The 285854-nt window shown below is 47.2% G+C and overlaps 1 protein-coding gene and 1 long non-coding RNA gene across 4 annotated transcripts; both read left to right on the top strand.

Moving 5' to 3' along the window:
• The first annotated feature begins 4834 nt into the window (after positions 1–4834).
• Positions 4835–14725, top strand: LOC144110106 (uncharacterized). 3 transcript variants are annotated; one of them, XM_077642919.1, is made up of 6 exons: positions 4835–4927; positions 8238–8345; positions 9129–9200; positions 11033–11083; positions 12715–12768; positions 14215–14725. In XM_077642919.1, exons 2-6 carry the CDS (start codon positions 8255–8257, stop codon positions 14367–14369), a joined length of 423 nt encoding a protein of 140 aa, XP_077499045.1. In that variant the 5' UTR covers positions 4835–4927; positions 8238–8254; the 3' UTR covers positions 14370–14725. The 3 variants fall into 3 exon arrangements, with proteins under 3 accessions (XP_077499045.1, XP_077499048.1, XP_077499047.1); XM_077642922.1 differs by having other exon boundaries at positions 4835–4888; positions 14215–14698; XM_077642921.1 differs by having other exon boundaries at positions 8241–8345; positions 14215–14698.
• A 100219-nt stretch (positions 14726–114944) lies between these two features.
• LOC144110829 (uncharacterized) lies at positions 114945–230691 on the top strand. The gene is made up of 2 exons (XR_013309929.1): positions 114945–115977; positions 230326–230691. It is a non-coding gene; the product is annotated as an uncharacterized LOC144110829 (long non-coding RNA).
• The last annotated feature ends 55163 nt before the right edge of the window (positions 230692–285854 follow it).

Here is a 285854-nt window from a genome sequence, read left to right as displayed (position 1 = left end):
TTGGAGATTGTCAGAGAAAACACAAGGTTGCCGCAGAGCCGATATATCTTCCCCGTCTGGCTCTCTAAGGGAGGCGTACAAAATAAAAAGCCTGCAAACGTTCTTATTTGCTCAACAGCTGTACCGCTAAAACTGTAGCACTACTGCTGCGGGCACAGCTATACGAACTTAAGATACGCGTCAGTGTGATGCCGACACAATTGGTTTGAGGTTCGAATTCGGATGCGGGTTCAAAGTTGCTGCGCAGATTGAAAAAAAAAAAACAGCGGAATGTGCACTGAATTCAAGCATCTCAAAAATATTTTCAAAGGCATTTTCATAGGCGATCCATCGCACAAAACACAAATATTAGAAAATGGCATTGATAACGACTCTCATTCCGCCGCTATTTTCACAATATCGCCAATTGTGTCGAATTACCAGCTAGTTTTTAGAAAGGTGGTGATATAAACGAAACCTAAATTAATTTTATTGCGGATCTCGCAAAATAAAGATTTCAGGACTCTCTATTCGTATTACACAAATGTCACTAAATCGCGTTCAAAATTTGTCAAATTGTGTGTTTTCGAAGAAAAAAAGCTCTGCAGTGAATCTGCACCCGTCCAAGTGGTTCTGTGGTTAAACTGTTGTGCTGCTAAACACGTTGTTCACAGTTTCGACCCCGGCCGCAGACGCCACGATTCGATAATGGTTTAGTGCGCAAATGCTCGTTTACTTAGATTTACGTGTAGGCTGAAGAATCCCGGGTAGTTAAAATTAGTCCGGAGACTTTCGCCACCATGGGTCTCATATAACACAGTGTTGTTTTAGCACGAAGCAATTCACTCATGAGTAATGCGACGAACATGTGTACTTAACACTCAAGTACTATTTGATTTTTAAATCGAAAAACTCCGACTAAGCTGAAGTACCTGGTTTCCAAGTCGCATAACCAATATACATCGAAAGTAAAATACATGGGATGTTTTGAGAAGTAGAAGTATGAGAAGTATACATGAGAAGTATTTGGGATAATGGGATATTCTAGTTTTGCGGGCAGCTCTTGGGTGTGGAGTGTTTTCGACCCGTTGTCGCTAACAACTTTGTCGGCTTTTTGATCGCGCTCCCTGCATTACATTGGTTGATGCAAATAAAATGACTGATTAATTGATTGATTGATTGACTGACTGATTGTTGTTACCTGCCCTCTTGTAGAGAAAGCCAGCAGATGTGACTGAAGCACGGTTGCATTAATTGCGTGAATCCGCCAGTTGAGTTTACCTTTTTAAGACATCAGGTATTGTTTCGTCCTCTCCGCGCGCATAAAGAAATTTATAAAGAGCGCGACAGTGAGAGAGAAAGAAAGGAGGAGAGGATATCCATACAAACACGCAAGAGCAGCTTCTTCGCCTTTTCACACTGCCGAACATCAGAAGTTTGCTGCTAAGCAACCGAAGTGCCTCCCGCGTTTGCAATGGACGTGCAATAGTGGCAGACTTCGACAACGCCCAGCTCGACACAGCCCTGACAAGTTGACAGCATAAAGCCGCAAAAGTCAACGTTTTGGCTTAGATCATACGCGGACAACTTCTTGTAGTGCTACGATTTTAACGACCTTTTTTTTTGGTTCTTGAATAGAATAGATGCGTTGTTCGGAACGTTTGCAGCACGGAATTCAATTCAATTCCACTCGCTAGATTCCGCCTTACGTGTATACCATACGCCAGACTTCGGAGCTTGTTACATGCTGCACCTGGATGCCTTGTTGCCAACTCCCCCTTCCTTCTTCCAGATGCCATGACACTAAACTTATATACCCTACTGCCGAGTGTCCCTTAGGCATATTGGATGACGTGATCGCTGAAACGGGGCATTGAGCGAGCTGGTGTTACGTCTGATACGTACAGTGCGCTCACAGACGTAGACAAGAATGCACAAAATGTCAGCGTTTTTAGCTTACGTCACCTACTTCATTTCTAATAAAACTGACCGGCCTTCCTGCATGGTTTATTACCGATACACAACACGTGTTATCTCCCTTATCATGGTGGGTCCGTGTGGGGTCCGAAAACTCTTGTGTGTTCGTCGTCAATTTTTTTTTCTCTACGCTATACCACCGGATCTTCGCTGCTTCCCGCCGTTCCACATCTTGTGGCACTGTCCACGCAGAGCCTCGCTACCACAGTCTATTCTAACATATCTACCCACCCACTACACCACTCTGGAGGAGTGGCTGACGTACTCCTCGGCATCCCCAGATGTTATGCGAACGCTGCATGGTGCACATGGCTAACCAGCGACACCACCTCGTCCGACTAATAATCTCCCTCCTTCTGCCCCGGACTACAGGCATTGACAATAAAGGTTTTTCACCCAAACCACAGCCGGCCCTGAGTGAATGCACGAGAGCGCTGAAGACTGAGCAGCATTTCGCCAGCCTGTCTATGCATACTTCACAAACACCTGTGGAACCTTCTACGGACCGAGGAATTGAGAATGCTTTAATGGCAGGAAAGGAGGAGAGGTCGGCCACATGACCGTGCCTCTGTCCTGCTACTGCCCTCTAGGGAATGGGGAAAGGAAGGAAAATAGGAGGTAAGGTACAGATCAAGGCAAGACTAGGACACATGTGACAAGAGCAATAGCGCATATCTGACATTGCAACTGAATTCTTATAGCACCATGTAGGAGCTACCAGGCTTCCACATAAAGGTCTTTGTCGATCACCAAAAGAGTTCGACGACTTATTATCGCCCCCCCCCCCCAAATAAAAAATGCGGCTCTTGCATGCTGCATGATAAGGGAGTAATTACTCATTGGCATCCACCCAAGCGCAGCCACACGGCTATAGAGGAAAGCTATACAGCAGCTTTCTCAGAAACTTCGCAGTTAAAGAAAAATTCGTCCAGGTCTGGGGTTCGAACCCGGGACCACCGCTTCACCGGAGAAGTCGCTCTAGCAACTGAGCTAACCGGGACGGCAAGCTTATGGTAGGGCGAGAGCGAATGGATCAGTAATTCGATGTGGGAACAGTGTTGGTCAAATGCTGCATCCGTTGGACGTTAGGCGGAGGATAGAGGTGTGGATGGTGCTGCGGCTGGCATGGTTACACGCTGCCTACAGCGTAGGTAAACTCGATCATCTGGGACCAGTCTAACAAGTGCTGAACCCCGAAGCCGAAGTCAGCTATTTAAGCGAGGAAACTTTCCCCCGAGATGTTGGAAGGGCGAGGGCAGTGTCAAAGGAAAAGACGAAGTGAGTTTTCACCACGCGTTCCTCAAAAGTTTAATGCGCGTTCCTCATGTCTTCGAGAGTGAATAGCAGTTGTCTATGGTTTTCGAGTCGAGCAGCTGGTGCTTTTGCCTGGTGACAACACTGTGGGCTTAGTTTTCATGACGCGACAAAGTGACAGGCTAGTGAAGCTGCGGCTTCGGTGTTAAGCAAATGTAACTATCTTAATTTGCCCAAGGCAGAATAACCGACAGCTAACAAAATGAGCAAGGACCTAGAAATAAAAAACAAGCAGCAGCACGAGACAACCGGTTTTATAAATCTTTCACTAGAGGTACACTTCTGTCTACAGAATTTTCGAGATTTCTAATACTTCTGAAGGCCGTTATGTAAAACTAGATTAAAGGTATGTTTCCATCAGAACTTTGTCGCTTGTGATGCCAATTGCGTTCAAGTGCATGAATTTCTGTTATGCCGTCCGGTATCTTCTGAGAATCAAACAGCTCGTATCCAGTATTTGGAGTGTAGTTGGGGTACAGTACTATAGTTCTGTCTTTAAGCGTGATCTGTTTTAGTTCGCACCGCTGGATTCTTTTTAGCAACATGCACCAACCAGCCCAGCAACGTGTGCTATATTTCAATTAAATGACAATTGCGGAGGTTTCAGAATTCGACGAACTTAAAGAGTCGACTGTGTCGAACTTGGAGGTAAAGTATGAGAATGATTTTTGCGCTAACATTTGAAAATGTGATGTAATCACCAATTGAAACCGCGACGGCTTTCAGGCTCCTCCGCAGCGCACAGCGCCCAATGGGGCATTGTGTTGACGTCATCTACGGTGGCAGTGCATTTCCAACGCAGAAGCATTTGCTATGAAGACACCGAAGGCAAAGCCACGCGGAGCGTTGTTTGGTGGCATTCGGCGACGCGCGGCAGTGTTTGGGTGAAGGCAGAGAAAATTTTAAATCTCTCCGTCCATGACGTCATAACCGAGCTTCTCCTCACTATTCCAACACTGTGAGAAGTATGAGATTGGTTCTGCGATTACGTTACCATTTGCAACGCCAATTCAAAAACGAAAAACAAAACTTGGCACGCTTTATATATAGCGCATATAAGTTTGAATTCTCAGGAAGTTGTGCCCTTTAAGCACTATAAAACGCCCTTGGTCATGTCTTATTTGGGGCCAGGACCACGCAGTGGACCTTCCGCTGCGTGTGGTTGCATCGGAGAACGGTACACAGTACAACGGCGTCTCCCGTCCTTTCTTTTGTACTGTTGTCCACGTCTGTGTTCGTACGGTATGCGCTACGTGACGGGGACGCTCCCTCACCACAGCGCGAGTGTTAAGACGCACCTAATCCACGCTAAGCCTACTTCGCGAGCACTTGTTTAGCCCCACGCTTTGGGGCCCTGGACAGCTAGGGCAGGGTCTACCATCGTTGGTGTTCGGCTCGTTTGTTCCGGAATACGAAACGAGCTTCGTCCCGTCTCTGCTACGTCTGCCCAAGATCTCACCAAGCTTACTGCGAACCGCACACATGCAGCCAATGAGTAGGCGGGTAAGGAGCCCACGGAAGGCGGGGTATATAAGGCGTGGATGTTCGAAAGCACGACACAGAGATCTGGGATACGCAGGCACCGCAGTGGACAGAAGCTCCCGGCCAACTGCAGACGGTCAGGGCGGATCGTGCTTTCAGAAGTGCACGGGACTAGGTGAGTCTCTAGCAGGAACATTTTTTGGCGCTTTCTTCGCCACCATCACCGTCATAGTAATCAAACTCATCATTGACCAGGATATGTCCTCCGCAGAATGATTTCTAGCATTCATTTTCAAATTTACACCGTTCTGTGTTATCGTCGGCAAGACTATCGGAGCGAATGTCTTCGTCACATCAATATCTGGCCTCCTGATTAAGTTTACTTTATTGTAGACTATGTAAGCCTAAGGGCTCTTTGATTTAGTACTGCTGCAATAAAGGTGTTGCGAAAATTTGGCTAGATGCGGAAATCTGCATCGAGAACTTGAGAAGGCGAGTTGGCGAGGCTGCACTTCGTGGCGGCACGGTTATATTAGCAGATGGGTTAGCCCAGGTCAAATTATCGAAGAAGGAATAACGAATAAAAGGTAGAGAAGTTTGTGGAAGAAAGTTTAAGCAGAGCATCGTGTTCTAATAATGGAGGAGAGCTAAACAGCTTTCACAGAAACTTCGTAGTTGAAGAAAAATTTGTCCTGTTAAGAACCAGGGGCCAGCACCTGTCCGGTGCGGTACCTCTACTAACTGCACTAACTATGACAGCTAACAGAAGGTAACAATTTGAAATGGAAAGAGTGTTGTTCCAATGCTTAGGAGAAACTCCAAGGTGAAGATTTTTGATAATCACTCATTAGGATTCACCACGAAGTTTCTGTGAAAGGTGTTTAGCATTCGTTTGTTGCCATTTCATACCCTGCTATTCTGGACAAAAGCATTCTTGAGCAGCAAACGATTTATGAACGCGATGTTTTCATATAATTTAAGATTTGACTATAAAAAATCAACATATCTACAAATCATTCGACGGCAGTGTTTTTTTTTTCTATTAACGTTTTCGCTATCGTCAAAAGCGTTCCCCGTTGGGTTTCTTGGGAGTCTTAACTGTTCGATGTGATCTCTGGAAACACTTTAAAAGAAAGTTTTTGCTACATTTGAGAAGAATGGACCATTATCTTCAATATTACCGTAAAAGTATCTTACCATTTTGCAATTTTCAAAATTTTTGTCCGAAATTGTTGCACTCAGGTTGCGCTTGGGGGGAGCTAATGAGTAATTAATCCCTGATTAAAGATCTTCTACGTCTTGGTGGATTTCTCTATACGACCAAACAGTATTACGTTCTATGGAGCGTACGGTTACGCCAGTCTGCCTAGCTCACACCTACGAAGGACACACCAAGCGTGTACTTAGGGGGAGTAGGGTTGTAGTTTGTGGCATCTCACACTCAAAATTTTCATACAGGCTATTGGGAAAAAGTCGATTTGATTTCATCATTCCCCCGAGGTTAGTCTGCGGGGTTTCGGGAGCAATATCGCTGGCTGCCGCGATGGCTGCCATCAGCGTGCCTACAGTGGGGAGTTAAAGTTGTCTATGCCGCAAAATATGAAAACTCTCAGGTAAAAAATCCAACGGTTATCTGGCTCGCTTGAATCTCTGGAATGTTGACAGCGATAACAAAACAGAAATAATATTTTATCCTTATCTTTCGAGAGAAAAAAATACAGTTCCGGAGTAGATGCAATATGGCGCACCTTTGCCTTTCGGGAAAGTTTTCGGCTGAGCTTCAGTTACAGTGGTATGATACATTAGCCGTGTACGTAACGCTGGCTGGTTCTATCGTTACGCCCTAGCCACCTCTTAATGAAAGCATTCAAATTTGACTGCCTATTTGCAGTTTCAAGCCTGTCTGGCTTTTTCAGTGCGTCGTAGTTTGCTATATATACAAACTGCATTAGTTCGCAAAAGGCCTGTGTTGTAATAAAAAGAAAATAAAAAGTCTTTCCACGCGGTAATAAGTGTCCATAGTAGAGCGCCGTAGCCAAAAAAAAAAATCCTGCTTTAACCGGCTCATTCAGTAAGCATCTTTTCAGGTGGGCAGGGGACTAGGCGGTGTAGAAACTGCGCCTTGTGTGATAATGTGACCAAACCTGGTCATGAGGTCCTTAGAAGTGACTCTTAAACCGGGCGGAACAGGGCGACGCCGCCACGCTGAAGGCTCGAAATGCTAGCGTAATGTAGCTATCGCTACAAAACAGACGGATATGGTGGCGACAAAGCACGCGGAGATGACGCGGCTGGAGTTGCCGAAGTGTGTATAGGTTCCTGTTACAGTCGCTATACCTGGGGTTTCCACCAAAATAGGGTGCAGTCTTGAATGGACACCGAGGACAAATAGAAGTTGGCCTGTATCGATAACGTACCGCGTTCCAGTCATAAAGATACCTCTCTCAGCGGAAACGGATGTTTTATAAGCTAGAAAAAAAAAAGATATACAAGTGTGGTCCTCACCAGCCGATTCCGCAAGCAAAATGCGTTCGTCGACATCAATTTCTGGGCGCTCATCCCAGAGGATATGCTCACCCCTATTCAATTCAAAACAGTGGCGACCCGTCCTTTTCCTGAAAGGACGTCAAGAGTTTTAATCGACTGAAGAAGGATTTTTAAATCTAATTTTCTCAGCCATAAATTGGTCTTTTGCTGGTGCACAAAAAATGAAATTTTACAGAGAATAATAAATGGATGGAGTTGATATCATTGTCCCTTGAAAGAAGGCACATGAAATTTAGGAATGCTGCCTTCACGTAGAACACTCTACCTTTTTTCTATCTCTCCCTCATGCTTGGCAATGGCATCCCACCACCTCACGCTGACCAGTGTCCCCCATAGTCTTCCGCGACATTCTATGGTCGCGTTTCCCGCGTAATTTAGTCGATGCCGCCAAGTGATCGCACCGTTTCGTCCCGCGTCCGAGAGATGGCCCTGGTTGTGGACTGGAGCTGTAAAACGAGATGCATTACCTACGCGTCGGCTCTACGGTACGTGTCTCGCGGTCGTGTAAAATGCACCTCCATGGTCCCAAAGCATATGGCTATGAAGCACGCACACGGCAAAATTGAGCAGTGCGAAGAACATTCATGATTAACTTGCAGTTACACGCCTGTCGTCTTTTTTCTGCTACCACTATTTTATGATGTGCAGTCGAGACAACGAGCGGTCTAGTGAATATCAGAGCGGCTGCAAAGACAAGAGAAACATGAGTAAGGACGAGCGATAGTGAAATGAGGTGCCAGCATGGAAAATTGGTTAGAACCACGTGGCGGCATAAAAGGAAAATAACAGGAGGTCACCGATACAGGTCGTTGGCATCCAGTGGACCCACGAGTTGACCAACTTCATTAATGAAGATGATGGTGCTGATGACAACAATTAAAGGAGTTCAGCGCGCGTACGTAGATACACCGTGTTTTCTTTGCTTGTCTATTTCAAAGAAGGTGCTACCACAGCGATGGGAAACGTTCAACTGCCTGCCTGTGGCCGAAGAACTCTCCAGGCGATGACCGTGCTTCTGATGGCCCTAGAGTTTATCCTGGCAAACGGTAACGGTCTCTCAAGTTGTGCCATTGAAGTTTAGTTGTACTCGCATGCAAGCAGTGCACACTCTCACATGTTGACTAACTCAGATAGGAATACGGTTTATATTCCTCGGCCTCACCTTTGTTAATGTGAGCGACGATTAAGTTACTTTAACCGAGAAAACAGAGCTAAAAACGACACTTAAGGAGAGGTATGGTCAGGTCAGTTGCTACAAAGGTTACGACGAAGATAGTGGCAGCGCTTGTCCTGTTTTCGATTCCTTTTTGATGCCATTTGCACCATTTTTATGTTAAAGTATGTCTGACAGTGAAGTACTTCTGAGGTACCCTAATTGGTCCTTCAATCTACCGTGTTAATTTATTAAGATAACATGATCTCGAATCAAGAACACTGTTATAAAGATAAGAATAGCTCCTTGGAGTGAAGGATTTCAGACTTTCGTTAAGCGGTCTGAGCAAGCTTTATTCGGCTACGTAAACTGTAGTACTTTAGTGTGGACAGGCATTTAACATGGGTACTGCAATATCATTAGAGGAACAGAATGTAAGTAAGACATCAGGCACTATATCACGTGTGATGAGTACAAGGACACGATTGAACAGTTCCTGAGTAGGTCATGTTGGTTAACGCCAGCGACAATCGTGCAATTCCCGAGTAACAGACTTCAAATTACTGGCTATCTCCGACCATTCACCTAACGTGGTGCATTGTCTTAGCCCTCAGTAGTCTGGTTTTTGCAGAATAGTTACAGAATAGTTACAGAAGAACAAAAAACTACTTCGCAGCGCTGCTGGAGGACGAAATGGCGGCCCTTTCCTCATCTGGGACGACGTGGAAGGAACCGGAGAAACGAAACAGTAAGCACAGCTTACGCATTTTAACGCGACAGCGTTAAATGCTCCATTACCCAGAAAGTCCGGCGTCGGCGTTGTGAGGGAAAAATCACGAGCATGACTCTGGCAGGGGGTGCCCAGAGAGCAACCTAGGAGACAGATGGCCCACCTAGGTCACGTGATATCGCAGTGTCAACAAAAGCTGCCCAACGGATTGCGAGCATAATGCCCACCGTGGCAGGTGGCAGTTAAATTAATGATTGGTCGCTCGGGAAGAGTAACAACGAGACCGACCGGTGGCAGCACCTACCATCGCATGGCAATAGCGCATCCCTTAACCCTTAGCACAACTGCGCCAGGATGGGCATGAGGACTCCTAGGGATCTATGATGATAATGTAAAGGATGACTTTCTGTATATATGGCAATTAACCGATTTCGCTATCGCGTCATACCATTGAGGCGGAGCTTAAGTGTCTTTGCTGTTTGCTTTGGTACCGAGGTCAAGATAAATGCGTAAGGCGTGACATTCATAGCACCATGAATTCGCAGAATCATAGCCATCATATATGACGCTTTTACCACGACTCCTCGGTCGCGTAACGTACAGTGTTCACTTTTGGACAGCTTTCGCCACTGGTTGGGGTGGCGAAAACGTCTTCTGCGCGGGCTGCCTCATTGCCCAGAGGGTAAGACGCCGTAAGGAGCGTGTGTCGTCCGCCACCTTCCCAGATTTACATAAATACAACATAATATTCCCTGAACACTACAAAGACGCATGTCCTTGGTGCAACGAGAGACCCGCAGCTAACCATACAGAACAAACCCGACGACCACCAACTACGCTATCGGGTTAAACGGTGGTTCAAGTGGGCCGACAATTGCTTTCCCTCGGTTTTTGTGATCGCTTTGCCGCAAGTCTGAACAGTATAGTATGTGCAGGTGGTTTGGCATTCCGGCTAGAGTCAGTTGTGCGCTCAGTTTCACGTGAAGCATAACGACAAGTTATAGATGCTGCCTCCGCACCGCTTAAAGCGAAGCGATGTTCTCTTCGTCTGACCTGCCCCTCTAAGAAAGCGCCTCAGTTACAGCGTGCAGTTTTCAAAAGATTGCCTTGTCATGGTGAAACTCGCGAAACGAAGCGCAGTTTCTGTACTTGCCGAGAGAATCACAGGAGGCACTGGGGCTAACAGTGACCATATTGCGGTTTTTAAGGTGAAAGCCTTTACAGGCTCATTGTTGTGGACGGGATTTGTGCGTGCTCAGAAAGTGTCCGCTGCAGCTCTCACTCGAATGACGTCATCAAAACTAAAATATATAAAATAAAAGTAAAAGAATAAAAATTGAAAACAAAAAAAACAAAAAAGGTGCGACGCGTACTGGCGTCGTGGAAAAAAAACCCGCATTCTAGAATTTTTCATGCTTTCGCATTCCTGCACATAAGCAGACTTAAGTGCCCTCACAATTTTTTTTCTTCGTAGCAGTTTAGTACGGCGTTATTCATAATCTTAACCATGTTGTCTAGCATCGCCAGGCTTATATAGCTACATAGTTAACTCCGCCCTCTTGTACCGTGTTGCAGGCTATGTTGAGTGCAATCTTACAATCGGGAACAAAAGTATCCGGGACGCGTGAGCCTGAACTGATGCTCACAGTGGTGAAGGTGAGAACTGAGCACGCGTACTTTACTATGCGGGAACGAATTGAGGTGATCGCCGAATAACATGGCTCCTATGCGCCGCCATTGTTCTTTTGCGCGTCCTGGAGGCATTTTCCACGATTTTACATTGCAGATGTGCTGTTAAAAAAACCATAATAAAAATCACTGCTTTTCCTTTCTCCTGCCTTTGTTTTCAGCATGGTGGTCCAAACGCAGCAGTACGAAGGAAGCTGGTAAGGACATGCACGGTAAACGGCTGTTTCGCTTTTCACGAGATTTCGCTTTTAAAAATTTTTGGGAATTCTGAAACGGAGTACCCTTGAGACACTCACTTATTGCAGGGGCTTGCCGGGTTTAACATGGAAGTAGGTTCTCCACATTTCCGATATTCGCACCTGTAGCCCGCAGCAGAAACTCAGGCTGAACATTGAATTAATAGCTAAGAGCGTAAAATTAGCTGAGATTGTGTTAGGCGATCAGAGGTCGGCGCCTTCAACAGATAAAGTATTCGTTTGTATCTGGCAAAGGTGACCGGAGCGGATAAAATGACCAGGTTTTCTGCATACCGCTGGTAAAATGTCTGACGAGTCGGGTCCAACTTTACGTCCTTATAGAGACACAGGAGTAGGGGAACTGTTACTTTTTAAAAATTTTATCTTGTATAACATTTGTCTGTCATTATAACTAATGGCTGCTATGACAACGCGGTCGAATTCAAACACGAACAGTGATCCGCGTGGTTTCTTGAGTCTTTAGCTCTGCATTAGTTTGTAGTCGGTTTGTAACAAGCGGATTGCAAGACCTTTCATGTAGAAGTATGAATTTTACTTGTTTGCTCGCAGTGGTTGAAAACAAAGCGGCGAAAAACTGCACTTTGTTGATGTATATCTCTTTTTGTTCTCACCGGATACTACTTATGCCGTTGCGGCATTAAACAGGTTTTTACAGCTCTGACCGTGTATCACGGTAGTCCGACGTCAGCGCAGCAACAATCTGCAGCTTTCTGCCGAGCTTCCAAGTTTTCAAAACCCCTACGATTTCATGAACAGCGTCACTATAGTACTGACGAATATCTCTGGCATGAACATCAGCATGCCGAACAGCCATTCGGCGTTTCCACTTGCTATGCAAACCTAATAAACTTAGCATATCATAAAACACAACTGCGTCATTCTTGACTGCCAAAAGCCGAGTTACATGGGGATCTAAAGGGAAACATTTCATCAAAGTTCGTTGTAAAACACCCCAAAAGAAAAGAGCAGACAATTCCAAATGAACCGTTTCGACACATCCAGTTCTCTTCACCCCTGCACAAACTGCTGTTAAGGTGAAACGAGCATGTGCTAGTCGCAGTTAGTGGTTCAACTCCAAATTGACGTTTTTTTGTTCAGTAAAAGCAGTAGCTATTTCCATATTAGTGTTCAGTTCACTCTTTGAATGAGGCACCAAAAATGACAAGAAATATTTTATTTACCATGTATTTGTGAAATGAAATGTGCAGTTTTACATTTGGGGCTCGGCCACGTTCATTAAAAAAAAAATATGCGGGCAGTTTTCGCGTATTCTAATTTAGCACTTGTTTTTTTTCACCATGGAAATGCATATCTTGTATACTGTGACCCCTGATGGTAGCCTCAATCAAATATAATCTGTTCCTCCTCTAAATATGAGGTACTGGTAGCAATTTGCTAGATGCCCGTTTACAACACAATGCTCCAAGTATGCGTTCAAGCATCGTTCAAACATCGCAAAAAAAGTTGGAGAAGTCGAAAATACAGTACTTGACTGGGATAATAAAAGCGGTAAAGTCAATGCTCGTGGAAATAATCCTTGTTTCTTGCCACGCTGACCCCATGAATATCCCTGTTATTTCTGACAGAGCCCAGCTTCGAAGTGGACCTTCCGCTCTGCGCCCTTGTGGTTTCCGCAGCTGGTAAGTGGACATGTAATAAGGCCAGTGCCTGGCATTGGCGTGTAAGACACAATAATTTACGGGGCTTAAACAAAAGGAATATTTTTATAAGAGAAAGTCATCAAGTATTCTTTTACTCACTGTAAAACTGACGTCACTGAGGACACTTAAGAAAAAAAAATCGATTACGGGCACTAAATGACGCATTGGTGTCGTTCGAACACGTGCTAACGCTTCAGTGCACGTGAAAGACTTATATTTGCTCGAAACCCGACTATAAGCACTTTAACGCTTTTATTATTACTCTGAAGAAAATTCGTCGCGGTCCGGGGCTGGAGCCTCGGAGCACCACCTCGCTATTTCTAAAGAAAACCTGCCAAGTAACCAAACCTTTCTCTTTTAACCTTTTCAGCCCTGGGACCATAAAATGAAGACAAACATTTTTTTTGTAGCCTTATGTCCGTGGCAGTCACCAAGAAGAAAACTGAAATGGCTCAAAGGGCTGCCTTGTTCATGCCTTGTACACTTAGGACATTTTCGTGCTTATTTTTGTGGTTTTAAGCGATGAGGAAGATGGCGCATGGCACAAGCCAAGCATGCAAAGGATTGTACATGTACTGACTTCATAAGGGACGTCACAAGGGGTGCATTCCCATTAGTTGAAGGCGAGCGACGTCACCAGACCGGAAGTTATGCCACTTCCGGTAAACTCATCGACAGCTGCTATGCTATTGCATTGCCAACACATAATGAAATATGGTGTCCCTGTGATTTTTTTCATAGTTTTCTAGCAGGTAAAGAACCTCATTAGGCTAGTAAAAAAACAAACTTGGAAGTACAAAGAAGTCAGGGCTGAAAGGGTTAGCAGTTATTATTTATTGATTTAGTTATTGTAGCGAAAGGCACATTGGCCACGAACTCGCAGTTGCGCCGTGCTCGCATTTCCACCGTGGTCGCACCGCACCACGTGACTGGTCACGTCACGAACCACGTGACCAACCGTGTGAAGAACCACGTGACAACAACTAGCCAGACAATCGGACTAACCTGGACTTGCAATCAAGATTAACCAAAGCTAACCAAGCTATTATGCCTTAGCTTTCGCTATGTATATCCTGGCATAGCCGAGCTAAGCCACTGCCAGTTTTTTCTCGTTACTTCTTAATCTTTCAAGACTGACAACGGCGCGAAAAACGGGACAAGATAGAGAGAAGCAACACACTTCTCTGCTTCTCTTCTCTCTAACTTGTCCCGTTTTTCGCGCCGTTTTCAGTCTTGAATCATGGACCAACTGGCCCAAGAATCCTCCCTTTTGCAGTTAATTTCTTAATCTTCTTCCCACAGCGCCAATTAGGCACTTTTTAAAGCATCCCTGGTAAGCGATGACAAATGAGGTTGAGTCTTCATTTAAGAGGCGTGCTTCTCACTTGGGTCCAAACGTTATCGACTCCGCGCGTCGTTTCGCAGGTTGCTACGTGGACAGCTGCGTGCCTCTGGTCTTCGAGTGCGGCCGAACGTCGGACAACAAGTCCGGCTACGCCAAGTGCCGCAGCGTCCACAGCGCCTGTCTGGCGCAGTGCGTCCGGAACCTCAACAGGGTCGGCGCCGCCCTCCAGAAGTGACTAACACCGAAGAATTAAACGAACAAGGAAGAAAAACCGCGAAAAAAAACGAAACTTGAGACCAACGGCACCTCATCTGGCGTGGCCACTTCTACAGTCTCAAGGCGTGTGACGGCGCCGTTTCATTTTGTTCGCTTCCTTAAAAAAAAAAATGACTGCAGCAACAGCAGTGCGGTATCGTTTGCGCATGCGTGCAAATATGCTGCTTTGCTACGTCAACGTGGCAAGAGTTCCTCTTTCCAGCTGGAATTTCTTTTTTTTTACTCTTCTTTCAGAAGCAGTCTTCCTCGGATCCTCAGTGAGGTAGACTGTGAAAAAAAAAAAAATGTCTTGAGAAAATAAACTGAGGATCATGGAACTCTCGCGTTCTGGGTTGTTTCCGTGTCGACTGCGTCACTTTCGCTTACGTCGTTAGCGCACGTTGGCGTGAAAAGCAACTTATTCTCAGAGTATATGCACGTTGTTAATGTTCTTAGCCTTAGAAGGGAAGTAGCTCACACCTACAGAGATGAGTGGGAGGTGTCTTAGAATAGAGCGGTGACGTCATAATACTTAAAAAGTAAATGTTAACAAAGTGAAATTACATCTGCAGTCTTTGAGACAGTTCATCATCATAATCATCACCATCAGCCTGACTACACCCACTGCAGGACAAAGGCTTCTCCCATGTCTCTCCAATTAAAGCTCCACTTTGCCATCTGCGGCCACTGTATCCCCACAAACTTCTTAATCTTATCCACCCACCTAACCTTCTTCCGTCCCCAGCTACGCTTTACTTCTCTTGGAATCCACTCCGTTACCCTTAAGGAGCAGCGGTTATCTTGCCTTCACATTGCATGTCCTGCCCAAGCCCATTTCTTCATTAATGGGAGACAGTTCAATAATGGGATAAAGGCGGAGTGCTTCCATAGGGACGGAATACGAAAGAGGGAAGGTATGAATGCATTCACGCTTGTCCAGCCTCATTTTCTTTTTGTAACCACAGCAACGTCGCGACCTTGGCAACGTTGCACATCTTTTGGGCCTCTGGGCGTCCCACAGACATCTGGGCATTTTTTTTGGCATCTGCTGGAAGCCTTCTTAACACCTGGGCCCCCTTAAGGCCTCTCCTGGGCATCACCTTGGCATATTGAAGTTTTTCTTCGTTCTCTCAGTGCCTAAATGTCAGTTCACAGGGACTTTGCTGTGAGACCTGGATTATGAGCCAACAAGAGCGCACAGTCTTTAGTATTAGAGCAAGGGATCAATGAATGATTCCCAATGACTCAGTGGCTTCGTAAGCTTGAGAGCCTACTACTTCCAAACAAAACTAAAAGCTAATGGTCACTACAACCACGCGCAGTGCCTAAATAACGCATTTTCAGGCGATTATGTTAACGAGCTCGTGCGGAAGAAAATCCGGCGTCATCGTCGGAGTCGTTGACCGTAAGCAAAAAAAAAAAATCCAAGAAAAATCTCCTGATAGGCAATCTAGGAGTCAGGTGGGCCATCTATGCCACGTAACCTTGTGGCGTCATCATAACCTGCCCACCGGATTGTGAATAAACTGCGCACCGTGGCAGGTGGCAGTTAAACTGATGACTGGTCGCGAGAGGTTGTTCGGAAACAGCAACCTGGACCGTAGAAGACTCACCGGTGGCAGCACCTGTCATCCCAGGGCTGTGGCGCATCGCTTAAACGCGGCACCACTGCGCCAGGAGTGGTATCAGGACTCCCTGCGATCTATGAAGGTAAAGTAGAGAATGGCCAATTCTGCACACAGGGGCATGAAATCATTAGTTATTGCGTCGACCTTTGCAATTCTTCAGTGGTAGGTCACTTAGTTCAGCACTGACTGATGGAAATTACCGTTAACCCCCGTTACACCAGAGTTCCGCACATTGAGGATGGAAACTAAGCTCGTGTTACGAGCCAACACCGTTCAGCCACGACGGCTAGTACTAAGACCTCAAATGCGTCTTATTAACTCACCAGTGAGCCCCATCACGAAGCGGTAAAGTTTACCCGAGCGTGAGTTATACCGCTCGTATCCGCTCTGCATAAACACTCCGCTCCTTCTTCACTTCTCCACAACTCGAGCAAAGGCGTTATACTGCCGCCGCATAGATCAAACTTCCTCGGTATTACTCTCTCCCCACCCGCTTTCTTTCTCGCCTCTGCAACGCGCCTTTCAAGCCTGTCCTTTTCCTCCTCTCACCAAACAGAGCGCGTGGGTGCGCGCACGTCTGAAGTGGGAGAGACAGCGTAGGAGGGAGAGGCGAACTCAGGGCGCCAACAGCTGTCAGGCGCGAGACGAATGTGCCGTAAATGTTTACAACCTCATGCGCGGCGATGGTTTCTGGCCTGTACGTCGTGTTGCCAGTGGGATCCAAGGCTCTGATGCCCAATTGGTGCGACCCCGGCGTTCCCGGCTAGCGTAGTGGTTCGGGGCTCGTGTGTCATGCGTGGCGTATTGGCTCTGTGACTGGCTTTAATTTGGCCGTCTGTCGTCGCCCGCCGCGCCAAGCGGGGTTCGGTGTGCGAATTGACTGCTGTAACACGTACCGCTGGAGCTGGATGGCGGCTATAAATTGAGAAAACGTGGTCCTTAGCCTTTGCTTCTCCCCCCCCCCCCCCCCCCTCCCCTCCATCTAACTCCCGTCGTCTGCACAGTCCTGTATGATCACCGCCTTAGTTGCACTCCTCGCTCTTGGATGTTTCGCCGTATATGGCGCTTTCGAGTTATAGCTCCCCAATTCAAATGATTTGTGACGGTTTGATCTAGCGCCATGCGAATGCCATGTATTGATAGCTTCAGGAGGATGTACTAATCAAGTGTAAAGGTCATGCGACAAATGCTAGGAAACGAACCAGATAAAGCGGACGCATGAAATGGTAGATCCATGGAACTTTTTTTTTTGACGTATGACTGTTTCTTCCTAGGTATATATGAGGATTTAAATGGAGTCAAAGTGCCTAACGAGGCAGTACACTGATATTTCTCAGCTTTAATACTTCATTTATTTGCATTAACCTTGCGATGGGGAGTGTTCATATACGTCAGAGCACCCGTTACATCGGTGGGGATAATCCCCTAGTAGCAGCAGTATTGGCAGCGGTAGTAGCATTTGTATAGATTTAGTAATAGTAGCAATAGTAGCCGCGTAATGAGTAGTAGTAGTAGTGGTGGTAGTAGTAGTAATAGTGGTGGTGGTGATAGTAGTAGTAGTAGTGGTGGTGGTGGTGGTGGTAGTAGTAGTAGTAGTAGTAAGTTATTAAAAAAACAGTGAAAAGGAAAGTTGTCACGCCTGTTGACTGGCACAAACAGCCACTGTCACTGCCGTGGGCAGACTTGAGAGAAAGGGCAAAAATAAATGCAATTCAACGAAGAAGAAGAGCTTTTACGCGTGTCGCACTAATCGTGTGCGATGCGCCCACCGTACCCCATTCTTTCTGCTGGAACAGCAGAACGTTCGGTTGGGCGAGTTGGTATATATGCATCTTTTGCAAAACAGCGCGAACAACGTCGGACAAGAACAAGAAGGACACGGGCAGCGCTCGTCCCGTGTCCTTCATATTCTTGTCCGACGTTGTTCGCGCTGTTTTGCAAAAGATGTTTCTGCTGTAACACTACAGCAGTCAGTAGACGTTTTGAAAAGCTTTGCGACATTTGCAGCGACATTTCGGTGAGCTTGAATACATTATAGAATGTCTGGAGCAGCTGTCCTTCGCGTAATCAGGCCAGTCCGTTACTTCCTACAATAGGCCATACGGAATACACATATCCTACTGTATCGTAAATTCGTGCAGGATGCTTCATGCAAAGAAGGTGTACCTGCCAGTCTCTTCGGTATTCGCAGTTACGCGATCTTTGTGGACATGAACGCAGCGTGTAATTTCAGTGCTTCGTTAAGTATGACCACCAACTGAGCCTCTGGTCTGCAAGTGAACTTCAACGGGACTTTTGACTGTGCCCCGCACAAATTCCTGCTTGGATACCCGCCGCCGAAGGGCCGATAGAAACACGCCCTCCATCCTCGTTAGGCTGAGCCCGTCCTCATCCGATGATGAGCAGCTCTTCGAGGCCCACTTCGAGACCCTCTAGGCGGACCAGGACGAGGGCCGTGGCTGCGGCGGACCAGCTGCGTGCCGGACATGCTCACGTTGGCGCCCACGGGTATGACGAAACGCACTATGCGGGGTCCCAGGCAGGCAAGGTCCTCCAGCGCCTCGATCGTGCCTGGTTTCCCACTTTCGCTTCGGGATGTTCACGCTTGGGTTGCGTTGGTAAGTGACCATATGAAACAGTCTTGGATAAAAATTCTGAATATTGGAAAACTAAGGTACTGATATATGAATGCAGAAGGTAATGGTCCATTCTTCCGATATGTAGCAATGTCTTTCTTTTGTAGTGTTTCCACCGCTCGCGGCGAATAGTTAAGACTGCCATAAAAAACCAATGAGGAACGCTTTTGACAATAGCAAAAGCGTTAATAGCAAAAAAATCAAGCCTGCCGACGGGAGATCTGCGGATATATTAATTGTTATAGTGAAATCTTACAATATATGAAAAAAATCAAGCTCATAAACTCATTCCCGTTGAAAAAAGGCTTTTGCCTAGAGTTGTTGGGTGTGATGGAGAACGAAGGCGTTTAATGTCACAAAGCGACTCAGGCTATGAGGGACGCCGTAGTGGAGAGCATCGGGTAATTTCGACACCCTGGAGTTATTTAACGTGCACTGACATCGCACAGTACACGGGCTTCTGGCGTTTCGCCTCCATGGAAATGCAACCGCCGCGCCCGGGATCGAAACTGCGTCTTTCAGGCTAGCAGCCGAGCACCATAACCACTGAGCCACTTTGCATAGGGGTGCCACTCAACGAAGTACTCCTGGCGTTGAGGCCGTCTCGACGCCAGTAGTGCTTCGTTAGGTGGCGTCCCCATGCAAAGCGGAGAGGTTCGGAACACGGTGGATTGTGGTCTCTTAGTTCTGCTCGCGATAGTATGCGGCCGAGCTAGTCCACAGTATTCGAAGACTGGTGATTCTTTTTCCATTCTCCTGACATTAGGACACGCATCTTACGATATCGCATTTTGCAGAAAATTGCTTGCATAAGCTACCACCAGCGATCCTCAATAACCTCAAAAGATGTCCGCACGGCAGTGCTGAGAGCAACGCCGTCGCTTCTGAAGCCGTCCCAGGGACCCGTGAACAGCCACGCGTGACGTGTAAGGAGGAGACACTGCGTGCACTAAGGACGACTCAACCCAATTAGCGGTCTACCCTGAAGCACAACAGGCGAGCAACTCGGTGTGTGCTAGTCTAACGTCTGTGTACTTCAGCGGTACGTTTGTGTCTACAAATTGCCATATGTTAGCATTGCAGCTACAACTATAAAGTCAGCCACCTGTAATTGCATGTCGGGAGAGCCATACAGAAAACACGAGAGAAATTTAGTATTTGCACAGGACAAGGAATTAAAGGTAATGTCTCTTCCGTTTTGTCCTGCTTTGCTATGACTGCCCACAGAAGTCTCAGCTATTGCTTTACTAAACCTTAGCTAATCACTTTCTCTAGGATCTTGCGCCAGCTTTTGTGGGTGACTGACCGGTCCAGGCTGAAGGAGGTGGCCAGAGGGCTCTTGGACTGCGGGACCTTTGAGAGAAGGTTTCTAACTTCTCATTTAAATAAAGTTCACTCTCTCTCTCTTCGTGCGTCCTGTGACAGAAAAGCTTATTCGGCCATATACTATGAACAACAGATTTATGCCAACGACATGAAGCATACCTGGAGCATTACTTAATCGGGACGACCATTAGGAAGGGCGCATTCGCCAATGAAGACGAGACCAACACTTCAGCATTCGTTCCGTCGTGTGTGTTTTCTTCGTGTCCTTGTTCTTTTCGTGCTTCGAACGTGTTTCCAGATGGACCAAAACAATATGCATGCAAAGATGCACGAACATGCACATGGCATACCTGGCGCGTGGCGAGCACGTAAAGGGCGGGCGGCAGTCCCAAGCCGTAGGCGGCTAGTCCGACAAGCGTGACGTGGACGAAGGATCGCGCCACGCCGTACACGCGGTCCGGGTTGTGCAGCTGAGCAAGTCGAGTGACATGCAGGAAGAAGACGTCCACGTAGAAGAACCAGGCGCTCAGGTGGGTACTTGAAGGGCACATCGTCTGTAAGGGTATAACACAAGGAGCGCAAACACATACACCAGACGGATATAGTAGTAGAAGTGTTAGCACGCAGAAGATAATTTGAATGTAGCCAGAGGGTGGATAAAAATATGATGCCTGATGCTCACCTGTAGAGTTTGTTCTAATCGTGACGGTCTGCAAATAAAGAAATAGAACGAAACGAAAGAGTTTGTTTCAGGTTTGCTGTTCTGGTGTAGACTAGCAAAGCGGACAGCATCTCTTAAATTCAGATCTGACGGTCATGGCAACATGAAAGGAAGCACGCGCAGTATTTGATCTTATTTGTTTTAAGCAAGAAAAAAAATGAATATGAGCGCCATTCATATTCAATTGGCCTGGGTAGGGCACGTAATGCGAAGGCAAGGTAACCGCTGGTCTTTAAAAGTAACGGACTAAATTCCAAGAGAAGGCAAGCGTAGCAGGGAGCGGTAGAAAATTATAATACAATGAGGGTTCAGCCATAACCAGTGTTAGGATTCCCGCGGCTTTTCCCGCGTAATGATAGTCATTTTGTGACGCATTGGTTGTAGCGTAACAAGTTACAGTGCGTTGGAAGCGTGCGAACCCCAGCCAACCGGTATTCGTTGGTACCTGCCAGAAGTATTTGGTAGCAGCGCTTACCTCTAGTATGCTCTGCAACTTTGACAACACTGCATTCGCAGGTCCTGTGCGTTTACGTGTCTTAGACCCTCGCCGTTTATGCTTCTCCAGGGGACGCTGCATTCTTTTAACGAGATTGAATGCAGATTAGAGGGAATTGACCCCACTCTTTTTACGGCGAGGAGATAGGTAGTTGAGGCGTGTGTCAGTGCATTCTGTTCTGTTGCTCAGGAATCGCAGAGAGGAAAGCATCGATGCCGCTGAAGAAAACAAAACAGAACAGCAACAAAAAAAAACATAGAAATGGCTCTCAGGCTATGTCTTTTCAACCCACGTGGGTGTACTTTGACCTTTAATTGAAAAGGCTGCGGGGTTACAAAGATTTTGCTTTACACGGCTGCGTGGCGGGTCGGGAGGTCGTCGTCTAGCCTTACGGGACGATGAATCAGTGCGTCGTTTAAATGAAAGAAAGAAGAAGAGAGCCTTTCTTGGGTTACTTGCGGGGGCAGGAGTAACCCGATCATTGGCTTCAAACGAGCTGTATCAAAGCTAGAAAAATGCAAAAGGGACATACAAAGGGGCAGTGTCTCCTCAGCCACTTAGAAAGATACCAAAAAAGCGGTGTCAAAAAACAAAACACAAATCAAAGTTGCTCGCTTGACATAGAACGAACACTGAATGCACCTGATGTATGCTTCTTTTTTCTTTGGAGCGCTCGAGTGGACTCTCAAAACTCTGTTCGATTCGCAGAAGCTAGATCTGTGGTTTCGTTCTTTAACGAAAAACAAAAAAGCAACAATAAAAATGGACATGACGATCATGAAACCTGATGCGAGAAAGCGGCGATACCAGCGTTGATTACTTTGATGCTTTTGCTTTTAAGGAATGTTTAGGTGGTTGGTGCTTGTAGAGGACAGCTGACTTCCCCACTGCGTCTTTTAATTCAATTTCGCTGCTGCCTTTTCGTGCCGGTGCTACACGTTTTAGTGCGCTAGCACTTACAGTGGCCATTGCCCAGGCATTATAGGTAATCAGCCCAATATTGGAGATGTATTGGTAAAGCTTGGTCCTACAAAGGACCAGAGTAAGACCATTAATTTCCAATGTTGGACCGGGCAGCTGTGCTGCTTGGGTTGGGCATTGTGTGTTTGTCTGTCTGTGTGTTTGTCTGTCTGAAGCCGGCTTCCTGGGAGGCTGCTCACCTAACCACCGCGTCAGGCGGCAGCCAAAGTCACAACGATGGCAACATGTGCCGTAGTACCTGCCTTGTGTCACTGTGCCACTGCTCATATTCCCCCGGGTGGCTAACTTGCCAAGGTGTAGCCAGTGGTAACAGGCAGAACCTGGGGCGCTAATTAGGCGGCACCACCCTTAACGCTTCGAGCTAAGCGGAATGAGCAGCAGCGGTTAGGAAGAGAACGTGATTCGAATGGTGCATGGACAGTAGCTGAACGGAAGAAGTCTGGATGATAATTAGGTGGTAGCGCAGTACCACCTAGTAGGTCGTAGCTCCAACCGACCACTGGCGACATGCTAGTGCACATATCCGCATTTGGAATTATTACCCATATCCACCGACATTTTTATATTGGGGTGTGGTGGAGGGGAAGCGTTGTGGAGAGTAGAGGTGTGTGGGTTGATGGTGGGTGGGCGGGTAGTGGATGGCGGTTTTGGAGGTGCAAGTAGGAGAGGGTGGGATGGAGAGGTGGATCAGAAGTGTGGGTGGGTGGACGGGCATTCCCCTACGTAGAAGGGTGCGGTGGGTAGGTGGCTAGCGGATGGCGCTTCTGGAGAATGGAGACTACAGGCAGATAACATAGGCATTCTCGCCTGTTACTGCTCTCGCAATAAAGGGATGTTATACAATCAGGAGCAAAGTTTTTTCAGCAACAGAGGTAGCAGCTGATATTTGTGGATCATTTTCGACGCTGTTTGTTTCAGGCGGTCATTGGCCGAGTGCAATACCATTAGGGCATTTAACCTTGGTAGTTTTACCACGCGGCTGCTTGTAGAGGTGTATACAGTTAACAAAGTGTACTGAGGGGCCAGTTGGCCAGACAACTGTTTGAACGAAGAACATAACTTTGAGACAGCACACAAAAAGGGATGGGGGTGTTTTACCTTGGTAAAAGGGCATTTAACCTTGGTAGTTTTACCACGCGACTGCTTGTAGAGGTGTATACAGTTAACAAAGTGTACTGAGGGGCCAGTTGGCCAGACAACTGTTTGAACGAAGAACATAACTTTGAGACAGCACACAAAAAGGGGTGGGGGTGTGCAGGATGGGCGCTGCTCCTGCCCTCGTCCTTTCTCTTCAATCAAAGAGAGTTGCAGTGGCTGGCCACATCCTCGACTACTGGCCGAGGTTGTCTCTAGTGAGGGTTTTTCGCAAGGTCTTACCGACCAGGCGGATGGGCTCCCTCAAATTTCCTGGGAGCTCTGCTTTGTTAGAGACCGCATTGTTACCTACCATGAAGTCACCCAGTGCTATCGCCTGGCGAAAACGGTGTTCCCTCCAGGACACAAATATATCACCCGCCAACAGGAGGTCACATGCCGACAGCTACAGACCCACTTCTTGTCTAACCCCGCCCAGTATGCAGCACCTGGCTACACACTATCCCATAGCCAACATACGACATATTTTGTGTGAATGCCCAACAGAAGATCCCCACCCCCCCACCATAAAAGGATCTGCAGCTCACTAATCACTTCGAGAAGTAGGAGGCCGCGTTACTTAGCTCAGACCCGGCCGTTCAACTCCGGACCACGGAGCGAGACATCAAGGTCGTCAAGGCTCAAGAGCTCCTGACCACCTGACCGCCTCATGCCACGAAGACCTCTGCCTCTTTTCCTGAAACAAAGTTTACCCACCCAACCATTGCCAAGTAGTGACTGGATGGATATCACTACGCTACTGACGGACTGTTTCGGACTCCACTGCGGCCCACTACTTAAGCTGAGAATACTGAGGCACACCTTACGACTGGGTATAGATGTACGGTTTGAATTTCCCTCTCCCAGTGCCTGTGGGCAGGAAGAGGACTCCAGGAGGCCGCATAGGGCAATGGGCAGGACACTTGGTGTGCAGGCGCGAGAAGCTGCCTTCGTAAGGCGTGTACGGAGGGAAAATAAAGATGGTGTTGATTTTGCGGCGTCGTCCTCATCAGACACAATGAAAATTTCAAGAGGTGGTCGGCGAAGAAAACAGCAGTGCTTCACCATCCTCATTAGGAGGGCGTATCGTCTCGACTAAAGTGGGTAGCCAGCCGGGGTATGCGTTTTACTGCCGAAAGGCATTGATTGCTTCCGAAACTGGGTCACCATCCCCGTAAGTATTAAATAGTTTTGAGGCAAAGACCCCGACCTTATTTCCTAATAAGATGGGTGTTACAATATCCTCTTGCCCAGCATTGTTATGTTCGGAGCATCCGCCACAGGCAGTGATTTCTACCATGAAAGAAAAGTTTGGGGACGCTTAAATACCTTAAGAGTGCAATGCGATTGCGTTGCTAACTATGCGGTATAAGGTGGCCGCATAAAGTCCCTAAACTATCGCGCTGTACGATTGCGTATGACATTACGTATGGGGGTGGAATGACGTCACGACCCTGTAGACCAAAGAATAATTGTGTAATGATGTCACCACTGTTGTACTTTGTGATTGTTGGGGGGTGTTTGAATGACCCGCACGAGGTTATATGGTTGTAATATACATTAACCTAGGCTGGTGGCTTTGTGGACGCTCACAGTTTTAGTACGAATGTAGTCGGGAAAACTGGCGCCACATTGAGGTCAGCCACTGGGGAGTATATATAGACGAACGACATGTATATGATTGTCTGAAATGGCAGAACTCGGCTTGCTGTGTGCGTCCTACGGCCACTTGATGACGTCGTTCTATTCTTCTAGCCATCGCTGGGATTTTCTGTACCATCTGCGAGTACACTAAGAGACACCACCGGCTTTTCTCGTAATGGGACTAGTAATACCTTCGAATTAATAAAAGCACCCCAAGATTGTGCCCACGTCTCGGGCTGACTATCAGGCGATTCAGAGACCAGAAGATTGGATCTGCGTAAAGTGCGGGCACATCCACTACGCGAGTAAATACGATACTTCTTCCTCTTCATCTTTTCTTCCTCCAACCACCTGAATAACACAGATAGCCTATCCTCATGACTACCAAGCAATGAATCAAGCGTGCTATTTTAAACATATGGGTGAACTTGCAAACCTAGCAAAGCTAATACCGGGGCCAGTTGGTTGAACATAATTGGAACGTACGCGCTAAAAGCGACGCAAGAAGACAACACACAGACGACACAAGCGCAAACTAACAGCTCATCGTTATTTAGGTGAGTCCTACAATGAGAACAAGAAAAGCGTTCGCATTAAGTGCAGACGTAAAAGTCAATGAAAATCTTGCCGTGCAAGCGACAGAATGCATATCTGGGTTAAAGACTAAAAAGAGGGCAGCTATTTTTTTCTTATCTTCACCAATCCGAACCACTGTAACGAAAGCCGGTAGCGTAATTGCTTTTTTCACGAATTACATTGTGCAGATAAGTGCGCTTCAGAAGACCGGCTCAGCAGCAAGAAACGCCGAGCTGCTTTCGCCGAAGACCGAGTCGGCCAGCAGGGAAAGCCTTCTGAACTGTAGAGAATGCGTGGCAGCAGCGCTGTCAACGACAACAATAACAAAAATCAGGGCGACGGCGACCGGATTTCCAAACGCTGGCCCGGTGAACGGCGTGGGGGCCGTTTTAGCCGAGGACTTCGCCAAAGTCAAGCCTGCTGCTCCTCGCTTTCCTCCTCTGTCCGAAGCTTTGCCGAATCGTGCTAAGAGGAGGGAGGTACAGTGGGAGGAGGGGAAGAGAAGAAGGAAGGAAGCCCAACCGGTGCAGGGCGGCCCGGATGCAACTGCAAGGCTTTCTCGCTTGCCAAACTCGGAGAATGTCCGCGAAGCCCTCCAAGAGCCGCACGGTCTTGAAGCGGCGGCGGGCGCCGGCGGCTGTCGCCAGCCCCGGATGGCGGTTTCCCGCCGCCGTGTACTTGACGGCGCTGCGTAACGTATTAAGAGAGAGGGGAAGGAGTGGAGGGGGGTGCCCAGAGTGGTTTGTGGGCCGGTACCTGCCACTTAGCTGCGGGGAAAGTCATCGATAGAGTAAACCAAGAAGTTCAACAGCATGGAACGTAGGGCTGGTTGGTAGTTGGTCATAATGTAACACAAGACACAATAAGACGGGACACCAAAAAAAAATAACGCAGGGCGAATACGACCTCCTTGTTTTCGACCTGTGCTTCTTCTTAGTGTGCCGTCTTGTAGTGCGCAGTATTACACGAATACCACGTAGGACGCGCCACAGATTGTGAAATGCCTGTAGGAAGTCCCGTCCTAGATTTATATAAGTCCTGTAAGACATTAACGGCCATGTATGAGATCTCGGTCTTGCGGCGTGCGCAGAACCATGCTAGGGGGCAAGTAATCGAAAGAGAGTTAAAACCGTGATAGGCTGTGAAGCCAGTTATCAGCTGAATATATGAGGTCCTGCCGGTATTAATATGTGGCGTATATTCCCTATGTCACATACAGGAGGTTCCTGCTGTGCGTCTTGTGCATGAGTGGCCTTATTAGAGTTCTAAATGGAACAGGCGTTTGGTCTGGGGTAGATGCATCCTGGACGACGATGATGGTAGGAAGCAGGAATGTGGGAGCCATGTCTGATGCCAGCAGACCAACGAAAAATTGCTCACTGCTACTACAGTAATAGCTCTCAGCCTTTTTGGCGTGCCCCGGCGTTAAGAAGAACCGACAGGGATATCTTGCAGAGCGCAGTCCGTTTATTATGAATTACTAACATTCCGTGTTGCTGGTTTTACTGAGTATTTAAATTTTTGCACTTCTGTTATGGAAAGGAAAATGATAGGTGTAACGCTACGAGACAAGAAGAGGGCAGATTGGGTCAGGGGCAAAAATCGGGTTAATGACACCCTAGTCAAAATCAAGAGGAAGAACTGGATTTAAGGAAGTGAGTGGAAGATGAGCGGACGGGATTAAGAAGTTGTCTCAAATAAAAAAAGAAATAAAGAAATAAAGAAAAAGGAAAGGTAGAAAGAAAGAAAGGATGGAAGAAAGAAAGAAAGAAAGAAAGAAAGAAAGAAAGAAAGAAAGAAAGAAAGGAAAAAGTTTGAGGGGACAGGTTAGCCGCAGTTGGCCGCAGGACAGGGTTAATTGGGAAGATATAGGAGAGGCCTTTGTCCTGCAGTTGGCGTAGTTGGGTTCATGGTGATGATGGTCATTATGATGAGGATGAGGACGATTTATGATATTAATGCTCGCCCCTTTCGAATTTAGACAGGCTAAGCAAAATAAAGCTTTTAGCGTGTTCTCTGCTACACCTGTAATAATCTACTGAAGAAATTGCAGTAGGGAGTTCTTTTAGGCAGTACGTGCCTTTCCTAGCGCTTTAGTTAAAAAAGAAGTTCCCATTAAAGCCCATATATCATCTACTCTTGGGAATAGCTGGGTGTTCTTCCACTACTCAGGTGAGGTCAGACCTGTTCTGGTGAGGTGAGCTCTTGCTGAAACCTACATATTGAGCGTTGTCTTTAAGTACGTTGGCCCATTTCACGTGACTAGTGCACTGATGCAGAGCAGGAATAGACTGACCTTCGCACAGATGCATTTGTGCACATATGTGGACGAGCGAACAGACTAAAATGAGTCTACACAGGGTGACGCTGCGCACAGAAACCAAATGTAACCGTATAGTGCATTGTATGCATGCATTCGATAGTACGAGGGATGCTTTCTTTCTAACTTATGATGCTACAGGCACAAGGTATGACAAATGACCGAAGGCTGTGAGCTGCGTATGCGGGGCTGGTATCCCCTGCGACATTATTTACAACCCTGCTTGAAGCCACTATATGAATAATAGCTCCGCCGTGAGCGTCTCAACATGTCTTCGATAACTGATAATCCTTCCAGGTGCGAGTTGAATTGTGTTATTCGATTTTTGTATGCGGATGGGTATAGTGCTGCAGAAGTTCGCCGTACAAGGGACCGTCTGTACGATGAGCACTTCATCAGTGATATCAGTGAGCGAGAGCGATGCGGGAAATTTATGGAAGACAGAACAAACGTTTCGATGAAGCTTGGCAAGGACGAAGTCTGTGACAGGAGAAGAGGTTGTGCATCGAGTGGTTCGCGAAGAGCACAGGTTAACATTTTGTCAATTATACACTCATTTGCTAAAAATACCGAGGTCATCCACACATGGCACTGTGACAGAAAAGCTTGGATGCCGTATATAATCTCGAACGATTATTTCAAGAAACCGCCATGGCATGATTTAACACACAAGCTATAGCTTTGTTTGGAGACGGCATTGGAGAGCTGGTGCACTACTACGACCAGTGCATCAACCGAAACAGTGATTGCATGAACAAGCAGGTCAAAGATTTACCTCCGTATTGAAAGAAAGGACGTGCTGATATTGTTCGTCTTTTTTTTTTTTTCAAACGACAGTGTTAGAGGCTCCGTTACTCCGAAAATACGGCATCGGCGTCGTGAGCGAAAAATAGGGTGGTGTAGGGTGGCCCGGGCGGCCACTCGCCCGAGAAGCAAACTAGGTGGGCCACCTAGGTCACGTGACCTTGTGGTGTCATCACAACCTGCCCACCGGATTGTGAGCAAAATGAATACCGTGCAAGTGGCAGTTAAATTAATGATTGGTCGCGAGTCGCACAAGCCCCACCAGTGGCAGCGCCTGTCATCGCAGGGCAGTGGCGCATCCCTTAACTCTGCACCATTGCGCAAGGAGTGGTGTGAGGACTCCCAGGGACATATGAATGTAAGTCAAGAAGGGAAAATTCCGCATGTATCGGCATTACCTCATTAAAGCATTGCGCATACTTAAGGCTGAGCTTAAGTGTCCACTCCAAATTTTTTGTTTCTGTCCTCATCGGAGGTCGAAAAAAATCCCCTGCACATTGATGCTGTACTCCAGCACTCGCATTCGTACAAACTGGAGCATTACATAGCACCATTCGAACAGTGCTCTCAACGATCGCTCAGTGCCGGAGCCAGGCAACAATATCCGAACGCGTGATGGGCCCTCGTCGTAAGGAGGAATCCCTCGTTTTGACGCAGCATCTCCCTTTCATTTGCAGCAGCAACAGCAATCTCTGTTTTGTACATCGCTCTTCGAATTGGTTGTATTGTCTGCTCGAGGAGTTTCTCTCGCATTTACAATTCATCTTCATCTTTTCCTTCGCAGCCTGCTGCTTTCCCATCACTCCCAAAAAGGGAGAGAAACGCCTGCGCACGGGGGAGGGTGCAACTCCCGGAGACCGGAACCGGAAATTGAAACGAGGAAGGAAACGGTGCGAGGAGCAACGGCGCGCCGGCTTGGCGACATTTCGCCAATCCTCCGGTCGACGTGACATGAACGGCCCGAGCACTTTGATCACACCAGGTTGCGAAACTTCTCTTCTAAATCCGGCTATCTCCCGGGGCAACTTCGTAGAAGCTAAAAAATGGTGGCGCCCCCTATGAGGTAACAAATCACCTACAGATGGAATGCTCCAACTGTCTTGAGCAGAGCAGAGCAGTTTGTTTTTATGCCGCTTGCGGCGTGACAGTCGGTTACTTCTAAATTTCAGCCCAGTCAAAGCGCTAGACTTTGACACACAAATTTTATAGGGAGTTTGGCAACTGATATAATGAAAGTGCTCTGATGAACGACCTCTTCCCTGCTCGCGGGCTCCGTGCCAGAGGGACGCCCAGCCTTTCGGCTCCCTGGCGACCTCTGGGCTGTGAACAAGTTATTTCTCTTCATGGCCGCCATTTTTATCCCCGTTCTTTGGTTGCGCTGGAGCACCGGACGTAGTGCGAGTGGAGGTGGTGCACGGCGGGAGAATAGATACGAACGCGCAGAAAATATTAAATAGTGGTTTCCCATAGAAGTTGTCAAAATGGTATCCCGAGGCAGTCGTTTCACGATACGGGTATTACACTTTGACCGGGAGAAAGATGTAGCTTAGCTGTGCGGGAGTTTTAATGTTCCTTTTATATTTATTTTATTTTTTCCTAGCTGCGTTGAGTTTGTCTGCTGCAAGTCTTTAAATGACCGCTTGTAACTTATAGCATGGGGCTTGTTGCACTGTGATGCTCCAAGGCTAACGACCATGGAGACGTGCGGACGAGTGAGACAGGGCAGAATCAACGAAAAGCTTCACCTAATGAATCGTGCTTTTATGCATTCGTCCTGTATTCCTCGTATGCCTTGAACTGAGCCGAGCAGCAAATATTTTGAAAGAACGACTCCTGCGAGTCTAACTGTTGAATACCAGAAATATATCAATTTTTTTAGCTAGTCTATAACAACTAAGGGTAATTATCTCAGCACAGCGATTAGATTTATTTACTTTGTCTGCGCACATTACTTACAAGCTCAATGGCAACCAAAAGCGATTAGGGAACCTTCTAAAGTATTGACAAAAATAAAATCCGCCTTCAGGATGTCTTCAACTCCTTAAGCCCGAAGATATTTTCGGGCTGCTAGTTTGGAAGCTCGTGGTACTGCCAGCCTGCGATTACTTCACTAATCACTGACCACAGCAACCTCTTACAGGCTTTAGCGGATCCCTCCTGTCTCGTAGAAGAAATTTGTTGTGATCATGTCTTGCGGGTTCTAGCACCAGCGCAGTTCACAGCTAAATCACTAGTTGATGTTGTCTCCAAGTATTCCCACTGCGCGCGAAAACAATCGGAATCCATGCCTGATCTGCTGAAACAGAATCCCATCAGCTGGGAGCTGTCTCCAAACTTCCGTCTTTGAGAGAGGTCGGCGGAGACCCAGTAAGAAGGAGAGTTATAGAAGATTCAAACAGGACTTCCCCAACCGCCTGCGTCTGTTTTCTTCCCTTGCCTTCTCTTTCTCCCCCCACATTCTTCCCTAAACTTCCCCAATCTCTCGGGCTCTTCGGACCACCCGCGGCAATCGCCAGTCCCTTCTTCCCTGGAAGCCACGCAAGTTTCTCCCCAAATCCCCCAGTCGTATCGCCACCGACATCGACATCTTTATTGGCGCCCTTTGAGCGCCGCCATTTTTATTAGCACCGATCTGTGACTGGTTTACAGATGGCTCGGGCAAATCCCCTTAGCAATCCTTCCGCTTTTCTCGCAGAATCCCTTCTATCCTTCCTCGCCACACTCCGTCGCTCCCCATCCCTGCGTGCTCCCAACGCTCCAAGCCATCGCCGACCCTTGGGAATTATTTTTTTTCAGTGTCTTCGCCTCTGCTCAGACTTCTGTTTTTCATATGCTTTAGTTGGATTAATTTGAAGCGGGCTGAACTTCCCCGAAAGCCTCCTAGACACCGGAAATTCAAACTGCGCCTTCGCATAGTTTTCTTTTCTGGGCGGTCTGAATGCCGGTATTCTGTTCCGAGCGACTTGGCGCCGCCTTCCGCCGTGTGGGGCTGTCTCTCTCCTTCTGTGCCTGAGTAACTGAATGAGGCTGTATTCAGACCAGCAGCGCCTATCTATCACGAATATCTGCTTCGTGTCAAGGCGTCCTGGTATGCAGTTTCGCTGTACAAGCCCAGTAAAGCTGGACAAACATGTTTAGTTTCTTCGGCTGCCACTGTGTGCCGCATGATTATCATTCAAAATTACGGAGGGATTTTGGAATGTTCGGTATATTCCACTTGTTTTCTACGGCTGTCTAAACTAGTCGATGTGGGCGCAGGAACCATTTTATAAGTCCGATTTTGTATCGAGCAGCAAGAGTGGGCCATACAATCAAGTTGTTCGCTCTGCATATCACGGCACTCTGTAGTTTTATCACAATTAAATTGAAAGCAACACTACCAAGTGAAGTGGTATTCGCTACTGGCGGCAACAAATGGCGCTAGTTGGTCACATAGTCATTGTAAAAATCATAAGTATAAAGAAAACTGAGTTTTCATAGAGAGACGAGGAAAAGCTACCAAGAATGCAGAAATGGGATTCCAAAGGAAATAAATTTGCGATCACAACAGCCTGCGGGACCCTACAGGAAGACAAGGGAGTGAAAATTCTCTCTTAATCTCGACATACTGATGCTACTGCACGGACCCTTAGTGGTCCATCGCCAGTTGCGTTTCCCTGCTCGCCCTTGTGTGTGCGATTACCGACAAGAAATGCTAAGAAGGGAGCAAGTACCACAAGCATTGATCTGAGCGCAGTCGTACGGCTACAACAAAAAGGTGTAAAGACATTTGAAGTATTCGTAGTTGAAGACATTAATGCGATATCATTACAGCTGTAATATCAAAACCCCGCCGGTGACGAAATTGGCTGATTGGTCGAGACATCACAACCTGCTCTGATGGGCCACCCTGACTGGAAGAGCGAGGTCACGTGATCTTGCGACGTCATCGCAGCCTGCCCAACGCGGCAGGTGGCAATTACTATAATCATTGGTCGAGAGAGGTCAGGTGAACTTTTGACGTTATCACAACCTGCCCATCGAGTTGTGAATAACCTAGCTTAGACAGGAATCTAACAGGGAATCAAAACCAAAATTAAGAAAACAAATGTAACACATGCGAGTATTGCTACCCTCACAGCATAGCGGATACCTGCAACTGCAGCTAGCAGTCCGCATATGGCGGTTGATGGACCGAAAATTGCAAAGAAACTGACGCCAGTACACACAGAAGTGGAAACAGACACTGCTACAAACGTTAAATCGAATACAATCATAGTCCATTCTTAAGGTGACGTAAGCGTCCCAACAGTCTTTCATCGTAGTTAGTGGCTCGAAGCCGGGGTCATCGCTCGGCTGGGGAAGTCGGTCTACCAACGAAGGAGGTCGAAGTGAGCAAGACAAGCTCGAACGATGTGTGTCCAATGCTTTAAAGGGAATCCCCAAAGCTATCCATTAAAACATTTCTATAGAGAGTCCATAAATTATATAGAGGGTGCATACTGAAAGTTTTATTGGGGTTACTAGATAATAAAGAAGTTGGCTAGTATGAGCCAAACAGAAGGTTGAAGCCTGTTTAAAGTTTCGTAAGAGTAGAATGGAATATAAGCACAAGAATGTTATTAGTCAACACCACGACTAGATGGAAAAGCTACACACTTTTCACACAACTAGCAACTAAAGAAAACATGATCTCAATCTTGAACATAGATGCTGTCAGAGTGTATAATCGTAATTTATTGCTTTAAAAGCGATTGCAGTAGCGTAGCAACATTGTTTAGATTTATAGAAAATGCACGCTATTGAGAAGGGCATATATCTATACTCTGAATTATTAAGCTCGCAATAGAGCCACTTCTGCTTAAAGCAGGATTGGCGTCAAGTGACGTTGCGCTCAGAGCGTCTTCAACCTTAATCAAGCAGATCACTTCGCACCGTAAACGCAATGCGTGAAGTTGTTCTCCAACGGAACCTATGAAGTACAACCAGCGAGAAAGGAAGGGACTGAGAAGGACGCACGACACGAACGCCAAGCTTCCTTTCTTCCCGAAACATCCAGACGGCATTAAAGCGTTTTCCCACATAGGGAGTGCGAGAAAACGCTTCCATCTCGAGCACTTCCGGTCCCCGCAGAGAGTGGATTGATGTTGTCCACGCACGCGGCGTGCATATTGCTAGGCGCATTATATACCCGAAGTTGAACGCTGTCTCCACCTTCCCTCACCCCCCCCCCCCCCCTTACTCCCCATACTAGGCCTTCCCTATTTCAGTCGTCTCTATACATAACGGCTCTAGATATGTATCTCGTAGGGAAGCACTTTCCCGTCGCGGGCACCAAAAAGTCCTTGCTGTTCTATGGGGTCGTGGAACGCATGGGTGTTTTGTTGTGGGTCGACGGCGCTCGAAAGATATGGCAATCCGTATACAAGTGTGCGTTTCACTTTCCGAGGTCTCGGTGGAGTGTGTATGCGAGTGCTGCCCACGAATGGAGACATGGAGGGGGGGGGGGGGGTCGTGGAGTGTCGAGAAGATGGAAAACCTGGGCTTGAAGGTCTGGCTCACTTTGAGGGAGGTTTCCCTGTTCCGTCCGACGTTACAGACCAGAGTGCGTGCTTGGAATTAATAATCCATGACGTGCCAGCCAAATGTTCGGGTGTGATGAATGACGATTTGTGAGCCATTCAGTCGTCCCAGATTGCGAGACGAGATGGGGAGGATAATAAGAAATGCAGCAATAAAGAGAAAAAAAGCAAAGCAGCACGAGGCAGGCAAGAAGAAAAAGGAATAGAAAGAAATTAGGGAAATTGAAGAAATAAAGGAAGAAAGGAAACATCAAAAGAAAGAAGGCAACAAAGGAAGAAAGAAGGCCTAGGCGGAAAACTGTTTAAGAAAAGATGAAATCAAGAAAGAAACTGTAGAAAAGGATAGAAAAGATAATCGCATTTGACTATAAATAATATCAAAACAATACTTAATAAAGGAAAGATAAACAAGGTAGCTAAAGTAGAAAAAGGAAGAAAATCCGAAAAGAGGAGGATCAGAAAAATAGCAAAAAATAAAGCAAACAAAGTACATTAAGAAAGATCTGGTCAGTTAATGAATTCCTAGTCAGAACCTATGTATACTCTTCCTTGCCAGTGCCTTGCAAGAGCTGCGATTGTAACTTCTGCCTCACACCTCTGGTTAAGCTCTTGCGATTTAAAAAAATGTGCGAAGGATAGCTGGAAATTTCAAAAAATGAATAACTACATATTTGAACCAAGTAAAAAGCGCCGAAATCATCTAAACCTATATTCCGTGACGACCCTACTTAACTGTGAACACAGAGAAGCAAATGACTTAATGTGGTGTTCAGAAGGTGGATACTTCATGTGGCTGAAATATATATATATATATATATATATATATATATATATATATATATATATATATATATATATATATATATATATATATATATATATATATATATATATATATATACACACCAAAAAAGTCTTCCCAATTCCTAATGCAGAAAAGGGGCACACGACCGGAAACAAAGGGCTTATTTACGACGTTTCGGCCGGGCCCCGGCCGAAGCGTCGTACGAAGGCCGGGCCCCGGCCGTAACGTCATAAATAAACCTTTGTTTCCGTTCGTGTGCCCCTTTTCTGCACACATGCACACGCACACGCACGCACGCACACACACACACACACGCACACACGCACACACACACACACACACACACACACACACACACACACACACACACACACACACACACACACACACACACACACACACACACACACACACACACACACACACACACACACACACACACACACACACACACACACACACACACACACACACACACACCACATATATATATGAAGATAAACATATTTGGTTGCCAGAGGTAAAATGCAAAGTTGAGAAAACGCTTTATTTAGGCAGATTTATTTTGAGTCGACGACGTTTCGGACAGAGCCTGTCCTTGAGAAAGCCTCGAGAAAGGACAGGCTCTATCCGAAACGTCGATTCAAAATAAATCTCTGCCTAAATGTAGCATTTTCTCAACCTTGTATGCATGTATAATATATATATATATATATATATATATATATATATATATATATATATATATATATATATATATATATATATATATATATATATATATATATATATATATATATATATATATATATAATACAGAAACTGAGAAAAATTCCAGAAATGTTGCAGCCAAAATCGCACCAATCAATAGGTTTAAACGTTTTAGGCCTTCCAAGACGATATCAAAAAACAGCGGGGAATGTACCTGATACACTGTCTTCCTATATCGTCTTGACATAACGTGTTGTCTTCTGCAGAGTCAGCCCTACAGAGCCACAGGGAAGGCTCAGCGGCACATGGATGAACATCCCAGCATTGGAAGCATTCATCCACTGCACATCCCAAACGGGATGTGTGCCGGGCGCTCCCATACCACAACAGCGTACTCCAAAACGTCTGGTGTCGTCTTTCGAGCTGTTCGTTGTTCTTTATTCCTGCGAGTAATTACTCAATTTTCGTTTGCTGATATTTATCTGATCGTAGCGGGTGGAGGGTTGGTTTGTTTTCTTCAGAGGGTGTATAAATGGCCCGACTGCGTCCGACAGATGGCGCCACAAGCCCACACGGTATGCTTCCCCCTTCTTGCTCGTTCGGCGTGCCGCGCAAACTCGTGGCCGCTGCTCTCCCTGTCCAAAATGGCCGTAATTAGGAGGTCGGCTTAACCGGATTATTCGGGACGCACAACCGTGAACTCGCTCTTCTATACGCCTCCCCCCCCCCCCCCCCCCCCCCCCCCCCCGCACCCGCCCTCCTGCTCTGGCTTCACAACAGACGCGGCGTCCAAGCGGACCCTCTCCCCATTTCCGGATAGGTTCGGCGGAGCGTGATGGCCTGGCTCGGGTTCTGGTTCGGATATATCTCGTGCGGCGCGCGCCCAACGTCGCTCACTAAAATAGCCGCAGAAGCTGCTGCTTTGTCGCGTTTGTTCTATCAATTTTTCGTCCTTATTTGTACCCAGCTCTTGGTTTCCCTCGTTAATACTGCTCCCGGCAATTTTGTACAACTTTTTCTATTATATATTCCCTATTTTATATTTACTATTTTTTACGACGTAAAACGTCTGATCCGTGGCCGCTCGTGAATGTGAAATTTCGGCTGGTGAGCTCGAAGGTCGCGGGTGCGGCACCGGGCCCCGGCGGCTGCACTTCGATGGTAGTGAAATGTATCTATGGCCGTGTAGGCACATTTCCGGTGCCCTTTAAATAGCCCTAGGTGGTGGAAGTTAATGTGCAGTCCGGCGTTACGATGTGGCTTGTAGCCGAGAGTGTTGCGTCGGCGGAAAAATTCAGACTGACCTGTATAGATAGACGTTGGTAATCTAACGAAGAAGGTATCACTCTCAACGTAAAGGGAGTTTTTTAAGGCAGCGAAGGCAAAACAACAAAATGCAGGTGCCGCCATCACTGGCTGACTTCCTAAGTAAATTGGAGGCGTGGACCAAGAGCGGAAAATCCGGATCACGGAGGCTGCGTTACACCACCATTCACTTAAAAAAAATGGCAACATCACAAATTTGAATCGACTGGCGGGATAAATTTTTAAATCCGATTTTCACGGCGAAAAACGAGTCTTTCATTGCCGGGCAAACGTCCGCCAGGAAGAGACATAGAGTTAATATTTAGAGAGGACTACAGTTATGTGTAGTTCGACTCAGACTGCCTATAAAGCTTCAATGAAGGTTACCAAATTTTATTGGCATTGTGCATGCTAAAAAAAGATTAATAAACACTACGATTAAGTAAGGACGAAGTCTGTTGAAAACTGAGGGAAGACTTTGACAAGATACTTCATTAACTGATTGCTTCGTTGCATTCATACAGTCATTCAGCGGGTTAGAGAGCATTTCGATAACTCATGTCAAAAGGCTGGTTAGTGCTCAGAACGAACACGTTGCTGCCCAGGCGCCAACTCTCGCGGCACGGATCAAGCAAAGCAGAAAAGTAGCCGCCCACGAAAGGAGTTAACGGCAAGTGCCGACGGCCTTAATAAGCGCGATCAGTTGCACCCGGCGTCCACCCCGGCCTGAGATCGCGCCCCAGTCGTAATGCTCTGCACTGAGTCACACGAACGGCACTTGTAGCCAGGCATTGAGATGGTCAAGAAGTGAGAGAGAGAGGACAGCGTGGGCTCATGGGCTGTGAAAATGCGCGGCGCTCAGCCGTTATGCCCTTAGGCAGGCCGAGAGGCTGGGCCGTTATAGACGCTCGACCTGCGTTAAGTGTCCCGCGCTCCGGCCGCTAATCCGCGTGCTCGTTAATCCAGACCAACCGGCCGGCCGGCCGGCGAGATTAGCGCGCTTAGCACTCTCGGCCACCGGCTGCGTCCGACAGGTTGGTGTACGGATTTGCGGTGTGCAACTTTGTCCCCTCCGCCACTTGGTCTCGACTGCAATCGCGTGGCGCTGAGTGACCGTTGCTGTGGCCATCACATGCAGTGCATGATGCTTCTGTGCTTGCCAGGGCTGTGCTACCAGTGCGAGAGCTGAGAGTAATCGGTTGTGAGAAGGAGCCGTTGACGGAGTAAATAACGCACAGAACTCCCTTCTCGCCACCCTCTACACGCGAGGAAAGAAAAAAGAAATATATTAAGAAAAAAGAAATATATTCAACAGAAGAAAGAGAAACAAAGGATAAACGGATAAATTGCTTGTTTATCCCTTTTGTCCCCCAAAGAGAAATCAATTGTTCGCAATTGTAGTTCTATATGTAGTTCTTGTTCTATTTGTAGTTCTATTTGTAGTTCTATTTGTAGTTCTATATGTAGTTCTTGTTTTTTTAACATTTATTGCCTTTCAGTGTTGCTTGTTTTATCCCTTTTGTCCCCTAAAAAGGGAATCAATTGTATGTTTCTGATGCCTGTCTGCTGACTGCATACGGAGCAGAGGCCTTTGTCAGGCTTCTTGCCTTTTGCCTTTGCTCCGGTTTCTGTAAATCAGAATGAAACGAATAAACTGAAAAAAAAACGAGTCCAGTTCGATTTTCCAGCAACATTACACCCAATTTCCATTGAGAATACTTACTGTTTTGTGCAATAATGGCCAGTGCTGTTTCATAGCACCAGGGCAACTATACGTAGTGACGTTGGCATGTTAGTGACACACAGGTATTTTTGGCGGCTGTTAAGCACATTCTAAAGAAATCACACTAAACAATATCAAATCAAAGTTTATTCAGATCGACTGGTACGGAAACTTTTTTTTTCAACCTGAGCGCAAAAAGCTTTTTAGCTGTGCAGGAAGCTGAGTGAACCGCCGAAACTGTCCGCACGAAATTGGCGACGAAGGCAGAAACGAGCCAAATCGCAGGCTTAGATGGAGCAATGAGGACAGGTAGAGAAAGCAGAAATAGAAGCGAAGGGAGCAGCTTTTGTTGGATAACGCGGCTGGAAGGTCCGTGCGAACACAAGATGGAATCTGAGCTCGAACAAGGTGTGAGTCATTAGGCGAGCTGCGCCCCTCTTCCACCGCCTCCCTTCTCTATTTGTTTCCAGGAGGTGAGACCTTACCACATTCATTTCCGCCCGACCACCCTATTTGGGGAAACACTAGAACCGCTCTTTTTGTTCAGCGGCGAATGAGAGAACAAAAAAAACTAAAGAAAGGACTGAAAAGAAGAACAGCTCCATCAAATAAAGGGAAGGAAATAGAAACAGCGAAAGAAAGACAAAAAGCACTGCCCACGAAAGGAAGCCGGATAAGGTATGCTCCCGTTCGAATACTCTCTCTCTCACTGCTTCCAGGACATGGCACCAAAGCCCGAAGCAACGGATTCGGCCTTTTGTCTGGTGTTTGGTAACTTTGCTGTGTCATTCCCTAATTGGACTGCAGGTGGCGTCAGCTGGTGTTAGCTGTCGCATGCAAGGTTTAAACCGCAATCGCTATGTTCGGAAAAATATCGGATCATTTACAGGCGCCACTGAGGAAGAAACAGCTGGCGGTAGGCATAAGTGAACATGCTTTAGCCTTTCTTATCGACATTTGCGTCAAGAGTTGAAACTGCCGATTGTTTCAGTGACCCGTACGTTAGGGTGCCGTCACTGAGTGACACGCAAGGCAGACACAGACCGTAGCCCATCTACGTGGCTTCTGGACACGGGTGGCATATTGGGCAATGACTGGCACGTAAAGACAATAAGACATGTGTAAACAGACGGATAGTATGTGGAACAAGAACAAAACTCGGAGGCAAGGTGCTTGTCACACCACGTGTGGCGTTCACGTGAGCTACTTATATGTCTGGTTTATGGCGATTAACATCCCAAAGCGACTCACGCTTTGAGGGACGCCGCAGTGGAGGACTCCGGGTAATTTCAACCATTTGGAGTTCTGTAACGCATACTGATATCGCAGAGTAAACGGGCCTCCAGCAATTTGCCTCAGTCGAAATACTATCGCCGTGGCCGGGACTGAACCCGCGTCTTTCGGGTCAGTAGCCGAAAACCATAGTCACTGAGCCACTGCGGACGCTACTACTGCTTGCAGGTGGTGAGAGACACACTTTCGTCGGCTAATCGTCAGCTAATCGGCGGCTAATGTTCTGAAAGTGACTGCAGAATATGTCCGGATTTGGATTCACTGTTTTTATAATGAAATGGTAAAAGAACGTGGCTTCAAAGCTGATTTCCTAGTCTCTCGAAAAGTTAATCAGGCATTCCAGCCTGATTAACTCTTAGCTGGCGAAAACCTGGCAGGTCTGAGCGATATGACGCGATTAGGCAGGCAGAAAATAAAGAACTTTATGAACGGCATGTGAGGCACATCAAGTCGTTCTCTCATTCTTCAATGCGACAGTGCATACCACCCCAATGAATGATTTTTCGCAGTCAATAAGAAAACTAAAGTGGGCGTGCGGAGTCACGTGTCAGCAGCCGGGACGCAACAACAAAAACAACAAACACAGCAACCACAATCGTCACTAAAATGGGCGGATGGTGTGCGAGCTCAGACAGAGGTTTTGGAGACGCAATAAATCTGATCGAATGCTTTCTGGAAAGATGTGTGTGGTGCGGAGAAGTTGACCGCATAAAAGCTAAAGCGGGGCATCATAATAAAATCCTTTTTGTGTAATACCCAAAACAATTGCTATGTCTTACAGCCTCAGAAGCGATTTGTCAGTTAAGAATTTACCTCACTCCCTTTTTTAACATTTAACGCGAGAGCGTTAAGTAGCTCGTGTCTCAGAAAATGTGGCGTCGCCGTTGACTGTGAGCAAAAAATCCACGAAAAATCCCCAGACAATCAGCCTAGGTCATGTGACCTTGTGACGTCATCATAATCTACCCACTGGATATTGAGAAAACTGCGCACCGTGGCAGGTGGCATAAATGGATGACTGGTCGCGAGAGGTTGCTCGGGTAGAGCATAATGGGTCGCACAAGACCCACAGGTGGCAGCACCTGCCATCGGAGGGCTGTGGCACATCGCTTACCCGCCGCATCACTGTGCCAGGAGGGGTATGAATACTCCCAGGGAGCTATGAATGTTAAGTTGAGAATGACTAATTCTGCACATAGGAGCATTTACCCATAAAATTTCGCGTCGTATCCTTAAAGCAGAGCTGAACTGTCCCCTCCAATTTTTATTTTTTTTTGCATGACAGAACAGGTTGCAGTGTCGACTGAAGAACAAATTTTTCGGCCAAGTTTGATTTCCGCACGAAAAACGCTGCGCTGAGCTCAAAGAACGTACATTAACGCCAAGAATTAACAGTTTAGGGCCAGCTAATTTCGACGCAGTCATCCGCGAGCACGTTAGCATGAGCTCCTGGCAGCTGAAAATGCCCGAACCACATCTCTCGATTGAAATTAGGCATAAAAATTAATAAAGATGGAACTGACCGCGCAAAAAGTGATAGAAAGGATCACAGAAATCTTTCTCCGGTAGCTAGTATGGAAACAAATTACGGGTCTCGGGTTTCTTTTTATGTCCGCGCATAAAAAAAAAGGTGAAAAGAATGGAAGCTGATTAAAAATTGAGAAAACTGGTCGACAGAAGAGGTTGGGAAACAGAATAAAAAAAAATACGAGGTAAAGTGGTGCATAATAATGAGAAAAACCAAAACGTTTGAAGATACGCGAGAAATGGCGCAAGAAAAAGGTAGAAGACAATTTTGTTTTCCAGCCTCAATGGATATGCGCACTCCACGGTTCGGCCTCTGCCGTATCTGCCACGGCTTCGGAACACCGCTCGTACAAAAGACTCCACGAGCTCTCTTCAAAACGACTCCAACCTCCTCCTCTTCTTCTCCTACCTCCTCTCCTCCCTTCGCTCTCATCGCGGCTGCGCTGCATCTCAAATTTCCACTCCTGTCTGCAAAAGTTTACTCCTTGTTTCCGCGTTTAATAATTTTTTTCATTCTGCACGTTGTCTTACCTTTGCATCTTTTCTTTGCGTACCGATCTTAGTATCTTCCTCTTCTAACAGCGCCCCTTGCTTGCTGCTTCACGTTTTTTTTTTCTGGTAAGGTTTTTTTTGTCCCCGGCGCGTGCCCTGTTCACGTAATTCATACCCCGCTGCGCGGGTAGCTAAAAGAACTGTTTATCATCTTTTTCGGAGTGGGTATGCATTTTTTATTGAAAGAAGGAAAAAAATAAAACCCTGAGCCGCTATTTCGGGCTCGTTTTTTTGCCCCTGCTAGGGTTTCGGCGAGAGGCGGACGCTGCTACCTGCGGCGCACGGATGATACAGAGCCTGCTTCCGTCGGTGTGTGCGTTTACGTTATAGGCTGTCATATCTCCGAATAGGATGAGGCTACTTTCTTCGCTCACTCAGATTTTGCGCTGGCTGAAGATGAAATTTTCTGCAGAAAAAAAAGACGATTTATTTGGCCTCCTGCGTCACTTTCATTTCGTATCATCAGCGATAAAGCACGAGAAACGGTATTCTCAAAGCAATTAGTTAGATCAGTAAGCTTGTCACACTTTTTTTTTTGTCTGAAGAAAATATACAGGGTGTTTCACCTAAGACTTTCCTCGATTTTTAAGTATAGGCTTTTCGAGCTAGAATAACACTTTTTTCGACAAACATCGTCAGTGATGTATATCAGAACACAGCTAAGACATGCTAACTAGCAGGTTGCTTAACTAATATTGAATAGTTAATTTTCAACCGTTACTGTTAGGCTCCTCAATTATTGAGAGGCCTGTAGCCCACTGTAAGTAATATCCGCGTCGGCTTTTAGAATTTCAAAAACCCAGTTGTTCTCGGCGCTCTGGCGCAGCAAATTTTGGCTACATCGCGCCAAAATTTATTCGCTTTCGAGAAGCTTGCAAGAAGAGCAACCTCTCGTGTGCACGTAACTTGTCAAAGTATTGAAAATTGGTTGGGCCACAGCGCCGACGGTAACCGCTTTTTCAAAATTCTAGAAACTGATATAAACATTACGGTGAGTTACACGTCTATCAATAATTAAGCAGCTTAGCAGTAATAGTTACAAAGTTAACTAATCAGTATTAGTTGACCATTCTGCTAGTTAGCATGTCTTAGGTGTATTGTGACGCACTATCCCACTGACAATGCTATGCCGAAGAAAGCGCTCTTCTAACTCAAAAAGCCCAATTTTTAAATTGTGGAACTTGTTAAGTGAAACACCCTGTATATAAAAGAAATGTGATGGCGGTAATAGAACGCTTGTTCTGAATCACTTGCGCTATATCATGATTAACAAAACGTGCATACTGATTAGTCAGTTAACTCGTCGTCTGAAGGTAAACATGTTCGGCAGAGGTAAAACTCCATATGTGGGAGCGACTCTATCCAAACTCTTCAGAGAAAGAGTACTGGTGTTTCGAGACCGGCTCGCTAGTTTTTTAATAGGGGACGTGAACGGGCGACTTGAAATGTACACTCTAAGCATTAATACGCTTTTATCAGAATGAAAGCTAGTAAGGTGTCCTCTAGCACTCTCTCTTTCATAAAAAAATGGACGCTAAAGGAAAGATCACTCCCTTATATTACTTTCTGTTTAGAGTGTAGCTTCTGGCGCCTGTTAAAACCATCTTTGAAGATAATGGCTAGAGTCACTCTCATCCGTCTAATTCGTCGTTTCCGTATATGAATGCATATATGCAAACATATGCGATGATGTGGCGGCGGTAGCTTAGTCTTACCGCTACGAACATCGGCCATTGGCTTGAAGTACGACAGTTCGAAGAATGTACAAGCGCATTCATATGCATGGGTATAGAAGTGTATTTCGCCCGTGTCTCATCGTGTGTCAGAACTACCACACATTGTAGCATGCGTTTCGGACTGTAACTTCTAAAAATATGGTCTCCAGCGATTGACTAACGACAGATATATTTGATCTACTTGCTGACATGCCCTTTATACTTTTGTATCTCATAGCACGTACGGTTACGTGTACCTGCAGCATTAAATGTGTGTAACGGCGCCCACATATCCGAGGGCATATGGACAAGAAAAAAAAAAGACTGTGAACTTGAAATGAATGTCTTCATCAACTAATACTACTATCGAGGTAATACCAACGCCAGACGTGCCGACGATCCAGCAAAGCAAAACAGTTAGCCTACAGAGCATGAGACACCTACACGGCTGCACTCAAATTTCGCAATAGGGAGCATCGTATTCGGCCTTAGAATTATTTTGCTCTCTCATATATGCGTGAGGTTTAGGTAGGCGTCTTCAGAAAAACATCCTGCGGGCTTGTTAGTCTATTACTAACGGCAACTATGCACTTGCACACATGCCGTGCCACGAAATGCCCGAAATATAAAGCCCAAAAGTTAAAGCCCTTTTGCGCCCTGGGAGCCCGAAAAAAATTAAACGCATTAAAAAAAATCTCTTTTCAAGAAACATTTGGCGCCCAAAAAAACTGGTACATTCCCTCGCAAAATGTTCGGACAACCGTATGTCTGAAATCAGCCACAAATTTTTCGGGGATTCCCACATTTAAGGACTAATCGCCCTTTTTGGTATGATTATATTTATTACGGGAGCAGGAATTGCGGAGAACACGCGCGAACAAAGCTTTCCACGCATGCGCGAGCGCGTCGACTTCGTACCAAGCGTCTGCATCGAGACCGGGCTCCAGGTCACCTAAAACTCCCCAATCCAGACTGCATGCCCGTACTGCTCCCGCTATTGCAAGCACAGTTACGTCCAGAAAGAGCCCGGATCACCTTCCCTTTCCCGCTTCATAACGACCGACGCACTCCGCAGGGACGAGCCCCGGTTTGTTCCAGACACGTAAGAAGGAAAAACACACCGCCCACAAGTCGACAAACGTCGTGTTACACGCAAGAAGAGGCATCCGGCCTGGTCCAGTATTGTGAGTCGCGGGTCTGGACACGTGGCTTACGTGCGGTTTTGTGTTTCCCCTGTCGGACGCGGGCGCAAACACGCAGCTATCGTAAGGAAACCGAGTGCCAGGGAAAAATAAAAAGACAAAAGCAAAGCTAACGTGGCTATCTGCGAAGTCAACTGACGTTCTCGGCGCATGCAAACACAGAAAAAGAAAGTTGTGCTTGCGCAACGTGGCACAAGTGCGGATTGTTTAGGCACAAAACAAGGCTCGTTGCGCAACGGACGGAGTACTGCTTGCATCGTTTCTGTTCTTTCATGAAGAAGGAAAGAGAGAGAGAGAGGCGCCGAATAGCGGTAGAGGAGAGTGGTTATGCAAGCAGTAGGCGGAGAGTTACACAACCGCGATTTTTGTTCCATTCTTGCACCTCGTGAGAGTGCCGTCAACTTGCCACCGACCGCTCGCGGTGCGGCTCTTTCTTCCGCTATTTCCATACGAGACTCGGAGAAGGTTTCGCTTTCACGTTTCTCGTTTGGTAAGAACGTGTTACACAGCGAAATCCGAGAACCTCTGACTGAGAGGGAAAAAAAAACACGATAGTAAGGAAGCCCCGAGCGTCGCTGCAGAGAGGACTACCACTAGAATAAATTGGATGAGACTTCTTGGCTTACATTCCTTTTCTTTTTCTTCAAGTTTCATTCCGCACGGTTCTCTAAAGCCGTGTCGCCTTCGGTACGATTGGATATTACGCCGAGGCTTCTTATTACGCGGAACCTAGAGAACGAGAACACAGGCACTTGCAGGAAGTACATTAAAAAAAGCACCTGTTCCGGAATAATGCCAGATCGTGGTTCCGACCACAAAGATTTCCGAAATCTTTAGTTTCATCCATTAGCTTGTGATAAATGTCGTGGCGCTAGTATCACTTCCGTACCGTCACAAAAATCAGATGCCGGCATCGGCTGGCACATTTTCACACGAGAAGAAATGAGCTAGTTTATGCGCTGTCTAACGAACTAAAAAAAGAACAAAAGTGGGACCATGCTCATGTGCGATTTTCCGACCAACACCGGAAGTGTAAAAGGCTGGTGGCAATACCGAGAGCTCAGAGAAAACTCCAGAAGCAAAAGGCGCCGAGGCTTCTTATTACGCGGAACCTAGAAAACGAGGACACAGGCACTTGCAGGAAGTACATTAAAAAAAGCGCCTGTTCCGGAATAATGCCAGATCGTGGTTCCGACCACAAAGATTTCCGAAATCTTTAGTGTCATCCATTAGCTTGTGATAAATGTCGTGGCGCTAGGATCACTTCCGTAGTGTCACAAAAATCAGATGCCGCCATCGGCTGGCACATTTTCACACGAGAAAAAATGAGCTAGTTTATGCGTTGTCTAACAAACTAAAAAAAAGAACAAAAGTGGGAGCATGCTGATGTGCGATTTTCCGACCAACACCGGAAGTGTAAAGGGCTGGTAGCAATACCGAGAGCACAGAGAACACTCCAGAAGCAAAAGGCCGGGGAAGCATATCAGCTAAACAGAAACCAAACTGCGCCGAAAATAATCCATTTTCCAATACTTCTTCGGTGTATTGTTTCTGTCTCACGGCGGAGGTTTACATACACTACGCTTGTTATACAAATGGAACTCCAGGCACATAGCCGAAGCCGATAATTTTATGTACTTTAACTAAAAGGAACTACTATCGGAATCTTACCAGCAAAACATTAAGTCAATGTTGGGTTATGTGGAGCCATGACATTCTTGTGGATTTTAAGCAAAAGAAAAACAAAACTTTATGGCTACAGTTAAGCAAAATAAGGCTATGAAATATTTCTAAAATTTGTTGGCCATTAGGAGTGACCATTAAAAATTTCACAGTTTTAAGATAAAAAAAAACAGATGTTTGGCAGCCTGTCCAACAGAACACAAACGCATCACTGTCCAACTTGGGTGGTGGTTGTTGTTGTTGACCTCACTAGTTCTGTACCTTTCTTTTGGCCAGTGTCTGCCATCTTGCTTTTGTAAAATACAGTTTGTTACAAGTGAGTAATTAAGGGGAGGGGGAGTGCCGTGTGTGTCCTTTTCTTGTTCTCAGTCGTGTCCGTAGTACTGTTTTATGAGTAACTATGCAAAACCATCTCGCCTAACCTGCTTTTCTTCTTCATTAATTACCCATTAGATTCCAACCAAGCGCAGACATACGGTTGCAAAGGAAAGCTGTGCGGCTTTTACAGAAACCTCTTAGTTGAACTAAAAATCTTTCATAGTCAGGAGTTCGAACCCAGGACCACTGCTTATCCGAAGCAGTCGCTCTACCAGCTAAGATAACTAGGGTTGCTAGGAGATGGCAGGGCGACATCGGATCGATCCTTACTGCAAATTGATTCCGCCTCGGGGGATTTCTCTGAAACTTTGGTGTACACAATTTGTAATATGCCTGCCTGTTGCCTCTATAATTTCTAGTCATTTTAGGATTAGATTAAATAAAGTTGGCAGGGTGGCATCTAGATCTTTTGCCACAGGTGTTTGCCTTCATAGGCTTCGCAAATCGGTGAGACAGAAAAAGTGATCATGCAAGTCGAGGGACAGTTTTACCATTCTAATAGTCTAATAAGACTCCGCGAGCCTCTCAGACGCCTATGATTTTCTTAGTCATTTTACTAGCTTTCCATCCTTATATCTGGCCGCAGGCTAATGATTTATTACCGCATTCTTATATTTCCGCACCCGTAATATGTAGAGACGCGACCTCCTCAAAAACCATCTTCGAGCCCCTGGCAAGGTGCCATCTCTGCTAAAGCTTCCATTACGTGGCAAAGCCAACTTTACACAACGCGTCAAGTCTGTTTTTATAAATGAAGAGGTTTGATCGATATACGAAAAACTTTGGTGAGTAAAATGCGTTTTGAACCGTTTAATTTATTCGCTGGGACTTTTAAAACATTCTTCGTTGTTCTCAGAAATGGACTGCTGCTTTATTTTTTTTTCTGCGTGGCTTGCTTTCATGCGCTTGAACACTTCACTGATTTCACTTTCAGTGAGTCGCGCTTCAGAATTAGTACTGCTGTTTTGTTTCTCCTCACTCATTATTTTTACCGCGTTTTAGGAATTTCTTGTTTGTTCAGCTGACATTTTGTATTAGCAGTCGGATGTGCTGTGGCTTTATATTTTTTCGATAACAGCGTTTACACTGACGGTCACGTTCGTTGTAAATCTCTCCCCTCTTATTCAGGTAAGGAATGAACTGCACTATTTCTTCCTTATAATCATCCTGCACATTTAGAGCACTTCCATTTCTTTTGTGTGGAAGATGCGCCCAATGCATGCCAATTCAGAAACGACATTAATTCTCCCGATTTTCTTTTTGAGGGTGAACTCAAAAAAGCATACAACCAGGCTTGATGATGATTATTTGGTTTTAGTGGCGCAGGGGTGACACAGCAAAATTGTATTAAACTGAAGAAGTGGAAATATGCGAACACGAGACGTCTAAGAACAATTCAGCCTCGTACAGAATGTCCTGGTCCGACTGAAATAACTTTATTTGAAGCGACATTAAGTACGGATGAAGATATTTTCGTTGTTTGAGACCTCTGGAATAATGAGCTACGCCTAGAAGCGTGTGGTCTTCTTGGTACTGCAGGTACAGCCTTTCAGTCTTAATGCGAATGCATTATATGGCTCCTAGGCAACGAAACTCGATCTCCAGAAAATGTGACGTCCATAAACCCATGTGGCCATGCAAAGAAAAATAATATTCCTAAGGCGCGGGAAATTCAACTCAAGATTTTCAGACTGCAGAAGCGAGCACGCAACCCAGAGGCCACAAAACTGCGTTGCTTCTTGGCGAACAAAGACAATCAATCAATCAATCAATCAATCAATCAATCAATCAATCAATCAATCAATCAATCAATCAATTAATCAATCAATCAATAAATCAACCAATCAGTAAACCACCCAATCAATCAATCAATCAATCAATAGAACAGCACTCACTCAATCGCACACACACTCACTCATACACTCAATAAATCGCACATCACTCACTCAATCAATCAATCGCACATCGCTCACTCACTCAATCACACAGCACTCACTCACTTACTCAATCAATCAATCAATAAATCAATCAATCAATCAATCAATCAATCAATCAATCAATCAATCAATCAATCGCACATCGCCCACTGACTCACTGGCTTTCCCTCAGAAATTTTTCGTGTTTACGTAAAAGCAGTGCCGACGGCGCAGGGAACGGAGATTCACACTTCGTGTACACTATGAGACCGCTTTGAACTGCCAGGTTGACTCGTTGTCCGAAAAACTTGTCTCCTTTTACATGTTCTGCTTATAGCGCTGTGCTTGAAACTTTCATTCACGCAAACGTTACACGCCACAAAGAAATACTCTCTCTGTCAGGTAAACTCCTCTCAAGGCATTCACAATCATTCCTCCTACAGGTATGTTCTTGAGCATCGTCGACCAAGCATTTCTTTTCGTCTTCATGACAAGGGACGCAGTGCGCGCTCTGCGAACCGCCGTAACCGCCGCACAATTGCGAGCGCGCCTGCCAGCGACACACAGCGGCGGTGCCAGCGGGAGCCGGCGACAATAAGCGACGACGCGCCGGCGGCGATATCCCTTCTCCGCCATCGGGGCGGCCGCGCCGGCGTCGGCGCGTCGCCGAGGCGCAACAGATGCCTCGGAGGCCGCCTGTTGATCCTGACTGGCCATCGATCTTCTCTCCTTGTCGCCCCCGCTCCCCCTTTCCCATCTTCCCCCTCCCCTTTCTCTCTCTGCATTTCTCTTTCCGTTCTTCTCTATCTCATCCTTTTCTCCCGCTTATGTGGCACTCGCCGCGGGACGTTCCTTTTTTAGCCTTTATTTCTGTCTCCCCCTTCGTCTGTACTGCGACGCAGTGCCATTCCCCCCCCCCCCTCTCATTTTACGCGGTGCTTTGTTTCCGGTTTTTTTCGTTCTCTTCGTTCCATTTCTCTACTTTTTTTTTGTTTGCACGCTTTCAATTCTGTTTCAACAGTACACACGACCCTCGCCACCGCACCGCTCTACCCTTTCTTTGTCTCCTATCCCGTACATTTAGACTCTTCCCACTCGAGGCACGAGCTGCATTATGTCAACACGCAGCTTATCCAACTTTCTCTCTGACCAAAGTGACCTTTCCTATCCCTTCCTCTATCCATCTCGCGCTGCTCTTTTGATCAGGTACGAGTTAACACAATGAATTCGTTTTGGGCGACTGTTTTTAAGTAAATACATGTACAGTCAAAGTCAAAAGTTCTCAGGTCAAGTGGTTTGACTGAGATTATGTAGTAGAGCACTGAAAGCGCTCATGAAGGCGAAAAATTGGTAGGGTTTTAGTTAAACCTAGTAGACATGCGGAAACATGTGTTTAGCCTGGTTGGCTGATTATTTTGTTTTGCTGGGACGGCGGCACGTCTGACGACGATATTAGGCTCAGGTTAAGCACTGATCGATGTTAAGCTGATCTGATCTGGTCGCGCCGCAGATGGAAGACGACGATATGCAATGCACAGCGCTAGAGTGTGTTGAAGTCTAACATGAGGCATTACCAGCTGCGGCGATAGCGTAGTGCCCTCGCGCAGCTACCTGCGAAGCTGATCTGTCACGCTGTCGCGGGTTCGGCTCCTAGTCTTTAATATTTATTTGGTTTCTTTTCATTTACGTGTACGTAGGTGAGAAGATTCTTGGTCGGTGTTGGTGAGCGTATGAATGCTTTCGCGCTAAAATAACTTGGAAAGCGACACTGCGGGTTCTGTTTCCCCTATAAAAATTTTAGGCCGTCACGGGTGCTATAAACCTCCAATGACATTACCAAAAAGCAAAATATGTGGCGTCGAGACTTTTGATCAAAGTTCTAATAATGCTGTCAAATGGAACAAAACCGGGAATGCTGAAAACTGTAGTTTAAAATTTGAAGATATAATACGAGGGGAAGATATACTAGCGTGCCCGATTAGCACTTCCATAGCAAAATGACCGCTCTCCGAAAACAGAACCGAGTCGCTCGGCACCAGTTGGTGATACTGCGGTTGCATTCGTATTCTATTTTGTCGCGTGACTCCAGTACAATAGTACGCCTGTTTGTGCACGTATGTATTGAAAACTAATCATCTTGATATTTTACTACATTATACTGCGGGCTGGTTATTGGTGCAGTGTGAAAAGTGTGGATCTAAAACCTGCAAGGGGATTGGTACCCGGAGCCTTTAGTAAAGACTGGCGGAAAGCACGACAGAGGAGGCGAACAGCAGAGTAACTCGGGAGAGAACTTTGTGTCTGTGCAGGTGTAGTGTTTTCTTCATGTGTGGGAACGTGATCACAAGGATACCAACAAGGAACTGTTATTCCTTCTTTCACGTCACTACATACAGTTTCTGTTTATTACCTAGAGGGAAAGCTGGCGCTGCGATAGTTCATCCACCATGGATTGAACCTTAACAATAAGACTCCTCACAAGGCAAACTTGAGAGAGATGGTGTAAAAGTTTGCATACGAGTAAAAAACTTACTTAAAATTTCTTTAAGTGAAAAACACACTAATAAAATAAATTAATCTTCCCGCAGAGGAGAGCATCACACCTCTGCTACCGATTCAGAAGCAGAATACACATTATCGACCCAGCACTAACCAAGTCAAATGAGAAATCTCATCTTATCAAGCTTTTTGGCGGTGCATGAAGGGCTGTTTAAGAAACTCGCATAGACACTGGCGCTACCTTTACGTCTTGGTAATATTGAGAAACACTATACACCGTAGACCGAAAGGAGTGTGTCGACTGTTGAAGCCATGTGGCTTTGTCTGCTTGTGACTATTGAATCTAGAACGTTCAATCAATCAATCAATCAATCAATCAATCAATCAATCAATCAATCAATCAATCAATCAATTAGTCAATCGTACAAAATGGCAGTGGCTTAACTGTGCTAACCGTGGAATTCAGCGAAAAGCAATGCTAAGCGTCTGAGGCTCATCCATAGCAGCTCCGCTACACGCTCGCGACAGCCATTGTATATTACCCACACGACCACGTGGCTATGACCTGGTATCACATAGTCTTACGACACTCCCATCAGATGTTCTTAAGGTCAAAGGTAAACCCAAAGGTCTCCCAGTGTGAGAGGTCAAAGGTCAACAAAAGGTCATGGGCCAAGGATTCGACGCCATAACTGTACAACATGTCACACACGGCTATTCTTGGTTGGACTGAAGGTCGTCCAAGGTCGTTGTGTCGCCTACCCGAAGACTGCTTTACCTAGCGTAGTGAAGCTTTTTGCTTCAAAAGTTGGCTACATAGCCCTGCGTCAGGATGCTGCAGGAGAGGGCTTACTGTACGGAAAGCGAACCGTGGCGCGGCACCGGTGACGATACCTTAGTTCGGATGCCTGGTGGCGTGAGTAGCAGGATGCTGAGGTTCGAAGCACCACGATGCGCGCGCCGAAGCAGTAGTTCATTTACTGAGGTTGCCTTTCATGCAGCGATGTCACGCAGAAGAACCATGGCTCTGGAGTGGGACGTGAGTGCTTACTGATGAGCTTGAGAATTTCTGCCTAAAATGACCATGTACTGGTCGACTCCACCTGTGATGGAACACATTCTGCTCCACACTGTACACACAAATACACCTATATGGGAGTAAACTGTCCTCTAGCGCGCACCCTTTTATAAAAGAGTGTGCGCTAGAGGACCGTTTTACACCCTTTTTACTCCTTTGTTTAGAGTGCATCAGCTGACGGGGCTTACCAGCCGGCAAGTGGCTGCGATTGCGGAATCGAAAAAGGCCCAAGTTCCGGACCCTTGTGCGGTGGGGCTAGCCAGCTACAAATGCAAGCGAAGGGGCAGTGATTAAGCTTTGCTCATGGCGGCGGTGAGTGGCTAGACGCAGTACTGCGAAGGTAGGACCACTAGCCAATGACGAGATGAATACACATGCTGGGAACTTTTTAAAAGCTAGCTTCTTCGTATTTTTTGTTTAACGTCCCCGGCACCCGGCTTCACTACATTTTTTACCATGCGAGACTAGACCAGATTTTTATGGAATCAGTTCAAACGCGAGAAGCAATTGTTACGGTAAATCATACCGACCAAAATTATGATGGAAGAACTTTTTGGCTCCCACATGGGATTGTGGACAAGGGTACCGTGTGGAAGCCGAAACGTCATTTCATCATAATTTTTGGTTGGTGTGACTTACTAATATCATGTAACATCCCGACCAGACGGAATTCCGTCAGACCCTTGACTACAAGTTGTTACGGTGTTCGAGACTGCTGTCAGTGTTTTATGGAGCCTTATCTCGAGAAATTGAAGCGACCTTTAAGTTGAGCACGACCGAGAGCGACGGTCTATCGGTCTTTGACGACCACCGAGTGCACTTGCTGCTAACGCCGCCGCCTTGTTGATCTGTTCTTCGTTGGCAAAAGTTCGCCACATAAAGAGCTGGTTTGAATACCACGACAGCCTGCCCTTCTGTCGTTCACGACATCTACCGTGCTTATCGTCACAGCCCGTGAGATTATCGTTTGGCCTCAGAGCTGTGCCTTTATTACGGTGCACTGGGCATCTCATGTTTGCTGGACCATCCTAACAGTGAGTTGCAGTCAGCGACAGGAAGCAGCGACTTATAATCACTGAATCTAGTAAAACATCCGCCAGGGACATACTTTTAACCACACACTGTACTTGCGGAGCCCCGCCCCCCCTTTTTTTACTGAGCTAATAATCTTGCCACGAAATCATGAAAGCCTATATCCCCAGTTAAAATTAAAAAAAGAAAAATGGACAAAGCTTATACGAGTACAGTGCGATAGCATGACACGCCACACGTGTTTCTTCCGGTTGTTCAATGCGCGTAGGCTGCGTTAAATTGGTGATGGTAATTGGTGACTAAACGGTGACTACGACGGTTTCTTGCCTACGCTGCTGCATGGAGTAGTTGCACAAGACCTCTGAACTACAGCACTGAACGAACGCTCCTCAGTGATGAAGTAGCGCTCCCAGCTAGCGACAAAAAATGGCAGCGGTTCGAATCCCACTCGACCACTTCTTTCTTTACGGCGAAAGTGCTTACGTCTATGTCACGACCCTTTCGACCAATGGTACTTTTTCGTAACACGGACAGACGAACGGACGGACAGACGTCGGATTTTGTCGGGAATGGGACCTCCAGTGCTATCGCATCAATAAACAACTGGCAAAGTTATAATCACTCTCCCAGTCCATATCAGCGTGAGGAGAATCATTTACTAACTCGGATTTGATTTGCAGTCTTCTGGGCTTCATTACTGGGCTTCATTCGGACTATGCTAATCACCAACTGATCCATAGGGATCTTTTTTCACGAAGGCCTAGTACTGACCTCCAAATAAAGATATTTTTCTTCTCCTACATAGTCGCACCCTCCCCCCTGACGGCAAAACTTCGCGAGGTTCTAATTAAAATTTTAAATGACTTCGACGTCCGTCTATTGAACCTAATGTCGCGGGTTCGAACCCCATTCGGGGGGCCGCATTTCGAGGCAGGAGAAATGTAAACAGCTGCTGTGTGCTATACAGTGTCAGTTCACGCTGAAGAAACACATGCGGCCGAAATTAATTAGGAGCTCTCGACTGCGCCATCTCTCATAACTCATGGTAAGCATCGGTACATTAAAACCGTCCCCACCCCGTCTCTGCCCCCCTCCCCACAAAATAAGAAAAACAAACAAACAAATGAAACCAATCATATACCGGCCGTATATGTTTTGTAAAAAACTGCGTTGTTTAAAAAAACTGAGGCTGTATTAGTTGCCCTTAGGTGCAGTAAAAGCAAATGCGAAAATGAACTTTTAACACGAACTACGTACTAATTAATAATAACATGAAGTGGCTTACGCTGGCTCTGTGATAGTAAAATGAACTCATGCGTTAATCATCAGGCCTGGCCATGTCAATAAAAATGAATAATTTAATGAAAGAAATATATCGCACCCAAACCTTCATCCATGAATTCGTGCAACACAACGTCTTTTTTTCTTGCCCAAATTACAGCGTTTACTTCGCTGAAATAAGGTGGGGCTATCGCTTCATCATTTTTATTTAAATACCTGAAAGCAATGAAAACATTTTTACGACAGTAAATAAGAGACATAACTGCTTTTTTTTTCTCAAGAGTTCTGAGAAATTCAAACACATTTCAAAGGCTAAGAAAGGAAATTATTTTTATTTACCATCAGATACTATAACCTGACAAATGTGACGAAATTTGAAAAAAAAGGATATTTAGTAACACTCATTCAGATTTACGCTCTGCCTGCAAGAGTAGATACTAAAATGCTGTAAACTAGTAGTGTTAATCCAAACAAAACAGCCTAAATTCAAGGCATGACTTAACGTTGCGCTGTTGTTTTACTAATCACATTTTTTAAAGAAACTTGCCACCGAAGTGAAGCTATCAGGTAGAGTGTAATGTAATAATATTAATAATAATAATAATAATTGGCTTTTTGGGGAAAGAAAATGGCGCAGTATCTGTCTCGTATGTCGTTGGACACCTGAACCGCGCCGTAAGGGAAGGGAAAAAAGGAGGGAGCGAAAGAAGAAAGGAAGAAACTGGTGCGGTAGTGGAGGGCTCCGGAATAATTTCGACCACCTCGGGATCTTAATGTAGGATCTTAATTTTGGGACGGTTTGCAATGCATATAACGTACAGATTTCCCAAAGTTTTGATATCTGTTTTGGACACCGATCCGTGAAGTTGCAAAATGAGATTTCAAAAGCTTCATGTTTTCCTATTTTTCGGAAATTAAGAACAGGAACCCACGAGTTGAAACTCAACTTTCATAATTAAGTGCCATCCAGCTTCTCGTTTAAATGCAACAACTTCTATCATAAGAGGTGATACTGTCGCACTATGAGATCATTTCATCGTCAGTCGTGCACTGAACTAGAAAAACAAGCACTAGGCAGATATTTAAAAAATAACTACCATAAATTGTGGATAAGTATCAGAAATTAGGTATAGCTTTGAGAGATATGACTCCAGATAATATCGGAGCATAATGTCAATAATACATCACCAAACCGAGACATTTATGAAGATACTAGAACGGACTCTAGCCAAACAAGGAATCAAGGATGGCGCCGCCACCCCTATGTCATCATCAGTAGGACCGAGTTGGCTGCAAGACAGAAGCCTTTTTCATTTATCTTCATTACATGGGCACTAACCCCTTAACGCTATCGCGTCATACTCTTAAGGCAGAACTTAAGTGTCCCCTCTAGTTTTTTTTGTTTTCTTGCTGTTGATATTGTTAGCTATTTATACCTTATGAATTGATGATTACTAAAAAGTTTATACTGTTGTATTTGTTTTTCTCGCATGTATAACTGTCCTTGGAACGACGCCCAATTATGCGCGCTGCAGGTATTGCAATAAGCAATATAAATAAACTGCAATTATTTAGGTAATATTTCAACTTATTCATGACTGATTTTTGATTACAAAACATTTTTTCATTTTGTGCGGTACCTGACGGCAATGAACAAAAGAAAAACAAAGAAGCTTGATTTAGAAGCGTAGTGGTTAAAACGCTAGCATCGCAGTCACAAGGTCCATGGTTCAATTTCACCTATCCGCCGATTTATTGCGCTTTGAGTCACCGAAGGGCGTTCGTGACGGAAGAACTCGGGATAGATTTTGGCTGGAACAGGACAGAGAACACATTCATGTTAAGACATTTCTAGCATCAATTTCTTGTAATTACGATCGGTAGAGGCATTTCGCATATTGTGATTATTTTTTCATCATAGTCCGAATTGAGCCTTGTAAGCTGTTTGGCACTAAATACTGTCATCTGTTCCTTACTTCCTTGTTCGCTGCTCTGCAGCACAGTTTAGTGCAGCAAGCCTAGTAAGCAATCGCTGCCTACGCGTTTAGAATCTTATCAATGCGTTTGTAATTTTAGTGGATAATTCCGGATACTATTACGGGAGTTTATAATTAGCGATTCCGTTTCGCCACACATGAAGGTGTACGCAAGCACACAAATATGAGGGTAATGCTAATGCAATATCTGACTGCGACTGTACGTGATCGGCGAGGACAGTTCAAGGAAGATTGAAATTCAACTCGAACGACGTCCTCGAGGACGCCTTTTCCCCTCCCCCTTCAATTATTCCTTCACAGTCCATGTCATCGTCTTTACGCCTTCTTCAACTCAGCAGCTACGATCGATTATACAGCCTGTGTCGCTCAATCGGGAAACTGGGATTACTGTTATAGCAGCTCATTAGAAGTGAAAACTCTCTACCTACACCACAAGGAGAGAAAAAATAAAAAGTTTGTTACGCTACTGTAAATTCCTTTTCCCTCTCTCCCACGCAAAAGTAACATACTGAGCGTACCATCTTACCCCATGTCAAGAAAATTCGTGAGACCACTGCAGCCTCCACTTTCCTCGCCTTCCTTTCTTCCCCATCAACATCAGACCACAGACTGTATCGCCTTGCCTCTCACTGTTCTCTCCCTCCGTTCTCCTCCGCTCGTCTTGCCATCTCAATGCCCATGAATCGTTCGTTTTTACCCGGATCCTCGCGCACACTTCCTCCCTCGCTTCCCGCATGGCGGGCCCGGCTCAGCCGAATGCTCGGGAGGAGTCCGCGGCGCGTCCTCTTTTGGGGAAAACCCCTCCCCGGACCGGACCCTTCGGGCGCCGGTCCCACCCCGGGCCCGCGCTCCACCCCTTTGGCGGGAGAGGGGCGACCAGCGCCTCCCGGCGACCGGCGGCGGCGACGACTGGCGCCGGTCGAAGCGGCCCGAAGAAACGCGGGCTCTCCCCAATCGGGATTGCAGCTCTCCCCAATCTTGCCCGCGGCTCCCGAGCTCGCCGTATCGCCGCCTCTGTGCGCGCCCGTGGTCATTCGTGTTCGTGAGGAAGCACTAGAGGCGCGGAATTCGAACTGCATAAGCCGATAAGGTAGTGCTACTCGGCGCACTGCTGTCAGATAAGTGGCAGCACGGTTCATTTCCTATTAGCGCCTTTTCCCAAACAGGGAGTACCAGCATTACCTTATCACAATCTATTGGTATTGTCGCCTCAAACAGCGTGTGTAGTCTGCAGAGGTTTTAATGACCGTGCTCGCTTCACAGCACGCGGGGCAAGGAATGCTGCTGAGATTTGCTTAGGTGGCGACATACAGGCCAGGACATAAACACACGTATACTTAAGTGCACATAAGTGCATATATACATAATAACTTGCGCTTATGTGGTCAGAGTACATAATAGTATTTTCGGACAGCTTATCTTCTTGAATGTTTGTGCTCTATTTCGGATAAGCTGCTGCTTCCCTTGCCTCCTATTCAAATACTTGTCGGTATAAGAAGCGGAAAATTTAAACAGAGTTAGTATTGTGGCATTATTAAGCTCTCTGAACACAGATGTCCAATGACAGAGTTTATGTTCGATCGGCCCACCTGTGGTAAATAGCTGAACTTTTCCCTGCAATACGGCACCAATCTCAGGTTGTGGATAGCAACACAGTGAACCGAAAATATTAGGAAGGTAGTCAATGAAGCAAGTGAATGACATCTAAATAGCAAAGCTACTGATGGCTTTCTACTTCCGGTATTTCATCACTAACAAATGTACGCTCCCAGGGCAGTCGACACTAAGCATTTCCAGTGCGAAAAGTGATATAACAAAGCTATTCTACGCTACATCATCGCGGACGCAATCATATAGACGACAGTCGGGAAAGGCTACTGACCACCTACCTAGAGAAGCGGTGGGCCGAACGGGTTTGTGCAAACCGCTCGAAGACACAATATGTGTGTCCATAATTAACCGATTATCTGAAGCCTACGCTCCCCACCCACAACGCAACGCCTCACGCGCCATCTTTTTGTGAAAAAAAAAGCCTTGCGTTGTCGTATCGCTTTGCGAACATTCCCTTAGTTTTTGGTTCTCAGAATACCCGCGTCTTGGTTTCTCAGAAACCTGCTTTGAAACACTAATCTTATTGAGGTAAACTTTCCTGGAAATTTTCGATGTCGTTTCAGAACCGAGACTGCACTGCAGTAAGCTTCCTTAAGCCGGGAAGCAACGTATTTGGACGCGTAACAGGCGCGCGGTCAACATCATGTTCAGTGCTGATTGGTTTCAATGAGCATTACAAGCGTCCACCTTACAAGGGCCTATTTAGGTATGCGATTTACGGTGGAGGAGAAATCCAAAAGCCATCCGTGCGCTGTGCGGTGAGAGTGCACGTTGAAAGCTCCCTGATGGTCGAGGTTAATCTGCTGCTGTTCACTATACGGAGGCTCGCATGTTTGTGTGGCTTCGGCATACCGTACCATACTTTACCATACCGTACCATAACATACCGTACCATGCCATATCACACCATACCATGCTATGACGTACCGTACCATATCATACCGTAACATATTATACCGTACCACACTATACCCTACCGTCATACCCTATACCCTATCTTACTGTAAGATACGATACGATATCATACCACAACGCGCCATACATTTCATACCATACCACATCAAGTATACTTCATGGTACGTTAAGAACGGTACCATACCACACCATACCGTACCTTATCCTACCATACCGCAGGTTGCTATACCATGCCGTACCATATCGTACCATAGCATACAATATCATTCTATACGACACCACGTCATACCATATCTACCAAACCGTGTCATACCTTGCTATATACCACGCCATATCAATCCGTATCAACCATACGATATCATACCATACTGTGACATGCCACACCATACCATACCATGCCATATCATGCCATTTCATGGCCACGTGTGCACATGAGATACAGGTAGGCCTGGACTGGGCGCAGTAAGAGGTAGAGGGGGATGTAGTTACCGCGTTCATTTCATCACTCCCGGAGAAGAGAAAAGTCCGGAAATTCTTCCTTTTTTTTACGCTTGAGGTTTTACAGGCCAAAGTTAAAAAAGGAGGCCACCATTTCGCGGCAAGCTCGTGGCAGTAAACCACGAGCCGAACATTTCGTGGTTCGTGGACAGTTACAGGACAAGGCAACACGTGCGCTATCAGGTACGCAGTAGCGGAGGTCTGAAATAATTTAACCGCTTGAGTTTTAACGCATGAAATGCATCATACAGTTACATTTTACAACTCGTTTTCGTACATCCATGCACACACGTGCAGAGGTACAAGCTTGAAATCCACCCCTGCTATGCACCTGCGCTTATAATGTGCACGGGTAGAAACCAGCACAAACGTCGTGCAACGGGTCAACGTTTCTCATAGAGCTAGTGCCGTAATACATGGACTTTTAATGAGGGCCTACCTTACAAGTACAAGTTTAATCTCGCCTAAATAAGAGAGGAGAACTCGAGTATTTACATGAATTGATGATAGCACCGAAGAAAGCATGGCCCTCCAAAAGGGCTCCGTAATGAGAAGCGCCACAAGAAAGTGCCTACTGCGTACAGAAATACTCTACTGCCTAATATTCAGCAGAGGGATGTAAGCCTAATATGAATTACTCTGCAAGTTTTTTGTGTACTTCACAAGCTCCAACTTGCTCAAAAAACTTTGTGTTAAGCCTGACCTCGAGGTTGACCTCAGTGAAATCATGAATAAATGAAATAAATGTTGCCGCGACTGGGATTCGAACCCGCGGCGGCGCGAACAGCTCAGATTCGCTGGCTACTGAACGAGAGCACTATGCTATAGCCGCAGCCGATCACGCCTCGTGCTAAACTGCAACAGTGCAATTGTGCATTGCACATCGTCGTCTTCATCAACTAATACTGCTATCGAATTAATATCGTCGCCAGGCGTGCCGACGACCCAGCAGAACAAAACAATGAGGTAACGTTGTATACATCCTTGAGCTCCTGCTCTCAGGGGTTGATTGAAAAAAAAGAAAAGACGAGATGGGCAAATAGAAATCGAGAGAGGAATAAAAAACATTCCGCTTCTCTGCATGAATATCTGGCATGTTTCTCTCTGACATGACACAGCTTTGGCATCAATCGATCGGTGCAAGAACCATACTAATAATGTAGGAAAGAAACTAGATAAAAATTGGGAAAAGTATAACGAGTGCTTTACTTGAATAGGCAGATCAGCTCCGAGGCAATGCACCACCAGCGCAGATTCCGAAGCTACCCTTTCTCGGTGGCCTAATTGACGTCTCGCCGCAAAGCTGCCTTTAGGTATACGATACGCGGTACTTCGCAAGACCGAGCTTCTCCATTCATTCCTCAGGTTGTTACTTGGGCAGACCTGAAAAAAGAGAGTTATACAAGAACCAATACAACGAACCACAGAAACGTTGAAGAAATGTGGGAAACGCTTCGGCTGCGGTCGACGAGGCATCTATACGACTCCCTCACAAACGCAGCTCCTTCTGGATGAGGCTGGTCTATCTTTTAACTGGGCGAGGTGTGCTACTGACAAGCCGAAAAAAGCGAGCAGGTTCCTTCCCACTGCGCGCTGAGTATAAAATGAGAAAACACAAAAAAGCACTAAATGACGCAACGTCACCTGCGGCCGGCACTCATTAGCTACTCTCCCGTGGTGCGTGCTCTTGAGGTCGCTTCAGCTCTTTCGTATAATTTTAAGGCTGTTCGTTATTTCCTGTTTATGCCGCTTTCTCGCTGCCTCTGTCTTGATGAACTTTCTTTGTTGTCAAATTCATCATTCTTGCCACAATGACTAAAGCAGTGCTGCAGTAAGCTAGGTAACAAACGTATGTAAAGAAATGACGTGCAATGAAGCCAGAGGAAACTCTATGCTTTATAAAGCGCTGAGACAAACTCGGATGCGTAACGTAGCACCATTTTTTTTCTATATCTGTTGCCGTGTGCGCCATTGGCCAATAAAGATTATCGAATATGGTTATTTATGCGAAAGTTTCACCGGATGTTTTTATTTTGTTAGCAGTATGAGCATCATTTCCTCAAAATGGCGGGGTATGAAGCCTCGGCAAGTGAACCTGTCACCTATAAAAAAGAAGCACCATCGCGTACCGCCAATACATTCACCTCCGTAGATTCGTCGCATCACAATGTATGAGCACCTGCCAGATTTAGTTTAACATGGTCAAACCTAACCATGAATCTAATGTGAAGCCTCGGACAAACTCACGTAAGCCAAGTTAAGTTCGGAGGTGCGTCGCTTTAGCTGTAGCCAATGGGAGGAAGCTCTGATAAGTTAGGATGAGTGTCGCGCCAGCTGTAGCCAATGGGAGGAAGCCCGGGTAAGTTCGCATGAGCGTCGCGCCAGCTGTAGCCAATGGGAGGAAGCTCGGGTAAGTTTGCAAGTGTCGCGCCAGCTGTAGCCAATGGGAGGAAGCTCGGGTAAGTTTGTAAGAGCATCGCACCAGCTGTAGCCAGTGGGAGGAAGCTCGGGTAAGTTCGGATGAGTGTGGCGCCAGCTTTAGCCAATAGGAGGAAGCTCGGGTAAGTTCGCATGAGCGTCGCGCCAGCTGCAGCCAATGGGAGGAAGCTCGAGTAAGTTCGCATGAGCGTCGCGCCAGCTGTTACCGATGGGAGGAAGCTCGGGTAAGTTCGGATGAGTGTCGCGTAAGCTGTAGCCAATGGTAGGAAGCTCGGGTAAGTTCGCATGAGCGTAGCGCCAGCTGTAGCCGATGGGAGGAAGCTCCGGTAAGTTCGGATAAGCGTCGCGCCAGCTGTAGCCAATGGGCGGAAGCTCGGGTAAGTTCGCATGAGCGTCGCGCCAGCTGTAGCCAATGGGAGGAAGCTCGGGTAGGTTCGCATGAGCATCGCGCCAGCTGTAGCCGATGGGAGGAAACTCGGGTAAGTTCGGATAAGCGTCGTGCCAGCTGTAGCCAATGGGCGGAAGCTCGGGGAAGTTCGCATGAGCGTCGCGCCAGCTGTAGCCAATGGAAGGAAGCTCGGGTAAGTTCGCATGAGCGCAACGCCAGCTGTAGCCAGTGGGAGGAAGCTCGTGTAAGTTCGCATGAGCGTCGCGCCAGCTGTAGCCGATGGGAGGAAGCTCGAGTAAGTTCGCATGAGCGTCGCGCCAGCTGTAGCCGATGGGAGGAAGCTCCGGTAAGATCGGATAAGCGTCGCGCCAGCTGTAGCCAATGGGTGGAAGCTCGGGTAAGTTCGCATGAGCGTCGCGCCAGCTGCAGCCAATGGAAGGAAGCTCGGGTAAGTTAGCATGAGCACCGCGCCAGCTGTAGCCAGTAGGAGGAAGCTCGGTTAAGTTCGCATGAGCGTAGCGCCAACTGTAGCCAATGGGCGGAAGCTCGGGTAAGTTCGCATGAGCGCCGCGCCAGCTGTAGCCGATGGGAGGAAGCTCGGGTAAGTTCGGATGAATGTCGCGCCAGCGGTAGCCAATGGGAGGAAGCCCGGGTAAGTTCGCATGAACGTCGCGCCAGCTGTAGCCAATGGGAGGAAGCTCGGGTAAGTTTGGATGAGTGTCGTGCCAGTTGTAGCCAATGGGAGGAAGCTCGGGTAGGTTCGCATGAGCGTCGCGCCAGCTGTAGCCAATGAAAGGAAGCTCGGGTAAGTTCGCATGAGCGCAACGCCAGCTGTAGCCAGTGGGAGGAAGCTCGTGTAAGTTCGCATGAGCGTCGCGCCAGCTGTAGCCGATGGCAGGAAGCTCGAGTAAGTTCGCATGAGCGTCGGGCCAGCTGTAACCGATGGGAGAAAGCTCGGGTAAGTTCGGATGAGCGTAGCGCCAACTGTAGCCAATGGGCGGAAGCTCGGGTAAGTTAGCATGAGCGCCGCGCCAGCTGTAGCCAATGGGAGGAAGCTCGGGTAAGTTCGGATGAATGTAGCGCCAGCGGTAGCCAATGGGAGGAAGCCCGGGTAAGTTCGCATGAACGTCGCGCCAGCTGTAGCCAATGGGAGGAAGCTCGGGTAAGTTTGGATGAGTGTCGTGCCAGTTGTAGCCAATGGGAGGAAGCTCGGGTAGGTTCGCATGAGCATCGCACCAGCTGTAGCCGATGGGAGGAAGCTCGGGTAAGTTCGGATAAGCGTCGCGCCAGCTGTAGCCAATGGGCGGAAGCTCGTGTAAGTTCGCATGAGCGTCGCGCCAGCTGTAGCCAATGGAAGGAAGCTCGGGTAAGTTCGCATGAGCGCCGCACCAGCTGTAGCCAGTAGGAGGAAGCTCGGGTAAGTTCGCATGAGCGCCGCGCCAGCTGTAGCCAGTGGGAGGAAGCTCGTGTAAGTTCGCATGAGCGTAGCACCAGCTGTAGCCGATGGCAGAAAGCTCGGGTAAGTTCGCATGAGCGCCGCGCCAGCTGTAGCCGATGGGAGGAAGCTCGGGTAAGTTCGCATGAGCGTCGCGCCAGCGGTAGCCAATGGGAGGAAGCCCGGGTAAGTTCGCATGAACGTCGCGCCAGCTGTAGCCAATGGGAGGAAGCTCGGGTAAGTTTGGATGAGCGTCGCGCCAGTTGTAGCCAATGGGAGGAAGCTCGGGTAGATTCGCATGAGCATCGCGCCAGCTGTAGCCAATGGAGGAAGCATGGGTAAGTTCGGATGAGTGTCGCGCGAGCTGTAGCCAATTGGAGGAGCATCGCGCCAGCTGCAGCCAATGGGAGGAACGTTGGGTAATTTCGCATGAGCGTCGCTCCAGCTGCAGCCAATCGCAGGAGGCGTCGCGCCAGCTGCTACCGAGTGGAGGGAGAGCGTGAAGATGATGAGCGAGAAACGCAGTTGCGTGTGCATGCAGATGCCAGAAAGAAGCGATGTGCTGTGCGATGTTAGTGCACGTTAAAGATCCCCAGGTGGTCGAAATTATTCAGATCTCCACTACGGCACACCGTTGTCTTCCTTTCTTCTTGCACTCCCTTCTTTATCCCTTCCCTTACGGCGCAGTTCAGGTGTCCGTCGAGATGTGAGCCAGATACTGAGCCATTTCCTTTACCCGAAAACAAATTTTCAAAAATGAACACATAATTTCGCCGGTCTACTCGGTGAAAGTACGTTCAAACCCTACCACTTGTTTTTTGCTTTACTAAAAGCACAGCAATAAGTTTGGCAGCAGCATGCGCAGAACGAGCAAAATGCTGTCCTCACGCCTTCTGGGTGAAATTTTCTCTGCCCTGCGCATGTACCAGGTGAGTCACGAACACGTGAGCGTAGTGCTTCTACCGCATGGCGCTATGCGCGTACTCTTCCGCGAGGAGCTAACGGAGAACAGAAATCTCTTTTTGTATTCGTTTAGCGGGCATGTTATCAAAAATTGGCGGTGGTTTAGCTCTGGTTAAACCTCGAGTGACGCGAGTGAAACAGCTGGCCGAGTGAAACTTGCTCAGTTGAGCAAAGGCACAGCTGTGGCAGCTCGGTATCGCCTGCCCGGCGCACCGCCGGCAGCAGCAGCTGCCACGTACCGAACCACGTGATCAGCCACGGTGCTGCGCCGCCGGCAGCTGCTCCGCACCACGTGACCAACCACGTGACAGCGTGGCGGCGCAGCCACAGGGTGGCGGCGCCGCCAACCTGAAGGCTCGAAATGCTACCGTAATGTAGCTATCGCCACAAAACGTATGCGCCGGTGAGTATGCAAGTCAATGGTGTATTTGTTAGGGGCAGTTTTGTGGGTTTGATTCTTCAGTTCCGCTCGCAAAGAATGATCGCATTGAAGAGTAACAGGGCAGACGAAGTTAGAAGGGCGTTCAGGTAGCATTAGTTTGAGAGAGATATATAGAGAGAAGGGAAGTAGGGGCCATGATGGTAACCGGGAGAAGGTTTTCTACCCTGCTCTGGGGGAAAGGAATCGAGGATACAACAGAGAAAAGCCTGAAGCACAAAAACGAAGTAAGGGATATATTTGTAAGAGAAATGGGGAATAGGGAATGTCACTAGAGAGTCTATTCGTGGTTTCAGTTCGGAGTTGCCGGGAGAACTGGGGGGAGGGGGGAAGTAGGATGAATTTCGGATCTCCTGATCCACTGCTGACTGCAGCAGCTGACACTGGGCAACAAAGTTCGACGGTTAATCTTGCGCTGACACGAGTAATTCTGCAAGAACCTCACGCCGGAGCTCGGTTTGGCCCCGAAGCCTATCCTGTTCGCGATCTTCTTCACACACGGTTCGGTCCCTTAGCCCACGACGCTTTTTCTCCGAGGGATACAATGCACACATGGGTACCTGGCTATCGCCGCTGACATGGTCGTCGTTGCGATACGCGTCTCTTTTCTCTCTTACCTCCTGGTTAATTCACTTCTTACTATCCGCACGAGGCAGTGTTAGTGACCCGTCTTGTGCCAGTCGAGAGGACTGTAGTGACAGTCTGTTTGGCAGCACTAGACAGGCCTGTGCTCTTTCATTTTATTCCTCCATGCGCACGCTACACACACACACACACACACACACACACACACACACACACACACACACACACACACACACACACACACACACACACACACACACACACACACACACACACACACACACACACACACACACACACACACACACACACACACACACGCACGCACGCACGCACGCACGCACGCACGCACGCACACACACACACACACACACACACACACACACACACACACACACACACGCACGCACGCGCGCACACACACACACACACACACACACACACACACACACACACACACACACACACACACACACACACACACACACACACACACACACACGTGCACACGCACACGTGCACACACACACACACACACACGCACGCACTCACGCGCGCGCGCGCGCTCAAGCACACGCACAGGACCAGATGTATTTATCGTTCAGAAATTTGTAGTCATTAATAGGGTATTTTATCGCGTCTTATATTCAAACTAATGGCGATGATCGTGACGTCGACTGCATTAGATACTCCGTGATTACTTGCTCTCAGTTCGTGTCCGTGTGCTCTAGCCTCCGAGCTTCACGAAGAAAAACACACGACGTCATCGCAATTCGTGTACAAATCAGTCGCCTTTCGTCCCACTGGCGATGTTTTCAAGCATACATAAGCAAGCGAACCATAACTGATGTCAGTTAACACCATCCGCCCAACCTGTTTTCAAGGTTCTGTCGAAAAATTGGGGAACAAACAAGCCTTCGCGACCCGCTGCCCACAGGCCATTTCAGGCTCCCCACTCTCGGCCAGCCTTCAGCCGCAACTTCTTGGGATGCTTCGATTGTTTGTTGCCTATCTGCGGAGGCGTCGGTCTCCAAGGAACCCGGACTTAACGAAGTTGCGGTGGTCCCCCTTCACCCATCCGGTCAGTCTCTTTCAACAGCGTACTTCTCTGACGTCACCCTGTCTTTCTCTCCTGGACGGCGGCGGCCACCTTTGAAGGCTGCGCGGGGTCCCATTGTCTTACACACATGGTGGCGATTTGTTTTTGCCCTGCCTAAAGACGCGACGACCTCAACGAAGTGCATGGTGCTCAGACTTTCTTGGACGGCTCACTGAAATGCCTCGCACAAAAAAAAAACATAACGAAAATAACAACATGTGTTGGTGTTAAGAGGTACATTATGCACAGTATATTTTGTTCCTGGCCCGTTGTGGTCCATTTAGAACATTGTATCTGTCTTTGCTCGCTCTCTCTGTCTGGGACGTTTTTATTATTTTTTGGGGAGGGAGGATGTGGGGTGAGCTGACTTAATACAAGAACAAAACAAAAAATCGGTCGCGCTCGCATAGGAAGGCGGTCGCGCGGCACGTTTGATAAGATCGGGGCGTGTCGTCGCTAACACAGCGCTCCGAAAGGCAACGTGCGCTTTCAGGTCAGAGAACAGAAAGCCAAAAGCGCGCTAAATTGGTTATCGGCAGGCAGTTCCTCGCTTCTTGCCGTCTCTTATAGGGAAAGCAAAAGTAGGGAGTAGGGAAGGAAGGAAGGAAGAGCGCGGCGGTGTCTTTGCTGAGCGCGGTGCGTCTCTTTGCGCGTGATAACCCTTCGGGGCGGGATGCCAAATTTAATCACTTCGAAAATGAGACGGCGCCGGGAGGGGGGGGGGGGGGGGAGGTGTAAGAAGAAAGGAGTGGAGGCTCTTGAACTTTAGATACAAAACGTTACACAAAAAAATCTTTCCGGTAATGAGCGCCCCGCACCGCCACCAGTCGTCACCACGATCTTCCAAGACGGCCGTTGCCGTTCAGGTTGACAAAGCAACTTGAATTCATAATATTTTCGTGCGGTTTATTTTCTGCATAGATTTTATTATTGTGACGTAGTAGTGATGATATTACTGCCACCCAATATTCATTTTTTCCCGAAATAAACACGCCCATCTTCCTTCTTCATCCAGACAACAATAGACTACAGTTGCCTGGCGCATTACCCATAGGATACTGAACCACTCCATGACGTTTGGCGGGGGCGTCATCAGGGGCACAGCAGGTGTACTTGAGCACACTGTATGCTCACATAGAGAGCAGGTGTAGATCGACCTTTGAACAGGTACACTTGTGTGCAAAAGAGGTCGATAAAAGTCAGCGGATAACAGGAGCACGGGAACGTTGGAAGGTAACTCTACAATTCATTTACTACATTAGAATAAAATACACAAGCTGGGCTAAAAAAAGTTTTATATGTCCCCTTAACCTGTTCTCACAGGCGTCCATGTAGTGTTCTGTTCGAATTTTGTTTTCAATTTTCTTATTGTTTGTGTTCCTCGAATTTCTCCTGTCGAACGGACCACCACCGCCTCTCCTCCCTACACTACTACTTTCCTGCCATCGGCGTGGGCCTCCTCGAACACTCCTCAGTGCTCCCACTCCCCCTCCAAAACGACCTCTATCTTTCGCCGCCTTCTCTCTCGGCACGCGTAACGAGCGGAATTGAGTTGCGTTCCTTGTCTCGCCGCGACGGGGCGCTTCAATCGCAAAGTGCTTTTCTCGGCGGGAGAGTCCGCAGGCGACGACGCCACCATCGAGAGAAAGGAGCGACGCCGGCCGGGCCCTGGTGCCGCGCCTCGGTTACAAGTCCGTCCTCCCTTTTGCAGCTCCCTATTCACCTCATTTTCCCCTTAGCTGTCACCTTTTCTTCCCTACTTATTTTCTTGGTATTTCGTGGCCGCACGTGGCGTGCCTGCGTGCGTCGCCGGCGCATTACCCAACTCGCAGCGGGGAAGCGGCGGTCTCCTTGGGTTCGTCAAGAGAGGTGCCGATTTCGGCTTTTCTTCGCCGCGTGTACACTGTGCGCCAGCATAAAAGGAAACAAGAGAGTGTGTTTCCGCCGCTCTTAGCAGCATGATTGAGGTTTCTTTTTGGTCAGCTGCCTAGGTTGGTCTGCAGAGGTCATTCATCATACGCCTTGTTTTTTCATCGTGTATTGTAGGAAAGAGGAACTCACTCTTTACTTCCATTCCGGAACTCCAGCACTGCTCCTAACACTCGTCTTCTAGCCTCTCATGGACAAGCTGGATTAGGAAAACCGTATGATACAGTTGGAGCTGCATTGTTGGGGGGCGATCCAGATGTGCCAATATGCAAGGTGCAAGTTTTGGGGAAGGTGGTCAACGTTTTGAATATTAATGACGTATGATGGCCGGACAGGGCTAATTAGAGGTCAGTAGGAGAGACTGGTGTCTAGCAGTGCACGTAGCTAGGCAGATGATGATGACAGGTGATTGGCCGGAGCGAAAAACTCTTAGATACGAACTCTGATGTTTGGATACCGGTCGCACCACATCCTGCAGTCAGATAAACTGCTCCGGGTAGCATCACTAAAAGGGAGTTGCCGGTTGCTATATATAGGTGACGCTAAAGCACATAGGCGAAGCCTCCGCATTCTAACACCCGCAAGACAGCAACGGTATAAGCCCTAATTTCAAGCCGCAGTTTTGAAGCTACCGGTTAAGAAACTTGGAATGAATATCTGGGTGTGGCCTGAAACCAGTTTCCGGATGTGAGCAGGAGGAGTCAATTGCCAAAGTTTTTGGGGCGTATCAATTATTCACCCCAAATACCTTCCGGAAGCCAAGGTATATAGAGGTATGCCTACATATCGTGGGCAGAGGAGCGTGCGAATACAGGAGATAAAGGTAGTCCCCTGTTATTTCTCGCATCTCTTCCTCATTTTAGTTTGCCAATTTGCACGAAAACCACACCGACGGTTGCTTACGTTCAACGGGAGAGACACGTGCCTCATTGAGAAGTTATTTCCATGGATATCAGATTGACGACACGCCAGTAATCCTCTGATGGTTCGATGCTTGCTAAAAAGCCTTTTTATATTTTGGAAGATGCAGTTTGAAAACCTCTAGGGTGTTTAACTCTCATTCATTACATATCTGCGCACAAAATGGATGCTGCACTCCTTGCGTTTCCAAGTCTTTTGCTTCATTTTTCCTCTGCACAGTTTTCGATTCTGCCGTTCTGCCATTCCTTCGCTTTCACTGGGAGACCCTCGGTAATGTAGTTTGGGCACCAGCCTCCCCTACGCTGCTCGCGAAAGCTCGCTATACACCCATCCACAATGCTGTCCCGCTCTTCTGCTTAACTTCGTTTTACTTAGGGTCCATCATTTTTCCTCGCATTCAATACCTCGCGTCTTCGTCTCTCTTGCTTTCAACATGCCACTCTCTCTCTTTTTTTGTTTTTGAAAGGAAGAGAGAAGAAAATCAAAAGAAAGAAGAGCGCGAGGATATAAGTATTTATTTTTCCTCCAAATCATCGGACTTTGAGGCGCCCGATGGTCGTCAACCAACTCATAACATCATGGAAACACTCTGCGTCTCCTCCCCCGCACACTCCATCTGGGTTCAGCGCGGTTTTTACTTTTACTTCTGTTGTGCTTGAAAGGCGAAAATTTGAAAGCAAATATAGTTCGGTGTCTAAAGCGTCAGACGTCCTCCATTAACTCCTGTTTGTGTGCCGCCGCGCTACCACCGCGACAACCACGCCCCCACTTTCTCTTCTCCTCACCCCTCCGTTATTTATCTTGCGCAATAAAACCAGAAAAGTAAATGTCCTCCCGTTTACCTCGTCATCATCTCCTGCATCCACAACCGCAAAAGATAGCCGGGGTGCTGCAAATATTTCTAGTTTTGTGCTCCTCTTCTTATCGTTTTGTTACACTTATATCTGCTATCTTTGCGATATTTGATTGCTTTTGGACACGTACAAAACCACGGTGATCAAATTCGTGGAAGTACACTAGCTAAGAGGCGGAGAGATGGCGAAAAATAGTAGAGAAAAGTAAATGCTCCCTGCTTGGAGTGCTTGTATGGGCTACTTCAAGTTTTCTTTCATGAAGTACATTTCAATGATCTTATCTTTCATTTTGCTTTTCTTTCATCGTTCCGTCACGCACTTCGGTAATATTTCTTACGGACAAAAAATTTAGAAAAGCATCCGTTAAGAATTGTGCATGAATACAAACTTTGTTACATGGGTCATTTCTGAAGCTTGTCCAGAACCCCGACGTCAGAAAAAGAAAAAAAAAACGCAGGAAGGAAGATTAAAAAATAACCTTGTGTCGTAGTCTTTCATCTCGCCCGCCTGCTGGCCATTTCTTGCAGAAATTGAGAGCTCGCCGCGGGGGTGTCCAAGTTCAATGGGCGCTCATTTCGCTGAAGCCACGACTATGCGCGCACTTGTGCTCTTTTTACTGCAGTGCTTCCTAACCCCTGAAAGAAAATTGAAAAAATCCTACTTTTCTGGCTATTTATCGAACGCTATTGTGTGCGAGGTATTTCGATTTGCGGTCCGTGAGGTTTTCGGGCCCACGTGCCACATGTCTCCATGCTCTGTGGGAAACGCCGCGGTGCAGCGGAGGACGTAGGAGGGAAGACTGAAGCGAAAGTTTAGTTTGCTTAGTTCGCTTCAGGTCGACTTTTAATTTGTGCATAAAAGCCTCTTTGCGTGACACCATAATTACAGATTTATAACACGTATTGGAGAATTTCGTACCCCCTGTTTATGATGTAAATTAAAAAGCGGTATAGATATAGAGTGGGCGAGGAAACAAATGCGGTTAGTGACATCTCAGTCAAAATCAAGAGGAAGAAATGGGCTAGGACAGGGCAGGTAACGCGAATGGAAGAAAATCGCTTGTATTTAAGGGTAACGGAGTGGATTTCAAGAGAAGGCAAGCATACCAGGGGGCGGCAGAAAGTTATACGGGGGGATGAGATTAAGTTTACGGGGATACGGTGGCTGCAGCTTTCAAAGGACAGGGTTAGTTGGAGTGACAAGAGAGAGGTCTTTGCCCTGCAGAGGTTGTCGTCAGGCTGATGATAATAATGAACTTATAACTCTCAGCGATATTTGTGCATATGTGTTGAGTAAAAACGATGACCTTCTTTGTCCTTGCGTGACGCCTTTCCTAATTCCTGAATGACATCCATTCACTCCTCTCATAAAGGTCTTCGGTGCTACACAGGGTGTTTCACCTAAGACTTTACACAATTTTTAAAAAGAGGTTTTTGAGTAAGAGAGCGCTTATTCGACATAGCTTCGTCAGTGGTGTAGCACATCAGAATACAGCTAAGACGTGTTAACGACAGGCTGGTACCTTAGTTTGAATAGCTAACTTTTTTAACTGTTATTTTTAAGCTTCTAAATTATAGAGAGGCGAGTAGCCCACCGTAAGTAATATGCGTAGCGTAGCAGCTTTCAGAATTTTGAAAACGTGGTGAGCATCGGCGCTTTGGTCCAACAAATTTTGGCAACATCGCCCCAAAATACATGCCCTTTCGAGAAGCCTGCAGGCAAAGCCACCTCTCCGGAGCACGACACTCGTCGAAATAGCCAAAATTTGTTGGGCAATAGCGCCGAGGGTTAGTGCGTTTTATAAATTATAAAAATTGATACAGATATAACTTAGGGTGGGCTATACACTTTTTAATAATTAAAGAGCCTAACAGTAATAGTTAAAAAGATATTTATTGAATTAAGTTCACTGTTTTTATTTGCTTCTATGCTTGTTTTAATACCGCTTAGTGCTTTCTGTGTTTCTGCGCAGACGTAATGTTGCGATTAACTTGAGCAATTAACGTTGCGAAAGTGAATAAAAGCTACGCTGGGGATCCATAAATAATAACAGGAGTTTTGATATGAAGTTAAACAAGTTTGTTCTTGATCAAAGCGACAAAACGACCAACCGCACCCTCAAATTTGAGAAATAGTTTGAGTATTACTTCCCGGCAAAAGCTCGCGTTCGGTTTTTCATGAGGTGCTAAGCATCACCCACACGTTCGTTGTTAGGCGTTTGTTGTTTTCAAGGGCTCGGCAGCTTACTATTTTCTTAATGGTGCAAGGAGACCAAGTGGATATTTATTGTGTGCGTCAAGAAAACGAGAAAAACAGACCTAAGCATATCTGTCAGCCGCAAAGATGTCATGTGGCAAATAAGAAAATACCATGTCGATTAATAATTCTCCCCACTCCTAAAAAAACAGAACAAAACAAAACAATAGAATCCATGCCATTATGTTTTTGTCCTTAAACCGAAATCTCTCAAATTTGAAGAAACGACCCAAAATTTTGTTAAATATTCCGGGCAACCTTCGACTAAAAGACTCAGTTATCACAGAATGCGATGATAAGCTCTTGAAGAGAAATAATTTTCGATAAATTATTCTGCAATCTTCTATTCCACCTTCTGTTCTGATGAATGCTGCAGATTCTGAAAGCCTGAACTAAGCTCAACATTCTTTTCTAATAAAGGCGCTAAAAAAAAGATGTCCGAAAAGAGGGTTTGTGTAAGGCACTAAACTTTCCACTTTGCTAATGAATCCTGATGTTTGTTACCACGTTAGAACAGCTGATCGATAACTAACTTGATATAAATTGCTTCTATTTTCTACCACAGACGGCACTAAAATATTCCTGTTAGGCATAGATACTCGGGGTACACTTAGCCCCGGCGAACTCTAGACGAAGCCATTCATCGGAACGTCTTCACTGCGTTCAGGCCACTTCCTCGGTAAATCTCGCTCTGGAAGAACAATTCGCGGAGTCGCGCGAGCGATTCCGTCCAGCGTCCTTAGTAAAACGCATGAGCACACCGCTCATCAGACGTCTTTTCTGGGTCATTTGACAGATAGTGATTCTTTTTCCGTCTTTCTCATTCCAATCAACGGGATGGGACTTGCATATCATCTTCAACCTGACTCTTCCAACTCCTGCCGTCCGACGCATAACGGCTGCAACGTCCTAGGTCCTAACTGCACTGGTCTGTCTGTTCGTTCGCTCTTGGGTTGGAAATGCACTCACGAAGCGCAGGGAATCGACCTTGTCCGGGTTAATCCAGCCTCGGCCATCCGGGATGTTCAATTAAATCTCACCAGGGGGCTCCCTTGATCTGCCCCGAGGACATCATATCGGTCGCCAATAGAGCGGAAGAGCGGGCATTGCCAGTTGCGGAGCAAGATTACCTTCCCAAGAAGCCAACCCCGAGCTCCCATAGACGAGCAAAGACAAACAATTAAAGTAAATACAAAAGAGCAGAGCCAATGGTGTAGAGGGTGAGAGGGTCAATAAGAACGCAAATCCTACTAGCGTTGTCTTCCTGCCTGCTCCCCAAAGCGGACGATGGCAGGGGGACAAAACCACCCGGGATCAGCTAATAATTCTCCCAACTCTCCTAACTCATGCGCTAAAACTCGAAGAGTGGACGGTGAAATGGCGTGGGTTATTTTTTTTTTTTGGGGGGGGGGGGATGTAGGTTTCTGCTTTTACCAGACATTGACTTCGAGCTGCAGCGGCGGCGGGCCAGCCAACACAATCCAATCCACCAATGGGCCAGTCATTGCGGCTGGGACAAGCCCAAATCGTGCTACGAACGGCGGTGTCTCTGTCTTGCAGCAATGCTAGCGTGCGAGCGAGCGGCGGTGGGAGCGGTGGCTACACGATGGTTCGGCGTTTCCGGGGGTGTGTGTATTCTTCTTTTATCTCGAGAGCTAATCCTCTCATCTCGGCGGAATCCAAGCACCGAGCCGTGAACCAGTCTGGCTGATTAATACTTGCCTCTCGATATCATTTTCAAGGCTCGGGCTTTGCTCGGCCCTCGTCCACGTTTGTTTAATCAGGGAAGTGAGCAAGCAAGTCATGGCCAGCAGGGTTTGGGGGGAAGGGGATAAAGATATTTTAATCAGGTTTCCGGAGAAACAAGAATAGGCGGTAGGTATTAAGTGCGATAGAGAGGATCGAATAGAAAAATTACTTCGACGTGCAGACCGGCCCTGCTTTGGAAGGGGTTCGGGATGAAATAAGCAGTTCCATGTAAGGGCCTTTCAACCTTTCCGTGTAGACACCAGAGGTCACCGTCGGTGTTCAAACAGTTTTTTTTTTACAATTTTCACTCATGTCCGTAAACCGAATTAGAACGGGAAAAAAGTTTAATTACGGCACGAGGATTCGCAAATATGTTGCTTCAGTGAACCTAACAGCAAAGAGGTTTTAGCTTGCACATCGTGAATAATTTGGGGACAAGCCGCGAATATTCGAAAGGCGCCAGCTAATTCGAGACTCTTGATAGAAAAAATAAACACTAACCAGCAATGCTCCTAAGTGAATTGAATTTCATTTTTTTGTGCCGCTTAGTGTCAGAACAGGTAACGTGTGAAGTACATCCTCATCACCTGCACGTGGTATATCCGTGGCATGAACAGGCGGAATGTTTTTTTTTTCAGGGATAATATGAATGCACGTAATATTTCGTCAGTCTTTTGCTAGTAGGAAAAGTATTACCATGGTTGTTATTTCAAATCTGCCGCTTCAACGATAACACATGGTTCAATATAATGGGCTTTAGGATTTCTTCACTGCCGTTATCAGCTTCCGTAAGCCTGCACAATTTGTCACCACTTATCTTTGTCCTATCTTCGCATAGGTTTGCTTATCTTATCTGCCCACCTGACCTTGTGTCGCCGCCTGTGGATCCGCTTTCCTTCCATTGGAGTCCTCCGAATTACCCAAGGAGACAATACAAAATCTGTACTCCTTACTATATGACTGTCGAAAACAATTGTTTCCTCTCCATTTTTTCTATTATAATATTGACTCGAGTATGTTTAACAAGGTGATGGCTCGGGTTAGTGGATATGCGTTAAGATCCATAGCGATATGATTCATGATCCATTGGATCATATCGAGTATGTTCCTAATGCACACTGTTCTCTCTCTCTCTCCGTCGCTTAACATTACCCCCCTCATCTTCCTTTCTACAAGTCACTGTGCTCTCCTGAATCCACCTGAATGCTTGCGTGTTAGGCTCTAGATATCAGCAGTATCAATGAACACTTGCATAAAGAAATTAGCTCTGAACAGAAAAAATGTAAAAAAGAGATTCAGGCGCCCTCTAGCGCACTTTTTTTTTTATAAAAGAGACTGCGCTAGAGGACAGCTTACTTCCTTTTTACATCAATGAAGGCGTATTGCTTAGAGAGTGTCGCACACTTTTCCTTTGAGTGCTAACGTTAAGCTGCTGTTCCATAACCTCGAAAGTGACTGCCAAGCGCGCTTTGACCCAATCTTCTTCTCCGAGTAATTTCTTCCTCACGACCAGATCTTCCGCCACAACTGGTATTCGATATATTTAAGCCACATTTCCAACAACTCACTGCCTATGGTAAAATGAAGTTGCTTTTCCAGACTTCTCGTCGTTTATTCTTTTTTTGTCACAATAATAACAGCAATAGAGAGGCATTAGAGTAGGCGAGGAACGGTATTAATATAAAGGGAAAAAGTCATTCGGAAAGTTGACATCTGCATTCAAGAACACTGAAAACAAAAGGTCACTTTTCTTTGTTGTTAGCAACATTAATGCACCTTAGCAATAAACCGTAGAAACAGAAACAATAATTTTCAATTAGACGCAGGGCACAGGGCATAGCACTGCTTAGAAAACATTCGTCGAATCCGGAAAAATCACTTTCAAGTAATTAAATTTCAGAACATGCATACACTGCGGCAAGTCGGAAAAAGGAGTTATATTAATTGACATTATTTTTTCTTAGCCCTAGGTCCTACTTTACGCATTTATATAGACCCTCAAACGTGTGCTGCAGTGTCCAGCCTGAGTGACTTGGCATCTTGAGCGTGAAGATATCAATAGTTGGAAAATGCTCACAGTTTCCATCGCCCCCATGCTTAAGGGCTATGTCTTTGTTACATAGATTCTCTCATTGTCGTACGTTTGAAATACGCTTAATTATGGGTTGAATGTTACTTTACTGATAAAACAGCACCATGCACTGGGCGCGCATTAACTTTGTGTCACGCAGTAGCAATGAGGGATCGGAACTAGACATTAGTCTAACTACTGCATTAGGAACACTTATATTCGCTCCAGCCTACAGTAAATGTATGTTATTTTTCTTTTGAACATAAGATGCATGTGTAATTACAACTGTTACATAAAGCAGGTCGATTTCCTCGAAGGTCTGCTTCTGGCTGGTTATATTGACAAGACCAGCTTGATGATGAACCCACAAAAAAGATGTGAACCGGTGCCAAAGTGCACTTCCGTGACAAGTAACGCATTCAAGCCAAGTTGCTTAGCGGCTTTCGCAAGGGACAGCAAAAGGGTGACGCCTTAAGCGTTGCGTTTATTGAGTAGCCGCCGGGCTCGGCCTGAAAAATACATTCGTCGCCACGGAGAATTAAGCTCAGATCAGGACTCGGGAGAATGTTTTTGCAGCAACTCGGCCGAAACAAGATAGGCTTCGGCGGCAGCAGCAGCAGCAGACAAGCCAAGCCAAGGCAAGTCGGGCATCTAGACTGGACGGCGGGCTATGCCATGCCAGACGCAGCTGGCCCTAAGTGAGCCCGAAAGCTCGCAGATCCACTGCGGGGGTAAGGCGACGTTAAGCCAGAAGCCGTGACGTCACGGGTATCTGGCGGTTCTAATGGCCAATTACGCTCGCGAACAGGATTAGGCCTAACGCCTTTGCTCCCCGCCATTCCTCGATCCGAGGTTGGGAAGGCTCGCAGACCCCACGCCGCTGCCGCCGCCGAGTTTGCGGGACAGAAGCACTACGGCGTCGCCAGGCAATGAGGAAAGTGCGAGGAAAGGATCCCCAACATCGCAAGAAAGAGCGAAAGGGGCAAAAAGAAAGGTCGGCAGAAAGAAACACGTTGAAAGTGCCCGGCCAGCTAAGAAACGGGGGTGGTCGTAGAAATACATATAAATGACCCTAATTTCGTAGGCTTTAGGACCTCGTCGGCCCCCTAGAGCGGTAGCAGGGAGCGAACGGGCGCCATTTTGCACGCCGCTGCGCGCTCTGATTGGACGTGCCGGCTCGTGACGTGACCCGAAGGGGTGGGCTCCCGGCTGGTCCAATCGCATCTGCCTCGCCGCCAGTACGCCTCTCCCCTTTGCCTTATTACTTGCCTTGCTCGCTGCCGCCACCCCAGCCCCTCTCATCTACGTCGAAGGAAGAAGTCTCTTTTTGGTCGCGAAATAAAACTAAAGCAATAAAACCGGAGCGCCGACCGGTCAGGCGCCGCAGGAGTCCATGGTCCCAAGACCCTTGCCACTGCCCCCTGCCCTCGCTGCCTGCCGTCCCAACATCCCTGGAATTCAGAAGCAGTCCGCCGCTGGCTTCGCCGACGAGTTATTTCCAAGTTAGCGGGCCGTTCTGTCGGCCCGCTTTTATTTTCGGTCCGCGACCGCTCCGCTATATCTCGCCGTCCTGGCGCCAACCGGAAACTTTCGTTTTTGTTGCAACTTGCTGTTTGATGCCCCATTTTCAGAGCTTTTTGCTAACTAGGGCGCATTGATATGTTTGATGTCCTATCTTCGCACACCTTTTTGTTTCCTGTTTGAATTTTATTTACTCCTGATTGCGTGTTAAAGCTTCTGCAGTTCCAGTGCGTTCATATGTTTCCTTCCCCTGAAATTCTATGCTTACACCCGACCTCAACCACCGCACTGTCCTTTTCTTCTCCCGTCTTTACCCACTCCAAAACTTTTAGAGAGGTTATGCTGCAGACTGCAGACTGTATTAACTCCGAGTATTATTACTTTCCGGCGTAGTTCACCCCCACCTTTTTTCTCCCCACAAGGAGCCTCATTAGACACGCCTCAGCATTTGTCCCTATTTTTTTAATTGAACGTACTAGAAAAGTTTGTCACTCTTAGGAAGTCTGGCTTTTCTTCATGGCTTTTAAAAAACAGAAATTTCTAGTAATTACCACGACAGGAGACTAGAAGATAATTCTGATGAAAGAGCAAACAGACTGAGTTTGCACAAGCATATTTTGTCCAAGTCAATATTAAACTTTATTTCTTAACTTCTCGTCTCCAACAGGAAAATCACTGAAACAAATTTAGTATGACCGACCGCGGGGCCTACTCAATGGACGTAAAAATGTAATACAGCGTTTGCGCGAAACCGCACACAAAGGCTTGCTGCTTATTGCTTGCTTCAGTTATTGCTTATTGATTCAATTAATTTTCATTTATTGCATATTGTTGCTTATTGCTTGGTTTTAATAGGACTTGCTCTGGAAACCTCTTGTTAGTTGTGCCCCAATTAAAACTTCTGCACGAGCGCAGGACAGTTTCGAAGCTTTGCCTAGGAAGGTAAAAATGTTTACGACGACTTTCAAAGCGGGGTTCTTGCAAAAGGATGGTTGGCAGCTAAAGGAAAGGAAAATAATTTTCTTTTACACTAACATTCGCATCGAGAATCCATCGTTTGCTCAGATAAGTGCAAAAGAAATTGCATGAACGTCTGTAACTTACGCAGCAGAACACAAAAATGCAAAACGTTCTCATTTTTTTTTTGAGGAATGTAACTGTTTTGGAAGTTCATGAGCTTTTTCTTTCCAAAAAAAATACGATAATAAGTACCAGCATGCATTCATGCCACTTGTAATGAGCTTCTCTAGTTTGTTTATAAAGAAACATTGCTGACTGTTGAGTTAGGTTTCGTTAGATCTTCAACGCAGAAAGATATGAATGGCACAAGTATGAAAAGCAGACATGGTAAGCGATGGTGCTGTCATCTTTTCGCCCATGACCTCATCTTTTTTGTGCTATCGGCTAAGAACTGTACTGCTGCTGAACTCCTGTGTGAAAATGTTCCATTTCTCTTTCTGAACCCAGATGCGCCTGCGCATATGCTTTCGTCTCCTTTCTTATGTTCTGATCTTTACTTCATTTATTTCATTTACCTTTTATCTTTCCGTCATAAATCCTTGTCCTCCTCGTTATTTTTTTTTGTGCGTACAAGCCAGCCACGCTCTCTCCGCTGTGGCGTCCAATTTATATCCTTCTTCGAATGAAGCGAGATGAGTTACTTCTATTTATCGCGCACGGACTGCATATTGATTTGTCCAAATATAGCATTTAGCTTGAAATAACATCGAAACCGTGTAGCAATCTCACTCGACTTAAAAGAAACAAAAATCTGATTCATTTTTAAGGACGAGGCCTCCTCTCTTAGATACCTGAATTTTTTTTTCCTATATGTCAAGATTTATTACGTGTATGCCGCGTCGTATCAGTTGACATTTCCAGCACGATATTCTCCGGAGAGCGCTTTGGCACACGCCGATTGATCCAAGTGAGTACACTCCGGAACAACCAATACAAGCAGTTTTTCTTAGTATTTTAATTTCGGTCGTGTTCACCATAATCCGGAACAACTACAGCGAGGAACAGACAATACCATAAAATTGTATCGTTAATTTAGATTCAGTTGTGCTCAACACGATCCGGGGAACAGCACAGTAGGGAACAGGCAATGCATGAGCGCTGTCTCGTCTTTTCGGAAGGAACTGTATTCGCCATATCCGGGAACAGTTCAGCAACGAACAGTCGTTGCCTCGGTCTGTGTGTTCACCGCCACTCGGGGAAGAGCAAAGCGCGGAACAGTCAGTAAGAGGCCGTTGTCTCGGCCTTTTAGTTGCAGTAGTGCTCACCAAAAACCCGGGAAAATTACAGCGACGAAAAGTCAATACATGCGCGCTTTGTAAGTCTATAATTGAGTTTCACTTGACACCTGCCCGGGAAACAGCGCAGTGAGGAATAGTCAATACAAGAGTCTTCGTTACAGTTTTTACTGATGGTAATTGTGTTCCCCACATTGAAGGTGGAGGCGGTGCACTCAATATTCTACTAGCAGCTGCTTCACCATTGAATGTAATTCCTACAGGCGCGCAAACCAATACAAGGACAGATTCACGACGATAACCGGAATTAATAAGATTGCGTTTTCTCTATTCTTTCATTCCGATAACCAGAAACGAATGTAACAAGGTGCCCGCCTCCATCGCCACACTATAAGCAGAAAGCAGTAAAAAGAGAGTAAGCTGCCCTCTAGCGCAGTCTGTTTTGCTCTAGAGGACAGCTTATACTCGCTTTTTACTCCCATATATGCGTATTCGTGTGTAGTGTGCAGCGTCGAACATGCTGGTGCTTTCAAGGCTATCGGTGCAGATTTATGTATCTAATTATTGATAACTGTAAGGTGGGGTTTATTCTGAGAAGCTTCCTAACGGGAGCAGGGCCGACAGCGGGTCAGCTAGTCCAGCCGAGAGCGTTTGTCAGGCGATGACCATGCAGCTCGCGCATATGCTCGTCGTCTTCTTTACAATGGCCCCCGGACAGAAGAGGAGCCATCCTGGCAACTTTAGGGGCGGACAAGACAGCGGGGTCATAGTATCTCTTGAGGCGCTGGACATGTACAGTCTCACGGCCGCGGCGTTTGAGATCGGGTGACGGCGTGAGGGGCTCAACAATATAGTTGACTGGAGATGTTTGGTCCAGGACACGATATGGCCCTTGATATTTAGCCAGCATTTTCCGGGAGAGGCCCGGAGTACTGGAAGGTATCCATAGCCAGACGAGAGAGCCGGGCGAGAAATGTTGGGGACGTTGATCTTCAATCTGGCGCGTTTTTTGAAGGGACTGGGTAGCTGTCGTGAGCGACCGGGCGATCTGGCGGCAGCCTTCGCCATGCCTGGCGGCTTCGGAGACGGTGGTGCACTCAGATGCGTGTGGGTGGTAGGGGAGAACAGTATCAATGGGAACGGAGGGATGGCGGCCATAAAGGAGGAAGAAAGGAGAAAATCCTGTCGTAGATTGCGTAGCAGTATTGTACGCGAACGTAATATACGGGAGAATAAGGTCCCAGGTCGTGTGGTTCGAACCGACGTACATAGCCAGCATGTCCCCCAGAGTGCGGTTAAAGCGTTCAGTGAGGCCGTTTGTCTGAGGGTGGTAAGCGGTGGAAGTCTACTTAAAAAGGTTTTTAGCTTATTCGCCTACCTTCTTTGACGCTTCAGGACACTGAAGGCACTGAACAAGCAAATAAAAGCGCCTATGAGCCAACGCACACGAACATGATGACATAAACTCCGTCTTCTATGACGAAATAAGCAATTCCTATTGTGTCTAGTTTCTTTTGCTAATTCATGGCTTATTGTGTTAATCGTGCCATCTTCATTGAGCGAAATACGAAGACATTACTAGGTTTACTACTTTACTACAACGTTTACTACAACGTTTACAACTTTACCAGGTTCCAGCACCGTTTTTATGCAGCAGGATTGCGGTGTAGCCTATCTTGCTACTTTGATATCATTTTATTACTGAATTTCATGAGGAAGAAGAACTGACTTTACATGTGAGATTAGCCCCGCATCTCCATGCGCAAGGTGGCTTGTTGCACTCTTTCAGAGAAAAAATTTGTGAGATAAGAATTTGTCTGGAACGTCAAGCACATCTAGACTAGCAGTGCTTTGGGTTAAGCAACGTTGGTTTGCTGCTTTTGACAAGTCACATATATGAGGGTTTTAATTGAGACACTGCATCTGCGATGGATACTATTAATTTTGTTCGTGCAAGCGTTGCTGCAGTCTGTTTGAAAAACAACTGTATTCCAGCCGAGATGTATCTATAGTTGATCGGTCTAAGCGGAAGCTAAAATATCTGAATTCCGAGCTTTTTAAAAACTGGTTACTACAGGGTAAGTAGATGCCAGAAAGTGCGTTAAGCGTACCGACGAGCTAAGTTACTAACGTAAATTTACTTAATATGAGTAAGTGGTGCATTAAAAATTTCTGCAGTTCTGAAATACAGGAGGTTGGCTCAACTGCGAAAGAAACCTGCATTGTTGAAAAGCAGCCCGAGTTACGTTGTGTGGCTCTAGCCCCTTAGAACATCATGGTAACCATTCATAGAACATCGCTTCAGCAAGAATGGACAAATTTCGAGAATATGGACATGTCACTTCTGCTGCCAAACGAGCTGGCGACAATTTAGTTGCGTTATGGTCGGGCTGTCTCGCGTCGCAGAAAAGATGAAAAGTTGACTGTTATGAAACGAACTACCGTAAAAACCCATATCCCAAGCAGCACAGGTCGTCGGCCCAATATTGCAACAGCATGGTCCCATCCTGGTCCTTTGTAGGGCTAGCTTTGCCAATACAGTTCCAATGCTGGGCCAATTACTTGTGCTGCTTGGGATATTATGTCGAATTTATTATAATTCGAGATGTGTTCAGGTGACAGAAATAAAAGCAAAAAACGTTTCATCGACGGGTAGCGCTGCGAGAGTCAATTTATTCTTACAAAAAATTAAAAAAAATTATTAGAGGTTGGCTAAGGGCTCCGACAGTGTCGCCGGTTTCGTCGTCCCGACAAAGACCAACATTATTGGTCTGTGCCAAATGTGAGCATTCTCCAAATATTTGATTGAACGATAGATTGTTCAATTATTTAAAAAAATGATTCTTATCGCCACGTTATAGGAGGACCTAATATACCTTTCTCAATCACAAGGAAAAAAACTGAGAGCGATAAGAAAGGTTCCTTATCATAAGTGGCCCTCTCACACCTCGCACAATTCATATACTATAACCCAGAACGTTAAACTAACAACAAGGAGTTTTCGTTCTGTTTAATCTCTTAATTTATGGCTCTGATAGATCCTTTCACGGTCATGTACGCACCCCGTACGTCGGTGCCCCCTGCTGCCTCGCTGTAGGCATGACAATAAATAAATACCATCCATTTGAAAAATTCCTGTTCTCTTCCCGTTTCTTAGGAAGAGTATTTAAGCGAGATTTCTTTTGTTCGCGTAATTTAACAAGGAGAGCGAAAAATCACGTCTCGTCGGGACCGCAGTTGCTTAGTGCTCGTGTCACAGGGAGGCAGGGGTAGTGAAAGCGCTACTTCACTAGCAAAGCTGTAAAACCCCGGGTATGTGTGAAGCTTAAACCTTTTACCTTTAACGGAGCGCCAGTGGCCGAGGCCTCGCGCAGGTGCTGCTGCAACGCACGGAACCGGGCGTGTTCACCATCTGCTCGTCAAGGACGGATTTCTGCGGATTTCACTTAGTCGTCACTGCGAACATGCCATATGTGAGCATGTAGTACAGGCCGCCGATTCGCGTCTTCTGAAAACGTCCTCAAGCAGGTTGAAGGAGGTGCTGTACCTGTCGTTGCCACTATTTCGCAGCGGGTCAGAACGAAACATAAGGGAGGTTTTGGCGAGGAGGTGCTCACATTGGGCCAGTTGGTGCAGCGTACATGACGAGAAGTGGCGCAGTAGAGAGGATACCGCATACTTCTTCTGCACCCTTGCTGGCTCGGTAAATTTTAGCAGCATATTAAACGGCAAATGTATTAGTGGACAGGAGGAAGAAACTGACAGCTCGGGCCTCTTCATTACACAGATTCAGTGTCGAGCGATCCGTGTTCCGCGGTCGAGAGGCGCTTAGGAGGAGACCCAGAGCACATACGCAATTGCAGGTGCCCTTCTCGTGGTCAGCTGCGCATGCTCCGACAGCTTCCCGTGAAAGAGGATCACCGCACCTGATCACAAATTGCTCTCATTTGTCCAGTCTACGCCGGGCGCTATTCTTCGTTGAACTGGTTTGTGCAGTATACACGACGGGAACTGGCTCGTTCCACGGGGAAGTCAAAAGGTCTGCGTGGTCCTCTTCGATTTCCGCTGTCATCATCATTTATAATTAAGAACTCGTGGGCGATTCTCGGTGGATCATTTGAATGTGTTAGCATCAGATTTTCATTGTATACTAGGTGGGCCCACTAAACTGCGTTGATGTATTTTTTTTTATATTCCGCGCTTTTGCTACCTGCAGTGGCAGGCGCTCAGACTAAAGGCGTTCGTTCGTATTTTCTGGTATTGAGTGTGCAAACTGACGCACCGTAGCTCCGCTTCGTGCCTTCGCACACAAGCAGGCCGCGCGGATCACGCCTCACCGGACCCTAGTCCAGGGATGGGGCGGCGGCATCGTCACGGACCATCCTTGGCACCGCGATGCCCCAGAGGGAAGCCGCGCGCGGGTTCTCTGCTCCGCTTCCCCGCGCGTTCGGGGTCATCGGATATATGAGACGCGCGAAGAGGCGGCAGCAGGGCACTGCTTGGCAGCGGCGGCGCGTGTCTTAGCGCTCGCGCGCACCACGGGGTTCTCCTTATTACAACCTCATTACGAGTCTGCGCGCGCCACCGTCGTTGCCTTCGCAGGCTCCGGACCGGCGTGAAGAAAAAAAAAGGAGAGAGAGAAGAGGGTGGCGCGCCTCGGTCGCCACCAGCGCGGACGACGGTTCTGCGCGCTCATCGCTTCCTGTTCGCTAGAGTCCGGGCCTCTGCGGGAGTGGTATCTCCGTGGCTTGCTTTGAGCTGAGGAAAGAGAAGTAGACGCTGAGGAGAAGTGTGATAAAACATGGGTCGCAGTGTGCAGTGTGGCACCAACTTTCTTGCCATACAGCTTTCTATTTGAACCGACTGTCCTTGTATTTGTCTTCGCAACATACACTGTCATCATCCTCGTCGCCTTTAGCATCACCGCTGCCATGGTCATTATCATCATCCTCAATATCATGAATATGTCTAGTGAAGAAGAAAGGCTGCTCCTGCTGTTGTCTAGCTATGCTTGCCCTTCGCCAGCAGTGCCCAGCATGCCCCGAAAATTTCCCAATCTCACTTCCTCCCGATGCGACCCTGCTATCCCCTGGTACGCTGCACAGCCGTGTTATGATAAATATTTATGAGGTACTTCATCGCTGATTAAGTGTCAAGATGCGATAGCATCACTTTGCGTCCACCAACGAGCTTACGATACGACGACTCTGACTGGCTCGGACGAAGAGAAGTCCACTTGTGAAAACGTTGACAAGCTCCCTGAGGATTCCCTCGCCCTTGTTAACTTTGTGTTTGTAAAAAAACCATCTACCTACCTTTTGTCGAACACGTTACAATTAGAAAATATGCGCTATTTCACGCAGATTATTACGAAGAAAGACCCGTACTCTTGCACCAATTTGAGTAGTCACAATCTTTGACTCGAAGCCACATCACTGGGCAAGCTGGTGCTTCATTTTGGAGATAAATTACTTGAGGCAATTAAGAAACTTACGTGTACGTGCGAATAACGCGGAAACTTTGCAGTCCTATTCTAATTCTATTGCAATTTTATTTATATTCTATTCTTATTCTATTCTAATTGCATTTAAATTATATTCTAGTTTTATTATGATTCTGAAGAGTGGCGGATCGGGCTAGTTGGTGTACGTTTGTCATCTTTCGTAAGCGCTAAAAGAACACGGACAAAGAAGGAACAGACATGGACGAGCGCTAGTTCCAACTTTTATTTCATGAAACCGCAAGTGCTTTATACACTGGTCAAATGCTACTATGACACGGCAGAAGACTGTACGTGAGCGATGGATACACGACGTACCATGGACAGAAGCTCATGACCTGACTTCTTCGTTTCGTAGGCGAACTTGAGACCAAGGGCCAGGATGTTCTTGATGTTTTCTGGCAAAGGCAATCCCTCAGGACTTTGGAGGGAGCCCTTCGATTGTGCAGAAGGGTTGAAATGCGGGCCAGTTGGTTCATAGTAACTTGAAAAAAATCCAGTCACAAAACGCCAAAAGTTCGAGGTCATGCCGTACGTGCATAAAGTGAGCCATGGCACCAAAAAAGTGGCGGCCAGGCAGGGAGTGAGTGTGGTGTTTTCTGCCCCTTGCAAGCTTTCGGGTCTGTGCTCGCGCATTTCTCGAGGCAGGGAAAGGAACTACGTTTGTACAACGCAGCACGAGAACCGCTTCACTTCGTGTGTCGCTCAGGTCGTGTACAAGTTCCCCCTCACATGCGAAAGAGTATACATAGGCCAAACAGGTCGATGTATTAATGACCGGTTGCGTGAGCACCACTCCTCACCGGGGTCCGATGACGGGGCCAACTTGCCTCGCCATTGCAATGAATGTGGGTGTTATCCACTGTTCAGCAACGTAACGATTCTTGGTAGAGGCGGGGGTAAGCAAGAGCGAGAAATCTTGGAGGCTTACCATATCAGTTTGTCAGGCCAAGATTGCATTAGCACAACTTCGGTGCGCTTACTCGAAAAGAAATTTGCTTTTTTAGGCTGGTCACGGTAGAGGTGTATCTTGTGTGCCCTATGCGCTGTTAGTTGTGATACGGCTGTTGTGCATGCTCTGCTGGCCTTGCTGGGACTATGTTTTTGTCTAATAAATCTCAGTTGACAGTCCAGTCGTTGTGGCGTGTACACTCCTTCTCTTGTCCCTTGTCTTTTGTGACTGTTTTTTTTTCAAGTTACTTCGATTGTGCTCGGGCGGCAACCTACGATCTGCTGTTGCTGCTGCCAAATTGCTTCGATGGCTTAAGAAGCCAGGAGCTGGTGTTCCCGTAGAAACAACTGAAGCAACTGAAGGTTCTACGATCGCAGGTTGCCACCCGATCACAAGTGAAGGGCTCCCTGTATAATCCCGAGGGATTGCCTTTGCCAGAAGACATCAAGAACGTCCTGGCCCTTGGTCTCAAGTTCGCCTACGAAACGAAGAAGTCAGGTCATGAGTTTCTGTCCATGGTACGTCGTGTATACATCGCGCACGTACAATCTTCTGCCGTGTCATAGTAGCATTTGACCACTGTAAAAAGCACTTGCAGTTTCATGAAATAAAAGTTGGAGGTAGCGCTCGTCCCTGTCTGTTCCCTCTTTGTACGTGTTGTTTTAGAGCTTACGAAAAATGATTATACGATTCTATAATAACTGTATTCTAATTATATTGTTTTTTGGTAGTTTTTGCAGATGCAAGACAGAATAGTCCACATTACTGGTGAACATTCCGTACCTTCCCACCTTTGATGACGTCACACCGTTTAAGCCAATCGCGAGTTTGGTAATGCCACTCTTTATGGTGATGCCGCATTTTTGTGTCGATTAGACATCTAATGCTATCGCATTAAGAACTTGTCAGAGTGGTGATCCCTTGTTACTACCCTCTTTCGATACGAATCGCATAGATGTGTTAAGTTGCGCTAGTTGAGCTTGTGTAGAGATTTGAGAACAAGCTAAAGCACGGGGAGCAGGCAGAGAGCTGTGTTGTCTTCTTTTCAGCTAAATTTCGTGGGTCCCTGTCCTTCATGCTCCTTGTATGCCCATATCAATTAAGTACCCTTTTTTTCGGTTTTCTCCTTTAGGTTGGCAGCTAAACTGGGCACACTATGGAGCACTGAAGGCCACCTGCTTGAGAGGCTACGATTTGCAAATATGTGGTGCAGCTTACTTTGGTGACATGAACACATATGGAGCATTCTCGAGACCGCTCTCTACAGCCCTTAGAGGAGTGCCAATTCGGGCCCACCGCAGTACATTCAACACACGCCCATAATGCAACGCTGACGTCACATTCACAGCGTTTACGTGGGCTCACTCATTCTCTCCTCCCTTTTTCTTGTCAATGCAACTTTGCGCACGCTTTTTCCTTCGCATTATCCTCTTTGTACACATGACTAGTGGGCCTCAATGCAAAGCTGTATCGAGGCATCCTACACAGACGGACAGATAATCTTCTTGGTTAAATTTCTTTTTCGTGCTTCGCGTTCTAGGACACCCTGGTCTAGCTTGAAAGAGTATGGCGCTGCCTCTTGAATTTAAATGACTATGTCGCGCGCACCCTGTCGGCATTGCCGTGAAACGAAGGGGACTGGCGAACGGCGGGAGTTGACGTGACGCAAACGAAACCACAAACACACTCCAGGAAGGCGACCAGTGAAAGAGAGAGAGAGAGGGAGATAAAAAGGAGGATGAACGAACGAAGGTGTACAGCACGCAAACGGGAGGAGACCGCCAAACTAGGCGTTTGTTCGCCGTCTAAGGCTCATCAGGCGCCCACTAACGAAGACGAATTGAGGACAGTGTCCCCTACAAGCGCCGAAGGCGGCGTAGGGAAAACGTCTCCGCGTAGCGCCGCTCTGGGCACAGCCCAGACGGGGCTCGTTATTCCCCACGGACCTTGCTCTCCCCCTCCTCCCTCCTCACCCCGCGGGGATCTCCGGTTTGTCGCGATTCAAGACTCCGACACGCTGCTGTACAGTGTTTTCGTTGGTGCCGAGCGGTCATGAAAGGAGAGCTCGTCGTGTTGTGTAGTACATCGGGGTTTTAGCCGCATGAGGCGTTTTCTCCAGAGTGACAGGCGGCACAGTGTTTCCTCTTCCACGTTCAGATGCTGTACGAGCAGAATAAGCGTTGACATCTGGTTTATGTGAGCCTGGGATTGCATGCACACACGGCCAGAGTGACTTCTTACAGGGTCATTTGAAACTGGCCCTAAATATTCGGTGTAACACGTTACGGCAGAGATTCGTATGATGTCCGAACTGACCACACCACGGCGCAGTGTCGATGAGAAGGCACTGTGATGTTGTTATTTTATTTTAGGGATAGTGAAGGCGAAAACTGAACAGCAACAGTGAAGATAAAAATAAAGCTAGAGTGATGGTTGTGCAAAAAAAATAGATTATCGAAGAACAGTCACAAAATCAAAATATTATGGTTTCAAACGCAGGAAGGAAATATTTTATAATGCACGGAACCAGGATAGAGGGAAAAGGTTAGAGGGGTTAGAAATAAATGGATCGGGAATACGTAAAACTGTCACGGAAATAGCTTGTAGGATACGTTAAAAATGAGCCCGTCAGTCTCCTCGACGCAGCGGTCGCGGAAGCAAAGGAGGATTTTAAAGATCGTTTTTCTTGAATCTTTATTGTCTAGAGAAAATGTTAGATAACGAATTCTCCAGCTGTGTATAACGTCACGTGGTGATAGAAATTAAGCAATTAGGCGTTTAAATTCACCAGGCAAGATAGCTCCAATCAAGAGGTTCCAAGAGGTTCTCCGGGAACCAAGATGTTCCCCGGGAAGAGCAACCTGGGTCTAACAAGCACCACCGATGGCAGCACCAGCCGTCGCACGGCAGTGGCGCGTCGCTTAACCGCTGCACCCCTGCACCAGGAGTGGTATGAGGACTCCCAGGGATCCACGAATGTAGAAAACGACCTATTCTAATAGAAAACAAGTCTAAAATTATGCGATATCGCGCTAACTTATATCATAGATTTCTTCAATCAAAGTAAACCAGTTCAAATCGAGCAGAACCATACGAAGTCAAGACAAATCATGCAAACCTAGTCTGACCGCCCTATAGCACGATAGTTCGTGATCAGCCCCAAGCTAAACCACCCGCAAATTTATTCCTCAGGCTGCTGTCATTGGTGCGGTGCAAGCCCCACGCTATATCGATGCCTATAATACGTCTTGGGAATGTTATGGCAAACTAGACGAAATGTTAAAAGTGCGATACCTGACACAGGATAGGTGGGAGGCGGCCCTGACCAGCAGCAAGTGTGGATCATCCAGCTTGCCCGCTAGCCAGCTACCACCACCGGCGCCGTGGACTAGGGACACTGAACTCTCAGCTGCTGCGCATTCTTCTTTGGGCTAATTAAAAGTTTTTTTCTCTCTCCCTCTCCTTGAAGATTGTATCGTGTAGGTTTTGGATTCGAATTCATGCACTTTTCTATTTCTATATTGTTATCTGTCTGTCATATATGCAAGCAACTTCATCTGTCCGTTCTGTAATAAAGAGAGGCCTGGGCATGGTTATTCCTTTTGTAACATTCATGACCTTGTGTGTCGCATTCACCGCGCTGTGAAATAAATAAACAGTCGGCGACAAAAGTCTCTGGACTACATGTTCCGTAAAAAAAGCTGATAGCTCTCTTATTAGCTGCTGGCTAAAAACCACACCTGCGGAGGTGAAAACTAAAATCCTGTTCTTCCACCTCCATAAGTGCGGTTTCTGCTCGGCCGGTTAATAATAGAGCTACATGTTTCGTTTACGGATAGACTTTTGTCCACGACTGTTCAAGCTTTGTTAACACCGCCGAATTAGAGGTCGGGCGAATTGGTCAAATTGAATGTCGAAATTGTGGACCACAGAGAAAGAAAACGAGAAAAATCCGGAACCCGGCACTGACTCCGAACTAGAGCTTAACTGGAAAAATGGTAAACACGCCAGAAACACTGAAAACACACATGCAACTAATGCAAAACTTTATCTTTCTTCTTCTCGGGTGTACAGGTAGTGTCACTTTTCCTCATTTAGTGACTAGTCTTATGCCTGGACGTTTTTATTTATTTATTTTATGTAGATGCAGCACTCCTTCGGTTGCAACTAGTAATACCTGTATGACTTTTTTTTACTAAACTTCTCTAAGATTGTGTTTTTTTGTGATGCGTTATACTTCAGTTCATTAAAAGCATGCTCAGCCTTTTGCTTATCAGTGACGGAAGGTTGCCTCGTAATTTCGTTTCTGTCTCTTTATTGAAAACTATATCCTTGTTTCTTGTTAAGCCCTGATCTTCGACGTTGCTCCTTGTAGTTGATTTGCTCCGGGTAGTTTATACTTTTATCCAACATTGTTTAGAGCTCTTGTAAATTTTACACGCTTATAATATTCATTCCTGAACCTTGTATACGCCGTTTGTGGTCTATAGACTGTTTTTTTTTGTTATTTACTGCAAAACTATTTTTGCTTAAGTTTCTTTTTGCCGGATAGCAGTTCCGCATATCATTTCGTTCGTTACCATGTTTTGTGCGACTGCGTTTTTTTTCGACGCAGCATTGTCATGTTCATTGTCCTGTTTCCTAAAAATGTACTGGTGTCATATCCCCAGTATGTTTGGATGCAAGCGGCTGCAGTACTGTAAGCATTTTGTGGTTTGTGATGGGGATGTCCTTCGTAATAATTCTAATTCTTCAACAGCCATTTTGTCGTTCGGTCAGACTGGTTTAGCCTGCAGGGTTATCTTACTGGCACTCTCAGTAGAAATCATGGTCAGCCGTCATGGTAATGGGCAGCGTGGATTCGAGACAAGCTGTGTTAACTGTAGGCGCATGGAAGCTATCCCACAAGAGTTGCGTAATTGGTTCCTAAGGAAGACCCCGTGAAAAAGCTGGAAAAGAGCTGTGCAACATTTATGACGACAATACATGCAATGGCGAATTCTATGCTATGCATTTTTCACAAATAATGGATATACGGGAGTTGAAACGGTGTAGTCACGGTACAATACTGTATGCTCAGGTGGCAGGCGACGCCAGCTTTAAAAAGCGTAAGGAGTGCTTCAGCAAAGAAGAATTGTAGTAAAATTCTTCATGGCATTGTTCGTGGTCAAGTAAAACAAAAGCGCATTCAAATATCGCAGTACTTCATACGTTTCAGGAGGGCACGGAAGAACAGCACACAACAAAACAGCATGCGACAAAACAGCGCACAAAAACTGCATATCGACCTCAAGTTTGTATTTTTTTACTTTATGTGCTTCCATTTACTCCCCTACTTTACTCTGCTTACTTGCTGTTTACTCTATCTTACCCTGTTCTTTTGTACACCCTTTTGCTCAATGTGCTACCTTTTACTGCCTTGTCTTACTCTGTTAATTTGCTTTTTAATATACAGTGCTTTGTGTTTATTTTAATCCAGGCTTTAGTTTTCCCTCCATTTTGCTCAATGCCCTACTTTTTACTCCTCTGTTATACCCTGTTTACTTGCTTTTTACTCTACGGGGCTTTCGGTTTATTTTACGCCAGGCTTTAGGCCCTGTGTTCTTTTCTCCTGTGCGCCCGTTGAAAATCGGGACGGGGGACACAGCGGGCGTCAGGAAAAAGGGCTAGCTTCCCATCGCGAGGGAAAGCGCGGTCGTATCAAACGCGCAGTGGCGCGATTCAATCAGACCTCGAGGAAGCCCTGACGTTGGCAGCGTGTTCAATTGCGCAGGCGGCCCGTGCAAATTGAAACCGATGCATCCCCGGCGACCAATTTCCAACGCCGCAATAGGCCAGAGGCCGCGACGTGGCATCGCCAAAGTGGCGAGGGGAAGGGGAGAGGGGAAGTAGGAGGAGGTAAGGCAGCCATTTTGACGCCGTCGCCGGCTCCGCCGATGCCCGATAGAAGGGCACGGGATGGCGGATGGTCCCGTGAAGTAGATACGTGCAAGAAACGACGCTTGAGCACGGAAGCTTGAGAGGGTAAGGGAAAGGAGGAAGGGTGAATGAGCTCGGCGGAAACAAAAGAACGTGCGGAGAATGCGCCGAATGGCGGGTGTTGTGAAGAAAAAGAAAAGAGATTCCATGCCAAGCTGTACGCTGTGGGCGAAACTTAATCCTGACCTAAATGAAGGGAACATAGCCACGGAACACAAAGTGAGCCCTCCGCCTTCCCCACCTTTTTTTTTCTAAACCCATGATCAGGTATTGTTCAGTTCCGCATTTAAAACAGTTGAGTTCCGGCGATTATATTTGGAGACCGTTGTATCACATGCAAAGAATTCAATGACCACAAAGATCAATATCCAGTGCAGAGCGCCTTTACAATGAATGATAACTGGTATCAAATCTGGCAAATGTCAATTAACCTGGAAAAATTCGTCTTCATGCCAGTAATCAGAAAGCAAAGCCCTCTTACCTTTCCTCAAAGAATACAGCACGCAACATTAAAGCAAGTGAGCGATTACAAGTAAATAGGAGTGATAATTTCATCAGACATAAAAACAGAAGAACATGTATCGTTTGATACAGGCAAAGCCCTTCCAATTATACAGTTCATTCGCTAAAGCGGTCAGGCACATCGGCGTCACCACACACAAAATTACCAGCGTGTACTTAACTAATCAACCCTATTCTAGAATATAGCAGATAGCCTGGGTCCCATATATCAAACATTGTATACAAAAGTTAGAGAGCGTGCAACATAAAGCAATAATAATTGTTTATATCAAAAACAGACATCATGTTTCTCCAACCGAGGTTTTCCATCAAGCTAGGCTTGCAGGATTAAGTTTTCTCGACAAGTTTATGCGCTTTAAGTTTGTAGAGCCAGTGCTAAATGGTGCCCTGCAAAATGAATGCGTCGCTTTTTATGATTAACGACTTCAAGAATTACGAGGAAGAAGCATGCTAAGCCTTCAAACAAATCTGAGATTAATAATAGGGTAGTCTGGTAGTCGTTTTCCCTGAACTGATTAGAAAATGAAATGGTATCCCTGGTGATATAGTAGACACTACTTAGTTTCCTTAGTTTCTTTGTAAGTTTTCCGCAATAGTTTTCGATCTATAATGTCGTTTAATAGTAGCACCCTTGACTTGTTTGCTAATCGCTTCAGCTAGAGTTTGTGACACTGTACATGTTTTCATTTCTTCATTTGATGTCTTCACTGCTATCAACTTTTGTTCGGTGTACTAGAGAAGTGTTGAGTAGATGTGGTTTCCTTTTTTCCTCTTTTATGAACTTAGTACTTTGTAATACTATGCGAAAACCTTTCACAGCCTCAAATGAGGCTAGCAGTATGTTGTAAATATATAAAATAAATATGGAGCCAAAGATGATGTCTCCTTTTGCAGTGTTCTTTCGCCCTGTTCGAATATTGTGGTGTAAAACCATCTGTGTTGTGTAGAAGGGTGAATGTGACATCTTTCATGATGCATGACCTAAATCATGAATTTTTTGCTCCTTATGACAGCGTTCAGCTTTCAATTGGCCAATATTTGCGAGTGAAAAGCGCGGAAAATGAAGGAGGTTAAACCTTGACATCATGGTTTTGAGACTGTACACGTTGAGAAAGCAATCACTTTCTCGTACAAGGAAACACAAAATTAAAACACACAAACAAAAAACAAACTTAAGAACTTTGTGGCTTGTTTTATAGCTCAACGGTTACTTTGTTCCCTGCAGACTTCGGAATAAACGCCGATAGTAAAAAAATCTACCCGCTCAGAACCAAATAAAATGCATAAAGCAAACTCAAAAAGCACTATCATTCTGAGCGCAGTAAAGTGTGACAAGTTGTAGTAAAAATATAAACACATTCATCATCATTGAAATCAAATAACCGGCAGTAAACGGGCACGATCTTCGGCATTTCGTGTCGTAATTTTGTGATTCTTAAGTGTTGAAAATCTTTAAACGTTCTATTATCTGTGCTACCAGGCTAGATAGCGCATGCCCAGAACTCAGAGATTCTTCAAAGTCTAGAAGGCGATGACTAAGGTAAAAAAGCAAGAAGACAAATAAAATACTCGTCAGCAGTTCATATGAAAGCAAACTGAGTCCTAAGTTTGAAAAATTCATGCACTTGTGAGAAAACTTATTTAAAGCAGATATTTCCAGTCACAAGGCTAAGCCCGACTAAATCCCAAAACAAAGAATGCACTAAGATTTGTTTTGCCGGCTTCGCTTCCTAGGTATATGCTCGGATAGCGGCGCCTTATGTAAGGTGACCTTAATGGTGCCGTAAGGGAGGTTTCTGAAACGGTCCTTTACCTTTTCTAATGTTTTTACTATTGCCTTCCTTACGAAAGGCTGCCTTATCGCGCTGAGGAAAGGAACGCTTCTAATGATTAATGATATAATGGTTCAATGTTATGAGTCCACGATATATCTGCGGTGATATTCAGAACAAAAATTTTGTGTTTCTTTAAGTTTTCAAGGTTAGTTTTCAAGTAATAACTTTTCTTCTATGTATGCCTTCTTGCAGCTAGCCGTCAATAATTTTACCTTGAATTTATTGCCACGTATTTTTAAACCATTGCTCTTAGGCCAATCCTAAATCCCTGGAGGTTCTTTCTTGGCTCCTTATTCTACATCGTTCACATCTCTACAAGACACAAATATGCTTGTATGATCTGCACATATCACGCAGCTTTCCTTTCTAAACCGCGTTGAAACGGCACTTCTATAACCGCGAACTTGTTGTATTAGAAGAATGTATAGCCTCCAGAGCATGTTTCTGCCTTTCTCAAATAGTCTTCAAGTTATTATGCACGTCAACTTTGCAGGCCTGTATATTAACTAACAAATAGTTTACTCAAACGAAAAAAAATAAAGGTTGAGAAATGTTTAAAGCCAGAGACTTTCCAACTCTCCCCATCCCAATTCCCTTTCCCATCATAGGCCTCTGAAGAACAGCGCAGAAGGCACAAAAGAAACAGCATCGTTATAAGTCCAGAATTAAGATGGAGAAATAAAAAATCGGTCTACGGGAAGAATAAGGAAATGAGGCTGAAAATGCAAAAAAAAACAGAAGAATAGAAGGGTAAACCGACCTCTCGATCGTGCAGCGGAACGTAAAGAATAGGGAGAAGGGGACCTTGATTTACGGCTTCAATTTCGACCGACGAAGAGGCATTGAAATAAAAAAAGGAATGCCGAGGACTGCCGTCGCCTCCATCCCGCAGTCTCCCTCCTCATTTTCCCCTTGGTTTCTTTCATAGACCGAGGTGAGCTCCTGGAGTCGTTCGCCTTCTAGTCTTCCTTTTTCCCTACCGCGAGCTGAATAGGGAAAAGGAAGCAGTGTTTTCTTTCTCCCGCAGTTTCGAATGCATACAAACCGTTCGCACGCGCACGCGCTCACACGCGTGTTCATTCCCTACGACCTGATGTGGGCTTCTTTTTTTTTTGTCCCAACAAAACGGAACAGATTCTTCTATGGGCCTCGCGCAGGTTCTGTTTCTTTGTGTCGTTCCGAGTGAAACACTGTTTTATCGGGTCGAATTTTTTCCCGCGTTTAAGATGCCGAGCTGTTGCGCCCACCGCGTCCGATGGGGTGAGGAAAAATATGTGCGAAAGTACAAGGCGGCAGTGATTGCCGTGATAGTGAGTGCAAAGCTTCAGCAATTGAAACGATAGACGAAGAATTTTACAAAAATGAACACCCTCCCGAAAGCAGTTGCTTAACTGTAGAGCAAAACGTAAGCTTAATAGTATTTTTTTTTCACGTTAAAGTCTGGTGCGCTGTGCTTTTGTCTTTTCCTAATGATCTGTATATATACGTCGCAATGCCTAAATAGAACGCTGTGAAAATTCCTAGCTTTTGCTTTCTAAAGCTACTCATTGATCAATGAATAGCCTCGCTCGCCGGCAGTAAAACTAAGACGCTGTGATGAATGCATTTTACAGCGCTTCGCGGCTGCTCACGGCTTCGTCACAGGAACCGTGTGGGCATCTTCCGCGTCACAAAAAACTGGAACCGTGAATTTATTTTCTTTGTTAAAAATGGACTGCTTCAATGCAGGCACGCTCCTTTGCTGCTAAGCTGGCTTGTCGTTTATGAAAAGGGTCCAGTACATAAATATGCAACGGCAAAAAAAAAAATTAAGCAGAGCAAGTAAGCAGCTGCAATGACACCCATGTAGGGGCCGTTGCGGGCCTGCGCCTATCATTATCATCGTCATCATCACCATAATAATCAACCTGACCACGCCCACTGCAGGTCAAAGGCCTTTCCCATATCTTACCAATTAATCCTGTCCTGCGCCAGCTGCGGCCACCCCATCTTCGCGGATACGCATGCGCAGGCTGCGCGTTGAAGAAGCGAAGTGCTGTAGCTGGTCGCGGTTCGAGGGCCGACTTATGCTAAAAACTTTCATCAAATTTCAACAGGAGCTAACTGACACTCGCGCCGAAGTTTATTTAAATTCCTTCAGCCCAGCAGTCCTAACGCGAAGAAGCCGACAAAGACGACGAAGTTTTGAATGCCCGCCATCGCTCCGCTGACATCCGCATAAAATCAGAGGATACACGTTAGAATCATGCTACAAACTCTCTACAAATTAGTCATCTTTCAGGCAGACACGCGAGCGAACTCGCAAGTTTCCAAAAACACGAGAGTAGGTAAGTGCCTCTCATTAAGAGTGCACGCGAAAGCCAGGTTAGGTGCTATCACTTTTTTTTTCTCCCTGCCGGCCTCAAGACGCAACCGCCTCGTTTTCCGTGAGTCCTCACAAAACTCTCCACTTGACGCTCCCACGCACAAATCTGAAACGCATTTCCAAGAGACGTGAAAATGAGATAAAGGGTTAGGCATTTGCTTCCAACACTTCTGCAATCACATTCCGGACGCGCACAATTTTATGTTCCTCCTCGTCGACGCCTCGTTCTCGTCGTTATCAACTCCCGCCCCCCGAAACCATGCTCGCTTCGCCCCCTCACAATCCCGTCCAAGGAAGATGGGAACGCTTTCGACTGCTTGGCAGCAATCCGCTGCCTAATTTAGATGCAGACGTCGAGGAACACACACACACACACGTGCCGCTGCTCTCCGTGCTCTGGAGACGATGCCGTGGTCCACAGCGCTAGCCTCGCGGGGTCCTTTCCCGTTTCCGGCTGGCGGCTTAAAACGCCTTCGCCGCTAAGTGAACGGGGCACAAATTAGTTCACACTCGGCGCGTATCTGAGTGGGTCGCGCGTTTTCGGCGCGGATATTAAAGGATGCGCGGGCGCGCCAAAAAACAGACCGTGGAGTTCTCTAATATCCTCCGAGGGCATACGCTTGCCTGCGGGCATATTCGCTGTTACAGTGGCGCCCACGAGAAGCGATGCTAACCTTTTTCGGTGTACTCGTAAACAAGGGCAAAAATAATAAGTGCAGTTATAAATAAAGTTTGCATGATACTGAGCGCTGGAAGCCATCCCTTGGTGTCACCGAAATTATATTTCTTCCGTCATCTCGGCTCAAAGTAATTGGAAGAAAGTGCTTTCAACGCGGTTGCTTCAGCGGTAGGCTCCACCACCTAAGGTGGACTTGTGAAAATTCTCGGGATGTCTCAAATTACGGGAACCCCGACTTTAGAACGGTGGAGCGCTTTAGACCACAAGGTATAAGTAGTAGCAAACGGAGATTTTTTTCTATTGAGGTTGCATAATTATTTACGTTAATTAGCCATCTACTTGGAAATTTCCTCAGTACTATAGAAAGTGTCGGAGAATGTTGTAGAACGTCGCAGAATTTGTGCTGAGATACTTGATGATTTTTTAGCTAGAAGACTGACTGTGCGATATCTTACGACTTTGGATGGAGCGTTAAGAACGCTGCATAAATGCCTGAAGTAAGCTTAAAGTGAAAGTATTTAGAAAATTCTTAAGTACTACCATTACAATGAAATAGATTTTGGTGCTTACTGTTACCTAATGAAGGTTAGTCATTTTCGTAAAACTCGGTACTATAACTGCAACGTCTTAGCGCAAAACTACGCACGCGCGCACATACACACAGATTCACGCACACACGTACAGAACACCCGTCAGTTCTTTGCCGTGAATTATTCATAACAGCTGAAATAGTCGTTGCACGCATGTTCTGGCTGTGTCAATTGGTATAAAAGCAGCGGAACCAGACTGAGGGAAAGAAGTTCGAAAATGAAGATTTTCTTGGAATAAATTTCAGGAGACCAAATCTTTTTGTTGTTCATGTCGTTTACAAAACATTACATCGCACTGGTTTGAAACACAAGCCTCGGTTCCTGAGCTTCATCAATAACGTAAAAATTTCAGAAAGTTTTACAACTCTGCTAAAACCCAGCTCTCCAGGTAGACCCTCATCTCTGTCTCCCTCTAGATTTTTCTGTACCTCCGAGCGTCTCACTCTCTCGATGGTCATGTTTAAAAAAATATTGTCGGTTTAAACAAGCTTGAATTTTAAGCGCCATTTGTCCTTTTCAATTGTTTTGCTTTGTTTCAGTCTCCCTAATTTTCTGAACACTGATCGACTAATTTGAGTTTCTCCAGCACCGAAGATGAATTTTTCCGGTTAATGAATCTACATTTGCTAAAAGAGTAGCATACCCAGCAATGCTGTGCACGCCATTCAGGCTCGCAGTCCCGTCTAAGTATTAGGCCACAGTCCGCGGGCGAAAGAAATATAGATATATAAGACTTTTAGCTACTTGCTCACATTAAGAATGAACGATGGCTGCGACTTCTTCTGTGCCGATCGTAGCACACTGCCTTTTGAACAGCTTTTTAGACAGTCTATAGACTGTTCATAGACTTATGTCTATAAAGTCTATAGACTCTATAGGAAAAAATAGAGAACATTCTGTAGGCAACAAGGATCCTATAGACAGTCTATAGACAATCTATAGATTTATGACCATGCACTTTTAGTGCCTTTTGTCTATGGACAGTCTATAGACTACGAATAGACAAAAAGAAACATCTACAGGAAGGAAATAAGAGTCTATAAGAAGTCTACAGACTGTCTATAGAACATTTTTGTAAGGGTGGGACCCTGAAAGTGTGCGCACCGACCAACTCTGAGGTGCCGCCTCCGCATACTCGGCATATCTCACGTATCAAAACTCTCGACGTAGCGGTTTGCAATTATCCTCTCACTAGGCACAACGCAGGTGATTCGAAATGCCACGCTCAATCAGCAAACCCCGCGGCGGCCGCTGCAGTGTCGACAGAATCGCCGCGTGATGACGTTCCACCACGTGATCACAGCGAGGAACAGTCACGCCGAAAACGGTCTAATCGCATCAGGCGTCGTCGCACCATGGGTTCGACAGGTGTACTACGCCACAACGCACCGAATGCCCGGGCGCGTAGAATACATCCAAGGGCATAGACCGCGAGTGGCGCGCCGGCAACGTAGGAGTGGCCCGGTGGCGGCGCGTCCAAGTCTGCGGTGGTCATTACGGGACCGCCGCGTTCTCTGCCCAAATTGCGCTCAGCGCCACCGCGGAGCCACCGGCTTCTAATGAGAGATTGCCGGGGATAAATGAGCTTTCTCTGCCTTCTGCGTGCTTCTATTTGTTTTTGCTTGGCCTTGTATGTACACCGCGCCCGCACCACGACCACCAGCACCACTAGCGTGGAGCCAGTCGGTCGGTCGGCCGGTCTGCGGTCGCTCATAACCGCGCCCTGTTTTTTTTTTATCTCTTTTTCCTGGGTATTCCTCGAACGCAGATGGGGTGCGCCGAAGGGTGGCTTCGCGACGCATTGTACCGCAAGCGCTTGAGTTGTAGCTCCTCACGAAACGCCGTAGAAAAGGATAGCCTACTGCAACGGCTTGAAACCACGGCGCAGACCAAGTGGGAAAGTTTATTTTTACGCACATTTTTACAAATACTGCTGCCTCAATGGTGAAACACCGCTGGTCAGCATAGTAATAAAGCAAACATAGATAAATACAAGGATACAGATAATTAGTAAGGTAAACTAGGCTATGTAGTAAGGGAAAAGGTGGATGTGTTAACTTGCCACATAAGTTAGCTAACTGATCAGCAAACCGACAAACTGATTAACTGTATTTTTCCGCAGGGGCATATCCAACGCATTCCACTAGTCAGTATTGGAAGGGAAAGAATGCGTGTTTGAAACAACTTCAGTGTTTGAAGCGGGATGGTGTCTAACGGGTGAGTACGAAGGATAGCGTGGCCTGTAGGGCAGGTAAACTGTGATGACGGTGTTTGAACGTGCAGTCTTGTGCAGGTTGATAGGCGTTCATACATGCGCCTCTGCATCGGTCATCTGGCGACAAGTCTAACCTTCGTACTAAGCGGATAAACACCATCCCGATTAAACCACTTGTCAATTGTTTGAAACACGCATCTGACAAGTCTTCAGACTTGTCACCAGATGACCGAAGTCTCCAGACTTGTGCCAGACCTGGCAAAAAACAAAGGTTGCACCCCTGATATGTAAACCGATTTCGTTTGTTTTGAATGGCTTCAATGCTGCAGATGGCACAAGAGGAAATCTTACACTCGCCTCTTGCTAACGTCTACGACACATTCATTCACATTGCCTTTGTTATCTCTAAACCCTAGTCTCAGGAATAGTGACTGTTCCTGTGTCAATATCTGGACGGATACTGTCACTCTGTGGGCCGGAGGCTAGCATCAGTCGCGACGACTGTGGCCAGTAGCGCAACTGTCTTCGAGTTACCAACTCAAAGATGACTGATGACCGCAGCGGTGCAGCCTGTCAATAAAATAAGTGAACTAGGTGCTCTAACACGGATATAACATAAATATTAACACAAATGCGTACCTAGAACAATCCGAGAGGCAAATCAGCAGGTAAAACAGGCAGTACACATATCACCGTTTTAGAAATTAATGGCGATGTTTAGTGAAACTTTTATCTGCCGCCTCATTAGTCGCGCCTCTACATGTTAACCTCCACGAAGTGGCTAGAGCAACTAATCAGGTTTAGAAGTGGAGTTATGGATCTCCCCAAACTGGTAAGGTCAAAAAGGTTTCATACTCATGAGTTCAATCTGACCAGGGACCAATTTACGGGGCTATCCTGTCCTTACTCCTGTCTAAAATCTTAGTTTCCTTCGGAAACTGGTCTAGGCATTCCATATCAAAGGAAATGGTGGTGACTGCAGAAGGACCCCATCGCTTACCATTTATAATATTTAAGGTGTATTTTTAAATAGTTAGGGGTGAAACACGTGTATGGCTGCTTTCCCTGCTCTGAGTTGCATACCCTTCGCGCGCATGTATGGTTCCTCCTCTCCTTCTTGATACTTCGTCTTATATTCACTCACATCCGCTGTGAATAAACAGTTGCAAGTTTGCGCTTGTCCCACCTCTCTTACTGTGTGCTCTCTGCTTTGGCGCTGTTTTTTTTTAACGAAAATATACACCAACTATCCCCCGGCAAGTACCAAGGCCAAGCTTGAGCTTTTCGCGTTTGCTGTACAAAGACGCCAAGATTTGCTTTCTGTAGTCGAAATTCGCGTGAATAACGATTACATCGCACCTTGTTAACCCTACGGTGTACCATACCACGTCCTCTTTTCTTATCTACAGGAGTGACCACAAACTTTTCCCACAACGCTGTCGTCCAGCTGCACAAATGACAGAAGGCATTTGGTGTCGCGACTCTTTTTGCGCTTTTTGTTTTCTCTGTCCAGCCTTTCCAAGAGCACCTTGTTCGCAACGCCCGCGCAGTCGTCAAACTACCCTCATGCCTCTCGTCGAGTGGTAGCCCAGAACATCTGCTCCCGCGGCGAGTGCGAGGGGCACGTGACCTTCGGTAACGCACCGCCTGTACTTACGTTTATACCTCACGCGTGGAAACAGCCCCACCTTCGGTTAGGCTTGATACGAACGGTGGGTACGTGCATCTGCTCCCGTATTTTCTTCTTTTTGTTTTGTATATTTTCACCAGTGTTGGGCAGCCTTCTAGCTTCTGCCGTCGCTTCGAACGAGCCATGTTGACAGAGCACTCGAGCTTTGCGCTACGGGCGCCGTCTGGCCGCGATAACGGTAAGGAATTACGTTCGGGGCGTGATGACGTGCCGCTGCGGGAGCTGCGATGACGCGCTACGGTGAGAACCCTCTCCTGACTGCGTCGAAGTAAACCTGCCTGCGTTTCGATAGTGCACCGAAGTTTAAAAGTCTCCAAGTTCATGGCTATGGCCGCTTGCAGCTTAAGTCTGCAGTGAAGCTCCGCACACTGCCATTACTGCCGCACATAATCCCCTCGTGACAAGCAAGTAGTCCGTTGTGAAATCTTTTCTCGTTACATAAACAAGAAGCTGACCGCGAGGCGAAATTATGAACGCAAGAATTTTGATGCCTCTGTTCGGTTAGACATGACTAATTTTGACCTATGGGGCAGAAACGTGGCGGCTAAAAAAAGGGTTCAACTTAAGTTAAGGACAACGCAGCGAGCTATGGAAAGAAAGATGATAGGTGTAACGTTAAAAGACCGGAAGCGGGAAGTTTGGGCGAGGGAACAAACGCGGGTTAATGACATCCTAGTCGGAATCAAGAGGAAGAGATGGGCTTGGGCAGGGCATGCAATGCAAAGGCAGATTCCAAGAGAAGGCAAGCGTAGCAGGGGGAGGCAGAAAGTTACGTGTTGAAAGTGCACGTGGACTGCGCATTCCCGCTCTCTACCTTCCTTCTTTCCTTCCTCTACCTTCCTTCTTTCTTCTCCACTCTCCCATCTCCTTTCCACATTGCACTGAGTGACATCACAAAACAATCTTGTGAGCAAGAGGGTAGTAATCCTAACACATTAAAAAAAAAGAATGTCTCTAACATGACATCATTCCACTGAGGTGCGAATAAGTATAACTTGCAATGGCTCAGTTCATAAGTATTCGCTTGTTTGTTCAGGCATGCATACTCGAATTAATTGCTCATCAAAACAAATTATGCGCATTGCCCAAGTTATGCTGCTCTCATAAGCGAGGGCGCACGTACATAGTTTAAAAAAAATATACCGGGCTTTGCTACTGAGTCGCGTAAACTTCTGAAGCTCCTGAGTTCTGATAGGCTCATTGATGACAAACCATCAGTCAGCTATATAGCTAGGATTTACAGCGCCGGCGGATACATTCGTGAGAAAGGCCTTACATAAAGGGAACAAAGTTCCTCTGTCTCAAGTTGATCTGTCAATTCTTTCTCTGCTTACTTTCTGCCATTTAGTGGAGTAAGTCCAAGCATGTTGTCTTCTTTTCTGACTCCCTTCTTCGGCCCTTTGCTCCTTGTGGAGTTCAGATTTCCAGTGTGATTGATTTGCCTCCTAGGTTGCGAGGATAAGGTGCGACTTCGGCTGATGTGACGCAGTTGACGACCCTTTCCTTTCCTCATAACATTTTCATTCCCCTCCTTACCGTTTCGTGTACGTCAGAGGCACGAAGTTGAGGAACTGGCAAAAAGCAAAACAAGAAGGCCAGAGAAATAAAGGAAGTAGTTATGGCCGCCTATTTTCGTAGGTACTCAGGACAGAAGACGAAGAGGAAATAGGGGGAGGGGAGGCGGGGAGATCATAGCGTTGCTACTGTGCGTATTAAGGAGAGGACATCATGTCTCATATATACCGTCCTTTTGTGATGCCCCGCTTCGTCTATCCTTTCCGCTAACTCCAAAGCAAACAAATCATAATAGGGCACAAGCCAGCAAAATGCGTCACTGAAGCGACGAAAAAAAAAATACAAGGCGAAAAATAAGTAAAAAAAGAAAGGAAAGACAGCATCTCTCGGTTTTCCGCGCTCAGTCAGGGCCTCTTTCTTGGTGGACGGCTCGACCAGCGTCCAACAAGCGCAGAATCGTGGACTCTGTTTCCATTTTAACCCCCCCCCCCCCTTCTCTACAGAGCCTATCCAGTGCCATTGTTGCCGTCAGGAGGCTTGTTTTTGCTCTCGACTAAGGGCCTGGGCAAACACGGCCCCTCCTCTCTCTCATTCTCCTCCTCCTCACCGCAGCCCCTATACCACAAAGCGGCACCTCTTCCACAGAGAAAGCAGCTCTGCTGGCTCTCTCCCTCGAGCGTCGCTTTAGAGCTTCTCCAACTCTCTGACATTCTCACTGTTTTCCCGCTTCCTGTTTTTTATTTTGTTAGTTTTTGTTTTGAGAGAGAGAAACCGCAAGCTCGAGAGACGCGTCCGCCACCCGCCGGACACGGGGTGGAACCGCAAAAATGGAGCCGGAAAAGGCCTGTGCGGCGCAGAAACTTTATACGACCACGCGGCCAACGGAGCGGCTTCGGCTGCGGTTTCGGCTTCGGTGTTGCGGCCACTATCCTGGACCGGAGGACTTTCTCATTGTGGTCGCCCCGATTCAACGGGCAGTCAGTCCGCCGACGATGGCGAAAGTATAGCTATAGCCGCCGAGCAAAGAAAAGAACCGGCATTTCACTGGGCACTCCAGTTTCATTCTAACTGCGTGTCTCCTTTGTGGGGGACGTCGTATTTGCGTCATCTGTAGCCTTGAAACGAATGAACATTTTATTGTGGCTCTGCCTGTCCTGCCATTCTTGTAACGCTGTTGAAAACGACTATTCGCCATTAAGCTCGACCTTGTACACTAGTCAGGGTGGGAAAATGGTGGCTCTGCCTTGACCTTTGCAGGCGCTGTTTAGAGAACTGTAAGCTGCGAATGCGCAGATTTTTATGGTAGTGTGCCGGAGATGGCAGCGATTTATTTGCTTCAAAAAACTTTAGAACGCTTCATATCACAAACGGCACGCTTTTTCATGTTTGCTAGCGAAAGCAGTAAATAATATTTCTGGACACAGGAGGTTCATGGTAGTACATTATACAATATACTCGGGATAAACTTTGACACCCGTGATGATTGCGGTTATTTAAAAAAATCTTGGTTTTGCGGAGCTAGTCTCCGACAATTGAGACAACGTGTACTACAGTTTGAACGTGCTTTTTAAAGAATAGCCACTAGAAATTTGCGTAAAGAACGAGTCTAAATGACTTTCTTGAGGCCCACATAGACTATTCAGGGGAAAGTTATTCTGGGGAAGAGTAGTGGGGAGCGGCACCTGGAAGGAATGAGACGAGGTCCTTACTGGTCGCAGTCCATTGCTCTGGTAGACATCAAGAGATGCAATGAATAGGGTGAGTTTGATACCCGACTGATCGTGCGGGCCAACTGTTTTGCAAGTTCTTCCGCCAGCTGAAGTTACTTAACTGAGCTAGTTGGTGACGTGACTTGCATGCTCATGTACAGCCGTTTGTAGTGACCACGGAAGGATGAAGTGGCAGAAAGCGACGAGATGGTGTCCTGTCCGCGAGTTTGTAAGCGCCTTAGAAGGCACTTTTTTTTTCGTTCTCTTCTTTTTATTTTGTTCCCATATATATTCTCGGCTCACAAGCCCATAACCTGTGAGAAGTTAGACTATGGAAATTTATGAATTTTAACCGGTTTATAGCAACAGGAAACATCCGGCGAGATGTTGTTTCATAACACGCTTTTCTGGCGTATTGCCATCCAGTTGTACCATTTAACTGCATACACTGCCTCTGCTTAAGCGTTTGCACAAAATTGGTTGCAGAATTCTGATCAGCTACATTCTAGAGGTTACGTACTGGGTGCATTAATAGTGTCCCGTCCCTATTGTCAACTTTTGAGCCATGTAGTAGAACATTTACAACATTCTCGAGCTTCAATATTTGTGTATCAGGTAGGATAAGTAACACTGTAATCCCTAATAGCATTCATACCTTCATAGGCGCCTTAAGTACCAAAATAAACTGCTGGAAAGCAGACTTTGCGGCATCAGATCCCCAGGTGGTCGAAATTATTCCGGAGCCCTCCACTACAGCACCTATTCTTCCTTTCTTCTTTCACTCCCTCTTTTATCCCTTCTCTTACGGCGCGGTTCAGGTGTCCAAAGATATATGAGACAGATACTGCGCCATTTCCTTTCACCAAAAACTAATTATTATTATTATTATCATCAGAAGTTTGGCGCATCCTTTAAATAGTGTAATGTTCAACGAAATACAGCCGGGTCAGAAAGAACCATTATAACAAGGCGAAGAATGGGTCATTGAACAAGAAAAAAATAACGAAACTGACGTTTCGGGTCCCGTTCGGGACTCTTGACTCGTTTGTGACGGAAGGGAACGTGCGTCTGGGGCTCCTTGATTGGATGCGTGCGCGCGTGTGCTGTGTTGGGTACAAGGGGAAAGGAGAGATGAGTACAGATTTTGTGGTAAAATGGGGAAGTTTCGTTTCGTTTTATTAGGTTTAACGTCCCAAAGCCGCTACGGCTATGATAGACGCCGTAGTGGAGGGCTCCTCATAATTTCGACCTCCGGGGTTATTTAACGTGCACTGCACACACAGTACACGGGCGTCTAGCATTAAAAAAAATCGCTTTTCATAAAAGGAAATGGAGCAGTAACTGTCTCAAATCTCGTCGGACACCCGAACCGCGCCGTAAGGGAAGAGATGAAGGAGGAAGTGAAAGAAGAAAGGAGGAAAGAGGTGTCAAAGTGGTGGGCTCCGGGAAAATTTCAACCACCTGGAAGGTGCCGTTTGCGGCCGCCACGGTCGGGTTCGAACCCGTGTCGGATCAGCAGCCGAGCACGATAACCATAGATCCACCGCAGCAGCTGGGAAGCGAGAAGCTTGTAGCACCGAAGAACGCTTAGTAGCCCCTGGTACTTGGTGCATTTCTTATTATCGTTGTACGTCTCATGGTCATCTCTTTGCATGCATGCACTGGCGCGGTCAACTGTGTTGGAAGATTCCGCCTTCCGAGGCGGAGCTCGTTTTGTGTAGTTATGTAATTATCTCGGCGGTACAAGAGTTCTAGTTGTTTTATTTTACTTTGCTAGGGCGGCTGAAAACGTTGCGTTATCGGCCATCGTAGCATCAAAGTTGTCTAAGTGATTGTCAAGGCAGATTGACGCTGCCGTTGTCATCCTCCACGTCGCCGCTAAAGCGTACTACAAGCTACAGCCACAGGCGTCAATGAGGTGCGTTTGGTAGATGCCGTCGTGATTACTCTCATTGACCAATCGTGTTCGTAGGAGCTCGTGGGCGTAGCTTTCAGACAGGGGAATGAATACAGATTATGTCACTGGCAAACAGCAAATCAAGGCGTCATAGTGTACAATAAACTGGAAATGTCAATAAATTTAATTTATGTTCGCAAAATGATATCAAATCCTCTATGTTTTCCGCTAGCTAAATTCGTCATTATATCTTGAACAAAAGCAAAAGTGCCAGCTGCGATAGGTGCAGATGGCCAGTGAGAAGTCACTCATTGTAACCGCTAACCCTACGAGCACAATGGCACGAAACTTTAAACGGTGGACTGCTGCATCAGCAGATGACGGAATGATTTTTAATCTTGTAAACTACATATTGCGCGAAAGGTAGAGTGCGTAAGCATTTTCATATTCTTTGATATTCAAAAAAGAATCTAATTTACTCTTCGTAATATGCAGTAAAGTTGTCCTCAGTAAATGTACCAGATGTTAAAATTGTCAACACAGACTCCAGAAAATGCCAAATGCTTGAAGTCAAGAGCTTATATTTCGATCTATTAACTGCCTAGGTGTACCATCTATTGGAAAAGTTTGCAATCCGTTGCGCCGCCAATTTTAATAGAGCTATGGACTGTAAACTTTTGCAGCAGACTGTGCACAACACGGTTACTTATTAGAACTGCGACAGATTATCTTGGTGTTTTTGGAAGTAATTGTGTACCTGCTGTACTGAAAGTTATCCTACGAGTTTGACGATAGGCGAATTAACACACGACCATGGTCGATTATGTGAAAATCTGCGCACTGCCCCTCCTTCTTCCGTTCCCGCACTTTTGGCCCCCGGCGCCAGCCCGGGCGTAAGCCCTTCAAATTCTCGCCGGCAAGTGTTTGCCTTTCACTCGAACCGCGGGTCGTTCCCGCGGTCGGCGCCCGGCGGCCAAGCCTGCACGGACGCAGTGCGTGTTGTCGCGCGCTGTGACGTCACCGACGAAACACCGACGTCGACGAACACCGACCTAAACGAAATAACGCACCGCGATTTCGTTTCGTAGAAGAGAAGCGACAAAAACAAAAAAAAACAAGCAAAGTCATAAAAGAGGCAGAACCCCTACTCTCCGGGTAGCCCGAACAGAGTCCGCACCCCTGGCTTGCCCTTGTGAGCTTCCCTTTTCTTCAATCTGCTCCACGACAGCGACTATGTGCTCGTCTCGAGTGTCGTATACACAGTTCAGAGTCGCATAGCAAGAGTGGATGCAGTGGTGGTATCAACATATCCGACGTTGTTCGCACGACGAGTGAATGACTTGTCTGACGCGGTCGATGCCGATGCAAAGAGCTGGAAATAGCTGCTGACCTTGCTTGTGAATGGCAGAGGTGAACTGTATGCCACTTGTTTACGACGACGGGTTTGCTGGCGTCTTTCTGTTTTCGTCGAGCCCTGCTTTCAGTGGACTTGGGTGTTTTAGATGTTTTAGCTATAAGTCGTACGCCAAGTGCAATTAAGTTGAAGAACAGGCTCGAAGTGGCACTACCAGGCACCAATGCTTGTTTCAAGGGCGTATCACATATGCAAGATGTACTATAATCTATTAGTTTAGATGCCTTAAAATAAGGCTTCTGATCCGTGTAGATCAAATTAAGCTTTCGGTAATACAGCTCATAGGGTACCTCAGGTTAATTTAAGAAATACAATGCTATGAAGGTGCTAATTCTTATAACATTAAAGGACCTCATAACAACGCTACGTGTGAAGCTCGGAACAACCTCTACAACACTATTATTGTTCAGTTAATGAATGCAGCAGTTTCGAGGTAGAGAATGTTGACACGACGACTTGTGCAGTTGAGAATTCAACTCCAACTTTTTACCCCGACCCTATTCAATTCTTAACACTTACCAAGCATACTTATTTCACAAATCCAAACACTATCTAGAACACCGTATTTTCTCCAATCCGTCTTAATGTGCACTTCCTTCTTGCCATCCCTGCATCCAAACCTCTCAGTTCCTTCCTTGGAGTGCCTGGCTGTGGTATGCTAATCAATAAGACCAACTCGCCTTGGTCACCGAGTCGCAGAATATATTGGGCACTGGATCTATGCTCTTGAAAAAAATAATTGTCTCTCTCTCGACAGCAGCGCTGTTAATAAAGAAGAAAGGCTGTCGTACAACTGCTGTTCATTAAGGTGCTACTTGTCACTCTTGCTCACAGCGATGTCGTAGCACCATTCGTTGAAGCGGCATCGCTCATATCTCCATTAATAACTTTTATTTTGCATCAGCGCTCCCATATTGGGGGGGGGGGGGGGGGGGTGGAAGCAGGCTTACTTCATGCCGAAGTTCTGACGCCCATGTTGAGTTGAGTTGAATTGAGGTGTCGAATGCTACAGGTGGGGTTAGCCTTGCTTATTCTGCCGGCAATTGCTCCACCGTAGCGTCCCTTCTATGTTAATAATGTCATAAAGCCTGTCGCAACTCGTCGCCTCTTAGTAAGGTCAGAAGCATTTCGTCTCTACGTCAAGCGAAATGGGCCGCACAGCGCCCTGGACGGAAGAAACAACGCCATGCGACCAACTTCGGAACCTCGATGGGCGCACGCTTTCGCAAATGGTCTCGACCACCTGCGAGCGACCCGAGACAATGCGCTAGAAATGCTCGCGGTCATTGGCGCGGCTTTCCCGCAAGACAGGGGCCCGCATCAGCGTCGCCGACGTGCCCGCGGATGCAGCTGCTGTCCGCGAGCCAAGCAAATTGCGTTTCGATCGCATTGGCGAGTGATTCCTCCTCTCCTACGCCGCGCGAATCGTGCCTGGCTAACAGCTGGCTCGATTGTGTACTACACTTTCGCCGAACTGGGTGGCCTGCCGGTGTGTATAACGCGTCCGCCTTTAGCGTGCAGGTACGAGAGGTGTAAGAAACGCGGTCGATAATCACGGCTCCTTCGACCTCGAAGCGCTTGCGCTAATGTCGAGTTGGTTTGAACGTGTGCGTGCACAATGCCCGACCTTTTAGAACATCTTCGAACCCGACCTTTTTTTTAATTGGTTTTTTTTTGGGGAAAAGAAATGGCGCAATATCTGTCTCATATATCGTTGGACACCTGAACCGCGCCGTAAGGGAAGGGATAAAGGAGGGAATGAAAGAAGAAAGGAAGAAAGAGGTACTGTAGTGAAGGGCTGCGGAATAGTTTCGACCACCTGGGGATCTTTAACGCGCACTGACATCGCACAGCACACGGGCGCCTTAGCATTTTTCCTCCATGGAAACGCAGCCGCCGCGGTCGGGTTCGAACCCGGGAACTCCGGATCAGTAGTCGAGCGCCCTAACCACTGAGCCACCGCGGCGGGTAAGTTTCTGAATGCACAATTGCGAAAACACTGCATATGGGTATTTGTGTTCATTAGTGACACTCTCAGATGCGAAAGTGATGCAAAAATCAGTCTTGTTTATTCTCACCATGACAAATGGAAGGTACACGTTCATGATCACACCTTTCCTTGCGTGTCGCAAAACCTGTAAGTTTAAAGTGATGCGGCTTATGAGGCTTGGACGCAACGTATGGTCAGAATGCCCGAGGTTGAAACACACGTGTGGTAGCTGGAACAACAAGATGAGGAACTCGTGAACGAACAACACAAAAGTAAAAAAAGTAATCCTACAATAAACGATATAATTACAGTCTCGGGACGTGCTTTTAAGACTCTTGCGTTACTTCTATTTTGATATTTGCAACGATTATGCGTTATTTTACTCGATGCGTACATAATCACTGTGAGGGCTAGCGCTGAACTAACGTTCCGCTCGTCAATGTGATATCAGCGACAGTTTTCAGCACAAACTTTCTTACATCGGAAAGCGCACTGAACGAAATGTGACGTGTAGCAAGAAAGTTTGAGCTTTTATGGCATTTTCTCCAGTGTGCACAAGAAAAGCACGATGCACTAAACAAGAGGTTGCTTGGCGCAACAACGAAGAGACAAGACACAAGCTCTTCCTTCTATACTTCCTTCATGGTTGCGTTATGGAACCTCAAGTGAATTACCCACTAGCCCGAACCATCACGTTTCTAAATTAAACAAGAGTTATTCTTTCGCACTTAAATGTGGTCGGGCTTATGGGCTACACAGATAGCGCCAAGGTTTCACCGCAGAACGTCGCTTCCTCTCGCTTTGCGCTATTTTCGGCATCGCATAAAAATGAGAACGCCTAAGTCCATTGGCAATATCAAGCCCGTATATATGTCAATATCTAACCGCTTTCACTAAAATCAAATAATGTTTTGGTGCCCTTAAGGTATCTTTAACATGGAAAGCAATTGAAGTTTAAAAAATGCACTTAATATACCGGTGTGTTTATACCAAGCGTGAAATTTGGTGAGAACGAGCGGGTCCTCCGAAGGCGACACCATCACTTGGTGCTCACTTCAACCACATCCATGGAAAGAGGCAGCGATCCTTATTCGTACATGTAATTTCAATCAAATGTCGTTCATATTTGGCTAAGACAAAAGGAAAGAAAAATAAATTCGTTCTCTAATGAAAACGCCCGCTGTCAATATCAGCATTTGTTGTTGTTTAGAGGCAAAAGAAATGGCGCTAACTGCCTTCACTTCTTGGTGGACACCACAGCCGCGCCGTGAGGAAATGGCGGAAGGTGGGAGTGAAAAAAGAAAAGCAGAAGGTTGTGTCGTAACGAAGGAAACAGCGTGATAAATGAGATATGCCTAAAGGTACTCGCTTTGCGCTGTGATTTCACTCCCGTTGCATACACTGGAGGTTGCTACTCTTGCCTGTGACGTCATGCGGACGCGCGCTATTGGTGACCTCAACGCGCCATATATGTGTGATCTAACGGGATTGCGAAGGGTGTCGCTTCTCATAACGTAAACGAAGGTTCTGTTACTCACGCACCCGGCGCCATAAACCATACCAGTATCGTACAGGCGCTCCTGCAATATTCAATTTAAAAAGAAAGGATCATGAAAAAGAAGATGACGATGATGATAGGGATTACGTATGGCGCAAGGGCATCTGCGGCCAAACAGTGCCATGGAACAAGGTTTTTTCATTTGCTCAAGGTGGGGTCAAAGGCTCATTTCCGAAGGATTTCTCTCTGAATAAGCCGAGCACAAGGCCAGGCCCAAGCATGTACCCATTGTATCACCGGTGGGTGCACTGGGGATCGAACCCCGCACCTCCCGCATGCGAGGCGGATGCTCAACCACTAGGACCCCGCTGAGGTATAGCCTCACTCTACGCATATGCTCGTTAGCGTCGCAGTTGAGTAACATGACACTGAAATGGACAACGAAGGCAAGAAGAACGTTCACTTCATTCGTTCAGGAAAAGGCGTTAATGTAGAGAAATACTTCACGCCATGTGCCTGCGTGTAGCTACCAATGATGGCTTGAATGTACGAGACGCAATGCACAGTTTTCCCGAAATTATGGCCGATATTAGGCTCAGTGTCCCTACCAGAAGATGCATCGAAATATAGGTGATTTCAGAATGTCCAGAGCTGGAAGTGTCATGACACTGCGACTCAGCATTGCGACTTCCATTTTTTTTTTCGCGGTAAGCTCTGACGCGGTTTCGCGACAAGACATGCAAGTGTTTCAAGTACAAAGAGCCACGAAATATATAGACGTGATTTGAGTAGACTTGAATGGAGCTTGTTTGTTGAAAAGACGCCGTACTACCTGTGTCTCTGCATTCGTGAAGGAACACGTGGCTAGAATGAAAAGCCAGAAAGAAGAATGACCACAAAGCGCCTCGCTAACTTTAGTTCTTTTCACGATTTCTGCACACTTTTCAAGACCGCTAGATGACAACACTGGGACAAACAACATGGCCTTCTAACTGGCAGTGCAAAAATACCTGCTTTAAGAGACCGCAGACATGTTCTTTCACCCGGACGACCGTAAACGAACCCAGTTCATGTTTCGTCCACGGGAGAGGGCGGGGGGGGGGGACGTGGAGGTGGATCACCATGAGTGTAACTAATGAAACGTCATCAAAATAAGCACACTGCACGCGGCGGAGAAGGCGAACGAGCTGAAACCGTGGATGTAGGAGGGAAAAAAGGAGGAGGGTTAGTGACAGACATGAAAGACGAAGGTATTTCACTGGATGTTTCACCTCCAACCGACGAGCACACAGATCAGTTCAGAGCCACGGCGGCGCTTTTTGGATCACTGCCTGCTCGCTATCCCCTCAACAGACACCCTTTCCCTGCCACGGCTACGACCCTAAGAGATCGGCTTCCCTCGGCCCGAAAAGCATGCTCCACTTGCACATGTGCGAACTCCCTCTCCCCCTAAAAACACCCTTTCTCTTTTCTCTTTCTTCTTCCTGCTCTCTCGAACCCCAGCTCAGAACCAGCCAATGGTCACCGTTCGCCGACGCGACGCTGCTGTGACGTCACCAGGGTTTCGTCCCCAGTCGTCTGTGCGTGAGCGCGAGCGTACCCTCAGTTATCCTCTCCCGCAGTGGCGGCCTTCGTCTCCTACTCTTCCCTACTTTTCCCCTTGTACAACCTTCTCTGTCTCCTCTCCAACAGCGGAGCCGAGATCAGCAGCGCGGTGCCCCTTCGCCCTCTCCCGAGCGGACCCCCACAAGATCGCCCCCTTGCGGACAGAGCGCGCACTTGCAGCGGCCTCGCCTTCCCGGCAACAGAGACCGTGAGTCGGGCCGCAGCTCAACGCCGCTAGCCGTACGCACGCACCCTGCGTCGGCTCAGTTCCGTGCGCCGCGGCCCAACCCCTGGGAAAGCGAGCTGCGGCTGCAACGCCACGCGTCGGGCACGCGCGCGCTAGGAGAACGGAGAAGAGGACACCTGCCAGGGAAGAAAGAGGTCAGTCTCGGGGGAAAAAGGGAACACAAGAGGGAGAGGACGAAAAAATTGGGGAAAAGGAAAGTGCCAACTGACCAGCACTCCTGGCAGCAAATTGCGAAGAATGGGGCCGCAGTCGGACGAGACTTGCCAAACAGGAAACTGGAGAAGAAGACAGTCTGTGTGCCTTCCGATTAAGCTATTGGGTTCTTGTCCTCGCTCGGCCCTCGTGGAAAAAAAAAAACTTTTCGAGAGTTATTGCAAAGCGAAAACAAAATGTGCGACTTCGTCGACGTCATCGTCAGCAGCCATCGGAACTACAACGACGGAACGAAAAGTGGGACGTGCACTTTTCAGTGATTTTTTTCAAGCGCCGCTGTTCGACGACTACGACGCAGCTCCCTTTCTTCGGGACGGGGGAAAGGAAGTGCCTTAGCTCGCTTTTTCCCAAGGGAGGAAAAAGGGGAGGCACGGCTGCAGCGTGGCGCCGCCGAAAGCGAACGACGACACGCGGCGGAAGAGGGGAGGTGACACCTCGTCTTTCGATCTAGCGCCCCGCTTGGTTTCGGCGACACGCCGGTGCTTCTGCGGCGCAGAGACGAACTGCTCATAATGCGCGCGAAGCTGGCTGGCCGGTCGGTGGGGCGAGCGCCGTCGAAAGCATCGATCGAAGTCCAACGGAGGCACCCGAGACTCGTTCGGCTGCCGCTGCTGGAAAGAGTCTCCTTGTACGCCGACCGAGCGGCGGCGGCCGGTGAAGCAACAGGCGTCTGCCGGGCCTCTAGCCGCCTTCCCTCCGCATCGGCCGGCGGCAGCAACAGGTAACTGGATTCTCCGCTCTTTTCTGCGGCCGCGCAACGCGCTGCTGGCTCCGGGCTTTGCGCACCGTCTCCGTCTTTGCTTCCTCGTCTTCACTTCCTTTTTTCTTCTCCTTTATTTCCTTGGTCTTGTCGTGCCGGCCTTCCCGCCCCATCTTCCTTTCCTTGGCTTTCGCTTGCGTGCGTGCGTGCGTGTCTGAGCAGTCGGTGCGGGCCCGGCCTCTCCGCTGCAGCCGCGATTCAGGTCGCACTATTGCCACTGCCGCCTCCCGCAATCATCGGCGTTCGGGCGCTAAGCCCTTTTCGCTGCCGAAACTCCTTTTTTACCGGGCGCCTGGGAACTGAAAGGAAAACGCTTTTTTTCCTCGCTCGCCACGGCTACTTGTTCGGGATTGGGGAAAAAATGGGGAGAAGCGGAAGAGCCCCGCTTGTGCTACGCCTTCGATTTGAAAGAAAAGAAAAAGCGGAAAGTAGCCGCTTACAATCCATGTATGTTTTGTTCTCGCGTTCGAAATTTCTTCCTGGTCGTTCGTATGGTAGCGCCTCCGTCGACTTGCGGCGTTTAGTGCTGGATTGTTTCGTGTATTTCAGTGCGTCCCCAACTGCGCGCGAAGGATTCGCGTTGTTTTACAGTTGCGCGAAGGAAACGAGAGAGAGGAGAAATTCGCGTCGTTGGCCGATGCATCGAGCAGCGCTGAACGCCATGGAAGAGCTTTTATGGCATGCCCCTGCATTGATCCCATAAAAGTGGCACAAATATCTACAATGTTCTGTTTGTTTCCCCATTCATACGGGCATTTGATGTCGCACCCATCGGTGCGCCTCTGACGAGGGATCAGAGACCAGTGTGACTGCATTGATGAACACTAACCTTTTCTTCGTTATGTAGCCATGCGAGGCTCCACAGCCACTATTAGATAACCACTGTGAATGCGTTCTCGCTACGACCTTCTGTTCACACTTATTGTGCATTCAAAATATCTGATTCGTGTTCAAGGTGGTGCAAAACCTCTATAACTAGGCCCGGCTATCACAGCTAAGCGGACCGCAGTAACCTCTTCCTTTGCCTTTTTTTCATACCAGTCACGCGTTAGATTTCGCTTGCGAAATTCCTATCGCAACTTTGTTTCAACAGCTGGAAAGGGGCTTCGATTTGCGAAAGGGAGCGTTGTATAGTTTATGTAACATCGTTAATGCGGCTTCGAGCTCCAAGTGGCGCATGAAGCTAAAGGATGATCTTTAAAGAGAATCTTTAAAGAGAATATACAAACACCGCAGTGGATACATTTTGATAAGCCGATTATTCAAACCTTAACGGTAGCTGCCTCGCCGCCTCAAGATGCTATTTTCATGAAATTTGCAAGATTATATACATGTAAAACTTTGTTACCTGGTTTATTTATGAACAAATTTAGAGATTATAACCCCATTATCTGGTGGCAACCTGGACATGCACGAGACATGTTATGCAAGTAAACAGCTTCACACTACGAACCGAATTACTTCGGGTTGCTGTTCACGCAAGAAAAGTGGTCCATTTATTTAAGCCATGACTGAGCGGACTGTGCACCCGTTCGACCTCGTGAGAGAGTGCTTGGGAGCGGTGGAAGAGGATAGGGCCAGGCAGACTGCGTTTGAAAAATTTACCGGGGCCGTAGTTGTTTAGAAGACAATGACGCCATGCATTCGGAATGCCTTGGCTTCTCCGGAGAGCCTGTTTATACTGTTACGACGCGCGTACATTCTAATTGACTAACTTCTACCTAGTAGCCTATCATTTTGAAAGTCTTATTAAGCGCGTTTTCTTTAATTCAATGGGGTATTTCTTGCGTAAAGGTAAAAATGGTGGTACGCGCATTTATTTGAAAAGAAACGCGCACTTTTTGGAACGAGAAAAGACAGCAAAAATGTTTTTAATGAAGCCTATCTTAAAGAGTCTCGCCTCTTTTCAAAATCCAAATGCGCAATTTTTTGTTCGCCAAAAATTGGGTTTAATAGAAGCGAGCGATGACAACGAGGAGTTGCTTTTAGCTGAAGTTTCTCGCAGTAGGAAAGATGAGCAAAATACATTAATGGAATGAGACTCGCTGCTAATTGAGTTAAATCCACGCGAAGCAAGAATAGCCCTGACAAAAATTGGTGCGCCTTCTTCGATGAAGCGAAAGATATTTTCTGCATGACTTGTAAAACCTCCAAGCGTTTTCCACATGGCAGCACTTTTGAATGTACGATCCGCTTTAATGCTCCTCTTAGATCTGCGCTTTTTGGGATCAATGCTCCAAATAATCAAATTGAGGTCGAACAAGCAGTTTCATATTAACTTCATATTTACAACTTGACAGGATCTTTTCGGCATGCTGAGATTTTTTTTTCATCTACATGTGGCAGATTTGCTTGTATTAAGTTTTTTTGCGTAATTTTTCTCATTTTTTTCTTTATATCTGGATGATGAAATTTTAGCATAGCTCATCAAATTTTAACGTAACTCATTTTGATTTTTGGGGTCCTTTACATTCACCACGTTACTATACTGTTCGTGTTCGCTAGCTGTCTTTTCTATAAAACTTATGTTGCTTTTGAGTGGAATGATTTCTGTTTGGGTCATATTCCAAACGCAGTTGAAACAACTTGAGAGCTACAGCCTGTGTAGGTTTTTACATGATGTTAACAATTGCTATGCGATAGTCGCTAAAGTAAAAGCCATTATCAAATGGTAGTATATGCATGGCGTCAGTTTTCCCACAGCATTCTTTGAACACAGGATAATACAAGGATCTGTTCATGACTCTCTTTTGTTCGTAATATTGGCTACTAAAAAAGCTGGCGTAGAGTTCCACAGATCTGCCTGCTTAATAACGTAATGAACTGGCATCGCGCTTGGCTCGTCGATCTTATCATTAACTCATGTGAATTTTTGCGCATTCCAGTGACGATCACTATCTCTCCAAAACAGCTAGCAAGCGATCTTTCTTTACAGTCAGTAAAATCATATCATTAACTCAGCATACATATAAATAAAACATCTGCACAGATGAGTAGACACATATAATATATGAAATCCCTCAAGTGCTACCTTAATAATGTATAATGAACTCGTATCTATCTTTCTTTATCGAACTTGCATTATCGCATGCAAATTCTTCCTCATTTCAGTGCCGATCACTCTTTGTCCAAAACAGCTACTAAGTGATCTCCGTTAAGAGTCAGTAAAATCTTACCATTAACTCAGCATTCAGATAAGCACAACATTTGCACCGACGCACAAAATCTATGAAATTAGAAGCCAGTAGTGCCAAGGATACCTGAAATATAATTGCCATAACGTATAATCTCACATAAGATTCCTGCTGCACACCTTCCGTATTAGACTGGGACAGTGCCTTTTGTGTATACAATATCCTAATTTATACACATTGATCGAGGCTCAGGCGCCAGTATAGAGCCACTGAGATTTGTTTTATACTCACTACCTGCAACCAACCCCACAGCCAGCATCGAGACATGTGCAAGCCAATATTAATAACCAACACTTGCTTTTCGCAGATAGATGTCACGTATGCGCTTTTTGCTTGCAATCTCTCAGCATCATACGCCACGCCGGTCCCCTTGAATTCAGCCGCCTCATTTTCCTCTGCTCGTCTTTAAAGTTAACGCAAATGTAACATACCGAGCTTGAATAACCTCATGTGCCCTTACTCATTTTCCTCCAAAACTTTCAGAAAATTGAACCGCCTTCCTGCAGCACTAGCAAACATTATCGACCCCACTCTTTTTAAGAGTGCATTAATCAGCGCAGTGTAATGACCCCGCACTAAGTGATTTTTGGCTGTTTTCGCTATAGTTGGCTGTTGTCTCACTCACCTGCCATGCTGACTTATTTTTGTATCATTTTGTGCCTATTAATTTTATTTTTAATTTTTAATTATGACAGTTTTTAGCCACCTTATGGTTTATGGTTTATGAGGGTTTAACGTCCCAAAGCGACTCAGGCTATGAAGGACGCCGTAGTGGAGGACTCCGGATAATTTTGACCACCTGGGGTTCTTTAACGTGCACTGACATCGCACAGTGCACTATCCTCTGTAGCATTTAGACTCCATCGAAATTCGACCGCCGCGGCCGGGATCGAACCAGCGTCTTTCGGTCCAGCAGTCGAGCGCCATAACCACTCAGCCACCACGGTGGCTTTTAGCCACCTTCGATAATGTATTCAGTCTCAAAGCATTGTATGTAAGAAAGTATGATGTTGCGCAGCGACAGCTTATTGCCGTAGTATATTAAAGAAGGAACCTTTTAGTGATGCTTCCCACTTCTTTCTGACCGCGCTATTTATCGAAAGCTGCTGCTGTTTGGGGATGTAGGACTCTTCGGTGCCTGCGTATCTGGACAAACTATCTTACTCTATATTCTGCAAACTCGTCTTGCGAAACATTTCCCCTTCTTGATTTAGAACTCGCTGGGTGAGTCACTGCTTATGACGAAACACTAAAAATGTAACGGAGTTAGTGAATCGCAATATGCGGCTTGAAGAAATAAATCACATTGCGCATTGCTCAACGGCCGTAAGCTAAGTTTTATGTATACTTTTATGTAGAAAGTTACGAAATTATATAGCTTCTTGTGAAAATACAGGTTATGAAAAACGTTGAATTCCGTTTTACTTTTCTTCTGGGTACCAGAAAGATCCGTTAGTGAGTTTGCAAGCAAGCATATTTGTTCGATTTGTTGAAGCAAATTTAAGCGTATAGGTAATTAGCAGTAGAGTGCAGAGTTGGAAGAGTAGGTACATGATTCTAGAAAGAAAACCAGCGCAAAGGACGGAGACACAGAGCAAGAACACAGGATGACGCTGGACAATCGACTGCGGCTAGCAGAATGCGCCCGGAGTTGTGGAAGCAACTTGCCGGTGCGCTGACTTGTCTCGCTTGCCAGATACATCGCTTCAAGTGAACAGAAGCACCGCAGGGAAGAAGTTCTGCTAAGTGCACCGCGATGCATGTTAACAAAACCGAACGTCGCAATGCAAGAACTAAACTCCTAAAGGTGGACACGTCTAGCTCTGCCCCCAGTGTTCACTGTTTTTTTCTGGCTGTGTTGTGTCTTGCGACAAACACGTAACGTTCTTTTAAATGTACTACTGAAAAGTTTTTAGGCTTTACAGCATGACACACGCAGAACTCCAGCATTTCAAGTCTTTGAAAGGTGAACAGGACCTTTCTCCCACCCTTTTGTGGGCCTAAAGTCCCAGAAATGCTACTAGATGTCTCGTAGGGAAACCATGGTAGCCAGGTGACTTTTGAAAAAGAGTATATATCAGCATAAAATGCTTTCATGACTCATAGGATCGGTAATTAAAAAACCATCGCTGGCGGTGTTCTAGGAAACAAATGACGAAAACTTACCACAGTGGTACGGCAAGTAATCAGCGTCAGCCGGTTCCTGAAAACGAGGAGAAGGAATGGTTGAAGAATTTACGACGCAAGGGATAACGACTGCGGTGATTATTGCTGTGATGGTGATATCGAGTCGATAGGTAACTACCACATGACGAGAACGCGTGTTATTAACGCGAAAGCGCTATTCCTATGGGCAAACCACGATAAAGATATTGAGATGTTTGTGGGTTTGTGCCAGGGGAAGAAGCAACTAAAAATAAATCAAATAAATAGCCCAGACTAGGATTTGAGCCCACAGCGGTTCGAACAGATCAGCTTCGCTGGCCACTGCGCGAGAGCACCAGGCTATCGCCGCAGTTTTTTTCTTATTGCATGGAAGTACAGCCACCCTGACCACCCTGACAGGCTTCAAATCAGCTATCGCCGCAGCCGATCACGCCTCGTGTTAACTGCAACACGCTCTCACGCTGTGCACCGCACATCGTCGTCTTCATCAACTTCATCTGCGGCGTGAAAACGCAGATAATTATCTGTCTTCATCATCGTCGTTATCGTTCATGCCACTCTGCTTTCGCACGTTTATAGAATTTAGGCGAAAATTCTCCTTCATTTTTAGGTTTGGCCACTGCATTTGCTGGCTCTGTGCCATTTCCGGTTCTTCCATCCTGATTACGCAGGCTTTATGGGCGGAAAATGTCTGAATGTGTACGCAATCGCTTTTGCACTTCACCTGTTGCATGTACTGCAGGATAACGCCCATGCTTCATGATGTTGTTGGGTGCACTTCACTGGTTTCGTGAGAAAGGTACCTTGATCATACTCCTCCATGAACTGTTCGTATTTCATGATCGTTGACGCTGAAGAAGGCAGCAAAAAATATTGAAGGAGCATCGGCTAGCTAAAACTGGGACAGAAGACGACGAACTTAAGTATCTTTTGCTAATAGGCACTTGGAGAAATTTGGCTGCGTCTTGCTGCGAACGTGCTCCTCACTTAATGACGGCGAATGTAGCACGAGAAACGGGCTTTGGGTACTGGTGGTCACGTGACCATAGGCGACCCTCGAGGCTGAATCGCACCTGTGCATTGCGGACGCCGCCGGCTAAGCGAAACCAGGAAAAATGGTCTAGAATTACTAAAGCAGCAAAACTCACTTTATAATATGCCCGCATAGAAGCCCTCATGTTTTAACCAGGCTATAGTCAGTATACAAATTTATCCCATTCTTCTTGAGGAAGCAAATCGGCAATTGAGTACAGAGATGTGACACCGCCAAGAGCGCACAGTATTTGACCTCTGTCAGGCTGAACTACCCCTAAACCAACCTTTATGAATGACTGGGGCATGAAACGACGCTGGTTTACCTTTTACAAATCCTTTGAGGCTTCTGTGCTTCGATATTTTGCGTGATTTTAACGATTCAACTTCTGTGTTTCAAATATGGGAAGAAATTTAACGCTACTTCAGCATTCCAGTGCCAATTCGCGACTTTTCTGGACGTTTCACAGCTAATTTACCGCCCTGAACGCAAGAATAAAAAGCAAAAATGGGAAAAATTTTGTTTTTGGTTTTGTTTTGATTGCTCATATAAAATGAATTCTTGCGGAATAAGAAACAGTTGACAGTTTGCGCTGTGCTTGTGCGTGATTTTTTTTTTCGTGCCTTGTCGCGATCGTAACCTGAGTAGCGCTCTAGCGATGCCAAGGAATAAAAAGCAGCGACTCCAATTCAGAGCATTACTGAGAAATATGCATACCGGCATTGTAATCTAAACGGTAAGACTGGAAGCGTTCGTACTATCACAGCGGCTCTAGTGCTTTCAATAAATGCAGATTGCAAATAGCCACCGCTTTATGTAACGAAATTGTGCTCTCAAGTTCCCATCGTTTATCCGTATGCTGTCATCATTTAAACAAGATGGACGAAAAACCAAATCAGAGAGCAGGAACCACCGCTCCACCCTCTGACAACGCGCCCGCAGAGCAACAGCCGCAAACTCGATATTCATTGAATTCGAAGTCGAAATACCGCCACGCGAATAATGCTAAATATCGTCGCGAAAAATACCAAACCCGCAAATGTAAATGTCCAATCGAGAAAATCAAACTTCAAAATACCTACGCTGACACAAAATCCAATTACCAACACCCCATACAGCACGACAAACAACGGACACGCGAGGCACCGCGCCTCGCAAATCGAACCTGCATGCAATCCGACACCAATGCAATCAGCAACGTCGCCACGTCGAGCCGAGTCCCCATTCTCTCTCTCCGGGTTCTAAATACGGGAATCAATCTTCAGAGCCGGGGTCGCGATCAAACTCTCACCCAGTATCCCTACATACCTACTCCGCAAAAGCCCAGAGCGATCGGCTTGTCTTCACAAGGGCGCGCGCGACAAATTCGGTTTCTTTCCGACCAGCGCAGCCGAACGAACAATTAGGGAAGCGAATGAATGCTCCCCAAGCCGCAGTGGGAAGAGCGTCTCTGCGGGAACTCATCCATGCGATGCAACCCTCCGTGCCAACAATGCGCAACACCCTTCCCCTTTCACTCCCTATCATCCCCTGTTCCCTCTATGCCTCCCAATGCATAGGAGTGTTGCCTGAGGCAGAGAACGGAAAGGGGAAGGTGGAGGGAGGGTGGACGTTGATCGGAATTACAGACGCACGGAGTTCCTTGGCGTCAGGTGTGGGGTATACGTAGTGGGTCTCGGTGTATATAACGCGCTGCGAGAAGTGGGTGCAGATAACTCACAGCGCAACCGGTTAATTTGAGCAGCGCGAAATTCCCCTGCGGCCCTCCCTCACTCCCCATTCTCTTCTCCCTTTTCCTCCTGCTGCTCGCGAGCGTTAAAGACAAAGGGTCGTCGCGTTGACGCTGGTGGGGCGAACGTATACTGCTGCCGCACTAATTATACGAAACCCGACGAGCGAAGAAGAGTGGAGGATGCACTCGCGAAACAGCTACACCATGCGCGAGGCTCTTGACGCTACTCACATTAACCCTGGCGGCCGTGTTTTTTTTTGCTTTCTCTTTTATCTCTGCAGCATTTTCAGGTGGACGAACGAAAACCCCGTATACTTATTTCTTGTTCATATTCTCTTTCTTCGTCATTGATTTAAATGACGCTGCATGAACGATATGTAAGCTTAGGAAAGGTAAAAGTAGTGATACGCGCCGAATTCACGCTTGTTTATTTTATCACTGATTTACATCTGCTCCTGTCGTTAAGAAAACTGACACGAGTTTGCGGCTCTGTATGTAGAAGACGCAGTTTGAATTTATTCCTGATTAACTTTGTAGTTTGAGTTTATTTCTTTTTCAAAGATGCAAAGTTCGGAAATGAAGTTTTGTCGCGACGTAAGTAAAGTAATGTCGTTTAGCATGCCGATGTAATGCTCATGACTTGTACATAACTTTCGATTTCTTGCACCATCTGTTGCCGAAGTTTCCAAAATGAAATGTCCTTGATCAAAGTGGGCGTGGTTCTAGAAGGCAGAGCAAGCGATGACTACCTACAGCTTTTCTTAGAGCTGACGAGGAATCCGTCTGTTGCTGTTGGTTTCGTGCAAGAGAATTAGCAGAGGAGTTTTGAGAATGTGTACGTGGCACGCACATTTAGCTACGGGTGCACTGGGTGGAAACTGTCCGCAATAGATGATGCGACAATTAAGTTCGTTATCACGAAATTCATCTTTAATAAAATGAAGGCTAGAACACGAGGTGGTACAAGCAGGCAAATGCTAACTAGTACTGCGCTCTGAACTGCAATAGTGACGTCCGCATTGATCGATGTGTGAGTCAGTCCGTTAAACAATCAGAGTCATCCAAATTGAGAAATGTTTCTAGAGAATACCGTCAGATTAACTCTGTTTGGAAAAGCCAAGCGCAAAAAATAAGAGGAAATTGACTTGCGCGAAATATCTTTTAGCAGAGCGCAATAATTTTTTATCGAGCAGCGAAACACTCAGTTTGGAACCACGACGCATTCGCGTCAGCAGAATAGGTGATCTGCGTCCTCCGCGACCCAGTGTGACAAGCGCTCGAAATCGTTGGTATTAAAACTCCATTATCTAAAGAACCATTCTTGATAGCTGTCCGTAGCCGAGGTGCAAGGAACGAACGATCGAGTCAACATCAAATTAACTTGTACTAAAGAAAAAAAAAACGTGTCCAGCACGTTGCAAAGAGATCTTGGCGCACAGCTGTCACGTCTCTCAAAGATCACCTCATTTCACCACCTCATTATAACACTCAAGTCCAAGGTCCACCTTTGCAAGTGCGGTCTAGAACCACCCCCTAACAACAGAAATATCAGCTTTGGTTTCCGCTCAAGTGATTTACACGTCACTTTGATAAGCTGAGCGCCTTTTTTTTTTGACTAAGAACATGCAACTTGTTTTATCGGACCATGAGAGTTACCATGCGGCGTTTTTTGTCACAACCTACTATTCATGTTGCGAGATGTCTTTCAGAATTTCACGGTGGATTGCGCGCTGTGTATCATAATGTTATCATTATTATTTCAATGTATCTAGGAAGCGCCCATTATCTATGACGTCATTTATTATCCTGAATTAATGTCCATCTTTGGAAGCTGACAATTTAAAGACAGAAGACTTTATAAGATTTTCTTTGTTATTCAAGTATAGACACTGGTATTTCGCATGTACTTCAAGAGAGGTAAGGTGGTTCATCAAGGGGGTGTGTAACCACATCGATGCCATTTTCTCGTGTGCGCGTTTATCTTTTTTGCCTGCCAAGTTCTAGAGACGAAAGCTCACTAGAGTCACACAGGGGGTGTCGATGTGTCGTTATTTTCAGCCCTTAATTTGCTGCGGAAGGGGCAGTCTTCCTGCGGAGCGCTTCGTTGGTCAAAGGATACGCTCTCGAGCGCACGGTACGTAATGCGCTCACAATCACTAGTTCATTTCCTATGTGCGTTTGCTAATTAGCTGCTGAAATGTTACAACAGTAGTCACTTATCAAAAAGCATGTGTGTGTGTGTGTGTGTGTGTGTGTGTGTGTGTGTGTGTGTGTGTGTGTGTGTGTGTGTGTGTGTGTGTGTGTGTGTGTGTGTGTGTGTGTGTGTGTGTGTGTGTGTGTGTGTGTGTGTGTGTGTGTGTGTGTGTGTGTGTGTGTGTGTGTGTGTGTGCGTGCGTGTGTCCGTGCGTGCGTGCGTGCGTGCGTGCGTGCCTGGTGACAAATTATATTTTGATCAAAGAGTAAAAGGAGTAAAAACAATGACAATATCTGTACACAATCTTTAATAAATTTAATAAAAATGCTGGTAAGCCGGCATTCAAGCTAACTTCTAACTCTATTGCTCTATATCGTTTCTCATATATGAGAGAACAAACGAATCTTGCAAGCAAAACGTACAACCAAACAGGGCGTCAGGTGAACCTTTGAGCCGATGTTTTAATTTTGTTATAAAAATAGGTAACGCACCCAAGAGGACATTCCTGATAGTTAATTTAGGTTCCACCCATCTCTTTGTCTAGGAGATAGGGAAAAAAAACTAGAAGTAAACAAATGCAGTTATCCTCCAGGCAACTGCTTTTTTTACCCGGTCACGTAGCGTCACAAATAAAGGAACAAGCAATGGAGTATTTTTGTTTTCGATTGAGAAGCAAGCAGACAAAGAAACAAGTGGAAAACCTAGCTAGCCAGTCGTTCTTCCTCCATTTTCGATGGACGCATACGAATAAATAGCTGACCTTTCGCTTACTCGCTTTTTTGTTGCCAATGCAAACCGGTAAAGAAGCAGACAAGGAAACAAACTTCGCTTATGACAGGCCACGCGCCTTTTCTTCGCGCCTCCTGATGCAGCGGCGAGCGCAAGGATGGAGCGTTATTTAGCGCCATGCAGCCCAGCGTTCAGGTTAGAAGGTAGGCAGGAAGGCAGGCAGACCTGAAGGCGCCCAACCCGAATGCAGGGCAGAACATCCAGGACAGGCGTGTTGTACCCAGGGCAGCAGGGAAGTCGGAAGCCACCTTGATCGGCCGGCGGCGTACTACAATGCGGGCCTTATTCTCTTCCCCTTCTCCCAATTTCTCTCGGCTCCGTTTCCCGACCATCCCCATTGTTCCCGCTTCCCCACGATGCTGCCAGGGCCGGAGTCTGCAGCGTGAACCTAGATAGGAACGGAGGGAAGCAATAGGGAGGTTGGGGGAGCGGCATGGGCACAATGGCGTGAAGCGGTGGTTTGGGGATGTCTGCGCTCTGCCTTCTGCTCGGCCTCTCGGCAGCCTCTGTGCGAGTTCAGCCGGGAAAGGAATGCTCGCTGGTGAGAAAAGGGGCGGGATGGAGGCGGCATGGCAGGGAAGGAGGGAGTCCCGCGTGCCTGAGCACCATTTTTACAAGGAAACATGCGCAAAGGAAAGCAGAAAGATGGGGTCTCTTCTTAAAATAGAAATAGGGAAAAATCACAGGGTGGTTGCCGTCTTTATGCAAAATTCAGAGACAACTGCTTGAGGCACATAATGGGTATAATTTATTTGATCAATTTTTATTTGTCTTCATATCTTTTACAGCGCACGTGACGTGACTGTAAGGCCAGTTGTTTCTTTAAATTGTTCGGACCACTACAGGTGTAATGCGTTCCAGGGACCTTCAGCGTGAAGTCACTCTGCGGCCACAGTGTTAGTACCACTCAGCATCGCCAATCGCGATGGCGCTTTGAAATATAGAAATGCGGGTCCTCACGCATCAAGGTTGCCCCGTGGCCATGGATATTTGCTGCTCAGAACATGGTCGCGGGTTCGAATGGCGGCCGTTGTGGCCGCATTTTGCTGGGCGCGAAATGCAGAGGCACCTGTGAACTGAGATTTTGGAGTGCGTTTCAGAACACCAGGGGGGTCGGAATTAATGTCGACGCCTGTTTATTTTTTGTCCGCATCATAACTTCTTCCCTTTAACTCTTTTCCTTCTGTAAATTGCATGCTAGCCAAATGGAATCCTCTTTGGTTACCCTTCCTGCGCTTCCTCTTTCTTGTAAACAACACTGTGTGTATATGTGAGTGTGCATCATTGGGCGTTTTACCGTCATCCTCTGATATAGCCTGCCATGTTCATTACACGGCTAACATCTCCAGTTATCATTCCAAAGAGTGTCCTCCTGTTCCCTGCATTCACCCTTGTTTTTTCTCTGTTCATCGTCGCAGCAGATCGCAGCCGCACCAGAGAGGGAACGACACAACACGAGCTCTAGTGCCGTGTCATGCCTCCTCTGGTGCTGTTTCTTTCTGTGTCTATTCAAGGATAAATGTCGTCCCACTCGTACAGCATTCCTGTATAGTAATCCAGCTCCAGCTTCCGTCCTAACTGTGAGCGTAGGCGCAGGGCGCCCTCTAGGTTCTCTATCATTCAACGAAGGTCTCCCGTGGTCCATTATTCAGCTTTCGTAGTGAACGTGCACGATATTCCATTAGATTTGAGCCACGGATTCACATTGCATCAGCCTTATGTGGTAACATGAGCTCGGCACAAGGCACGGAGCAGGCAGTAGGAGAAAGAATAGTTATTCCGTAAACAGCTAGGGGTCGCCACGTTTTAAAAACTCTGTTTCTGAACGGCTGATCTTGGATTAACGCGAGCTGGCCACATTGTACGCCTTACGTCAACGCTCGCCGTAAGAGGGCGCTACGCGGCACACGAGTGATTGCGAGTAATCTCACTTGCATAACGGGGATTTGCCGAAGAACAGTTGCATAGTGGCGTACGCTCACCAGCCTGAGTGTTTCGAGATGCTTCCGAACTTTTTTTGTTCCCCTTCTGGATTTTCCGTATGCTGAGCATAATGCTTGTATTTTACCAATATTGTAAGCAACAAAGAAATTAGAAGCAAAAGTGCGGAAGAAAGTGCTACTCTTTCTTGAAATACGTCAGGAATTTCCGACAAACCGGCTGAGGAACTCATTTTTATGAAAGCTGCTAATGTTAACAACTTTGGGAAATTTTCTCTTGATTTTTCTCATTTACATATCTCTGCCGCAAGTTTCCTTTGCCTAGTGCACTAGTATGAAGCGACGCATGTGCCGCCGTGAGCACACTTAATACGAACGTTTCTACTGTATTTAGTGCCGTTGGGCATCGGCCACTGGGTATGAGACATTATTAGGGTGGAAGCAGGGCACGAGATTTCTGCAACCACTGCAAACACACCATGCAGCATGGCCTTGGACTCAGCGCCCAGAGCTCGATGGCCGTAACGTAAGTGCAGGACGCGCAATCGAGCGTTCGTGTTAAGCGTGCTCACGGCGGTACACATTTGACAAAGCTTTTAAAATATGAAGCTCAAATATACAATCTAAACAGAAACGAATAAAAAGAAGGCAAGTTGTCCTCAAGCGTGGTACATGCGTGGCTTCATAATAGTGTACTAGGCAAAGGAAACTGGCACCAGAGATATAGAAATTGAAAAATCGAGAGAAAATTCCCAAAAGTTGTTTAGATTAGCAGCTTTCATAAAAATGAGTTCCTCAGCCGGTTGGTCGGAAATTCCTGACGTATTTCAAGAAAGAGTAGCACTTTCTTGCGCACTTTTGCTTCTTATTTCTTTGTTGTTTACAATATTGGTAAAACATAAGTATAATGCTGTGCTATAGAGGACAGCTTACTCCCCTTTTGACTCCCACATGTGCCTATTCCTGTTTACAGTGTAGAGTACACCGCTACTTTTTTCTATAAATGTTTAACTGCGCAAAAATTTTCCCGCGGTCTGCTTGAGAAGCCTAATTATAAGTCGCAGGTGCGAAACCTTCCCAAATTTGCTTTCGAAATTCTTCTTTCTTTTCTCGACTGTTTCCGTACGCCAGGAATACTGCGTGCGTGAGCGCCGCGTCAGCTCAGAGCTGGATGGAAAGAATTCCGCGTGAACGAACATGCGTGAGAGCCGCCTAACAACAATTGCAGCAATAGCGAGCCCTGCTACGACTTCTTTAAATATTTAACAGCACAAGAAAATAGATTCTTTCCCCACGTGGCTGAGGAGCATACTTACACATCCGTACTTGGAAAACCTTGCCGCATTTTCGATCTGTGCGCGGCGCAGTGCGTGCGAAGGCCATCGCCAGTTCATAAAGAAGGCTCCAACAGTAAGAGCACTCGCGGCCGACTAGCTGCGTCGTTTCGCGAGCAGCAAACGGGGTAGGCGTTTTCACGAAGCGACGTCTTAAGGGGCGTTAGTGGTGGAATTAAATAGGCGCTCCGTGGTTCTGCGATGCGCGCGAGGAAGATGCGATTAATTGTGCGCTGATTTAGTTTCCATGGTCTTGAAGGAGGGAAGGTGATGTTCGCGATAATGTAGCACGTTGTGGCAAAGTGCCACGGATTTTCCTCTGTTGTGATTTCAGCAGTGGATGATTGTTCTCAGTTTGTTTGCCTCTTTCAAGGGGCAGTAAATTGATTACGACACAGTGGCGCATGAAGGCACACACACACACACACACACACACACACACACACACACACACACACACACACACACACACACACACACACACACACACACACACACACACACACACACACACACACACACACACACACACACACACACACACACACACACACACACACACACACACACATATATATATATATATATATATATTAATTCTCTGATAGTTGGCAGAGTCAGAGTCAGCAAGTGAACCGACCAGATGTAAAACTACTGTCGTTCATTACTATTCACTGAAGGGTCAAACGTGCTCTTCGGGTAGTAGCCACACGGATGCTCCTACTGCAAGAAACGATCCTGATGATACCCTAGTAGCAATGTCGCTGCGCTAGGGTGGATGTCAATATGTAAGTATGACCTTTCTACATTTACCCGCATTTTAAGTGGTAAAACGTGATACAAGACCGCTAACTTCACAAAATGGAGCTGTAGGTTACGGCAACTCAGAAATCGGCTCGAATTTTCTTCAGAGGCTGTTTGTTACTAGGTGACAGCAGTAAGTGCCGTCAGGTATGCTAGTATTGCGGCCCGGCGTCTTGAGATAGATTCTAAGAAACTCTGCAAGCGCGTTTAGTAGAAATGAACTTGGAATTCTTGTTAAAAAATATGCAACTTGGTGAAACTCTCCTTTTATAGGCAAGCAGTACTCGAATTCACGTCGTTTAATACTAAACGATTTTTCGTCACCCAGCTTTTGCGCATAGAATTATAACCATGTGTGATACTTTAACCTCTTTGGAAGGAACAAGAAAAGGTAATGTAACGCAGCAAACGTAATTTATTACGTTTACGAGACTGATTTGCCAGCAGCGTAAAGCTGATTCCAAAATTGACAATGTCGGTTAGCAAGAAGCACCTTCCTATCACGCAGAGTACGCCCTTTTAAAAATTTAAAAACTGTCAACTTCACTATACCTGGAATATGATTCGCTAGAGCGAATTATCCTGAGGAAACTTTTGCAATACTGGAATCAAGAGCAGCCACATTTCCTGTCATTCATTTCACTGTCATCATCATCATCATCAACCCAAGCAGAAGTTATACAGCCTTCACTGCTGACTACCAGACAAAGAACTTTTCCTAAGTATTGCCTAAAGCTTAAGATAGAAAAAACCTGGAACGCAAATGGAAATATCAGTTTTGCATAAAATAATGCATTATATATTTTAGTACTCATCGCTATCTCTAAACAATAAGACTCAAAATGCGAGACTCAAAGAATGAGGGCTTTCTCAATAACCTACTTTAATGTGGGCGCGACATCTTAAACCCTTAATTCGTGCGAAGCGGGAGCTTCTCAGCTTTGACATTTCCCTTTAATATGCAATTCTACTGGGTAGCGAGAGCTTTGGGCGCATGCTGATCGGCAAAAATAAATAGGAGAATACGAATTTTCTGCGAAGTACAAGAGCGCTTCCAGCGAACCATGTTTGGCGCAGAAAAGTCGCCCCTCGCTTGTCAAGTGCAGTCTGCGCCAAGGACTACCGCTGTGTTTCCCCACCTCCGGTATGTGAAGCGCAAGGACTTGACACGGTCATAATGCATTGAATATGGAGTCTGCTGCGACTTCGCGACGGCGGCAACGATAAAAAGAAGGGGGAGAAAGCTAGCAGGCGATAAGCAAAGCTAAGATTCAGCGTCATGAAATGGATGAAGCATTTGCACATGCGCAACAAGCAAACGAGATAAACTCAAGGCAAGGGGGCGACGATGCGTTGAATAGCGCAGCGCCCTCGCGCGACATCTACAAGCCGTTGCGGTGGCATGCATGGAAACAAACATTTCAAGGAACTTAAAGCGCCAAGGAAAGAAAAAAGACAATGAATAAAACAACACGCGTTCAAAAGGGGAGAAACCCGGGTGGAGAAGAAGTGGACTACTTCGGAGTAAGGCACTGCAACCACCTTCTTTTTTTCTATTTTATTCCTGCTGCTTCTCATTTCCACTTTCTGGCGTTGACACTGCTGAGAAGATTTTCTAGAAAAAACTGGCAAGAAAAAATTATGTAACAGACAGGAAGATTGATAGTAACCACGCACACCACGCATTCTAGGTACTGGCGTACACACCGCAAAGACTACGCACTCGGCGTGCTCTTCCCCGCCTTCGTCGTTCAATGCATCAATCTTGTCACTTTCTTGCCTGGCTACGAAAATAGCTTCTTTTTTTTCTCTCTCTCTTTCTCTCGCTTCATTTCGGCCGTTTTTCCTTAGCGTTTCGCCAGCCAATATTGTCGAAGCTAAATCTTTTTCGTGTCTCCGCCTTGCAACTTGCGAATGCGCGGGCCACAAACTGTACAAAGGAGGGGGGAGGCATGGAATCTTACAGTTCTGTGCTTGAAGTCTCTGATCCATTTTCCGCGCACCAGGGTGCCGAAAGTTCGGCGTTTCAGCACTCGCGGCACGCTGAAGAGACTGGGGAATGAAGTCACGAAGGCGTTCCTAGGCAATCCTGGTGGGCGACCAGAGCGGCTCCCGAATGCTGACGACCAATCACAAGAACCGACGTGGCGATGGTAAGGACGCCAGACATGAATCGTGAACCCGCTCCACGTAAAACGGTTTTACAGGTGCTTCTTCGTGTATCTAATCCATCGTTGCAAACACTGCAATGAATATATATTCTGTGTATGTTCTATATGGTAAGGTTAATAAAAAAATTCGGCAGCGACACTTCAGACTGCTTACGTGAGGAAATGCGAAAGCATGTCGTGGGCGCAAGACATAGACGTCTGGTTGCGGTTTTTGCGAACTGAGTTTATTTCAGGCGAAGAGCCTTTTTTTATCGAACTATAACACCCTCCCCCCTCTCACTCACTCACTCACTCACACACACACACACACACACACACACACACACACACACACACACACACACACACACACACACACACACACACACACACACACACACACACACACACACACACACACACACACACACACACACACACACACACACACACACACACACACACACACACACACACACACACACACACACACACACACACACACACACACACAACACGTATGACACCACACGAACGCTGTACGACGAAAGGTTGCATGGAAAGTATGAGAAGGCATACAATTGAAGGTGCATATGTCGTCGGCTTGGATCTCTGTCGCAAGCTAGCCTCCAACTTGAGTAGCACATGTAAGCTATATGCGACGAGAAAACGTATGACACCACTCAGAGCGCTGTATGACAAACGGCTGTGCCACAGTTTTGGTACGAATGTGGGGAAAACTGGCGCGTCTACCAGTGGCAAGTATATACAGACACACTACATGTACACGATTGTGTGTAGTGGCGGTGGTTGGCTTTTGGTGTGCGTCATACTGCCGCTTGCTGACTTTGCTTTACTTTTGTTGCATTTTTCTTGCCATCGCTGGGATTTTCTGTGCCATCCGCGAGTACACGCATTAACACACGCCACCGGCTTTTCTCGTAATGGGGCTAGTAATGCTTTCGCAATAAAATAATCTCCGAAACTTTTCGCGCCACAGTGATGTGAAGGGACAAAGATGGGTATATTATTTTTGATCGTCACTGTGCTGGTAGTTGCGCGGTGATTACAAGTCCTCATGAGCACCTTTTCTACGCTATTCTGTCTAAACATACACACATTGGTACCCAGTGTGTTGTAAGCAGCAATGTGTCGATACTGCTGGTTATAGAAATTACGTTCATCAAGTGCGGTACGATATGATGTGATGACTTGTAAAGTGGTTTTTATTCTTTACTCTGACGCCATGATCTGAAAGTCTGATTAATGTTTCGAATAACTCTACCATTAGGCAAATAATATAAAAGGAATAATTTTTTAATTTCTAATATTAAGCCTGGTTCAATAAGAGCGACAGTGATACTTAGCATATAGAAGATCTGAGTTAAAAAAAATTTAATTTACTTATTTTACTGTTCTTTACTTACAAGTTTTTTTTCTTGTCACTTGCATCTTGCAAAGCAGTAGTAAGTAGGGGCGGGTATCAGTTGGCATTCAATGAAGTGTCGACTATATGCGAACATGACAATTTTTGTTTAATGGAATAGCACTATTTATAGACTGAGTAAGCCTCGTTCAAGCGGGGTGGTTTATGGATGACTGAACTGTGGCACCACCAGCTTTTTCTGTGCAACAGCTCTACCGATCTATGTGGTTGCTGATGGTAAAGGCAGTTCATAAAATACGACAATCTGCATCGGTTAGTGCTGCAATGCTAATAAGTCTCGATACTATTTCTTTTTGTTTTGAGCGCAGTATCAATGCGTCCAGCAGCAGGTATCATTCCATGCACCGATCAAGAAAATCCGGTGGCAGCAAAAGCAAGAAAAACAATTTCAGTTTTAGAAATCACTTCATGAACGTTTATATGAACCCAAAGGAGTTACACCTGTCATTGAATTCGATTAACATTATATAATGTCTGCCTGGCAAGAGTGAAGAATTCGATAATCTTTTTTAAATACCAGTTAAAAACAATGATTTGTTCTGTTCTCAATTCCACCTTTCACTCCTTTTTTCGAGCCACTGCCATTACATACACCTGCCGGACGGAAATCTGACATTGTCAAGCACATAATAGCCGAGAGCATAGATCTCAACCTCACAAAGCGGATGGGGTCGATCTCGAAGAGAAAAAAATGGCAATGTCGATGTCGAGTCCTCCCCATTCACACGCACGCGCACAGAAGACTGATAAACGCCCCAGGTAGCCAGAAAAAGGGTACGCGACCCTAGCCAAAGAAGTCAGGTGTTCCAGAAAGAAGCCAACGGCGTGTGGCCGCTTCGATCGTGTGCAAGAGCCAGCACCCGACTCCCTCCGGCTCAACAAAAGGAGAAGGCGGGAAGGTGGGGGAAGGAGGGGACTGGAGTCTTACGCGCCAGTCTTGTGTCACGCCCTTAGCGATTCGGTCAAGCCGAACAAAGAGTCACCGGTGGCGCGAAAACGCCCATTTCTGCTTTTCCGCTAGGACTTCTTCCCATCGGAAATGCATTTGGATCACGTGTGCCATCGTCTGAGCACCGTTTGGAGAGGGGGAGTTCTTGTGTGGTGACGTACGTACGTGCTGCAACGGCATTAAGTCAAGAGTGATGTTTTGCGTGTCCGTGGTGGCACCCGCGGTGGGCGGAGTGTAATCAGAGCGTGGTGCGTTGATAGCCACTCGCCTACTCACGTAGTGTTGCGAAGGATTCTTTTTCCTTTTTTTTTGGCTCAGGATCATTGCGTTCAGCAATCGATCACACCTTTCTGATCACGCATAGAAAATCATTTGGCCACTCAGTGGCCCCGACAGCATGATGGAAAGGTTACGCGGAAAGAACGGTTACCGAGCACGGGACGCTTCGTTCTAGGGATTTCTCTGAAAGCGTCAGAGCTTCATGTCCAAGAGTAGTAAAACAAATGCCGAAATAAAACGGGGACCGGAATGGGGAGAAGTCATGTAGTAGAACGTTTTGAGGCCTAGTTGGTTCATTCCAGATAAAAGGTAGGACTGCACGAATGGAACAGGAAAGTTGAAAGAGGAACGTCCCCGGTCCTGTCCCATTCGCGCACTCATACCTTTTATCTACAGAAGTCAGTTGGGCGTATTTGTTACATTCACAATATCAAGAATAGAATTGTGAAATGAGGTGCCGCATTGTGCTCAAATTTTGGCCCTGATATCATTTCATTAGTGTCGCAAGCGTTCTACACTGTGTGTATAAGGCATTAACTCAACAACCACGAGGTACACTAAATCACTGCAGCATAGTTGCTCCTAAGCTGCTTTTGTAAAGTCAACAGTAATAAAAGCGAGATCGAAATCCTTTTTAAAATTGAGTTAGTTTACAATTCTTCTTGAATCACGACTGGCCAATGTGAAGAAGTACTGTATATTCAGATGTAAAACTCTGAATTAATTTTCTAACTTTCCTTACAGAAGATAACCCGACCGCGGCGGCTGCGTTTTTATGGAGGAAAAACGCTAAGGCGCCCGGGTGCTGTGCGATGTCAGTGCGCGTTAAAGGTCCCCAGGGGGTCGAAATTATTCCGGAGCCCTCCACTACGGCACCTCCTTCTTCCTTTCTTCTTTCACTCCCTCCTTTATCCCTTCCTTTACGGCGCGGTTCAGGTGTCCAACGATATATGAGACAGATACTGCGCCATTTCCTTTCTACAAAAACCAATTATTATTATTATTACAGAAGATAAAATGCGAGAGAGCATTACTCCTCTGTTCGTCCTGTAAAGCGTGCACCATCGTGTTGTTGGCCTTAAGCAGGGGAAGCCTAACTTATGCGTCTTCCCTCTGATTTTAATGTTAACACATCTGCGAGACAGTATTACCACTACTTTTTCTGTGTTAGTCTTGTGCAAGTGAAGCCCAATTTACGTGTTTTGACTTGTATTTCTCAAGTTGTGCCAGTATACATGGAAAAAATCCTGTTTGCTATTGTATTTTCTTTGTAAAGCGTGCGCCACCGCGTAATAATCGCTTCACAGAAGCCGAATTTATGTGCAAAGGAACCGGCTACCGATCGGCAAGGTGAGACAAGGCATTCAGAAAGAGATAACGGCCAAGGCGAACACATGTTATTAAAACGAAGCGAGTAAACGGCCAAAAAGATGCTGCATTTTATGAGTTTGGAAAGTTTTAATGTCATGCTACAAAAAGTGGTAATGAAGGAAGATCCAGAAAACTGAAACAATTGAAGCAGCCAGGTATTTCTCACTGGGATTGAAGGGAAGGAAATAAACAAAAAGGAAGAGAAATATGAAGAAAGTTATGATTTAGGTTTCATTGTCCTGCCTCTTTCTTTAGCGTGTTTGTTAGAACATGAACATGAACATGAACACATGAAATATGAACATTTCATGTGTGTACTAACTGCGCTGAAATTTATGGTGCCATTAAATCATTTTTATGTTTTATTCTCTTCGTGCATGATGGTAAGGATAATTACGTTACTGTAATCAACGCAGACTTCAGAAGGGTGCCAATGTCTACGCCTTTAAATGTTGGCACTTTTACGTGAGCATGAAAAAGGCTTGCTGCTTACTTCGTACAACTTTCGTGAACTCGGTGTGAAATGACCACAGTAACACCGGACGGCATTTAAAAAACTAATTTAAAAGTTCTCAAGCCTATTCTTCATAAAAATAGCTGTCAAAAATAGCGATTGCTTAATCACTGGCCAAACTTCCTGTGATCGGTCCGTAAGGCATCGAATTACGCGACAAAGAATCCTTAATATATGCGAGCTTATTTGTACTCTCCCTGATGTCATCAACTGCGCACTACACACCTACTATAGTTACATTAGTCTTCATCCAAGACCAGCGACTTCGAAAATGCTCTCAACGCCACGTAGTCATTGACGAGTTTCGACTCGAAATCCGGTGCACACCAGCACGTTCTCTAATGTGTCGGTGTTGTGCTCGAAAGATTCGGCCTGAACTTGCAGGTACTACCTTAAGGGCTCAACGTAGAGATAGACAGTCTAGGTACGCACTCTAAAATATCCTATATACGTGACGGACATGTTGGAAGCCTAACTGGACTCACTAAACTGCGCGCGCTTCAGAGTTGCGCAACACACTAAGCACATCTCGAGTGACCCCTCACAAGTTGCCCCATGCTAGACAGAGGATTGGAAACTTTTCCACGAACCTTGAATGTCCTCACTTTTGCAAAGCAGCGCGGATTTTGACTCGCGGGTTGACCGCAGCGTAGTAATAATGGTCAGAGCATCTGTCTCGTTTGCGGGAGTTACTGGGTTCGATCCCTAGTTCCACCGGGTACCCACCAGTAATGATATGGGCACAAGCTTTTCTCCGGCCTGGTACTCGGCGCCTTTGGGGTGAAGTGCATGGCATGTGAGCCTTCGACCCACTTTGTGTACGCGAAAAATACCTGGCGTCATGGCGCTCTTTGGCAAAAGCTGCACTTCCTTCATTAATATCCATCGTCACTGTTATCTACTGGGGACTGTCTTAAGGCTGATTTTTGAGGTGTCCGTTTACATTCACACCCCTATTGCATCTATAATTGCCTTTTTAGTGCGTGAGCACAAGAACTTTCACTACGTGTCGCCTACGCGCCAATAGTTACAACCGAGGAAAGTCAAATCGTGCACACACTCCAAATTAGCGTTGCCTTTTACAGAAAGCGCTGAGGTGAGCGCTGTCAAACACAATATACAGCGCAAAGAATCCCGAGAAATGCTTTTCCATTTTGTAATCATCCAGCTGTTATTTAATGACCGTCAAATTCCGTCTGGGAAACGTTACGCGTGACTCGAACGATCGGCGTGGTAGGTGCTCAAGGTTCTCCTCTGGCGCAATGAAACAGCCAACAAAAACTTCTTCGACATCAGTGAAATCGTAATGCTGAGAACCATGAACGTGTTTCACAGAACTGAAAAAAATCAAGGTGTGACGAATTTACGAGCAGCGCGGGTTATAGAAGGGCAACATATCCCAAACGAGAATTGGTAACTGTATTACTCTAGAAAAAAGGCGCCTTCTAAATGTGTATCTAGTGGATGTGTATCTAGTGAATGTCAACCATTTCTGAAAGTAGGTTGCTATAATTCACAGGTTGAAACCTTCTACCCAGTAGGCCTACTCCAGGCTTGCTGGAGCAGCTGATGCGAGCGTACAAACCTCGTAATTAGATTCCAATAGCTCAACCGATGTGCGTACTCTGCGCTTCAGCCTCTAAGCGGCCTGCGCAAGCACAAGCATGTTAGTTGACAATGCAAATGGCTTATTGAGGCTGCTGTAAGCTTGCATACGTGCTGAAACTAAAAGTGTGCAGAGTTTGCCTCCATAATTTGCATAAAAGCATCATAGAAATGACACCTAAAGAAGAAAAAATACCCGTTTTAGCTATTGTAGACCACGATCAAGCACGAGGAGAAAAAGGACTTAATTTTGAGGAGAACTGGACACCTATAGACCGACCCTATACACCCTCCAGAGCCAACAGACCATATAGACTCAATGTAGTCCATACACTCTATAGAGTATATTGACACTAAAGACCCCGTTGACCGCCTTTCAACATATACAGCCTGATATCAAGCTGAAAACCTCACACATTAAACACTCACTGCTCGTTTATCGGCAAATGTAGATAGTGCGTCATGCGAGAGAGCAGTAACTGAAATTTGGCAGCCTAATCGCGCTCAGTGGTCCAAAAAATGTATAATATGTAGTCCGCGATACCAGGCTTATGTGTAAAGAACCGAAATATCGGGCCGCATCACTAAGCGATAAGGTTAGTACAGCCGCCGAAACTGCAAAAAAGCAACAAAACTAGTCGTTTTGAAGTTTCGAATGCCGTTGATTAACCAGCTGCGGGGAGAAAGCTCGTCTTGCACAAATTTCGCCAGCGAATACCGCGCCATGTTCCAGGAGTTGAAAGAGTACGACGAGAGAGAGCTGCCAGCCTCGAACGTAAAACGAAATCAGCGAAAGTGACAAAAAGAAAAGAAAAATCGAGATAGAAAGTAGCAAATGGAAGTAACGTTAAGAACTAAAAGCGAGCTCAACGATACAGCGCGCTAATGCAATGGCAGACTGCTTCGCCAACACGCCGAAACAAAAATGGAAAGAGAATAATGATTCACGCCCTGTTTCCACACGTCTTAAATTGGTGCTGACAGCTCAGGAAGGTCGGTTGGACTGATAGAGAAAGAGAGGAGAGAGAATGGAAAGAAGGGAGGAAAAAAAACATCACCGACAATATTAAATAAGGATATGCTAAGCTAGATTATAAACACACAGTATACAACGGACGGGTGGTAGCGACGGGGTGAGAAAAAAATTTACCGTAATAACCAACTCTCTCTCTCTTCACTCTCTCTATTGCCGTTCTCACATCCTTAGCTTGGAGTGCGCCATCTTCTGACTTTCAGTCAGGCCGGAACTGTGCCTCAAGGCAAAGAAAACAACCTAGGTGCCTCACTGTGTAGAAAGGGCCGCTGGGGGGGGGGGGGGGGGGGGAATTTGGGAAAGGAAAGGCTATCAGAAAATTTTTCCCCCTTTCATCTCATTATGCAAATGAGCAATCTCATTATATTAGAATCCGAGACACAGAGAGAAATGAATAGAATTAAGCAATAATAGAAGGACTGGCTCCGGGCGCGTGACAGCATAACCCAGCGGCGCCTTCATCGAGACGCGTAAGCGTAAGCGCGAAAAAAAAAAGATAGGGGGCGCTTCGGCATCGAAGAATGAAAGCGAGAGGCAAAGAAAAATGGAAGCAATAAAGGTGTAATGAAGAAGGCTTCGTGAAAGGAAGCATCAAGGAAGCGATCGAATAAAAAGTAACCGGGAACGGGATTCATGAGTTGTGCATAATGTACTCTGATCCCTGATAGCTGCGCCCTCTTTCCTCGCTAGCACATTTCTAAATGCAGCTCGGAACAGGAGCAGAAAGTAAGTTCGTTCGCGTCTACAATGACGCGCGGCGACGAATTGAAATAAATTTTGAAAGAGGGGAGCGAAGAGGAACTGGCGCGTTACATCGGATGTCATATCTGTTTTCCATATCGGTGGAATCGAGTGGGCGGCAGCATGTATGAGCTCTCTTCGGAACAATGCGCTCCTTTTGTTTTCGAATGAAGAGTGGGGATTATGCGCATTGTCTTTCTTACGCGGTGAATAAGTCGTCTTCGTTCCTTTTTTTTCCTCTGATCCGTTTATTGAGAGAGAACGTACTCGATGCTAGGTTGGTCATGCCGCTCTCTCTATTATTATTTTCTTTTACGCGACGTAATCGGCTCTGACTCGTGGGTCGCGTCTGAACGACATTTCTCTCTCGCTACGTGGTGGCGCGAAAAGCGAGGAATTCAAAATCATGGCCATTGGCAGTCTGTTGAATATCGAAGTTGTCGAGGTATTCAAGAGCAGACAATAAAGAAACGCTAGCAACAACAGCTAGCGCAGCGACGATAAGATAATTACACAATCTTTCTCTATATCTATCCCCTTGCCATAGGTCCTGCCTTGCAATATTTTTGACTACTGTTTTTTTTTGCGTGCGTGCGTGTGCGCTCCATGAACATTTCATATCTGCTATTGTAGATGCTTGTATTTAAAAAAAAAAACAGATCACCTTGAGAGAAGGACTGAGGAACATATAACGACAAAGCGCTGTGTCGTAATATTTTCCTCAGTCCTCGTCTCAAGGCGATCTGTTTCTTTCCAAATATGAAGTACCAACTAGCCCGTTCGGCCACCCTTGCATATTGTAGATGCTATGCTTACAACGTACACGGACCTTTATTGTTTGTTAAACAGTTCCCTGCTTGTCTTTTTTTTTGCTGATGTCAGCGGTACCAGAAAACTTATGTGCAATCCAGTGCGCATGTAAATATGTCTTTTTGCGTCGTTCATTTTGCGTGAAGAAATGGAAGATACTGGAACTAACAACGTAGTTTGGACTGCGTAATATAGCAACATAGTCCCAACTAAACTGATTTTTTCGTTTCCCTCGCACTAGAGGGTACACTGCTTTTTTTTGCGGGCTGCTCATGTGGTTGAAGTAACAGTGTGCAACAAAAACAGAAAAAGAACAAGGCTCACAAGTGTAAGTGAGGGGGGGAAAGAAATCTTCAGAAACCGAACGGAGCGCTGAGGTCCAATTTCGGTCAGAGAAAGTTTCGCTCTGCTTTTCATTGCAACCTGCAAAGCTTCAACGAGCGAACATAAAGGGCGAATGGCCAAAAAAAAAAACCAGAAAAAAAAACGAGCCAAGAGCCTGCACAAATAAAAAAATTGCTTTTTTTAGGGTAACAGTAAAGAATAACAAAACAAAAACATAAAATACGGGGAAGAAACGGCACACTCAGTTTGTTTCCATCACAAGTATAGGATGCCTCTCTCTCGGAACAAAAAGGCATTCATCCAAGACGCATCACAGGGGTGGCACGACTGAGAGTAATATTGTGTCGAAAAGGAGGAGGAGGAGGAAAAAGAAGAGAAGATGACGTCAAGATGGGACAGAAAAGGCTGCAGCCGGAGGGTGATTACAAATTTAAACGCAGCGGGCAACAACAAGAAGTAAAAGTAAAGAAGACTGGGACATAACTATAATCCCGCAGTACGGTTTATCGCGAGTTCCGAGAACTCGCGAGAGTGAACAGCACAAGACCCCTGACTCTTGTTTGTTGTTCCGCTTCCTCCTTTCGCTGTGTCGCTGGTAAATTTCTAATCCATCGCTCTGTTAGCTTCTTTAAGGCTAGCCAACGCGGCCGTCGTAGAGAGACCATTTCAGCGTGTGTTCGGAGGATTTTTTTAATTATAACTATTTTCTTTTTTTTAGAAACAACCTGCTAGGCATTTTTACAGAAGTTATGCGGCCAGTGAGTGCCAGGTGTAAAAAAAAAGAAATACGTCTCTAAACGGAAATAAAAAAACGAGGAAATCTTCCTTTCGCATTCGTTCCCGAGGGATCCGTCGCGATCGGAATAATGGTGTTTGCTGAGCTAGCGAGGTGAACGAACTGAGAGGTTCGCTCCCACCTAAAGGGTTAGCTCCCGTGCTATAGATGGGACCCTAAGACTGTTCTATTATGCTCGTAGTGTCCGGCTCCACGTGTCTAATGTGGACTGTGCATCCATAACATGGCAAAGGATGTGGGCGACAAATTATAGACACCTCCGAAGAAACATTGAGTGAGTACTTCTTTACATTGTACCTACGGAAGCCTATTGGTAGGCAACGTTGGCACCGATATTTAATTCCTGTTTTGGAAAAACCGCCGGAGAGAAAAAGAAAGTGTTAGAAAAACTGTGCAGGCAACATGGTTTGTTTTCAAGTGATACAGTATTGCATATATGACACACAAAAAATACCAAGTAACAGAGATGGAGTAAGGATCTGCTCACCGCACCGTGATTTAAAGCTCCAGAGGGTACAATAAGTGGCTGATTTCAGAGCTGCAAAGGAAGGAGCAAGGCCTTAATAATTCTGACGAAGGCTGTATCTATTGTACTGACAGGGCTCAGATGGGCATATGTGTGAAAGGGATAGTAAGTTTATTTCACTTCTCCTTTACCCATTAACCTACCCCCGAGCGTAATGCGAGGACCTCGAACACTGAGCGCACACTGTGACCACTTTTGCGTCTCAACGTATATAACGGGCATTCTTTAACACAACTTGCGTGAACACGAGACGATGCCGTCGTGACTCGAGTCAGACCACTCAAGTTAGGGCGTGTCCCAAACGCGACGGCGGGCACGAGGCATAATGCGCGAGCGACCATACGAGGTGCCGAAATATTTTCTTCATTTACATTTTCACGGCACCCGTGGCGTCAGCGATGAAGCAACGCCCGCGATATTAATGTTTGGACAATCGCCGCAAAATAAACGCGGTCGTTCTCGGGATCACTGCACCATTCCTCCCCTCCTTCTCCTTCCCTGTCGCACCCTGTACCCCTCACTCAGGCGCCCCCGATAAACACCCTAGAGAGGGAAGGTAGAGCGCGGAATCCAAGCTGGCCCGAGTAAACTCCCAGGCAGGGATCCTCTCGGTGGCGTGAAAGGGCGCTGGGGAAACGCGGAGGAGGAAAGCCGGGCGATTAACGCCGTCTTCACCCCACAAGTGGAGGCAGCAGAGCGGGTGGCGAATATGAAGCTCAGACAAGAAGCGACTTGATGCCCGAGGGAGGCAGCTGGGACCCGTGAATCGACTTCTCCCGTCCGCTCGAGACACTTCTCGGCCGCAGACCCGACGCAATAAGCATCCTACATTACCGCCACTTTCGCGCTATGTTTTTTTTACTTCCTCTCGCTCTTTCTTTCCTGCGCGCATCATCAGCTAATCACGGTATTCAGTGTTTGGGACTTAAGCCGGCGCGGCGGCCGCGTTTCGATGGAGGTGAAACGCAAAAGGCGCCCATGTGCTGTGCGATGCAAAAGCACGTTAAACGTCCCCAAATGGTCGAAATCGTTCCGGAGCCCTCTACTAGGGCACCCCTTTCTCTCTTTCTTCTGTCATTCCCACCTTCTTCTCTTCCCTGACGGCGCGGTTAAGGTGACCAACGAGAAGTGATAGTTACTGCGCCATTTCGTTTCCTCAATACACTAACCATGGCACATTTCTGGACTTCGCTTGTTCCAAGCAAAAAGAAATGTGGTGCCTGTGCTCGTTTGCTCGTATGCGTCCTGGAACGCGATACAAGTCGTAACAGCGGTTTAAAGCTTTTCACCCTTAGCGACCTGCCCTTTATGGTCCGTTTTATTTTGTCACGATTTATGCCGCGAAACTTACAGCGTGAAATGGCGTGGCAGAAACCAACAATATGAGCTGTTTCCCGACGCTGTGGTTCGTTATTTCGGTTCTTTTATTACTACGAGCTTTTATTTTGTTGGATATCACACGTTGTGATGCAGCGACTTTAAGACTTATCCATTTAAGTTGGTTTTTAACCACTGGTTTTTGCACTGAGCTTCGCTTTGATGCACAAATATAAAAGGGAAGCAAAAAGAAAACTGAAAATACTTTAAAAAAGCGCTCTCGCGCCCCTAGTGTTTCCGGTGTCACCGGGTACTCAACGGGGTTACAATGGGTACAAGCGTTCCTCTGTCCTGGTTCTCGTCTTACTGGGGTTAATGCTCGGGAAATGGATCTTTGACCTCATTTTGTGAAGACGAAAAACACCTTTTTCCGTGGTGCTCTTTCGCCGCAGATGCACTTACTTCATCAAGTTCATCATCATTATCAAGAAAGCGGCGGCTGCTCCTAGAAAAAAAAATGTGCCTAACTTTAGCCACACCCATGCGAGCTCCTACTGACTGGCAAAAGGAATGGCATGGTACGGTACGCTATGCTGCGTGAGGATTACCATTTTAAAACTAGACATTAGCAATAGTAGGCGTGGTTGAGACAAGCTCCGGATTAATTTTGATGATCAGGGGTTCATTAATAAGGGTTGACATCGCACAGAACACAGAGGCAATTTCGAATTTTGCCTGCTTTGAAATCCTGCCGTCGAGACCAGGACTCGACACCGCGACCTTGGGCTGCGCAGCCGAATGCTATAGCCACTGAGTCACCGCGACGGGTGGCTGCTAACAAGCGTTTTGTATCCTTTAGCGAAATGGAAAACTGCTGTCAGGCGTGTACTGCATCTCGCCACGCAGCTGTGACGCTGAACGTCGAACGTCGAAAAGGCACCACGTATATGGGGATGCAGAGGTCTGACACAAAGCATCAAAGTATGCACGCACGCATTATTCAGTCTTCAATTGTAAATCGCAGCCAGCGGTCAATCCACAGCTTGGCCGCCACTCGATTGTAACAATCTTCACACCTGCGCGAACAAAGCAGGCGTGCAGAGTGCGGTCCGTACAATGACTGAGAACAGTGAAAAAAGCCTGGCCCAACATTCAGCGATCGCCTGAACGCTCGCGACAACGTGCCGCCCATATAGCGCCACTCAAGCTGCTGAAACTAACGCAAGAGCGAGCCACTAAAACGCTCCGACAGACACACCGCGAGAACTGGGGAGGAGGGGGGAGAGGAGGAGGGGGGGGGGGGAGGGGGTAAAGCAATCGGCGCGCGCCGTCGATGACAAGCTTCATTTCTGCCGCGGCTCTGCAGCGCCGTCTATCGCGTGACTGGCGTGTACGGACAGTATCAAACGTCCGTTGCGACGACGACATATAACACGCACGCACGCACACACTCATAGTGGAACTGACGACGGCAGAAGGTGCAGAGAGCAAACGCTTTTCGCTTCCTTTAGCGCGTCATCGATTTCGGATGGAGGCCGGAAAAAAGAAAAAAAATATAGAGGAAAGAAGAAAAAAGAGAATAGAATGAAAGAGGGAAAGAAGGGCGGTCGGGCCTGGTGGCGGCGTCAATTATTTAAGCCGTACCATACGGCGCTCTCTATACCGCGTTTGATGTCGGCTGCTGCGGAGGCCGGGAGCGCGCGATCGCTCTCGGCCTGCAGGAAAGGCGGGCGTCTATAGGAGTCCGGTTTACGGTAAAGGAAGAGGCGACTGCGCCGACGAAACGCATCGCTTCGCCCCTGAAGATACATAATTGATTTCCATCTGGTGTGTGTGTGTGTAATGTAGCGGCCATTTCTAGCGCCGATACTTTCTGGCTATTTTTTTTCTTCCTTTCTTTTTGGATTTCTTCTCCTTTTCTTCCTTTATGAGGCCCTCGGCGGAAGGGTGTTACGGTGTGTTGTTAAAGCGAAGAAAGCGGTGGTTGACCCAGACAGGTGTACAATGCTTTACCTCCGGCATCGCGGCAGCCAGAAAAAAGAACAAAATTAAAAAACTACTTCCACGCGCTCTTCTCTTTCTTCGCACGGCTTGCGCCTTCGTTTATTCAAGGTGCCGATAAGGGTGTGATGTAATTGGAAACTAGCAAGTACAAAATGGAGGCGTCGTGGAAAGGGCGAGAAACGTTCGTTGAAAAAAATGATGCCTGCCTAAGAGCGTTAATACACCGGGTCGAAACGTTCACAGAGATAAGAACTTTCAGATTCGTGCGAGCACTTGGGACGACCGTTACACACTTTTGAATCATAACAGAACTGAGGAGGTTTTTTTTTTTAATCTGCCCTTATATGTCCTGGAGCGGAATGCCTGACTACCTGTGCACTGAAAAAACGCTGTGGGGAACACTGAGTCCGCGGATACAGAACTAACCTTGAACAAATTAAAACATAACTCTGGTTCGGCGACTTTTCGCTAGACAGTGCGTGGAGGTGACAGTGATACCGATGTTACATTAAAGGCGCACTGAGGACAAATCCAAGTTGGCTATCAAATCAAATCAAATCAATCTCTATTCAGAATTCTTCCGCAAATAACAAAAGAAATGACAGGACAAGAACAAAAACTCAACTACGAGCATCTTTACGATGTGCTTGCCGCTTTTTGTTATTTTAAAATTTATAATGCACTTAACCGAGAGAAGAGGAACAGAAAATACGAGCATGCACTTACATCCCAGATGCAGGTTCATGCGTTTAAAATCGTACAGAGCAGAAGCAAAGAAAAAAAATTAATTTCCGTAAAACATTAACTTTTTCTTTGAATACATACAGGCATACACAGTAATGTTAAGCGCAAATATTTGATACAACGCTGCTGTGCTGCAAAAAATAACCGAAGTTTACACTACAGGCCACGTATTTCATATAAGGAGACCGTCGTTCGTGTGAAATTTTCTTCTCAGTCTAATTATGTCAACGCACACTGCATCGCAACAAATGGAAATAAAAATGTGTGCTTCATGAAACAAAAATTCTAAGAATGTCAAGACCTGTAGCAAGCCAGTAGGAGTGCAATAAATGTTGAACCACCCATCTGCCCCATTTCCTTTTACCTGCGAAATTTTGACAAGATTTAGAAAGAAAATATATGTTAGAAACAACTTTCCAGTGATATTATTACGGGATTTAACAGAGCAGCAGGCGCTAGAGTCCGCAGTCGGACCACACACAAAAACCGGGTCACCATAGCAGAACCGAAGCAGTACAAGCCTTCGTCGTCGAGTGCGTATGTTAACAATAGAACAGTGAAATTTTGCCACAGCAGTCATAAAATAATTTGTAATATGCTGAAAACATTTCATGTAGATATATCAAGATATAATTTTTCTTTTCTGCTGAAAGCCGCGACCCCCCTTAAAAGCGCAAGCGTCTAGGCACTCAGGTTCTTTTGATCAGCAGGGCAAGCACGATTCCGACGCACTGCTCAGGCAGTTAAGCGACGCTGCAACGCTGCACAGCAAACGCCGATGGGTGGCCGGAGAGAAATCGAATTTTATTGGTCAAATGATGGCCACTCGATATGTGAGCTCGCAACAGCAATCGCTGACGGAATTAGGGCGTTAAAGCTGGCGGTGGAGAGTAGTGGTCGCGTGATAGCAGGAGAATACGAATGTTTTTTTTTGTTGCCTACATTGCAAATGCCGCCACTAACCCACAAAACATCCCTTATCATGGTTGTTGCTGCAAAAGTCTTGTAGAGATTGTTGCGGTGCGGCGGGCCTGGGAACCAGTACGCATGCCAACTAAACAAGGAGACGAAGGTTCGATTGACAACGGTTCTGCGAATGTACAGAGGCGCCGTTCTTGGACCAACTTTCATCTAATGCTTTAGTCCTTTGCAGGGGAAAAAAATGTCAGGAAAGGGCTACAGAATTAAATAAATCCTAGGGCCTCTAATAGTTGCATCCACGTCGTTGCTGCTGCTCTTCCGTACTGTTATGTTTGTCTGTTATGTTTGTACTTCTATGTCTGTCAGTGATGTGTCTTGCAGGCAGTTTAGATACATACGGCGTTACGGCGTAAATAGAGTAAAGGAACAGTTTTTTTTATTCCGCAGTCAAACTTGCTTGGAGAAGCAGTGACAGCAATAAACAATGCAATAATGTAATATTTTCCTTTTTTCCACTGCATAAAGAGTCCCTACGCGACAGCCCACTCAGATGACATGACAAATGGCAAATTTTCGAGACCATATAATTCTCAACCAAACCTCACAGAACGCTGTCTAGCGGCTTTTGTCTTACCACATGAGAAACTTAGGTAACCTAGGTTGCTAACCGAGAATATCAGGTAACCAAATTAACTTAGAGTGTTACATAGCCTTGAGGGACAGCTACGTGAGAGTTCAGCCTTCTAGGGAGTTCTAGCTGTCAGGTTAACGAAAACTTTCGCTCAAACCGCAACTTATATACGTAGCCTAAAACCAGTGGGGGTTTCAGGTTATCGAAAGCAGCCCCCTTTATCGTGGAAAAAGTAAAAAATTCACCTCTCACTTGGAGCTTGGAGTAGGGATGAAGGCTGTTACGACCACTGCATACACGCTTAAGAAATGTAGCATAATTTCACATTTTTATGGTGCAAAACATCTATTCTCCTCTTCGTAGTGCACCCCCCCCCCCCCCACACACACACAAATTCGTTATTCTGGCTGGAAAAGAAAGAAAGCTTGCCCGATTCCGAAGGAAAACAATTCAAGCACCTCGTCCTGCAGAGTTTCGAAGCTCTCTAGCAGTTTCTATAAGCATCCACGTCGAACGACGAGTCGGTCGCTTCGAATTTATGACTGAAGGCACACCTACATACGCCCAGCGTCGAGGAGAAGAGGGCGTGGAAAACCCACAATCCTGCTCGAAAGGCAGCAAAACTCTGCGACGCCTATTTCCAGGGGCCCTGAAGCACCTATTTCGTCTCGCATCGTCAAACGCATCGTACCGGGTCTAATTTTCAGGAGTCCGTTTTCGGGTGGCTAGCTGAACATCCTCCCCTCCTCCTCCTATTCCCCTTCTTTCATCTCTCCTCCTTGCCTTCTTACTGCTCTGTTGCTGCAGCAAGCGCAGGTTATTGCAGGGAAGATGGAGAGGGGGTGGGAGTAGGTCTAGAAGAGTGCGAGTATAACACTGACGACACACCTAGAGGGAGATGTGAAATAATATAACATGATGAGCAGAAAAAAATAAAGAAGTGAGAGAAAATAAAAAAAACTGAATGCTTGCAACACTCTGGCACCCGACCAAACGAGAGAGGGAAAAAGAGAAAGGGAAAAGCGGCTGCAGGGGCGCGTTTTACGACGAGTCGTAAAGACCTTAACCGTTTCCCCTTTCTCCTCATTTTTTTTTTCTTCGCATACAACAGTGCTGATATAGCCTTTTTACCGTTCGTCACGTGGTGTCCCTATTGCTCCCTCATAGCCAGGGAAAAAAGGAAAGAATAAGAAGGCAAAGAAAGTTACCGGCGCTCCTCCATTTTCATTTCATCCCCAGGCACGCGCATGGGGTCCCTTAATGCGCGTTCGTATCCCTCTCTCGCTCAGCTCTCACCTCGGCAGACCAACCATTTCATTCCTCCTCATTTAGTCTTAAATGTCTCTTCTACGTGCCCTCTCACTGCCCTCCCTTCCCTACCTTACCTTGTTCTTGCCTTGCCACGTCGGCTAGTACAGCGCGTGTTCTTCCCTTGGACTCATGCAAGACAGAACCTGCTCTCGTGTTTTGTCTTTTATTGTTGCCGTTGAGTATTATCGTGCGTGAATATGTTCTGCTCGTCTTTACGCCACGTTTTACGCCTCGTCTCCGCCGTGAAACGTCCGCCTCTTACGTTCCTAATATCGTCGTGCAGTGGATGTATTACACAAGAAATGCTTTTTTTTCCTTTCTGTTCTTGAATAAGTTCGTCGCGATCTCTTTTTAAGCGCGATTTCAAAGGCCAATAATATTTTCTGAAATCGTAGAAGGACAGAGGTTGGATGGAACAAAATAACATAGCCCCATTGAGCGTATTTTGGTTCAATTGCAAGTAGGGCTGGCAGTTAATGAGTTTGAACGCACAAAATGCTTCTATAGGGCTAGATTGATTTTTTTCTGATCCGCTTTTGCACTTGAGCTTTGAGCCAGTCAGTAGTGATGTAAGGGCCGTGGCAGTGAGCGCTAAGTGCGCTTTCCGCCTCACCGGGTACTGATGTTGTAGTTCTCACTTGTCTCCATCACCGATCCCCGTTTATTAACAGAGAACCCCTGAAAGGTTCCAACATATTATGCACTGCTCGCTCAAGTGTACCATAAATCACTCTCTGACGCGTGACCGGCTATGTGCGGGACTTCAATCCGCTTTGTGCGGGAGTAACTTCACAACTACGTCCGCCTGATCGCGAACATACGACTGCAAAACAAGCGTATAAAGCGTTCTGGGGAACTTCAGAGTTGGAGAAAAATTCGCTCTGGTCCGGAGATCGAACCCCAGACGAGTCTTCTAACTATGCTAACCTCTAATTTAACTAAAATAAATAGCCCTTGTGTCGTGTGTGTGTGTGTGTGTGTGTGTGTGTGTGTGTGTGTGTGTGTGTGTGTGTGTGTGTGTGTGTGTGTGTGTGTGTGTGTGTGTGTGTGTGTGTGTGTGTGTGTGTGTGTGTGTGTGTGTGTGTGTGTGTGTGTGTGTGTGTGTGTGTGTGTGTGTGTGTGTGTGTGTGTGTGTGTGTGTGTGTGTGTGTGTGTGTGTGTGTGTGTGTGTGTGTGTGTGTGTGTGTGTGTGTGTGTTGTCTTCTTGTGCCGCTTTTAGCGCATTCCTTCGCATAAGTATCTTGACTGAAGCCTGCTTCACCGTATGGGGATCGTCCTAAAAACATTGAACTCACCTCTTTCTCTTTTGCCCGACACCCCAGAGAACGGCGTCTTCCAAACATCAGTTCCGTTTCGTTTACGTTCGTGTAGTAGTGTACACTAATTTCAGATTCCGCGCCAGTGTACAGCTGTACCTGAGTTGTTCTGGAAACGCGTAACACAACAGCGACAACGAGCTTGGCTGCTTCTGCAGGAAGCTTCCTCCTCCGCGACTGAAAACTTCACAAGCCCCTGCGTTACACAGACAGGAATATGGGTGGGGAGAGAGAGGGAGAGGAGACGGCAGAAGGGAAAAACCGACGGTAAGGCGAGAGTCGTTGCAACAGCCCCTTCCCCCCTTTCGGCTCATCCGCGCGCGTCCCGAGCCGACAGCGTCGACATTCTCGAAGGATAACCGACTCAGATTTATCCTGCGACTCAGACTCTCTTCCCTTTCTCCTCTCTCTTTCCCTCTCTCAGTCTCTTTCCAACAGGCTGGCGGCGACGCAGTGGCTGGAATTAAGCAAGGTCGGGTCGCTCGCCCTTTGAAACGACGAAACGCATGCAGGGCTTCTCGCTAACGCACCCCCCCCCCCCCCCCACTTCCCTACTCCGCCCCGCTCCGCCCCCAGTTTGGCAACGGGCTCAAGGTTTCAAGTACGGGAGCGCCCTGGAAGCCCGTCCGAAGCAGACAGGCCGGCTTAGAGATTGCAAATGCGGCTCCGACTGGGCTTTACTTCGGCTCGACTTGCCTCGACTTCGGGAGGCTTTCTGTTTGTCTTATTCTTCTAGTTCTCTCTTGTTCGCTGCGCGGGAAAAATGCAGGAGCTATCCGCTACGAGCAGCTTCTCGTCGGACATGCAAGAAGCAAAACGGACCAAAGAACCCCTTGTCCTCAATTCTGAATTCAATTTCGACAACCCAGTCGCGACGCGAGTTACTTTGTTTGTTTGTTTTTTTTTTATCCGGAAAGAGGTATTTGTGTCAGGCGGGAAGCCACGTATTTGCGCGCGTGCAAAATGAGCGCCGCAGAACCGACTAGGAGAAGGCTGCTGCGCGGGCAGCTGTTGCTATTTTATGGAAGTAGTTAATATGTTGTCGGTAGCGGTGTCAGGAGAACTTTTGCGGTGGTTGTTTAGGAGCAACAACTCCGAAAAGGCGTGAGGTTTGCCGAGTAGCGAGCGATGCCAGTCAAAGCTGCACAGAACTGTTGGCATCCATAGACACTCTGCAAGGCGAAAAAATTTAGACAAATGACATTAGTTTGCGCAGCTTCCACTAGGCGCCGCATGAACATTCAGAATTGCCGCGGGAATTTTGAACCTTTGGTACATTTTGTTTATTAGTTATGACGATCGCAACTAATCAGGGCTAGCGTGATAACCATAATATAAATCTAATTTTGCTGCGCCTAAGAATAGTAAACCATCACTATCAACGTGTTCGCGCAGCATCTGACATCACTCCGTAGTTTTCTTGCAATTAAAAGCGAAATCGCGGTGTTCACTACTGAAGGTCGGCGAATTGCGCTAGTTGGGGATGTCCAGGGCCCCGCCGCGGTGGCTCAGTGGTTAGGGTGCTCGACTACTGATCCGGAGTTCCCGGGTTCGAACCCGACCGCGGCGGCTGCGTTTTGATGGAGGAAAAACGCTAAGGCGCCCGTGTGCTGTGCGATGTCAGTGCACGTTAAAGATCCCCAGGTGGTCGAAATTATTCCGGAGCCCTCCACTACGGCACCTCTTCCTTTCTCCTTTCACTTCCTCCTTCATCCCTTCCCTTACGGCGCGGTTCAGGTGTCCAACGCTATACGGGACAGATACTGCACCATTTCCTTTCCCCCAAAAGCAATTATTATTATTATTATTATTATTATTATTATTATTATTATTATTATTATTATTATTATTATTATTATTATTATTATTGTCCAGGAAAGCTGGGCTTGTGAAATCTGGAGTTTGAACCACACCGACTGAAATGGCGGGCGTCTGGGTGTGCGACATTGACAGTGCTGAGATAGTCGGTTTCTGTGAGGAGCCGGGGGTGTAGAAGTGTGTTGGCGCTCGGCGTGCGCGGTCTACGTCGCCGACAACGACGACACGATCCCGCGGAACAACATAGATGAGAAAAGTTACAAAATACTTGAATAAACTTTTTTTTTCCAACCACCCACCGCGCTGGATCAGTGGCTATGGCATTCGGCTGATAATTCCAAGGCCTCGGGATCAAATGGTTGTATCGTAGGCAGTATTTCGATGGAGGCGAGACGCAAAAACGTCCGAGTGCTGTGCGAAGTCAGCACACGTTAAAGAACACCAGGTTGCTTAAATTAATCCGGAGCCCTTCACTACGGCGTTCCACAAATCCCCGAAGTCTTGCTTCTGGACGTGAAACTCCACATATCCCGTTTATATACCACATATCACATATCACATAACACGTAGCACGTAACATGTAACACATATCAGATATTTACGTATCCCATATCACATACAGCACATCACATATAATCATAATTTCCTTTCCAGCCGACTTCAGCCCGCTTGACAGTATCTGCTGGAAAGACAACACCAATCGCATCCAGATGCACAGGAAAGAAACTGACCTAAGGGAAAGAAAGAAGAAGAGATAGAGAGAAAGATAGAGAGAAAGATAGAGAGATAGGAAACACACTGGACACATGCTGTAGGATGAGGTCGATATAAGTAGACCTCGCCCGCACCACTAACATATTGCAGGACCGAAAGACAGCACGCGACAACACACATTGACGCCACCGGAGCGCAAGCGATGTTCATCAACGCTGTACAAGCATCAGGAACCCCCGAAGGCTCCAATGAGTCCGCCGGTCACGTGCTGCTTGTCGTGCCTACAAACTTCCTACCAGGATTCCCCGGGGACTGTGGACACTATCAGGAACCGGCGGCTTATGAAAAATAGAAAGAAATTATATCAAATAGAGACCCCATGTCACACGTAGAGAGCACCGCATAGGGTCGAACTGTCGTCTCGGGATATGGGTTCCTCTTCCCTGCATCCCTCCCTTAGTTCAGTCCGGATCACGTTGTGCCTTCAGCTGCTGGTTCCGTGGACCGATACGCACGCCTGCATTACTCGTGGCGCGGACCCAGTCGTTGCTTGAAGCATCTCCGATGTTGGTTATTTTTCTTATTTGTTTTTCCGCGTAGTCTTTCTGGGGGCGAAAGAAAGTAGTTAAACGCTTCGATGAACCGTAACACAGGCAATCACGACGTGCAGATGACCAGAAGGCGGTCACGTTCATGCACTTGAACGTGTGTGGTGGACGTGTAATACGTGTAGAAGTGGCGGCACGAGTTTCGGTGCCGAAATTACGAGACTTCCATTCGGTGCCAACGCCTTCGTTTAGAGAGCTGGACAGCTGAAACTGCCCTGGCGACTAGCGTAAGCGTAAACATAAGAACAATCTACACAAGCAAAAAAATACAAATTTACGATGCTGGGCAGATTGGCTCGTGACGATTGCAAAGCTTTGCGATCAGTCGCGCATGTTCGTCACTAAACCCTGGCAGCCTACTAAGCCTAGAACAGGTGGACGCAGGTTTCTTAACACTGCGCAGCCCAGTCAGGCAGCACGAAATCAGGCGGGTTCACTCCAATTGTATGGTATCGTCGTTCGGCTGTCACAGTGTCTTCAGTTTGGAGGCAAAAAGAGAGAGAAAAAAAGAGGAAAGTGGAGGGCACGTTTTTCTTCTTATCGCAAGTCTGAGACAAGCGTAGACGGCGATCTGTGCCGCCTACCTGCTACGTATGTAAAGGCCAGATTCGGCGGCTTCGTGTAGCAAGCACTAATTGGACGCCGAAGGCCTGGAGACTGTGGCAAGAGGAGAATTACGTCGATAGCCGCCGCCATTTCTGCTCTTTGTGTTCACGAGCTGCGACAGTGTCGCAAGACAATTTCTCCCTTCGACGCTCAAGGCGAGACATGTAATCCATGCTGCTCCCTGTTCGATCGCTTCTAAGCCGTGTTGTGAAACGCAGCGTGGGACGGGAGAGGGTGTTCCAATTACTGACCAATCAGGTCCTGTGCTCCGTTTGGCTGGCTCCATCAAAGTTCGAGGATCGAGTGACGAGGCAGAAACGCTCCTCGCTCTCGGCACGAACAAAGTCCAAGAGGGCGCATCGCGCATGCGCGATTCGTATATGTGTAGTCCTATGCGGGCTGGTGCTTTTTTTCTTTCAATCGCTACGGCAGTCAAGGTATACAAAAGAGTTCCTCAACAAGATTGGCCACGTTAGCCATTCGTCTTGAATCATCAGAACGTGACTATGCAAATTTGGAGGCACCCGAGAAAGCTCAAGAGAAAATTTAAGAGCGAGGTTGAATCCGCGGCCGCGAGAAAAGTAATAAGATGGGGCGCGAGTTAAAAACTCAATTTCTGTCACCCCGCACGCTGGAGGCCGCGGAACATGGAGCTTTAGTAGCTACTATGGGAAACGACGGTGATAGAAAGAGGATAAGAAACGCGAGAAGAAAAAAAAAAGAAGCGGTTAACCGGAAAGGAGCAATGTCCTGGAATGCAAATTGCACGCGGCTATTATATTCTTTTCGTTTCGTGTGCCTTCACGTTTTCGCTGCGCTGTTTCCTCTCGGTTACGGAGGCAGCGCTTTAGAATCTCTAAAGGCCTGCTCCTTGGGATTTAAAAGAATGAAAAAATAGGAATATTCGCCGCTAGGTAAATCTATCCGGCAATGCTTTTATAAGCAAAAAATGAATGAAAAGAAAAGCACCAACAAATTTCTAAACAGGTAACATTACAGAGCCCACGAAAGAACGGGGAGACGACAAAGAAATTAGGGAAAGATGGGAAGAGATACAGTAAATCAGAAAGAAGCGCACAAGAGGCGGCGGTATACCCACTGTCCCCAGACGGGGTCCCATGCAATCTCGCGGTCTGGTGATGCGCGCAGAAAACACACGCACGGAAGGAAGAGGGGAAGAAACTTTCGGTGAGCCAACGCGCAGCGTCCCCGACCTCCCAAGAGTAACCTTGCTTCTCCCCATTCCGTGTACACCAACACTGCCACCACCGCCCGCCATCATCTCGCAACTCGATCACGTGACTAGACAGACAGCCGCCGGCTTAGCGCTTCCCCAGTAGTGTTCAACGCCCGGTGCCCTTCTCCCCTCCCCAAGCCGCCCACCTCCCCCAGTGGACAAGGGTTTTGCCCTCTTCCCTTTATTTCCCCAGCGCACAACCCTCCCTCCCTAGTTGCCCAACCTCTCCTTCACGAACCACGCTCGCTCCTTATGTGGCCTGTTGCACTACCTCGCCTCTCTTCAAATATCCTCTCTCGCGCTGACTGCTGGCTGCTCCGACGTCACGTCCTATGCACGGCCCGGTCTTACGGTGTACTGTCACTCTCTACCATCTCGCCCTCGCCAATGCGCGCGTGCTTGGCGCAGCCTGCGGAAATCACAAGATCCCGTCACTCTCAGCACTTCTGTACCGACGCCACCGGATACGACTGACTGATAGACTTAGATGCATCTTCTTTTTCGTGTTTTCCTTCCTCCTCGATAACGGTGAGATCGCACCGCTTTCCGGCCGCTGTGAGAAGGAAAGAGTTTCAAGAGGCGTATATATACGGGACCCCGGCAGACTCGGTGAGCGCTGAAAGATTCCGGAGCTTCGTGAAGACGTCACGGTCTTTGGACAGCACGATTCTACTGTGAGGGTGAGCTGTATTCGTTTCCTGCTTTGTCTACGACTTCTTGATTAGAATATACAGGTGTTTTGTTTCTGAAGGGATCATATTTAAGTTGAACCACGTGAGACAGGACGTCAGGGTATGTTAAATGTTCTTAGGAAGACTACGCGCTTGAGGAAGTTCGTCTTGTGGGGTCAGTACAGCAGCATGAAGCACAAGAGGAAAGATGCTATGTTTCCTATAGGAAAACTAAGATATTGTCTTGAGCGTTCATGCACTTAGCTTTCTAATTTACCTCATGTACAGCGCTCATAGTACCGAAAAACTGCTCTAGATCGAAATTAGTGCATGAGATCGCATCTGGTATAGCGTGCAGTTCCGGAAATTTAGCTGCATTTTGAAGGTCTTGCCTTAATTGCAGTTTAGGACGCTGTCCTTGACTGGACTTGCGAGACGTTATTCCGCTCGTTAATGCCATTTTGTTGTTTTAAAAAAGTATGTTCAACATGTAACGACCATGCGCGCATTAAACAGAAGACATTTTATATGTAAAGCAAAAAAAAAAATTGGCTGCCGGTTTAGTATTCCTGAGCCCAAAATACTGCAATGTTGTCAACGGCAATGCGTATTTTTCTCTGGTGCCGTGTTTCTCCCACAACGTTGTCCACGCCAACGCATGCAGCGAGCATCTCTCAGTCCCTGGCGCCATATAGCGCAAAGCGCGAATATTTTGCTAGTAGTATTAGTTTGCTAGTAGTATTAATTTGCTAGTAGCATTAGTTTGTGAAGAAGGCGATTTGCAATGCACAGCGCGAGAGTGCGTTGCACGAGGCATGTTCGGCTGCAGTGATGGCATAGTGCTCTCGTGCAGTCGACAGCAAAACTGATCTGTTCTTGCAACCGTGGGTACGAATGCCGGTCGCGGCAATATTTATTCTATTTATTTATTTATGGTTTGGCCAATGTTACCCGTAAGATCAAGCTTCACACAAACCGGTGAACCAGTTTGACCTCGTTAAGTAGTGCTTTCGTACTAAAACAACACTTACACACCACAACTTACACCCCACATAGACATGCGGTATAGCAGAAGGTGGGAGAAAGAGAGATTTAAGCACATATGATGATTAGTATTACATATGATCACTGGCACATATGTAACATCTTATGCAAGATTTGTATCTTTTAGCGTAGCATACAACAAACAACTGCACTAGCGCTCAGGCATGCGCCGCAAATTAAACCTAGGTTGAGCACCCTCATGAGTGCACGGTGTGGCGTGCTCCGAGTTGGAGATGTGAACAGTGTAAGTTTATTTCTATTGCAATCTGAGTTTTGTCTCGAAAACGTCGCTCGTAGAGGGAGCCCATTAAGCTTCTACAAATGCAGGAGCTGTGGACAAGCACCTCAAAAGCACATAATGCCTCAAGTCCCATGGGCGTGAAATCAGAACAAGTTTCACGTTTGAATATGCATCCCTTAACTGGCAAACTTTCCCACATGAAACTGCTTCGGCTATTCATTGCTACTTAAATGAATCAAAGAAAATGGTCAGCAGCAAGCCCTAGAAAAGAGATAAGCTGTGTCACTTCACCCAAGTGACACTCACGTGCTGAAACCGATACGGGCGGTTACGACGGGTAACTGCTCCGGCAACAGGAAGTGAGTAAAAACAGATAAAGGCCGCATTACACACTTTACCACTTGCTGTTCGCTGCTAATCGAAGCAGTTATCGGTGCTTCCAGATAGTGGTATGAATGAGTGGTGGTTTTAGTGCCGTATCTTTTCTGTATTTCTTTCAACCGAAGAGCAAATGGACCCAAGCCTAGACAAATCGCGCTGCAGAGACGTGGCAGAACTCGCGCGAAGGCGTGAACAACAAATTGATTTGCATTTATGCCTATATGAACACCATGTTATGGCTGGTGCTTTGTTATTTCTCACAAGAAAACTACGTTATTTTGTATTTGACTTGGGCGCTTTACAACGCCGTGGGCCCCACAAGTATGGCCGGCCACTCGTATTTGAAAAGAAAAAAGAAGAAACAGAGGCATCTAATTACGTTACGGTTGACGATGGAATAGCATTCGAAGCTGTCGATGCCTTTACCGGAAGTGGCTGGTGAAGTTTCTGAGACCCAGGTCGCTCTTTCTGAGTAATGCCCGAAAGAATAGCTCCTGCAAGACTCAATGTTGCCCTAGTATCGCAGCGGTAGCCAAGTGCTTGAGCATCCGCCTCGTATGCGGGAGGTGCAGGATTCCATTCCCAGTGCTGCCAAGTACCCACCGGTGGTACAATGGCTACAAGTTTTGCCCTGGTCTGGTGCTCGGCTTATTTCGGGTGAAATGCTTGAGAAATGGGTCTTTGACCCCGCCTTGAGAAGTCGAAAATACCTTGTGCCACGGCGCTCTTTGGCCATAGGTGTCCTTGCGCCATAAAAATCTATTATCATCATCATCAATTTTGCCCTAGAGATCTTCGGGAAGTTGTTTCTTGCAAGTAGGCTTGCTTTTGTCTGAGTCAGATGTCCAACATTCTTGAACAAAAATTTTGAATATTAGAAAACTGTAAGGTACTCTTATGGCAGTAGTGGATGTAATAGACCATTCTTCTGATGTGCAAAAAATCTTTCTTTTGAAGTTTTCCATCGCTCTGCATAGATAAGTTAAAACTGCAATAGAAAACCGAAGGGGGACACTTTTGACGACAGCAAAACTGTAAATAGCAATAATGATGCAAGCCTGTCGAAGGACGAGCTGCGGATATACTGAATGTTGTAGTAAAATCTTGCAGTATGTAAAAAAATTGAGTTTATAAACGATTTTCCGTTCAAAAATGCTTTTGGCCAGAAATGTTGAGTATGAATTGGTTTCTTCCCATTAGACTACATCACGTCCCAAACCACCACCTGCCACGGTTGGCAGGTAAGGGCTTCACACCGACGAATCTAGTCTAGTGATGTCATTTTTGGCTTGGCGACGTTAGGTCCTACGGGAAGTGTAGTTTTATTGGGTTTTTATTGGTCCGGTGACAACACTAGTGACGATACTTCCCGCCAGCCAATCAGTGAATTTTACAGAGACGCGTACGACGCCCTACGCCGCTGGTTTTTTCTCTCTTATGAGGCTTTAAATAATATCGCATGAAAAAGTAAGATAGAAACAACTACTGACAGGCATTGGCTTCTTCTCACCAGCTTCGCTTTTACGCGGCGCTCACAACAGCACTCTCGCGTCGCAAAAAAATGGCACAGTCGATGAGGCCCGCTAAACATTGTTCTCACCTTCCCACCGCTGCTACTAAAGCGTGCATAATCCCGCGTTCGCTTTTGAACGTGTCGCGGTACAAACACAGCACGAAATTCCTAAAGCCGGTTCGTGCTAGGTGTGGAGCTACTGCCTTAAGCCGGCACACCCCCTCAGTCTCAACACACTTTCATCGCGCAGTAATGTCGGAGGCTCTGGGGGAAAAAAAAAGCGCGAACTAAATTATCGACCGCAAAAAACATCGTCGGAGTGTCGACAAGCGAGCAACGTCATTTTCCGCCGCGTCCGCAGACAGACTGTCGATTTAGCACAACTCAGGTAATCGCCGCGAGCTTTACACTAGCACCCCCGGGACATCCCCACACCGCAGCCGTTCTTTATTCTGTGCTAATTTCGTTTATTCTTTTTAAAACAGCAGTTCTGTGTTTGTACAAGAGCAGATGGAAATCCTCGCTGTGGTGGGCCATTTACAGGCCCTCTCTTGAAACAACCCCGCGGCGCAAGGCTGCCGCAGAGCATGGCGTACGCACGCTCCTCTGTTTAAATATATTAAATATTTAAGAGTGCGCGCGGCTTCATTGAAACGCTGAACCCGGGCAGCCCCGGACATTAACGATCCTGTAAATAAGCGAAACAAGCAATGGACTCGTTTTGGCTCTGTTTGCTTTGGTGCAGTTTTGATTTCGCGCGCGCCCTTTTCGGCGGTCCTCAGGAAGACCGGCCGCTTTATGAATTCTCGCGTGCCTTTAATTGCGAGTTCTTACGTAAGTGCGAAGCCCACCGCTCTGGTCGCCTTAGTCCGCTTCGTACTCGAGGTGTTGATACCTCTCCATTTTAATTACAACGGTGTCTTGTTGCGATGGGTATTAACGCTTTATGAGGTCTTTATAGAGGGCTGTGCAACATTGCAGATGTTTACCCTGTAACGTTTACAGAAACCTTTTATGCTGTCCCCAGAAAAAATTAGGCACACCTGTCGACAACACGCATACTTTTTATTAGCTCTTATAAATGTAGCTTCTGCACTTACAGCCTTACACCTCAAGCAGGATATAACGTAGAGTCTGTAGATATGAAAGTTCTTATCGACTCTTCAATAGACAACTTTCGAGTTTAAAACGCAAGCTCCCATGCCAGCAGACAGTTCTCCAACGAGTTGTCCTGCGGCTTAGGCCCTGAATATATAATAGCCAAAAAATGTTAGCAGTGAGTGTAAAAGCACCAAGATCAATTTTTTTTTGTGAACTTAGCAACCGCATCACTTGCGACGTTACGAAGCACTGGTTACTACGAACGACGATCAGATACAAAATAGAACATTCTGCTACAGTACAGCGCTGACGAAAACGTCAGCTGCACACTGAAGCTCGGCAGTCGAACTCAGCACCTTGTTCGAACTGCCCCTCAAAAAAGGCCAAGACATGAATAAAACACAAGACACTATATTCCCTTTCCTCTTCACTGGAATTTTCAACATGGCAGTCTAGTTTAAAGTTGCATATTCCTTCACTCTTTTTTTCACCACGGTTAATAACAGAAGTCAGGTACATCCGCAGTCACTCTTGCTTTAGAGTCTTCTCAGTTCAAAAAAAAAAAGAGAAATAACTCTAGACATCACGCCTCTGAGGAACGGCCGCTGCACTACCCCTCTGCGGTAGTTATTTGTTCAGCTTTGAGCAGTCCTGCGGCCGACCTTAGCGCCCTCACGCGGACACAGCGGCAGACGCAAAGAACACGAACAAGCGAGCGCCGTCTGGCAGTGGCCGCGCGAAACCAACCGCATTACGACGCCGGCCATCCAAGAAGACCGCAGCCACAACGCTAGCGAAATACGAGCAGGAGGAAGCAAAAGAAAGGAGAGAGTACGGTGCTCTTTGCTGCAAAACTGCTGGAGCATTCGAGCACGGACCCAGCTAGAGCGAAGAAAGTCGTTGCGGCGCTCTGCGGCCGACGCCATTTCCCAAATTTGACAAGGCACACCGGAAGACGACCCTTGGCTGGACACCCGGCTTCCACTTCATCTCCACCTCCGGTGTGTGCCTCCCCTCGTCAGCCGACTCGCTGCTGCCGAGGCCGTTAGTGCTTTCTCGTCCAAGAGGCAGCGGCGCAGACGCCTTTTCTTCCTTCTCCTTCCGCCTCCGTTTCCGTTTCCGCCCTTTCAATTGCGCCTGCGCTCGCGCCGCCACCTCGTACGACGGACTGCTGCCTTCATATTTCTTTCCGCTTGTTGGGGTTGGCGGTGGTTGCTGTAGTGGCAAATGGTCTCGCACTAGAGGCAGTCACAATCTTAGGAAGTATTTCTATCTCTCTAAACTCAAACCGCTTTTCCCGGGCTATATTCGCTAAAAAGCTGAGATAGTACCGAATAACGTAGTTTAACTAAGCGCGTTGCGAGTGCGTAGTTTTTGAAGCAGATACGGACAAGTATCAATCTGAACCACCAAAAATATGCTTAGTGTTTTGAGTCCGTGCTCCGAATTAAGTTACGATTCCGTTATATACTCTTGAGCTCAGTTCCTGGCGTGTAAAGAGGTGGTGATGCCGTCTCTCATTCAGTGCTTCAAGCGTGGGGTGAAGCGCAGTTGTTGAAGCAGGCATGACCAAGACAGTAGCTTTGTGGAGGGTACGGCTGACCTCAGATAAATGGAAGTCTGATTTTTTCATTTTCTGACTCGATTAAAGAAGACTCGGGACTGATCGGAACGTCGGCTACTTAAGAGTGCCACAAGTGAACAGTTCTGGAACCACACAACCTTGCAGCTCGAACTGAAGCAATCTATATAGCTTCTCCAATGGTCACCGGCCTGACGAACAGTATGAAAGTCACCGAAAACGGCTCTGTTTCCAAGCCGGTTAAAAATATCAACAAGCAAAGTAGCCTCATGCCCCAGGCTTGCTTATATTTCTACCCCCTCTCGAGAAGCTTTCTGTTCACCAGACTGTCCGTGTACTTATCCAAGCCGATAGTGGATATCACTCCCTCCACCACTCCAATAGTTCAACGCTATTTCACGCTTGCTTCTCCATACGACCCTTCCTGGCTGCTCATCTTACCACTGCCTTTTTATTATTTTTTTCCTTCTCTCGCGCCTTATCACAGCCAGGCCTTGAAAACTCTCTCTCGAGTACGAAGCCATAGAAGCATGCGACCGCGGAACCGAGTTATGTGCCTCACCGGTGCAGCGCCAACCGGGGCGAAGCGAACCCACACAAGTGAATTACGCGCCGCGTTCGTTGGCTACGACAGAGCTCGGGTTTTTCATTCGACTCCAGCGCTCCCTCCCCCCCCCCCCCCTCCCTCCGCACAACCTCCGCCCGTTCGATGCAACTTCCGGTTTTCCTCGCCATTATTACTGCACTGCTCGCTCGAGTGGGTTATGGAGTTGAATGGGCGGCCATAACAATTGCGTCCGCCCGCTTAGCGTCCCCGCTGCGAGCATAAGTATACCGGGTTCTTTCCTTCCATGGCCTCCTCTTCTTCCGAGCTTAGCTAACCCGCGCGCAGCGTTTCTTTTTTTTTCTGTCGTGGCCGTGTTCATAAATAAGCTAGAAGGGCTCAGCATGTGTATGCAAGTCCCCCCGCAAAGCCCGCAGAGTGCGGTAAAGTGCACATGGCGAGATAGAATGAGAAAAAAAGGAAAAGAATCTACGCTGGAATGACCTCGTCGTCAACAAATTTCCTCTGCTCAGCCGGAGAATTTTCCATTGCGTGTCTCTTCGAGGCTTTTATTGGGAAAGCACGAGATAAGACGATGGCCAGAGCATATCAGTGTTCTAACCTGTTCATAAGGAAAATAATGAATCGGATGTGAACAAATAAAACAAGCCACCGCAAATAAAAAAAAACTACAGTAAATCGAACTGTTTTTGGGGTACTGTGCATCCTTCATCAACAGCAACAAAACTGGTCGGCTGTGGTTAATGCGATAGGGAGAACAAAAAAAAGCGCATTTCTAATATTTACGCCTGGTCACTGAAACAAAAGTATGAGAGAAAGAGATATCGACATGCACTATGCTTCTCATATGCACTGCACGATTACGGGTGCAAATGCATTGATAGTGAGAGCCCTCTTTCTCTTCCTGTGAAGGCAGTTCTGCGCTTGCGCCGTTACTTTCCAAAATGGTAGCCCCTAAGCCTGTTCATTCTACAAAAAATACTTTGAAGGATTAAGTTTACTGACGATGTAGTAACGCACCATTTATTTCCCTTATTTGAGTATCATTACATTTTGTCTGCACGCAGGGAATGCAAAAATAAATGTCACTTGTCTGCCTCTTGCCTTTCTGCACGGGCGAATCAATCAGTGACATCGTAAGGCCGGAGTAACAAGATGACCGTATCCTGCAGTGAAGAAATGCCTGCCACCAGTACTTGTGGCAATCCAGCGATATTTTTTTTCATAAGGACACTCTTCCAAGAATTTAAATAAAAAACAAACGCCAATCAAAATGCTAGCCAATTACCATTGACAAAATTGTTCGTACATTTAGAGGAGTTTGCTAGACCTCATAACTTTCCGTGAAATACTTGTTACACGCAACCTCCCTTGTCAAAACATTCCCTGCCACTGGCTTTCCCGTTGCAGCGAAGGTGTAGCAGTTCATCCACGCGTTTCTCAAAGCTCCCACAGTGTAAAGAGAGAAGTTCGCTTAAAACGTTTATTTCATCTTTGGAGGAGGTGAAACCGGGGGGAGGCACCTCGCTTCGAGCGTATATGGTGTAGGAGCTTGATGCAGGAGCCGTTCAGTAACTGATGGAACGCAGCGCAAGTAACGCAAGCAAACGCGGCGCCCAGTAAACTGATGACAGACGTAGTACATAATCTGTCATTATGCAGAAATGCTAGCTTTTGTTTGTAGTTTCAATGCCTCAAGCAGAATTGGTAGAGTATCACTGCGTTATGCTGGACTTGTTTTCACTACTGGAGTCCGTGAAGGTGCCGTCGGTACGGCAGGCTTTCTTCTCCTTCGCATTAGTCGTTATGAGGCAAAGCATACTTTACGATTTTTCAGGCAACGAAGCGGCTACGAATGATTCATTGTTGTTGACAGCGCTTAAATAAATTGGTAAAAGTTATTTTTTGTCTCATCTTCTTTTGGTTTTATCCTGCCCTGTTCTATTCTCTGGTTTTTAGCCTTTGTTGTTTTACCACTACATGTCATATCATTTCTGTTGCCACGAGTGCATAAAATTTTCTCCTCTTGTTGCCGCCTGTATTTTGAGTATATATGCAGTGTTTCGGTGATTCTTGAATAAAGTTGACGTTCAGCGTCTGTGCCGTTAACATTTATGGTTTCTGTCTTCTGTACGTGTTTTTAAGTGCTGTCAACAACAACGTATCAGCACCAACTAGCCCGACAACTCGTCCTACGAAAGATGTAGGTATTTTGAGTATACACTGCCACATCTCCCTTTTCATCGAGACGAGGAGATCTTTCTGCACCTAAAAATATTGTTCAATAGGACATACGAACGTGCCTGTTGTTGTGCTTGCAATGAATTTACCCTCCAACGTAGCTAGCTTAACCTCTTGTTTGCGAGGACGTTTGACCATCACGCGTAAACATCGACGTGCGCATACTACGCTTTTCTCACGTGAAAAGCTGGCGTTTGAGATGGATGAGGTCAGCGTTTCCGAAGTGTTTGGCATTTGTTTGTTTCGATTCACAGTGACAGTCGTAAAGCGGACTTCCCCTGTGATAGGGGACGTGGAGACTATGCCATACAGAAAACTCCCACGTTGGCCTGCTTCACCCAGGTGTTTTTTTTTCTTAAAGCAACGTGTTCCACTCACGTAAGCCTGCGCCATAGCGGTCATCCGGATCATAGAGTTGGCGCTCTGAAGAATGTGCGGTCTATTAACAAGCGATCCAACCAAGTGTGCGCCGTGAGAACCGCGTAGGCCATCTGTGCACATTGATTAAACACGGTGGTTCTACACATGCGTATACACAACATACACACTTGAGACCTCTGCTACGATACGGACATACCTAGCTTTTACCGCCAAGCCTCCCTTTCGCTATCTTCCCGAAACACGCCGCTGCACCAGGAAGCGTCAGGGCGCATCAAACGCGCTCCTCTCATCCTCCTCGCCAGTGCCTCCTTTCCCTCAGTCATCCCACTCGCTGGAGCCTACCTTGTCGCAAATTAATCCCAGAACAGACATTTCCGCGTTGAACTGCGCGCGACGACCCACCGCCGGCCTTCGCTTCCCGTCGTCTCCCCTCCTTCTCCCGAGGCCCTTCCCGCCGGAAAGACACGGCACGCCCCTGGTCACGCAATATTTACGAAGGGCCCAAACCTCTCCGAAAGCATCGCGCCGAGACAAACACAACAAGCGCGCCGGAGAAACTAGACAGCGGGAGTCGCACAAGCCCCTGTCGCCACCAACAAACGGCTCCTCCCAGCTGCTGTTGCTGCTGCTGCTGCCAGAGGCAATCCTCTTTCAGCGCTTGTTGCCCGCTTGGACCAGACAGGGTACGGCCCGATGTTGCCAGCGTTCGGAGGCAGCGATGGGTCGGCCCGCGTGGTCAGCAGAGACGAAAGGGACTGGTATAATCGAAACCTGAAACCACAAGGTGCTGAGCGCAGGATAGGAGCTACTTGGCGGAATGTTTTGTTAGACCGTGCTATGTATTAAACACTCGATGAGAGACTTGTTTATTTTGAGTTACCTCATTGATTTTTATGTATTTATCAGATACCTCCATCACCATTTCGGGCACTGGAATAGGGAGGTACAAGATTAGTAAAAAATAAAACGGTGATTATGTGCTTTGTATTAAACACTAGACGAGATGCTTCCTAATTCTTATTTACCTAATTACTTGTTTATTTATTAGATACCTGAATCACCCTTTCTGGCATCACACAAGAGAGATATAAGATTAGCAAAAACAGAAAAACTAAACCGATAATCAAGCTCTTAAAGAGTGAGAAAATGCATCAACAGTGGTGCTTAAACAATATCTCGAGACACATTTGAGACGCGCACTGTTCGTACATATAAAAAAAAAAGTACCGTAGAACGTCACCTATAAAAGAAAGCTAACTTTCAAAGGATGGTCCCTTTCTTTTATGATATATAGTGAATGACTTAATATTTACCGATTTTTATTTTAATAATTGCTAGAGATAAGTCGGTGCGATGTGAGCAGGGGGCTGCACAGCAATGCGGATATTATGTACGTGACAAAGCTGAGTAGGTAAATAACTAACCACGTTTTTCATTTTATGCTCAAGGCCTCAAAATCATATTGCCAAATTAATCACCGTCAACATCGAAGGCCAGCTCAGTTTTAATTTTTCTGAATCTCAAGTGCGTTTAGAAATATCGATCGTCAAATAGTGTTTTAGAGTAGGTTTGGCTTTCCTACCATATTTATAAAGAGGCGTCACTGGCACTTCTAATGTAGAAAATACAGACGTCGTTTTTGTATTTACGATGCAGAAGTTAACATTATTTCGGCGGCAATACTACGCACCGCTGCGCCATGTCACGTGGTATGCCACGCGTATGACAGGTCCCGTGATATGACGTCAGGTCCCCACTTGCGGCCTCCAGTTAGAGGCCGAGTCCAAGCGTTATTTGACCTTCAGCTGTGCTGCGAAATGCGGAGTTTGGCTCCAAATTATGCTTGGATGTCCATACAGGTCTAAACATCCACTCTACTTCGACTACCCATCCTAGACCATCTGGACTAACTCTAAAGTGTCGCGTTTCTTGGCCATCTGCTCTGCATAAACTCAATCACTCACTCCACACACACACACACACACACACAAAAAAAAAAGAAAATTGGGATAGCTGGCACCCTCCGCCCTCCCGGAAGAACGCGAAAAGCTTGCAGCTTTTCATCATCATCACAGCGCCGCGGATGTCTTTGGACAAGGTCATCTTCCTAACTAGCCTGCAGACCTAGAAGTCCTTGCTGGACAGTACCTCTATCCACTGAACACGCATTGGTACTTGTAATCTTTGGTCATTTCCTCGCCGCTTCTTTGTTTATAGGTATTTAAGAACAGGCATGGACACCCCTTCACAGATATATAGGGGGCGTTTATTTTTGCTTTTATTTACTGCAACGGACACACAACACTGGTCAAGTTTAAGGTGAAGGAAAAACAGAATAATGGTTGGCACTCATTTCTCTCACTTGGTTTATCATCTTCTCATATGTAAGGTAGGCAACCCTTGCCTTTATGCCTTTCCCACATGAAGGATAGAGAGCAAAGTAAAGAGGGCAAAACGCTTGTTTAGAACACACTCTGAGCTTGTTTCAGGCTGAACACGTGCAATCTAGTTACAACATTTAGTTAAAAATGGTCTGGATGTAAGCATGTGCAGTGAAATTAATAGGATTTAATCATCGTTTTTTACCTTCATGGTCGCAGCGGCTTTGGGAGCTGCGGAACATGCAAGTAGGTCGTTCTAGACATGTGTTTTGCCCTCTGTATGTTCCTGGTTAACCTCTTTGACTTCCCTGTCTTCGATTCTTTTTTTGTATTCAAGATACTGTCATTCACCTAAACACTGGAGAGGAGAGCAGGTTCAAAAAAGTAAAAATGTGCAAAAAATTGTACATGGCGTCACACATTTTTTACAAAAAAAAAATAAACTGAGCAATACCAAAGTGCACAAGGTCGCGGCGGACGCATTTCGATGGAGGCGAAATGCTATAGGCTCGTCTACTGTGCGTAGCAGTGCGCGTTAAAGAACTTAGGGGGTCGAAATTATCCGGAAACCTCCACTACGACGTTCCTCATAGCCTGAGTCACCTTGGGGCGTTAAAATCCATGATACTAAACCAAACCAAAGTTTAACAAAAAAAACCGTAGAACAAATTGACGCAGTTTACGCAATAACAAAGGGCTGCAGACAATGATCTACGAAAGAGCATATATAATCAGGCGTATGCGCGATACCGGCGTGAATATGGTTCGCTATCTCTCTTTCCTTCCTTCTATTCTGTTTTCCCTGATCTCCACGCGTTTTTTTTTTTTTATGTTAGCCCAACTTCTACAGCCTCTGGACTTGCCCCGCGTGTAGGCATATGGGCGTCAAGGGACGATTTTGCCCCCTCGTGGTTTTCTGCAGTGCCCCCCCCCCCCTTTCCCTTTCACTGAAGAGGCGACGGAAGAGATCCTCGCACAGAGGAGAGCGCCATCTGTTGAGCGTGCGGATTTGCCAGCGCGGCCGGTCAGTCGGGCCAACGCTCGCACAAAGAGCGACCAACGCAGCGCGTGCAGAGCGGGCGGGTCGAAGTTGACTGAGCGAAGGAACGAGTCCCCAGCTCCGACATCCCAGGGTGAGGGGGTGGGGAGAGGGCGAGAGAAGAACGACTGTCTCTGGACTTCGTCAAACTTTTAAAAGGCCGTAGAAGTGACGACCAAATGCGCCCCGAGTTTAGGAACGGCGGGGAAGCGAACAAAAAAATTGAAAAAAGCTACCAGATAACGCGAGACTAGGCAACACACACACAAAAATGACACGTGGATGTGGATGGCAGTGGGAGGACCGTTTTGGAGAGGAAAAAAAAAGTGTTCGAGGGACCACGAAGAGTTTTTGCGCCACACACCGGGCTGGTGGGGTAGGGAGAGAGCGAATGCATTTGATGGTGGATGTGGTGCTGGTGGAGGGTGAGCGCGACGGGTGGGTGAGGGGTTGCGGGCAATACAGTCTCCGGCTAGAGGGCCGCTCAATGTCCGTCCATTCGCAGGCGGCGGCTGCAGACGCCTCCACCGCCGCCGCCGCGCAGTTTGCATAAGTGATGAGTTAGGCCTAGCTTCCTGCCTTCCCTTACCCTCTCTCTCTCTCTCTGTTTCACTTTCGTTCTTTCCCTCATTTCCTCCTCGCTCCTTACCCGGCACCCTTTGACGACGACGACGAGGAAACTGGGAATAAAAAAATACGGAAAGGAGACATTAATTCACTCGCTCTCTCCTCTGGCCAATTCATTTGCTGTTCTTTGTTGCCGCCTCGCGGCCTTTCCGCTTTTTGCCGTTTTTGTATTTGTTTAGACAAGACACTCTTTCTCGAAGCACAACGACCAAAGAGTGTGCGCGGTCGTTTGATGCACTTCTGGTTGCTTCGCTTTGCAATTTGCCTAGAGGCTGAAGACAATTCGACTGCTTCGCAGCACTTTTGTGCATTTAGTTTTTTTTTCCCCCGACTGGTTCTGACACGGAAACGTTAAGACCCTGCGCAGTAGTGAAGGAAAAGAGACGTTTCTAAGAAGGACAAAAAAAAAATGAACGAAGGAGAGGAGGTTAGCCCGCACTCTTCCAAAGACCTTTGTTTTACTTCAACACGCTTCCTGTTTTCACTGGATTCTTGTTCGGCATAAGCGAGCGTACAGACTAAACACAAACATGAAGATTTTCGGTCCGTGAAAATAAATCAGGATAACAAAGCAAAGATGTAAAGAAGAAAAGGTCTGGCCGCGAAAGCAAAAAAAAAAAGATACAGGATAACTAAAACCCTTGGGAAAGGTTTTAAATAAACGAAAAGCAGAACAGATATAGAGAGAAGAATATGCGTCGCTTTCAACGTCAACTTGAGACGACGAGACTCGGTCTGCCTCTCTCCGTTTTCTTCCTTTCTTTTTCTTTCTTTCGCTCTCTCCTTGACAGAAGCATCTCCTTCTTTCCATCTCCTTGCGAACATCCCTATTTTTATGCTTTCCCCTCCCACGCACTCCCCACTCGGCGGTTCTGCAGCGCGACTTTAGAACACTATCCAAGCAAAGCTGCGCGAAGAGCGTTACCAGCGTCCTCCCCCTTTCTCTTTAACTGTTTCCTTCTTTTCCACTCATTTCTTCCCCTTGCTCCTTTCTTCCCCATGCTGTGCCGGTCGGCCACGCTCTCTTTCCCTACCTCCCCATTCCGCCGCCGTCCCTGTTTGTTTACTCACCAGCCCTGCTTGCTGCGAGCTCTCCCGGTCACGACGAAAGTGGATTGGGGGAAGCGAGAGCCAGAAACGACCAGGGCTGTTGCTGTGCCTTTCTGCACGAGCTGGAAGGGAGGCGGCGCTGCGGCACCAGGCGCGCGCGATGAGGGCTTCGCGCGGAGCTTGAGTTGTGGAGGCTTGATCATGGCTTTCCAGGAGCGACTGGCGGCTAGCCTTCCGCCAAAGCCTCAAAACAAGGTTGCGAATTGCGAACGCAGACTGTTCAGCAAACTAGCTATGATCATTGGGTGCTAGGGTTGCCGGTACAAAAAAATGGTTGCTAGTAAAAAAGATATAGAGCAATAAGGTTTCGTGAAATTAAGCAACACAGATTGTGGACGGAGGACGCTTTAAAATAGCCTCGCAATGCGACTCATGTCAAGACTCTGGTGAAGCCTGAACATCATGGCTGAGGCGGACGATCGTAGAGTTGTGAGCAGTCTAGCAGTGGTCAGCGGTTGCTAGGATCATCCTCAAGTGCGGGTTTCAAAGCAAAAAAAAAAAAAACAGAAGACAACTTACAGAAGAAAATATAGGTTTCGAACCGCCAAATAAATCAAGGAGTGCAGTATGTGCTTAGCTTCTTCGATTTTACAGTTACGTGACGGCCGGCGGTTTATTGGTTAAATATTTTTGTTGCATTTCTTGCCTCTCCTATCCCGTGTTGCCCGACATGTGTATATGTTACAGTGCAAATGGAATACTTGTATATCGTACTCTGCCCTCCCCCCTTCTCTCGCCTCTTTCACTTCATTTCTCTAGTCTGCGTGCAATTCCTTTATTTCCGCCACCCCCTAGCTCAAGTGGTTCCGTAGCGATGGCAGATGCCGGGGCTAGCAATCATGTTTTCCTTCCTTTTTATTATTATTTCCACAAAATAAACCACTACTACTACTACTGAACGCGGCGTTGTTAGCAGCGCTCCTCCTCTGGGTCTATTCTTGCGTTTCGCCTCTTCTGCTCTGCGCAACTCTTATTGTTCTATTCTTGGTCATAATTATATGCACAATCAAGGGCACTACTAGTAACAGATGCCCCCTCCTCTTCTTACCCTACAGTTTCAAATGGAACACATTTTCCTTTACCGCACTCATTTTGCGTTAACGTACGTTACTTCACATTTCGCTTGCATCCTCAAGGAGGAAGATACCGCGCACTTCTGCATCGCGTTAAAGAAGATAAGCTCGTACAAACGCATCTTAACTCAGTTCATTGCTTCATGTTTTCAGACAGCAAAACGTGCATGGCAGTGAACAAGACAATGCGTATGGAGTATTCCTTGCGTGGAGATCTCCAGGCGTCTGAACAGAAGACAGACATATCATGTTCTTCCCGTGGCGACCGTCATCATAATTGTTCAAATTATTCGAACATGTTTCAATGCAGTACACTGAATAATTACTGTTTTGTACCACCAATGACCTCATTACTCTAGAAAATTTCCCTAGTTGCTCACTACGCCTGGCTCTCTGTCACCCCGAATAACGTCTTGTTCCCCTTGGTATCAATTCTTACAATATCGCAATGGCTTCTGAATCTTTCTGCCTCCTTTGTTACAAAATGTAAAGTGCCAATCGTCCTTGAGCACCAATTCTCGTCCTCGTTAATGCGTTGCCTTCCCCTGCTTTACTGGATACTCCTTTGGGGGATAAATGTCACTGTACCTTCGCCTGTGCTGCTACTAAGCTTTATTTGAGGAAGCAGTTAAAGTGCGGAGTTAGCCTCACGATTAAATACGCTGCCAAGAAAAAAAAAACTTGCAAACTTTCTTCTAGCGACAACTGTCATTGACATTCATTTATCTCCCTGGTCTGGAGGGTGAGTTGAGTCCACCTCGGCCTGATAACATTGATATCATCCTGTTGTGAGTCGAGGTACAGCACGTCTGTTGACGCTGTGAGTCCATGAAACTTTCCTTCGACGTGAGAATATTTCTGTCGCCGCTCAGTCCTGCCCATACGTAGTCACGTGAACTCTATTGGGCGGTAGGCAGGAACTGACTTAGCAGCTTTGTGTTTTTCGTGCGCGAAGGTATAGATCGCAAGAGATCACCATTTTGCAGACAGTAGTAGTTCGACTCGGCTTGCTTAATTTCTCGCTCGTACAGTGTGAGTAACGTGACCTCTCGAGTGAAGCCAGAACCCCTACGAACAAAAGAAAATCCGAAGCCGAGTAGAGACAATCCACCCACGCCTTGAGCCAGCCGCAAATTTCAATGCAACACAAGGGGGAAGGGGGGGAGAAAAGAAAGAGGGAGGAGGAAAAAGACCGCCAAAAAAACATTCGTGACCGCCTGCGCTAGACTTCTTCGTGCATCTCTTGCCCTTTAAGTTTTCTGCCAACAACGGAGGAGATTCCAGAAACACAGAACCGAATCCGCCTCTCCGGCGATGCATATCCAAAGTTTAGTTGATAAGTTTCTCTCCTCTCTTTTCATTTTTGTGAACTCAGATCCATGCGAGTCTCCGATCCATTGCGAAGCAAACTTTGAACATTGTCTCTATTGTTTTTTTTAACTCTTTTTTGCCGTTCGGCCGCGAACAACGTTGATGTTGCTTTATAATGCGGGGACTATTGGGGACGCATGCCCGAACCCGAATTTCCTTGCGCAGGGAACCTTTCTTCTTTGGCTCTTACGTAGAGCCCCGAGCGAAGAAACTGGAGTATGCGTGCGCAGAGGACATGCAGACTATGCCTGAGTGAAGTCGACGAGGACAAATAAGGCCTCTCACAAGGTCCAGGTTCGAGCAAAAGGGAACGGTGAAGTTCTCTAGATTCCAGGCTTGCATCCGAAACTCCTTTTTTGTTGTTTTTTGCTCTTTCTGGCGCATCAGATCGAACTACATGAGGCACTGCATAAATTGAATTATACTGAACTGAGAGCATATGCGAACATGCTGCTGTCAGAAACCATGATCTTGTTGCGAAGCCCGAAGGTGAGCGAACTTAATGACAGAGCATCTATATTGATACGTAACATCAAGTCACTGCGATAGCGGAACAAAACGCCGTGATGAACGCATGACGTTGGAAGATGAAGAAATTAAACACGGGGTTTCTGAAGCGTGGCCCCAGCAGGGCTTTGTATAGCGATCATTCTTTGTTCCCCACGTAATGGCTCAGTGGTTATGGCGCTCGGCTGCTGATCCGGAAGACGCGTGTTCGGTCCCGGCCGCGGCGGTCACATTTTGATGGAGGCAAAATGCTAGAGGCCCGTGTACTGTGCGATGTCAGTGCACGTTAAAGAACCCCAGGTGGTCGAAATTTCCGGAGACCTTCACTATGGCGTCCCCCATAGCCTGAGTTGCTTTGGGACCATAAACCTCCATAAAACTGAAAACAAACAACCTGTGTTATTTGTCAACTTGTAGATCGAATACAGTCAGTTGGCGTTCATATTCGATACTGACACATAGTGGAAAGTAACTCAATGATATGTTACACACATATAGAGACTTCAGGAGAAAAGGCGCAGTTAAAATTGCAAGTCTCGCAGGAGAGAGCTTCGCGATAGCCGTGCTTCCTTTTATTCCTTAATGGGCATATATTTCAGAGCTTATGTGGGCATATGTATCCATTTCTGGGCATATATATTCAAGGTATTTCTCGAAGAGAATAAGGCAAAATAATTTATTTACAGCTCTGAAAGCCACTTATTTCTTATCACCGTATAAGACCCTAAAAACCTGAACTTCCGCAGTGTTACCGCTACTCGTCCAATTCTCGAATTACTGTATTGTAAGCAGGTGAAAATAAAAACAAATGGATCAAACGCTTTTCAGAAACATCCCGTTGTTAGATAACAAGGCAGACAGTTGAGCAACCTATAGAGGCAAGGCCAGGGAAATAAAGAAAAAAAATCTAAGCCTCATTTATTTCCGTCTGTGTTTTAATAATATTGCAGTTGCAGACGGTGAAAACCATTTTTGACTGCCGCCTTCTGTGTTCTAGCTTATCACAGTGGATCCATTCATATACTTTTAAACTAAACTAAATAAGTTAAAGGGTCCTGACTAAGGCATATTCACCGCCTCTGAATTATATACATTTCTCTCGCGGAACAACTACCGGCGCCCAGAAAAGTATAGAAGAGACTATGGCAGACTCAAGCCAGCAGGTTATCGTTTATTACACTTTTACTTTGCTATCCAATTTATCTTTCGACTTCTGTTGGCAAGAAGGGTTTATTTATTTTTTTTTGAGCAAAGGGAATCGGCGTGTATTTCGTCTTTAATGCGAGTAGGCTAGCATTGCAGTGACGCTTTAATTGGAACCTGCTTTGTCGACAGCTGCTCTCCTGCACCTAACAAACCGAGCAAACAGCGGAAGATACATCGTGACCGAAGCCCGCTACACGAAGCCCCACGAATTCTTCCTGCTTGTGTACACGCGTGTGTTTTTGTTACGACATATGACGGCGATGCCTTTCAGCTTCTAGAAGTGAAAGGGGGAAAGCGAAGGAAATGAAGAAGTTAAGCATATGAAGGTAGAAGGTTCCCTGTGCCTCGATCATTGCTAAACAGTACTCTCAAGAAGAATCTTGATATCCGACACATTTAGCTAGAGCTTTGGCAAACGGTACGGCAGCGGCCCAGTGACTCTGCTGGCATAGTTGCGGCATCGGGCAGTCGCATATTAATTACTCTCCAGTAATATCACTCTAATTACTCTCCAGTAAATATCACTCGTGCAGAAATAAAAGGGTGCTCAAGGCCGATTGCGATGTAGATAAAATGTTGCAGGGTACGCGTCTTCATTAGAAGGAAAAATTAGGCGTAAACAACAGAACCGAGGGATATGGAAAAGGTTTGAAAGAACGAAGGAGGCAACAAGTGTGTTGAGCCAAATCTTGTTGAAGCCCAGAACCTTGACTTAAATGATGGAGTTGAAAGGTATACCACCTTCAAAGTAGAGTTTTGTGTGCCCTCTTTTCTTGGACCGTTGCAACCGTTTCTTTGGTGCTCAAGACCGTTCTCGGTAATGTTTTAATATCGGGAATGCTTTGCGTCATGTTTAAGCAGAACGTGGGTGAGAGCATCATCTATTGTAGTTCCGCAGGCTGTTATGTCCATGTGTCGCTGTCATAGTCGTCGAATTTGTTTTCAAGGCACTGTTTCAGCCTATCGTCACCGCCCTGTCAGAATGCGGTACGAATTGTGAACTTAGTAGGGAAATAGAGTCTAAGAGTTTTACTAGCCATGGCTCTCTACAAAATTTAATTTTAACTGTCTAGAGAAAAATCAATGCGCCATTTCAATACTGTTCAACAGCGAGATCTGAGCCTTCTTGTAAGTTGGTCCGATCAGGCTGCCTTGAACTCAAGCCCATAGCCACGTGAGCGAAATTCGCTTGACCAGGGCCGCTACTCGCCTGATGTGCTACGCATTTTCAGGAAGACGGTTTGTTCCCCTTAATGCGATTGGGCCCAATTGAGATTAGCTTTCTCCGAAACTTAGCAACGAGCAAGTAGGAGCAAGTTTGCGATCTCCGCTTGTTTAGAGGGGGTCAAAGTCAAAACGAATATTAAAGATTCACACTTATCTCACTCTATGCCGACCAAATCAACAATCAGCAGTCAATTTGCCCCCGTCCGTGATGCATCGGTATCTTCGAAGCTTTAAGACAATAGCTTAAAGATGCATATTAAAATCTGTTTGCATTGCCCTCCTCTCCCCTCTCTTCTGTGAGAAATAGATAGATCTGACTCCCATGACGGATCCATCAGTCAGAACACTGACTACAAGAAATTAAAGTCGCAAAATAGACGCTCATGAAAAGATTCGGTTGCAGAAAAAGACTGACTCACATGATAATGTCTGCACTTGTCTACTTTTCTTCCTGGAAAACACCGAGAAAGTAAGTATGGTTATCTGAAGGTTTAGTTCTTACGTCATAATAGCCCATTTTTCAGAAACCTGAGAGAGTAGGGGTCTATATGCAGGACGCACAGCAGTAACAATGTTTTATTTGTAGTTACAAAAGCAACGATGCTTTTACCAGTGACAACTTTGAGGGAAACTTGGAGGTTTCGATTTGCAGGTACGAAAAAAAAAGCCAACCTAGCTTCCATTCAAACCGCCGCTCACTGTATACCATCCGCGTTCCTCATCCCGTCGTGGTTAGCCTGCGCCATGCGCGACTTCGTTACTATGCTATTCCTTAAACATCAAAACCAGTCTCTCTGTCTCCCTCTCTCTCAACCTTTCAACATCGCATTTGGTCAATTACACGCAAACGAAACGACAAATGTGATAACCTGACATTGCTTTCATCAGCCCCGGTGGAAACCGGTTTCCGTCGTCCTTACGACGACAGCAACTCGATTATTTTTTCGTTCCTCTTCTCCCCGAAAAGTGAGCAGCATGCCGCTTCTTCAGCCAGACCTAGCGGCCGTATTTAGCGCGGACATGACAGCAACCTTTTCCCGCGCACATAAGCGCGCATACATCCTCATTAAGTCAGCGCTGGTGAAGAAGGGTTGCCCGGGGGTCGAAAGGGAAGAAGACCGCCAGTGACACACCCCGAGAAATGGCCGCCGGAGGATCAAAGAAAAAAGCAGAAAAGCTCAAAAGCAGAGCGGGGAGGGGATAGGCAATAAGAGAGAAAGCTTTCCCTGCAGAGGAGGGTAGGGAAGAGGTCGCGAGAAAAAAGGGAAAAGAAAGGCGGGCTGCGGGTCATTACGGCGACGCGCCGGACGCGTCGCCGGTCGGTTGTGCGTGAGCGCTGTCCGCGAGAACCTTGGAAGAGTTAAAATATGAGGCACCTCCGGGAGCAGAGAATAGGAGGAAAGGGATGCTTCTTCCCTACTCCCTTTCCCGTCTCCTCCCTGTCCACCCGCTCTCCCTAACCCGTCTCGGGCCACTTTCTTCCCCGCGCCCGCCCGGGTCGGCGGGGGCTCCGGCTCCCGGCCGGTCTTTTGTCGAGCATTTATTATCACTCGATCCGCAGGCACGTGCCCTTTGTTTGATTAACTCGCGGCCTCCTCTTGCGCGCAGGAGATTCAATTTCGAGCCATCGTCGCCCGACCGTCATTCTTGGGAGGCAGAGCAGGATGTTGAGGGGGCAAGAGTACGGCGGAAGAGACATGACCGTGGCGGAAAAAAGGGGGCAAGGGGAAAAGAAAGGAGCGGCGTTAAGGATGAGATGGAAGTTTGGCGGCTCGGCGACGCGCCGTCTTCCCGCTAAGGTGCGGCTGAGCCAACTCTGTTCTAAAGTGTCGCAACACACATCTTTCTGCGCCAGAATACAAAGTCGCACGAAGTGTTGCAACAGAGTTGCGTCGCAGCTGCAGCGGCAGTATGGCGAACTGGGATTATAGTTATTGTGCAGCACTTTCCAAGGCTAGCATCCAGGGAGTAGCAGTCTTTGCCTGCATGTTTCAAGGTGTCTTTTTTGGGGCTGATAAATAATCGACGATTCGTTAGCGGCTTTCCAGGTCGGCCAGCAAGCATAATGCGCTCTGTAGGACGTGACTAAACCAGTATGCGAGAAGACTGGCTGTGAACATTAATTTACTGGACAGGCATGGTTTGCGTAACACTGAGTGAAAACTACAGAAGTCCTAAGTTCCGGTAAGGCATTACACCCCCAAGCATAACACGTCAGTCGCCGAAGTGACTGCATTCGCGTGAAGTGAGACGAGCGCCTTGTAACTTTTAAGCTTACTGTTTTCAACTGGGATAAAGTAACCCAAGAATTCTTGATTTAATTACAGGCACTGTAGTGCATCTTCCGTGTATAGGTCGCTTAAACCTTACTTTGAGGAAGTTAGGAATGATAAAACTACACTGAAACTATCAACTATACCTGCCTAGCTCCACATGCAATAGTTCGAACTTGGGCGTGGCGTCCCCACAGGTTCTGAATGCAATTTTTTTAGGCTGATTAAAGTGTGGTATTCTCCTCCGTAATATGAACGCTGGTATTTACATGTGGTATGACACTCGCAAAGATAAATGCAGGTCCTCCACTTGCGCAGCGGCTAAAAGAAGTGTAAACAAAACCACGGACCGCGCAGGCGCGGCAAATCGGCTACTTGTCAGATTGCAGTAAACGAGAGCGCGATAACCACATGGACCCTAAAGGGCACCAGCACTGCTTTATCATTCGTATCACATCAACGCTGCGACAAAAAAAAATTTTCGAAACATGCCATCTGAATCCCACTGTGCCGTCAGCAATACAAAGTACCATTGCACGTTGAATCGCATGGCTAACCAACATTGTCATACATTTTTGGTATTTCTTGGGCAACGGAGCCACCACTTCAGTTTGCGAACTTCGACGCCTAGCTCTCGTTGCGGTTGGATCGCCCCGCACGACCCGGGGCGAAGCTTTGCATATAATTTCTCAGCAGCCTGGCCTAAAGAGAAGAACAACAATTTTAGAAACGCGAATCCTTCCCCCCAGAACCACGAATACACACACGTACGAAGCGAAATCCAGCGCATCGAGTTAAAGCACAGCAACGAGAGGCAAACACGGGCACGGTCAGAAGAAAGTGCGTTAGTCCACTGACAGAGACATCGAGCAGATTGCGCAAGTAAGCTACAATTCCAAAAGAAGAAGAGGGCGGTGAGTTGGAAAACAAAAATGCTCGTAAGAGGGTGAATAATATCCCAACAAAAGTGTGTGCCCAAGGGTGCTTGCTCGAAGTGTAGCTCTCGCATTTGTCTTCGCATTTATTTCGACGCACGAAGAAAGAATCCGCGTATGCCAACAAAACAGGGCGGCAGGCCGTGAGACGAAGCCATACGAAAAGAAAAACGCGATCCCCCGACCAGCTGTCCCACTCTGCCCTGCACTCTTCGTCACTAGCAGCTTCCCAAGGCCTGGCAAGAGACAACAGCGAACTCTATACACGACTGACTCTTCCCCACCTTACCTTCGTCTCCCTGTCTGAGAAAAAACGCGCGCTAGGAACTAAAAAAAAAGGAAACAAGAAATGAACGCATTACTGCACATGTCCGTATCTATTTATACATACAGAGATAGACCATCCCAAGCAGTGACGGAAAGACAAGGGGAGGAAGGGGGTGACGGAAGGAAGGGAACCGAATCCGCATAGCTAGCTGTAGGGAGCACCGCTCTACCACTGTCGGGAGACGCGAGCGAGCGGCCGGGCCTTTTCCCTTCACCTCGGAGTTCTTTCCTCATCTCCCTACTTCACGTCCCTACGTTCTCTTTCCCGCCCGTTCCGCTCCCTCCTCCTTCCTCCTCAACCGCTCGTGAGGGTCCGCCGTCCGCGCTTCGTATCCGCGCAACAAGAGGTTCTATTGATCGCGACGTGCAAACAGGTGCCCTTTCCCGCTTTCTCTTCCTCTCCGTCTTTGTTCTTCGCTCCTTCCCTTTTTTTCTTCACGCGTATTCGCCGGAGAGTTCGCACACCATTTCGACCGCTTCTTTTCATTTCTTTTTTTTTATTCACCACACCCCGTCTCAGTCTTGGCTGGTCGCTGTTTTTTTTTTTTCGTCTTCACAGGTCTTCGCACCTTTTCCCTTTTTCCCGTATCGCTTCTCCTGTTCTGACACCCCGCCGTTCTCCCTGTCATTCTTTCTTTACGCGCGGTCTTGCTCTGCGCTCGTTCCTTCGTCCTTATTATCTTTCCTTCTTTATGACATCTCTCCTTCGTTACGTCTTGCTTTGGCGCTGCAGCGTCTTTTGCCCCCGCCAAATGACACCGTTCTATTACGATTTTCTCTCACTCCCTCCGCTCCACGCATCTTCCTCACTACCTAATTTCTAGGTTTTCTTGACTTCTTCGGCCTCGTCGTCAGCAGCCGTCTTGTGTTACTCCTCACTTTTTAATGACTAGTTTTTTCTTTTAATTTCTTCACTTATGGAACCACTGGAAACGACGCGCCTTTTTTATGACATTCCTTTATTGCTGCTTTCTTTTTGTGGGAGGATAGGTTGTTATATTCTGCTTTTCGGAATTTGGCAAGACAGGTACCTCTGCTGCCACGTATGCTATTTTATTTCCATCGACCGTTTGCATGATAGACATATCTGTACGTTACATATATTTCTACAAGGCTAACGCTGTATGCTCCGCGAGAAGGGCCATTCTCATTGTCAGACCATCAAAGCGATCATTGCTATCCATTGATTCTCGCTTCGTGCTTTAGGAACGGAAATACGACGCTCTTGTCTCCGCAACTTTTAAACATTCCAACACAGTAGAAAAAATATACACACTCATATTTTACTGTGAACGAAAATTGGATTATTTCGTTCTCAGTGTTCTTTAACCTTCAACAGTTAACCAAACATGAAAAATTGTCACCGGAGGTTATCCAAACTCGACTCACGCTACCGGTTTGTGCACCTGCCAGGCGTGTGTAAAGCTTAAATTTGGAAAGAGCTCAGTCACCAAACATGGTCTCTTAACTGAACTTCGCGTCCTTCTGACCGCAGCCCGAAGTTGGCATTGCCGGGAAGCCGTATTTGGCGATCAACCGCCCGTCTACCGGCACCCGCATCGAGCTTCCCCGGATGGGGAGGTCGTCCGGCGAAACGTCCACTATTTGCATGGTACCGGAAGCGCAGTTAAACAGAAAAAAAAACTTTCCGCGTGTATCTGATTTTTATTTTCCAGAAGGAATAAATGACTGGGACAAAATTAAGCAAAACTGAAAGACAGAGGACGTAGGGAAGGAAAAACATTTTAGAAAAACCTCAGAGAAGCATGGAAGGCGACGAAGTATACGAGCGACAAGCGCAGTCTCAACCCTAAAATGAAATGTAAGCTTACTAACCTTCAATCAAATCCAACCAATCATAAACGCACTTTATAAAGCCAGTGTCCTTCCGGGTTCACTACTCTCAAAGGTGAGGAGGCTGATAAGGACTGAGGAGAACAAAAAGAAATCTCTACACAAAAGGCCTTTCCAGCCTGGGTGCAGCCTTACTGCTCGCTGGACTGTTTTACGCATTTAACGCCGGTAAGAAAGGGGGCCGCAATTCACTCCTTTAGTCCAGCTCAGCCGCCATTAACTTATGGTCAACTATGGGTCACTACATTGGCATGTATATCGCTATGATCACTAAGTAAATGGTGATATCCGCAAAGCACAATGATAGCTCAGTTTCCAGTCATATTTAAGAACGAAATTAAGGTTTTTCAAATTTTTATACATTATCGTATCTTGAGAGTCATTGGGCTCTTCTTCTTGCCCTGTTCCTCTTCAGTTTCCGCGTCGCTCTCTCGTTCAAAAATATTCAACTGCTTCAGTTGCAAAAATTGGCCCGCATGACATCCATTTTGTTGTCCACACTTGAAGACGTCAACGCCTCAGTGTTGTCTCAGAATGCGAAACCTTATCATTGAACACATATAGAAACCTCGGCTGTTTGCTCAAGCAATCCAAGATGACACGAATGCATCTGACGTTTATCTTGTGCTGACAATGCTAGCATCTGAACACAAAAACAAGCACCTGCATAGAACTAACACAAACGTAGTAGATTAGAAAAAGTAAGAAGTATAGGATAAAAATAACTGAACCGAAAGTAATGAAAAATAAAGAAAAATAAAGGAGAGATTCTCCCTAGAAGCAGTTTACATTCGTGCCGTTGGACTGCTGCAGAAGATTGAAACATATTCGCTGAACCAAAAACAACACACACACTAAAATACCAACGAAGGCGACACAACACTGCCGGACACATGTTCTCGCCACGACCGCGCTAACAAAGTGTCTCTGAACAAACAAAGAAACGGGCGCTCCTGGGAACCGGCTCAAACCAACGGGACCGTAAAGACCGCCGAACGCGGAAACAACGAGCCGCCGCCTCTCCTTTTTTTCCCTATTTTCCCCCTTCAACGCTTTTGCGGCTGCCTTGTTTTTTCCCCTTAGTCTTCAGACTTGGAGAAACTCGTCTGCTAGCTCTTTTTTCCTCCTTCGCGTCCCTTGTTATCGCCACCACGCCCAGGGAGCAAGCGACCCATTTCCTTTACTGGGAAAAACCCCAATGGGGAGAGCGGCGTTATTCCGCGCAGCCTAGGCACTTCGAGCGCGAAGCGTTCGCTTTTCGAAAGGGGCGAGACGGACTTCACGCCATTTGTTACCTGGAGATTACATTTCTCCCCGCGTCTCTTATTTTCTTTTTGAGCGATTTTCGAGCCTGCCCTGTTTTGTAGGGGAGCCAGATGGTCCTATTAAAGGGAAGGCTGTGATGCTCCAGTGATCTTTACCGTCAATAACTTGCTGAAATTCTTGACCTCCTCGCGTAACTTGTTTTGAATTCAAACGAAACACTGTATTACATATTCAGCGCGTCACGCCTTCTTGCTCCAGTTTCAAGGAGACAGGTACATTAATAAATATAGAACACCTAATTTATAATGGACGTTAATAAAGAGTGTTTATTTTGTTGTTTTTAGTCTGGGTGTTGTTGTAATGTTCGTTTTGTATGACCGGTGTTCATTGTGGTATTCATACTGTAATTTGCAAAACTTTAAAGAAAAGAGATTGTAAGTTAGCGGCTCACCACTAACTAGACTAAAATATCGACGTCATTCGGCTGCTGCCTTTTGCATATGTACTATCACGACATCTGGGTTATTGCGCAGACAAGGGTAGGGGAATTAGGGCTCGTTATGATGCAAATTTCGAACAAGCCAACAGTCATTGAAGCCAAAAAGTCAGAGAATATTTTTTTAATATTTTCTGATGTTCATAAGAGGTAATTATTAGTGTAATCACAAATTTCTGCTTTAGAGATAATTGATTAGAAAGTGCAGAAAAGAGAACCGCGCGCCGCCGGTGAGATCCAAACTTACGATTTCCGCATGTTACGTACTGTGCGCTACCAACTGAGCTGCCGGTCAACAGCTTAACGCAGGCCTCCGTTGTGGCAGTCCTGGCGCCATACGTAGCACAAAAAGGTTCTCACGCAGCTACCGCGTTCACCGTTTCATCTCGTTCCAAATATGACATTTGCGCTATTGCAGGACGCTCGAGGTGCACCTTTATGAATGAAGGTGGCGAAGGTGAGCACTCTTTAGGTTAGGTTGCACGCAACATGAATACATTCGAAAGTAGATCTCTGAGCAGACGCCTCCACAGCTGTTAGCAGGGCACCGTACGTAACATGCGAAGGTCTTTGGTTCGGATCCCAGTGGTGATTGTGGTTGTTTTTTTTTTACTAGATAATCAGCTATCCTTCAAGTGAAAACAGAGTACACTGCTCAATCCCCAGTTTTTAGATTGGATGTTGCACTATTAGGAAGAATACAGAGAAGGCATCCGAACTAAAAAGAAATGGATGCATCTAAAGCAATAATAACGAAGAAATCCTGGTTTTCTTTCCGCCATATCGCGCTGGCTGGAATAACTATACCCGACTTAATTCTGACTCTCACAATTACACAATGTTCCAAATCTAAACCGATATTCGGCCACAGATGAAAAGAAAATTTTTTGTTAAGGCAGAATACCACAAAAACATGACGGTGGGTGTATATGTATCCGCAGGTGATAACTTTGCTTACGATAAGTCAGCAATTTGGCGCGTTAAAATAAGTTAAGTGCTTCCTGAATGAAATGGGGATGACAGGTAAAAATGGCCAGAAAACGAATATTTCATCTTGCACTTAAAAAGAAATACTAGCATTCCTGAATAACATACGTCTCGAACGGCGTGACATGAGCATTGAAAGTCATTTAAGCAAAGTGTAATCAAAGCGAAGGCGCTCTTTCAAATAAAGCCTGACTTCAGGCACGAATCGTTTCCATACTAGTATTTGACTTCAAAAAAAGAAAAAGCTGTAAAAAGAACTCTTTTTGTTAACTTTTATAGAGTATAGTGCATAAAAAGTTTTTCGTCTTCTATAGTAAAATTTTGGGCTCTTTGGCGCTGTTTTCCAGTGTTTGAGTGTCATTAATTTTTTGTTGTTGTGAATATTAATTTAGCAGTTTATGAAAACGCGCTGCTGTTGTGTTCTGCAAACACTTTGTGAAGAGAGTGTTGGTGTGTCCCCTATAGGCAAATGAAAGGCAAGTTCTGAGGAAACCAGTACGTCACAAAGATATGTTCTGTGTGCGGAGCCGTGTGCGGAATAGCCGGATAAGAATAATAGATATTCACGCCTGTCTAGAGAGCAGAAAGAGAAGGAAAACGAACAGATCTTTCAGAGAAACTCCTATGGAAATTTCCTTGTTTATGCCCCTACACCTTGGCTAATCCCCCCGTGTGGGTATGTGCCATATTTACTAAGCCGAAGAAGAAGGAGAAGAAGGAGGAGGAGAAGAAGAAGAAGAAGAAGAAGAAGAAGAAGAAGAAGAAGAAGAAGAAGAAGAAGAAGAAGAAGAAGAAGAAGAAGAAGAAGAAGAAGAAGAAGAAGAAGAAGAAGAAGGAAAAGAAGACCTGGGATGAAGAAGAAGGAGGAGAAGCAGAAGGAGGAGGAGGGGAAGAAGAAAGAGGAGAAGATGAAGGAGGAGAAGCAGAAGCAGGAGGAGGAGGAGAAGAAGAAGAAGAAGAAGAAGAAGAAGAAGAAGAAGAAGAAGAAGAAGAAGAAGAAGAAGAAGAAGAAGAAGAAGAAGAAGAAGAAGAAGAAGAAGAAGAAGAAGAAGAAGAAGAAGAAGAAGAAGAAGAAGAAGAAGAAGAAGAAGAAGAAGAAGAAGAAGGAACGATTCATGGCGCAGTTTGAAGGAAACGACGCTGAAGACCATTCACAAGGCTCATTGTCAGACTATGATTTCGCAAACTTCAAACTGCTGTTTCTCAAAGAGAATTTTTTTGTGTGCATTCCATAACCAAAAGACCTTTCAAGAACATTTTTTTCGTATATTTTAATCAAATACCTGCTGTTTGCACTCAACCGAAGAAACTGCATTTGCCTGGAAACGTCTCTATTTCTATGTTAATTTATCTTTCCGAGAATCACAAACGTTGAACAACCGGAACTGAAAATTTGAAGTTTAAAAATTCTGAAGTTTCGTCATTGGTTTGTTATAGAGGTAACAAACGTGCAATAACGCAGGAGCTAAAGGCGTAGCCTGACAGGGGCTCCTGCTTTATTGAGCACTAGCGGCAGACAGGGTGCAGTTTACCACAAAACAAACAAGCATATACAATAGATCGTGTACAGACAGCAAACGTTGAAACTGAACACAGATATTCCTAATCCTTTGGTTCAAAAGAAAACCCTTGTCATGGGTAACCGCAGGAAGGAGTTCCATTTTATATTTTGGATAAAATGTTCAGATGACCGGCAAAGGAAGAAAAATTAATAACTTTATTTCATTTTAAAGTAGGGGTTTCAAGACCTGCGTGAGTATATTTATGCGTACTAGGTCCCTTCTCTTGCTATTTGTTTTCCCTGTGCGTTTTTTATCCTGATTGTCTCACTTGTACGTGCTGATATTTTATCTGTATTTTGTTTGAAGCAACAGATGTGCTTGATTTACTTGTCACTTTTTCTTGACTTATTATCATCGCACTTGTATGTTCTGTTATTCCTACCTGCAAGTAAAATTGCTTTTTTAACTGCTCCTAGGTTCATTTCAACACACTTGTGTAAATTTTCATAGTAATCATTTTCTGAGAAAGATATTACTAATGCATTTATGTTATTTCTTCTTTTATTTTCTGTCAATTAAGGGAGATATCTTTTCCTTGTTTCTGTGATGCTATCAAGTGTATATGGAGGTCTGCGGCTTTGTCAAGCTGTCAATTATGACAACTTTTACTGCTGGCCTCCCGCGTCATGTATTTAAATTGCGCCAACAAAGCATTGTAATGTTGAATAAATTGCTTGATGTTTTTTTAACGAAAAGATACGCGTGCAGGAAATAAAATACCATTTCGAGCGACCTGAAAAAAGTCGATACCTTTATCTGAACAGGCGCTGAAATATTCGGTACTGAACCTCGCTTCTGTCGCATCTTTTGTGAACGGAGAAGCCTTGCCGTTGCAAGAACCTGGTCGCAAGACGGAAAAGCCACACCGATTCGGCAACGCCGGTGCATCACACGCCACTAGAGCCGCAATTTTTCAGCGCCACACAGCGTCGTAGCGAAAGCGTCAGAGATAACGACGCACTAAACAGAACATAAAAATAAATAAAATAAAAGCAGGGAAGACGTCTCCGAGGGTCGCGACGCAAGGTTCGTGCGCGCAGAGGCGTCCGGGTTAACGAGAGCGCGCCGAAATGATCCCGGGGTCTGCAACGTCTCCGCAGTCGCTAGCGTACAAGACAGATACAAATGGAGCCACCACGTGCGGCGGGGGAAAAAGATTTTTGCGGGAAACTCGCGAATTGGGTTTTCCTCCCTCCCTTTCTCCTCCCGCCGCTTTCCTATATCCCTACTTCCCTACCCGCCCACCCAACCCAACGTTTTTCGAGTCGTTGGCGACCCTTCTTTTTCCCTTGCCTCCCCAACTTGTCTACCGCTGTGAACACCGATCCGCCCGCCGCTGGCTGTCGCCGTCGTCGCAGGTTTTGTAGGGTTCTCGACACCCAGAAGAAGGAGCGCTCAGATGCGTCCCCTCCCTTGTGTGGTAAGAACCGCCTGGATTAGTTTCGGTTTCTCTTGCCTCCTCGATTACGAGCAGCTTTCTTTCTTCGTGCACGCGCGCTCGGCGCTCTTGCAATGGAGCTCGGTTCCAGTGCGTTGAAGCGTACGCGCTGCTTGTGTGAGTCGTTCTTCCGAGCCCGTTTCTCCCTCTTCCACTCTCTCTCTCTCGTTCTGCCCTCCTCTCCCTTTTATTTCTTCACCTCCGAACGTGTTGGCTCGCGCGAGACTGCGATTGTGTAGCGAACCCACGAGACGTGCAATATTCGGGGCGGAGGTAAGGTGGAAATGGGGAACAGAGTGATAAGAGAACGGGGCCCGTTTACGCAGCGTTCGAGCGTGACGAGCATTTCTTGGTTTCCTCTGGATATAGCGAGGATCAGCGTGAGCCGACGCTGCATCACTTCGGGCACCGTAGGCGTGGAGCAGAGAGGGAACAGCATTTACTTAATTTATTTAGTATAGTTACATCATTAAAACGTCGAGCGAAAATGGAAGATAACTATTTCGGGGCCAAAAGAGTGGCCAGGAAAATGCTACGAGTAGAGGCGTTAAAGTAGGGAAGTTCATGAGGAATGAAGGCATGGACACAGTAGGGTTAAAACGCGCGCCGCAAAAGACGCGGCTGCAACAGCGGCGAAGAGCTGACGGCCAGCTGTTTGATAAAAGTTATCCTTAGCTTCGTACCCATAATCATCCTCCTAACTATGCCCACTGCAGGACAAAGGCCTCTCTATTATATCTTCTATTAACCTTACCCTGTGCCAGCAGAGGCCACCATATCCCTGCAATTTTCCTAGTTTCATCCACACGGTCTGATTTCCTGCCGCTCCCTGCTATGTTCTTGTGAAATACAGTCGTTACTCCAAGGGACAATAAGTTATCTTAGATTCAGGTTATATGCCCGGCCCATATCCCATTACCGCTTCTTTATTTCGACTAGGTTGTCACTAACTCAAGTTTGTTCCTTGAAACAGTCTGCTTTGCTCATGTGGCTTAATGTTACGGCTATCATTTTCCTTTTAATAGCTCGCAAGTTGTCACCAATTTAATCTGAAGCCTTTTCGTTAGCCTCGAAGTTTATGCTCTAAGTGAACGCTGGAAAAAGACAAATGTTGTGTTCTTTCATCTTGAGAAGTACTGGTACACAGCTACTCATGATAATAATGTACCGGCTAAATGCACTCCATCCGATTTTTTTGTGCCTAGCTATTTCACTCTCATCAAGCGGTCATTGCGAACCGCTTTTTTTCGTCACCCACGGTTTTTGTACGACAAAAGCTGAAATAAACTTTACTTGACTTTATTTGACTTATGATCCGGATTTGCAGTCAGTATTTTCTCTAGATAGACGCAATCCCCTATGCCCCTCAGTACCCCTATACCTCTTATGAACTGTTGTTCTCTTCACAGAATGTTGAACACTGCGTTAGTTTTCTTTATTTTCTGGTTCAATTATTCTAAATGTAGCACATAGAACCAGCTGTGTCGCAGCAGATATTCCTGTGTGTTGCTTGCATAGTTCACTAAGGCGCTTCGTTCGCATTACGTCTATTTTCTTAGGGCTCTGCGAGCCGCTGCTTCCGGAATAAAATTTCGCATTCGATAAAAGAAATAGATCATTGTAAATAAACTCTATGAAAGTAAAATCAAGCTTTGTTAGACAAGCACGATCGTAACATTCATGATGAAACTTCCACTGATTACGAAACATGGTAAAGAAATCCTGCCTGTTGCATTTATGGCAGGCGTATCATGCTTATGAAAGAGTCAGGTTACCCACATCACTCGTAACGGCCGTCTAAAGAAACAAGAGTGCACTCTCCAAAATGTCGCGCAAGTGATGCCACAGGAGCACACGCTGCCTTTTTGCTGCAGCGAAGGCAGTACTACGTAGCTGGAAAAGAAAATCAACTACGAGGATATTGAATGACCCCGGGAAAGCAGATATAATCAAACCTTGGATAATTGTGAAATAACATGCACGGATTTTATGTGCTCTTGAAACAACTTTCGTCAAAGGTGTTTTTCTTCTTTTTTTTCTTTCTCTTCAGCAAGAGTTTTTTTTCTCATTTATGTACCCGTAGTCTTCCGGTACGCACAGATACAGGCTCTGTGGAGCAGGTTTGATGTTATGTCAGTGGTGCACGCCAGCGCTCAGCCTAGCCCTCATCTACTAAGCACATCGACCACTGCATCGCGTGGCTATTGTTGCCGTGTCCTCGTAATAAATACCCGCTAGGGGAATGGGCCATGAAGCGAATAATTGGAAAACTAAGGTTACGGAAAGATTTTAGATAAAATCATGCAAGAAAAGATACGCAATTAAAAAAAGACAAGATTTGCAGAACAAAAAGCGCCTTCAAAAAAGTATTATCGCATGTTCACAATGCAGAAGGTAGAATTGAGCCGTGAAAAGAAGAGGATGCAGCAAAAACAGCCCCTATAGAAAAGATAAAACCGAATTCACTGCGTCTTAGTTGTCAAAGGAGGCCCACCAGCAAATTTCGTCGACCGATAGTTATGACGTTGCGATTGATGAGGTCAATTCGCGATGATTTTTTTGCCCCTTGCCGTTGCTAGTTCCGTGTAATGTCATGCAGAACGATGCGGGACAATTAACCAGGACGTAATGAAAATTGGTCAACCTCGTTTTCTCTAGAGTAAACTCTGAGGGGCGTTTGCAGCTTCAATCATGAGTTGCATCCAGTATACGGTTATTTCGCTCTTTTACTACAATGTCACTACGCAACAGCATTATGGTCGCAGTCTGCAATGAAAGCTGGCAACTTTCACCAGCCACACTGATCCTTAGAATTTCCTTCTGTTCATAATCCAACAATGCACAACAGCATTTTTGAAAAGAATAAATTTGAATTCGATTTAGAAAAACCACGCTGCGCTATTATTTTGAATTTCCCCACCTGTTGCTTCCTAGAAATCCCTCCATAAGCGCCATCTTCGGAATTTAGGAGCACGTGCCACTTAGACGCGTGAAAAGGAGCAAGATCGGCAACAACCGAACATCTTGCGTGCACTGCGGCGACACCTGCTATCTGAACCGGAGGAATCGAGTTGGAGCTGAACAAGACGGCCTGAGGAGACCAAGAAGAGGCAACGTTCAATCTGAGTCTGCCCTGGGACGTGTATTCCATTGCGAATAACACTCACGATCGCGGCTGTTATTGCTTGAGAATACACGTCGCCGGATCAGAACAAGACACCAGCTGCAACCGTCTACGAAACTTCCAAGACTACTTATCCCTCCTGTATACAAGTGCGTCGGATGTGAGAACCGCGACATGGACAGCAAGGCGACGGTAGATATAAAACGAAAAAAAAATAGAAATAAGCGATCACGAGAGATGTCGCTGCTGTACGAATGACGAAAGACAGTGAGTTGACCGAGCTGAATGCACGCGTCGCAGCTGAATTGCATCTGCGGAAGAATGTCTGTGTATCTGCACAGCTAAAGCATTTTTGAAAAATATGAAGGTGGAAGGTTTTGATTCTGGGCGGTGCAAGAGGGCGGTTGTGGCGTCCCTCACTATTCTGTGTTCTAGTCTGGTGTGAACGAGAGTTCTTCCTCACCGTCGAAATATTTTGAGTATAGGCAGGATAAAAGAATTTTTTTTTAATTATCTGAGAGGGTTCCTGTAGCTACTACAAATATATCTTGCGCTCCTATTACCCCCACTGCCGCCATCATCACTACTATTACTATTACCGCTACTACTGCTAATACTATTACTACTACTGCTACTACTATTGCTATTACCACTACTACTACTACTACTACTACTACTACTACTACTACTACTACTACTACTACTACTACTGCTACTACTACAACTATCACTAATAATTCTACTGAAACGACAACCATTACTACTACTACCACTACTACTGCTACCACTACCATCAGTACTTCTACTGAAACTACTACTAACGCTTGTACAACTGCTACAATCACTACTACAGCTACTTCTAGCACTACTAATTCTTTTACATCCACTGCTACTGCTATTACTACAACAACAACAACTACTACTACTTCCACTACTACTTCTTTTACATCCACTGCTACTGCTATTACTACAACAACAACAACTACTACTACTACTTCCACTACTCCCACTGCTTCTGCTACTACTACTACTACTACTACTACAACTACTAGTACTAGTACTAATACTACTTTCAGTGCTACTTCTACTGCTACTACTACTATTCTACCACTTCCACTACTACTACTACTACTACTACTACTACTACTACTACTACTACTATTGTTACTAGTGTTAAAATTCCATTTCTTAGCTCGCGACACCATCTACACGCAGCACTTAAGTAGGCAAAAAGCAAGAAGCTTGCCGACAGCCACTGACTTAACAGGGCCTCTTCAAACCAGGACTGCTCATCGCGCGCACTACTTAAAAATCGTCTCACCGAACCATCACATCTTCCTCCAGTGGAGCAAACGCCCATTCTCATCAGGCGGCCGGACCAGCTAGGAGTGGAGTCTTTTGGGCAGAGGTTAGAAAGAGGTAGGAGAGAGCACCCTCCTCGCATGATGCTAGACGGGCGCATTGTGCGCGAAACGCGGCGCCGCGCTCTGAGCGGCCATGTGCAGCGATGCCTCGCACGCGTTGGGCGGCGGCGCGGGCTTTAATTGTGTCGAGACAATGAGAGCACTCGGTGCGTTGTAATGCGTTCGCGGTGCATGCAGTCGGTAGGCGTCAATAGGAAGCGTGGTGGCGTGAAGTGGAAGGTTTTGAAACAAGCGCTGGCTGAAGAGGTGATTGCTCGCTTAACCCTGTGTATGTGTGGTCACAGATTTTTACGTTGATCAGAAGGAGAAGAGGATGTTACGAGCAAGGGAAAGGTATTGGCGTGGGGAGATTAACGCCCAAAGCGGTGTTGGTAAAGAGACTAGGAGATTAACGTCCAAAAGTTGTGTTGGTATTGGTATGTGGAGATTAACGTCCCAAAGCGGCACATTGGTTAAATACTCTTGTTCGGGCGAGTTGGTTCATCTTTTAAAGGGTACCTACATGAGCGAAGAAGATGGGACGCAACATAGAAATACACACGACATGTGCAGAGCATCTCGTGTGTGTTTCTTTGTTGTGTCCCGTCTTCTTCGCGCAAGTACGTACCCTTTCAAAAATTGGTTTGAGGGACGCCGTAGAGGAAGGCTCCGTATTGATTTGGACCACCTGGGGTTCCTGAACGTGTGCTGACAGCGCACAGCATTTGGGTGTTTTTGCTTTCTCGCGCACATAGAGAATACGACCGCCTCAGCCGGAATCGATCCCGCGACCTTGGGATCCGAAAAAGAAAGGGGTGGAAATTGCCTCATACTGAACGGACACCTGAACAGCGCCGATAGGGAAGGGAAGAAGAAAGCCAGAAAGGATTAATAAAAAGTTAAACTTTTTGTTCTGCGCTAGAGCTGCGACCACTGCCAACAGAGCAGAATTTTTAAGCGTCAAGATGCCTTGTGGGTAATGACGCACACGGTAGACGAGGGCTCTAGATTAATTTCCAGAACCAAGTGTTTTTCGACTTTCATCGATATCTTGGCGCACGTGTGGTTTGTATTTTCTTCTCCATTGAAATTCGACAGCAGTGGCCAGCACTCGAAGCAGTCCAGTCCTGCCCAGCAACCAAACGGCACAGCCACAGAGCAAAGGCAGGACTCTATGCTTGAAGCCACAAGCTTAATGATTGCATTGCGCCCCACTTAAGTTTCTTGTTGTTTTTTTCAGCATGTACAATTGTTTAGCTGGTGACTGGCTAGCTTGAGGTATGTATTTAAAGACTAACGATTTTAAGTGAAGGAAGTTGAAAACGTAGTGCTTTTTGACAACTCTCAATATTATTAACCATGCCTGGAGCAGTGCTTAGTTCAGTGCTTAGTTACGAGTACGGAAAGCTGGGCAAGTTGGTTACTACTATCCATGGTAAAACATCGCGGAAAAACACGAGGACGGAACAAACACGACGACACGAGCGCTGACTTTCTACTGGTGATTTATTACGCACATGTGTACAAATACTATTTCCCCAAACACTAAACAGAACACAAAATATTGAAGAAACACTGCGTCATCACTGAACATCTTAAATCTACATTTCTACAAATGCATGCTCCAAAAGGTGATTTTGAGGTTAGCCAGTGATAATGAGGGCTTGCTAATGCATGCTGCACCCAAAGAATCATAACCGCAATCGTGCTTGAAGTGCATTCCCGTGCTACCTGTCCCTCCGACTGTACGTAGGAAAACTGCGACGGAGTCTCAAGTGAGGTAAATATGGCAGGTTGTTCGAATCGGTACAGTTCAATCCTTCATCCAGTGCACACAGCAGACAAGATAACAGGAAATGGATAATCCAGCGCTGAGTTTTTCGCTTCCTGTTCTTGCAGTTCGTATTACACTATAGTTCAAATAATAATAATAATAATAATAATAATAATAATAATAATAATAATAATAATAATAATAATAATAATAATAATAATAATAATTGGTTTTGGGGGAAAGGAAATGGCTGTCTCATATATCTTTGGACACCTGAGCCGCGCCGTAAGGGAAGGGATAAAATAGGGAGTGAAAGAAGAAAGGAAGAAGGAGGTGCCGTATTGGAGGGCTCCGGAATAATTTCTCCCACCTCGGGATCTTTAACGTGCACTGACATAGTGCAAATAACCAGAACTGAATTTTCCCCCACTGGACACGTGTTCGCGTTAGGCGTGGGCCGAACCGGCAGGGCTACGCGCACTATGATAGACGACGACGACAACCAGTTCACGCGGACGAGGCAGCCGTAAATCACTCCCTCTTCTACGCCGCCTGAAAGTCACCGCCACGGTGTCTGCAAATATCGGTTTACGAAGCGGGCCGTCCGCATCTCGTGTGCGAGCATGCACCAGCCGCGTCACCTCAGAACACGGTGAGGAGTACAAGGGATGAGAGTGCAGTGGGGGAGGAGAAAGAGCGAGGCTCCCAGAAAGATGTTCTTCGGTCCCCCCCCCCCCCCCCCGCCTAATTAATCCGCTACGGGGCCTCATTAACGGCAGCGTCTCCGGCCAGCGAGTCCAGCGCTGGCCGAGAGGCGGCAATTTGCGTTAAAACCGACCAATCTCTTCGCCCGCTGACCGCTGCCGCAGCGTGTTTGCGTCCGCGCCACGGCTTCAGCTTTGAACGGCGCCCGTTTAAGCTGCAGCCGCGGAAAACGCGATTTGCGCATCGCCCCGGCCTCAATTTCAATCGTATGTTCGCAGGGAACGGCTCCGCCGCACCTGTCGACGTGCACGCGTGAGATCTTCCAGGTCAGAGAAGAACTCAACGGTTTAGGTGAACCGGTCGCGAGTATGGCGTACAAAACAAAGAATTCAAGTCAGAAAAACCAGGTTTCGGACGTTTAATTGACAGCACAAAAGGTAATCGTATTGGGTTTGGCGACGACGACCTGCACAGCATGACTGCTTCTGATGGCTCATACGAAACAATTCAGGCCAAAAACATTAAACGGGAAAGAGTTCATTAGAGTAATTTTTTTTCATATATCGTTAGATTTCACTATAACAATCAATATATCCACAGATCTCCCGTCGGCAGGCTTACTTTTTGCTATTAACGTTTTTCATATCGTCAAAAAGAGTGTCCCATTAGTTTTCTATGACAGTCTTAACCGGTCGATGCGAAGGATGGAAACTTTACAGAGGAAAAATTCTGCTATATATCGCAAGAACGAACCATTATTTTCAATAATTTCATATCATTACATTAGAATTTTTCAATATTCAAAATTTTTGTCCAAGAATGACGGACATAATTCAGCACCTAACACCTCGGCATTTTAACAGGAATGAAGGTTGTTCGCATCGAATTCATCGAAGTCTTATCCACAGAGCTTCAGTGTGGGAATAGTGTCATTAGTGCTGAGAAAGCTGGTACACCAAAGAACTGCTAAATTTCTGTGGCGCCTTGGCATGAGCCATATGTAAGAAATTTTGAAGAAAAAAATGACTTTTTTGCGGTTTTTTTCCGGTTTGTCTCAACACACACAGTGAAATGAAAGGTACTTAACTATTGTTAGGGACCTAATATGGGGGGAGAACTCGTTTGATATACGCATATAAAGCAAGCACCCAAGTCACAGAATTATAGAGCATTGACATTATGCGCACAAGTAAGTTCGAAGTCTTGGTGATCAGACAGGTGCATTTGGTTGTGATGAAGCGATGACAGTAGCGTAACTCATGTCAAGAAAATAATACGAGGGTGGTGTAGATTGGCCTAAGTGAACCGGTGGAGGCTCCTGTGCATGGGTTAAGTGAACACCCGTTCACATGTTCAGCGAACGTGTAAAGAACGGGCCCATTATAAACGTTCCTTCGCAGACACAGGGGAACATAGTAAACCTAAAAGAAAGACTGAGAGTCAATCTCCTAATTCTGGATGATTACACATTTGCGCCACAACTTGTCACTTCAAGATTGTATTGACGCTTTTCTAAACCAAAACGGAGGCTTTTTGTTAATTATTTCGCTTGATCATCGGACAATCATTGGTTCTCCATCAATAATTATTTTCGCGTATCTTCACGTTCGTGTTCAAATGGTCTCGTTGAGGTTTGATTTACATTCGATAATACCCGGTATAACATGAAAGAGAATGCGGAGCTGGCACCAGATGATCATGATGAGTTTTTATGGCTCAAGGGCATCTGTGGCCAAAGAGTGCCATGGCATAAAGTTTTTTCTCCAGGTAGGGTCAAAGACCTATTTTCCAGGCATTTCTCCCTAAAAAAGCCGAGCACCAGGCAGGAGAAAGCTTGTGCCCCTTGTATCACTGGTGGGTACCCGGCGGCATTGGGGATCGAACCCCGCACCTCCCGCATGCGAGGCGGATGCTTAAACGACTAGGCCACCACTGCGATGATCTGGCATCCTAGAACATTTTTTTTTCACCTTCTTGAAAATAAATACTGCTACCCTTATTCTCGCACAGAAACTCAGCTTAAAAGCACCAAACATATCTTTGTGTTGCAATCCTGTGGAAGTAGCCTCCAGATGCTTGCACTCTGTGTTCTCGTTAGCCTAATAACGGACTGTACAGCGCTGCACTAACTCGAGCTTCTCCAATGTTCCAGTTCATCCAGGTTTAGAACGATCAGAGGAGGCTAAGTATTGGAGGCGTTTCACCCGTTGTAACATTGCAAGCGATGCCAGTTCTTCCACAATCATATTCTGCAATAGTAGTAGGGCTAAGCATTTCATAAGGGTGAAGAATAATGAACGACTATAGCGAAAAATGTTTCGCTGCGTGTTTTTTTTTTTTTTTTTTGGGGGGGGGGGGCTTTTTAAGCCCAATGTCGCTTAAGAGACCAACCGTGGGGAAATTGATTACACCTGGTAAATATTTTAAACCGGTTTCTTTTTCCTTCATGTTGTTTCAGTATCAGTTTCAGATTTAGTTTTGTAGTAGTATAAAGTTGATGAAGAAGACGATGTGCAATGCACAGCAATCCCCCCCTACGTGGGTATGTGCCATATTACTTGAGGAGAAGAAGAAGAAGAAGCACGAAAGTGTGTTGCAGTTTAACACGAGGCCTGTTCGGCTGAGCCGATAGCTATTGTGCTCTCGCGCAGTGGCCAGCGAAGCTGATCTGTTCACGCCGCCGCGGGCTCGAATCACAGTCGCGGATCTTCATTTGATTTATTTCACTTGGCACAAAACCACAAACATTGCAAGGTATTGCTCGGGGTTCGCCCTTCGGAATGGTGCTTTCGCTCTAATATCAAAGTCTTTGCATGCCTCACGTGGCGTAAACGTCGTAGAAACTCTTGGACGGCTCAAACCTAAACCAAAAAGATCAGACAAAACATATTAATTATTTATCAGGTGTAAGGGTTTTCGAAGTAACGATTTATGTATATTAATGTCTCGCGGATTCCTTGAAAATAAAGAACAGACCACCAATGTTTGCTGCCTGTGCTTTTTCAGGTTCTAGTTCACGCTGGACTGCGTGGCCTTCATGAAGCGGAATATAAGCGACGCATGAAAGGCGTCAGCGTAACTCGATTTGACCTAACGCATGCTTCCGCAATAGAATGGCTTCCCAAACGGAAGTGACGCGCGTCTCACGCGGATCCGGAACACCAGCAATCACTTCGTTCAACATGAAATTGGCTATACTGCAAGACTCATCTAACAAGTGGCGAAGCAGCCCTCTGGCCGGGCCAATTGGAGAAGTACGCGATCTGCAGGGCCCCCTGGTGTGCGAACGGCGAACTCTGCCAAGGAACCATCGGAAGTGCAACGCTGGCGGCTCATAGCGCACTGGCGCGGACGGAGCGCTCGCCAGTGCACTAAAGAGAGCGAGGAGGGGGAAAACTGTGCCCTGCCAGGGCTTCCAGGCTGTCGGCCGCCACATCGCTTGCCGGTCATATTTACGACTGTCCATAAACGTCAGGCGGCTGCGGAACCGCGCGAGACAGGGAAAGAAACCTCTACGCTTCTTTCAGTTCCTCTCCCCTTCCTTACTTCATTCTAGTCCCCCCCCCCGCCAAAAAAAAATATTTATATACGAGAACATACACACAGACGCTCAAACGAGACGCATTGTAAGCGCCTGATGTCAAAAAACTGCGCAAGAAGAAAAGAATAAAAACAAAGATTAGTGGACGGAGAGAAGAGGTCCCACGCAAACCGAGGAATGAGAGAGGGGAGTAGACAGTCAAGTGAAGCGAGCCGCAGCAAGCCAAAGCCGGTCGAAGCTAGCCACAAAATGAGCAATAACGTCGAGAGGGCGCCATGCACTGAGAAGAGGATGTGGGGGGGGGGGGGGGGGTGGGGGGGGGGGGGGGGAGGAAGGACTGCAGCCGAGCCTTTTTTCCCTGTCACACTAATATGCAGTTACGTGGCGCCAGGGACGGCAGGCTTTGAACGCGGCTCAAAATGAGGCTGACCGCAAAACCAGCTGAGGCAAACAGCAGAAAGGGAGAAAGTAAAGAAAGACAGAAACAGAGCGCGCACCAGGAATAAACAGGGGGTGGGGTTGGAGGGGGAGGTGGGTCAGGCCTGTTGCAGCAACGAAGGGCATCGAAGTTTGCGGCGGGCATATTGTGGCGTTGCTCTCTGAAGCCCCCTCCCCTTTCCGTCAGACACGCGCTTACCAGTTGACTACACGAATACACAAAGAAGAGGTGAACGAGAAGGCGAGGGTAGAAGGGAGGTGGGGGTGCACCTATGGCATTGATGAAACCGCGCGCTCTCTCGCCAACTGTCGGTGGGGAAATTAACCTCTTTGATTAGACGGGCTCGTGCCGAGTGCTGCCCCCTCGAGGGCTGTCTCCGGGGCCTGACACATTGCGTGCCAGGCCATTGGACATTCTGTCACTGATGTAGTAGACCTAGTCGTAACAGGTGCATAGCAAAGAGCGGTGGCAACTAAATCGAACTGACTGACGCAGTTTATTTCATCACAGCTATCGTAGCCCTGCCACCACGAAATTACAACGAAAATAGTGGTCGCTCAGTGCTTATGACACTCGGATGCTGGCCTGATAGACACGGGTTTGATCCCGGTTGCGGCGGTCGTAAATGGAGGCGAAATTCTAGAGGTCCGTGTACTGTGCAACGCCAGTGCACGTTAAAGAATCCCAGGTGGTCGAAATTTTCGAACCCCTTCAATACGGCGTCTCTCATAGCGTCAGTCGCTTTGGGACTTTAAACCCAGTTAACCAAACCAAACCACAAAGAAAATAGTTAAACGAATAAAAGAAAAATACTTTTCCAGCAGCGCACAGCGGGCTAGACGCTACAATGAGTTTGAGAGCATATTTGAATGCGTCGTGAATAAACGTCCCTTCCACTTTGCAAAAATTCTTTTCCGGGGACTATGGCCGCGTTGTTGGTCGTAACCGAAAACTCTGGAGTTTAATCTTTGCCAGTCTGCAAATCTAGAACTGGTAAAAATGAATCTATGCATTTATAAAAGCACATTTTTATAAATGTGATTTATAGCCTACAGTATTGTGCCTGAGCAGTGCTACTGCCGAGCGCGCAGGGCCCCGAAAAACGAGCCTGCTCAATTCCTGTTCCCCACTGCATCAATGCGAAACGCGCCCCAACCATTAATTCACAACCTAAGGTACAGCGGGCATCAGCAGCGTTTGACGCCGTTATATTTGTCCGCAGTGTGAACGGAAGCCTTAGCACAGCAGTAAATTAAGAACGAATGCCCTCACGGCGCGTAGTATTCGTTGAGAAAGGAGACAAGAACCTCAAGGAACACAAATTGTGTCGTAGCCAAAATCACGCTGCACGGACGCTGCAACCGAAAACTGGAAGTGACTGCATTTTAAACATAACACAAAGGTGCCCATTCGGGGTTGTGCCGTTTGTAACGTATGGGCTTTTAGAAAGACGCAGGGCCCAGCTCATGGCAGGAACAGCGCATGACTTTCAACGCTGGCAGCGGGTGTGGACGCCCGCCACCTGGTGAAGACGTGTGCATAAGCAAAAGTCGCAAGGACTAGAATACTATAAAAAGTTAGATCCACGGCCACTAATGAGGAAGACCTATTTAGGTGGATGATGGAGAACAATACGAACCCCAATTCAATCGAGTTCTAGCTCTACACGAGTCACCAGGCCTGCCAGGGTATATAGGTACTCAAATCATATGCCGTTCGGTAAAATGTAGGAATTAAAAAAATTGACAGTCTATGTCGTTTTTGAGAGAAGTGAGGGCAGTAATAACGATATGGCGCCTTCGCCCCCTTTCTATAAGCGGAGCCAATCTCGGGACTACATGAAACACACTGCCATAAACATTATAATCCCCGAAAGGGCTGACTTCAAGGCCCACAGGTCTCTTATTACTCAGGCCGACCCGCGCAACATTTCCATTGGCCAGCAGAATACGGACGGTTATACACCGATCTGGTTTTCGGTTACACCGCCCTACGTCGATGACGAGGAAGACATTAACTTAGTTGGCCAGGAGAGAGTCCCTCTCACTGCTGTCGCTGTTAAAGAGACAGCAAGAAAAAAAAAATGAGAAGACTCGGAAGCAGACCCAGACACGCGGCACCGACTCCTCTTTTTTCCTTTTTTGTCTTTTTCCTCACCATGTCTCACGAACAGACGACGGTGACGCCAGCAGCATGATCGTGCGCTGCGAAGGCGACGCCAGTGCGGCGGACGAAAGAACTAGGGAAGGAAGGGAAACAGGGAAAGAAGGGGGGGGGGGGGAAGATGCGCAGCTCTAGAATATATATGTCGTCGTCAGGATGGCCCAGTGGAGACCAGAGAGAAAGAGGGGGGGGGGGGGGGGGACCCGGTGCATAGTGGCGGCCGGTTCACTCAATTAAGCCCGAAGCGAATAGATTGGCGGAAAAACGGGTCGAAGGGTGGGGAAGAGGGAAGCACCCCAGAGAGGCATAGGGAAGAGAAAGGCACCGGCGTGAGTATGGGGAGTAAGGGAGAGGTGCGTAGGGAAGAAGTACAACAGCAGCCGCCAGCGCGCCGCCGGGCCGAACAATGCTGCTGGCTGGCTGCTTGCTCCCGCTGCCCTGCCTTCAGAGGCCGCAGGGGGTATGTACAGCGTATAGAGGCGGTCCACCATTGTGGTGCGCTGTCGCTTTGCATCCGGTGCTTTGCGTGTGCCGTGTTTGTAAATACAGAGGTGTAATACACTGATTTATTCAGTTCGATTCTTATCCGTTGTCATCGAACATCCGCCACACTACTGTTAATTCTTCTATGCGGTAATGGGATCTGTCTTGACTCTGGTGGCGGTCCAGCGAGTAATGAGGAGTGCTGATAGTGTGATTTAGCACCAGATTCAACACAAAACTGTTACATTTTCGGGTAATATCAAGCAAAATAATTGCTTTGGAGAAGCTGACAGAACAAGTGAGTCCTGGTAGGCACTGCTTCTAAAACAGGAAGAAAAGGGACAACGTGAACTCGTTCGTTTCGCCCTTGCCGCTGCTGAGATCCAGGAGATCCCGGCCGACGACTGAAGGAGCACATGGCTGGGACCGAACTGCGCCTCAGGTCCCCGTCACCCTTTTGACGGGTGCTGATAAATGTTATTTCTGTCTCTCTCTTGATAAATAGTGGAAGAGAATTAAGACAGCAGCACTGCTGCGGCCCTCATGTCGGGATTCATATGCAAGCAAGAAGCTGCTATATATGCGCAGTCAGTACACGAGTTTTCTGCGCGTGTGCATAGGGCTAGCGACCCTTCTACACTTTGTATCGGGGCCAAATTATTGGCCTGGCATCCAAGTGCCTGGAATCCTGTTCCCCTTTAGTCACAGAATAAAGACAACGAAACGGGCTGCAGTTTACAGTGATTCAATTTCCCGATCCAGTTCTTATCTGTCCTTTTACCTCTGCTAGCTGTCGTCTGTAATGTTAGGAAATATTTCTAGCAAGGAGCGTTTTCTGCCCGAATTCACGTCACGGCAGGATATTTGTCATCGTTTTCGCCCCCTTAAGAAAAGCATGTGGGAGGTTAAAACAAAGTGTGCGTGAAGATATAAGCAAGCGATCAGAAACTGAGACATCCTGAGGACTATATGAAGCTAGCATAGTCGCGTTGTTTGGGGCTGGTTCGCAAAGTGGAGAAACAAGCAAGGGGACAACATCAAACCAGGTGTATTCTGAGGTAGTGAATCTATGCTGTGTCCTGAACTCCTCTGCCATTAACTCAACTCTCACAGAAAATGTCACCCGCGTGATTCTTGCCAAAACTTTAAGCCGCTGCCACCAATGCTTCTGTGCATGATGCTAAGCCGCGCACTCCAGAGCATTACGTAAACTGAGTGCCTCCTCCACGCGTCTCTCCTGTTTTGGGGAAGCCCACTCCACGCGAAGCTACTGCCGCTGTTGCTGCCTGTCGCTGCCAGAGTTTAAAGCCGGTACCCTGCTATAAGCAAATACACGAGCAGAACTACGAACGTGGTCGGGACGGCGCCGCACTAAAAGGGCACTCGCCGAGGTCTCCCCTTCCCTATCTCTCCCCATTTCCACCCTCTCCTTCCACGGGGATGGCAGCGACGCGACAGCGGTTAGGGATCACTGACCACAGAGGGGGGGGGGGGGGGGGATAGGAAGAGGAGCAAAGGGGAAAGGATGAGGTGGCTCGCGTTAAATCGAGTGTTAATACCGCAGCGCGACCGCAAAAGTAGGGGGCTCCTTGACGTGCTCAGAGATCGGAAAGGAGAGGGGTTTGATGCTGGCCAAGATGGGTAACCCCTCTCTCTCCCCCTTTTTTTTCTTTCCCCCATACCAATCTACGTTTGTTCTCTATTACTGGCCGGAACAACCGGCGGGTCGCAGCCCCTTCTTTTGTCTTTCCATGTCGAGATCAGCAGGTCGTTGGTCTGTCCCCGTCTCAGCGTAACAGTCCTCGCACGACCTGTCACGTCCAGAGGAGAGCGTGGGGATGTGCTTTTCCCAACCTCCCTGATTGCGTGGCTGTGCGCATTGCGTGTCCGGGAATAAAGGTTGAGCAAGGCGCGCATACTTAGTTTCTTCGAGGAGTGCTGTTGGATTTACAGTGTAAGGTGAACATTTTTCTAACAGTTAGGATCGAGTGAGTAGGGTAGCCGCTAAGTACATTATTCTGTTTCTTGGATTATTCAGATGAGGGGACAGAGATGGAGACTGGTTGTCTAAATTTGGCGCCAGCTTTTCTGTCGCTATTCCGGATTTTGGAACTCAGCCTCCAGGCGGTGCTATCAAACTTTAATATCCTTACCCTCGCTAATTTATTTTCTCTGATGCACATGATTTGAAGCACACCATCGCTTCTACTGGAATATCGTCTTCTGGCCCTGTGATCTCGGATATATAAGCAGCCATCACTTGTTTCAGTTTCTATATGGGCGCTTGTTGAGCGATAAAGCGAAAGCTGGCTGCGAACTTGCGATTTCGCTGCGGCGGTACTTCGAGGAGGCACATGACGTCACAGCGCGCGCGATTCGGGTGTCCGCCGAGATATGTGAGACCATTACTGTGTCATTTCCTTTCCTCAAAAACCAAACAAAACAAGTCAGCCGACGGCGTTCATAGAGTTCATTGGCGTTGACAACTTTGCAAAGGCCGTTCATTTTCACGAATTTTCCGGAAAGGCGCACAACCAGCTCCGTGGGTCAGTGGAAACCTCGATCTCGCTTTCATGTACGTGGCGTTGGTGTCCAACTGCAAAAACCTGCTTTGATTGCGTTCCGCACACTGGATAGGCAGCGCGCTCTCCCTGCCACCCAGGGAGGTGGCATGCAGTTAATGGTTGATCGCGAGAGATTGATCACCACATGAACGCTGCAGTGCCGCATGTCAGCCATAATGCTGTCAGCGCTAATGCATTCAGGCCACATCTCTCTCTAGCCACCGCCACATGTATCAAAGCACGAATGAGGTGCCCGCATATCCAGGGCGCCAGTTATGCGCCTTTCCTTTCCTCAAAGCCATCGCCGCCTAGAACATTGTCAACGTCAACGCCAACGAACACAGTGAACGCCACATCTTCCGCTTTTTTATATCCTGGATTAGCTGAGCTAATCCACATTAATTTTTTTTCAGGTGACCTACTTACCGCTGGTGCAGGTAGCTACAAACCCATCCTGTTTCTTAGTTTTCGTGATATATAATCTGATGGTTTCCAGTAGAAAAACAAATGCTATGCATTTAAAATTGAAGCAAATTTCGTCATCTATGTGTTATTGAATTTATGTGGCCAGGTTAAAAGGTTAAATTATGATGGATTCAAAGGCAACTATAGCTGTGCCTGCCTTACTATTTGATATAGCTTCTCATTGTTTTTGGAGTGCATAATTAAGATAACGCGCTCAAGAGTTATGCCTTTCCGTTCGGCATTTTCGAAGCAATAATATGTCAAAGCGAGATATCAGTGATATCATTATCATAGGTTAAAGAAAGGATAACTTCAATTAATTATTCGTAAAAAGAAATGGATAAACAGGCATTCGAGATAAAACCGGTTAATGTATGGATCACTTTCTTCAGGCTCCAGTAGCTGGCCAATGCAACAGGTGGTCCATTTGGAATACCGCGCGATAAACCAATCTTTGGTTGAGTAATCACACTGACAGCCAAGTTCCGCAACACGCAAGCACATGCGCATTTCACAGCTAACCCTGCTCTACCTGCGTTGAAGCAGGGAGGAACAGTGACGATTGATCACGGATGCACAAGAAACAAAAACAAAAAACAAGGCGAAAAGATACCCTGAACGTCCGAAAAGCGGAGCCCAGGCACAGCGGTGTCAAATTTCAAACGAGCTGCGAAGATTGAAGCGTTAAGGATATCGTTTCGCTCTCTCGAAGGGCGGAGTATATAGATCACATCTACGAGCACCTTGCATATGAAGGGCCAAAGAAGGGCTTCTCTTGAAGAAGCGCTGGTAGATGGCCGCATCCTCCTAGTTTTCCTTCTTTTCACATATATCGTCTTTTTTTCCCCGTCATGCTATATTTTAATAGGCTGCCACCAACGATGAAGCACGCTCAGAATGGAGAGTGAGAGAGAGGGGGAAAGAGGATGGAAAAAGGGAAGCAAAGAAAAGATACGGCATAGAGCCTCGACGCATATCAGGCACTTTCACATCGCGGAGCTGAGTGGAGACCCCATCATACATCACGCGAGTTCCTGGGCGAGCTCCCATGGAGGAAAGGGATAGCAGGGTGCCGAGATAATATGCGCGCACTTATGCTTGTTTGAAGCTCACCTCTCGTCGTCTCTCTTTCTTCTCTTTTCTATTTCTTTTCACTGCCTTTTCTGTTTATTTTCTTCTAGCCCCATTTCTTTAGAGTTTTTCCGCTCTATACTGCACACCACGACGGAGCAAGTTGGAAGCAGCGCTCGTCTCATAACACGGACACGTTGGCAAACTGAGAAAAGGCAGAAGATAGGAAAAAAGGCATGAAAGGAAACGAATAAGCCGGGTGAAATGGTGAAGAGATGGCGCAATTCGGCGACTAAAATGAGTTTAAGTTCATCCAGCGAGCGCCTTTTCTGGCACCGAGTAAAATGTTTATTTTCTCATCAGAAGCTGAGCGTTTCCACGTGTACACACTAGTTTAGGTTTGTATAAGTATGTTTAAGTTTATACATGTTTTAAGATTTTTCATATGTTTGTAGAGTTTTTTATAGACTCTTTCATAGGTTTGCACAGGTTTGGGCAGGTTTGAACAGGTTTGCTTAGGCTCGCAAGGGTTTTCATAAGTATTCAGGATAGTTTAGGTATGACAAAGTTTGCGTAAGCTCGAACAGGTTTGTAGAGGTTTCTATAGGTTAGTAGAGGACTGCACACGTATGTTAAGGCTTTTTCAGGTTTGCACAGGTTTGTGTGTCTTTTCAAAGTGCTTTATATGTATATGCCTTCTAGCTGTTTATCGCTTCTTTAAAAGGTAGCCACGGTGCACAGAGGTGAATTGACTCACGCACTTATAACGCACACTTTCAATCAATCAATCTCAAATTGCGCGTCGAATTTAAACTGCATATAATGCTTGCCTAGAAAATTGCTACAAAAAAAGATCTGTTATATGCTTGCAGAAAAAAACTGCTTCACAGATGTCAATATCAACTGTAGAATTAAGATTAACAATAACAACAATAATTGGTTTTTGGGGAAACGAAATGTCGCAGTATCTGTCCCATATATAACGTTGGACGCCTGAACCGCGCCGTAAGGGAAGGGATAAAGGAGGGAGTGAAAGAAGAAAGGAAAAAAAAGGTACCGTAGTGGAGGGCTCCGGAATAATTTCGACCATCTGGGGATCTTTAACGTGCACTGACATCGCACAGCACACGAGCGGCTTCGCGTTTCGCCTCCATTGAAACGCTGCCGCCGCGGTCGTGTTCGAAACGGGTACTCCGGATCAGTAGCCGAGCGCCCTCACAACTGAGCCACCGCGGCGGGTGATGTAAGGACAATGATGTCAAAAAGAGGGCGAGCTAGAAATTCACAATCTGCCGATCAGGTACCCCGGGTTCGAACCCGACCGCGGCGGCTACGTTTTTATGGAGGAAAAACGCAAAGGCGCCCGTGTGCTGTGCGATGTCAGTGCACGTTAAAGATCCCCAGGTGGTCAAAATTATTCCGGAGCCCTCCACTACGGTACCTATTCTTCCTTTCTTCTTTCACTCCTTCCTTTATCCCTTCCCTTACGGCGCGGTTCAGGTGTTCAACGATATATGAGACAGATATTGCACCATTTCCTTTCCCCAAAAACCAATTATTATTATTATTGATCAGGTACGCCGCCCTTTGGAACACCGCAACTATTCTGGGAGAGCGGATCGAACTGGTTTAGAGCACCGCAATACAAAGAAAAAAAATGGTTTCCATAAGGCTCCAACGGAGCACTGCTGCGGGCTTCGAATATTCGCCCTTGGCTGAGCACCGATCGTCAGAGTCGTTGCTTAATGTGCGCCCCTTGTGGCGAGCATCCGCTCTACTAGCCTCCTCCGAGTGACTGCTCATTGGCTCAAGGGTTATTTATGAACGCGCCTGCGCGGTCCAGCAGTCGAGCACAACGGGGCAGCAGTCGGCGTTTACGTAAAAGAAGTCGCATGTAAGCCGTCTCGTTTCTGCTCTGATATTCATAGAGCGTCGCATTATATTACACAACAGTGATCGCACGCCACGCCGTTGTTCTTACGGGGAATGCGGTTAAAAAACTGCGCGTCTCTCGATCTGGCCATAGGCGGGGCAGAGTTACGGAGCGTTGCGAAAAATACACATGGTTACGTCTATGGAGGCCGTGTGCTAAGTTATTGTTCAGAGATAATGCAATCCCTCAACTACAGCGAGAAGTTATTTAAGGGACATCATCCGGGATAAAAGCAAAAGTAATCAGGCGCCTCGCGGCGCCACTGAATAAAAAAGAAACAGAAGAAAAAAAGAAGAGAAAGCAAGCGAGAAACTAGATATATTTACTATCAGTAAAAACAACGCTTGCCTAACGCAAAACCGCAGCCGCCAAAAAAGACACCAAGCTTGCATCTCATTACAGCTTTTCGCTCAGTTAACAGCGTCATGCCATAGCTTACAGGCCACAATTTTTTTGTATCACAGAAAGACAAAAGTAAAAAGCAAAACAACAATATAATCAAACGTTGAGCTACTAACTTTCCCAAGGAAATACAGCAAAATGTCAACATATAGAACTAAAAAAGAACGGAAAAGTTCTTAAATTATGCGAGTTTACAATTACGGGAGGCCTTTTTAATACACTCGAAGTTAACGGGACCAAATCATCAGTTAGAATAAACGGGAAGTTCTAGTTAAGCGAGTTGTAAAAAGCGCGAGTCCACTATATCGTCCTTTGGATACGATATTGAAACAACGCCACAATAAAATATCAACCTAGCCAACGCAACAGTACTAGGAAAGCACACTTGTGATACCACTATTGTAGCAGCGTACAGCACTGCGACTACTCTGAAGAGGCACTGGTCCGGACTTGGCTCCCCGTACCGAGCAGACTTTTCTTGAACTGCGAAGTTTCCGTGGAAGCTATATTACTTTTCTTTGTTGCTGAATGGCTCCGCTCAGATGTGTGCTAATTAGTACAATTTCCCCCTTATTCTGGCTACATCAACTCGCTGGATATATCTACCAGTCATCAATCAGGAAATAACGAATTAAATGAGAGAATAATCTCATTGTACAGAATCAGTGAATCTGCTTTACCTTTTTAGTGCTGCTATATACCAGCGCAGCTCGAAGAAGCAAGGAATGGACGTGTATCAAAAGATTAAATAGAATATATAGCGATATGTAAAACCCAAAGGCACAGCTGCGAGGAAGAATTTTTGCACTAACACTTCACCAGCCTTTTACAGTTAGTCCCTAGGAATTTTCACACTACCATGGCTAACTGCGAAAGGCCGGAACTGGTACATATACTGCAGCTGTGGGGTGTTGTAAAAACAGCAAGGACGGCCTTTCAGCTGGTTTGGATCTTTTTCTGCACACAGTCACAAAAAAATATGCAGAAGGGCAACTATATGGTCGCACTTTTGCAGTGAAATCCTTTAAGCGAAGTTGGTTGCCTCTTATTTGGCAAAACAAAAAACCGAACATATTTCATAAACTTTCTCTCCCGTGAAATTTACCTTCCAACAGACCAAGGCCTTCAACAATGTCACTCATCGTAGATTTCGCTATACAACGCATATTGTTTAGCTCTGTAACAATATTAGCTGAGTAAAATTATTGCTTTACGCTGTCTTTTTACCCTAAAATACAGTAATTTTGCTGCAATTATTTCTAAATGCACTTTATTTGCGTTTAGTAATATAATTAATTAATGCAATAATCTTGAAATTTTGATATAGATATTTCAACACAACTTTTTTGCCGCTGCATGACCAACGCCTGGCTTTGTCATTACGTCCGTAGCAAATGATCTCTAAAATTTTTACATTCCCAGTTTTGTCTGTTCTGTTTTCCGCCTTTTCCGCATCTCCCTTCAAACCAGTGCATCCACTTTCCAAAGATCTTGGAAACAAGGCATAAACATAAATAACTTAAAAAGCAAGGAAGAAAACAAACAAATAAATATAAACACAGCGCTCCAATTCGGCGTCTTTCCTCAAGCTTGCGCATAACCAACCACGCCCAGACACTTGGTATAACAGACATCGCAGGAAAAAAAAAAGCGTCAGAACTCAAGGCAGCCTTTGTGCTCTTGCACTGGTGTCCACTGACCGAGTTTAGTCAAGCCTTAGACACCATCGCCATGTCCTTCCAATCTAGACACAACGCAAAACCAACCAGATGAACAGTCTTCACCATGACGCGCTTCTGTCTTGAATTCTTATGTTTATTATTTTGTTTTATCTGTCCGCGTTGCTCCAAGATGGCGTTCGTGGCGTTCATATGGCCTTTTGGTCCGGCCAAGACAGCACATCCCTCCCTCGCGCTGCTGCTGCTTTCTCATCGTGTCCTTCGAGGAAGCAAGAAAAAAAAAAGCAAACACGAAAACTGTGCGGGAGGGGTAAGGAAAAACAAACGCGCTGCGGATGAAAGGGAGAGGGGGGGGGGGGTCCAGTCAGAGCCGCCGCGGGTTATAACTGGCCCAGGCGCGCGTTTTTTATTTCCATAACTGATGAAGCGCGGCCGGCTACCGAAGCAAAACCGCCACCGAAACCGACCGCTGTACTACCGCCACATCGCCGCCGCGAACGCAAGCAGGCAGCCTCGTCGCTCGCGCCTGCATAAATAGGTAAACACCGATGATCCGCACGCGACGATCGTCGCGGGACAGCGCGAAACGCAAGCCCGTCGTCGAGCCACCAACTTCCCTCCCTGCCCACACCTCGTCTCCCGAAGCTCCGCTCTTTCGCTCGCGCTGCGTCTTTTTGCCTTGCGCGGCATTCGCGGCACCGCGACCGTCTACGTCGAGCGTCGTTTCGATCGGGATTCGCGAAGCCGTGTGCTTACGTTGAACGCACCGCACCGCGCGAGTGTACAGAGCACGCACTGCTTTCCCATCCGTCCCTTTCTTCCCTTCCATCCCCAGCCAGCCCTTCCGCACACTTTGACTCGTTTGCGCGCACTTGCGCTGCGGTTTATCCGGTGTCCGGTGTATACGCTGTCCCCCGGGTATGAGGCGCTAGCTGTGGAACGGAACAGGAAGAGGACGAGGAGGTGGTGAAGACAGGAAAGGCGCGAAAGCAGTCTGAGCTGCATGAACGTGGGACTCTCGGTGCGATAGCATTGTGCGTTTCAGAGCTGTGGTTATGACTTCGTGCACTCGTTATTAATTTTCGGCGCATTGGTCGCCTGGTGATCGAAGCGGTGACGGCTGCAGGAATCCTCGTCAATGAGAACTTCTGAAGTTGCTTTACTGGGAGGATCCGGAGTTCCCGGGTTCGAACCTGACCGCGGCGGGTGCGTTTCGATGAAGGCGTAACACTAAGGCGCCCGCGTGCTGTGCGATGTATGTGCACGTGAGAGATTCCCAGGTGATCGAAATTATTCCGGAGCCCTCGACTACGGCACTTATTTCTTCCTTTTTTTCTTTCACTCCCTCCTTCATCCTTTCCCTTACGGCGCGGTTCAGGTGTCCACCGAGAAGTGAGACAGATATACTGCGCCCTTTCCATTCGCCAAAAACCAATTTTCAAGGATTGTGCGGGGCGCGGTAGCACCGGGTTTTGCAGACTTCATGCTTTTCGGCAGCTCAGCCGAACTGGATTCTTTGGCGTCTGTGTTGGATGAGATTGATGATGATGATGATGATAATGATAATCATGGTGACAGTTATCATCATAATCGTCGTCATTATTATGTTTATGATAATATAATAGCAAGATAATCGGTTGTCCTCAAGGATAACGGAGTGGTTTCCAAGAGAAGGCAAGCGTAGTAGAGGGCGGGAGAAAGTTAGGTGGACGGATGAGATAAGATGTTTGCGGCGATACGGTGGGCACAGCTGGCAAAGGACCGAGTTAAATGAAGACATGTGAGAGGCGTTTGCCCTGAAGTTGGCGTAGTGAGGCTGATGATGATGATGGTGGTGGTGGTGGTGGTGGTGGTGGTGGTGGGGGATAGCAATAATATGAAAAGGCAGTTTGGAAGCTACAGGTGGCATGTGAATGTCTTTCCTTCTGCTTCCGCTGATTTATCTTTTATCTAAAAACTAATTACATAAATAATTTTTCACTTTGGTGTACATCATAATTTCAAAAAAAAAGACAGAACATTCTTCTATCCTTCAATCCGTCAAAAATAACGGTTGGCTTCTAACATATATATTAGTAACCAGCCAGAGTTTCTCTAGTTCTTGGGTGATGGCTAGTTATGGCGAAATTTTTATATCCCTCAATTTCATCTTTTTGTAAGGTCTTGAAGAGGAGCCTAGTAATAGCTGACTTCGGAGTACGAACAATATCTTTGGAGTACAAAAACATTTCATGTTAGAAGGAAAACACTTGAGAGAGTGCCCAAGTTTTTCCGTATCATGGTCAGAGGTACTTATGTTTATTTTCTTGCTAACAGCCTGAACACAAGTGGCAGCAAAAAAATAAAAAGCTCGCGATAAAAAAGGAGAGAGAAATACAACGATCCATTTGGCCACTAGGAGGTGAACATAATTCCCCTATGTGAGGGATGGAGTACAGATAAGACGTAGGCTAGTATTACTTGGTGGCACGATGAAGTCATCAGCGGACCCAAAATCACCGAGCGCGCGGCGCGACAGCGCGTCTTCCATCAACGTCTCATAATGGACGCCGGATAGCATTATATAAGGAAAAAAAAAGACTTTTTCATTCTTTATACCTCGCGAACGCCCACAACGGAAACAATTCTTCCTTCTAGAAAGACAGGAATGAACGAAGCGCACAAGCTTAATCAAATTTTGACACATCCGCTCCATGCTGCAGTTATGGAACTCCTTTCTATAGACTGGGTGTCTCAGCGAACATTTCAAAAATGTTCAAAAATAGGCTTTTTGGGGTACAAATATGGCTTTTGCGGCATAGTTTTACCAGTGTTGGTGGGCACCAGAAAACCGGCGAATTGACTTAACTAATGTTTAATAATTATCTATTTTAACTATTAGAGTTAGGCACCTAGTTGCAATTAAAAACTTCTAGCCGGTAGTTAGTAATAGCCATATCTGTTTCATGAACTTCAAGAACACGATTACGCTTGGCGCTGTGGCTCGACAAAATCTGGCTACCTCGTGCAAAAATGAATGCGCTTTCGAAAAGCATGCAGGCAAAGCAACTAATATGGCTATTAACTAACAACCTGCTACAAATCTCTAACTGCAACCAGGTATCTAAATCTGCTAGTTAGAAAGTTAATTATGAAAAATTAGTTAACCAACTTACTACAAGCCACATGGAGGTCGGCCAGTGGCGAGTATATGTAGACAAATGACATGTATAGGATGGTCTAAAGTGGCAGTGCTCCGCTGGCTGTGTGCGTCATACGGCCTCTTGATGACGTTTTCCTATTTTTCTTGCCATCGCTGGGATATTCTGTACCATCTGCCAATACAATCACAGACACGCCGCCTTCTTTTCCCGTAACTGGACTAGTAACGTTTTGGCATTAATATATTTCCCTTTTGTTGTACTCTCCAACACAGAAAGACCATGTCTCCTCAGCTGCGAAACTAAAAGCTTGCGTGCGCGCTGCGTCTCTATTGCGAAGGACAACAGAAAGTTAACATCCATCTCAGATGTCCTGCCGGAGCGTACCTGCGCGAGTACTAACTCTGCGATCTCATCTTGGGCTACTAAGGTTGAACAAGTATGACCCCTCTCATTATTGTCCATACCTCCCGATCAGAAAACTGCAAGAGAATGTGTCGCGCATACACCACAGCATAGGGGACGCTCTCGACAAACCTTCCCGCCCTTCCTGGGCAAACATTCGTGTTGACATTGCGGCCGCATTGTCCGAGGTTTTATCATAATTAAAACGCCGCCGCTCTCAACGAGGAAAGAGTGGCTATTCCAGAAACTTCTAAAAAAAAGTAGAGTTATGTGCACATGTAGCCTTTCTCTCCAGTTGTCTTTCCTGCGTAATTTTTCGTCGTTCTCAGAAGCTTTCATGCGCACGAAAAAAAAAGAAACTAGGATCAAGCATATATATATATATATATATATATATATATATATATATATATATATATATATATATATATATATATATATATATATAGAGAGAGAGAGAGAGAGAGAGAGAGAAAAAAGTTCAGGTTCAGCTTCTCCTCTTAACCCCCCTCCTACTTCCATTTACTTCATGTCCTCTCACACACGCACACACACACACACACACACATGGAGATATTAGCGGTGTAGCGGAAGGACCAATTCGTCTTTGTCATATGAAGGGCCCATAGAGGACGTACGTCCCTTCCTTGTACACAAAAGACCGTTCGGCGCTCGACGACGATGGAAAACGTGTCGTAGGGGCCGGGCAAACGTGATGAACTGTAAACACACCTCCCCGGGTGTATCAGCCTGCCGGCGCGGCCCTTCGGCCTGTTGCTTGCGATGAGATTTAATTATCTTATTAAATCTCGGCCAAAGCGCTCGGCCCAACCCAGGGTTTCTATTTTTATTGTACGTGTTATATTTTTCTTCGTCTCCTTCCTTAGCGTAGTCTATCGTCTTTCATCGGTGAGGAGCCTCCAAGACTACGAACCGCACTGCGTCCCGTTGCGTTGTTTATATACGACTGGTAGCGAGAAAGTAATAAAGCCTGTCTGGAAACGAGGCTTTGTCTCCTACCACTGTCTTTAACGCGATGCCAATATTAATCTCCGATCACCGCCTGGGGGGTACCGTATTTAACGCTCTACTGGGTGCGTGGTGCATTATACCAGTGGAAGAGACAGGTTGACCGGTGTTTGTAAGGCAGAACTAGAGCTGTGAGGAAGAGGCTCGAATAGAGTGTAATGCATGTATATTGAATGAGGCACAAGGGGTCTTGATTAAAAGAAATTTCAAAATATATGCAAAGTGAACGCCTTCTGGGTATGAAAATGCTTCAGGGTGGGCCAAAGATGAGCAATACTGGCGACCAAATACACGAACACTTCGCTCTGGTGGTCTGTTTCAGTCTGCTGCCACCGGCGAATTGAGCGAGAGGTTACAAGTATCCGCTGTGCTAGCAATACGACCGTTCGGCATGTCGGTCCATACATAGTGTACAAACCGGCATCCTGATTTTAGGTTGCCGACTGAAAAATGTGTAAAGGTTTGAATGGACCAGCAAATAGGATTACGGCGCATTTGGTTTAGCTTTATAGGATTAACGTCCCAAAGCTATTCAGGCTATGAGGGACGCTATGAGGGACGGCGTAGTGGAGGGCTTAGGATAACTTAGACCATGTGGGTTTCTTTACGTGCGCTGATATCGCACAGCGCACGATACTCTAGCATTTCTCCTCCTTAGAAATACGACCGCCACCGGTGGACTCGAACCTTCGACTTCCGTGTACTGTTTGATGTCAGTGCACGTTAAAGGACCTCAGGCGGCCGAAATTACGCGAAGCCCACAATTATATTGCGTTCCTTATAGCCTGAGTCGCTTTGCGACGTTAATCGTATACAGCCAGACCAAATGTGTCACAATCCTATTTGCTAACCCATTCTAACCTATACACATTTTTAATATGGTAATAAATGTTTGTGTGCAGAACCCACACTGTGACCTTCGATGTGGGCCGCAAAGCGCTAGCCTGTAGAGCTACCGTTGTCTCTTCTCCCGTAAGCGTTAGAGCCTTTTAATCATCCATGACCTATAGGTCTAAATGTCTGTCTTGGTTCGTTTTTCATTGGACTTTCTTTCCATGAAAGGAAGACATTCCTTTGGGCCATATCTTACGACGATTTTCCTACTGGCTGATTATTTGGATAAACTTTTTATTGGTCAACCCCGCCTTCGCTACTGCAGCCGGCGAATGTAGTCAGCTATAAGCACTGACGTCAAAGGTGATGCCCGCCAATGGCCAAGAGGCTTAAGGGTGAATGAGAAAAAGAATCGTCGCGGAAAACAGCCACAAAACATGTAGGTATAAATAATGTCCCAATAACCTTGACAGGAAGGGGAACTCCCAATGACGCTACCAGACTTCCGTTAGTGGTTATGTAAACAAGCATGCGAAGTACACTCGTTTTTTTTTTATGTGGCATGGGTTTCTATCGCCATGTTCAGAAGGCGCCGTAAGGACATTCGATAGAGAAGCTAACTACGACGGTTAGGGTTATTGTCGTCGCCTTCGAATGGATGCCCCCTAACATTGACGCCAATGTCAGTGAGGATTTAGAATCGGTGAATTTTGGAAACCTGAGGACAACTTGGGAAATTGAGGAAGTTCGAGGGAAACTGTAAATGTGCTGCACAACTCAAAGTACATTCAGCTTTCATCAAGCTACGACGGTCATATCGCCAGCCTTAAAGCATCTTTGAACTAGGGTTTTGCATGCTAGCTAAAACGGCTAAACTTTTTCTACAACAAGCTTTGACTGGCTTTCCTATTTTCCTGTTTAACGTAAACTTTGAGCTTGCTATAGAAAACTACATAGCCACAAACGTGCGATCTACAACAACTGCCCGCATCACGATTTGAATCGATGGAGGAAAAAAATTGGCTGTGGTTTAGCTCTAGTTAAACCTGGAGTGACGCCATAGCTACAGCTGGCTGAGTGGAACTCGATCAGTCGAATTGCGAAATCAGTCTTTCGCCGCTCCGTTTCGCTGGGCGTTCCTTCTTCATATTCATCCCTGGACGTGGATTCACTCTCTGCCCATCCCCCCCCCCCCCCCCCCCAATTCGGTTTCGCCGGCGAGCTGCGCCGCCGGCAGCTGCTACGAACCACGTGATCAACCACATGACCAACCTCGTCACCGGCGCCGCCACGCTGAAGGCTCGAAATGCCACCGCAATGTAGCTATCGCTAAAAAAGACGATGCTGTTCCGTCTTCTACCGTAAAGTTCCCAGGCGCCATAGCGTTTCTTCGAAGGCACATACACTTTACAGCGCCCTCTGTGATGAAAAGTGGCGACGGCTTTCTGAAGCCTTTCTCAACCCACATACCTGCTCCCTATGTCTGCGCCCTCTTCAAGGCGCTCCAAGCTCACCAGGATCCCTATCCCACGAGAAAGGGGAGGAGGGGGGGTCCGGGGGCTCACATTTTTAGGAGCTCCCACATTTCAGACCCACTGCGTAACATTATTTGCAGTCCAGCTTGTGGGCGCGGAGCCTTTCAGTCATAAAACAGTTCACCAACACCGAGGGTGACGGTTTTTACACCGCAAGAACTGCCTCATGCAGCAATGTCCCCGAATAGTCCAGAAGTTCTCGCCGTCCCCCGATAGGAAGATATGACAACGGGAAGACGCAACGCGCCCTGCACGAGACAACGAACTGCTAAATGTACCAGAATGATATGGCCATACATGGCCCACTGTTAAGGGTCCAACCCTATATACAGCAGGTAAACGACGAAGTTTTAGGCTACGACATTCTATTCTCATAAAGTAGTACATTGTATGAAAAGGGCGCCATAAACCCCGGATAAAGTCTCCAGTAGCGCTATATCCCTGCAAACGGGTCACGGCGCGCTGAGGAGTTTTGAGGCGCGCCACAGCGGAGCGCAGGGCCCGCGCGGGAGGGGCGGCGGGGGCGGCACTGGGGACGGGTTTGGGGAAAAGGGGAAAAGGCGTGAGTTATTGATCGACAAAGCGGAGCGTGGCGGTGACGCTGGGCGAGGACGGAGCTGGGAAGAGTGGGAGAGATGTGAAAGGGGGCGGGGGAGGGCGGCCGAAAGCAACAGGCGAACATCCCGCCTGCGGTCGGGTCTCCAGCCCAACGACCCGGCCGACTGATGGCCGCCGAACTGATGCAGTGGCGCGGTTCCCGCCCGAGAGGAAGAGAGGGGGAACTAATAAAACAGTACAAGCGAAACGGGAAGGAAGGTGAACAGAAAAGGGAAAGAAAGCTGTCACGGTAAAGGGCGAAGATATACAGAGGCACGACGTACGCCACGGCAGGGTGAGGACGGATAGCAGTGAAGATAAATGAATGAGGAATGGTTCCGGCGGGGGCGTTGGGAACAAGAAGAGCAGCCGTGGAAATAGATTCTCCTGCAGAGGGCCGTGCCCGTGTTTGTAAGAACGCCGAGCTGACACGCGCAGTAGGCACGTGACGGTGCTTTCCAAGATGGGTTTGACTTTAGACAAAGAAAAGGGAAGACGAAAAAAAATTCACAGCGTAGGTCCGCACGGAAGACACTTCGAGCTCTACTGGCAGTGTTCTAAAGCGTTGAGTCATAGGAATCAGCACTTTTCTGTCGATAATTATTTCCTGCTTTTTCGTGCTCTTCTCCACCCCAAGCAAGCTATCAAAATTTTGTCCAATGATGGCTATTAAGAAAAAGCCGATTTGCACTATAAACCACCAACTCGGTTTCACCCGTTGCACTACTAAGGTAGTGTACAGCATTCCGCTTACTTGCCATACAGTGTACATTGGACAAACGGGACGCTGTTTTAATGAGAGAGCTAGGGAGCATTGCAATCAGGTGAAAGAAAGGAAAAGTGGTCATCTTGCCATCCACTGCCGGGATTTTAAGTGTAAACCCATATTTTGGAAAACTAAATTTCTTGGGCGTGGAAAGGATTGAATAGAAATAGAGAATATTCAGGCATATCACATCAGAAGAGCAGGTGGTCAGCGTGTCAGCACCAGTTCCTTGTCTCTTCTTGATAATGAAATTGCGTTTTTGGATCATTGCGGTTGATTGCCACGAGGTGATAGTAGCGCTGTACTTAAGCTTTGGTCTGCTCAATAAAAATCAGTTGGAAGTGCAGCATTCGTCCTGTCGTGTGTGTGTGTCTGTTTCGTCCCCGTTTTTTTTTTCGTGCTGCTACGGTTTTTGAAGATACTCGGAGTAAGAGCACAGACCATGTGCAAGAATTCCAATCGAACAAAGAACACATGAGAAAGAGTGGAAGAAAAAAGACGAGATTTGCGAGCAATACCAGAACACTGAAAACCGAGAACCCAGTTCTGAGAACCCTGTTTCTCTAGAGCACGAAAGTAGTTATTCATTGCCTTCGTTTTACAATCCTCACAAATTCCACCAGCCGAACTGATGATATTCGATCTACAGGTATAAACTCCAGTGATTCCTTCATCACTATTTCAGTAACGTTAAAGGCAGTTCTTTTAAGGAATGTGCATAAAAATATTCATAGGAACTAATTACATGATGAGTTGGCCTTTGCCGGAAGTGACAGCCCTTCTGGTTTGGTGACGTAACTCCCCTCCATCCAACGTCGATTTTCCAGCCAATGAGTGAATTTAGCTTAAGACGACACATGTGCTTCCGTATGAGGCTTCTCATGCTATACCATTAGAACTGCGCATTGTCGAATGCTTCCATTTAAATTCCGAAATAAAATGCGAACAAAAAGTTGCCAGGATAGTTACCACTGTGTAACGCGAAATACAGCGACTGCTGTTAAGGTATTGATATTTTGCGATATGTTGAGTTAGGCAGTATGAGAGAGACTTCATATCTCTAACTATCCACTGCGCCGCTCTAGTCGTGTGGCGCCACAGATCACCCTCTAGTAGGGAGGCGCGTTTCGCAGCAGCTGCCGCAGATGGACAGTGCTACCTTCCTCATGTCTGGCCATACTCTCGCTCCTTCCACGGCAACCACCCTCCGGTTAAGCTTTCCTGTGCTCTCGTGATACCGTTTTCCTTCCAAGAAAAAGGGTATACTCTTTACTTTCATACCCTTTTCCTCGTTTTCTTTTTCCATACCCTTTTCCTTCATACCCTTTTTCTTCCTTCCTCCTCCCTCTAATCAAATCAAATCAAATCAATTTATTCAAACATCCTGAGGTGCTTAGGGGCACGGACAAAAATCCAAAGGTGGCTTGACGAGGTCCGTGCCCCTTACAAGGCATACAGTGGAAATACGCGGAATGTTTAAAATACAGGCAGTGAAACCAGCAGAAAACGGAGAAAACGCAGAAAACGCAGCTGCCCACAAGGCAGAAAGGCGTACAAAATAAAAAAAAACGAGAAATGCAGATAACGAAAGGCAAACAGAAACTTGAGGTGTACGGATCATGAAAAATGTAGTGCACAAAAGTGGCTAAGGTAACCACCTTCCGGAAGGCTCCCGCTACGATCTTCTAAGTCCGACTTCCTACGTTCGCGCTATACTCTCCTTTAATCGTAACCATCCATCTCCTCCCAGGGTAACTACCCTCCGGATGGTTCTCGTGGCCACCACCCACCAGCTGCGCCTTCTTAGCATCTCGCCATATCCTCATCCTTCGAGGGTAACCATCTTCAGATTAGAGATCCCTCCGATCTCGCCACACCCCCCTCTTCCCACGGTAGCCATTCTCCGGCCGATTCCCGTAGGTAACCACCTACAGGTTACGCATTCCTCCGCTCACGTCATACCCTCCTCCTTCCACGGTAACTGCCCTCTGAGTGGTTCCCATGGCAACACACCCACCGGTTACGCCGATGACTACGACATACTACTACTACTACTACGACGCGAAACCCAGGAACGGTGCCTAACACCTGTGTCTGTAAAACTGGTGTCGTGATTACTGCTGAAAAATCACTAAACGGCACCTGGAGGGGAGCAGATACAGAAGGGGAGGAAAACATCACTGCAGTATCATCTTGTCAACTCCTTCCATGCGTGTTCCCGAACGTTTTCTCGTTGATTTGCTTATTCACTCATGCACCACAGGGCGATTTCCTTCCATTCTACGAAATCAACACTCGCAACTAACGTCTCGATTCCATTCGCGCCACGAACCTCGCTGACGAAGTGAGGCTTCCATGCCACGTGCCGCCCTTTACCTGACACCCTTTATTCGCAGCCGCTGACAAACTCTTCTGTATACGTGCACCTCCCCCGCCGCCTTCCTTTCCCGATTTTCCCATCGCTGCTCCCCTCCCAAACAACCCGTGCTTCTCTTTACGTTCTCGCTTCGAGGGTCGTCATCTTCTTCGATATCGCGTCATACTGCGACTCTTCACCGCTCTTCACATCCACCCAATTCAGTCCGGCCCTGTCATGCTATCCGCGCATTCCTTTGCCATCCCTCCCGAACCCAAGCCAGCATAAGGCCCGTCCCTATCGTCGCCCACGAAACGACGGAGGAAACGTGGGATTCCTTCTTCTCTGGAAGTGGGCAAGGAGAAGGCGTGGAGAGGAAGAGGTGCTCGGCTATGGGTTTCCGTCTTGCGGATGGAGGATGGAAGGGAATGTTACGGTGTCACCTTCCCTCCTCCTTCCGAACATCTTTCCTTCCTGCCAACCCTCCGTCCCATCTACCTTATAGTGCGGATATATAGACATGCGCTCACGTAGACATACATATATAGACATGCACTCCGCAGATATATAGGCATGCGGTCCGAGACGCCGAGAGACACGGGCGCCTCACCTGCCTAACGGAGTCCGCGAGGCGAAAAACCGATCGCTTCTTTCCTGTTCGTTTGCGCGAGAGGATTCTGGGGGAACTGGCAAAGAGAGACAGGGAAGGAGGTAAAGGAGAACAGGGGAAAGCGATCCCATCATCCGTGGGCATGCACGTCTGGCGTCGCGCTACCGTCGCCGCATCCTTTTTTTTTTACTTCGTCCCTGGTTTCCCCACCTTATTTCCCTTTGTTTGTCTCTGCACTGTCTTACTTCACTTTCCCTACCTTCCCTCTCTCCCTGGCACACATATCTTCTCCCTAGGCCAGTATACGCTCACACGCACACAGAGCTATTCGCACAAACACACGCCAGGAGTGCGCGGCAGAGGCAACACAAGTGGAGCGGCGATCAATGGAAACAGCTCATTCTTCAACCTCAGCACTATCTCCCGGGCGTCGCTTTCCCAGCGTGGAACACAAGAGAAAAAATGGCCGCGAAGACAATAGCGAAGACAGGAGCGTGGTGAGGAAGCGAGGGAACGCGCCGCCCGAGCGAGAAAAAAGAAAAAGAATGAGAAGCGCCTGGAACGAAAAGGATAGGGACGACAAATGGGGAAAAGCGCCCGTGTAGAAGTAAGGAAAAGACAGGTTGCGGGCCGGTCAAATAAAATATGGAGGACGATGATGCCTCGAGGGCAGCGGCGAAGGGAAAGCTTTGGGGAGAGATCGAGACTGCTTTATAGAGAGCGGTAATGGAGAGCATGGATCGCTGAAGGGAGGAAAAAGGTGTCGCGGGATGGAAAGGAAGTGCGCTTCGTGACGCATGTGCGAAGAAAACCTTGAAAGGTTAATTCCTTTTGGGTTTTGTGAATCGGCGAAAGGGTAAGTGGGATAGCGTAAAGGAATTTAGGGAAAGAGGTTTCCAAAAACAAATGACAAGAGGTATAATAAAGTCGTGGGAAAGCCGTAGGGTATGAAGATAAGTGGTGTATTTGGTCCGGTGAGAGTGTGGAAAGACAGGAGGCACTGAAGCACTGAAACAAGTAAAGAAACTACTTTCCGCATTATTCTCGTTCCCAGGAGCAAGGAACTGATTGTGATAGCTGCATGGCAACATACTAATCACCCCTCCCATGTCCACAATGGTTACGTAGATACCGCATTTTGGGAAAGCCTACTCTTACTCTCTTCGTGAACTGTGATAACATCTTCATCAGCACTGGTTAACGCAATGTTTTCGTTTTCAGCGCTGCACGTGGTTTACCTAGGAAAACTGCGTCAACCAGGCATCGCTGCCAGATCACAATACGACCGCATAGGTTCCGAGAACATTCTTGCATCATATCTAACCTACGAATGTTAGCTGTTTGTATAAGAGAGGTCCTCAAGATATTTTTGGAAACAATTTTGTGGTGGGCGCAGAAGCGCCCCTACTAAATCAACGAGGTTGTATTTACGGGAATGTGCCCACTAATCTCATGGGCATCCAATAATTTGGAAGAGAGTTCAGACAGGAGCTTACAGTAGTTAGCTGTACTGAAACTACTTATGACACAGCAGAACAACTGTATAATTAGACTATCGCGATTGAGTGTTTTTAACAGGTCTTCGATTAGATTTATCTGGTCACAACTTTCAATAATTGAAAAGCGCTAATAAATTTCAGACAGTGGCATTCATTATGAGGCCAACATATTGGCACTTGGCGAGGAACCCACGTACAAAACAGTTATGAACATTTTCGCCGTGTTGGGTGCTCCGGCACGTTTGTTTAAGCACATTTATGAAGCCCAGTGGCTCGTTTCAGTATGCATGTTAACAATGCCATAGATTTTAACGCACCCAAACTTTCAGTGGCAATACAGAAACTTTACGGCATCGCTCTAGCTGTAATGCTACAGTCGACAGCAAAAGTTTATCGGATACTGATATGCGGAAAAACACTTTTAGCGTGGTTTATCCGCCCAGTCTAAAAACACAACATAAAACTTTCTGTCCTCACAAAATATTTTCTGTAATGTTTTTGCCAATATACTTATAGTAACAACAAAATTCTGTTAAGATACTACAAAATTACTACAGAACTGCAGACTACACAACGTACGACGAAAGAAACTACAGTTCTATAGAACAATACCACGAAACAACAGAAAAATAAGTCATTACAGCAAAACATTTTGTCGTATTTCTGGAATGGTTCTGTTTGTTTGTTTTTATTTTTCGACTGGGCGCCGGTATTAATGCCTGCGACTGGGTCTCCGGGCAGGGTTGCAATATTTTTTTTCTCGAACACAGGAATACCGTACACGTTCGCTGTCGTCTGTACAATACACATTTGATTCACACTCTGTTGTGGTCGCAGGAGAAAAAGAATAAACGAAGGAAACAGTTCCCCACAAAACAGAGCACCAAGATGGTTGCTTCCAACGGTCGAAATTAAGATGATCCCTTTGGTGAGATCCCGCAGTGTCAATGCGCTCAAAAGGTTCCGGCTGCCGTCGGTACCGACTGCTCCTTAAGAGGTGAAAAGCCGACGGCGGTCTCCCTTCTTCATCGCCGATCTGAATTCGCGTTGAACAGATAAGAACGGCGACCGTAGGGCCGCCAAAAGAATCGGGCACGACCCCCCGAGGAGCCAAAAGAAAGAACGACATACAGAGACAGCTCTTCCCTCGCGGCGCACCCGTTCGCAGCCTTCATCTTTATCCTCAATTCTGAGTGCTACGGGCCGGTGTTTCAATATTTAATTTGCGCCTCCACGAAGGTGCGCGACTGGGGCGCCCCCTCGCTGCAGGTGGCGGCGGCGGCAGCAGTAGAGGCAGCGGCTCCGCGTTCGAGGAAACGGTGTTGCATAACTACCCTTTGCTGCACCGAAGGAAATAATGGCGTCAATGGCGAAACAAATTTGTTTGCAATATATTTAAAATAGTTTGATACAATGATTTTCTCATTCATCTGTCTGGATCTCAAGGGTCTATGACAAGTACCAAGCTGAGCGAATGAAATTCAGTTCCTATCGGTGTGCTTGAATCGAATGATTTTGTGGTGGCGTTGGAAAAAAAGTTTTTTTTTTAGCTTACGGCGGTGTTGCAGTGTAATCCATGGTTCTATTTACACATTCTGTACAATTATGTAACGTTTGTTTCTTGAGACCTCGTCCTGCTTGAGACAAATTAGTGACCTGCAGAATCCCTAAATAAGTAAATAAAGGAATATAACTGCATAGATGGACATCAAAACGAAAATATGCTCGAAAGATGGCGATACTGCGCGCAATTCACGGGCAATTTATTGCCTACATATTTCGGGCCGCATTTCACATCTGTAGAAACGCGGCCACCGAAGCGGAATTCGACACCGCGACCTCTGGCTGAATACATCAAAATTCCCTAGTTCCTAAGCTAGCGAGCAGACTATCAAAAGCAAATAATGCACTTATGTGTTGCCTACATCCACACTAACATCGACATATTTGTTCTCGTGGTACACTTATCCTCACATGTTATCAACTCGGAGGCACTTCCTCACAAATAACTGAACAAATTCATAGCAGTGAAGCCTCCATAAAAGTAGCAGCATCCTGCCGTCCCCAAGTGGGAAGAGATTAAACGCCTGCCAGATATTTATTCAATGATGAGGAATAGATTTCAAAAGAAATAAAATTCCGAAGCTACATAGAAACGAAGGTTTTCTAAGCCCTACGACCATCAATATTGATAGACTGTAAATCTCACCTAATGGAAGCTCGAGTTTCGCTATAAATTCCTCCGGACTGAGAATCCATGTAGTTTACTCATCTTGTTTACTAGATGCATTTTTTATGAACGGCTTATGTTGCGCGGTAAATGAGCTATCGGTGACAGGTAAGAAGGACGCTGTTTTTAGAGTGTGACAGAGACAAATGACAGACGTGGAAGGCCGCTGCCAAAAGCACGAGTGTCTTAAATTTAGCAAGACATAAAATAAATTCGCCATCTTGTATCGATATTTACAGCCAGCATCCTAGAAGGTATCTTTCTAGAGCGAAAGGCCTACAGCTGGGACAGGAATACAGCTTCCAGATTACATGAGATTTCTGCGCCCGCGGGATCACACCTGACCTCTTTCGCTCAAAACACCGCTTACACTCTTTGTGTTTTGTGCTTTATTGTTTAGCTCCGCGTTTCGAGACCAACACCTCCCTACTTTTCTACATTCAATTTTCTGTTTGTCAATTCTTTTCACTCAGGCACTCACTGCAGTATCTATCAAAACTCGTGCGTGTGACTCAGGAAAAGAAAAAATGAACAGGTGTGCAGCGGACTTTGCGAAGCAGCACGCGTCTCGATTGCGTTGCATTTCTTTTAATGGATCCTGTTAAATCTCGCTTGAGGGTCGTTACGAACAGGGAATAAATACGACGCTGGTATATCTGACACTTATGACATCAGGTTAGATGCCTGCGATAGAATAAAATGTCCACCGAGCATTCCAAGTCACTAGCATCACTTTGAACGTTACAGATTTTCAGTGACGTCACCAAAAATTCATATCGCAAACCATCAGCACACAAGTTATGGGACTGCATTACTGTTATTTGGTTTACTCTTGGATGCCTTTTTCGAGGCAAGTCAACGTAATGTCTTTGCTGTCTTTATTAACCCTCACAAGACACAAAAATAAAAAAAAAACTTTGGGCTTTTCTTGTCTCCGTGTTTAAATATTTGGAGCTCACATGATGTTAGTGTTAAACCCATTCTCATTCACACGTTTTTAGCGTTGCGTGTAAGTTGTCTTTCATGAAAGATATTAAAACGAATTGTTGTTGCAGATGAATGTAGTTTTACTGCTTTGTTAAAATGTTCAGGTTTCTGAACGAAAAGCGCGCTGATACACAGGAACACAGAGATGACTTCACGCTCTACGCTCCAAGCGGTAGCAGCTGCTTGAGCAGGAATACACATTTAGCAGTTGGCCAGAAAGAGTGAATCGTCATATGTTGCCGTCACTGAATGGAAATGCTCGCTGGCAGTTTTTAGAATCTCAGATTAGTCAGGTCGCACAAAGCATGCAGAATCTTTGAGACTTCTCAAAAGCAAATTCTGATGTGCGTCATTTCAGTTGCCCATACCCGTTGTGAAGAAGGGCCGACCGTTTTTTTTTTTTTGCTTACGTAAGAAAGAATAATTTTCCTCCTCCATCTGCCCCTAAGTGTAATTCCGAAGTAATTTTTTTAGCTGCAATAGGAGGAGCAATTTGCAAATTTACTCTTCTGAGCATTGAAGAATATTCGCGTTCCATTATGCTTTGGCGAGATGCAGGCTAATTTTGTTCGTTCTATTACTAAAAGAAAAATCAGAATTGACCGCTCACTTGGCACCCTTACTTGTCACCTTTGTGCCTTGCGCTGATTTGATTTACGAGTGGAAACAATCAAACAGAAAATCTGAATGCTATCCTGGCCGAACGAGCATTCACGAGGCTTCGCAGGGAGATAGTTAATGCTTGAGCAGCGATCACAAACCTGCTCATGAAAGCGCGCACGCACGCACGCACGCACGCACGCACGCTTGCATACCAGTATACACCCACGAAAGGCATTATTTACAGTTGCGTCCAGCCCATTGTACCGACGGAAGACGACACGGACGCCGACTGCGCTCGACGCACAAGTGGTTCCCTCTCACGGTTGCCGAGAACACTTCAGCATTCCTGTTTGATCTTCATTCGAGGGAGCGAATACGCTCCGAAAAGGGTTCCCTCCATGCTAGTGACTCCGCAAACAGCTGCTCTAACCGGAATGCGGATGTAGTTTCAAACACGCTCGCCTCTTCATGCGTAGTTTTTGACTAAAGTTTTTCCGTAAGCAGTTTCTCTTCCAAGAACGCGTCTTTTTTGGCCATGCAAAAAAAAATCACATAGCAAGGATGTCAGGAACCCTTTATGTTTGCTCACGCACATACTGACTGCACTAGCGTTGTTTGCTAAGCGTTGTTCGGTATTATGTTGATTGCTATAGCAGTTATAAGCGCACAGAACACCCGGGGCGGGAGATGAGAAAAAGAGGTGGTACAGTATAATTTCAATCAAACAGTGGTACTGAATAGTTAAAGTAAATACTTTACATGTTTAAACGCAATCGATCAGCGACAATGCATTTAATATGTTGCACATTATAAATATCAAGTTCAATGTGAAGTGGAAGATTGGGCGAAAGAAAGAAAACTCACGGGCTCTGTGTACTTCCTTTTAACGAAGAGATCCGTGCGAGAGCTATATTGCAAGCACCTTTATGAATCTATGAGTGAAGCCATGCTGAGGCTTACTTGAACCATTTTAACAGGGGTTGACAAATTTCCTGCATAGTCGTCTCACATATTTCAGATCAACCAATAACATTTTATTTACAGCAGGATAAATTATGAGTTCCCCCTATAAAGAAAATAAATTTAATTCCCTTGTTGTACGCCACTAATACAAACCTTATAAAATTGGTCATGCGCCTGCAAGTGGTCAGTACGCCATTGCCTCCAGACGTCACACGCACGTAATCGTCATGCGCATCACAATAACGGGTGATCAAATATGAAAGGATGTACCACCCATCCCTTTTTTTTCATTTTAGCTCGCGCACAGGGTTCCGTGCCGCATTGATCTTATGGCCCTGGCTGTCTCAAACCCTTAAGGACTGATCGCCAGGCGTCACAACTTTGCACAAGCTCCCAACGTACACGCACCACCGTTCGTCGAGGACGGCGCCCGCGGCCTCGAATGCAAACGGCGTCTCACAGAAAACGGGATAAACTTTAGGGGAAGGCGGGACAGCAGCATCCAGAGGGGAAAAGGGGAAGAAAAAGAACAAAGCTGAAAGTGAAAGACGTTTCTCAAGGAAAAGAAGGCGCCGCGCTTAGGGAGGAAAGAAAATGCGTCTTAAGTCGTTGATTCCGCCTATTTATATTGCGCTGGCTTTTCTGGCCCACTTCCTCCTTGTCCCCTTTTCGTTCATTTTGTTTGTTTGTTTTAAATCCTGTAATACTTTTTTTTGTTCCAAGGTATTTTTTTTTTCATCCCCGGCCGTGAAAGGAAAACAAAAGCTAACGCTTGTGTTGCTTGAGGCAATGGCAATCCAATGAGCGTCACAGAGTGTCGCGAATTTTCCCTCCTGCTTCCTTGCTGGAATCTTTATTCGTATCTCGCAGTTTTGTCCTTCGCTTCTGGCCTCTTTGTGTTCTCTTTTCTCATTCTTTTATTTTTTGTAAAACAAAAAAAGCTTCGTTTATCAACCACCGGGATAAGATAACTTCTGGGCCAGGGTTTGTAGCGCAAGACAGGATGCTACCAAGTTTGTACATCACGTCACATCACGTTGTTACTTTAAAGACTCCCGACTTTGGGGGAACTACACCCATTCTCGAATGGGTGAATGCAGGAAAGGCAGATGATTTATTAGGCAACCGAAAACCAAGAAAGAAATAAGCCGGTCGCGGTGCCTCCGTCGCTTTGGCGTTCGGCTGCTGGTCCCAAGGTCACAGGTTCGAACCCTGCAGTGGTGGCCGCATTTCAATAGATGCGAAACGCAAGAACTGCTGTGTCGCACGCTGCGGTATCGTACCAGAAGAACGTGCGAGCCCGTGACGACTGTTGCGGACGGCTCAATGTACACTTTAATAATAATAATAATTGTTTTTTTTTGGGGAAAGGAAATGGCGCGGTATCTGTCTCATATATCGTTGGACACCTGAACCGCGCCGTAAGGGAAGGAATAAAGGAGGGAGTGAAAGAAGAAAGGAAGAAGAGGTGCCGTAGTGAAGGGCTCCGGAATAATTTCGACCACCTGGGGATCTTTAACGTGCACTGAAATCGCACAGCACACGGGCGCCTTAGCGTTTTTCCTCCATAAAAACGCAGTCGCGCGGTCAGGTTCGAACCCGGGAACTCCGGATCAGTAGTCGAGCGCCCTAACCACTGAGCCACCGCGGCGGGCAATGTACAGTTTCCCGCCCTTGAATTCAAACTCCTGACGTTCTTACCGAAAATGTCGGGTTGCCACCATTTTGAAGAGAACCGCACGTAGCATATCGGCATCGGCGATGCCGGTGTAGCTTGGCCTCTGGGATCGGCGTTTGGATAGCATAACCTCTGGGATTCGCGATTCACCGCGCAAGCACTTTACCTACGAAGCCGGCTGGTGCACGCGGCACCTGTATTTCGTTTCTTGGTCTTTCGTAACTCCGAAAATTTCTAATTTCGGTTTGAGTATTCTCTTTTCGATTTCGAGTGCGGGAGGCTATCTATGTATGCCAACCTTTATTAGCTGTCAGTGTCCCATTAATAAAATATCTCCCTCTCTCTCGTAACTGTTATGGACATCATCAATGGCGTTTGAGGCATGTGCTATAAAGAGTTACTCTTCCTGTAATCGCTATGTTCAGAGAGTTCTGCTAATAAAATGCTTGGAAGGTTTGGAGATATCAGTCAATGCGATGGAATTATTTAGATATAAGGAGCAGATGTTTTCATGCATAGCAAGCGCACCCTAGTGACGACAACTCGCGTGTGGCAAGGATTACGTCCAAACTTTGATCTGTGGTTCGACTTATGCTCAGTTAATCGTAGATTTGGCTGCTGTAGCTCAACCTATAAGTAAATTACAGTCACTTCGGTCAAGTGCATGTTGTATTTTCCAAAATTCTTCAGGTAACATGGCCTGTTCTTCAACCCTGTAATAGCGCACTGGTGGAACCCCTCGAGTTTTAAAACTTTGTAAGACGAGGAGAATATTGGTCCTCATCTTTCGAGACCTTTTGGTCTTTAGGGTCTCGTAAATGCTCTACTATACGGCTCAAACACAAACCGCGCAGCCTGACGACTTTTGATGAGAGCTGTACTTCATTTGTCGCATGCTGAAGTCACTTGGTTTTGACATGGTTTTCCCCCTTTTTTTTCTAATTTGTTCGCAGGATCAGCAGGTGACTGTGCAGCAAAACACCACTCGTGAAACAGCGCTGAGGGCCAAAGACTTGCGGGGTGCCGGCTTTGGATTCCTCAGCGGCTTCACGAAGGCCAGCACCACTACGCTTAGCCAAGGAGTCTTCCCTACAGTGCCTAAGTGACGGATATGACAGAGATGCGATTTGCACGAACGTTTCAATGACCTGTTCAAACTTATCCACTGATTCCATGCATTCGTGGGAGAAGCCCGTGCGATGAACTGCTTTGTACAAGAGCTGTGTGGCTTTATCGGAACGAAGTATAAATCAAGCAAGGTGGCCCGTTCACGATTGTAAAATTACGACTCAGTGTTCAAATAAAATTATTTTTATACTTGATTTTATGCAAACATTGGTGTCAGATATTCTTTAGTAGGTCTGAAGGGAAAGCACCTAGCCCAGCGAGGAATATTGAACGCATATTTTCGAATAAAACTTCACACAACGCTAACCGAGCTGTGTCGCTGCTAATGAGATTATGTCTTAAACTCGTTGTAATTTCCTATTTTATTAGAAAGCCCAAAGAGAAAAGCATATCTATATTTTAAGTGAGGAAACGCAAATATGAATAGTGTCGAACGTCATTAAGGAAAATACTGTGGAACAAAAATTGATATTAAATGACTTAATGTGAAGGTCCTCTGCCTAAATATAATCGATTAAATGCCGGTAATGACTCATTAAGGTTGCAATTTGTCATCACAAATATAAAAGTGTTAGCCTGCTGCATAAACAATCGAAAGATACAAAAACCTTCGCATGAGTGGCGAAAAAGATGAATTTCCAAATCAGAAATAGGTTTAACGATTTCTTCGCGCTTATTTCTTTAGAATATCTATATCTACGGCGTTGAACTTATTCACATTGGCATTGATTAGGTGGGGCGACCTAAAAGAATGAAAAATAACAAGCCCCTGATAGTAGGCACCAAGCATTTCTTATCTGTGTGCCTGGTAACTGTACCCCTACAAGCCAAGGTTCAGAATGCCGGTATCTAGTGTAACACCGACCAAGGGCTCAAGCAAAACTAATACAAACTCGGGACAGCCATTGCTAGTTTTTTATCCCAAGGAACAGCGATAATTAATGTGGTTAATTGGAGTTTAACGTCACAAAGCGACTCAAGCTATGAGAGACGCCGTAGTGGAAGACTCCTGAAATTTCTACCACCTCGGGATCTTTAACGTGCATTGACATCACACAGTACACGGGCTTCTAGAATTTCGCCTCCATCAAAATTCGACCGCCGCGGCCGGGGTCGAGCCCGCGTCTTTCGGATCAGCAGCCGAGCGCCATAACCACTGAGCCACCTCGGCGATAAGTCCGGAAGTATTTTTAACAGTCCTGAGGTGCGCGCCGTAGCCGTCGACACACATTGTAATTAGGAAGGATTTCTTTTCGAATTATTAATTGCTCTCAGAAGCGCAAATGACTTCTTTTTGGCCTGAGAGGGACTAGATAGAAGTCAGCCTTGTGACTAAATAAATAGCAGTACGCGTATTAGGATCAAGAGCGAACTGAGGTGACACGCCTAGCATCCTATTGGCACTCTCAAGTACTGGAAAATATCACCATCTTCGACGCCCTTGAGAAAACTTTTCGCCGTCGAAAGTACTTCATGGCGTGAATAAGCAGTTGAAGGCACTCAGCCAAGAGAAACCTCCCAGAGGAAAGCCCGACGAAGACAGTGCTCACTACAGCTCTTGCAAGGATCGCAGCGGTTGCCGAAAATGCGAAGTGTCAGTGTGCTCAAAATTGCTGCAATGTTTAGGTACACCCTTGTTTTAACTTATTCTACACGCATTACAACTCTAAGTGTTCCGTGTGTACGTTCTTGAATTCCTGAGCACCGCGTTCAGAAAGCATTGCCGCGATTAAGAAACTGAATAATTTTTACGAAGATTTATCAGTACTAGCTTGCAAGAACATCGGTGATAACGAACGTTGGTAACTCTACCTACTCTAGATTTTCTATCACGGCATGCGACAACCACGTCATTTACCGCAGAGGAAGACATCGCTCTAACAGAGAACAGGTCTAGACACGGGCTGAAGTCACTCTGTCTGCACTGTCAGCGTTATCCTGTTCAGGGCCTCCGTGAGGACATGAACCGAGCGATAAGGATGCGTTCGTGTTTAATCTCACTTCATTGCCGCCAACCGCGGCTGTGTGTGCTTCCCCATGCAGCGCCCAGACGGGGCATAAAATGCAAATGCATATCGTTTCGAGCCATGGTTCCGATTATGGTAATCTTCACGCGTCGACGGGGACGTCGGCACGAAAGGGAACATGGGAAAGGGAGCACGCATTGATCAGGCTCTCGTAGTAGGTGGACCCAAAGGGAAAAAAAACGACAACATGAAAAGAAGAAAAAGAGAGGGAAGGATGCGAGAGGGAGAAATGGGAAGAACCGATAAGCAACGCAAGAGCAACAGGCTTAGCGTCACCGCCACGCGTTACGCAAACACCTCGGGCGAAGTCGTTGCTTGGCCGCCGGTTTTCCTACAGAACTTTACATATCGTGTAAAATGGCAGTATTGATTTCTTCGCCTTTGCTTTTCGCGTTCAGTCGTTTTTTCCTCGTTCTGTCTGTTTTCTTTTTTTTCTGTCCCGCGGTTTCTGCCTCAGTCGGCCTCTCCGAGTCGTGTCTAGACGACTGTTCGTTCTCGGCAGATCTCCACGGGTGTTGGGCGGCGTCGGGCAGCAGCGTTCTAATTCTGTTGCGTCATACACACGACGAAGTCCCCATGGGAAAGAGAACAATCGCTCTATTTCAGACGAATGTTTCGGCAGCTCTTTCTTCTCTCTCTTTTTTTCTTCTTCCTTTGTTTCTATTTCTCCATTTCTTCTGTTCTTCTCTTTCCTTTCTTCCCACCTTCCTTTCTTTCTTGCTCATTTTCTTTCTTTCCTTCCTTTCCTTTCTTGTCGCCTTCCTTCCCTTCCGTTCTTTTTTTTCCTTTCCTCCCTTCCTTTCTTTCCTTCTTTTTGACTTTCTTTCATTCCTTCCTTTCTCTCTTTCTTTCATTCTTTCTTCCTTGGCAAAAGCAACTGTGTTGCTTGTGTCAGGATTCTGGAACTATCCTATAGAGGGCGCGAGGTTTCTCTCGAAAAGCACAGTAATAGCAGAAGAATAAGCAAGCTAATACAACGAACGAGCGAGACCTACAAGTTGGTCTAAGTGTAATATATATTTGTATATAACAAGAAAACAAGGAAATAAAAGAGAGAGCGCATGGAAATAAAGGATTCGCGTTCTAGGGTTCTCGAAATTTCCTGGTGTATCCAGTTAGTATACATCGCGCACACGGACACGGAAGAAACGGCGTAGCAATAAAAGGGAATCCAGCGGAAAATAGAAATAAACGAAATCAAGGCCAGAGACACAAGAAAAATACAGTCAAACAACACAAGAAAAACCAGTACAAAGGGGGGGGGGGGGGGGGGCAAGCCGAACGATGCCGGATATCGCGAAATAATAAAGACGGCGAAATAGCGCGTCGAGAGAAGAGGGAAGCGTGCGGGGAGGGTGTGGAGTGGGGCGCGGGAAAGCGAATCGTCGCGGATAATAAAAACGCTTCCGAGACCGCCGAAAGCCTCAGAGCAGGGGAGAAATGGTGGAGGACGAAAGTGAAAGGAAGAAATCAGGAGAAAGGGAAAAATTGGGAGAGGTCGAGCGGTGTTGAGTAGGGAATGATAGAGAAATGGGGAAAGAAGACGACGCCAGCGGACGAAGAAGCTGGGGATGGTATAGGTGAGGGGAGGATTGGAAGGAGCAAGAGGAGCGGAGGGTGACAATAAAGCGGAAAGGATAAAATAATACGGCAGGGGGGGGGGGGGGGGGGCGGTGCGGCAATCTCTTTTACAACTCGACGCGAATGCATCCACCACTTGTTGAGTCGTCGTCATCGTCCAAGCGATTCCTCCCTCGCACCCCATTTCTTTTCCTTTATATCCCCCAGCTGTGTTTCTTTGCTTCTTTTAGCCTCCCTTTCGGATTTCACGGATGTATGAGCTCTCCGTTTGTCTGTCCACGTGTTCGGTGGAGCGTTTATTGTTATTCACTCCTTTCCTTGTATTTCTGTAGCGTTCTTTTATTATTTCACGTTTTCGGCGTCATTTTAGGCTCGCTGACTTTGGCTTCCCTGCTTTTCTTTTAAAAGCGAAAAACAAAGCGAAAGGAAGGAGACATTTATCTAATCGGGAGGCAGCGAGATAATCGCAGGAAGGAATATGTTATGCACCTCGTGTGTTTTTTTGTCGCTTCGCGAAATCATCCCGGACGTATGCTCGCCCGATGTGCGCCCAGCAACCAGCCAGGCTTTCCGCATATTCACGCTTCCCCGTACACCAACTACTTCCCCGCCATTCAAGCCTTCGTTTCTCTGGGGATTCATATTTATTGATATGTTCAGGCATTTTATTCAGGTCCTTTACACAGGCCTGTCCTGAAAGAATAATAGTGGTCAGTCATCGTCGCAGCATTGGAGTTGCTTTTTGACGTAGTATTATATCAGGTGGGAAGGTGCTTTCACCGGCAGAGGTCACTCGTGACGACTCTTGGTTATGTAAAATGCTTTGCGCAAGCTAAATGAAACACCGAAGTTTAGCTCATTACAACGAGATGTTTTGTACTTAAGTTGAAATCACAGTCGAATAAGTAGCCCCAAAAAAACCCTGGGCTTAGCAAAAGCTATTTTGTTTAGTTGAAATTCACATTTCTGCATTTTCTGCAGCTGCATTTTTCGCTGGAAATATTTTCATAGCAAAGGTGTTCTTATCGTTTCGCGTCTGAACGAGCGAAGTAGGGCCTACCGTTTCATTTTGATACTGATGCGTCCTGTATGTGGCACCGGTTCTTCTGTTAGCATTAAGCAGCTTTTGTCTCAAAAATGGGCGTGATGACGCCCCGACAAAGTTCACAGGATGAGAAATTTCAACATTGAAAGAACACGCCTCACGGCGTTAATGTATACAACTGAACCTCAATATAACAAAGTTGAAGGGGCCCAGCGATTACTTCGATATAGCCGCAGCTTCGTTATAGCCCGTGCTGCGCGAGCTTCGAATGGGAATCGTCATTACTTCGTTTTACCTAATATTTCGTTATAAACCATCTCCTTATAACGAGGTTAGACTTTACAAGAAAAAATCAAGCGAGCAAATGCAATCCAGAGAAAAATATCACGAATGGGTGAACTTCGAAGATACCTCCGGGGCTATACTTTTTAGGCTCGCGACCGGTGCACGAACCCACAGCAAGCAAAAGGCCTTGAATCTGCTCTCCTGCAAGTATAGCACCGCCAAGGAGTTCCTTGGGTGTGTACTCCATGGTAGACCTTGGTTTTGCCTGGGAGTTCGACGAGCGAGCAGCTAATGCTGGTGTACTGCATTGCACAAAGCAAATCACTATGTCGAAGAACCACTTAATAAAACGCGGTAGAAACTGCGCTTTTTGCAAGCCCAATGTAGGCCTCCAGAAAGAAGCTCTATACACGGGTACGTGAAGGGCTGGAGGTCACTCGCCCATTGCAGCAAACATGGAGTTCGGTACAAGTTACTATATAGAGACGCGCCTCCCAGTCTCCCCCAAACTGGCGTCCATCCGCCCACACTCTGCGGAAGTCCCACGATCTGATGTTGCAGCACAATAACGGACTTTTCAAAATAGCCGCTCGCACTACTAAACGTGTTGTCGCCTCTTCCCCTGTCGTAGCAAACCTGCTATATGCATTGATGCAATAGCGTTAGAAACCCCACAGGGTCAAAATACGTCATCAGTAATAAAAGTCGCCCATTGGATAGAGGGAGCGTCCCTAGACCGGATAATTCAAATTGGCCAGAGGGTAGTTCCGTAACCAGACCGGAAGCCTACGGTAGTTTGGGACGTTAAACCCCATGAACATAAACAAGAACAGAAGAGACGTCGCTCAGTGACTTAACTTACTGTAAAGGCATCAACAGATTCAAGTGCTATCGCGTTCCCACCATGCCAGGTAATTAGGTGTCCCTGTAATTTATTTTCTGGTGATAAAAAATATATTTCGCTTCTTTGAAAGTAACTAACTTTATCGAGGTAGATGAAGAAAATCGCCCCCATTAACTTATTGCCAGGACCCGATCGCTTAGCTATTCCGCCCTTGGCTTCTGATAAAGATAGCTTTTTAGTTGCCGCTGCAAGCGTCTTTTGTTGAAAATTGGTCGTTGGGGAAAGAAAATGGCGCAGTATCCGTTTAACATTTCGGCCGACTCCTGAACCGCACCGTAATAAAAGGGATAAAGGAGGGAGTGAAAGAAGAAATAAAGTTTGAGGTGCTGTTGTGGAGGGCTCTGGAATAATTTCGACCATCTGGGGATCTTTAACGTGCACTGACATCGCACAGCACACGAGCGCCTTTGCATTTCACCTCCATCGAAACGCTGCCGCCGCAGTCGGGTTTGAACCCGGGAACTCCGGTTCAGTAACCGAGCGCCCTAATCACTGAGCTACTACTGCGGGCCAACTTGTGTTCATAAAAGTGTTTTCTAGCCTCTGGAACTCCCTACGTGTCATTGTGAGCTTCCTCCAAACGCGGAATTTTCTCTGGCTAACAAGATTTGGTTTGGTTTGGTTTGGTTTATGAGTATTTAACGTCCCAAAGCCGCTCAGGCTATGAGGGACGCCGTAGTGAAGGGCTCCGGAAATTTCTGCCGCCTGGGGTTCTTTAATATGCACTGACATTGCACAGTACACGGGCTTCTAGAATTTCGCCTCCATCGAAATTCAATCACAGTGGCCGGGGTCGAACCGGCGTCTGTGGAGCAGCCGAGCGACATAACCACTAAGCCACCGCGGCGGGGTATCATGGCTAACAGGGGTCATGGGACACTTTTATCTGTCGGAGTGCCAGAAAGACAGAAGTTTTCGGAGGCAAAGCTTGTCCGGCATTCTCAAGTTATATTTAGATACACCGCAGAGGCTTCGCCGAAGGTACTAAGGTACGTGGGATAACTAATTCAAAACTGGGACGGAAAACAAAAACTGCTTTGAAGAGACGGGAGGCATTTTCGCTTTCACGCAAGCCCACCGCGTTGTCTCGATCTGGATACTCTGTAAATCAGTAGGATTGAGTGACAAAACTGAGTCCAAATCTTCGCCACAGCCAGCACATCTTGCGCGGACGATTCAACGAACACTACGACCCTTGACTGCTGTTGAGCAACGGCAAATGTCCCGAACGCCTTCATACATTCTTTTCCTCTGAAAACCTTCCCCTTTCCCCAGCCTTCCCTCTGGGTCCCGAATTGCCCCGACAGAGAGCGGAGGACTGCGCCATCATGGTGGGCCAGCGGGCAAAAGAGGAAAAGAAGGCCAAAGAAGCAGTGCAGAAAGAGGGGGAGGGGGGAGAACGAGAGGAGAGGGGAGGGAAGGGGGCGGCAGCAATGAGGCAAAGTGCCTGAGATGCTCTCCGGAACGACGACCCAGGTGCGCCGGCAAATATGTGCCTTACCGTGCCTCAGTGTCTACCTATACCTGCGTATATGTATGTTTGGTCGCCGGTTCCTTGGACCCAGCGCCAGCGTGAACGCCGGGATGGGAGCGGCGACGCACCCAACGTAGCCGGAAACGGTGCCCAATCCATCGCCGGCGCCGATCGTCAAATCTCATTCGCTCCCCACCGGGCGGCGCTAGCCCTGCTCCGAGCATGAACGGACATTGTAGGAAAGGCGTATGCGAGGGGTCGCTCGCAGGGGGAGCTGCGCACGCATGGCGGCAGATAGCAAAGTGGTCTTCCTTGACCATTTATTTGCGTCTGTAGTCGTTTTAGATTATTGCACAGAGTTTTCAAGACCGAGTTTAGAAAAAAGTGGTGATATTGTTTTACCGCAGTTGAACCGAGTAGATGTAAAAAGAAGTATTAGGCTCTTTAAGGTAGTTGATCCTAGTAGACTGTCTGCGTCGGCACCAAACACTGGCCAACCCCCACCGTGGGTACGTGCCATCGCTTTTGTGACAACAACAACAACGTTCGAAAGCATGTGTTTAGCCTGTTTGGCTCATGGTTTTCCTTCGCTGGGCCGTCGGCACGTCTGGTGACGATATTAGTTCGATAGTAGTATTAGTTGGCTAAGATGACGATGTGCAATGCACATCATGAAAGTGTGTTGCAGTTAAACACAAGGCGTGATATGCTGCGGCGACAGCCTAGCGCTCTCGCGCAGTGGCTAGCGAAGCTGTTCTGTTCACGCCGCCACGGTTTCAAATCGCAGGAGCGGATATATTTATTTACTTATTTATGGTTTGACCAAGGTCGCCCTCAAGGTCAAGTTTCACACAAACTCAGTGAGCCCGTTAGACCTCGTAAAGGCAGTGCTTTCGCTCTAAAATCAGAACTCTGTAATTCAACCTTGGGGCAACGCGTACTACGCCGCTGTTCACCTGCTGGTTAAGCAGGAGTAGTAGTAGTAAGTGGTTTTTTATTAAAATAATAATAAAGAGGAAGGAAAAAATTTTTGCTGGCCCCGGCATCTGCCATCGATACTGAAGCACCTGAGCTGGGGCTGCGGAAATAAAGTATAGCAGGCAGAATGGAGAAATGAAATGAAAGAGGTGAGGGGACAGGAAGAGAGGATAGGGGGAGAAGTAATATACACAAACTATTTACACAATAAGAAATGGGTCTAGGTTGTGCGCGTGATTGGTTCATGATTGAGCAATAAAACAAACGCGCACAACACTATGTTGACTACAACTGGAGTTGGGTGTCCAGTTGTTAATCGTTCAAGGTAGAACTCGCGGCAGGAGTTCTTTTTTTCCGGGTAGAAGGGGTTTGCGCCAAAAGGGCCATGTAGACTCATGCTTGATATTTTGGAGATTGGCGCTCGAGGGATTGCGCCACACTTGTGTTGGGGTCGGTTCGTTGGGGCAGGATTATCTGTTTATATGTCTGCGCATGCAATTCAGGGCAATAAGGGAGGACGCTTCTGGCAATTTTTTGTTGATGTATTTAGATGACAATTTTTGAGCATATCAGAGGCAATTTTATGACTACTATCACAAAATTGCGGCCCCTGTTATATCTCAAAAAAATCTTTTATGATCTATATTTTGTCTCCGAATCTTGTGAAAAGGATGCAGAGAAGAGAAAATGTGGAAGAAGGCTAGTTTAACATTCACTGCGTTCCTAGTGGAGCACCTCAAGTCAGGCCGTTCTTAAACTTTTTTTTTTCGCAATGCGCAAATTTTGATTTCGATTTTTTGTGATTCAGTGCTTGTATATATTTTAGATTAAGAAGAAAATTTCTTACAAGAAATTTGAACTTCCCAAATTTTAAAAACAAACAATATCTTGGCCTGCACTATGATCCTAGGAGTGCAAAAAAAATAAATAAACCCAGTCAAGATAGATGAAACAGTCGTGAAGAAACCTGCTGTGCAAGGTGAGTATCTAGGCAGAAAACCGCAACGGAGAAAAACGTCCATTGTTCGATCCTTCCTCCGCGGCTCATGAAACAATTTCTTAGAGTACTCCCCAGTCGATTTAGTAATGAAATTTCGAGACAGCACAAAAACAAGGCATACAAGCGGATACAGCTATAATACATTGTTCTTTGGACATTTGGGGGGGGGGGGGGGGCATGAAAGCCGCGCCTCCTCTTAATTATTAAAGCTTAAAAATCAAATGACGCTTAAGGTCACGTGAATGCTGCCTTCCTTGAATGCGTGTGTCAGGTGAGAACGAGGTCGCCATTAACTATTGAACTCCACGAATGTCTTAATGGCAGAAAAGCAGTGCTCACAAACGAGACACGCATCCAAGAAAAATGCAACGAAGCGGCAGCAGGACTGCCTTCGCGAACAGCGGCAGAGAAAGGAGACGGGAGGAGCGTACCTTACAAGTGGCGTCTCCAGCATGCAGTTCAGCCATTTCTTAGTGACTCCCTTGGGCAGCTGGCAGCGGAGAAAGCTTTACCGCTGGACGAGGTTTTGTTTCAAGCTGACGTCGATCACTTGGTCACCGTCATTGGCGGTGGCACAAAACACAAGAGCAACGAAGGGGGTGCATAAAGGTTAGTTTGCAGAAGACATTCTGTGTGTAGGCATGGCAACGAAAGAGCGGAGTACACATGCATTTCTGCTGTGGGGCAACATAAGCGTAGCACGGACTAGATCGCAATTTTTTGCGGTGATAGCAGCGCGAGGTGCACTTGCTGCAAATGCCGGCGTTGTCTGAGTGAAGCTTTTGGTAATGAAGCCCCTACCCTCCACAAGCACAACCCTCAGCCACATCTCTACGGCATCCCCGCCAGGCAAGGTGGCTGCCGCCGACCCATACCGCCACCCACTCTCACCTTCCAGAAGTGCCACTCACTACCCTCCTCCGCCCATAAATCACCCTCCACATAAATTCTGCCATGCTTTTGAAGTCTCAGCTTAGGGAATAAACATGCATTGGAGTAAAATGTCTAAGTGATCATCGATAGTAATTCCAACTGCTATCGCAGGTTTCTTGCATCAGATTTCATGATCGCCGTGTCTATTTTTGTGAAGCTGTAGAAGTTTTAAAAAATCACCCACTAAAGTTATGCGTATGAATATTTGTATATAGTTTCTTTTATGCTCAAGCGCAAATTGTTCCTGCGCGTTCTAAATTTTGTAATAAAAAACATTTTAATTGCATTGTAGGAGTTTGCTGCTGACTACTGTCATTATCAAAAGAACTGATGGACTGGTCAAACTGCTTGTCCAGCTCTTTTCTGCTACCCTCCTCATCTCTCAAATGGGCAAATAAACTTTTTTGCTTGTTAATCTAGGTGCAATAAAGGAACCACAGAAGCGTGTGCGGCTTCTCTAAAAAAACTGAGCAAAAAAATTTCCTTAACAGCATCCACCGTACACCACCGTGTGATAAACTGCGACACTACGGTCCCGAGCTCAAGACCTATTAATGCGAAAGCATTTCTTGCCTCATGAGTGGAGTGGACAGGATGTGTCACGCTTTCACCAATCCATATCCAATCCACAATCCAATCGAGAGCGATCCAACAAGCCAAATCATAATCCACAATCCAATCAATAATCCAATCTAGAATAGAACGAAACACGAACTGTCAATGAATTAAAATTAGAAAAGAAAATTGGGGTCTAGGAGGGAACCGAACGCGGGAAGTGTACCAGAGAACTACGTACTCCCTTTTTACTCCCATACAGTCATATTGGTATTTAGAGTGTAGTGGGGGCTCAGGATTAATTTAAACCACCTGGGTTTTTTTTTTAAGTACGCTGACATCGCACAGCACACGGCGTTTCGGTATTTCCCCAACATCGAAGTACAGTTATCGTGGCCGGGATTGAACCCGCGCCCTTGGAATCAAAAGCCGAACTTCAAATCCACATAACCACCACGGCGATCGATATTTGTGAATAATAAAAAGATGGCGACTTGCAAAGTGGTCCCGTGTTTTGCCTCACTCGACCCTAACCGCCAAAAGGCGTGAGTGACTTAAGTCCCAAACATAAATAACAGTGCGACAGACTGGACAATAAGGAAGGGACACAAACACGAGCGCAATGTCTCTTTCTTATTGTCCTGTCGGTCGCGCTGTTATTTCTGTGTCATGGACCAACTCGCCTGGCTAATTCCACTCCTGGGCTTAAGGTCGTGCACCCTACACATTGGTTTCTTGGAATGTAACGTCCCAAAGCGACTCGGGCTATGAGGGACGCAAATGCACCCCAACTATAGATTCCCAACTATACAACCCCACCTACAGTCGCGCGAGCCCGAAGTCATCACGAACCAGAAAAGGCCCTGGGCTAGCATCAGAAGTTGACTATCGGCATGTACTACTAGGGACAAACGTTTCCGGGACGCGAGCTCTGGGAAAAATCCTTCTGCAGCTTCACCTCGCTACCGAGCCGCCTGATACTGGGAAGAGAGGAAAAAGCATTTAGGCTTTTAATGCCTTCGTACAATGTCAGGAGGCTGGGTAGCGAGGTGCAGCTACATTAAATGTTTTTCCTGGAACTCGCGTCCCGGAAACTTTTGTCCCCAGTAGTACGTACGTGTGTTAAGTTTCGAAGATTATGCAAAGTGCACGTGGTATACCTCGCATTTTTTTCCTCACCGTAATAAACATCGCTGATCCCACCATCACAAGGTGCGTTCAAAAACAACTGCAGGCTTTATTTTTTTGTTGTCCGCCGAGATATGTGAGAAACTTCGTCATTTCCTTTCTTCAAACACCAATTTTCAATTTTAAATTATTCTACTGGCAATAAATAGTGCGGAATCGTTGCGGAAGATACTGTCGCAAGGGTGTGGTCAGTTGTCTTCGTGTTCTGTCGCCCACGGCTTGGAACTAAGGAGCTCAGCCTAAGGCCGACAATCGTCCCAGAACAACACGAAGCCCGGGTGCAGACAGGGCTGGGAGAGGTGCAGGCAACTGAGAATGGGGAATAGGGCGTGGAAAATAGAGCGACGAAAACCAGTACGCGTGGAATAAAGAAGCATGGAGGCACGAAACGATACACACATACACACCAATGGCGTCGAATTTACGCCGAAATATAGAGCCAAGAGCCCGGCGAAATAGCGATAAGAGGTTTGGGAAAAGAGGGAATGGGAAACGAAAGGAGCGGGAAGAAACAATTGGGAGGGTAGAATAGGAACGGACCTCGTCGATATCGCCGCGACCAGCAGAGGAAGACCGACGGGGACAGAACAAGATGAGGAGGACTCCGTAGGGACAAACGGCAAGAGAGGAAAGGGGAGTGGTGGGGAACAAGGGAAAGCGAGGGATGGGGACAGACGCAAACCAAAAAGCATTGTGTCCGGCAGGAGCAGTTTTTCCCCCCCGGGAGCGTTAGTCGAGGACAGCGTCTTCCCTAATCGCATTTGTAGCTCCTTATTCGACCTCCTCCCCCAGGGATGCTTCCGTGCTGCCCTCCCTCTGTCCCGCGCCACTCTCGCTACCCGCGCTCCTCATTGCCGGTGCCGCCGCTGCGCTCCATCTTTTCCCGGTCGTCTCAGTTTTTTTTCCTCTGCCCCTACCTCTTTGCTGGGCTGATTCCCGTCCGCATCCCCAGCAGCAGCACTGGCGCCACTATTTTCTTCCCTATTCCCTATGCTTTCCTCCACCTTCTCCCAGCACACACGTTTGCCATTCTTGTCGCCGCCACCGGACGATGCTGCCGCTGCCACGGAAAGCAGCGAAGGCGAGGGACACGCAACAGGTTCCGGCGTGTTTGTGCGTCGTCATCCCAGCGTTTCGTTCGGCAGTCTGCTCTCATAATATCGGCTTGCTTCCTCTGCTTGTTTGTTTGTGTGCTTTTCGCACGTGGCCTCGACCCAGCGCGGCAGTGGCGACTCACCCCCGTCCTCGGCCATCCCAATGCCCCGTCACTCATTGCCGAAGCAGGCTCGTAATTGAAGGGACCGCGCCCTGAATGGCCGGGTGATGGCCAAGTGGCACAGTGAATTGGGCATAACGCCACTACAACGAATGGAGTGGGCATCGTGGCACGTACTCCTTTCAGTACGGCACTGAAAATGGACGTCTTGCACCTTCTTTTACCTGTCCACTTACTTACAAGGCCAGCTGTGCAGTGAACTCATTTCAAGACAAAGGCAAGAGATGTCGTAAATCATAACCGCAAGCTCCAGCACTGACCTGTTGGTCACAGATAACGTTACTGAGTGACCCGTCACGGTGTCTGGCTACGGCCTACAGCTATTAAGTCGAATATGGAGGCGAAATGCAAAAGCTCTCGCGTGCTTCGCGATGTCAGCGCACCATGAAAATCCACGGGGGGTGATCAGGGACCTGGAGGCCTGCACTAGGATAAGAAGTACTTGCAACTGGGCTTGTTGGTGCATATTCGTGAAAGACATAAGAGCGCGAACTGGCAACACGGACAAGGAAGGAAACAGGACGAGCGCTCGTCCTGTTCCCTTCCTTGTCCGTGTTGCCAGTTTGCGCTCTTATGTCCTGCACTAGGATGTTCCGCATACCCCACGGGCAGCTCAGGGAAGTTGAACTCCGTCTACGACTGAACGCGCATCGCCTAATGGTGAGCTTGAGCGATGTCGGGCAGGTGGACCGCAGTGTGGGAGCTCTCGATAACTTTGTCCTCGGGGTCATGTCGTTCCGGTGGTTAGCCTGGCCAATTAGAGCTTTGCGATGGGCCATCTTTGAAAATTGGTAAGTGAGCACGAAACAACTATCACTATCACCGATTAACGGGGCACATACAGTTTTTGGGCGTCTTTTTGCTTTCAGAGAGGTCTACGAACGTGGTAATCACGCAATTGAGTTTGAAACATCAACGAGTAGCGTGAATAAGTAATTACAAACTATTTTGTGCCGACAGTTTTGCCTCTGTCAGCGCCAGCTCTGTAATGCACCGTGACATCACGGAATACGTGCCAACTACGGTTACCATATTCCTGGCGGCGTCGGAGCCGTCAGCAAGCAGTGGTTCTTCGTGTGAACAAGTGCTAAATATGGTGACGTCGGCCGAATAATTGGCGCAAGTGCTCTTTGACGTCATTGGATGCGGGTGCAAATGCCCAACGGCTCCTCGCACAACAATCAAAATTATGTTGCACCTAATGCCTGCGACTGAAACGTGCTAGAAGGCAGAACCTTACGCCCATGAAACAAAGAATATAGCTTGTTTGCGTTCGAAAATTTGTCTGACGTCTTTAACCCCAGAGAACAGTGCGACGAAGAAGCGGAAAGTCGGTCAGCTTTTTATATCTTTATCCAATCCCTACGTTATTCCCCCCCCCCCCCCGCTGCCTTATTTGCGGTTTCCTTGCCTCTTTAGTTTTATTTTATTTTTCTCTGTCATGCATTGTGTTTCAGCGGAGGCGCAGACATTGAACCAGAGACGTTTATTGCTCTTTACCGAATTGAACTATATAAAGGGCTTGTTCTCGAGTACGGTGCCGCGTTCCGCAATGAATAAAAGGTTTCTAACTACCGAAATGTTGTAGACTGTCGAAATTATTTGTTATGATCGAAATGTTTCCTTTTTAGGTTACGTAAGCATAACATCTTAAGCGGTCATGTGGGTAAGCTGGGCATGTTTCGCTGTCTAAATTAGCTGCGGGCTCCCAGAGCCTAAACAATTCCCAAATTTCTCAGGCCCCAGCATGAGATCGTTTATAATTTTTTTAAAGCGTATCCTGCCACGTGTGCATTTAATTCTGTTTGAGTAATAAGATGCTGCATGCTTTCGAGCTTTTCCTGAGCACTCAAGATGATATAGAAGCAATTAAATTCTTCTCCCCAGTTCTGAAATCACTGTGGAAGTTCTTTCCTGCTCGCATAGATAAAATAAGTCACTGCAGGAAATGAACCTCCGCCACGTGTTGTTGCCGTGTCTTTTGTTTGTGTTTGTTTGTTTTTTTCGTAAAGACCTCAGCGCATTCAAGTACAGATTTTAGCATGAAATACCATCTAGTCTCTTTTGCAACTTTCCTGACCTTGGTCTCCCAATGAGGAAAACAGTGTGGCACGTCGCGCTAACCATGAGTGCGGTGCGCATTGCGACAGCTGCCCGGAAGGTCAAAAAAGAACACCAGCAATACAAACAGCGATGAAGATACGAACTGCAGCTTACCGACATATCCTTCAAAATAAAATGCACGTAACTGACGCATTGTACCAGCATTCACATATCGAGCCGAAAGTTGGAGGCTAACAGAGATAGCGGAAATTGCGCTATACATCCCGCCGAACTGTACACTAGGTGCGGAAGAAAAACTGCATCATCATCGCTGATAAGTACATTTAATTTACTACAACGGTTTATGGTTTATGGGGGTTTAACGTCCCAAAGCGGCTCAGGCTATGAGGGACGCCGTAGTGAAGGTCTCCGGAAATTTCGACCACCTGAAGTTCTTTAACGTGCACTGACATCGCACAGTACACGGGCCTCCAGAATTTCGCCTCCATCGAAATTCGACCGCCGCGGCCGGGATCGAACCCGCGTCTTTCGGGCCAGCAGCCGAGCGCCGTGACCACTCAGCCACCGCGGCGGCTGTAATTTACTACAACGTTCCAAAAAGACTGCTTCAATATCTTTAATGGCAACAAATGACGTATCAGCAGTACTATTGCCGCATTCTTTATGCCTCACGTCCCTTGAATACTTTTTACAAGGCGCAGCCGTCGTTCGGTTGATTAGGCCGAAACCGAAACAACATGGGAGAAAAATTCAGTTATAAATTATTTAATGGTCATAGGCGGACACCACTTGGTGATACATGTGTTCTGATGTATTATGACTCCTTACAAAGAAGAAAAATATGCAACAAGAATGCATAGGAGATAGAAGCAGAACGAGGTGGATTAAATAACGAACTTCAGTTGATATCTCAGGCATAACTGAGAGAAGATGGGTTTGGGCAGGACATACCAGATAACCGAAGGATTGTTAAGATAGCAGGTTGTATACCAAGAGGCAACGTTTCTGGAGGAAACAAATGGTCGGGCAGGGGGATAATTTCGGAGATGATGTCGTCCCGACTGTCGCAAGGCACAGCTGGTCAATGATGGATGCCTATTTCATTCAGTGGACGTAGATTGATTGATGACGGTGATGTTGACGCCGACGAAAGTAAGCGGCAAACGATGGGCGCCCATTCAACGCTGCGCCTTTGGTTAGGAGTGGCGCAGAATCGCAGTAATTTCTGGCGCGGCAGGCATGTCGAAAATACCAAGCAAAGTGAGTTTATAGTTACGCAAGCAGAAAGTGACACTGTAGAACACCGGTGCAGTAAAGCGACCACTCTCTCGCATAATAGGCAAAATTTAATTCAGTCTCCTCATTGGTGTATCTTGAACCAATGTATCGACGGGAGCAAGCCTAAAAAGAGGACCACAGGGAAAACAAAGCATGTACTGCGTTGAGGCTTCCAATTGATGAGAACTCAAAGGTGTTAACACTGCTTCTTTCTCACACCAATACGGGCTCTTCCGCTCACGTTAGAGGGGAAAAAAGGAGCAGCGAAGTGCAATAAAAGTACGCAAGAACTGATAGGGTTGACAGGCGATGAACCGGAAGCACAGTGTGACGTTGAGCCGACTCTATGTGCGGCAAGAAGCTCAGTCTCCCCCTCCCCCCTCCCCCTTCTTCCACCTAAATTTTGAGCGCGTCAGCATGTAGAGTGAGGGTACAACGATAACCAAGCTCGGATTTCTCGCGCTAGTCCCTGCTTCCCTATTTTTTCCTTAATATTCATTTGTTTCCCCGACTAATAACTGTCGCGAGCCTTTCGACATTTCAGCGTCAACAGCGAACAATCTAAAATATTTTTAAAAAGCTGAAAATATGCAAGTAAGCGGCTGAAAAATGAACTGAAGAAAGGGGAAAAGGGGAAACGAAATATTAAAACGTTTCGGAATGAGAGCTGCGCCAGTCGGTGTAAGCTCGAAGTACTATCGTATCAACGTTTTCACCTCGGTGAATTTGCATTCAGTTTTTCTTGTCATCTCCCTCCAGCCTTCCCTATTCCCCTTTCTTCTCCCTATTTCTTTCCTTACCACGTCCCTCCAGCGTTCTCGCGTGTGCCTCCACAGTCGTGTCTTCCAGTTCGCTCTAATCTAATGTGACAACACGGCTACGTCGCGACGACGGCCCTGTCTCCTCCTCTTTTTCACATCCTGCCCGGTGCGCACACCTGAACGCGAGCTTGGCATACGCGAGAGCTGCACCTAGCCTTTCTTCTAATTCGGCGAAGTGTCGTAGCGCGTTCGAGCTTGCTATGCGACCGGATGGAGCACTACAGTTGCCAGGAAGCTCCTGTTTCTGAGCTATTGTTGAAGCATGCATTGTTGAAGCAGCGGAAACCGCGGTACTCTGTACTGAAGTGACGAAAGCGGATTTTGAAAGCATGTGGTAAGCGGTTTATCAAGTGCATGAAAAATCTGCATGTGTGCGGAAAAGATTATTACAACAGAGTGTAATCGGCGACGGGAAGCTGTGGGTCCGTTCATTGTATAGTTAGTTGCAATGAATTGTTATTTTATCTTCGTCGATGTGACTTAATTTTATCTTTTTTCTTCGGTGCCTTTGCATAACAGGGTTGAATTTAAGGGACAGGGTGGCAGTACGCACCACCCGTTTCTCCTCCTTCGATCAATATTTTACTCTTAGTAAAACTTGATATTGGAGCCTTTCATTTTTGCTATGTCTAAGTGCTATCACCTGCAAAAAAGACGCGCTAATTACCAAGAGATTTCTCACCAGTCTGATTCAAAACAAGTGACGCTGATGATAGCCTGGACTGTCCTAGGTTTCTCTCATAGCATTTGTATCCACTTTCGTTGGTATTACGCGTTAAGCTATAATTTGGTCGCACGCAAAATTCATGCTTTGCTACTCGACATTCAACATTATTAACCCAGCTCTGTTTTTCCGTACCCGTCCATATCCGTCTTTCCTTTCTTCCCGCGGCCGGATAACAAAGCAGTGAATTCTAATAATAATAATAATTGGTTTTTTTTTGGGGGGGGGGGGGGAAGGAAATGGCGCAGTATCTGTCTCATATCTTTGGACACCTGAACCGCGCCGTAAGGGAAGGGATAAAGGAGGGAGTGAAAGAAGAAATGAGGAGGTGCCGTAGTGGAGGGCTCCGGAATAATTTCGACCACCTGGGGATCTTTAACGTGCACTGACATCGCACAGCACACGGGTGCCTTAGCGTTTTTCCTCCATAAAGACGCAGCCGCCGCGGTCGGGTTCGAACCCGGGAACTCCGGATCAGTAGTCGAGCGCCCTAACCACTGAGCCACCGCGGCGGGTAGCAGTGAATTCTCCCGTTAACCTACCCGCCTTTCCACATCCGCCTCCTCTCTCTCGGTCTCTCTCCTTGTGCGATGAAAGTGCTATAACTGTATTAATGCAAAGTTTACCTTAATGTTCAGGTGCATAATGCTTCATTGTCTCTTCCGTACAACAAAGAATTTCACCAGCTGTGTCATCAGTACTTAAGGGAATAGTTAGCCCAGTAAGCCGTTGATAGGCACTGAAATAGCCGAGGACACTTTAATATTGAGCATGTAAATCTATCCGAGGCAATGTATTATCAGCACAAGACAAAAACTAGATAATTATTTCTTTTCTCGTGCGTTACGCCACAAGGAAAAATTGGAAATTAGTTTTAGGGGAAAGAAAACGGCGCAGTATCTGTCTTACATATCGGCAGAATTGGTTGTTTCGGAAAGGAAATGGCGCAGTATCTGTGTCACATTTCGGCGGACACCTCAACCAGACCGCAAGAGAATGGATAAAGAGGTAGAGAGGGAGTGAAAGAAGAAACAGGTGCCGCAGTGCAGGGCTCCGGAACAATTTAGACCACATGGGGATCTTTAACGTGCACTGACACCACACAGCACACGGGCGCCTTTGCGTTTCGCCTACATCGAAACGCTGCCGCCGCGGTCGGGTTCGAACCCGGGAACTCTGTATGAGTCGCCGAGCGCCCTAACCACTGATCCCCCGTGGCGGGTGTGTGGTTGAGGTGAAAAAGCATTTTTAACGTAAACAGACTTGCTGAGGGTCATGGCCTTGTTTACAGCTAATGCTACAAATTAAAGCTAGATGGTGCTAGCTAAACAGATGCATTGAACTCTATTGATGCGTAAAATAAATGAGAATACCATGACAACACAAGCACGAAGTGAACAGGGGAGATGAGGAGCCTCAGGGTGTTTACCTAAAGTTTCGATGACAGGACTGATCGAGACGTTGGCTAAGCACCCTGAGGTTCCCCTCTCCCGTGTTCACTTCGTTTTGTGTTCACAAGATACCCATATTGCTGCTCTCTCTCTGTCTTAGACGAGGATATCGAGAGTTCTACATAGCTAGCCAACAGACGGTGTCTTGAAATATATGTGGCTACAAAAGATATAGCATAAAAGATCAAATTGTTGTCAAATTTCACTACTAGACAGGCGCTTCTTGGAAGCGGCAGTCTCGCTGCCCCCAACACGTGATTCACTGCTCTGGCTTTCACTGCCCAACTGCAAGATCCAACGTGGCACGTGCAGCCGTCTCACTCGAAGTTGTCCATACCCCAAGTCCCGATATCAACAGACTCACCGGACGCGAAGGGCAATTACATTTCGCTTTCGTACGCACGACCTCTCGCCCACTATCTTTCTCTCAGCTGATTCGACGAACAGGGGTGGACAGGGTCGAGACAATAACCGGCGCGGCAGTGTTTGGAATGCGACGGGTCCAGGAAGAGGAGGCGGGAGGAGGATGGAGAGAAAGTAAATGCCATCCTCGGCGACGGGAACCAGCGATAAAAGAGGAGAGCGCGTAAAAGGAGCAAATAAATGAACAGAGAGAGAAGAGAATCAAGCGATTCACAAGCTGCTTGCAATCAACGCGGTCATCAATAGTGGATGGCGAACGAGCAGAAAGTGCGAGGAGAGGAGGTGGAGGAGAAGGGGAAGAGGAAAGGCAAAACCGAATATCTCTCGGTGAGTAATTAGAGGCGTCCCAATGGCGACAGCTCATTAAAGAGGGAAATCAGCCGATCAATATGGCGACTCAACTGAGAGGAATCGGTACCCCTCGTCGCCTTCCCCCTCTCCTCTATTTTCCTCCTCACTTTTTCAGACGCTCGCGTTGGTTGGCATCGCGTACGCGATGCAGCGCTCGCACGTCACCGTCGGCTACGGGAATTAGCGACACCCACCACCCTCACCCTCCGGTATCAGATGTGTACGAAGCAGGGCAAAGCGAGCGAAAGCCCGCATGCTCGATGGTTGCTGTAGGCTACGGAAACGTTTGGTCCACGGTACACGTCGCGGGATTCGAAGTTCTGTAGAGGTTCTCTGCAGAGACCATGAAGTGTGTGAAGTTGGGAAATAGTTGGCCTACATTTTATAGTTTTGACAAAGTTCACAGGTCGCTGACCACGGCAAGAAGAAACTATTGACGTTTCGAGACTGCTACGGTTCTTTTGTTCACAATGAAGCAACCGGCTGGGCGCATCTGGGTTTAGTAGCACTTTTTTAATCAAATCAAACCAATTTTATTCACACGACTAATAAAAAAGATACATGCGAATCATATGGGTCCTTAACCTTCTCGGCATAACTTGGGCCTATGCAGGAAATGCAAAAATATAGCGAGACAACTCACTATTATTTATAAAATTCATACGCTACTGTATTCCTCTTCATTCCAGTTGAGCCCTGTCATGGCAGCCTCTTCAGAAAGTTGTGTCGTGCTATTGAACGAATTCATTTCTGCGTATTTTTCATGCTAATGCTAGCCTCGCCTCTATGACAGCCCCTGAACCCTCGAGCGTGGCATCGTTTCGCTGCTACTGGACAAATTGGGCTACTACAATCCCACCGTCACGAATCGCCTTGTAATGCGCAGTCCATGTCTCAGCTTTCGTTTTGTGAAGATTGTTCTTCTGGTCGTCTTTTCCTTTCTGCCTCACAAGGCCGTGCGACCTTGCGAGGTCATCATAACCTGCTCACCTGGTTGTGAGCAACCTAGTTTCTAGACAGCAACCTAGATACAGAATTCAAACAAAAGAATCTGAAAAAAGTGCAATATATAATAATAATATTAATAATAATAATAATAATAATAATAATATAATAATAATAATAATTCGTTTTTGGTGGAATGGAAATGGCGCAGTATCTGTCTCATATATCGTTGGACACCTGAACCGCGCCGTAAGGGAAGGGATAAAGGAGGGAGTGAAAGAAGATAGGAACGAATAGGTCCGTAGTGGAGGACTCCGGAATAATTTCGACCACCTGGGGATCTTTAACGTGCACTGACATCGCACAGCACACGGGCGCCTTAGCGTTTTTCCTCCATAAAAACGCAGCCGCTGCGGTCGGGTTCGAACCCGGGAACTCCGGATCAGTAGTCGAGCGCCCTAACCACTGAGCCACCGCGACGGGGCAAATGTCGGCACCGTCACACTAGCGGATACGTGCTAGAGCTAGCGCAGCTAGCAGTCTAAATGTGGCGGTTTATAGACTGCAAACTTCAAACTGACGCAAACACACACACACCGAAGTTGCAACAGAAGCTGGGACCACGGAGTTCCCGGGTTCGAACCCGACAGCGGCGGCTGCGTTTTTATGGAGGCAAAACGCTAAGGCGCCCGTGTGCTGTGCGATGTCAGTGCACGTTAAAGATCCCCAGGTGGTCGAAATTATTCCGGAGCCCTCCACTACGGCACCTCTTTTTTCCTTTCTTCTTTCACTACCTCCTTTATCCCTTCCCTTGCAGCGCAGTTCAGGTGTCCAACAATATATGAGACAGATACTGCGCCATTTCCTTTCTCCAAAAAAAACAATTATTATTATTATTAGCTGAGACCGATGTTAAGCCTAATGCTATTGCATTCCACTTTTAAGGCGGCTTAGGCGTCCCCGCAGTGAGTGACAAAAACCTTTAATGCATAGAATAAATCGCGGTTAGTTGGGTGCGTCCCCATTCCAGGAGCCCAGTGGCTTCTCCGCCGCTCTTGCCCGGTTCACCAGTCAAAACTGGTCTTCCGGATGTCAGCTGGACAGCAGAGCCTCTCAGTCCTCAGTCGTTGTGTGAGTGATTCTCCGAACATTAGCTACTTCAGCGCTGTAGGCGCAATGCGGATCCTACGAATTTTGATACATATAGCTGAATTTTACTGGGTTGTTATAAGTATCTTATTTTAATTCCTTTAGGGCGACCCCTTGCTTGTTACATTTCTGTCTGGTTAAGTGTACATTTTTCTTGTTACTCCCGAATGTTGGAATAATTCCCATACCTTAATAACGGTTCTGAAAAAGTATGTTCCTGCTAATGCTGGGAGACCCGGGGTAATACAGTGCGGGCAGCACAGTCTCTACCGTTTTTTTATCGACCAATGCTAATTTTACCTCTCTTCAAAATTAATCTGAGCATCAGCCCGCAAGAATCATCCGTATCTGTCTCCGACAATGCAAATTGATATTGTGCGAGCGGCGGTCTTCGCAAAGCGGCCAGCCTCCTACGTGCGGAGCGGCTAGTTACCTCGCGTGCTCCGCGAAAGCGCGCTGCCGCTCCTCGAGGGCCGTAGCCAATTATGTGATCGATGTATGAACGGCCTCGCTCACGCACGCACGCATGTTCCTCGCACGTGGTGGTGGCGACAGCACGGCAGTCACGAAACGACTTACGCGGCCTACGGCTACGTGCACGGAGTCCTCTGTCACGCAAGCATCGCGGTCACCTCTCTTCCCATTGCTGTTCACTGCCTTCTTACTAGGGCTCGCGCTACAAATTTTCGGGATCTGCACCTTGCTGACCGACTTCTACGCTATTGCGTAAGGAGCTTGTTCTGCTCAAAACCCGGCGCCGCTGTCCCACGTCAGTCGGAAAGAAATACGAGAAGTTTCAGAAGAAATAAGAAATCAGCCGGTATCGGGGTTTGAACCAAGACCCTCTGCGTGCCAGGCGGGCGCGCGAAGAGCAGGTCACGAAGGATTTTTATTTCCTTTAAGAATGGTTGGTTTAAGCTTGTTAGATTGGCGCCTAGTGAACGCAATGGGGTGTGCATGGCTTAGTAGTGCATGTTGGGGATGTGTACTCAAGTTACAGTAATTGAAAACAAGTATAGATATGCTAATAAGGAGTCAGAAATTGCGCGGAATGAAAAGGCGGTGTTATGGTACTTCATTGTACTCAAACAAATGGTGTTTATGTGTATGAGCATGTAGTGGCGTAGTACGACGTGAAGTGCAACCTAGATAGTGAATGATGATTGGCAATCGGTAATTGTGGTCAGCAATTGTGATTATAATCGATGTCTGTGATCCATAATGTAATTGTGGGTTGGTAATCGGTGAGAAATGAGAAAGAAAAAGAACGAAAGAAAGAAGAGAAAAAGGCTGGCTCTGGCCGATTTCCCGCCGTGGGTATGTGCCATTAAGCTTGAGGTCATCATCATGATCATCCGGTACTATCGCGTCTAGTCTTAAGGCAAAGCTTAAGCTTCCTCCTAAAACGCATGCCCTAACTTCACAGTATCACTTCTGCACTCGCACCTCAGGGTAACACTTGAGTCTGCACATCACAGTAACAGTTTTGCATCCGCAATTCGGAACAGTAGTGCTCTCATTTTTCAGGGCAACACTTTAAAGCCTCTAATGTGGGATAACATTCCCAGGTCGCACTTTATCGCCTGCACTTTTGTCTGTAACATTTTTGGTTTATGGTTTATCGGTTTGACATCCGAAAGCGACTCAGACTATGAGGGACGCCGTAGTGGAGAGCTCCAGAAAATTTTGACACTCTGGGGTTCTTTAAAACCGTACGCTGACATCGCACAGTACACGGGCCTCTATCATTTCGGCTCCGTCGAAATGCGGCCGCCGCAGCCGGGATCGCACCCGCTTCCTTCGGGTGAGCAGCCGAGAACCGTAACCACTGATCCACCGCTGTGGATGCAACATTTTTCGTTTGCACTGCGAACGCCTGGATAACACCCATGTTTTACCAAGCGTTCACAGTATACAAGGCCACGTATAGAGTATGCAAGGCCACATATAGATAGCACGTAAGATATGCACCTACACTGTAAACACTTGTACGCCTTAATGTGGAGTAAAAAGGGACTAAGCTGTCCTGTAGCGCAATACCTGCGCTAGAGGACAGCTTATTTCTTTTTACTTCTTTCTGTTTAGAGTGTAACTAAAGCAAAGCTGGGTCCTTTAAAGGCACACTAAAGACAGAATTTGGCCTGTATCGATTGAGTACCACATTTTAATCACAAAGAGACCACACACTATCCTGAAAACGGAGCTTCTTTAAGATAGAAAAGACCAATAAACGAAATGCAGGTGTCGCCATCACCGGCAGATTTCGCAAGCAAAATGCTTGCGTCAGCATCAATTTTCGGGCACTGATCACAGAGGCTACGTACGCTTGACAGGCATTCACATCAGAATGGTGGCAATCCGTCCTTTTCGGTGAGTACGTCCCGTGTTTGAATCGACTGGCGGGAACATTCTTAAATTTAATTTTCCCAGTGATAAATGCATCTTTTGCTTCCGGGCAAGCGTCAACATAACCAGAACGAGTTTTATTGAAAACAGTAATTAGATGGCGCTGTCCTCGTTGTCCCTTGAAGTACATAGCGCCAAGTTCAAGGCGCGATATAGCTCTTTAGAACAGGCGGAACAATGTAATGAAGGGGATTCTTTCCAATAATTTCTACTTTGTTATCTAACTATAGTCCGCATGCTGTCTTCAGTTTTCCTAACTTGCTCTCTAATTTTTTCCTTCCCTAAAGAAAACATCATAATTATAACAATAAATCGTAATCGTAAAAGGAGGATTGATAGACGGAAATAATTACCACGCAAGCACAATGATTTTGGTCGTGGGCGGCAGAAGCACAGATGTAAGGAATGAAGTTAGGAAGCTAGATGGGATAGTGTGGCTGCCACCAACGGAACAATTGGGCAACGGCAAATCCTAATGAGCCAGAAATTTTTAGCCTGCGCCTTGTGGTAACTTGGCTGTTATCATTGATAATTAAGAAATTATCGGTGAGGGTTCGCATTGCCAGCCTATAGACGACAATTTCAGAAATGGGCTGCTGAGTAGAGTCCAGTGATAGGAACCTTCCAATCCATCTCTACTGCCCTGCAATCTGCCTCCCCCTCCCCGCCTCCCCCCCCCCTCCAACTAGCAACCCCCGCAAGGCCCTGACCATGGTGTCGAATAGGCCCTGACAGCATGTGGGCTTGATTTATGCCGACAATAATGTGCCTCACAAATGGCATCTGCGGTATTGGCGAAGGCTGGTCGGTAAATATATGTCGCCATCAAGCCCAGGAAATCTGGACAAACACCTCTAGTTCGCATTGCTGCCACCACGGGCGGTGTGGCGCTGAACGCTCAAAATCAACGCGGGGAATTTCGAACGGTATGTGCGCCCCATTTATTTTCTAACGACGTCGGAAATAGTTCGTGAGAGCAAGGAAGAATTTTATGTCCAATTTTGCAGTGAGGAGGAAGAGTCGGTCATGATAATCATAATGGCCGCGCAAACCCCTCAGTACTTCTCAATTTTGCCAAAGTTACAAATTTAAAATATCCGCGTTGGGTTACGCAGTGTTCGCTATTAACTGCCAACAGATGGCGCTAGGTCCTCACGTCCAGAAAAGCTGGGCATGATTTCGGTGATGGAATGCGCAGCTCAGGATTTCTCAATACACTAGAAATGTGTCTAAGATTCTCAGGAAAACCTTAGAAACCACTAACAAAAATACCCGTTCCTCTACCTCTCCTCGCCGAGGCGCCAGCGTACGAAAATATAAATTGCCAGGCGTGCAGCAGCCCATGTAACTCATTGCTCGTCTGGCAGAAAGTCACTTCCATGCGCGTTTTCTCAGATGTTCTGCAAAGATGCCTCTGTGAACACGCCCTGCTAAACACGCGTAAGATGGTCAACGGTCTCACTGTATTTCCTGAACCACCACAAAAGCCATTTCCTAGAAAAAAAGGTCAGCAAGGATAACGAGAACTGCAATCACGGTAGAGACAGGGTATGAAGAAGGCAAGTCCTCTTGAAGAAACTTTAGCTAAGCAGTCTTAGGCTCCCCTTTGAACATGCAATAAGTAGACCACGCAAGCTTAAAGCCCCATAAATGATAGCCTTTATATTTTTTTTCGTGTTTATACAGTCTAATAGCAATGAATGGCATCAGGAAACCAAGTTTTTGACCTTACCCCAGCAACAGTGGTGGAGAATCAACGACTGTATCATTTCAGAGCTGCTGGAGCCGCTGCCATCTACGTTCCCCATCTGCATTCATCCTTTCTACTAGCCGCATTGCATGCAAGTAAGTGCATGCAGTGTGAATGGCAGGTGCGCACAGTAGATCACTGCACTGTCCCTTTTGTTCATTTTCCCCCTCAGAGCACTATATCCTATTTCCCTGAGGTGTGGAACCGCAGTCCGGATGCACTGTTCCTCTCGCGTTGCGTCTATCCGGTGAGGAGCATTTCCTTTTCCTCCGAGAATGCCGACTCATCAAAGAGCTTCCACGTGTACGGCAGACGTGCACGAAGCCACAGGTGCTCGCTGCTCTATTCATACACGCCCAAGCCTCGTCTCCGCCAACGAGATACCGGCAGGAACAATTCTCGCACCGTCGTGGAGCTATGGCGGGGCGGCGTGCGAGTGGATGCTGCCAGTCGGGTCAACCGCCCGCCGCAAGCCAACGCAGATGCAGCACCGACGCCGGGGTCTCGCCTACTAATGGCCGACGGTCGCATTAATACCCATTACCCGGAGGCGGACGAGCTGCGGCCGCCATGTTGGAGCGGCGGCTCCAGTGACCGCGCGGTGCTGCTCTAATTTCGATTAATGGCCGACAGAACCAAGTTCATATCCCGGGCTGGCTGCCAGTTGCCTCCTTATTATATGGCCATTCGGGAGGAGTCCGTGGCTGCTGCGACGCTTCTGCCTTTCTTCTTTCGTGCGCCTTCAGCGGGACCGCGAGAAGCGTAAGGGCCGCCACCCTGTGTCTTTGTCGTCCATTGCCTTTGTCCGGAGGGGAGTACTCGAAGTGCGTTCACTCCCTTTTTTCGGCTCACATCTCGGCCGACACCTGAACTGCATTATAAGAAAAAGGACAAAGGAGGGAGAGAAGGAAGAAAGAACTGCCGTAGTGGAGGGCTCCGGAATAATTTCGACCACCCTGGATTCTTTACCGTGCACTGACATCGCACAGCACACGGGCGTCTTTGCATTTCTCCTCCATCGAAACGCCGCCCATGAAGGCGAAACGCAAAAGGCGTCCGTGTGCTGTGCAGATTGCCTAGAGAGTGAATCTAGGGTTGCCCAGAATAACTGGAAATGTTTGAAAGTGACTCGTTGCCTTAATTCATGCCAGTGCGTTCGTTTAGGGTAGCCGCAATCGTAGATGGTTGGGAGTTGTCATTTTTACACCGAGGTGAAGTTGACCAATCACGATTCCTAACCGCAACCTACTCAATCATCCGATGTCCGTGTAGAGGTCTTTGAAAAGATGTTCCCCCGTCCGGAACTCTAAGCACAGCTAGGACATGGCATATCCTGAAAGCGCTCATCGATCCGACCAAAACCAAAGCAGAAAACAATAAAGCAATATACCGATTAATCCACCAGTTCGAAGGAACCGATGAGGAACTCCTGGACAAAGTGCGCATCAAGTGCTTCGGGGACACAAACCCGAGAACCTATGCAAGCGATTATCGGGGGAAAGAAAATCCAAACCTAGATAGACCCATCACACGAGAAGACGTCTATGCAGCAATTCGAAGCACAACTAGGAATACGGCAGCGGGTGCGGACAAAATCAACAACGCACTCATCCGCAACCTCAGTGACGAACTAGTCGCAGAATTAACCGATTTCTTCAACAAGCACTGGGCAGCGGAGACCGTTCCCGAGGATTGGTGGTGGGGGTGAAAACATTTATTCAGAACGGACAGGAGGTGTTTGGATCAGCCCGTAAGGGACCGATCCTTACAAACACAAGGTGGAGGTCCCTAGTTTGGGACCCCAGTGGCAGTAGGCGCCGCCCGGGCGCGCCCGACTAAGGCTTGTTGGGCCTGTAAGTCGTGGAAGCCGAGCAGGGTCGCCTCCCAGTCCTCCCGGGTTGGGTTGGGGATGGGGGGAATGGCCGGGTTCGAGGGGCAGGCCCACACCATGTGATAGGTGTCCGAAGACACCGCGTTACAGTGCGGGCAGTTGCCGCTAAAGGAGAGGTCGAAATGTTTTAGGGCAACCGGGCACAGCAATGTATTGGTGAAGAGGCGGAAAAGGAGCCGCTCATCCACCTTCTTGAGGCCTTTACATGGGCTAGGGTAAAGGCGATGGCTATCTTGATAGTAGGTTGCGATATTTTTGAACGTATAGACTGGATTGACATCGGGTTCCTGATCAGGTGGGGAGGAGAAAACAGCCCGGTGAGAGAGCGCGCGGGCGGCTGCGTCTGCTGCCTCGTTTCCTGCCAATCCCTGATGAGCAGGGGCCCATATGAGGTGACGGTGTGCGGGGTCCGTATCCCGTATGCAATTTTGGTATATTCGATAGGCTAGGAAGGGAGTGCAGCCTTGTTCGACGTTCCGACAGGCCCCTCGCGAGTCGGTGATTATGTATTTTGAATTGGAATGTGAGGCCGCGAGAGCAATCGCGACCTCTTCTGCTTGTGTTGCACTGCGGGCTCTGAAAGTGAGGCCGTTAACTGTGATGCTGTTGTGAACTACCGCTGCCGTGTACCATCCCCCGTGGTGAGGGCCGGAGGCGTCCACGTAGTATACATCTGTTTTGTTGCCATAACATCGGGCTAGCGCTTCCGCTCGTGCCAGGCGCCGACCATTATGGTCTTCATGTGACATGTTTGCTGGAAGAGGCCGCACGTGGAGGGCACGTCTCCACAGTTCCGGGATGTGAAACCTGTCTTCCATTGGAGGGGTGTGTTGGATATGGAGTCGAGCAAGAAGGCGGCGACCCGACTCCGTTAGCGACAAGCGCGTGTACTGGTTTGTAAGGTGTGCCTCCCGGAGCTCCCGGAAAGTATTCACCACCCCAAGGGCCAAAAGCCGGCTGTTTGAAGTAGTGATGGGGAGGTCAAGGGCACGTTTAACAATTTTGCGAAGAATCACCTCAAGGGCGTCCTCCTCTTGTTTCCGTATGTGGAGATAAGGATTTGAATAGAGAATTCGACTAGTTACGAAGGCGTTTGCCAGCCGCAAGGCATCCTTACTTCGTAACCCTCCGCGTTTGTTGGAAACCCGGCGGACCATGCGGCCCACCTGGTCCCCCACCTTACGGAGTTTGGCCAATGTAGTGTCTGGCCGCTTGTGTTTGCGGATGTAGAGTCCGAGTACCCGTATCTCATCACTTTCGCGTATGGGACCACTCTCGAGAGAAAGAGATATTTTAGTTGTGCACTTCTGTGGGGGCGGAGGTGCACAAATTCCGATTTTTGAGGGGAACATTGAAGACCGCAGCGGCGAGCGTAGCAGTCTACTATCTTCGCCGCTGTTTGCAGGCTGGTTTCAATGTCCCCTGTGTGGCCCACAGAGTGATGTCATCGGCGTACAGGGCGTGCTGCACACCGGCGACACCACCCAGCTGGGCCGGCAGGTGCATCATGGCCAGACTGAAGAGCAGCGGGGAAAGTACCGCGCCTTGAGGGGTTCCCCGCGTGCTAAGTAGGTAAGGACCAAGCTCTTTATCTTGAATTCGAATGTAGGAATAACGATCCATTAAAAATTGGCTTATGTATCGGAATGTATTGAGGCCACAGTCGGTGTGACTTAGGTTAGTGAGTATGATCTCATGTGTTACATTGTCAAATGCCCCTTTAAGATCCAAGGCGAGTACTACCCGGTCATTATGGGGGCATTCGAGGGGGTCAAGGACTTCCCGATTGAGTTGCAGGAGGACATCCGGTGCGGATCTGTGTGGGCGGAATCCGAACATGGTGCTCGCAAAGACATGTTTGTGTTCAAGATATGTAGATAACCGATCCCGCACCATCGTCTCCATTAGTTTGCCCACACATTAGGTGAGACAGATGGGGCGGAGGTTATCTGGGTCAATTGGTTTGCCAGGTTTAGGAATAAAAGTAACCAAAGCCGTTTTCCATTCGATTGGCAGGAGGGTGTCCCCGCGCCAAATCGCGAGGATTGGAAGCATGCAGAGGTGGTTATGATTCCAAAACCGGGTAAAAAGCTACAAATCGAAAACCTAAGACCCATCTCCCTCACATCGTGCCTCGACAAGCTGTACGAGAGAGTGGTAACATTAAGGCTACAACAATACATGGAGGATCACGAACTCTATCCCCACAGTATGTTCGGATTCAGGGCGAAGCTGTCGACCCAAGACGTACTTCTACAAATCAAAGAAGGAGTTCTAAGTAACGTCCCTAGGGACGGAGAGAACGTAATAATGGCACTGGATATCAAAGGAGCTTTTGCCAGCGTAAGCCACGAAGCAATCCTGACAGGCCTGGACGACCTGAACTGCGGCAGGAGGGTCTTCGGTTACGTCAAAGCTTTCCTCTCAGATAGAACAGCGACGATAGGGCTGGGAGAACTCCGCTCGGAGAAGTTCCACACCCCTAACAAGGGAACTCCCCAGGGCTCGGTCATCTCACCTACGCTTTTTAACGTTGCAATGATCAGCCTTACAAAACAACTTAAGGAAGTCGAAGGAATACACCATGCCATGTATGCCGACATCACCATCTGGACAAATACGGGCTCACTAAAAGAAAAGGAAGGAAGACTACAGGAGGCCGCGACCTGCATAGAGAACTACGTAAAAGCGAGAGGGCTAGCATGCTCCACCGAAAAATCAGAACTGTTCAGAGTCTGGATAGGGAAACAAAAACGCACAGTCCCGAACAGCGACGAGCTTAGGCTCAATATCTACCTAGAGGGAAAACCCACACCAGAGAAAACACTCATAAGAATCTTGGGCATGTGGATACAATCAAACCAACGGTGTATACATGCACTTGCTCTACTCAAAGCTTCCATCCTACAAGTTGCCCGCATGATCACGCGCGTCTCCCATAAACGCTCGGGCATGCGAGAAGACACGCTAAAGCTAGTCAGGAGCCTGGTGATCAGCCGAGTCACCTACAGTGTTCCATACTACAACCCAATCAAAAGCGAAATCCAACAGATTGATGCGATTATACGCAAAGCATACAAAACAGCACTCCATCTACCGCAATGCACATCCACAGAGAAGCTTTTAGCACTAGGACTTCATAAAACTTTGAAGAACTGAGAGAGGCACAACACGTCGCCCAGTTGCAGAGACTACAGCAGATTCCGTCTGGCAGGGAGCTTCTGAAGAAGTTGGGATGCAACGAACAAATACAAGAAATCCAGCGAACCGCGACTATCCCGGACGGCATACGGGGCACAGTTAGAGTGACCCCCATCCCCAAGAACATGGACCCCAACCTACACGATGAACGCAGAAAGGCGAGAGCCGAGTACATCCAAAAATCACTAGCCCGCCAGACAACAACGGTGTATGTGGACGCAGCCACATACCCCAGAAGGACGGGACAAAACAACTCCAACGCGGTAGCGGCTGTGATAAACTCGGACATGCGGGAAATCAGCGCGTCGCTACGGGACTGCACGGTAGTCGAGGCTGAAGAAGTGGCCGTCGCTCTAGAGGCAGCGGGGGGCAACCGGACAAAGCGATCCTTAACAATACTAACCGACTCTCATACGGCATGCCGAAACTTCATCTTAGGCAGAATAGGTCACAGAGCGCTCCGCATACTCCGCTCTGGGGACCGACCCAAACAAAGCACATAAGAAGAACCAATAAAGCATACGATAGTATGGACGCCGGGACACGCGGGAGTGGAAGGCAACCAAGCGGTCGACAGGGTAGCTCGAGGGTACACTTTTTACCGAGCTCCCCCCACAAGCGACCTCGAGGAAGCCGAATCTGTCCCTAGAGATTACTGGGCAATCTTAAACCACCACAAGGGCTACAGGAAACGGTACCCCCCCCCCCCCACATAAATCTCTCTCCAGGGAAGACGCCGTCGCCTGGAGGCTGCTACAGACGGGCTCATACCCGAATCTAAACACACTCAACAAAATACAACCCACACAATACACAGACAAATGTCCATGGTGCCATGAAACACACACGCTCTATCACATAACGTGGGCCTGCCAGAAAATAGAGGTGGCACCAAAAATACCAAACCCGAGTGGGGAGCAATGGGAAGGAATGCACTCCAGCGACCGTCAGGACGTCCAACTTGGGCTGATCCGGCGAGCACAGCTGCCAGCGGCATCCAGCGGAGCCCTGAACTAGGGGCAGACGACCATTGCTAAGAAGACGGACGACACACTGACTCCGCCAAATTGCTCACCTACTCTCTAGAGCTCAATAAACGTTTTCCTTCCTTCCTGCCCCCGTCCACCGCTCGCGCTTTGCACCGTCTTCATAAGTTCGCTCAAGGCGCGCACAGGTGGCCGAAATCATTTGCGCCCACTACTACGACAGCTCTCTCTCCTCCCCTACCATGACGGCGCGGTTGATGTGTCCACCGAGAAGTCAGATAGTTATCGTGGCTTTCCTTTCCTCAATAATATTAATAATAATAATAAACGTAATAATAATAATAATAAATTGGTTTTGGGGGAAAGAAAATGGCGCAGTGTCTGTCTCATATATCGGCGGACACCTAACCGCGCCGTAGGGGCAGGGATAAAGGAAGGAGAGAAAAAAACGGCCGTGGCTTAGCTTGGTTAAGCCTGGTGATTGCGAAACTTCTCGTTCTTCTTCCGTCTCCGTAGCTCGCTGATGCTTCCTCTTTGCATTCTACCGAGCTGCCTTGTTCGTAGACACCATCGTAACATCTGGCTGTATGACTGCCTTGGCGAGAGGAGCGGAGCCGTTTTATACAGCTGGTGTGACGTCACTCTGGCCGTAGCGCCCCTGGTGAGAGGAGCGGGAGTTAGGCCGCCGTTGGTGGCTACCGCCTCGCCTCGCGATGGCGTGAGATGGGGCCCCGTTTTTACACAGCTGCTGTGACGTCACACCGACCGTAGCGCCCCTGGTGAGAGGAGCGGGAGTTAGGCCGCCGTTGGTGGCTACCGCCTCGCCTCGCGACGGCGTGAGATGGGGCCCCGTTTTTACACAGCTGGTGTGACGTCACTCTAGGTCACGTGGTGTGACGTCACGCAGCGAGGTCACGCTAAAGGTGGATTCGGACGCCAGGCAGCCGGAGCGAGCGGACGCATGTTCGATGAGCTCCGTCGAACACGGCCGCTCTAGCCCAAGTTTGGACCGTCAGTGCACAAATCATCGTTGGAATCAACTATCAGCGTGACAAGGAGTCTAGGGGGACCGCAACTCTCGAAGGTAGGCACGCGATCTGCCTATTTCTCGGCGGCCACGCGGGATTGTTAGGCCTAATCGCTCGGCCTACTCGTAGGCCCAGCAGAGGCGAGACTTTCTCGGCGGCGTTTGCCGCAAAGGAACATGAATAGCTCGATGGAATGTGTGGAGGGGGAAACCATCGACCCTGTAGAATTGAAGACAGGGACGTGGTTCACCAAGAAAAAGGGCCGCGTGGTGCCCCTCGGAGATGAAACCCGGGCCGCTACCGGGGATGGGGAGAAGCGGCAGACTACAGGACATAAGGCCGCCATCGGAAGGAGACTGGCGGCAAAGTCAGTGGAAAGACAAGCAGTGCGGATGCCCAAGGACGCCGAGAAAATAATAATACGCCCCCGAGGCGGAGTCAACCGCCTTATAAAAGGAGGAATGATCGAGCTCGCAGAATCAATTGCCCGCGCCGCCGGCATCGAGCCTAAGGACGCTGAGGACGACATCTTCTCGGCAAACGTAAAACAACAATCCATACTAATCGCCACAACCAGCGAAGAGCGTGGAAGAAGATACTCGATTTTACGCACCGTCCTTTACGACAACGAAAAGATCGAGGTAACGGCGTACCCCACCATGCCTGAAGACTGTGGCAAGGGAGTTGTGCACGACGTCCCACTGCACTACTCCAATGAAGAGCTCCTGGAGCGTATACGCAGGAGAAAGGAAAACCCTCCAGTACTTGGCGTTCGAAGACTGGGAGCGACCTCTAAGTCAATACTGATCCTATTCGAGGATCAGAAGGTGCCGCGCTGGGTATATCTATCTCCCTTCGCACAAAGATGCGTCTTATACAAGAAGAAGTATGAGGTCTGCCTCGCGTGCGGCCGCATGGGACATCGAGAAGACGTCTGCCCGGACCCGACGCATAGGAAGTGCCGGGGGTGCGGCATAGAAAACCCTAAAGAGGACCACCAATGCGAGCCGAAATGTCAGCTCTGCGGAAAAGGACACCTTCTCGGCGACAAACGCTGCCGGGAAATATATAGGGCCCCATATATCTCCAAAAAGAGACAATGGGAGAGGAAGCTGGACCAGCAGGACCAACAAAAAATGACCTATACACCACGGGCCGGCGAACGCGAGGGCCGCTCGAGAGCCAAGAAGGGTGACGAAGAATCCCGAACACCGGGAAGAAGATCCAGATCCAATAGCAAGGACTACAACCATTTCACAGCCAAGGAGGGAGACTTCCCAAGACTGGAGGAAAGAGCAACCGCCAACTCCATGCGCCGCCGCTCGAGCTCCGGTACCAGGAGCCGATCCAGCTCAGGGCGAAGGCCGCTCTAGCTCGAGAACCTCGGCTGACTCCTCCTCCACGGCCAGCAGTCCCGGGCGCTTCACACGGGACCCCAAGGCGCCATGGGGGCCACCTGCAAGCAGACGCGGTTCGAGTGGAGATCGAAAATCGGTAAGCTTCACAGCCAGCAGTCCCCAGGCAAATAGAGAGGCAGATGAGAGAATCGAAAAGCTAGAAAAAGAGAATCAAGAACTCAAGAGCATGCTCCGCACGCTCACTGCAGAGATCCAAAACCTAAAAATGGGAAAGAGTACCCCTCCTTCTCCACCGAGGAACCAATCGGTACCCCAAAAACAGGCACAGAAACAGACGCCCTCTCTCCCGCCTGCGAAGGCAGTAATCGCGCGCCCCGAGCCGAGGGACAACGAAGGGGAGAAAATGACTACTGAAACAATCAGGCCACCCCCGCAAAAACGCAAAGGGGATGAGACGGACCCGCTGGTGGCACTCGAAAGTAGAGTAGAAAAGAAACTAGAGGCTAGAGATGCTCAGTACGAAGCAAGATTCGAAAGAATCGAGACCCTCCTCACCCAACTAATGGGTGCAATGAATCAAATACAGACGCAACTCGCGCAATTCACTGCCGTGCAGAACGCCTTCAACGAGAGGCTAACTACATTAGGAAAGACGGTTACTCAAATACAGCAAAATGGACAGGCGCAGCAAAAATGAAAACACTCTGGTGTGGCAGTGGAACTGCCGCGGTTTCCAACGCAAGCGAGCGCTCTTGCAGCAGCACTTAGAGCAGATTGAAGAAAAACCTTTAGCTATAGCCCTTCAGGAAACGGGAAAGGGACCACCAAAATTATCGGGATATCAAGCGTTCCACAGTGACCGAGGAGAAAAATCTCGCGTCTCCACGCTAGTTAAAAGACATATAGCGGTAGTCGAGCATGAGGTCAACTCACGGGATATCGAAGCCGTATTAGTAGAAATTATCACCGGTCGCAAAGACAAGGCTAGTCTCTTCATCTTAAACGTGTACAGCACCCCCCAGCAAAGAAAGGCACGTTTCCGCGCCCTCTTCCGCAAGGCGATTAGAGCAGCTGGAAACAACACACTCATAATCTTAGGGGACTTCAATGCCGCCCACCAAGAATGGGGCTACAATAGACACGATCCCAAGGGCAGACAACTATGGGAGGACATACACGAACTTGGCCTCACCCTCCTGACGGACCCTAACTGCCCGTCCAGAGTGGGAAACAGCGTCTGTGCAGACACCACCCCGGATCTCACCCTTGGGAAAAACACGAGAGACGCGGCCTGGGAAAACACGGCTCAAAATTTAGGCAGTGACCACTTTATTCTGGCTCTCACCCTCAGCAAGGGCGTCAAAACACGTCGCCTCAAAAAACCCAAGATCACTGATTGGGGACATGTTCAGGCAAATTAGAGAAAATGGTGAATCGGAAGGCGATATCCAAAACATAGAGCAATGGGCGGAGGAACTTAAGCAACAAGTCGAGAGGGCGACCACGACCCTGCGAGAAGACGATGCGCCAGCGACGGTTGATAGCAAACTCCTTCACATGTGGGAAGCGAAATGCGGCATGGAGAAACGCCTCCGGTCACAAAGATGGAACAGGAACCTTAGAAGAAGGATAGCAAGGCACAACAAAGAGATTGAGGATTACGCAGGCAAAACTCTGCGAACAAAATTGGTGCAATAGATGTGACGAGATGGAAGGGAACATGAGTCTAGCTAATACGTGGAGTTTACTCAGACACCTGCTTGACCCTGATAATTCGAAAACCCAATCGGGCATAAGACTTACGAAAGCCAGGCACACGTTTGAGGGCTCGGACAGAGAACTCATGGCAAAATTAATTAATATGTACATAGGAGATACAAAAACCTCACTCCTGCCGGAGTACGAAGGACCCCCAAACGAGGCCCTAGACGCGCCGATCACGGAAGCGGAGGTTCGCGCCGAAATATTAGGCCTAAAAACAAAGTCGGCCCCTGGTCCAGATGGCATTACAAACAAGGTCCTCCGAAACTTGGACGATAATTCCATCCGCATGCTCACCAAATACATGAACATCATATGGGACAGAGGCCGCCTCCCACAACAGTGGAAGACGGCAAACGTGATTTTAATACCGAAGCCGGGCAAACCCCCCAAGCTAGAAAACTTACGGCCAATCTCTCTAACATCCTGTATTGGGAAATTGATGGAACGGGTAGTCCAAACGCGCCTAACGCGTTTCATGGAGCTCAACGATCTGTGGCCGCACGAAATGGTAGGGTTCCGACCCGGCCTGTGCACACAAGATGTAATGCTCCGCTTGAGACACGACATCATAGAAAATAGCACCAAGGACGCGAGGGTAATATTAGGTCTCGACCTGACGAAGGCCTTCGATAACGTAAAACACGCGGCAATCCTCTCTGGCCTCGGAGAGCTGGGGGTCGGAAACAAAACGTACGGCTACATAAAGGACTTCCTGTCGGGTAGAACGATAAAAATAAGGTTTCAGGACATTGAATCCCCAACCGTCAAACTAGGTAGTAGGGGTACGCCGCAGGGTTCAGTGCTGTCCCCATTCCTCTTTAATGTTGCCATGCGAAATCTCCCGGCAGAATTGAGAAAAGTGGAAAACTTGAAATTCAGCATGTACGCGGACGACGTCAACCTATGGGTCACCCAGGGCAGCGACGCGAACATCGAGGAGCGCTTACAAACGGCAGCAGACACCGTAGTGTCCTATGCGGCTGAAAGGGGCCTCTCGTGCGCTCCCCAAAAATCGGAGCTCTTTATCTACAATCCGAAGGCGCTCAGGCACAAACGCCAGATAAACATCAACATAACAGTAGATGGCCAAACAGTGCCAAAAGTCGAGCAGATTAGGATCCTGGGGCTATTTCTACAAGCGGACGGGTACAATGATACAACGATAAAGAAATTGAGTGCGTACGCCACGCAAGTCATGGGTCTGTTCAGGAGAATCGCACTCAAGGGTCGAGGCCTTAAAGAACGAAGCCTCCTGAAACTAATGCAGGCTTACATCACTAGCCGCATATGCTACGCCACACCATTCCTAAACATCAGATCGGACGAAAAGCAGAAAATAGACGCACTCATCAGACGATGCGTGAAGAGGGCTCTGGGACTCCCCATCTCGACCTCTACTGAACGCCTCCTCGAAATGGGTGTGCACAATAATTGGACGGAGCTAGCGGAGGCTGTGCGCATGGCACAACTGGAAAGATTAAGCAAATCTACCACGGGCAGAACCATCCTTGGCTGGGTGGGGCTGCAGTCAGACAGGGGGACATGCCAACACGCGGACATTCCACGAGGATGCCGCGAACACATAACAGTGCCCCCGCTACCTAAAAACATGCACCCCACATACAACGGGGAGAGGAGACGGAAGAGGGCCGAGACTCTCGCAAAAAACGCGGACAAAATAGGGCCGAAAGGAGTCGCCTACGTGGACGCGGCTAGCGGAAAGTTGGGGGCGGCGGTGGCTGCGGTCGTTGACGGCCGCGGCGTACCCGTCGCCGCCGCTTCCGTTAGAAGTCGAAACATAGACACGGCCGAAGAAGTTGCAATAGCGCTCGCTTGCGTTGGCACGGAAGCCAGTACGATCATTAGCGACAGCAAAACAGCAGTCTGGAACTTTGGAAAAGGGAGGGTCTCGAAGGAGGCAGTCAAAATCTTGGAAAAGGGAAAACTCGATAGACGAGTTCGAATAATTTGGACCCCCGCGCACGAATCCGTCCCCGGCAACGAGGCGGCGCACGAGCTAGCCCGAGCACTCTACTTCCGGGCAGCCGCAGAGCCGCCTGGTTGCGAAGGGATGGACGAGAGGCTGCAGACATACAAAGAGATCATAGAGCACTATAGACTTGGTAGACGGTCCCTGCCACCACCGGACCGAGCGCTAACAAACAGGGAGGCAGTCGCATGGCGGCGCCTGCAAGCTGGGAACTTCCCGAACCCCGTCTGGCTCTACCACACGCAAGTGGAGGAAAGAGCCGACGATAAATGCGCGACATGTGGAGAGAGGGGTACTTTAGACCACATAATCTGGCAATGCCCTGGTTCCCCGGGCGCCAAGGAGAACATAAGAAGTAGAGAAGCCTGGGAACTGATGCTGCGAAGCGAGTCCCTCGCCCACCAGCAGCAAGCCATCCGCCTGGCGGCTAAAGCCGCGAAGAAACACTGTCGCTTCGCCTGTCTTTAGTCGCGGAGACCCCGGCCCCCGTTCTCCAGGCCTGCGTGCCGGGGATGGGGAGTAGGGGGTCTCCTACATCGGTGGAAAATAAAGTTCTTACTTACTTACTTACTCACGCTAAAGGTCAATGGTGCCTACCACCGCCTCGCCACGGAACGGGCTAAAGTGCGACCTAAAGTAGTATTGCTTCGCAATAAAATAAAGGAAGAAAGGTGCCGTAGTTGAGGACTCCGGAATAATTTCGACCGCCTGGGGACCTTTAACGTGCACTGACAATGCAGAGCACACGGGCGCCGTAGCGTTTTGCCTCCATAAAACGCAGCCGGCGCGGTCGGGTTCGAACCCGGGAACTCCAGATCAGTAGCTGAGCACCCTAACCACTGAGCCACCGCGGCGGGTCCCTTTCCTCAGTGCCAATTTCAATTTAAGTGCAACCTGGTCGCAGCCGCCACGTTTCGATGGAGCCGAAACCCAAACGGCGACCTAGTGCTGTGCGATGTCAGTGCACGCTAAAGATCACCAGGTGGCCAAAATTATTTCCGGCGCCCACCACTGCGGCACCTCTTTCTTCTCTCACTTCCTTCTTTGTCCCTTCCCTTACTGCGCGCTACAGGTGTCCACCGAGATGTCAGACAGATACTGCGCCAAATCTTCTCAAAAACCAGTTTACCAGTTTTCATTTTTTCCATCAATATTGGTGGTGGTGGTGAAAAGCGTTTATTGAATTAAAGAGGTGAGGCTTTTTAAAGAGCCCCGCAGTGGGTGCAGTCCTTATTGCGGAACCCCATTGGTTGAAGCCGCCACCTTAGCCGTCTTGACCAAAGCCTTATGGGCCTGAAGGTCGCAGCAGCCAATCAGAGGGCGGCAGCGTTTCGATGGAGGCGAAACGCAAAAGGCGCCCATGCGCTATGCGATGTCAGTGCACGTTAGAGATCCCCAGGGGTCTAAATTATTCCGAAGATCTCAACTACGATACATCTTTCTTCTTTTCTTTCATTCCCACCTTCCTCCCTTCCCTTACGGCGCGGTTCGGGTGTCCGTCTAGGTGTGAGCCAATTACTGCGCTCTTTCCTTTCCTCAAAATCCGGTTTTCCACCTTCACTGAACCCGCCGTGGTGGCTCAGTGATTACGGCGCTCGACTACTGATCCGGTGCACCCCGGGTTCGAAACCGACCGCGGCGGCCGCGTTTCGATGGAGGCGAGATTCAGAAGGCGCCCGTTTGCTGTGCGACGTCAGTGCACGTTAAAGACACTCAGGTGGTCGAAATTATTCCGGAGACCTCCACTGCGATACCTATTTATTTATTTCTTCTTTCAGTCCCTCATTTATTCCTTCCCTTACAGCGCGGTTGCAGGTGTCGGCCGAGATGTGAGACAGATACTGCGCCATTTCCTTTTTCCCAATACTAATTTCATATTTTCGTCTTTTCTTGCTTCCTCTAGGCCCCGCAGCGGTGGCTCAGTGGTTAGGGCGCTCGACTACTGATCCGGAGTTCCCCGGGCTCGAACCCGACCGCGGCGGCTGCGTTTTTATGGAGGAAAAACGCTAAGGCGCCCGTGTGCTGTGCGATGTCAGTGCACGTTAAAGATCCCCAGGTGGTCGAAATTATTCTGGAGCCCTCCACTACGGCACCTCTCTCTTCCTCTCTCCTTCCACTCCCTCCTTTACCCTTCCATTACGGCGCGGTTCAGGTGTCCAACGATATATGAGACAGATACTGCGCCATTTCCTTTCCCCAAAAAACCAATTATTATTATTCCTTCCTCTAGCTCTTCCCATACGGCGCGATTCGGGTGTTCACCGAGGTATGTGAGACAGTTACTGCGTCATTTCCTTTCCTCAAAAAAACAATTTTCAATTCTCCTAATTCAATTTATCCCTTCCCTTACTGCGCGGATCAGGTGTCCAACGATACATGAGACAGATATTGCGCCATTCCCATTGCCCTAAAACCAATTATTATTATCATAACTCGGCCGCCGTGGTCGGGTTCGAACACCGGTACTCCGGCTCAGTAGACAAGCGACTTAAGCACCGAGCCGCCGCGGCGAGTAGCCTTCATCGAAGCGCGGCCATGTGAATAAAAAAAAAAATGGCTGTGTAGTAGTGTTAATTAGTAGTGTTAATCACGAAATATTGTGGGAAAGCGGATTTTTTGCAGGTGGACATCGCCGCTACGTGGCGAAACTGATGTGTGCACTGACCCAGGGAACAAATTGTGCGCCTTTCCTTTCCTCAAGATCAACGGAGTATACAACGTTGTCAACGCCAATGAACACATTGAACGCCGGCGGCCTATTAAGCCCCAGCTCGATGCACAGATCCTAGGCTTACGGCGGGTTGTGGTGGTGGTAAAAACATTTATTAATTATAGAGAGAGGTGTTGGGGTCCGTGACCTGAAGGGTCACGCCCTTACAACCACTAGGTGGGGATGCCTAGTCAGGCACCCCATTGGCGGTTGCCGCAGCCCGGGCACGCTGCGTTAAGGCCCTTTGGGCCTGGAGGGTGCAGCAGCCGGACAAGGTCGCCTCCCAGTCCTCTCGGGTGGGGGTTTGGGATAGGGGGTAGGGATGGGTTCTGCTGGCAGGCCCACACCATGTGGTAGGTGTCCGACACCTCCCCACAGTGTGAGCACCGCCCGTCGAATTGCGGATTGAAATGCTTTAGAGTTGCCGGGCACAGCATCGTGTTAGTGTGCAGGCGCAGGAGTACCGGCTCGTTGGCCTTCCCCAGCCCTTTGCGTACGGCGGTCCGCCTACGCGCCCAGCAGCGCTCACGCGACGGGCGTCGAAAAAAGGCATCCACCTCCATGCTCCCTGGGCTGGCGCGTTCCCCCTTTCGAGCCGACCGAAGGAATTTAAAGCGTGAAGAAAGGGGATGTAGGGGGGCGCTGAAAGGACAACTTAAACCCCGAACAAAAGTTCCAGCAACCTGAGAGAGCTTCAAGCCATGAATAAAAGTCCCTTGAGAGCCCCGCGGTCCTCCTATAGATATAAACCAAACCCTGCTTCCGACGCGCACTCAGGCGCGGATATATCTGCGCCGTGCTGCGCAGACAGGGTCCAGCGTACGCCTGTGCGCGTAGGCGCTCCGCCGGTACGCGTAGTATGTGTCCATCAAGTTGGGGCTTTACTTCATTAGGGGGAGGGTGGTGGTAGTTTTGTGATTACAAAAATAGTAAAAATAAAGGCAAAGATTTTTCTAGCCCCGGCATCTGCCATCAATACTGAAGCACCTGAGCTGGGGCAGCGGAAATAAAGGATAGCAGGCAGAATGGAGAAATGAAATGAAAGAGGTGAGAGGACAGGAAGAGAGGATACGGGGAATTGGTTTTGAGGAGAAGAAATGACGCAGTACTTTGTCACATCTCACAATGGACACACAACCACGCTGTAAGGGAAGATAAAGGAGGGAGTAAGCGAAGAAAGGAAGAAAAAGGTGCGGTAGCAGAGGTCGGCAGGTGGCAGTGTGGTGTGTTTGTCAGTACTCAGATGCGCGCACACAGAAAAGAAATTGTTACAAACGTGTATATATATATATATACACATTAAACAGTATATGCGTCTTACACGCATATACTGTTGAATATATATATATATATATATAGTATATATATATATATATATTAACAGTATATGCGTATTTGAATGTAAGACAATTTTTTACCTGTGTGGGGCGCAGTTGTTCAGTACACTTTCTTTAGATTCCAATACTGCCCCCAGCCCCACCGGCGGTGCGTCGTTAGCTGTCGCCTCTAGCGGCCACATATCAAACGACGCACCGCAGGGTGCAGCTGTCGGCTGCTCCGGCCGTGTAGGCCGGGCGCTTCTTCTTGCCTGGCCATTGCTGCTCTAACCAGGTGTCATGCGGTACGGCGCAACATCTTGTGCCGGTGCTGCTGTCAACCTAGGCGAAGTTTCTTGAGCCTGCCTCCTGCCAATCACGTAGCGATTGCTCCAACTTGAACAGCCGGCATCTTAGAATTGCCCTATAAGTGCAGGAACCAGAAAACACCTTTATCATGCGCTGCCTGAGAACAAAAACGTGAATTTCATCGTGGCCAACTAGCTCCAACCTTTTGTCGCGTACTCGTCGCCGGTGTCATTGCCTCCACCACGCGCCTCGTAGCTCGCGCAACCTTCGTCGTTGCCGGGTGGAACGCGCTCGGCCGCAGTGGTGGTGGTAGTGGTTTTATTAAAAATAATAGTAAAAAGGAAGGAAAAGATTTTTGCCAGCCCCGGCATCTGCCATCGATACTGAAGCACCTGAGCTGGGGCAGCGGAAATAAAGGACAGCAGGCAGAATGGAGAAATGAAATGAAAGAGGTGAGGGGACAGGAGTAGAGGACAGGGGGGAGAAGTAATATGTACAAACTATTTACACAATAAGTAATGTGTCCAGGTTGTGCGCGTGATTAGTTCAGTTTAGAGAAATTAAATCACACACGCGCACAGCACTGTGTAGGTTACAACTGGAGTGGGGCGTAGTCACGTAACGGTTTTGTGGACACAGCTCCCGTCTCGCGCATCTTAAAGTTTTTATTCTTTCCCTCCAACCTTCGCAGACCGGCACACCGCGGATGACGGCCGTGGGCTAGCAGGGCCTGGAGAGTATCGCTGCTCCCCGCGTCCACTGCCACCACATTCCGCCGCATGTTTACCCGGACGGCGAGGACGCCCGGGCGGGATCCGATCTCCTCGGCCAACTCCCAGCCCTGTTCCCTGGTGAAGGCGGTGCCCCGGTTCGCCGGCCGAAACAGCACCGTCCCCACCAGGCTGGACGGGACCTCCACGGCAGCCGCGGCTCGCTCCAGGGCAGCTCTCCCGACGCCGCTGCGCCTTGGTAGTGATAATGCGCCACGGGACCAGGCTGGCCCCAGCATCAGCGTAGCCGCTGCCTGCGGCGCATTGCTGCAGCGCGCCGCGGAGTTGGGCGCGCTCGCTGCCAGCAGACGAAGCCCCAGCCGCAGCCTGGTCTCGTGCGGCGGGATTTGGTGAGGTCGCACCCGGTTTTCTTCCGGACGCCGTCGCCCCACCAGCAACAGCAGCAGCATCAGCAGCAGGCTGGAGGTGGGCTCCATGGGGCTCGTGCTGGGAAGGCCCTGCTCCTTCGAGTGTGGAGGGAGAGGGAACAGCGACGGTGGGGGGCCTTCGAGCTTCCCGCTTGGCCACCGCGATGTCCCTTTTGGTTTCCGAGTCCCTCTCCTCCTCGGACCCCGTTGAGCGTCTTTCATTTCATTTCTCCATCCTGCCTGCTGTCCTTTATTTCCGCTGCCCCAGCTCAGGTGCTTCAATATCGATGGCAGATGCCGGGGCTAGCAAAAATCTTTTCCTTCCTTTTTACTATTAAATTTAATAAAACCACTACCACCACCTCCAACCTTTTGTCCTCACTGCGCTGTCGTGGTGTCCACCAAGAAGTGACAGCAACTGCGTTTTTCTATTCCTGGTAACCAATAATCCTCGCTTTCGGCTGGGGTGCGCGTTCGCAAGATTTCACTAGGCGGTTTAGGTTGTCTCTCAGGAAAACAACCTGACATTAGTCAAGTACTTCAACGCGTTTCACTCGCTCTTCGTCCTTGCTCCTGACTTCACAAAAACATCCGTCCTATACACCAAAAATTGGAGGACGCTTAAGCTTCGCCTTTAAAAGTGGAACGCGACAGGTGGTGATGTAAACTTTATTACATACAGGGGAGTTTAGGACGCACAGGTCCTTGGGCCCCCGCACGGCCCCACTGCGCTGAAACGTTCATGTCCCGGAGGCTCATGACGCTGGCAGCCCGGACTGTGGCGATGGCTTACTTGGCCGGGTCCTCGGAGCGCAGTAGGGTCTCCCAAGCCTCCCAAGTGGTAGGGTGCTCCAGGCTCCGCGGGGGAGGATCCGCCGGGCAGAGGAAAAGGATATGATCGAGAGTGGCTTTGGGGTGGTGGCAGAGGGTACAGGAGGGGTTTGTGTGGACTTGGTGATAGCGCGAGCGTATATAGAGGGAGGGTAAGGTGCGTGTTTGGAGCCGCATCCAAAGTGTGTGATGATAATTGTCGAGGGAGGGATGGGGTGGGGGTACAGCCGATGCTCGGCTTTGCAGGCCTGCGTCGGTTCCCTGAATGAATGCATGCGCTCCCGTGAGAACCCCAGATCGGAGGCCGCCGGTGTCCGGTTGAGAGAACCTCGGGCTAAAGCGTTGGCAGCCTCGTTTCCGGGATTCCCGGAGTGGGCAGGCACCCATATGAGCTCCATGTGGCGGGGCGGGTGTGCGGCGAGGGAGTTCAATATGCGCGGGTTGCAGCACTGCCAGGGAGTCCACGGAACGCCATCACCCGTTCGACGCGACGCCTTGCCCGTTAGACAAATCGCTCTGCTACATACGGTGAAACGGACGCGCGAAGCAGCAAACCAAGTAGAAGCGCTGCCAGGTGCCTTGCCGAAACGCGCGGGACTCAAGTTGCGGTCGTAGTTCGTCGGCACATCGTTCTCGACAAACCCGATGTCATGAACGGCAGCATAGCTTCCGCGCCGAACGAACGGGCAGCAAACCGCAAGCTTCGTGGTGAACGCGCTTTGGATGTGCGCTTCGTTGTTCGCCGCTCACCGCGTGATTCCTGCGTGGCCGCAGGTCCCCACTGCGCCCGGGCGTGGCCGCATGTCCCCACTGCGCCCGAACAAGAGATATGTCAGACGCGTAAATTCCTTTCCTTAAAATCAATTTTGATCTCATTTTCCGTTATTTACGGCGCGGTTCGGGTGTCCACAGAGATATGTGAGACACGCGTCACTTCCTTTCCTTAATACCAATTTTCATTTCAATTTCCTTACTTTGCGGCGAGGTAGGGTTGTCCCCCGAAATATGTGACGGGCGTCCATTCCTTTCCTTGTGCTGCCGTCGCGCGCTATCTGTTGGGGAAGGGGCGTACATTGCGAGGAAGAGGCGGAGAGCTTTTTCGCTCACGGCGAGGAGGAGGGATTTTTCGCTCACGGCCGACGCCGACCACACTGACCTTTCTGCGACACGAGCTCCTACCCGGCGCGGTGGCTCAGTGGTTAGGGCGCTCGACTTCTGATCCGGAGTTCCCGGGTTCGAACCCGACCGCGGCGGCTGCGTTTTTATGGATGAAAAACGCTAAGGCGCCCGTGTGCTGTGCGATGTCAGTGCACGTTAAAGATCCCCAGGTGGTCGAAATTACTCCGGAGCTCTCCACTACGGCACCTCTTCCTTTCTTCTTTCACTCCCTCCTTTATCCCTTCCCTTACGGCGCGGTGCAGGTGTCCAACGATATATGAGACAGATACTGCGCCATTTCCTTTCCCCAAAAACCAATTATTATTTTTATTACACGAGCTCCTTAACGCTGTCGCGTTAAAAGGGTAGGAGGATTACCGAGTTTACCCGCTGCGGTGGCTCTGTGGTTAAGGCACACGGCTACTGATCTCGAGTACCCGGGTTCGAACCCGACCGCGGCGGCCGCGTATCGATGGAGGCGAAACGCAAAATGCACCCGTGTGCTGCGCGATTTCAGTGCACGTTAAAGATCCCCAGGTGGTCGTAATTATTCCGGAGACCTCCACTATGACTCCTTTCTTCCTTTCTCCTCTCACTCCCTCCTTTATTCCTTCCCTTACAGCGCGGTTGTAGGTGTCGGCCGAGATGTCAGACAGATACTGCGACATTTCCTTTTTCCCAAATCCAATTTTCATTTTTTGCTTCTTTCCTTCCTTCCTCTATCCGTTCCCATACGGCGCGGTTCAGGTGTTCACCGAGATATGTGAGACAGTTACTGCGCCATTTGCTTTCCTAAAAAAAACAATTTTTAATTCTCCCAATTCCCCACTAGTGCGGGAAATTCGCTCACGCATCGAGCGCCTCGCGCAGAGAGGTTGTGCCGCGCGTGCACAGTGGGTGCCCGGTTACTGCGGCATCGCCGGCAACGAAGAAGCTGACGACCTCGCGACCGCTGCACACCAACTACCTGCCAGCGATCTGCCCCTTGCGCTGGAGGACGTGCGTGCGGCCATTCACGGCCATCTCCGAAAGCAGCACCCCGACCCACGCATCGCGGGAGGTGAGCGCATCGACAGTGTCACCAGCTGTCGCGCACTTACACGGTCACAACGTGCAATGATCCTCCGCGCGCGCATTGGCTGCGTGTGGCCCGGGGAACGACGGGTGCGTCACGGAATCGCGACGAGTGATGTGTGTGACGGATGCGGTGCAGTGGAAACACTAGAACATCTGCTCCTTCGCTGCTCCGCGTTCGCCGATGCTCGTCGCGATATGTTCGCGGCCTATAGGGCGCAGGGCATACTACCAGACTCCATCAAGACGCTATTGTGGCCGCAGGGCAGTGCGCGCACTCGTGAGCGAACTTTGGTGAGCCTCTGTGCATTCCTCGAACACACGGGCCTGACGTCCCGTCTGTTCTCCGTCAGGTAGTTACACAGTGACCGAACGCTCCGCGAGTTCTACCTTGAACGCTTAATAACTGGACGCCCCACTCCAGTTGTAACCTACACAGTGCTGTGCGCGTGTGTGATTTAATTCCTCTAAAATGAACTAATCACGCGCACAACCTGGACACATTTCTTATTGTGTAAATAGTTTGTACATATTACTTCTCCCCCTGTCCTCTATTCCTGTCGCCTCACCTCTTTCATTTCATTTCTCCATTCTGCCTGCTGTCCTTTATTTCCGCTGCCCCAGCTCAGGTGCTTCAGTATCGATGGCAGATGCCGGGGCTAGCAAAAATCTTTTCCTTCCTTTTAACTATTATTTTTAATAAAACCACTACCACCACCACCAATTCCCCGCCGCGGTGGCTCAGTGGTTAGGGCGCTCGACTACTGATCCGGAGTTCCCGGGTTCGAACCCGACCGCGGCGGCTACATTTTTATGGAGGAAAAACGCTAAGGCGCCCGTGTGCTGTGCGATGTCAGTGCACGTTAAAGATCCCCAGGTGGTCGAAATTATTCCGGAGCCCTCCACTACGGCACCTCTTCTTCCTTTCTTCTTTCACTCCCTCCCTTATCCCTTCCCCTACGGCGCGGTTCAGGTGCCCAACGATATATCAGACAGATACTGCGCCATTTCCTTTCCCCCAAAACCAATTATTATTATTATTATTCTCCAATTCAATTTATCCCTTCCCTTACGGCGCTGTTCAGTTGTCCAACGATACATAAGAGAGATATTGCACCATTCCCTTCCCCGAAAACCAACTATAAAGGATTGCAGGCAGAATGGAGAAATGAAATGAAAGGGGTGAAGGGACAGGATAGGGGGAATTGGTTTTGAGGAGAAGAAATGACGCAATAACTGTCATATCTCACGGCGAACACACAACCACGCTTTAAGGGAAGATAAAGGAGGGAGTAAGCGAAGAGAGGAAGAAAAATGTGCCATAGTAGAGATCGGCGGGTGTGTGTACGTCAATAGTTAGATGCGCACACACAGTAAGAAATTGTTGCATTGCTACAAATGTATATATTTATATATATATATATATATATATATATATATATATATATATATATATATATATATATATATATATATATGTGTGTGTGTATATATATATATATATTGCTGAACATTCTTATTTTAGATTCATATACTACCTCCAGCCAGCACCAGCGGCGCGTCCATGGCTGTGGCCAAAAGTGGCCACAGTTCAAGGGACACACCGCAGGGGTGCAGCTGTCGGCAGCTCCGGCCGCGTAGGCCGGGCGCTTCTTCTTGCCTGGCCATTGCTGCTCCAACCAGGTGTCATGCGGTACGGCGCAACATCCTGTGCCGGTGCTGCTGTAAACCTATGCGAAGTTTCTTGAGCCTGCCTCCTGCCAATCACGTAGCGATTGTTCTAACTTGAACGGCCGGCGTCTTAGAATTGCCCTATAAATGCAGGAACCAGAAAGCACCTTTATCACGCACTGCCTGAGAAGAAAACGCGAATTTCTTCGCGGCCAACTAGTTCCAACCTTTTTGCCACGTCGCGCAGTCGTCGCCGGTGTCATTGCCTCCACCACGCGCCTCGTAGCTCGCGCAACCTTCGTCGTTGCCGGGTGGAACGCGCTCGGCCGCAGTCACGTGACGGTTTTGTGGACACAGCTCCCGCCTCGCGCATCTTGAAGTTTTTTTTTCTTTCCCTATTCTTCCTTTCTTCTTTCACTCCCTCCTATATCCCTTCCCTTACGGCGCGGTTCAGGTGTCCAAAGATATATGAGATAGATACTGCGCCATTTCCTTTCCCCAAAAAACCAATTATTATTATTATTCTTTCCCTCCAAACTTCCTCCCGGGTTCGAACCCGACTTCGGCGGCTGCGTTTTTATGGAGGAAAAACGCTAAGGCGCCCGTGTGCTGTGCGGTGTCAGTGCACGTTAAAGATCCCCAGGTGGTCGAAATTATTCCGGAGCCCTCCACTACGGCACCTCTTCTTCCTTTCTTCTTTCTCCCTTCTTTATCCCTTCCCTTACGGCGTGGTTCAGGTGTCCAACGATATATGAGACAGATACTGCGCCATTTCCTTTCCCTAAAAACCAATTATTATTATACTCCAACCTTCCCTGTCCTCAAAGCGCCGTAGAGGTGTCCACCAAGAAGTGACAGTTAAGGCGTCTTTCAATTCCTCATAACCAATAATAATAATAATAATTGGTTTTTGGTGGAAAGGAAATGGCGCAGTATCTGTCTCATATATCGTTGGACACCTGAACCGCGCCGTAAGGGAAGAGATAAAGGAGGGAGTGAAAGAAGAAAGAGAGAAATAGGCGCCGTAGTGGAGGGCTCCGGAATAATTTCGACCACCTGGGGATCTTTAACGTGCACTGACATCGCACAGCACACGGGCGCCTTAGCGTTTTTCCTCCATAAAAACGCAGCCGCCGCGGTCGGGTTCGAACCCGGGAACTCCGGATCAGTAGTCGAGCGCCCTAACCACTGAGCCACCGCGGCGGGTATATAACCAATAATCATCGTTTTCGGGTGAGGTGCGCGTTCGCAAGATTCCACCAGACGTTTTAAATTGTCTCTCGGGAAAACAACTTGATGTTAGTCAAGTACTTCAACCCAAGTTTCACTCGCCCTTCGTCCTTGCTCCTGACTTCACAAAAACACACATCCTATACACCAAAAATTGGAGGACGCTTAATCATTAATCATTGTTTTTAGGGGAAAGGAAATGACGCAGTATCTGTCTCATATATCGTTGGACACCTGAACAGCGCCGTAAGGGAAGGGATAAAGAAGAGAGTGAAAGCTCAGTTGGTAAGAGCACCGGACGGGATATTCGGAGGTCGTGGGTTCGGATCCCACCGGCGGCAGGGTTGTTCTTTCTGCTGGTTTATAAGTAATTTTCTTTAAACCAATTGATTGGCATTAGAAATTAAAAAAATAGAAAACATTCCCCTATCCGCCTTGGTTTCGTTGACTGTTGGCTTCCTTAATATGTTTGTAAAACGAGCCCCTCATTTCATTTTGCCTTGTCTGCTAATAGCTTGACGGGGGTCTCGGTTCTGGCAGTCTTGATGCCATAGGTAGCATAACAGGGCTCTCGCACAGTTTCCGCCCTCGCCGTTAGATGACGTTCTACGTCACACTTGCGGTATTACAGGACGTGCTACGTCCACCGCTACGGACGAGGGTGGCGCTGGTGAACACTCTCAAGGTTCGCTTACACGCAAAACATATATACCGACGAAAGCAGCAGATTGGACAGCCGTCGCCGTAGCTCAGTTGGAAAGAGTACCGGACGCGATATTCGGAGGTCGTGTGTTCAGATCCCACCGGCGGCATGGTTGTTTTTTCTGCTGGTTTATAAGTAATTTTCTTTAAACCAATTGATTGGCATTAGAAATTAAAAAAATAGAAAACATTCCCCTATGCACCTTGGTTTCGTTGACTGTTGGCTTCCTTAATACGTTTGTCAAACGAGCCCCTCATTTCATTTGCCTTGTCTGCTAATAGCTTGACGGGGGTCTCGGTTCTGGCAGTCTTGATGACATAGGTAGCATAAGAGGGCTCTCGCACAGTTTCCGCCCTCGCCGTTAGATGACGTTCTACGTCACACTTGCGGTATTACAGGACGTGCTACGTCCACCGCTACGGACGAGGGTGGCGCTGGTGAACACTCTCAAGGTTCGCTTACACGCAAAACATATATACCCACGAAAGCAGCAGATTGGACAGCCGTCGCCGTAGCTCAGTTGGTAAGAGCACCGGGCGCGATATTCGGAGGTCGTGGGTTCGGATCCCACCGGCGGCATGGTTGTTTTTTCTGCTGGTTTATAAGTAATTTTCTTTAACCCAATTGATTGGCATTAGAAATTAAAAAAAAATAGAAAACATTCCCCTATGCACCTTGGTTTCGTTGACTGTTGGCTTCCTTAATATGTTTGTCAAACGAGCCCCTCATTTCATTTGCCTTGTCTGCTAATAGCTTGACGGGGGTCTCGGTTCTGGCAGTCTTGATGACATAGGTAGCATAAGAGGGCTCTCGCACAGTTTCCGCTCTCGCCGTTAGATGACGTTCTACGTCACACTTGCGGTATTACAGGACGTGCTACGTCCACCGCTACGGACGAGGGTGGCGCTGGTGAACACTCTCAAGGTTCGCTTACACGCAAAACATATATACCCACGAAAGCAGCAGATTGGACAGCCGTCGCCGTAGCTCAGTTGGTAAGAGCACCGGGCGCGATATTCGGAGGTCGTGGGTTCGGATCCCACCGGCGGCATGGTTGTTTTTTCTGCTGGTTTATAAGTAATTTTCCTTAAACCAATTGATTGGCATTAGAAATTAAAAAAAATAGAAAACATTCCCCTATGCACCTTGGTTTCCCCTATGCACCTTGGTTTCGTTGACTGTTGGCTTCCTTAATATATATATATATATATATATATATATATATATATATATATATATATATATATATATATATATATATATATATATATATATATATATATATATATATATATATATATATATATATATATATATATATACACACCAAGCAGCCTGCCCATCGAGTCAAGTGACAGCTGAATCAATCGGGAGATGCTGCTCAGGAAGAGCGACCTGGATGGAAACCCAGTCAAGCTACCCACATCCCACCTGCGATTGAAGGGCAGTGGCGCATCGCTTGACCGCTGAAGCACTGCGGCAGGAGCGGTGTGAGGACTCCCATGGGTCTAGAATATAAAGCAGAGAAAAACCGATTCCGCATCTATGGACATTAACCCGTTATCATTATCCGAAAGACGGCCAACCATGAACACTGGGTGTGAACTCGGGAACCGAATTGAAAGCCGAAGTACTAGCGCACCTAATTCTGCTAATTCTGCGTACTAGCGCACGCGATATTTACCTGGCACGCCTGAACTCATTGATATCACGGTTGCTGTTGATATTATAAGAGGTCCCATTACAGAATGTTGCTCTGGGAACTATTTCTGTGTGAATAGTCAGTGTATACGAGGATGTTTCATGTATTTCAAGAAAACAAAACTTCAAACTTCAAAGATAAGGTCCCTGTCTTCTTTGAAAATACGCATTCTCAGTAAAACGTCATTAAGAGCCGCGTTGTACCGGACGCGTCTCTCTATTACAGAAGAGCATGAAAATGTTGTGCCATCGGACCTTAAGGGCGCCCGACACGTCAAGGATAAAAAGGTTAACGTTCGGAAAAGACTCAGCCCAGCCGCTCTCCGAATGTTGCGAAAACTGCACACATCAAGGAACAAAGACACTTCCATGCGCCAGGTTTCGGGTATGTTAACACGGCCTGGCGCGCTTCTCAGTGTGATTAAAACCGGGAGGTAGTCGCTAAGGTCGTGGACGCCTGTCAGAAACAGGTTCACGTCACTCGACACTAGGACTGAGCCAAGAGCAGAAAGGAAGTAGACACGCTCTATTCTCTTCGCGCTTCTGGCCATTGTGCAAGTTGCCGTGAAAGACCACCGTGCATCCCAGCCCAGCCCAGCCGTCCGAGAGCTGCATCTGCGGAACCAATGTGTCAAGTTCCAGAGCGTGGTTGAGACGCCCTGCCCTGCCCCCCCCCCCCCTAATACCACGGGTCGCGTCCGGAACACAGTTGAAGTCCCCAAGGAGGCCGCATGGTATCGACAAGAGCCTTTGGCCCGTCGAGAAAGACGTCGATTACAATCGCCCCATCGTCATGTCCAAAAGTGCAGTGCGCACCTGATCTAGACGCTGGAGTCAAGAAAACAATACTGCCTCCAGAACAACGCGAGCCCGTCAAGGAAAGGAAAGCATTGAGATTATAACGGGACCGGAAAGAAGTAATATCGATAGAAGTGTGGAAGTTGCACTCCTGTAAAAACAAAACGTCACCTCAAAACGAACGCGCAAGGAGTAGCACTTCCTTCTCATCGCGATTGCGAAAACCTTGCACTTTGAAAGAAACAAACTGATAGTCAGCCATAACAAAGGGGGAAAAAAACCAATACAAGGAAATAAATTGAGAAAAGAGGTAAATAAACTAAACTGCGACGCACTCACGGCTTAGTTCTTCGGAAAATTCCATAGGTTAAGGTGCACACCGGAGCTGGAGAGGTGCTTGAAAGGGAGCGCCTCAGACCCGCTTTGGCGCTGCAGCTGGCGGTTCCACCGCGGCGGGAAGGCGACGATACGGGGCAATGATGGGGCTGTGCAGAAGGTCGCGCGATGTGAACGGCCGCACTTTTAAAGCCACAGTCATACACACACCAGCACGCTACACAGCTCACGCGCAGTCAATCGTTCGCTCACCGCGCCAGTGAAATCTATGCGTTGATAAGAGCAAAGCGATAGCGGTGGCTGTATGCAAGCGCCGAGCAAATCGCGCTCGGGCCATTTCACATCTGAATGCAGAGGACGAGGGGGATGGCGGCCGTAACTTTTTGTACCGCGAAGTTTGTTTGTTTGTTTGTTTGTTTGTTTTAATGATATTTCCGTTCGTATTATCTCGCAGTAGCGGTCAGCGCTCTTCAGCCATCCACCTTCGTATTATCTCGCAGTAGCGGTCAGCGCTCTTCAGCCATCCACCTTGACCGTTCCGCTTGCTGGCCGCTAGCTGCCGGCCTTGCCAGCGTGTATAGGTCGTACAGGTCTCGCCATCTCGTGACTTGCGTGCGGCTGCTCGCCTTCTATCAGCGTTAATTTCAAGCGTATGGTTACTTTTTCTTCTCGTGCTAGACTTGCATATGCTTACGTGTGCATTCTTGTTTTTTGCCAAACCAGCAACAGTTCAAATAGAACAATTTTAAAGCTGCTTATTTCGGAATGACGATGGGATTCGAGAAGAGTGCAAAGCACACTAAGAACTGATTCTCTGTACGAAAGTGCTCAAGTGAGAACTGCTCCGCTCGCATCACACTGCGACAGTAGGCTGCTACCGTCCCTTTAGTACTGTGATATGCCATTGCCAATAGGGGCCTTAGCAGCCATGAAGGCTTCTCATACGGCCTGTGTGGAAAGTGTCAGATGTGACTTTTTAATGATCGCTCGGTAGTTTGTAGGAAAGAGCATGTGCCACTGTTCTTTCTTTTGAGTTATTGGCCCCTGCAACAGCTTTGAATCGTTGTGCGTTAGTATGACTGAACTTAAGTACCATTAAATATGATGATTTGAGCTGTACACACGCTCTACGTCGTTTAAAATGTTGGCAATCGTTCTGGAGAAATCTATAGCCAAATTTCTCGAAATGTGAACGCTACCTTGAATGTTTACGCGCCATACATGCTACTGAGAGAGCAAGGAACTACGACTGAAACCGGTTCTCATTGAGTTTTGTCGATATTCTGTTGTTGTGATACGCCTTATACTCGTACGCCTATAATGCCTTATACTCGTAGATCACAGACGAGATGTTTTATGCGACAGGTTATGGTCTACTTCCTTTGCGTTGCAGGATCAAGTCCCGGCAGACGAGCCAGCTGGGCCACGGTGGGGGACGGGGGACTGGAAGGCGGTGTGGCACTGTGTAAGGCAATGTTTTATGCTTGCGTATATGCGCGAACAGTAGGAGTACTAGGATGTGGAAGTTTAACAGCGCAAATGAAGTTTGGGGG

Source organism: Amblyomma americanum, chromosome 11, assembly GCF_052857255.1.
Source record: "Amblyomma americanum isolate KBUSLIRL-KWMA chromosome 11, ASM5285725v1, whole genome shotgun sequence".
NCBI classification, from domain to species: domain Eukaryota; kingdom Metazoa; phylum Arthropoda; class Arachnida; order Ixodida; family Ixodidae; genus Amblyomma; species Amblyomma americanum.
This window is presented reverse-complemented; position numbering and strand designations above follow the sequence as displayed.

What these genes read in the sequence shown, in the direction of transcription:
- LOC144110106 (XM_077642919.1), top strand. Translation starts at nt 8,255, where the DNA reads ATGGGAAACGTTCAACTGCCTGCCTGTGGCCGAAGAACTCTCCAGGCG. An exon ending in GGAACCGGAGAAACGAAACA is followed by an intron (nt 9,201 to 11,032) that starts GTAAGCACAGCT and finishes CTTTGTTTTCAG; the next exon opens with CATGGTGGTCCAAACGCAGC. An exon ending in AGCTGGTAAGGACATGCACG is followed by an intron (nt 11,084 to 12,714) that starts GTAAACGGCTGT and finishes TATTTCTGACAG; the next exon opens with AGCCCAGCTTCGAAGTGGAC.